General features: G+C 40.7%; 1 protein-coding gene across 8 annotated transcripts; it reads left to right on the plus strand.

Moving 5' to 3' along the window:
• The first annotated feature begins 25493 nt into the window (after nt 1-25493).
• ANO10 (anoctamin 10) lies at nt 25494-237269 on the plus strand. Of its 8 annotated transcripts, none has more exons than XM_070575697.1 (14): nt 25527-25891; nt 33540-33692; nt 39670-39867; nt 41039-41173; nt 53145-53264; nt 55424-55993; nt 57464-57519; nt 60064-60138; nt 61963-62145; nt 74172-74363; nt 81839-81967; nt 185053-185169; nt 188523-188599; nt 236625-237269. In XM_070575697.1, exons 2-14 carry the CDS (start codon nt 33554-33556, stop codon nt 236629-236631), a joined length of 1998 nt encoding a protein of 665 aa, XP_070431798.1. In that variant the 5' UTR covers nt 25527-25891; nt 33540-33553; the 3' UTR covers nt 236632-237269. The 8 variants fall into 8 exon arrangements, with proteins under 8 accessions (XP_070431800.1, XP_070431798.1, XP_070431804.1 ...); XM_070575695.1 differs by lacking the exon at nt 25527-25891 and adding an exon at nt 25921-26107; XM_070575699.1 differs by lacking the exon at nt 188523-188599 and having other exon boundaries at nt 25494-25891.
• Nucleotides 237270-239987: the final 2718 nt, after the last annotated feature.

Here is a 239987-nt window from a genome sequence, read left to right on the forward strand (position 1 = left end):
GGTAACTCTTCTCTTAACTTCTAACACCGTAGTTTGGTTTTGCCTGGTCTTGAACTTTACACAAACAGATTCATCAAGAATGTGAGCTTTGGGGGCTGGCCCCGTGGCCGAGTGGTTAAGTTCACGCACTCCGCTGCAGGCGGCCCAGTGTTTCGTTAGTTCGAATCCTGGGCGCGGACATGGCACTGCTCATCAGACCAAGCTGAGGCAGCGTCCCACATGCCACAACTAGAAGAACCCACAACGAAGAATACACAACTATGTACCGGGGGGCTTTGAGGAGAAAAAGGAAAAAATAAAATCTTTAAAAAAAAAAAAAAAAAGAATGTGAGCTTTGGTGCCTGGCTTCTTTTGCATAATATTCATCCATGTGATTTCAGTTCCCTGCGGATGTTCAGATCCATTGTCCAAAGACACCACAATGTATTGACCTATGCTACTGTTCTTTTTTCAATGACTTAGAGCTGTTCGAATAGTTTTTTACTTTCGCTTATGACCCTTCTTGTGCCTTGGTGACCTATCCATTCCCATGAACTTTAAAAAGACATCTTTATTTAAGATATATTAATCTTGATTGTTCAGTTTCTCTAAAGAAGCCATCTTTAAAGCTAATATTTTCACTATAACATGCTATTATAATTAGTTCCTATTATTTCCCAGGACTATTTAAATAGAAGCAATTGGGAGCTCTTATGGTCGGTTTTACCTGGATGGAAAGGGAACTAGCAGGTAAACGAGAAACAAAAAAACTCAAAAACAAGTACAAAATATTTATTTATAGCCCTAGGAAGAGACTTCAGACTGTCCAGATTGAATACACATCTTCTAGGAAAGAACTAAGTGCTCTGTAATTTGTTGAGATCTTTAAGTTTTCCCACACAATAACTGCTTTCAAAGATGGAGTTTGTGAGGCACTGACATGCTCTGTATCAGTTTGGTTCTTTGGCTTCTATCATAGAAACTCCCTTGGGCCATCTTAAGCAAGAGGGAAAGTACCTGAAGGATACCAGGGACAATAGAATGGATGGGAGGCTGGATAATGAGGTCAGGATTAAGGCCAGGGAACCTCCACTGCAACATTTCCTGATGTAGGTAATGTTAACTTTCAGTTAGGGATCAATGAAAATAAAAATGCAATTCTTTTTCCCATTCAAGCTCATATCCTCTGAATTTTATCCCCATCCAAAAAATTACTATGTCTGCCTGAGATGTTGTCCAAGGGTGGGGAGAGGAGACCGAACAGAATATTTTAAAGACAGAGGAAGAAAATTAAAGCCATTTCCTATTTGTACTCCTCCTTTTTTTGTGGGTATGGGAGAAGATAGAGTAAACCTATATGTGGGCTTTGCTGGCAAATTCCAGAAAACCCCTCTCAATCCAGCTCAAGTATAATGGAATGTATAGGTTCATAGCTTTAGGTCTAGAAGAGGAGGAGCTTCAGGGCTAAGTCCAGTGGCTCTGGCTCCATTTTCTTGTCTCTTCCCTGCCCTTGCCTGGTGTTGACTTCCTCTTCCAGCCTCATATCCAGGTGTGACAAAGGCCAGGGAAAGGAAGTGATGCTTCCAGAAGTTACACAAAAGCCCACAGCAAACTGTTGTTTGCATCTCATTGACCCATATTGTCCATGAACCACTTAGATGTTCAAGCAACTTCTAAGGGATGGGGGATCAGCTTGTCTTGGCATTCTTGTTGAAAATCAATTGGCTATAAATGTAATGGTTTATTTCTGGACTCTCAGTTCTACTCCATTGATTATATGTCTATCTCTATGTCAGTAGAACACTCTCTTAATTATTGTATGTTTGCAGGAAGTTTGGAAATCAGGAAGTGTGAGCCCTCTGACTTTGTTCTTCTTTTTCAGGATAGTTGGCTGTTTTGAATCCCTTGCATTTCCATGTGAATTTTAGGATCTGCTTATCAGTTTCTGCAAAAAAGGCAGCTGGCATTCTGACAGAGTTTACATTGAATCTATACATCAATTTGGGAATATTGCCATCTTACCAATATTAAATCTTCTGACCCAAGAACATAGGAAGTCTTTTCATTAATTTAGATCCTTTTTTTAAAAAAAAAAAGGAGCCTTGTTTTATGAGAAATGCCACCTTCCTTATCACTCCTGGCCCCTTTCCAAGGGTAAAACCACAAGAGAGATAGGAAGCAATCTTGCAGCAGCCAGCTCTAGGCTGTGCTGTGGTACAGGGAAGAAGTGATTTGAATCAGACATGACATTAAGTTTTGAGCTGGATTGGACCAAGTATTAATCACTAAAAGGGACTAGAACAAGATAGACTCTGCCCCTAATATTATTACGGGTCAGGCAAGGAAGATTCGACATAGACTGGTTGAAGCATGATTGGAAAGTCTGCGTTTTTCATGTTTATAATTCAATGGGTTAAGACTTCAATAAACCTGTTGGCACAGAGCTGAATAAGAGAAACGTTCTGCCCTCAAGGAATTCATCATCTTGCCTGCACCAAACAACTTTGCCAAGGCTGCCTTTAGACCCTGTGGCATCTCTGTGCTAGTCAGAAGAGATGCCTCTTCCTTTCTCAAGACACTTTACTTCCATCTTCCAAAAAAATGTTGTAATAAATTACAAATCTACAGTATCTACCACATGAATGGTGCCCCTTTCAGTGTGGTGGAGACATGCATTGCACAACTGAACACAGCAGCTGTTCTTAGAGGAAGGATCTTGTGAAGTTTTATGGGCTGTCTTTACGACATAAACTTATATATCCTTTCATCTTGTTCTTGTGGTCATATTGTGTAGGTTTTTCTTCTGTGCAAGATTATAAGATCTGTGAAAGTGAGGATAGTATAGAAGGCATAGTAGATATTTATTAATTACTTGTAAACTTGGATTGGATAGAACTGAATAAAATCTTTTTTTTTTTTTTTTTTGAGGACGATTAGCCCTGAGCTAACTACTGCCAATCCTCCTCTTTTTGCTGGGGAAGACTGACCCTGAGCTAACATCCATGCCCATCTTCCTCTGCTTTCTATGTGGGACGCCTACCACAGCATGGCTTTTGCCAAGTGGTGCCACGTCTGCACCCAGGATCCGAACCGGCAAACCCCGGGCCCCCAAGAAGCGGAACGCTCGATCTTAACTGCTGTGCCACCGGGCTGGCCCAGAATAAAATCTTTTAAAAGATGTTATAAGTAGTGTTTTTATCCTAAATTTCATCCAAATTTCACCTCCATTATTTCACCTAATTTTACTACCCTCTAAAAGTACAACATTTACTGGCAAACAGCTTTTGTACAAGTAACAGAATATTAATTGAGAGGAACACACTTGCTGGCACATCAGAGGGGTGAGAAATAAATGATGTGATGAGCACTTTATTATTCACTTTATCAAAAGGTGTTGCCTCAAGGAGGATACTCTTGTACTCCTTGTGAAAGGAAATTAACACAGGTGTTTGTTATTGTAAATCCAGCTTCCACCAGTGCATTTGACTTCTTTCAGAGATAGTAATTTACACATTTGTTACATTAATGTTAATATACACAACTTAATGCACACAATTTATCAGATAGGAAATAAAAGAAGCTGAATTAACACAAAGAGAACATAGCTGGCTTAAGAAAATTATGAGGGCTGAGGGGAAATTCTCAAAACAGCATAAAATCTAAAAAATGAGGATCTAGTACTTCAATTCTTGCATGCATAATTTTCCCTAAACCCTGCTCTAATCCCTACTGAGAAACCATTTGATGACAGTCTAGCTTTTTATTAAAGTTGTTTTTCTAACTTCTGCAAAATAATTTCTGATTGCATTTTTTTCTGTGATTATGATTTACAAAAAAAGTTTGTTACTGCATCTTGTTGTTGTTGTTTTTTTTTTTTGAGGAAGATTAGCCCTCAGCTAACATCTGCTGCCAATCCTCCTCTTTTTGCTGAGGAAGACTGGCCCTGAGCCAACATCCATGCCCATCTTCCTCTACTTTCTATGTGGGACACCTGCCACTGCATGGCTTGACAAGTGGTGTGTAGGTCTGCACCCGGGATCTGAACCGGCGAACTGGGGCCGCCGAAGTGGAGTGTGCAAACTTAACGCTGTGCCACCGGGCCGGCCCCCCTGCGTCTTGTTTTATTAAGTTTGGTATCCTGTTACTTCTTTTTCTAACCACCCAAAAAGGACATCAGATTTGATATCCTTGATGATTTTGCTCATGGTTTTTCTCAATTTTCAAAGCAGTTTCCTTTCAACTACCTGTTATTTTTCTTATCCTGCACCAATAAATGTCCTTTCACCTACCTGAGATATTCCTAACACCTCCCTGCCTCCTACCCGAGTTCTATTGTACTTGGCGAATTCTACATCCTCCCACCTCTCAGCTCCACTACTCTTGTGACGTTCTCTATCCTCATGTTGGTGTCTGTGTGTCAGTCACAGAATAGTATGTATCTGTATGGGCGAGAGGGACTGTGTCAGGATATGCGTGTGTACAATACATAACAGGGTTCACGAATAACTCAAAGTGAAGTGGACCAGGGACTAGTCTTATAGGATTACTCTCACAGGCAGACATCAGCATTCAATACTTTAATATAGAGTATTTAACAGATTATTGATATATAATCCACATGCCATAAAATTCACCCTTTAAAAGTGCCCAATGCAATGTGTTTAGTATATTCACAGTGTTGCGAGTTTATCATACTATCTAATTTCAAACATTTTCATTATCCCCAAAAGAAACTATTAGCATCTCTCCCTCCCACCAGCTTTAGGCAACCATTAATTTACTTTCTGTCTCTATACATGTGTCTATTCTGGATATTTCACATAAATGCAATCATACAGTATTTGGCCCTTTATATCTGGCTTCTTTAAGTTAGCATTTATTCATGTTGTATCATGTTTCAATACTTGATTCCTTTCTATGGTCAAATAATATTCTACTGTGTGGACATACATTTTATTTATCCATTTATCAGTTGATGGCCATTGGGTTGTTTCTATTTTTTGGCTATTATGAATAGTGCTGCTATGAACATTCATGTACATATTTTTGTGTGGACATATGCTTTCAATTCTTTTGGGTATATATCTAGGGATAGAATTTCTGGGTCATAGAGTAACTCTATGTTGAACATTTTGAAAAGTAGCAAAAAAATTTTCCTAAACAGGCATAGGATTTTACATTTCTACCAGTAATGTATGAGGGTTCCAGTTTTTCCACATCCTTATAAAGACTTGTTATTGTCCTTTTTGATTACAGTCACTTTTATCATTATGATAAAATTTATCATTATAAAATGTCCCTTGTTTTGCACTAGTAACAATTTTTGGCTTAAAATCTATTTTGTTTGATATTAATATAGCCACTTTAGCTCTCTTTTGGGCATTCTTGGCTTGGTACGTATTTTTTTATCCTTTTACTTTCCACCTATTTATGTCTTTCAATCTAGTTGAATCCTGTTTTTGTGTCCATTCTGCCAATTTGTGCCTTTTGAGTGGGATGTATACTCCACTTGCATTTAACACAACTCTTAATAAAGTAGGATTTGTGTCTGCCACTTTGTTTCTATTTTCTGCACTTCTGAGGTTTCTCTTGCTCCTCTATTACTCCCTTCTTTTGTGTTATAGACATTTTATGCTGTTATCATTTTAATTCCTTTGTTTCTTTTACTGTAATTTTGGCTATTTTTCTTAGCCATTGCCTGGGAACTACAATTACCGTCTTAATTTAAAACTATCTAGTTTGGATTAATACCAATTTGATTTCAATAGTATGCAAAACTGTGCTTCAACATAGCTCCATTCCCTCCTCCTTCCTTTGTACTAGTATTGTCAGACAAATTATATCTTTACGCATTACATGCCATCAAAACAGTTTTAGAGTTATTGCTTCAGCAGTTGTCTTTTAAATTAGATAGAATGAAGAGAGTTACAAATGGTTATACATTTACACTGTCTTTATGTTTACATATGTATTTACCTTTTCTGGTGCTCTTTATTTCTTCATGTGGATCCAAGTTCCAGTCTAGTATCCTTTCATTTCCTCCTGAGGACTCACTTTAGTATTCTTGTAAAGTAAGTCTGCTATGATTAATTCTCTCAATTTTTGCTTATCTAAGAATGTCTTAATTTCTCCTTCTTTATTAAAGGATAGTTTTGCTGGATATATAATTAGTTGACAGTCTTTCTTTCAGTACTTTGAATATACCATCACACTGCCTTTTGGCTTCCATGGTTTCCAATGAGAAGTCAACTGCTAATCTTATTGAGGATCTCTTGTACATGAATTTTTTCTCTCTTGCTGTTTTCAAGATTTTCTCTTTTGCTTTTGACACTTTGACTCTGATGTGTCTAGATGTAGAGCTCTTTGAACTGTTTTAGTTGGAGTTTGTTTAGTTGTTTTGATGTGCAGATTAATGTTTTCATAAAATTTGTGATGTTTTTGACCATATTTTTAAAAATATTCTTTCTGCCTCTTTTTCTCTATTCTTTCCTTCTTGGACTTTGATTATGTACATTTTGGTATGATTGATATTTTCCCACAGATCTCTGATTTGCTGTTCATTTTTACTAATTTTCTTCATTCTGGTCCTCAAACTGGATAACCTTGTTTGGCTAATTCTTCTTGTCCAGTTCAAATATTGTTGAGTCTATCTAGTGATTTTTTAATTTCAGTTATCGTACTTTTCAACTCCAGAAATTTCATTTGATTCTTTTTTATAATTTCTATTTCTTTATTCCTATATTGTATTTGGTGAAACATCTTTCTCATACTTTTAATTCTTTAGGCATAGTTTCCTTTGCTTCTTTGAATATCTTGATAATAGTTGGTTTGAAGTCTTTATCTAGTAAGTCCAACATCTGGGCTTCCTTGGGCACAGTTTCTATTGACTGTTTTCTTCCTTTCTTCTGTGTATGGATCATTCCTTCCTGTTTGTTTTTTTATGATGTAATTTTTTGTTGAAAACTGGACATTTTATGTAATATAACATGGCAACTCTGGAAATCAGATTCTTTCCTCCTTCCTCAGGGTTTGCTGTAGTTCTTGCTGTTCACTGTTGTTGCTGTTGCTGCTGCTGTTTGTTTGGTTTCATGACATTCCTGATGTAATTCAATATTGTCTGCATTGTTTCTTATTTATGGCCACCAAAGTACCTGCTTGGTTAGCTTAGTGGTAAGCTAATAATTGAACAGCGATTTCCTTATATTCCTGCATCCAATAATTCTCCCAGCCTTTCCTGAGGGGCTTTGTGTATGTGTTGGGGCAGGCAGTTTAGTTGTTGGTCTTTGTCTTCACTTCCTGCTTGCACAGAACCTCAAGCTCAGTCAGTGGTAAGAGATGCACACTGCCCTGTGGCATTTAGATTCCCAGGAATATGTCAGAGGTTTACAAAACCCGCGTGGGCATCTTGTTTCCCAGATTTTTGGTCAGCCTCTTGTTAGCTGTAAATGACCTCAGGCAGGTTTAATGTTAAATGGTTGCCACTGTTCATGTATTAAACTTGTTTAATTCCTATATAAACCTATGAGTTCTGAGCTATTATGATCCTCATCTACAAATGAAGAAACTGAGACCCAGAAAAGTTAAGTCTATGCATATGTCACATTGCTGCTCAGCAGTTGTGTTAGATCCAAATCTCTGTAGTCTCTTTCCTTCCAGAGCCCAATGGGATATGACCGAAAAGTAATTTGGAATTAGCAGAGGAATTTGAATACTTTGAATACTGAGTAGTCCAGCCTCCTGGACTGGACGCAATAGTTGAAGGAAGGATGCTCTAATGGCAGAATTCTAGACCTCAACAGTTGGAATGTGGAAGATAATTTTCTCCTTTGGGAAAGGAGAGTGCTTTCCCTCTTTCCCACCTTTCACAATAAGCTAATCTCTACCTTTCAGGCACTGTAGCCCCACGGATAACTCTGCAAAACTTGAAAGGAAAGTTTTGTGTGACCAGCACCAATTTCCCCTATCAGAGCTAAACCGGAAGTAAACACTCATACTGGTCCATGTAAATAAAGTGCAGACCTGTGACTCAGCACAACCGTGCCTCTCTGAACCACATTCTTTTAGGGCTGCAGTTTCCTTCCTATAACATATGGAGGCTGGATGAGATGATTTCTAAGGTCCTTCCCACCATAACATTGTTATGTTAATCCTTTAACTCAAAGACAAATTCAGAATCAGAATGACACCTGCTGAAAGATGAGGGTATAGGAGGAACAAGACAGGTACCAGCCAGGAGTGCCTTCTCTCTCTGCTCTCTCCCTGTCCCTGTCACCCCTGCTCGAAATAAGGGACTGGGAGTGCCCCTTGTACAAGCATGGGAAAGAGAACTTCTGGAACCTTTTGTTTTTACATTATGTCATAGTGAGAGAGTTAAAATTTATTCCCAAGGTAATATAAACAAATTTACGGACAAAGAGAACAATTTAGTGGTTACCAGGGAGAAGGGGGAGAGGGTGGGCACAAGGGGTGCAGGGGCACATTTGGATGGTGTTTGACAAATATTAACGTACAACTGAAATTTCACAATGTTATAAACTATTTAGAATACAATAAAAAAAAATTTTTTTTAATTTATTCCCAAGTCACAACTTTGAACATGACTTAGCAATGGGATAATAACCTTGGCATGGAAGTTTCCCACTGTGTGAGCAACTTATAACAGTTAGAGACATTTACAAAACTTTGCTAGAGCCTTTTAAAAGATAAGTACAGAAATATCAGAGTGAAGAAATGTACCCAGGGAGTAGCACTTGGGAGTTGGCTGTAAGGAAAGGGACTAGGGTTTTTGTTTTTTAAGCAAACATACCAGAGCTTGCACATGCTTGCATCTGACTTCAAAGCAATCACCCCAGAGGGAATACCAGCTCGAAACAGTTTAAGAATGCTTTTAGAGGAACTGTCTTCAGAGGCAGGGGACACTATCTTTAGTGTCCTAGGAGTTCAACCTTAAACTTTGGAGGATGGGCTTGATTCGTGAAACCAGTCATAAATTAGACCAGAGCCTTACAGAGTGAATAAGAAAGACAATCAAGATAAATAATATCACTCTGGGTTTCTAAATGAGGTGTGACTTCATTGACTGTTTTTTGGCTTTACTCTTTAAACTCTAATTTGAGGATGGTGAGTAGAGCCATACAGCCTACCTTTTTGCTGATAGATTAGTTTGTATTTGTGATGCTGTTAGTATCAGTGGGGCTCTGGCAGGACACACAGGGCACACTCAAAGGGTAAAAGGGCATAAGTGAAAAGTGTTTAGGAGGGCCTTTTCACAGGGGTGTGGGTGGGACTCTGAAAGCAACTGGACAGGACAAAGCATGAATCTGGAGAGGCCAGTAGAGGACAAAGCATATACACTATTGTGAGCTTGTTCTTTTCTATTCCAAATAGCGAGGGAGCCATTCTATTCCGCAGTAGAATAAAAGTATCTATTCACGGATCTCATTTCTCCCCCAGGTGTTTGTTCCTTAGTCTCTGTGTGTTGCATCATATCAAGTTAACGTCTGAAAATAGATCGAGTTATTCCTCTCTGAGGAAAAGATGGGCTTTCTAATAGATGGGGTTGGGACAAATGGAAACCCATTTGGAAAAGGATGAAAGTGAATCTAAATCTCACATTGAAATAAACTCCAAATGGATCAGAGATCCAAATGTAAAACATGAAACCAAAGAAATATTGCGTGGGTGAATTACTTGATAACCTGGATGTAAGGAAAGCCTTTCAAAATCCAGAAGTAAAATCGGGAAAAGACTGATAAATTCCACTACCTAAGAACAAACAAAATGAAACACCGAACGCAAAGGCAAAAGACAAATGACAAACTGGGAGAGAACATTTCAAAGTTATTTCACAGAGGATGGCAAGCATACAAAGAGCTCATAAAAATGGAGGAGCCCAAAAATTGGATAGAAATATGGACAAGACTCATGAACAAAGAGAAATGTGAGAACAGAGAGAAAAAGAAACATAAGTCGCCCCTTACACATATGAAATGATGCTTACTTTCCATTATAATAAGAGAAATGCAAATTAAATCTCTCCTGAATCTAAAAGTTTGTTAACATACTCTGTTGAAAGTGGAAATGCAAAATGAGACATACCCTATGGAAAGGGATTTGGCAAAATTTAGCAAAATTACATATGCATTAACCTTTGATCCAGCAATCTCACTTTTAGGAATCTACCCTTAGAGTACATCTCTATACATTTGCACACAGTTATGCAACACAACATTGTAGTAGCAAAAGATTAGAAACAACCTAATGTCCTCCAACAGGAGAGTGAGTAAATAAATAGCGGTACAGACATGAATGGGAGACCAAGCAATCATAATAAGACAAAGGAAAATATCTGTGAACTGAAACAATCTCCAGAATATAATTTTAGATTTTAAAAAAGCTAATATATAGAAATATATAAAATATGCTATATTTTGTGTTTAGGAAAAAAGTAGGAATAAGAATATATTTAGTTATTTGCTTATATTTTCAAAAATTAGCAGTAAAAATGGTTACCTGTAGGAGGTGTGGGAATGAAGTGAAAGGAAAGGGTTGGAAGTGAAACTTCTGTGAGTTTGGTTACCTTTTCATACAGTTTTTACTTTGGGATCATGTAAATGTTTTACATATTTAAAAAATTAAAATAAAGACAAAAGTGAATTCCTAAAATGGGAAACAAATTCTGTCAAATGAGCCTAACTTTATTTCAAATGTGGCAACATAGCTACACTGAGAACAGAATTATTTCAGTACTCTAATTATATACCCTTTGTGGGATATGATCTAAGGACAAATGAATAGAAGGAAATCTTAAATTCAGAAATATATTATTAATATAGTATTACAATTCTGAACTAAGAGAAAACAAATATATAATTCTGAATTAGGAGAAAACATATTATATTACTGCAAAAAATATTTTTCAATGTAAGAGATGCAAAAAAAACATTAAATCAAAGAAGTTAAAATAAAGCACAGTAAGATTAAGTTGGAATTGAGAATATCTACATGAACTCATCTTTTAACAGTATATATGTCTTTCCTAGATCTGTCCACTGAAAGGGCCTAGAAGCAATGATACCCTAGAGTCAGTGAGCACACTTTGCCCACAGATTTTGGTTTCTAAATATCATTCCTCACCAAGAAGGAGAATGTCCTTATTCTTGGGAGATGCATGTTGAAGTCTTTAGGAAATGACATGCCTCTACAATTTATTTTCAAATGCTTCAGCTGTCTGTGGGTATATGTGGTTGGGTGGGTGGTAAGGATCTAATTTTTGCACCAAGTAATTCCCCTTCCTTCACCTGGCATAACCTCTGAAGAATTAGGTCCAGCTGCTCACACTCTCTGGTGGACATGACCTCCATTCTGAAGATGAACCAAAGCCTGGAGGAACACTTATGAAAAGAGCTAAATTATGAAATGACATGTCCCTCATTCTCAGAGATTCTAAAGATAGACAATGCCCTATGTGCTCTAATTTTCTGCTTAAAGCTACCTAAATCCTTTCAATTCAGACAGTTAAAATAGAACACATGGTACTTCAACCTTACTCGTCAAATGCATTTATTGAAATACCATTTCTCAGTGCTTTTTTTGGCTTCTTTGGCTGTGTTAGATGAGAGTTTTCATTAGCAGTTACTAGCTTTCATGTGACTGGTCTTTTCTTGGGAATTGGGAAATGCAGATTCTCACTGGGGCTCTATAACTAACTTGCTGTGTAGCTTTGGGCAAGTCATACCACCTTCTGGGATTGTAGTTTTTCAGCTGCCAAATGTAGGGTTGGAACTGATTGTCTTCCACTGTAAATTTTTATGATTCTGAATTTTCTCCAAATAGGGCAATGTATCTGCAAATAGGAGCAGCAAGAGAGAGACAAGAAGAAGGCTTCATTGGAGTGTGAAGTGGCACCTGGAGTAGGAAAGGAACCCCTACCCCAATCCAGATGATTTTGACATTAATCCTATATCATGTTCTTTAAATATGTTAAGACAGATAAGGGCAACAAATCGTTCTTCAATTATAAGAACAATATTTTGGCATATGACTTTTTATAATTATCCTTAATCCAACAATTATTATTTTTTTAATCAAGAAGGAAAAAGATGCGTTCCAAGTGGTTCCAGCTATCCAACATCTTCCTATGGCTGTGATTCATGTGGTGACCTGCACAGCTATGCTAGAGTTGGCTGAGGATTTGTAATACACCTCAGATTTTGGTTTAATATGCTCCCAAATAACTTACTGTGGCAGTACCATTGAAACACAGTAAATCCCATCTACTCGCATGACTAGGGAATTAGACAATCAACCGTGAACATCTATCAAAAGTGTTAGAATACAAAAAGCACTAAGCATGAAATCCTATTGAAAACCATTTCATTCTCTTAACTATTCATTAGGTTCCTCAGAGTCTGACAGACCTTCAAGGTCATTATTATGAACATTAATTATCGCTGTAATATGGCAATGGAAAATTGTATTTTAAAAGAGTTCTGTTGAGTAGAATACTGTAAGTAAAAGAAGCCACCATTTTGGGAGTGGAGTGTGAATCCACTGTTCTGCTACATAGTGCGAAAATGGGAATATTGGAAGCAAAACTTTTAGAGTCTTTTTGGTGCCTGGGATAGATACCCACTCTGCATAAACTCTTGTGCAGAGGCCTGGAAGAAGAGGGAGCATGCTGATTGGGGTGGGAGGGGGGGAGGTGGAATGAGCTGGTGTCAGCAGAGATGGCAAGTTCTCCCCGGCCAGGGGTGATGCTTTGCCCCCTATCCAGTTGTTTTTTCAATTGGGCCAGCATTGATCAGATGCCTTCTCTTTACCATGCTTTGTGGTGGTTTGGAAATAAACTCTTCCCACAGCATAAGCTAGGGGTAGACGTTTCTTCCTCATCCCCTCAAAACACACGACCAGTGGTAAGAGGTACTATGAAATTTAAACTCAATCGTAAATGTGTCTAATGACTGGTTTGTTTAAATATCAGTTCTTCAAGCAAAGCATTGTAAAGTGGTTCATTTTGGAGTGACTATCCAGAAACACGGTTTTCAGGCCCCCTGAGTGTCCTTCTCTTCTGCCACCCCAACATACATTTATATAGCCCCAACCCTCAGAACTAGACATACTTAGGCTATGGACACTCCTATGAGTTCAACTGGTTGTGTTGATATGACAAAATAACACTGAAGAAGTTACCCGAATGAACTGTGTTGCCATCCAAACAGGATCATATTTGGCAATATACTGACATGTCAGATTCTACTTTCTGCAAAAGAAGTATTGTCTATATTTTCATCACAACCTCATTCCTTAAATTGCTTTACATGTGCAGCATTAGGATCTATGTCTTAAACATTAGCGCTAGGAATGTGCCGTAAACACCTGGAAAGTTGTGGATGTGAATGCTCTGGGATATGAAGGCAAACTGGCTGAGCTGCCTGATCCCTGGGCTTGCTGCAGTGCAGCAATTTTAAGTGTCAAGTTCTCTGGCCCTACCTTCACAAGATTGAGCCCAATTCCCCTCCCCTTGACTGGGGCTGCACTTAGTTACTGGCTTCTAACAATTAGAACAAAGCAGAAATGCTGGTGTATGGCTTTGGGAATTAGGTGATTATAAGGCATTATAGCTTCCTGCTTGCTCTCTCTCTGATCCCTCCCTTTGTGGGAAGCCAGCTGCCACGTCAGGAGGACACATAAGCCCTCCTATGAAGAGGTCTTCGTGTAAGAACTGAGGCCTCCTACCAACAGCGCTGTGAGCAAGCCACCTTGGAAGCAGATCCTGTAGCCTGAGTCAAGCCTTCAGATGGCTGCCATCTTGACTGCAATGTCAGGAGAGATCCTGAGCCAGGACCATCCAGAAACTGTGTGAGATAATAAAGATTTGTTGTTTTAAGTTGCCATGTCTGAGGGTAATTTGTTAAAGAGCAATAGGTACTATTTGCACCTACTGAAATAGTTGTAGAGATTCGCTTTTCTTTACCTGCCACTTGATGGTGTCAGTGTGCAGCCACACATGCCTGTGAAGAGGATTGTCTCACCCTGCACAGGCCATACGACTCCTGCCCAGTACACTCCGGGAATCAGGTCCTCGACCACTGTTTCACACTGTGTGCCAAGCGGCTGCTCCCTGGGTACTTGTGAGTTAAGTTATTTTTACCCTTTAAATACACAATTCAATTTTAATGAGCATTTCATTTTTTGGAAATACTAAGATAGGAAGAAAGATTTGTCACCACATCCCGTTGAGCATGAATATCCAATATTATATTCGTTTATGGCTTTGATGGTACAGTTAAAAATCCCATTAAAGTGACAAATGCTTTAATAGGAAATCCAAATTTTCCAATTTGTGTTATTTTTAACACCTGTAAAAATATCTTGGAAAAGCTTCTCTGACAAGGGATTTTCACATATTGAGGTATATGGGGTAGCTATTCAGGTTCAAAACTAGTTCGGCTTAAACTAAAGAAGGCTGACTTAAGGCCTGTCAAACATACGTTGTACATCTGTTTTAACTAGTAAAGGAAGGAATGCGCTCTCTTAAGATAAGAATGCACACTTCCCCTCTAACGCCTGCTGAGATTAGTCCCTTTCCCGGACCTGGACTGCAGGGTCATGTTGATCTACTAATTTGCAACTGAATACCTCTTTGAAACTTTGAAAATGTATCTTGGGTATGTTTAATGTATGTTCTTTGTTCTAAAAAGATAAGACTGTACTGAAAAAGATAAGACTGTAGCTTCAGTGGAATGCTTTCTAAGGCCTTCCCGGGTTATAATCCTCTGGCTCAAGTAAAACTTACCTTATTTCTCTTATCTATACAATGGTTACTGGTTATTTTGTGTCAGCAGCTTAATATTTTGTAAATTGTGATGAAGAAAGATTTATACAGATTGTGTAATTTAAAAAAATACTATCGGGGCTGGCCCCGTGGCCGAGTGGTTAAGTGTGCGCGCTCCGCTGCAGGCGGCCCAGTGTTTCGCTGGCTTGAATCCTGGGCGCGGACATGGCACTGCTCATCAAACCATGCTGAGGCAGCGTTCCACATTCCACAACTAGAAGGACCCACAATGAAGAATACACAACTATGTACCGGGGGGCTTTGGGGATAAAAAGGAAGAAAAAAAAAATTAAAAAAAAATACTATCTACTTCTTGCTTGCAAAATACGTTTCTCTCTCAATTATTCATCTCCTCAATTTTAGTGCAAGTTGGAAGGTTATCCTTATAAATGAGTAGTTTATAGTCTACTTAGTCAATGATTATTGAAACACTTCAGTTTAAGGAAGGCACATTTTTCACCAGAAGAATTTAGAGCTTGGGTTCACAAAAGAAGACCACGTTAATGATTTTTAACCTATAATTTAATTAGAAAAAGGCGATGTCTCATTTTAATCAGCTTGTTTTTGAAAAAAAATGAATATAAATATAGTATATGTTTCCTTTATCCTTCAGAAAAACCTGATTGAATTGTACTTTGGGGATTTCGTGATTATTCATTCATTGCTGCCCATGATATTCTTTTTTTTTTTTTTGAGGAAGATCAGCCCGGAGCTAACATCTGCTGCCAATCCTCTTCTTTTTGCTGAGGAAGACAGGCCCTGAGCTAACATCCATGCCCATTTTCCTCTACTGTATATGTGGGATGCCTGCCACAGCATGGCTTGACAAACACTGTGTAGGTCTGCACTCGGGATCCAAACTGGCAAACCCTGGGCCGCTGAAACAGAACGTGCAAACTTAACCGCTAGGCCACCAGGCAGGCCCCCGGCCCGTGATATTCTTGTACTGTGCTCAGAACATGTATTAAGTTCCACCGGTTCTAGCAGACAAATGGAAACTTTCTGATTTATCATACAACAATGGTTACCTCTTTTGCCTCTAATTTGTTTTCTTTAAAACAAGAGATAAAAAGCAAGATATGAGAGAGGTCCACAGATCAGTGGAAACCGTCAGTTTAGTTCTACAGAGTGGAGTTTCTGACCCACCAAGTGCCTGGAAGCCCAAGAAGAAATCACTGAGCACAGGAGCAGTGCTGACCACCCTGTCATTCCCCTGCTGATTAAGTGAGAGCAAAGGGCCCTGACACTTTATCTCTGGGCTCCTTCATTTTTCTTCTGAACTTTGCCCCTAATTTCTCCATGGTTCTATTGTTTTTACTTGGAGGCTTTCCAGTGGTGACAGGGGCCCAGGTCGTTTTCAGGTTTTGAGGCTCTCAATATATTAAAAAATAAAGAAATCTCAGAGCAGGGTTATAAAACCTTTTAATTGTTAAATAAATACTTTAAATATTCATTTTTTAAAAAGTATTTGTTAAACACAAAATCTTTTAACACAAAAATATAAGATGATATGACTATATTAATTATACAATAATGAAAGAATTTATGAAAAATATCAAATTCATTGTATATAACCTTTACTATTGTGGTCTGTTAATTGGATGCCAATTGAAAGTTACTTGATAGACATCTTTCAATCTTGTCTGTATATCTCTCAAACTACTTCCGCGCTCTCAGAGATGATGTTTTAACTTAAATTGGGGGGCATTTGTGAAGGTGGAATATGAGCCAAAGGACTCCCTTGGTCCTGTAATGACCCTTGTGGCAGATGCAGGCAGAGCCTTGCCTTATCCCTTCAGGACTCTCCACTTCTAATGGCCAGCAATTCATCTCATTGCCTGAGGGTGCCTCTAGTGGCAGGAGCCCTCCCTCCCTGCAGAAACGGGGCCCAGCAGTGCCAGAGAACTAACCTCCTCCAGCCAGTAGTCCTCAGCCAGCTCCCTTACCCATCAGGCAGGAAACTCTGGGGTGTCTTCTCCGCTGGCTCCCAGCATTGCTCAGTGTTTTTCAGTCCCTGCGACCCCCAGGACCTTCTTGATGACCCTCCCGTCATTGGCCGCCTTGCCTTCCCAGTCTCGCATCCTCACTCTCCTACCTGTGTTCCCTGCTCTCTTCCCAAGTAAACTGCTTGTCCTCAAATCCTTGTCTCAGATTCTGCTTCCGGGGAATTCACGCTAAGGCAGCCCTGTTTTTGGTTTCTGTTTTTCTGTTTGTTTGTTTGTTAGGGATTCACCCTATTAAAATATTTACCTCTCACACACTGGACTACTCAAAGAGAAAGTATCGGAGCTTACCAAATTATAGTAAACTAAATAAACCAAAACTATAACGTCAAATCAAGTCAAACACTTCTAAAACATTGCCATTTTCTATTTTGTCATGTAGATTAAAGGACTGTATTTCCTTTATAAGTCACAGTTCATTTTCATCTATGGATTTAGGTTTACTAGACAATACTCAAATAGCAGAATAGTATTGCTACCGAAACCAAAGTGGGTTCCCTCCTGGCGAGTTAAATCAGACTCTCCACCAGAAGCAGTTGCCTTACAAAGTAAAGTATATTTGCAGCAAACAGGAGACCATGAGGAACCATTTCCAGAGTCGAGATTTCGGGAACAAAGGGAAGCAGGGACCTTTTATTTCAGATGGGGAATGAATATTCAAAAAGGAGAGGTGGGTATTCACTTGTGCAGGTTCAGCTGGAAAACATGATTCCACATACGCTGCTCGTTACAGTAAGAGGCCTAATCTCCTCCTGGAGAGATTTTAGCGTTAAAAATGCAGCAAAGGTCATGGGTGTTGCTCTTGTGGTGAGGCTTGGTCTGGTTCCGGCTAGTTGGTGACTGCATCTCCATAACATAACAAAAGGAAAAAAACAATTTGGAAAAACAGTTAGCTTTTTCCAAAACTCCCCCTTCAGTTCCTCCGGGCAATTAGTCGGTGACAATACCTGTAGGGCATATTGAAAGAAGTCAGATGGTGGCATTACTATTTATATCCAGGATGCATGAAAGAGGACTTGAAGTGATGTTCAGGGCCTTCCTGGGTTCAGAGCACTAACATTTGACATGGGTGGTGAGCAACAATTAGACACCAGGGCTTGGGGACTCAAGTTACATTCAGAACGTTTTGCTTGCTGTGAAAGAAGAAAGTAGATGCCAGCAACAAACTGTCCTAAATGATGCATGAGTTGTTACACATGGATTCAGTACCCATGAAGTGAGTACCCAAGAAGATTGTGTTACCGCACTCATCCCCAGGAAAATGGTAATTGGCAGCAGCCTCACATTTGGGGCCATGAATGACTCCTCCTTCCTTCCCCTCCTTCCTCATGACCCTTCTGTCCCGGCTCCATGGGCTGCTCCCTAGTGCATGCTTTGCTTTCCTGTCTCTGTACATTTACTCGAGTCTTCCTTCTTCTTCAATGCCTGTCAAGTCCTCCAATCTCCTCTGCCACGCAGGACCACATCTTCTCCTTTCATCAGGACCGGCTCAGATGTCACATCTGCCATCAATCCTCCCAGGAATCCCTCTAGCTTCAGTAATCGATCCCTCCTCTGATCTCCTACAGCACATTTATTTTTCTTGCTCTAATTATTCTTTATCTTATAATTATATGTGCAAATGCCTTGCTCCTCTACACATGTGTGAGTGGTCACCCGTGGGGTGGGGAATGTATGAAGAAAGGAATGTAGGAATTTTGAAAGTCATTAGATGAAACTGAAGTGTTTTTGGTTTTAGATTTTTCATCTGTCTTAACTTGGATTGTTTCTGGTGGATGGGGATGTGTAGAGGAGTAGAAAAATTCCAAGTAGAGGAAAGACACACACACACACATTTGTGTGTGTCTGTGTGTGTAATCTCTAGGAAATTCAAAGTGAGCTAGTTCCTCTGGGGACAGAAACTGAGTGGTTGGGGGATATAGAGAGAGACAAACTTTTCACCGCCTGCTTTCTTAGAGTTTTCTACTTTTACACTAAGTGCCCGTGTTATCTATTCTAACATTTTTTTTTCTAAATTAAAAGACATGTAAAAAGGAATTCAGTAATCTTTTGTCCTCTTACAAAGTCTGTATAACTGTGAAGTTCTGCTTTCTGTGTAGGCTGTAGAATATGCTTGGAAATCTCAGGAATTGTGCTGGTAGCAAGGCTACTCCTAATTGTCGGGAGATAATTCTGCATGGATCTTTTGTGTGTCTGCACATCTTCTGAGTAAAAGCACTGACATCCTTTGTTCTAAACTATCTTTTGCAGGATGTTTGTATAGCAAACAGCCTTGAAGATAGAGCTGGTTTCTCCCAATGGAGCAGAGGGCAGATCTGTTTTCTGACCAGGATAATAAACATAATGTCTCCCTCAGGGATAAGCGTTGAGCAGGCTTGCTAACAACCACTTTAAAAGACCAGGGTTACCTAAACTCAGGGTTTCTTAGCTATGATGCAAACCCAGTGAGCGTGCAGAATCCACCTGGGCTGTTCTACATTGCCCCCATGAGATTTGGGGGGCAAGGAGAACTGACACCAACATGTGGCTCACATTGATTGCTGTGCAACGAGTAATGAAGTCCTCTGGCTCTGACCGAGAGTCTCTTGTCTTCTGCTGGCATCCATGAAACTGACAAGTTAACTTATTAGCTCACAGGTCTGGTAAAATGTCATACCCTTTGAGTTCTTGACACTAATAATACAGATTTTGATAGTTGAAGATACCTATCTTAATCAAAATCTAATATTTAGGATAAGCAATTCTCCTCAGGTGAGCAGTTTCATAGAGGAATTCCATTACTTCAATGGCTTTATTCCAGGAATATATTAGACACACGGAAGACATGGGAAAGACCTATTAGCCATTTGGTCTGTTCCTACTAAGACAGGAAATTGAAATAACACTGGGAGACAAATTGCGTCCTTGGTTATTTGGCAGATGTCAAATGGTCATTTACTCCATGTTATAGTTTTCTAGTGAAAACACAGTGGAAATAAAACAACACTTTCCCCAGGATATTCAAAATACATATATGATATTTCATCTACTCTAACAAGTAGGTATTTGTATTCAACACTTACAGGGAGGGTGGAAACAGTTTACATATTTCTTTCTAGGAGGATGTGATAGGTCTTTTAGTGTGTGAACATAAATTTCTGTTTTTCATTCCTAGATATCAAAATGGGAAACATCAGAAATTTTCGTTTAAGTCACCAGTCTGGGGTATTTTTGTTATAGCAGCCCAAACTGACTAAGACATCCATCTTTGACAAAAAAAGGGAGACACCTGAAACTCAAAATCACACAAAATAGATGGGGGTGGTACCCAGGGCAGTGAGGATAAGTAGAGATACTGGCAGGAGTGGAGAGGGCACACTCGTGGTTGCAGATCTCAGGGCCGGTGGATAGTCCAAGGTAAAGGGCCCGGGGGAGAGGATGCACAAAGCCAAATCCCAGCTAGAGGAGCAGCATGCAGAGGACGCAGGCAGAAGTGAAGTGGGCAGGGGTGAACGAGGACACACACAGACAAGCCATATATTTGCAGGAAGCAGTCTGCTCGAGAGCAGGGAGAGGAAAAGACCGCTCGCAGTGCTGTCCAGCTGCCTGTTTTTTGGCTAGGGAGAAGTAAAGGCTAAAACAATTCAGCCAGTCCATACTGAGCCATAAGACAAACTCCTTCCAGTCAGAAACCTGGACCCTGTCAACAGTTACTTCCTGCAAGCAGCTCATACGAGAGAGGGTGAGACAAAGAGATAAAACATGAGCTAGTCAGTGCTTTGAAAAGAAGTGAAAGGAAAAAAAAGGCATCAAAGATTGAAGGAAAAACTAGAAGCCATCCATGAAAGAATAGACACTAAAGAAAACTCAGTAAGGGCCTCAGAGAGCAACAAAATTGAGTTTAAAAGGAATAGAGAGAGTAGGTTACAATTTTAAATACGGAGATCACAGTAGGAGTCGTTGAGAAAATGACATTTTGAACAAAGTCTTAAAAGATGTGAAAGAGTTAGCCATGCTCTAGGGAAGAGTGTCCCAGGTAGAAGGAACAACAAATGCAAAGGGCCTGAGGCAGGAACAACAATTTTTTTTGGTGCATATATTGATAAGGGTGTTATCTCATTGTGAATTCTACATATATACATTCTAAACTCCTGTTTATCTTGTTTAATGCTTTTTGCTCTGAGTCTAGCCTTATTAAGATCATGATCTTGGCTTTATTTGAGTTTATATGTGCCTTTGCGTATCCTTTTATTTTAAAACTCTTGAATTAATTTGTTTTAGGTGTGTCTCTTACATAGAGTATAGAGCTGAGTTTTAATTTACCCAGTTTGAACATCTGTGTTTGTCCACAAATGATTTAGGCATGTTTACAATAGTTTATAGAACAAATATGTTTGTCTTGGTGCTGTCATATTATTTTATGTTCTCAGTTCTTATCGTTCCTGACCTGTCATCAACGTGTGGCACAGCTCCTCCTTGATTCATGCTCTTCACTTGTTTTGGAGACACCCCCTCTTCCTATTCTCTTGGTTTACCTCCCGTTTCGCTGGCCAGTCTTTCCCAAGCTCTTTTGCTGTTTTCTTCTCTTATCTCAACCTCTTACTTCCGGAGTTAAGGACCAGGGCTCAGTCCTTGGATCTCTTCTCTTCTCTAACTGCACCTGCTCCTCCGGTGAGCCTATCCAGTCTCGCAGCTTCAAATATCTTCTCTGTGCTGACAACTTGCAAGTTCGGTACTTTTAGCTGTGACCTTTCTCTTCAATGCCAGAGGCCGATATTCCAACTCAGATTTCCAAAAGGCATCTCAAACCCAATGTGTCCAAGATAAGATTCCTGACTCTCCTTCACACCTGCTCCTCCCGCAGTCTTCCCTGGGGAACTCACTCTCAGTTAGCGACAATGCTATCGCTTGACTCCTCCTTTTCTCATACTTTACATCAAATATATCATCAATTCCTGAGAACTCTACCTTCAAAATTTTTCTAGAATCCAATTCCACTTCACTGCTACTACCCTTGTACAATCCATCTCTTGCCTCAATTATTGCAATAGTTAACTTCCATCCTTGTCCCTCTGCTGTGTATTCTCAACACAGACGCCTGAGAGATCCTGTTAAGATAGGAGTCAGATAACATCACTCATCTCCTCAGAATTCCCCCATGGCTTCCCGTTTCTCTCAGAGTAAGAGCTAAATAAGGAAACCTATTAACAAAATTTACTATTGCGAAGAAAAAAATCACATGAATATCTCCATAGATGATGAAAAAGCATGCAAGAAGATTCAGCATTCATCTTTGGTAAGTAAAAAACCTTCAATAAAAAAGAATTAACGGATTCTTATTTAATGACGAAATATATTCATCTCAAACCCAAAGTCAAGCTCCTACTTGCTGAGTAAACACCAGAAGCATTTCTTTAATGTCAGAAACAAGGCAAGAAAGAGGGAAAATTACAATTATTTTCAGATTATGTGACTGTAAACTTGGAAATCTTAAGGGAATCAACTGATATGAACTGTAAGAGATTTTATTCTGGGTGTAAAATTAACATACAGAAATGAATGTTCATATAACAGGTAACAATGAAATAGAAGCTATAATGGAAGAAAAGTTCTCATTTACACTAGTGATGAGAAAGGTAAACTACTTAGGAATAAACCTCATAAGAAACGGGTGAGATTTATGTGAAGATCGCTGGGTATAGGGGTTGGAAGTCTAAAAATAACATCAGGCTCTCTAGTTAGATGCAATCACTTGAAATCGGGTAGGTGGAATTTAGGAAACCATCTTCCTGTGGCTTCTGGCCTTTCCACGGGAGAGGAAGGTTGTGGTTTCTTTGCAGCAAGTTCCAATATTTATTCTCAAGTTTTCTGGGTGTCAAGAAGCAGTAGTGGTTGTGGCAGCCTCTTGATCCTACTCTGAAATCCCTAGCTCACAGGTTTAGGTGTCCATTCCTTACATTCAGGCACTGACTATGGCTCCAGTCCTGGCATGCACATATTTGATATTGGAAGTGGTTGCAGGAACCAGGCCCTTAAGATGGGAATCTGGGATTGGATCTGACCTGGATAGGTTTGAAGACAATGGTGACCTTGCCATGAGTGGAAAATGGGATACTACGAATCCAGGGCATGCAGTGGAAAGAGTTACGTAAATGATCACCTATGGGCCCTGGAACGAACAGTTTACAGAAAGTGAGGCTTCTGTGGCTGCTACACTAGACAGTTATGATGGGAATAAGGGATTCAAGAACTGTCGGAGTGGGTTGGCCTTTTCTGACTATATTGGAGAGTTTAAAGAAAGAAAAGGATATATTGTAAAAGTCCAAAAATACAGAAGTTAATTTCATATATGTTAATGGCGGCATTTAAAATCAGTATCGGAAAGATGGATTATTAAGTAAATGAGATCGAGCAAATGTCTAACACCAAGATACAAAGTAAAGTTGGATCTATTCTACTTAACTCACATCAAAACAAACTTTGTAATGGTCAAATTTTAAAAGAAAAAAGTAAAAGCATGAAATGTTAAGAAGAAACCATGAAAGGATTTTCAAAGTAATCTAAGAGAGGTGAAAGCCTTTCTAAGTATTATGTAACCTAGAAGTAGTAAGGAGGAAAAGAAAAGTTTGTAAAATTGACTAGTCAGATACGAAAAACATCTGCAAGGCCAAAAACAAAATAAAGAAGCAAATAAACAAAACAGCATAAGAAAAGTCAAAAGACCTGACAAACCGAGAAAAAGTTTTGAGAAGAATATCTAAGAAAAGGACTATTTTTACTCTTGTATAAAGCATTTCTATATCCAGTAGAAACTTGGGCAAAATATGTAAATAGATAATTCAAGGAAAATAAAATACAAATGTCTCTTCATTGCTCATAATAGGAGAAATACAAATTAAAACACTTTTTCATCCATCAGATTGATAAATTCCAGTTCTAGCAAAATGGAGTAAGTCCACTACAGCCGATGCCCCCCACTAATTACTACTAAAACCACTGGATGAAATATGAAAAACAACTTCCCAAGGACTCTGAAAAGTAAATAATAGCAGGTGGATTGGGTATGGAACTCAAAACTTAAAGAAAGACCAGTATGGTGGTGGTGAGATTCCCTTTTGTTTTTGTTTTTTTTTCTGCTTTACCTTGGCTTTGACTGGAGGGCAGGCTGAATTGAAGCTGCCTACCAGGCACTACCAGCAAAAAGTCCAGAGAAGCCTGACCATAATAGCCCCAGAGCCAGGAAAAAAAGCTGCTACAAGCTGGAGAAAGTGATAAAAACTCCTGATTGTTTTTCCTTCTCTCTCCTCTGTCCTGAGGCCAGTCCCAGTTACAAAGCTGCACTGCTACAATACAGTGACATGGATGACTGAGGCCCCCAGAGAAAACTTGTCCCTCTGGACAGAGGAAATGGGAAGAGGGACCCTTGTGCAAAGAGTATGGGGAGAATCCCTATTACTTTTTTCTCTCTCTTTTCCCTCAACACTGCCCCGAGGGTAGCCCCAGTTGCACAGAACTACACAACAGATAGAAAGCATCAACAAATAAGAGGCATAAACTGCAAGTGAAGCAATAAGTTTATTTGGGGTCTCAAGAATTGCAATACGGGAGACACAGATTGGGGTAGAAGCTCAAATGTGCTCCTATTATAGGAGAGGACTCAGGGTTTTTATGAGACAAAGGGAGGCAGATGAGGTAAGTCGTATTACGGAAAAATTCATTAGATGCTAGATGTGGTAAGGCTAGGCTTTACTTCATTTATTGGTTAGCGATTTGGTCATCAGCAAAGTCCAGTTTTATCAGTCCTCACAAAAAGGATATCCTTGTCCTTGCTGACTTCTTGGAATGTTGATGGTTTGGTCCAGTTGGAAGATAAAGAACACAAGATGTGCAAGGCAATTCCTCTGAAATGACTTTTAATATGGCCCCACTCATGTCATCTTTCACAAAAGCACAGGAAACTCCAAGAGAACTCTATCTTTCTGGCCAAAAGAACTGGGAAAGGGGGGGTCCTGGGAGCCAGAGAATATGAAGGAAATCTGCCCTTGTGAAGTTTACATTCTAGGGAGAGACTGACAATAAACATAATAATATAAAACGTTAGGTGATGAGTGCTGTGGAAAAAAGAAACAGGAGAGCAGGTAAGAGAGATGGCGGGGTGGGGAGGAGAGCAGGTATTAAATAAGATAGTCAGAAAGGGCCTCATGTGAGAAGGTGGGATTCAATTTCCTTGAGGGAGACGAGGAAGTAAACCACCTCCACAATTAACAAAGAGCTTTCTAGGCAGAGGGAACAGCCAGGACAGCAATGACCCCAGGCGGGAAGTGAGAGGATGTCTGATGAGTTCCAGGAAAAGCAAGGAGATCAATGGGGCTGGTGCGCACGAAAGAGAAAAGTGAAAGAGGTTTTCAGACAGGTAAGCGGGGCGGGGCTGAGGACCCTAGAGACCTCGGTAAGGAATTCGGCTTTATTGGATGGGAGGTTTTAACAAGAAATAGGATTTGGGTTTTTCACTAGCTGAAAGTGAGTTACAACTAAAATGAGACTTGTTCTTATATGTGGAAGTGACAAGAAAATTGTATTCTGGACCTTAAGGGACGGAAAACGGAGAAACACGAAGATGCATATTGTTTTCCCAACCGCTCTTCTAGGCGCTACCCCCTCTCGGTGCGCCAGCCCAGCGAGGCCCCGCCTCCCCCACTTTGGCCCCGCCCACTCGGAGCGACAGTCCAGCGAGGCCCCGCCTCCCCAACCGTGGCCCCGCCCCCACTTGGAGTGACAGCCCATAAGGCACGCCTCTCCCTTCTCCGGCTCCGCTCCCACTCCAGGCGACAGCCCAGCTAGGTCCGTCTCTCGTTTCTCCGGAACCGTCCCTGTCGCATCCCGTGCCCGTTCCGCTAGGCCCCGCTCCCGCTCAGTGCGACACTGCGCTTGGGCCCCGCCTCCCCCGCCACGGTCCCGCCCCCGCCCGCGCGCTGTCACGTTATCGCGCCCCGCAGGCCCCGGCCCGCCCCCTGTCGAGCGTCCGCTGGCCCGGCCTCCAGGTCTCGCCGGCTCTCGGACCCGCCCCCGAAGACGTGGAGCGCCGCGGCGCCTGGTGAGTGGGCCCGGGAGACGCCCGACCCTTTCACTTTCCCCGGCCCAGAGCCTGGTTTCTTGCGGGTGCCTGAGCCCGGGCTAACTGCTGGGGGCGGGACGCCTCCTGGGACTCCTCCCGGCCGGCGCCCTTCCTTCCCAGGGTACCTCCCGGTGCTGGCAATCCCAGGAATGGGGAAGTGGGACCGGGATGGGCGCAGAGGTTCGGGCTGTTCAGGTGGGAGAGGGAGGAGTAAAGGTGATGGGGGGAATGCTAGTCGCGGGTGGGGTCTAGGGGGAGCCGAGGTTTGGGGAGGGTATGTGGTCTGGAGGTGGCGGGTTGAGTGATGGGAGAGATGTGGTAAGGCCGAAACCTGGGGCTGGTGGAGTCAGGATCGGGGGCGGGGGTGGTTTGGGGGAGCTTCGGAGCTATGGGGAGGGAGGTCGTGAGTGGGGGTGGAGGTGGCGGTGAAACACAGTGAAGGGCGTTTTTTGGAAGGACCAGCACAACAGAGGCCCATGATTCACGCTTCCCTTGACGCTCCGGGGAGCAGGGAAGGTTGGGGTGCCTCCGAACGGGTGTGGCCGGAGCGAGCTTGCGGGGTAACGCTCTATCTCACATCAGGGGGAATGGATTTCCAGTCTTTTGACTGGGACACATGTACAGTTTAAGTAATAGATGCAAGTCAGGGGCAGTGCCTGGGACACTGGAGAAATGTGGTTGGAATGGGGTTCGCCTCCTATAGGCTGCTTCTAATTTTCCTGGTGCCTTCACAGCACCAGCGTTAGTGTGCGCTGTCTTGTGTAAAGCCCTATTCCCGCAGCCGAGACAGGGTATGGAGGTCCCAGACTTAAAAAGTACAGTTGAGATTTATTCAGACTCAAAACACAGTTGTATCGCATTTGCTTAAATCCTGCAGAGTTTTAATTTTTAAAAATCTAATCCTGTGGGGTTTAAAAAAAATTAAGTATTATCTGATTACTTTCAATTTAGATTCACACTAACCTAGAGCACTAGACGTTTTCTAAGGGCCGTTCTGTGAGTATGATAAACACTTTTATATTAACTGTGGAAGGTAGATCATAGGTATTCTGACCAGCCATAGCTGAAAGTATCATAGAATTGCAGATGAAGAATGAAATTTCAAAGCTCTAAAATAATGGAAAGAGGTAGAAAAGGCCTGGTAAAATCCAGTGAAACTTTTTTTTCATTGTAGAAAACTTGAAAGATAGAAAAGTATAAGGATGAAAATTGAAACCCATGTAATTTCACCAATCATCCTCACAGTTTGATGCAGTTCTTTTAAATTCCCTTTGTAATTTTTGTGTATTGAAAGGTACATATTGCATAACTGGGGTCATATTGTTATATTACTTTGTATTTTGCTTTTTTCCCCCTGCTCAATATTTTCTTGCTTAGCATTTTCCTGGATCATTAAAAATTCTCCTTAAACATCGTTTTACAATAGTTCATTCTTTTATCCCATATTAGAGTTTCAGCTATGTGTCAAGTCCTGTGCTTGAGGTGAGATTCAGTTTTGCTCCAGGTACATACACTTCTCAAGTGCTTAAATGGCAGCTGGGGGAGACTTTATCAGCCTGTCCTCATCTGCTAGACATTTAAAATGTCTCTAGTTTTTTGCTTTTATAAACAATAAAATCTTTGTTTTTGAGGGTTATCAGTTCAGAATAAGTGTAGTGTCATGTGAGTCCAAAGCTATTATTTTTAATGTATATGGGTTTTTGTGTGTGTGTGTGTTAGAGAATAGGGAATCTTTTTGGATGGGAATCTTTTTGTGTGTGTGTATGGAAGATTAGCCCTGAGCTAACATCCGCCACCAATCCTCCTCTTTTTCCTGAGGAAGATTGACCCTGAGCTAACATCCACGCTCATCTTCCTCTAACTTATATGTGGGATGCCTGTCACAGGACGCCTTGATAAGTGGTGGTAGGTCCGTGCCGGAATCTGGACCAGTGAATGTGGGGCCACCAGAACCAGCGGGAGAACTTAACGCTCCTTCACCGGCCAGACTGGGGGAATCTTTTTTTTACCTTTTTATTTTGAAATAATTTTAGGTTTACAAAAAAGTTGCAAAAATAGTACAGAGTTCCCGTTTGCCCTTCACCTAGCTTCCCCAAAACTTAACATCTTAAGTAACCATGGTATAATTTCTGAAACCAGGAAATTTACATGGGTACAGTTCTATTAAGTTGCTTATTGACCATATTCAGATTTCACTAATTGTCCTGCTAATGTCCAAGTTCCAGTCCAGGATCCTACATTGCATTTAGTGTTAAATGACCTCCTTTAATCTGGGCGCCATCCTAAATAGGATGACCTGGTGCAGACTTGTGAAGTAGAGCAAGCCTGTTAGAAAGCATACATCTTCCCTAACTGCGTATCCAAAACCCTGCATCTTAGAAGAGCACATTTGTCTTCCTTTGCAGTATAAGTAGACTACTGTTGCGTTAAATTATGTCATCAATAAGGTGCCTTTTTAACCTGTTATACATCATTTCTAAATCATCGAGGAGTTACAGAATAGAAGGAGTGATCCAAGCAATCCATGCTCATTACTCCTTTTATTAGGCTATGAATTGGCAATGGGAATATCTCAAAAGCAGAAAGCCAAATGCTGATTCCTGTCTCTGCATATTTTGGAGGAAAGGGTAATGACTTGGTTTAGCGTGACCAGCTTGTCACACTTTTAAAACCCCTCGGTGCAGGGCAACCTTTCCTCCACCCCTCTAGCATTTGTTCTAAGAAATCACAGTACATTTCAGACATTATGCCAGCCAAAAGAAACAAAATCTTGGCAGTATCTGGGGGAACAAGAGTAGACAGAAAGCATGAGTGAGAGGAGGACATATTTTGGTTTCGCCTCACTGGGCAGTCCATGGCAAGACTCAGTTGGGTGATTCTGTGCAGAAGTGGCCTTCCGTCCATGCAGCATCTAGTCAGGCCTGTGCCTGGCTGCTGTGGCCAGGCTTCTTCAGTATGCCGTGTCTCATCTCTCCTCCATCTTTCTGTGGAGTCCTGAGGCCACGAGGTTCCCAGATAGATCCTCCGCGAATGGGCCTCACCAGCTTCCCTACGTGGTTAGTGTCACTGAGAACCTCTCTAGTGGGGTGGGTGCTATGTAAAAGCCGCGTGAATCTAATTTCTTTGTAGGTCTCTCTTTGGCCCTGTATGCAGTTCAACCCATGATAAAGAACAGAATTTGGGATGGCTGTCTACTGATCCTGTGCCCCAGGGCTTATGTAGAACCTGGCTACTCTGTGCCTTATAGTCATTCCTGGCTGCTGTCCTGGCTGACAGTCTGGATAAAAGAGGGAACTTGGCTGTGGTAGCAGAAATCATTCTACCTTGTAGTGTCCAATAAGTCTGTATGTGTTGAATCGTTGCATATTTTTAGATTGGCCCCAACTGGAACCATAAAGCCCTCTTCTGTACCTACACTTAAAGCCCTCATGTCCCCCCGTCTGGTATCTTGGTCTCACGTACTAGTATAAGTGTGCATGGTGATGGCAGAGCAAGCTCCTGTTAAGATCCTCTGGTAAAAGTAGATTGCAGAACTCAGCTGAAGCCAAGGCTGCCATGAGGCTTCTTAATTTCGCCACCTTACACTTGGTATTCATGCCATTGGGCCAGCCAAGGGGGAGAAGTGGGGTTAGAGGAGGCCTGGATTCCACTGACCAGTGAACTGCAACATTGAAAATCTGCCTTACCTGCACCCTCCTGCATGCGGAACACAGAGGGTGGGCAACCCCAAGGAGAGGGCAGCCCCAGAGGGGTGATTGTCCAGTGACAAGTTCCCTGAGCAGGGGAGTCACACTTTGCGTTTTTTACCTCACAATGTGTTATGAGATGTTCTCCCTGTTTGTATAGTTGGATCTGTATCTTAGTAGGAATGCTTCTATTATAAAGTTGTGTCTTACTTTATTTAGCCAATCTGTTGTTGGACTTTCAGGTTGTAAGTTGTTTCTTTCCTGTAAGTAAGCAGGTAAATAAGCAAATAAGTACAGCTATAATGAACTTCTGTATACAAATTTGGTTTAATTATCTTCTTGGGATAAATTCCAAAAATAAATAAGAAGGAAAGAAAGGAAAAAGGAAAACCATAATGAACTTCTTCTATATGCATATTTGATTTTATTATCTTCTTGGCATAAATTCCTAGAAATACCATTGTTATGTTGAATGGTATGAGTTTTTAATGTTACTTTTCATATTGCCACTCTGCTTTCTGGAAAGGTGGTATCAAAATGACAACATCTGTCAGCAGTGTGTGCAAATGCCTGATTTCCTACACCTATGCCAGAACGGGGTTTTGTCCATCTTTCAACTTTGGCAAATCTGCAAAGGGAAAAGTATCTCATTGTTACATTGCATTTCTTTTGTTAGTAACTTTGAACATCTTCTCAAATGTATCCTGGCCACTTGTATTTGTTCTTGTGTGACTTGTGATTTCAGTTTTTTGAAATTTTTTTTGGTGATTTGTAAGAACCTCTTGTATAGCAGAGATAGTGACCCCCCCTTTTTTTTTTGGTGAGGAAGATTGGCCCTAAGCAAACATCTGTGCCAGTCTTCCCCCATTTTGTATGTGGGATGTTGCCACATATGGCTTGATGAGCGGTGAGTAGGTTCCCGCCTGGGATCCAAACCTGAGAACCCAGGGCTGCTGAAGCAGAGCAAACGAACTTAACCACTATGCCACCAGGCTGACCCCAGGGATAGTGACACTTTCCTCTGCACTACATTGGAAATCTTGTTATGGGTGTACATTGAGTAATGAAAGGCATGTAGCATCTCAAATGAGAATAAATCAATGAGCAAATATTTATTGTGAATTTCTAGATAGTGCTCATATACATGTTTAGAACTGAAACCTGCTTGTAGTGTCTCAGAAAGATTGTTTTTTGGTCTGGAAATTGTGAATAAGATGGGCCTTTTATTGGTCACATCAGGCAATGCATAAATGCTAACAAACTGTGACCTTTGTTGCATGGCCACGCATGCTCTACTGAACGCTTTATTGTTCCCTTAACCTAACCATTCTTTCCTCCTTTGGTATTTCTTCACTCACAGTCCGTTCTTCCCATGTCTTAGGTTGGAAACCTTGGAGTCATCCATGTGTCTTTTCCAAGTTGAAGGCTGTCTGGTTCTCAGCCTCCCTTCCCAGAAAGTTAATTCCCCCTCTTCAGGCTGCCCCTCCCTCTTGGGTTATTGCTCTTGTACTTAGCCCGTGTGTTAGAATGATTTGATTAACACCTGCTTCTGCTCTTACACTCGACCTCAAAAGCAAGAGGTAGACCTTATTTACGTTTGTACTTTCAGATTCTCTGACGACTTGGCTCATAAATGATAAATGTTTGTTGTATTTGATATTTCCATCTGAAAAGTGATGATGCTAAGCCTCTATAGTCTACTGGTAGATTAACATTTTTTCCAAAATTTCTGTTATAAAAAATTTCAGAAGTTTTGGGGAGTTGCAGGAATACCGTGAAGAACATGCGTATTCTTGCCTCTTAGTTTTGCCTGTTGAGATTCATATCACTCTGACACACAACTAATACTCTGCTCAGAAACCCATAGTGACTTCTTACTGGCCAAAGGTTAGATGTAAAGTGTAGCCTTTGTTATCCTTACATGGTCACAGCTTGCACAGTTTTGCCCCTCTGCTCTGGTCAGGTCAGTCTCATTGTTCTTCTCTTATGCTGTCTTTACTCTTGCTTCACTGACTTTACATGTGTTATTTCCCAGTGTAGACCATGCTTCTCTCTTTGTTTGATCGAAATCTTTTACACATTAAGTGTTCTGAGTTCCCGTAGCTCTGATTGCTCTCTGTTATTCTTTCATTCTGTATAATTCCGGGCCACATTATTAGGTATTTGGAGGTGAGCTCCAGGTCCTACTTTGATCTGATTTCCTTCATAGAGCCTAGCATGCTGACACTTGATTTGGCTGGTATCTTTAAATAGCATTCCTGATGTATTTGTAGTATAATTTGAATCCAGCATTGATTTAGAATACCTATGTTGCCCCATACAAACCTTATACTCTGTTAGAGAAAAACAAAAACTGACCAGTCCCTCTGCTTCATCAGCTTGCTGCAAGATGGTGATTTCCCTAAAGGAAGGAAAGATGTTCTGTGGTGTTGGTTGCTCCTTTTGTGATTGTTCCCAAGAATTGATTTGCACTTGTGCTTTGGAGTCATTAAAACTTCCATCAAGTACTAAGTTAGAGTAAATAAGTCTAAAGTCTGAAAATTACCCCTGTTGAGAATCACTGTTAGAGTCACGTGAGAAATCTTTTAGAGAAAGGCCATAGGCCTTAGTAATGATGCCTTTTGTGGGTCTCCAACATTTTTCAAGCTTGTGTCTACGAAAATAATCCATAACCAATCTATAAATGAAAATTTGGGTGAGTTTATTCTCAGCTTAAGTCTGAGGATTATAACCTGGGGCCTTTCTTCCCAAAGGAAGAAAGGGCACCAAAGAAGTGGGGTGCACAGAGTGGTTATACACCCCCAGAGAGGATGTTTCACATAGGATTGAAATGTCCCTTTTACAGTAGTTGCCAGACTGCTCTGTCGGCACAGCGATTGATGGAAACAGCAGGTAGGTCTTCTGTCTCAGTGAACACAGCAGGGTGGCAGTCTGTTGTCTCCAGCTGAGTGGTCACAGGTGAGCTGGGTGGTCAAAGGTGATTGCAGCAATCAGTTCCTAGCCTAAGGAAAAATGCTTATCCCTAAGGAAATGCTAATGTCGGGGGAAGTTGCACCTTTATCTCAGGGGCCTTTGTTCTGGCCATAGGAAATGTCTAAGCAGATATGCAATACGTGCTCAATAGCCACAGTCAGGCCCTTTTGGAAAAAACAAAGTCAGGCCGAATTAGGTTTATACCAAATGGCTTCCTCATATACTCCAATATCCTATTGCTTGCCATTTTTATTTGTCACTTGGGAATGGAGATAAAGATGATATCCTTGAGAGAGAGAAACCAGGAAAGCAAGCTGGTGCTGGGAGATCAGCTCCATGCTGAAACATGCGATTGGCCTGTGCCGGTTGCCTGCTCATAATGAATTGGCAACTCCCATTGTTCACTGGACAAAGCCCAGTTCCCTTGCTCCCAGGGGCCCTGGTTAGATTCTAGCTCACTCCCATCCTCATTTCCTCCATGCATAGTTAATGCTTCAGCCATACCAAACTACTTGTATTGTTCTGAGCCTGTTGGCTATTTTCCATCATTATTTTGTAGGGGATACTATTTCCTCTATTTAGAATGCCATCGATTGTCTGTCTGGCAAACTAATTCATTTTCCTAAATCCTGTTCAGGTGTCACATCCTTTGTAAATACTCTTTTACTCCTCCTGTGTGAGAGCACATTTGACACTGCTGTCCTTCACTTACCTGGATGTCCCCCCTGCTGTATTCTGAGCTGGTTACGGAAAAGGATGATGTTCTGTTGGTCTTAATACAGGACCTAGCTAGCACAGGTGCTTTGAACCATTGGTTGAGCCTGCCATATAACCCATGTGGATCATGAGAAATTTTCTTTTATCTTGGAGCCAGAATTAGGTGTAATTAAGAGAGATGCAAATATAGTCCATATTTTTCTCTTTTCCATAATAACCTATGTTTGCTTTTTATTTTTTTAAATTTTCAGCAAGTTTGTCAAAGATGAAAGTGACCTTATCAGCTTTGGATACTTTCGAGAGTTCTTTCACACCTTTGGTAGTCATAGAGCTTGTGCAGGATGTCAAAGAAGAAACCAAAGAATGGCTGAAAAATAGAATTATCGCTAAAAAGAAAGATGGAGGTGAGTAAAATAAATAATACTCAGACTTAATCATGCTCAGTGACTACAAATGTATTTTCAAATGTGTTTTACAGTTTTTTTCACTGATATGTTTTTAAAATTAATGTCCATTTCTTGGCTCTTTGTAATTTATCTAGGACTTGAAAGGAGCTATTAAATCGGCATTAGACTGTAAGCAACATGAGTGATTTTGTTCACAGCTGTAAACTCTGCTGAGCACAGAGCCTGGTGCATAGTAGGTGTTTAATAAATATTTATCAAATGAATGAAGAAGTATCTATTGAGTGTTCTTTGTGTGTCAGTTATGGTGCTAAGGGAGAGGGAAAGCCAGTCTGCCCGCAAGGATGTTACCGTCAGGGTAAGGAGACTGAGTGTTAGTGGGTGGAAATTGAAGTGACAGAAAAAAAAAGTGAAAGAGCTGGCACAAAGCAGTGCATGATACTTGTAAGTGAATCGTATGCATATTTGCTATAAAAATAGAGAGAAGAAAGAGGTGACACTTTGGTGATGCTTTTTGGGCTGGCAAGGGATGACTTTAAAGAAGAAGCCAAAGTTTAACCTTCTCCTGAAGGGCGGGAAGGGGTCTAGATTTGGGTGAGAGGACGAACATTTTATATGAGCAGACACTTCATGAAAGTACGTAAAACAACATCTAAAACTTCAGTGTGTCTCCAAACACTGGACCAAACTTAGGTTCTTTTTAAAAAAGATTTTTGAGGGGCCAGCCTGGTGGTGTAGAGCACTCTGCTTCGGTGGCCTGGGGTTCACAGGTTGGATTCTGGGCACGGACCTGTGTACTCTTCATCAGGCCATGCTATGGTGGCATCCCGCATACAAAATAGAGGAAGCTTGGCGCAGAAATTAGCTCAGTGACAATCTTCCTCAAGCAAAAAGAACAAAAAAAAGGATTTTGGCTGTAAACTGAAATACTTTCCTAAAAATAGAACTTTGAATCAAAGTGGAATTTTTAATTTTTCTAAAAAGAATTGACCCAAAAGAAACTTAAAAACAAGTATACCTACTTGCTGAACTCTGAGATGTTTTGCTGGACCAGAGTTCCTTCTTTAAAATTCCTGTGGCGTAAGAACACTTTCAGTGTCTTAGACTGAGAGAGTCCAGTGTATCCTAGGCTGCTTCTCTGCTCATTCTGTGGCTTTAGCAGGACACACAAGGATGGGGAGGGCATCGACATCTCCCTACACTGCAGGACAGTCATAAAAGAACATTCCAAAAAAAGTCTTCTGCATCTTTCAGGCAAAGGTAGTAGTGGATTTAACGTGCGTGTTTATTTTTATTCTCTTCCAAATTCCTATTAAAGTGACAAAAGATTTTTTTTTAAAGATGTAAATCCACACTGACAAAGAAGAAAGGAGAAGATATAACAGCAGCACCAATTGAAAGCTAGAAAATAAGTGGATGAGTTGTAAAGAACTTCTCAGACTTGAGAAAGCCAAAGCTGCAGCTGGCAGGAACGAAAATTGAGATGCGCTTTAGTTTGCACTGCAACATACTCCTAAAGACTCGGGAATCAGTGACTCTTGGGGGAGGTGGAAATAAAAGTGGTACTAAGCAAAATAAAAGAATTTGCTGAAATCTATTTAAGAAATAGTTAGGGGCTGGCCTGGTGGCGCAGTGGTTAAGTGCGCATGTTCCGCTTCATCAGAGCGGGGTTCGCCGGTTTGGATCCTGGGTGCGGACATGGCACCACTTGTCAAGCCATGCTGTGGCAGGCGTCCCACATATAAAGCAGAGGAAGATGGGCACAGATGTTAGCTCAGGGCCAGTCTTCCTCAGTAAAAAGAGGAGGATTGGCAGCAGATGTTAGCTCAGGGCTAATCTTCCTCAAAAAAAAAGGAAAGAAATAGTTAGATCCTCAGATCCCTTCCAGGTTCTGCCACCCCAGCAGAAGGCTCTGCTTATTATTCTCTCAGAGGGTCAGATGCATGGATTTTGGTGTGGGGGTTCTGTGCACAGTTGAAAACAGAAAATAGGCTACTTAAAATAGGGTGATAACTGAATATTGTCACCCCTATCCTCCACCCCACCAGTCTCACATCTAATTTAGTTTCCAAAATGTTAGCAGCTAGATTCGAATCTAGGGAAGGAGGTTGGATAATCTTTCTTTAGGGAATCTGACCAACTCAAGACAAAATAACCAAAGGTGCAGAAATCAGAGAGTTGCCCATGGAAATGACCTGGCCAGACTACCTTGTGTTAAAGGCGTTCTTTGATGAGCGCCGTCTGAGCCTTCAGAACTTCTGTTTAGCTTCTTAGAAGCCCTTTGTTGAACAGGAGCCTACAACGAAAGATCACGAGGCATCTGAGGAGAGCCCCTACCATGAAAGAGAAAGCTAAAACCAAACAACAGACAAAAGAAGCAAACTACACAGGAGGGGAAAACCAAAAGAGAATAAAACTCACTTCTCAGAGTTATGAGAAGATAGAACATCTCTACATCAAGAGTCGGATATTATAAAATAATCATTTAGGAAAAAAAGCAGCTCTTATAAAATGAAAATATGAAAGCAACACTTAAACTCAGTAAAAGAATTAGAAGATAATTTTGGCAAAAACCTCCAAGAAAGTAGAGCAAAAACGTAAAGAATTGGAAAATATGAGAGAAAAAATAAGGAAAATAGAAAACTAGTCCAGAGGTTACACATCTGAATAAAAGGAGTTCTAGAAAGGGAACAGAGGAAAAGGAGAAGAAATCACCCAAGAAAATCTCCAGGCTGATGCCACCGTTTTTCAGATTGAAAGGGCCCACTCAGTGCCCAGCACTGTGGGTGAAAATCGCGCATCATTGGAAAGTTTCAGACCTCTGGGGACGGAGTTTCTTCCAGGAAAAAGACAATAGGTCAAATATAAAAGATCAGACTTCTTAACAGAAACCTTGGAAACGAGAAGTCAGTGGTGTAACATCTTCATTTCTGAAGGAAAATGGTTTCAATCTAGAATTTTGAACCCATCCAGCTGCCAACAAGGTGTGAGGGCAGAGCAAAGCGAGATTTCACTAAGATGCTGATGTTGATAGGATTTCTCTCGTGTCAGTGAGTTGAGAGAAGACTTAAACATTGGCAGAAAGCTTGGGGGATTGACTTACCAGTAAATACGTAACAAACTAAGCAAATGGTGGAATAAGACAGTTAACAGTTTAGAGGGAAAAGGAAAGTTGTAGGAAAGGAAAATCACAGCGTACCGTAAGGCTCAGTTATAAATAACATGTCATAATAATGAAAAGGATGATATAACTAGATTGTGAGATTGGGGCGATGGGAATGGTGGATGGAGATGCTGAAGGTGGGCAGAAAAGAGCTAAATCCTCATTTGCCAAGGCTTAAAACTGAAAAGTGAAGAAATAGCTCTATAGGCATGTTGTTTGGTGACATGACAACAAATAATGGGAAGTTGTTATTGCTGAACAATTTGAAAGTCGTTGCCTCTGGGAAGGTAAAGTGGCGGAAGGGAGATGGGGACTGCACCTTTTCAAAATGAGATATTGACAAATGGTTCTGTGTGAAGGTTACACCAATTTATACTCCCCTGGGAATGTCTGAGTACCTTTCCCCACACCCTCACTGTGTCAGTTTGGGTCTTCTCAGCAAGAGATGCCAAGATGGGATTTGATGCACAAGAGGTTTATTGAGGGAAACGTTTGTAGAAAGGTAAAGGGGGAGGAGGAGTAGACAGAGAGAGCCTTCAGACTGTGGTATAGGTCTGACACTTGTGAAAGGAGAGGAAAGGAAGGAGGCTTGAACAGGACAGTTCTGAGAAAGGATGAGCCAGGCCCAGCATTGCCCTTTAGAGGAAACCTGTGTTGAGCAGGAATGGCCTTATTCCAGTGTCCCCTGCATGCTCAGCCAATGAGCGGGAGCAGCTAGGGGAGTATGGTGTAAGTGTGAAGGTGCTGTATTCAAAGGAGGCAGGTGTCAGTCAGCTCTGCTCCTCGCATCAGATTCTGTTGAAGGGAGATCTGGATGGAGTGGGGCACTTCCATGGCTACTAAGCACACCAACCTATTGGTTATCAAACTTTTGATCTTTGCAGTGTGAGAAGTGAAAAATATCATATTAGTGTCGTTTTTGCACTTACCTTACTATGAATGAAGTTAAGGATTTTATATTTAAGAGCTGTTTGTATTTTCTGTACAATCATGCATCGCCTCCTGACGGGGATACGTTCTGAGAAACTCGTCATTAAATGATTTTGTCATTGTGTGAACATCAGAGTGTGCTTACACAAACCTGGGTGGTATAGCCTACTACACACCTAGACTATCTAGTACTAATTTTATGGAACCACTGTCGTGTGTGTGGTCTATTGTTAACCGAAATGTCATTATTGCAGCACCTGACTATAAACTGAATATATCTTTTATTTTTTATTAAAGACTTTAATACCTCTATTGTAAATTACCTAAATGGTAGTGCCATAAAACATTAATCTTAATATATTAATCCATTTGGCAAGTGAAATATAAATTCTGCTCGTTATCCTGTTACCATGAAATTAGTATTTTAATAATGCTTGTGAATGCTCTCTAGAAGGTAGATAGTAAAGAAATATTTGTACCTTAAAAAATTTGATCTAGGTAGAAATAAAAAACTAGAAAAATGCTTTTTCTCCATAGTCTTTTAAGTAATTATTACATATATAATAATATCAAATTACAACATCTACTCTTTTTTGTTGTTGCTGAGGAAGATTCGCCTTCAGCTAACATCTGTTGCCAATCTTCGTCTTGTTTTGCTTGAGGAAGATTAGCCCTGAGCAACATCTGTGCCAGTCTTCCTCTATCTTTTGTATGTGGGATGCCTCTACTGCATGGCTGATGAGTGGAGTAGGTCCGTGCCCGAGATCTGAACCCGTGAACCTGGGCCGCTGAAGCAGAGTGAGTGGAACCTTAACCACTCGGCCACGGGCTAGCCCAGCATCTACTCTTTTTTTAATTGAAGAATAATTAACATAAAATATCTGATTAGTTTCAGGTATATATCATAGTGATTTGGTTTTTGTATACATTATGAAACGATCACCATGATAAGCCTAGTTACCATCTGTCACCATACAAAGTTATTACAATATTATTGACTACATTCCCTCCACTTTATGTTACATCTCCATGACTTCCAGTTATTTATTTTCTAACTGGAAATTTGTACCCTTAATTTCCAACAACATCTACTCTTAACATTTTGGAAACCTATTTAAGAAAAATACCATTAAACCTGATTGAATGTAGAAATTTATGAGAAAAACCATATAGTTATAGTCCGATGTATTATGTTGCATTTGTGGCATTTTTACTGGGCTATTTCACTTAAAATTAATTTTCTTAAATGTTGGTCTGTTTTTTTTTAAAGATTGGCACCTGAGCTAACATCTGTTGCCAGTCTTCTTTTTTGTTTTTTCCTTCTCCTTCTTCTTTTTTCCCAAGTCTGCTGGTACATAGTTGTATGTTCTAGTTGTAAGTGCTTCTGGTTGTGCTGTATGGGATGCCACCTCAACGTGACATGATGAGTGGTGCCGTGTCCGTGCCCAGGATTCGAACGAGCGAAACCCTGGGCCGCCAAAGTGGAGTGCATGAACTTAACCACTCAGCCATGGGGCCCGCACCTGGTCTGTTATTTTTATATTAAGAAACTGTATCCTTTTGCTGCATATTTTAACTTGGTTCAATTTTATGCCTAAAGCTAGTAAATATTGCATTCTTGTCTCATATCTATTTCTAAATTGAGTAACTGGTAAGCCACTTATTGCATTTTTCAGTTTTGACGTTTATTTCAAAAAGCCATAAAGAACTGCCATCCCCAACTTACTTATATTTTTTATTTATTTGGAAGATGGATTTAAATTGTTACTATAATTCATTTTCCTTCTACCAAACTAGAAACTAATATTTATTTAGAAGGTTTTTATTTTTGAAACTTTTATGTGGGTCTTTGTCTGAGATTGTGCTTATCTTTTGTTTTTGAAGGCGCCCAGCTGTTGTTCAGACCACTGTTAAATAAATATGAGAAAGAAACACTAGAAAATCAGAACCTCTATCTCGTTGGTGCCTCCAGGCTTAGACTGTTACTGGGGGCAGAAGCAGTGGGGTTGGTGAAGGAGTGCAACGATAACACCATGAGAGCCTTCACCTACGGCACCCGGCACAACTTCAAAGGGTTTGATGGTGAGTCCCAGGATTGTTTCTCTCAGAGCAGTTTATCCCAAAGAAGTTTTTGATGCATAGATCAGGGGTCAGCGGACTTTTTCAGTAAAGAGCCAGATGGTAAATATTTTGGGCTGTGTGGGCCATACCCTCTCTCATAGTATTCAGCAGTGACATTGTACAGCAAAAACAGCCTTAGGCTGTAAGAAATGAACTGTGTAAGAAATGTGTTCCACTAAAATTTTCCTTAAAACACCAGGTGGTGGGCCAGATGTGGCCCCCGGGCCTCACTTTGCCACTCCTGGAATAGAGGAACGTAAATTAGGCTGACACGTGTAATTTATTATATTATTCTCTTCTCATTCTTAGAATGGTGAATGTTCACTAGCTTAATATAGAAATCTTATAATAAGAAATACAGTAGTAGTTCAGTATCGTAGAATCCCCATGTCCTGGTAGGGTAACTCGTTCTGCTCTGGCCCTGTAGTGGGTTCCAGAAGAGAACAGCTTCTGGAAGGAACTGAGGAAGCCAGGTGGCCGTGACAGCAGAGTGGGAGTTTGGCTTCAGGCTCAACCTGGTTCCTTGCTGGGCTGTCAGAGTTAGAAGATGTGGTTAGACTTCTTCAGATTCGCTGACTCTAGATTTTTATATCTTAGAGAATAAATGATCAAGGTGAAATTCATCTCATTAAAGAGGATTCACCTGTCAAAAAACAACACTATTTTCTTGTCAGTCTTTTTCCTCCCTCGTTTGTGAGAGGGATCTTCAAGTCCAGAAGGGAATGGCCTGGGCTTGAGAGTTTGAAGGAGGAGAATTTGCCACACAGGCAAACTTCAGTTCCATCCCTAGTTAAAAATATTGTTAGAATTAAAGAACATATTGCCTTCTGCTCATTGGCATTAAATGACATCAAACAAGTGTCTGCCATTTGGATGTTTGTACCATATTATACAATAACCAGTACCATGAAGAATTGTGTTATGTGAATGCATAATAGAATGTTTTTATTCTTATAAAACATCTAAGGAGCTTTATGTTCTGTTTAATTTACCAGTCTTATACTTTGCTTTCTCCTTATTTTAATTATTTATTGTTTAATCATTATTTTTATAATCCCAGGTTATTTGAATATTGATAATTTTATTTTAGCTATTACTGAGAAAATAACTGGAAATTTTTCTTTTGTTTTAGATGACAATGATGATTTCCTCACAATGGCAGAATGTCAATTCATTATCAAACATGAACTTGAAAATCTCAGAGCCAGAGATGAAAAAATGATCCCTGGTTACCCCCAGGCGAAGCTGTACCCAGGAAAATCATTATGTGAGTCAGTATGTCAGCCAGCTTCGTGAACACACATTCTAGTGCAATGACTTTGTCTTAGTAGACATAAATAACAAATTATAGAGGCTTTATTTTTTTTTTATTACTGAAGAACTTACACAACTTTATAATTTATTTTTTCAGGAATATATATTTTGCCTTTAGATCTATGTATTTGTCCTGTATGGTTCTCTACTTCTTATTTATCAAAGTCTCACAGCATTCAGTTAGCTTAAGATTTAGTGTGAACACGTATACATGTTACTCAGTTAAAACTAGCAAAGTTTACTTTGTGCCCAAACATTGTACCATGATGAAAACCTGTGGAGGAACAAACATGGGAGTCATGGTCTTTTTCTGGAGCATTCTTCCCATGTCCTCTCGTCTCACTGGGCATGAACACATGCCAACATAGAAAGGCTTAAGTAGATTTGCAAAGTGACATAATACCTGAATGCAAATTAGCACTTTGCAACTTTTCGATTTCGAGTAATTCCGTTTGAATGAGATTACTAGTTTGCAGAGTGAAAATGTTGACTCCAACGTGTAATTCAAACTTTGCCTCAGACCAGGTAGTGGCAAGGCCTCAGAGCAGTTTTGCTATCTCAGACACACTTAAAACATGCCAGCTTCTGTGTCTGCTAGTCTGGTTGCCTTTTAATAGTCAATATAATACTACCTTCCACTCTTCACTCAGGAGGACAGATGCCCAGGAACCAGTCCATATTCAAATCTTCCCAGTTGTCACCAAATATGTTTTAGAGCTGATTTGTTCCAACCAAGATCTAGTCAAAGATAGCCCTTTTTGTTTGGTTATTTTTATCTCTTAAGTTTCTCTCTCTCTCTCTTTTTATTGTGATAAAGTACACATAGCATAAAGTTTCCTATCTTAAAGATTTTTAAGTGTACAGTTCAGGGGTATTAAATACATTCGTATGTTGTACAACCATCACTGCCATCCGTCTCCATAGCTCCTTTCATTTTGTCAAACTGAAACTCTATACCCATTAGACAATAACTTCCCCTTCCCCCGGCCCCTGGCAACCACCATTCTACTTTCGATCTTTGTGATTTTGACTACTGTAAGTATGTCAAATAAGTGGAACCATGCAGTATTTCTGTCTTTGTGACTGGCTTATTTCCCTTAGCATAGCGTCCTCAAGGTTATTCTATGTTGTAGCATATGTGAGAATTTCCTTCCTTTTTAAGGCTGAATGATATTCTATTGTATGCATATACCACAGTTTGCTTATTCACTCATCAATCAATGGGCACTTTGGTTGCCTCAACCTTTTGGCTGTTGTGAATAATGCTCCTATGAACTTGAGTATACAAATATACCTATGAGCTTTGAGACTGAGATTTCAGTTTGTTTGGGTGTTTACTTAGAAGTGGAATTGCTGGGTGATATGGTAATTCTATTTTTAAGTTTTTGAGGACCCTCTGTACTGTCTTCCTCAGCGACTGTACCATTTTACATTCCCACCAACAGTGTGCAAGCATTCCAATTTCTCCACATCCTCGCCAGCACTTGTTATTTTCTGATTTCTTCATAGTAGCCCTCCTAATGATGTGAGGTGGTATCTCATTGTGGTTTTGATTTGCATTTCCCTAGTGATCAGTGATGCTGAGCATCTTTTCATAGATTTATTGGCCATTTGTGTATCTTCTTTGGAGGAGTGTTTATCTAAATTCTTTGCCCCTTTTGAATTGGGTGGTTTGTTTTTTGTTGTTGTTTTATTCTTTATGTATTCTGGATATTAATCCATCAAATATATGATTTGCAAATATTTTCTCTTATTCTGTGGGTTGCCTTTTTACTTTGTTGATACTGTCTTTCAATCAAAATTTTAAAATTTTCATGAAGTCCAACTTATCTATTTTTTCTTTTATTGCCTGTGCCTTTGGTGTCATATCCAAGAAATCATTGTCAAATCCAATGTCATGAAGCTTTTCCTCTATGTTTTCTTCTGGGAGTTTTATAGCTTCAGGTCTTCTAATTAGTTCTTCAATCCATTTTGAGTTAATTTTTGTATATGGTGTGAAGTAAGCATCCAACTTTATTCTTTTGCATGTGGATGTCCAGTTTTCCCAGCACCGTTTGTTGAAAAGACTGTTCTTTCCCCATTGAATAGCCTTGGTAGCCTCGTCAAAAATCATTTGACCGTGTATGCAAGGATTTGTTTCTGGGTTCTCTATTCTATTCCATTGGTCTGTATGTCTGCCTGTATGTCACTAGCACACTGTTTTGATTACTGTGCTTTGTGGTAAGTTTTGAAATCAGGAAGTTTTGTTCCTCTTTTTCAAGATTGTTTTGGCTATTTAAAGTTCCATGGAATTACATATGAATTTTAGGATTGGTTTTCTGTTTCTGCAAAAGACATTCTTGGGATTTTGATAGGGATCGCTTTGAATCTGTAGATCGCTTTGGGTAGTATTGACATCTTAATATTAAGTTCCATGAATTTAGGGTGTGTTTTCATTTATTTATATTCTCTTTAATTTCTTTTAGCAATGCTTTGTTGTTTTCATTATACAAGTCTTTTCTCCCTTAGTATTTTATTCTTTATGATGCTGTTGTAAATGGAATTGTTTTCATAATTACTTTTTCAGATAGTTTATTGTTAGTGTATAGAAATGCAACTGATTTTTGTATGTTGACTCTATATCCTGCTACTTTGCTGAATTCATTTATTATCTCTGACAGTTTTTTTGTATAAAATTAAGTTTTCTACGTATAACATAATGTCATCTATGAACAGAGATAATTTTACTTCTTCCTCTCCTATTTGGATGCCTTTTATTTCTTTTTCTTGCCTAATTGCTCAGGCTAGAACTTTCAGTACTATGTTGAATAGAAGTGGTGAAAGTGGGCATATTTGTCTTATTCCTGATAGTAGAGGAAAAGGTTTCATACTTTCACCATTCAATATGATGTTTGCTGTGGGCTTTTCATAGATGGATTTTATTATGTTGAGGTAGTTTCCTTTTATTCCTAGTTTGTTGGGTGTTTTTATTATGAAAGAGTGTTGAATTTTGTCAGATGCTTTTCCTATATCAGTTGAGATGGTCATGTGTTTTTTTCCCTTCATTCTGTTCATATGGTGCATTGCAGGCATACCTCAGAGATGTTGCAGTTTTGGTTCCAGACTACTGCAATAAAGCAAATATTGCAATAAAGCAAGTCACATGAATTTTTTGGTTTGCCACTGCGTATAAAAGTTATCTTTACACTATCCTATAGTCTGTTAAGTGTGCAGAGCATTATGACTAAAAAAAAGTACATACTTTAATTAAAAAAATACTTTATTGCTAAAAATTTATTGCTAAAAAATGCTAATCATTATCTGAGCCTTCAGTGAGTCAGTCTTTTCGCTGGTGGAAGGTCTTGTAAAAAAGCAATATCTGCAAAGCACATAAAGGGAAGCACAATAAAATGAGGTATGCTTGTTCATAGATGGATGTTCATATGCTGAACTATCCTTGCATTCTAGGAGTAAATCCCATTGTCATAGTGTGTGATTCTTTTAATATGTTGCTATATTCAATTTGCTACTGTTTTGTTGAGTATTTTTGCATTAATCTTCATAAGGGATGTTGGTCTGTACTTTTTTTGTAGTGTTTTTGTCTGACTTTGTATCAGAGTAATGTCATATCCAAGTAGAATGTCATATCCAAGTAGGAATGTCATATCCTTGTAGAATGAGTTAATAAGTGTTCCTTTCTCTTCAGTTAGGAAAAATTTGAGAAAGATTGGTATTAGTTCTTCTTTAAGTATTTGTTAAAATTCACCAGTGAAGGCATCAGGTTCAGGGTTTTTCTTTGTCAGGAGATTTTTGGTTGCTGTTTCAATCTCTTTACTAATTATGGGTCTATTCATATTTTCTATGTCTTCTTGATTTGTCTTGGTAGGTTTTGTGTTTTTATGAATTTGTCCATTTCATCTAGGTTATCCAATTTGTTGGTGTACAATTGTTTATGGTAATCTTTTATAACCATTTTATTTACGCAGAATTAGTAGTAATGTCCCTCTTTGCATTTCTGATCTTAATAATTTGTCTTCTCTCTTTTTTCTTAGTTCATCTATGTAAAGATTTGTCAATTTTGTTCATCTTTTGAAAGAACCAACTTTTGGTTTCTTTAATTTTCTCTATTGTCTTTCGGTTCTCTATTTTGTTTATCTCTTCTCTAATCTTTATTATTTCTTTCATTATGCTAGCTTTGGATTTAGTTTGTTCTTCTTTTTCTAGTTCCTTAATTGTAAAGTTAGGTTGTTCTTTTGAGGTCTTTTTTGTTTTTCAATATAAGCATTTATAGCTATGAATTTCCCTCTTAGCACTGCTTTCTCTGTGTCCCCTAAGTTTTGGTATGTTGTGTTTTTGTTTTCATTCATCTCTAAGTATTTTCTAATTTCCCCTGTGATTTCTTCTTTGATTCATTGTTTTTTAAAGATTGTATTGTTAATTTCCACACATTTATGAATTTTCCAGTTTTCCTTGTGTTATTGATGTTTAACTTCATCCTGTTGTGGTCAGAGGATACTTTTTATGATTCATATATTTTTAAATCTTTTGAGACTTGTGTCCTAACATATGATCTATCCTGGCAAATGTCCTATGTGCACCTGAGAAGAATGTGTTTTTGGTTCTCTATTGTCTAACTTAGATGTAAACTGGACTTTTAGTCTCCTCTGTCTGTGCATTATGCTGTAGACATATGGATGTTTTTACGTGCTCTACTTGTTGATCTGTATGGCTTTTAGGAGCTGTCAAGAAATTTGAATGTAGTATTCATTGTTCTTGTTTGTCAACATTTCCAGTTATCTGTTTATGTCTTTTTTTTTTTGAGGAAGATTAGCCCTGAGCTAACTACTGCCAATCCTCCTCCTTTTGCTGAGGAAGACTGGCCCTGAGCTAACATCGGTGCCCATCTTCCTCTACTTTCTATGTGGGACACCTACCACAGCATGGCTTGCCAAGCAGTGCCATGTCTGCACCCAGGATCCGAACTGGCGAACCCCGGGCCGCCGAGAAGCAGAATGTGCGAACTTAACTGCTGCGCCACCAGGCCAGCCCCTGTTTATGTCTTGATGTTGATTATTTTGTAGCAGTTTTTTTTGTTAGACATATGTTCTTTCAATATATAGATTAAAGATTACTATGAGCTCAGAAGAATTTTCTTCAGTTACCTGTTAAGAGTTATTTGATTATATTTGCCCTATTCTCGTCTTTAGGTATGCCAATTATTTATATGTGGCCTCTTACATATTCTCTGAAATGTTTTTAAGTTTCTATGTAATTTTCTTAGGCTTGCCTACCATTTTCCTGACTATGTTTTCAGTCTTTCCTTTTTGGGTAGCTTTTTTTTTTTTTCCGAGGAAGACTAGCCCTAAGCTAACATCTGCCAATCCTCCTCTTTTTGCTGAGGAAGACTGGCCCTGAGCTAACATCCGTGCCCATCTTCCTCTACTTTATACGTGGGACACCTACCACAGCGTGGCTTGCCACGTGGTGCCATGTCCGCACCCAGGATCCAAACCAGCGAACCCCATGCTGCCGAAGCGGAATGTGCAAACTTAACCACTGCACCACTGGGCCGGCCCCTTGGTAGCTTTTATTATGACTTTGTATCTATAATAGTTTTTTCTCTTATATTGCTTTTCCGAGCTCTCACCTTCACCTGTCATAGCTCTTCTTCAAGTTTTAATTTCAGAGATGTGGCTTGCTTTAATTTCTTTAACTTCATGAAGAATTCCAGTTTTTCATTGCTTGATGCCGTAATTTGCTGCTGTTTCTCTGCCTTTCGTTTATGGGCTTTTTCCTTTGTAGCATTTTGCATAATTTTATGCCAGTTTCTTTGTAGATATTACTTATTTTTTAATGAAGCCCTATTTTTTTCAGACTGGCTGTTTTTGGAAGGAAGTGTGTGTGTTGGAGAGAGGAGATGTTGGAGGCCTCTAGTAGACAATCGTGGTAGCCAGAAGCTTGGATTTTGCCTGGCAGTGAGCTCTCCTTGAGTCATCTTAGGTCCCGCAGAGAACCTGCTCGGAGCCCGGTTCTTGCAGTTTTTGCTGGGTTTGGCTTTTAGGTCTGTCTTTGGCCAAGGAAGACCCACAGCTCCACAACTACTTGCCCTCCATCCCTGGGTTCTAGCAGGCAGCTCTTTCTTCCAAGATGGTGGACTGCACTTCCCATCCCTTCAGCCTCCTCTCTCTTGTCTGGCTGTGGTGCCAGGCAGGGAGCAGACATGCTTCAGGGGTCTGCTGTGTATCCTCTTTTGCCTGAATTCTGGGCAAGGGGACAGTGGTTTCTCACCCCTCACTGTCCAGGGGAACCCTACCCCCTGCCTACTTGGCCCAGGATCGCAGAGGAATGAGTGCTTTTAGCTTAGCCTGGGCTGATTTTTAACACCTCTTTTCATAGTTTGTGATTTGGATTTATAGTTTGTTTTTCCTTACTTTCATCAAAGATAGGGGGTTCTTTTTATGTTTCTTGTTCCCTTTGTTGTTTTAGATTTGATGTCATGAACAAGAACGGGCAGAGGTGTCTTTCTGCCACTTTTTGTTACCAGGAGTTCCACATTCTGTATTTGAGCATATTGGAACCATTCCAAAGTTTTACATCTTTCTTAATCTCTTAGTGAGAAGGCTTGTTTTCAGACACAGCTGTATAACACATCAAATAAAATACAAAGCAGACTGAGGCACTGTCCCGGTTGTCAATATAAGCATCCTTTTCTTCCTGGTCATCCATGTTAATCAGAACATCATGTGGAAATCACTGCTTCCACCTATTAGTTTCTACACAGGTCCATCCTATGGTGTGGCCGGGACAAAGAGTGAGCGTGTGCTTTCACCATTGGAATTCTGGAGCAGCAGGGTTCCAAATGCTCCCAGTTGCTTCAAAGAGAGAAATTTTCAACTGAAGGAAAACCTTGAAGGAAATATGTAAATAGATTTCTCTTGGGTGTGTAGTAGCCAGGCTGGTGTCCTGAACCCATAATAGAAATAACTTTCCTGCTGGCAGGATGAGGCATTTGTAAACAAGGATCTTCGCTCCCTTCTGTCCCTCTCTCTTTCTTTCTTTTTTTGCAATAAATATGAGAACGATAAAATCATCTCAATCATGGTCAGTTGAAGTTTTTTTATACCTTCTGAGATTAGAATCATAGTTAAGTTGTCAAGGATGGATTTTAAAATTCTGCGTTATTCTCTTCCTTTATGTCTTTGAAGATGTGATCCCTAAAATGCTGTGTTTGTATTGTAGTATTTGGTTGAAGACCAAATAGTATATGCATAATTATAAACTGTGAACTATTTTCAGGGTGCAAATTTTGGAACTAATAAAACTTCGAGTAACTTAAAATCCTAGATTTTCGTGAAGTTAATCCATAGACGTAAGTAGAAAGGCCTTTAAGTTTCGCGGGAGCCGCTCCCTGGAGCAGCCTCTTCTCTGACGCTGGTTGGAGGAGAGAGCAATCTGCTGGTTGTGATCCCCGTCAGCGCTGGGGGAGCTGGCCAGGGCTTTCGTGAGAAACACTCTCCATTATCCTGGGTTTAGTTTTATTTTACATGCAATGATTATAATCTTGTTTGCTATCACGTGTTTTGATAGAAAGCTTTCATTAAGTAGATGGCAACTTGTGTCCTGTAAATGTCATCTGAGGCAGTTGGTGGTGCTGTGAGCCCTGCACTTTAGGGCTCTCTGTCATTCCATCAAACAGCAGACAAGGGGGAGAACTAGAAACTGGCTGTCTGTGTCTCAGCCGTCAGTGTGCATCTTGTTGGGCATCCCAGTTCTAGTTTTCTGTGTGAGCTAAGGTCTCTTCATGCTCTCAGCCTCTGCCTTCTCCTGTTGACTCCTGATAGTCAGGAGTCATGCAAATAACCTAATGCAAGATTTTCTTTAGAAAGAGGAGTTAAGGGAGCCAAGAATGTCTTATGTATTAACTGTATCCTAAGGAATGTTATTTAGTTTAAGTTAAAGCTCTGTCTCAAAATGCCTATCAGATGATTATCATGCTTTAGTTGACGGGATATGGCACATCTCATATTTTGTCTTTAATATATATTGTTATTCTTTTAGGACATTATGGTAACTATTTCAGAATATCTTCTATATACAAATGGACTTATTAGGGTGGTCAGATACAATCTGTCTTCTAAAATTATTAATCAACCTTATAAAAATAATAGAGTAGATTTCAAGTAAATATCATGTAGCAGGCATGTACATAACAAGATTAAGCTATTGATATATATATATATATATCTTTCTGGGTACAGCAGCATATTTATGTATATACATATACATCCTGTGTTTTGCCACATACATATTTGCAGGGTTTTTTTTTTTGAGGAAGATTATCCCTGAGCTAACATCTGCCTCCAATCCTCCTCTTTTTGCTGAGGAAGGCTGGCCCTGAGCTAACATCCGTGCCCATGTTCCTCCACTTTGTACATGGGATGCCTACCACAGCATGGCTTGCTGAGCGGTGCCATGTCCGCCCCCGGGATCCTAACCGGTGAACCCTGGGCCGCTGAAGCAGAACATGTGCACTTAACCGCTGCGCCACCAGGCCAGCCCCTGCAGTTTTTATATTAAGCAGGGATGAAAACAATACAGGAATATAAAAATGTATTTTGAAAACACGGGTATCCCTGAGAAGCAGTTTTTTTTCATTATTAAGACAGTGTTATGTTCACACCTGAGTGCCAGAGTCAGGTGGGGCCTGGGAGGGGCCACTGGATTTCAGCAGCAGCTGTGGCAGGATGGGGAGCCCTGTGTCTATTGTGCAAAGGCTGCACTGGCCTTTGCTCCCTGTTGGTGTTCTGTGTGCTCATCACCCCTTTGCTGCATTGGTGGCAGCATAACCTGCTCCTCTCTGTTGCACAGAGATACTGTAAGGAGTTATGAGAGAGATTTTTGTTTTTACCTTTAAAGTAAACACATCACGTTAACCAAAAACAGAGGCAGTACTATGTTGGTATTGTTATGCACTATTTAATTTAGAAGGTCCTACTATAAGCCAGGTTACTTATAGTCTCCCCTAGATTTTGGTTTGTTTAGCTAATTGTTAAGTGGCTGTAATAGTAATAACCCTAGTGCTTGACAACAGATCATTGAGCATTCTTGAAGGAAGGAATCTTGGTTTTGAAGTTCTTCCTTTCTTTAAATAGGCCTGCACAGCATCGTATTTTCCTTTGAAGGTAAGGCTCATGTTAATTACACTTTTAGCTGACATGAGAAAGTTGAAGGATTAAAAAAACCCCTCTATTTTTAGAAGCTGAAACCAGAACCATACTTTTGGCATTGATGGCGAAGTGAAGCCCAGTAATTTAGGACCTGCAGCTTTGCAGTCTCCGAGTCCCTCAGTTCACAGTCCTATATTTAGAAGTGTACAGGCTGGGTTTTATGCCTGCCTGGAAAGCCTCCTATAGTAGAATGAAGCCATTTTTTAAAAAAGAGCTTTAGAAATAGTAAAATAATAATTTAGATGCTGTAAGTCAGCTCAAAGTTAAAAAAACTTGATATAGTCATTGAAAAGGAGAGTAATGGAAGAAAGAATAAAGTGCAGTGTGCGTGCCCAAGTGCAAGATAAGAATCACAAGAGTTGTGGGTGATCGCCTTTCATGCATGTTAGCTGAAGAAGAATCCCCCGAAACGCTTTAGAGTAAAAATATTAAAAGATGGATTTGATAGCACCAGAGGCTGTTATAACTTAAGCCATCTACCTTTTTAGCCTAGTTACTGATATTTTGAGTGTATACGTTTTTCAATCATTAAGAAGGAGGATTTCATCACAACCCTAGCTTTTTAAGACTTTTTTCCTCTGTCTAACTTAGGTATGAGATATAATCATAAGAAGAACCATCTGTTAAGAATCTTTTTGGGCTGACCCTGGGGCTGAGTGGTTGTTAGTGTGCACCGCTTCAGTGGCCCAGGGTTTTACCAGTTTGGATCCTGGGCGCGGACATGATACTGCTCATCAGGCCATGCTGAGGCGGCATCCCACATGCCACAGCTGGAAGGACCTACAGCTAGAATTTACAACTATGTACTGGGGGGCTTTGGGGAGAAGAAATAAAACATAAAAAAGATTGGCAGCAGATGTTAGCTCAAGTGTCAATCTTTAAAAAAAAAATCTTTTTTCCAGACCTAGACTTTTTCCTATTGTTAGTATCAGTTATCTCCTCTTTATTATCCTTTTCTCATTTCTAAGAAGTTAGGTCTACTTTTAAATTACTCTGAAGATTTTGTAATAGGGCATTTGTTCTGAGAATACCATCTCTCTTTGTTATATGTAGTATTTCTACACTGAAAACGTCAATCATGCTTCTCTTCCACGCTGCAGACATTAGTTTGCCTTCCCCAGTGAAGGGCCTGTTGCCTGATAGGCTCATCATCTGTCTTTGGTGACAAGGTAGATGGGAGATAAGAGAGGCAACCCTTAGAAGAGATGAGCTGATAAACCTTAAAGTCTCGAAGCTTATCAGTGTATGAAAACAGCAAAGCATCCTTTCTTGATGCAAATTCAGTCTTATAAGCAGCCATATTCTTTAGTAAGAGACTATTCTAGGAACTCTTGTGGGAAGTACTCCTCTCTCCAAATAGGGCACAAGGCATTGCTTTTGGGTTCTCCATGTCTACTGAACACACTACGTCTTCAAGACCTGAAGATCCTCCCACCCCGTGAGTCACTCTAAGTAACTGTGGATGAGAGAATGCCCCGTTCTCGTTTATTATTACCAGAGGATATTGTCTGTGGTTAATTTCATTTCTCTCTTAGATACGTGCATGAATGTTAAAATCACGCTAGTCCAATGACTGCTGAAAGTACAAAGTCTTTATTTGATTTTGCTATTTGCTGTTTGTGAATGTAAGCCGTTGTTACCAAATTTGAGAAGACGAGAATGATTTTGAAAATATTCGGTGTCAACAAGAGTAAAAGGAACTAAATATTCTGTTGCATTCAATGTAGTGGGAGGACAGATTGGTAAGATTTTTCTAGGGGCAGGTTTGTAATATGTGTCCAGATTTAAAAGTACAGGCTCTTGGACCTCACAATTCTACTTCTAAGTGTATATAATGAGGAAATACTAGACAGGTAAGAAAAGGTATATGTGTAAGAATTTTAACATTATTTATAATAGCAAAAAAGGAAACAAGTATTTTTTAATAGGATTAAATTATAGCACTTTATACAAGGAAATATTATGATACTGGTAAAAAGGATGTTTCATGTTCTATTTATATTGGCATTGAAAAATACTCATTATATACAACCACATGAGAAAAGATTATAGAACAATGTTTATAGAATGATCCCATTTTTGTTTTTTGTTTTTTTTTTTTTTTAAATTTTCTGGGATTATAGGCTTTTTTTTTTTAAAGATTTTATTATTTCCTTTTTCTCCCCAAAGCCCCCCGGTACATAGTTGTATATTCTTCGTTGTGGGTTCCTCTAGTTGTGGCATGTGGGACGCTGCCTCAGCGTGGTCTGATGAGCAGTGCCATGTCCGCACCCAGGATTCGAACCAACGAAACACTGGGCTGCCTGCAGCGGAGTGCGCCAACTTAACCACTTGGCCACGGGGCCAGCCCCCCATTTTTGTTTTTAAAATATGTATTTATGGATGTATATTAAGAAGTCTGGTTTTACACTAAATTGCTATTTGCAGTGGTTATCTTTTGTGGGAGGGAGAGAATAACTGGGGCCTCTACAATTCTAACATGTACATTTCTGTATGGTTTAAAATTTTACGTCAACTTGTATTGCTTTCATAGTCAAAGAAAATAGTAAAGATACTTACATTCTGAAGAACAAAAGCATACCCCCCTTTGGAGTAGGCGGTCCAGCACTGGTCTTTGTGTAGCACTCCTCTCTTACTGGAGTGTCTTTATAGCAATGAAGCATGTCACGAGCAATCTGAAAGCCATTTTATGCAGTTTGGCACATTTTCCCTCTGCAGTGAGAAGATTGCTCACGTCTGGCATCATAATTCAGGTGTTCCCGCTGCATGATAATGAAGCCCTGAAGAAGCTTGAGGACAGCTGGTATACTCGGTTCACTCTGAAGTATCAGCCTGTAGGTATGTGTCGATACCTGTCCCCTTAGAGAGGAGGGAGACCCACTGATGAGCAGCCAGGGGTCAGCAGTGGCGTTAATCCCTCTTGGGTAGATACTTAACGCTCTGCTGGGAGGGCTCACCAGCTAGGTGTGGGGAAGAATTTGGGAGGGGGGTATGATGGGTTACCTGACCTGTTTGTTTATTTTATTTCTAATACCCTTTCAGCTGAACTCAATTATAGGCTTTCACTAAATTTCACCAACACAGGCAATTCAGAATGGCCTTCATGAGAGTGTATCAGAGTAGGAGTAGAATAAATTTTATAAGAATTTAGTTTGTGAATATTTTGTATTGAAAATTTCTGTTTCTTTAGTGCTAATGGTTTGGCGTGGGCCAATCTGTGCCCATTCTTAGGGGCAGACTAGCAGGCCTAAGCATCTTTTGAGGTAGTTTATAAGTATCTTGGTGTGTATTACTGGATCTATCCATTTTCTCTGAATACAGTTACAAGAATAACCGTTAATTTATTTGGTATGTGTTGAACATTATTTTGTGTAAACTTATGTCAATATGAATATTTAAATTTTTTGGTTTAGTTATGTTTTTTAAGCATAAGGATTATATTTAAGCTGGTAGATTTCACATAAGCATTACTATCAGTTTTTCTTTGAAGGACATTCCTCTTTTGACTTTGTTTAAAGGAATCCCTCTAAAATAATTTCTTTCTAATTTCCATTTCTGAAAACCACTGTTATAGTATTGTAACAATGAATAAAAATTGTTTTTAAGATCAAATTTTCAAATTTCATTTTGAATATTTTCTTATATTCTTTGAAAGGAAAAGTTTTGTTTTTGATAGTTCCAGGTGATACAATGGCCATTTTATGTTCCATTTATGACATTTTTTCACATTGTTTGGCCTTTAGGTGGCAGTAAATTTAAATATTGCCTCCACGACTTGTGACAATATCCAGTAGCTACTTCTTAGAAAGTGAGGGGGGCATGTGAGTTGATGGTGAGTGCTGAGCAGGGTTGTGGTAGTGGGTTTGAGGCCTCTGGGAATGCTGGGACCCGTGATGGTAGCTGGGGCACTGGCAAATTTTGAACTTCCCCTTGAGATCGAAAGAGGGAGGTGGTCTGACTTGGAGCCTGGAACCATGAGCACTCTTTTTTTTTTTTTCGCTTGGGTATCCTTTAACCTGATTCAGATTCAAGGTGACTTCATCATACCCACTGTTTTAATGTGCTACTGGGTTAGCTGGAAGAATTAAGGATAGGGAAAATAGCTTATTCCTGTTGACTAAGCCATCTGCATAGACCTATCTGACACGTTATTTTAAAGAAAAATGTTTAACTCCATGTAATTAACCAAGAAATAATAACTCTAACTACTGTACCTCCCCTACCCACTGCCTCACACCCTGGTCCCCGTGCAGGATGCTTTTACCACCCAGGTAGATGTGGCTGGTGAAGAATGCAGTGTTCATGACCTTTCTAGGGTTAGTTAGCTTGTGTCAAGTTCACAGACTATTTGCAGTGATGTTCTTTGGCCCTTCTTCTGCCAAGTCCTTATAGGAAGGTATAGATAAATGTGTTCCATGGCTGTTTTAGAAGTTAATGTGTAGAATATTGTTTTGTGCTTTTGAATAAATTTTCTTCAATGTATTGAAAAATTTGCCATGACACATTGATGAAAATTTATATCTTTGGGTAGGGGGAGCAGGATACTATGGATGGGGAGACTTCTTTGAAAAGAACAGTGGGAGAAAAGTGAGGAGCTTAAATTAAACCCCCAAATTAAAATGGTTCATTGGCCATGGCTGAATTTGAACTAAGACCTTGGAGACTTGGGACAAGCTCCAAGGTGAGTTTTCCTTTGGGAAGAAGGCATCCACCAGATGAGGAAGTAAAGAGGAAACAGACCTAGTGTGCCTGGCAGGGTAGCCCTAGCAGCTGTGGCCTGGTCCCTAAGCTAGGGAAAGTGTCAGGCTTGCTGTGCAGACGAGTGAGGTCTTTGTCCTGCATGGAGGATAGATTTACTGTCATACTCTGATTGGAACATGAGGGTCTTAATGATCTCCACTTAACTGAAAAAATGAATAAGCTGACTTGAAATGAGAAAAAAGAGGAAAGTCTTGGGTAGTCTGTACTCAAGGTCTTTTTTTTCCCTTTCATTGTAGACAGTATTCGTGGCTACTTTGGGGAAACAATCGCTCTTTACTTTGGATTTTTGGAATACTTCACTTTTGCCTTAATCCCCATGGCGGTCATTGGATTACCTTACTACATGTTTGTGTGGGAAGACTATGACAAGTACGTGATCTTCGCCTCCTTCAACCTGATCTGGTCCACAGTGATCCTGGAAGTGTGGAAGCGTGGCTGTGCCAATATGACCTACAGGTGGGGGACACTGGTCATGAAGAGACAGTTTGAGGAGCCCCGGCCAGGATTTCACGGGGTCCTGGGTATCAATTCCGTCACTGGCAGGGAGGAGCCTCTCTACCCCAGCTACAAGAGACAGCTGCGCATTTACCTGGTCTCTCTGCCGTTTGTGTGCCTCTGTCTCTATTTCTCTCTGTATGTCATGATGATCTACTTCGACATGGAGGCCTGGGCCTTGGAGCTACACGAGGATAGTGGGTCCGAGTGGACCAGTGTCTTGTTGTATGTGCCCAGCATCATCTATGCCATTGTGATTGAGATCATGAACCGTCTCTATCGATACGCTGCTGAGTTTTTAACTTCATGGGGTAAGACTTGATGCTTTGTATTTACGTCTTCTTTCCTATAAGAAATACTGCTTAGATCATAGGATTCCTATAACTGCTACCTTGCAAAGAAGCTAGATGTTGCTCTGGGCTCATTATAGAGACATAAGGAAAAGTTCATTGGCTTCGTGAGCTCTGATGATCTCTACATCGTGGTTATCACAGCTCTCGTTTATTGAGTGTTAGTTACTATGTTCTAGGTGCTCTGCTAAGCACTTTATCCATAGTATCTCATTTTCACCTCCTCAGGACACCATGAAATAGAAGTTATTTCACCATTTTATGGATGAAGATACTGAGAGTTAACAAGATTCAGACAGAAAATCATAGAGCCAAGCTAATCCAGACCTCTATTCAAAACCTGTGCTCCTAATACTATAATATAGTGTTTTATGCTGAGGGTAAAATAGATTGAAGTATCTTCATGATACTCTGACCGAATGAACTGTCTAGTATTTGAAAACCAATTGTCTAGTTGTGTGGGGCACTGAGGACTGTCAATGAACTCAGCGAAGGCAGGTGTTCTTGTATGTATCTGCGGTAAAAGAGGAAGTTGGTTACAGTTTAAAAAGGTCTTGGTAGGCCATTCACTCTTTGTGTATGTATTCAAACAAATAAATATGCTCTGTTATTCCCAAGGAAGAAGTCTGGGCCTTAACTTTTTGGACCATAAAGATATTTTAAGTTATTTTTGTTAGTCATATAACAACACAGCTCCTCTATTGAGTGCTTTCCTTGTGCTGACACTGGGCTGAGGTTTTGTACTATTTCTGATGCTGACAGTGACCCTGAGAGGAGGGTGGTGGCACCCCTGTTTTGTAGGGGAGGAGGCTGAGTGTCAGCAGGTTAAGTGACTTGCCCAAGGTCAGACGGCGGCTGAGTAGCTGAGCTGGGCTTCAAATCCGGGTCAGGCTAACACTGATTCCCTGTGCAAGATCCTACTGCTCTTCAGAATCTTCGTTTCTGTCCTTTTGCCCTGCTGTCTTGGGATGTACACGGTGCTTCCTTTCCTAACTGTGGATGGAAATTTGAGTTTCCTTTTAAGTTAATCCTTGTAAGCCACATCCCAGAAAACTTTATTTGCTGCCCTGTTCTTTAGAGGTTGCTATCGGTTCTACCGTCACCACTTATTCAGGGTCTTTTCCTGGGTGGCTGTCTCTGGGATCGTTTGCCATCCCTTGCTACATTTCGTTGTTGTAGTAATATTTGAAAAATAATTTCAGACCACAGTGCTATTGCACTGCCATGAAAAATGTGTCCTAAATTTAGTTTCTTCCTTGTTTGATGTTCTCGGTGGTAAGCAGTCGTGACTCACAGCCTGGCACGTTTGCTGACCGAGGCGCTGTTATTGGCCATCTCTGCCCTCAGCACAGGTCTCACTTTCCCTCATGACAGTGCTCCCATATTGCTGTCTTACCTGAGGGAAATCACCTCTCCTTTTTACTATTTTAGAGAATCACAGATTGGAATCTGCCTACCAGAATCACCTAGTCCTGAAAGTTTTAGTGGTAAGTAGAGTTTTTGTATACAAATCCATTTTAATAATGAAACTAATGCATACTGTGTAATATTTAGGAAGGTAAATAGGAAGACTTGCTTCTAATTTAAGATGTCAGATAGTTAATATACTTTGTACACGTAGGCAAGGATTGATTAATAAGTGTGTTTACATATACGTTCAATAGTCTTATTACAAATGTGCACATGGTGTAAGACTTCAAATATAGAATTTAGTATTATAGCCAATTTCCAGTTATTTAAAAACTAATTGACCACTTCACAGACATGTTCCTGTTATTTCCCTTTTGGTGACTTCTTTGAATGTTTCACTACTCAACAATCCTTCCCATTACCACAATCTATTTAGTGATGGAACATTCAATTATTATTTTTAAAAATTTTGTCAAAGAAATTCCCAAAGGCGAAGAGGTTCCCAGCATGTTTTGATGGGTGGGAAGAAAGAGGTGGAGAGAAGGCATTGTGTGACATGCTTGCTGTTCGTGTGAAAGCTCACACGTTATGCCTCTTCTCACCATTATTATAAATGACAGGTGTCAGCTTGAAAGTGCCTTGTTTATCAGGAGATTACCTCAGCCCTCTGTAATATAGCTGAGAATCAAGGAAGGGACCTAAGGAGTCCTCTGAACACCTGCAATCTATATAATGTTATAAATCAATCTTCCTCAATAAAAATAGATAAATAAATAAAAATTTTACAAAAAGAGTCCTCTGCACTAGCAATTGGAATTGAGTTAGCATAGTCCGTATACTTTACTCCCGAGAGAGGGATCTAGGCCCTCACTTGGAAAGGAGCCTTCGTTCTAGCTGTGGAAATCATTCAGAGAAGCTTATTTACTGGTTTTTCAGTCCTTAAATTATCAAAAACCACCACTAGGAAGTGATTAAGTTTCTGGAAGTAGGTAAATTTATAGAGGCAAGAGCAGAGAAGGAACTAGAATACCTGTTGTAAATAGATAACAAGAATTCAACACTTCCAGCAATTTGGACATTAGAAAAGGGGCAAGTGACCATTCATATTGGAAAAGGCTCTGAAGGCCTCATTCTAGCACCGGGAAATGTTTGCTATTCAAATACTGGTGCTGAATCAGCAAGGAAGTTACGTTCTGTGTTCTCTGTGTAAGAAAGCGGGAGTTCATGTAATGCATTAAAAAGTTCGTTCAAGATTATAATCTGGAGCTTTTGCCCATGAATTGGAACACTCCATTTGTCTGAAAGAATTCTGTTGTTTGTGAGTTGTTCTCTGATAGTACGAGGTGTGATGTAGGTGACGGCCTTGTGAAAAGACCCCTAGAGTAGACTCTGCCCGGCCTCCAGTTGTGCTTCCTAGGGCTCTCCCTCTCTTTTTAATGTTGTGGGGAGAGCCTTTCTCAGCCCTCCTGTGCTTTTGCTTTTCAGTTCTGCTCTAACTTGGCACCCCTCCCCTACGCTCTGGCTGTACTCATCTTACTGCACTGTCTCTCTAACACCTCCCCATTCCCTCACTCGTTCAGTGCTCACTCTGAACACAGAGCAGTCTTTCGTCTCAGAAGTGATGCTGCTGGGCAGGAAGTAGCCAGCATGGGGCTGGGAGGCAGAAAGGAAAGACATTAGTGCAGGGGGTAGCGGCAGGTTCCTGACCAGGGGAGCCACTTGAAGGAATGGCGCTTGTTGTGGTGGGATCCCCACCCCTGAACCGTGTGTCTAGGCAGGGCAGAGGAGTCTCAGGTCCCTGGTGACAAAGATGCTTCCCAGGCCTGGCTCGTTTTTCTGGCTGGTCTCTCTTGCTCATGCCACCCAGCTACCTAGGTATCTCTCTGTGAGGTGGTGGTCCCAGGTCGGTGGGTACAAACAGGTGTCCGGGGCTGGGCTGCTTGTTGTGGGGGGGGGGGGGTCCTAATTCTGGCACTGCCTGGCCATCCTGGTATCTCTCTGTGGGGTGTGGGAGTATCAGGCCCAGGGTGGCAGGAGGGAAGGAGAGCACTTCCCCTGGCAGTTTGTTGTTAGTGGGGCTCCTGATCCGTCTCCCTTGCTGGTTCTGCTGGGCTTGCCTCTTGTCAGGACTCCGGTCTAAGGGGGGTGAACAGGGAATGAGCCTACCTGGCCTTCCTGGGTTGCTAGGTTGGGGGTGGGAAATGCTGGGCTTTGGTCTCTCTCTTTTGGAAGAATGTAGTAGAAACGTAAGATGCTCTGGTGCTGTGTTGTTCCTTCTGTCCTGGGGTGGCAAACAAGTCTGTGTCATCTTATTTGACTGGAAGTCCCTCATTACGTTTTTTTTTTGCTCCCCAAAGCCCCCCAGTACATAGTTGTATATTTTAGTTGTGGGTCGTTCTAGTTGTAACATGTGGGACACCGCCTCAGCATGGCCTGATGAGTGGGGCTAGGTCTGTGCCCAGGATCCGAACTGGTGAACCTTGGGCCACCAAAGTGGAGGGCATGAACTTAACCACTCGGCCACGGGGCCGGCCCCCCTCATTACATTTTTAAATGCTCTATTTATAGTTGTAATAAAGTACTGTGAAGCAATGTTAAATATTGCTACCTTTTTTTGGCAGTTCAACTTTCTGAATTGCTTTGCCTCACTCTTCTACATTGCCTTTGTGCTGAGGGATATGAAGCTTTTGCGTCAGGTGAGTGTCAGCAACAGAAAGGTATTTTAGATATGGTTTCCTGTATTCGGGTAATGTAATTGTCTTCCCACTATTATTTTTACAAATGAAGTTATTAAATTTTGTATATTTCTAAGCCCAATTCTAAATAAAAAAACCATTAACAATTGCACTGTCTGTCTTACTCAACTGAAAAGGAAATAGTTGAAGTGAACCAACTTGCAGATTTAATCATATAGGGCAGTAAAATCAAATATATAGTTCATATCAAAGCTTGTAAAAACAATTCTGACAGCAAAAATGTATGTATTAATTGAACTTTTGTGTGTGTCTCAGGGTGGGGAGTAATTGGTTTAACTTTAAATGTCTTACACATTTCATTTTTAAATTAATAAGTTAAACTTTAGAGACCAGCAGATCCTATGCAGTTCTATATGTTTTCTGAAATGTTTAAGAAAGTCTGACGTATATTTTGTTCTGTTGCCATTTCTGGATCACGTAATAACAGTGAGTAATAAATATGTATAAATTATTGCTTTCTAAATTCTCTTTTTTATTCTTGAGGCAGCCAGCTATCAGTAAGGACCGTTTCTTCCTGGTTTTAATATACTGAGGTTGTTAGTGAGAAGAGTCTCAAAGCTTAGGCTTCTTTATAATTCTCTGAGAGTTTGGAATCATTTTTCAGGAAATTAAAAAGTTTGTATAACAGAGAAAGTTAAAAGATTTTGTAGTTATAGTTCCAACAGCTTGTATCAAAGTAAAATTAAATGCTGTACTCTTAACAGCTATACTATAGTTATACAAAATAGACTAGATATATTGCTATTTTTAAAAAATATCTTCAAAATTATATTTGAGAAAGTTCCAAATAATACTGTTGAAATTGGTAAGTTCATACTTTCTTCAGTGCCACCATTAGTGTATTAGTCGAGGATGATTTCTTATTTCCTGTACTTTAGAGAGTCTCCTTTATTTAACAGGGGACAGGGGAATTGGGGAGGACTGTTTAAAAACTAGAATTTTAAAACCAGCAAAGGCGGTGAGTGATGGGAGCACGGATATCCATCTGGGGAAAGTGGAAATTGACACCCACCTCTGGAAACCACTTGGGAAGCTTTGCCATCCCTAGTAAACCATCAGAGACGGGGCGAAGGTCCATGTACAGAGGCATCCAAGGAGCGGCACTGACGACAGTGCCGGTTGGAGATAATACTTAACGGTTGACAGCAGTGCACGGGCTAAGTAAAAAAAGAATTTTTAAGGACACGGAAAGGTGCTCACAGTATAAAGTGAGAAAAGAAATATACAAAGTTGTATACATATAGGATGATTCTAGTTTTATTTTTATGTATGATTAGAAATATTTAAGATGTTAGCAATGGTCTGTCATGGTTGTGGAGTTATGGGTGACTTTTTTTTTTTTCTATTTTCTAAGTTTTCTACAGAGAGAGAGGATGTATTAGTTTCGTAATATTTTTAAAGGTGTAACCAAAGTATTTTTTCTCAAAGTTGGCAACATCATTTAGATTCATATATTGTAGCCAGGATGAGATGACAAAAAACACAATTTCAAGTTAATTTATTCTCCCGCTGACTCATAGCTGGTTAATTTTTTGCTATAATCTTATTTGTATTATAATCTCTTTTGTATTTTAGTCTGTCTCTCCTGTGAAAAAACAGTAAATTGGAAACATCGTTGTAACACCTAGCTTTTCTGATACTAGTTTTTATAACATAATAGTATACTATTTGTTGAAGATTCCGTTTTCTTTGTTGCATAGTTGTACACATGTTATGGTTGTATTAAGTGACACTGCCAAATATCGTTTATGTGCTTCTCTTTAGAGCTTGGCCACTCTCCTGATTACCTCCCAGATCCTTAACCAGATTGTGGAATCTCTTCTTCCGTATTGGCTCCAAAGGAAGCACCACGTGCAGGTGAAGAGGAAGGTGCAGGCCTTAAAGGCAGACATTGATGCTACGTTATATGAACAAGTCGTCCTGGAAAAGGAAATGGGAACGTATTTGGTAAGTTTGAGTATCGCTGAATTAAACATTGACTCAGAGCGAGAACAGTCGTGTATGAGTTCAACAAATATGAGTGTATCCGCCCATTGTCTCAGATGTGACTGTTTTATAAGTGCTTTGCAGCCAATTTCCTCACGATGAACTACTTTAAAGTTAAAAAGGTGGAATTGTGCGTTGATGCTGTCTTGAAACTGAAGTTATGCCTAACACCAACAAAGGATGAGTTTGGCGAATTATGTGACTGCTCTGCCGAGGGTGGAATAGTTGCTCCAAAGATGACAGAGCCAGGGACAGATGAGATGGCTGTGGAGAGGCAGCAGCATCGCTTGCTCTTGATACCTGAAACTCTAAGAAAAGATTGAAGCCCGTAGGTAAAATTTGAATGCCAGTCTGAAGACTAATTTATAGTTTAAATTAGTTAGTGCTATTGTAAATATAAGATAGTTCCTTTAAGACAGATAATTTCTGAGTTATTTTTAGGAATTACAGGTAAATCATTGGAGATTCACAAAACCTAACCATATATCCAGCAAACTTTTATTGAGCTCTGACTACGTTCACTATTTCTGTGTGGGGAGTGCGGTGTTGGGGCCACATTGGCTGTGGGTCGTTGTGTCTTACATCCTGCACCTGCTGTCTTGGGATGGTATTCTTCCTGGTGAAACATACTGCAGTGGCTCGTTCAGTGAGGGTCCATTGTTGTTAAACTTTCATAGTCTCATTTTTCATCGGGAGTGAAATTAGTCTCCTGATTACTGAATTTCTTGGCTGACTTTCATAGTTTTCCTAATATACTAAAGAATTTCAGTTTGTATGTTTATGTTGAGTAGGAGTTTATTCTGTCTCTTGCTCTGCTCACTTCTCTCTGTTTTACGTTTGCAGTTGCCTCTCTGGGCCTCCAAGTCCAGTCCAGAACCATGTGTCTAGCCCAGAGCTCCCATCTTGTGGTGATGGTGATTTTGCAGAGCCAGTCGCATGCAGTAGGTAGCATGCTGTAGACGCAGGCTGTAGTTTCAGAGCAACAGTTGTGGCTTTTGTTCAGCGTCCTTTCAGGAGCAGGGGACCTCTGTCCGAGCTCCTGGTTTGCCCAAACGGCATGGTTCCAGTTACCCTGCAGAGGAATGAAGTGCCCCACAGGGTACAGATCCGGGGCCGCTCGCCGGCCTGTGGACTTGGAGCCTGGCCAGGCAACTGCTTACCATCTTGTCTTTTGTTGCATTTCTCTCTTGATTAAAATATATGTCTATGCACTAGCGTTTTCTAGCATTGCTGTGTTTGGGGGAGAAGGTGATTCAAAGTATAAACTTATGGCACATCTTTGATCAGCAGCACCATTTATATTTATACATGAAGTGTCACACACACACACACACACACACACACACACACACAAAGAGTTGAAGAAAGGAGCCCGTGGGCAGCCTGTGGAGCCGTCATGCCCGAATTCGTTGTAAGTATGGGTTACAAACTCAGTCGAATTCACGGTGTGTCAGAATCCCGTCCTTGCTTGTTCCAGGGAGCGGTATTTCTGGCCATGTTTATTTTACTTCCTTCATCCTCTGCGGTGTGCCCTGTCCCTGTCCTGCCCCTCACAGTTTTTTCAAATAGTTCTCCATACTGCTGTCTCTACTTCCCCACTTCTCTTCCTGTAATCAGTTAGAGTCTGCTTTCAGCTCTTCTTTTTCTTGAATTGTTTGTGTGAACAACATCATCTCCTTAAGTGACCAGAACCAAATTCACAGTCTTCTCCAGACCGGTTTCTCCTGCTTTTCCTCTGGCTCAGTGAATGGTACACAGTAATTCAAACAGCATGCCCTTTGCCCAAGCAATTTTACTCCGTCTAAGAACTGTATGCTAGTCCGGCTTCACTGCCAGCATCTCAGATCTTACCTTTTTGGCATTTCGTGACATCCGATAATACCTTTATGAAGGAAGATAAGGCAGACATTGCTTTTCTTATGTTAGTAATAGGCGACTGAGGCTCTATCTTGTTAGTCCTTTGGTGATGAAATCCGAACAAGGTTCAAGACTTTGCTTTTCTAATTCAGAGTCTTTCTGTTATTGAGCACATTCTCTCCGAGGTGAAGTGAAGGAGATGTATTCTCATTTCTCTCACAGGTGCGGGTCTGTGAGTGAACACTAGGGTTAACCAGGGTGCGGTGGGGAGGGGAGGTTAACGGGCTGATGCTTCCGTTGCTGTCAGGGCCCTGCATGATCTGACCCGTTTCCCCTCCTCGTCTCCCACAAGTTTCCCTTTCATTCTCTCCACTGGAGTGACATCCGATGTTTGCTCTTTCAACTCTCTTCATCTATTTGGAGAGGGAAATGCTTTTAGGTCACATTTGTTCTAGATCATTGTTTGCTGTATCCTGATCCTTCGTCCTGGGTGCATCTTTCTCCTCACTGAAGTCAGTGAACTTACAATTGTATTTTCTGTAATCTCATCCTGACTGCTATATATGAATCTAAAATGATGTTGTCAGGTTTGGGAAAAAGTAATTTGACTGAAACTTAAAAAACATTGTTATGAAAGTAGTACTTGCTGGGCTGGCCCAGTGGCATAGTCATTAAGTTTGCATGCTCTGCTTTGACAGCTTGGGGTTTACAGGTTCAGATCTTGGGCATGGACCTACACACCACTCATCAAGCCATGCTGTGGTGGCAGCCCATATATAAAATAGAGGAAGATTGGCACGGACCATGGATGTTAGCTCAGGGACCATCTTCCTCAAGCAAAAAGAGGAAAATTAGCAACAGATGTTAGCTCAGGGCCAATCTTCCTCACCAAAAAAAAAAAAAAAAAAAAGTAATACTTGCTCACTCACTGTAGAAAACTTGGAAAATGCTGGACAGAATAAATAAGGAAAAAGAAATCCTTCATAATGTCCCCACCAGGCATAATCCACTGGAGTCTCCTGATCCTGCTCCGCCAGCCACAGGGCCAAGGCTACGTAGTGCCTCCAACCTTCATGGTCCACTGCTGTCCCTCTCCTGTGAACTGCCAGTTCATGTCCCACTGCATAGTTGCCTGAGGCTGAATTTTCATGATGAAAACTCTAACTAGAACAGCACAGTAAATGAGCTGCCTTCTAGCAAGCTAGACATTGAAGAGATTTGCCAAACATGTGAATGTGTGCTACTCTCCACACTAAATATTTTGTGCATTGGGAAATGTAATTATTTTTCAAACAGTATTTTATTTATGTTAATATGTTTTTGTTATTTAAATGAATCAATGAGAAATACTTTTTAAAGTTCTGAGTTTTAATTTCTAATATGGTAAATATCACTATGTCTAAGTCCCATAAAGAAAAGGTCTTTGAAGCGTCCTCAGTAATTTATGAGAATTTAGGGCTTCAGAGACCAAAAAGTTTGAAAACTGCAGATCTAGAATAATTCCCCCCCTTTTTTTTTTTTCAAGACATGGCTTTTGTGAAGCCAGTTTGTCCCATTGTTTCCTCATAAGATTGAAGTTCAGGCATTTTGGAGGTGTCCCTCCACTGCACCCCATCGGGTGGCATTGATGTCACCCTGTCCCTTGGGTGGAGTTGTCTTGTTTGATCACTTAATTGACCTGGTGACAGGCAGATTGCAAAGGTTCTTGTTCACTTTGTAATGAATAAATTGCCTCTGGGTAGGCACTTTGAGGCTGTCCTGTTCCCTATAAATGGTAGCTCTTCAAAGATACGTTCTAATTGTTTGTTGCTGGTATGTGGGGATGCTGTTGATTTCTGTATCTTTTACTCAGCAACTTTGCTGAATTCTCAGATTATTTCCAGTAGTTTTTTAGATTTTCTATGTAGACAGTTTTTTCAGCTATAAAGAAATAATGGCCATTTTCTTTCTTCCTTCAGTCTTTATACTTTTTGTTCTCTATTGGGCTCGGTAGTATGTACAGTCCAATTTGGACAGAAGTAATTATAATAGGAATCTTTATCTTCTTCCTCATTTTTTTTGTCTTTTCATCATTGCGTGTTATGTTTGTTCCATGTTTTTGGCAGATAGATAACTTTTTATCAGTTTAAAAATGTTCTTTTCTTTTCCTTATTTGCTAAGTGTTTTTATTGTGAATGATGTTACATTTTATCAAATTTTTTTTGCTTCTATTGAGATTTCATGTTATCTCTTTTAGTTATTTAATATTTTCATTTATATTAATAGATTTCCTAATGGAACATCATGTTTGCATTTAAATGATTAACTCTACTTGTTCAATTTTTTTTATATACATTATTATGTTGAGTATGCTAATATTTTATTTAGGGTTTTTGTGCTGTTTGCTAATAATTTTCCTTTCTCAGTCACTGAGGGTAGGGTCCCCATGTTGTTTATCATGGAAACTTGTTCCTAACACAGAGCCTGGCAATTATCAGGCACTCAATATAACATTGAATAGAGAATAGTTTTAGGAAAAGAACAGCCCAGCCTGATGTATGCGTGCTGCTTGTTGCCTTCACTCCGTACTTCGTTTCCTTGTCATGCGCTCAATATAGGGCACTCTGAGACTTGATGTTCCCCAGGGCGGGTGTGAGGAGCAAGTGGGGTGGATCACCTGGAACCCAAAACTTTGTTTTCATACATTCAATAAATTGTATATGTAAAATTAATTATGATTTTCACAGAAATACCATAGTACTCTTAATAACTACGTTGTTCTTAAAGTTTGCCCACAGGTTCTCAGATTATCTTAGCTGGCCTTTGCTGACTTGCAGCTAAGAGGGTAGAGTGTGTCTTGGTTAACATATTTTTATTTTAGTATGTGATTGTTTACTTTGCTAAATTTGCAGTTTTTTCCTTCTTGCTGTTAGATTGTGTCCCTGGTTTGCTAAATTTACTGACTCAAAAGTGCTCAGAAGTGTAAAAGTCCTGATAAAAGTGTTAAGATGTAAATACCGCCGCTCAGAGTTGCCTCGTGAGATGGAAGCACTGAATGTGGAGCACGCTGCCGCGGGGGTGCTCCCTGGGCGCTGTGTGCCAAAAACGCCGGAAGACCATGCAGGGCTTCCTGAGGCTGCCCTTGCGCGGTGGAGAAAGATTGTCTACACACCTCTGCAGAGGCTCAGCCTCTTACTTTTGAGCCAAAACAGCACAATTTTGAAAGCTGAGCATAGGCTCTCAGGATTTCTTAGGACCGAATTGTGGTGAAAAAACAGCTTGGTTGTTAAGATGTTTACTCTTTCCCAACTCTTGAATCATTTCACTCTTCAGAGAAATAAATGGATGCTGTATCACTGGGCGTATTTTAAAACCACATCTGTGTGCTACACACAACATAAGGAAATGCTTCCTAGAGCCAAATGCAACCAAAGAGTGATTTTGAGACTGCTCACCCCTGAATCCCAGCTGAGCGGCAGCCTGCCGGTTCCTGGGGCACCTGTGTTTGGCGTGATTTTTTGGCCTTGAAAACAGCCAGTGAGACTCCCTTAAAATCCCTGGGCTCATGCTTCATCCAGATATCCAGAGGATCTGAAAGAAGCACTTCCTGCCATCCTTAATATTCTATAATTATGTTTGGGTATTTTCTATTTTAGTAAAATATAAAATAAAAGAAACTGACTGGAAATGGAATCTGACTTATACTAAAGCTCTCAGCTACTGAGCCTAATATGCATATCTTGGTGAAAGACTAACTCTGAGATGCAGTGATCATTATAACTATTCATTTTAAAGTATGAATGGTCGGGGCCAGCCCTGGTGGCCTAGCAGTTAAGTTTAGCATGCGCTGCTTCATGGCCCGGGTTCAGTTCCCGGGCATGGACCTAGACCACTTGTGGCCATGCTGTGGCAGTGACCCACATACGAAATAGAGGAAGATTGGCAATAGATGTTAACTTAGGGCAAATCTTCCTCAGCAAAGAAAAAGAAGGTTAATATTGCTTTAAAATATTTTGATGAACATTTTTTATTAAACGGAAATTGGTGTTGCCTATGCACTAGATGATCATGAGGAGGCTGAGGTGTGAGTGTGGCCTTAGGTGTCATGTGGGTTGGCTCCATCACTTAGTCACTACATGACTTAGAAGGTGGCTCAGCTTCTCTTGGTCAGAATAAATGCAGTATTGTGAACAACAGGCCTCTAGTGAGGTGTTTGAGTAGCATGTCACTGAGTCCTGTTGAGATGTGGTGATGTCACTCAGGTGACACATCAGAGTCACCAATCCCCAGGTGTCATACTTCAGTGACGGTTCCTTTGTCCAATTATTAAAGATCACTAAATAACTCACCTTATACTGTTTACATCTCTTCCTCTGCAAATTGAGAGTATACAATGACCATTGCCACTTTCTTCCTTTGGACTAAACCTTTTTAAACATATCAGAAAGGTTTTTAAACATAGTTTCAGAAGGATTTCTTCGTGTTTCCATGCTTTTCCCATTTTCTGCTGTGTTCTCCTTTCTTTGGCTTCTTTGATGTATCTGCTACTTCTGCTAGGGTGACTCTGGGGAAGTTCCTTGTTACTATCAGCTTTCGTTTTTCTTTACTTTTTTTAAAAAAATTGAGATATTCACATGCCATAAAATTCAGCATTTTAAAATATTCAGTTTAATGGTTTTTAGTAAATTCACAGAGTTGTACAACCATCACCACTGTCTAATTCCAGAACATTTTCATCATCCCCTCAAAAACCCCATACTCATTAGCAGTCACTGCCTCCCCCAGTCTCTGGCAGTCACTCTACATTCTGTCTCTCTAGATTTGCCTATTCTGTGCATTTCATATAAATGGAATCACACAATATGTAACCTTTTGTGTCCTACTTCTTTCACTGAGCATAATGTTTTCAGGGTCCATCCATGCTGTAGCATATATTAGTACTTCATTCCTTTTTATGGTTGAATAATATTCCACCGTATACATACACAGTACCTTATTTTGTTTATCCATCAGCTGATAGATGTTTGTGTTGTTTCCAGCTTTTGGCTGTTATGAATAATGCTGCTATGAGCATTTGTGTACAAGTTTTTGTATGAACATATGTTTTATGTGAACATACATGACCATATGCTGGGCCATATGTTAACTCTATGTTTAACTTTTTGAGGAACTGCCAGACTGTCTTCAAAAGCAGTGGTGTTATTTTCCATTCCTACCGGCCATGTATGATGGTCCCAGTTTTGCCACATCCTCACCAACACTTTTTATTTTCTGCTGTTTCCTTTTTTAATGATAGCCATCCTAGTGGGTGTGAAGTAGTATTTCATTGTGAGTTTAATTTGCATTTTCTTTTTTTTTTTTTGCTTGAGGAAGATTAGTCCTGAGCTAACATCTGTGCCAGTTTTCCTCCACTTTGTATGTGGGATGTCTCCACAGCATGGCTAATGAGTGGAGTAGGTCTGCACCCAGGATCTGAACCTGTGGACCTGGGCTGCCAAAGTGGAGCACGTGGAACCTTAACCACTTGGCCATGAAGCCAGCCCCCTGATTTGCATTTTCTTAATGCCTGAAGATATTGATGATCTTTTCATGTGTTTTCTGGCCATTTGTATATCTTCTTTGGAGAAATATATATTCACATTCTTTACACATTTTTAATTGGGTTATCTGCCTTTTTTTTTTCTTTTTTTGGTGAGGAAGATTGGCCCTGAGCTAACATCTGTTGCCAGTCATTCTCTTTTTGCTTGAGGAAGATTGTTGCTGAGCTAACGTCTGTGCCAACTTTCGTCTGTTTCATGTGGGATGCCACCACAGCCTGCCTTGACGAGTTGTGCTAGGTCTGCACCTGGGATCCGAACCTGCTAACCCTGGGCTGCTGAAGTGGAGTACAGACTTAACCACTGTGCCACCAGAACGGCCCCTATCTGTCTTTTGTTATTGAGTTGCAAGTGTTTTTCATATATTCTGAAAGTAAATTTCTTATCAGATATATGATTGGCAAATATTTCCTCCCATTCTGTGGGTTATCTTTTCACTTTCTTGGTAGTGTCCTCTGCTCAAAAGCTTTTAATTTTGATGAAATTCAGTTTCTGTCTTTGTTTTGTTGCTTGTGCTTTTGGTGTCATAGTTAAGAAACCATTGCCTAATCCAAGGTCAGGAAGATTTACTCCTATATTTTCTTCTAAGAGTTTTATAGCCTTAGCTCTTACATTTAGGTCTCTGATCCATTTTGAGTTAGTTTTTGTGGATAGTGGGTCTAAATTCATTCTTTTGCCTGCGGATATCCACTTGTCCCAGCACCATTGGTTGAAACGACCATTCTTTCTCTATTAAATGACCTGGGCACCCTTGATGAAAGTCATATGATCATAGATACATGGCTTGATTTCTGGGCTCTGAATGCTATTCCATTTTCCTGTGTCTGTCCTTACACCAGTACTACACTGTCTTGATTACTGTAGCTCTGTAGTAGGTTTTCAAATCAGGAAGTTTGATTTTTCCAACTTTGTTCTTCTTTTTCAAGATTGTTTTGGCTATTATGGGTCTCTTGCAATTCCATACAAATTTTAGGATCAGCTTCTCCATTTCTGTAAAATATGCAGTTGGAATTTTGGTCACGATTGCATTGAATCTGTTGATGAATTTGGGGAGTATTGCCATCTTCACAGTAGTCTTCTAATCCATTAACGTGGAATGTCTTTCCATTTATTTAGGTCATCTTTAATTTATTTCAGCAATGATTTGTAGTTGTCAGTGTACAGATCTTACACTCCATTAAATTTATTACTAAGTGTTTTATTTGTTTCAATGCTATTGTAAATGGAATTGTTTTCTTAATTTCATTTTCAGATTGTTTGTTGTTGGTGTATAGGAATACCATTGATTTTTGTATATTGATCTTGTATCCTACAACCTTACTGAAGTTGTTTATTAGCTATAATAATTTTTAGTGGGTTCTTCAGGTTTTTTTTGTATGTAAGATTATGTCTTCTGCATGTAAAAATAGTTTTACTTCCTTTTTTTTTTTAAAGATGTTATTTTTCCTTTTTCTCCCAAAGCCCCCCAGTACATAGTTGCGTATTTTTAGTTGTGGGTCCTTCTAGTTGTGGCACATGGGATGCCACCTCAGCATGGCTTAGATGAGCGGTGCCATGTCCACGCCCAGGATTCGAACTGGCGAAACCCTGGGCCACTGAAACAGAGCGCGTGAACTTAACCACTCGGCCGCAGGGCCAGCCCCCTACTTCTTCTATGCTCTGGATGCCTCTTATTTCTTTTTCTTGCCTAATTGTACTGGCTAGAACCTCCAGGACAATGTTAAATAGAAGAGTTGAGAGCGGTCATCCATATCCTGTTCCTGATCTTAGGGGAGAAGCTTTCAGTCTTTCAACATTATGTATGATATTAGCTGTGTTTTGTAAATGCCATTTATCAGGTTGAGGAAATTCCCCTCTATTACTCATTTGTTAAGTGTTTTTATCATGATAGGGTGTTGTATTTTGTTTTTTCTGGGTCTATTGAGATGATTTTATATATATGTATGTATATGTAGTTTTGTTCTATTAATGTGTTGTGTTACATTGATTGATGCTCACATGTTGAACCAACTTTGCAATCCTGGAGTAAATCCCACTTGATCATGGTGTATAATTCTCTTAATGCTGCTGGATCCAGCTTGCTAATGTTTTTTCAAGGATTTTTGCATCTTTATTCACAAGGAGAATCAGTCTGGAGTTTCCTTTTCTTGTGCTGTCTTTGTCTGGTTTTCATATTAGGGTAGTACTGGCCTCATGGAACGAGTTCTTCTCTTTGGAAGACTTTGTGACGGATTGGTATTCTTCTTTAACTGTTTGATAGAGTTCACCAGTGAAGCCATCTGGGCCTAGGTTTTGCTTTGTGGGAAGTTCTTGATTGCTAATTTAATCTCTTTGCTTGTTGGTCTGTTCAGATGTTCTATTTCTTTTTGAGTCACTTTTGATAGTTTGTGTCATTCTAAGAATTTATTTACCCATTTCATCTAGGTTATTTAATGTTAATTTTAGCATATGATTGTTAATAGTATTTCTTGTAATCCCCTACCCCCACCCCATAAGATCAGTAGTAATGTCTTCCCTTTCATTCCTGATTTTAGTAATTTGAGTCTTCATTTTTTTTTGTACAGTCTTAGATAATGGTTTGTCAATTTTGTTAATCTTTTCAAAGAACTAACATTTGGTTTCATTGATCCTCTCTGTTGTTTTTCTATTCTCTATTTTACTTATTCCACTCTAATTTTTATTATTTATTTCCTTCTGCTTGCTTTAGGTGTAGTTTACTCTTCTTTTTCTGGCTTCTTAAGGTGGAAGATTCAATTGTTTTCAGATCTTTCTTCTTTTTAACAAAGACTTTACAGCCATACATTTCCCTCTGAGCACAGTTTTCACAGCATCCCATAAGCTTTCGTATGTTGTGTCTTCATTTTCGTTCATCTCAAAGTATTTTCTAGCTTTTCTTGTGATTTCTTCTTTGACTTACTGGTTTTTTAGGAGTGTGTCGCTCAGTTTCCACGTATTTGTGAATTTCCCAAATTTTCTTTCTTACTGATTTCCAGTTTCATTCTACTGTAGTCAGAGAAAATACTGTGTATGCATTTTAAGCCTTTGAAATTTGTTGAGAATTGTTTTATTCCTAACATTTCGTCTATCCTGAAGAGTGTTCCGTGTGAACTTGAGAACTAGTGCTCTGCTGCTGTTGGGTTGAGTGTTCCACGGATGTCTGTTAGGTCTCTGTTAGGGCACACCTTCAACACTAAGTCAGGAAGTTTGAAATTCTGACTTAGCATTCACTTTCTGCTGGCACAGAGCCTCAAGTTCAGCCAGAGGTGAGATTAGAGCCTTCTCAGGTCTTTCCTGAGTTTATGCACGATCTTATGCATGCCCCCGATCTTCTAGATTCCTAGAAATTTTGGAGCTTTTCAAACCCCCTATGGATATCTCATTCCTCAGCTTTTCCTTTTGAGCTCCCTGGCTAGTCGATTGTCTGTTCCAGCTGCTACTGATCACCTCAGGCAAACTGATGTGAAAATATTTAACTAACATCCCTGGGGAGAAGCCTTTAGGACTGGAAGAGACTCAGTGAAGTTGAATAAAGACAAGCCTTTTGAGTGGGGTCCTCCAGGGTACCACTAGCTGGGTCAGATAATGACTTCCCTTTGAGAATGAGGCTTTCAAAGATCTCCAGCCCCACTCTGCTCCCTCTGGTACTGGGAATGCATGCTGTTATTTTTCAAGGCTGCTGCAGAGCTGGGGAGCAGGAGATGACACTAGAGTAAATTAAAATGCCACAAGATTGAGCTGATTTTCTTGACTAAATGCTGCCTGAATTACTGCAAGCCTTTGGTTAATTTCCAGAGTACTGAAAAAGTTGATTCTCACAAATTTTGCTATTTTTTAAATTGTTTCTATGGAGGGGTGAACTTTTGGAGGTCCTTACTCCACCATTTTTGCTGGTATCAACATGATCAATTTTTTAACGGAGGGTCAGGGACTGAGATTTTGGGGTGCCCACGATATGAGGATTTCCAACAGTGATGTTGGATTATTTCTTTTATTTTTGGTGAGGAAGATTGGCCCTGAGCTAACAACTGTTGCCAATCCTCTTTTTTTTCCTCCCCAAAGCCCCAGGACATAGTTGTATATCCTAGTTGAAAGTCCTTCTAGTTCTTCTATGTGGGATGCTGCCACAGCATGGCCTGGTGAGTGGTGTGCAGGTCCCTGCCTAGGATCCAAACTGGTGAACCCCAGGCCATTGAAGTGGAGTGTGCGAACTATACCATCGGGCTGGCCCCCTGGATCATTTCTTTTTACTTGGTCAAGAACAAACATCTTTAGCTTTGCTATTGATTATCTTAGAAAAAAAATGTAGTAATTCAGTGATTTGGCACCGTGAGATGAACAGCTAAATCATTTTTCGTCCTTTATTTTAGGGTCTTAAATATAAAATTGCCTTTGAATTTAAACGAATTCTGTTGTTGAGAAGAAAGAATTAGGAGAAACTCTTAGAAATTTTTTGAACAGTTAGAGACCAATGCCTTTGATAGTATTATAAAAAGTTATTCCTATTACATGATATTGAAACAATGCCTGTTTTCTTCTTGTGATTTACCCCTTCAGGGCACCTTTGATGATTACTTGGAGTTATTCCTGCAGTTTGGTTATGTGAGCCTTTTCTCCTGTGTTTACCCATTAGCAGCTGCCTTTGCTGTGTTAAATAACTTCACTGAAGTTAATTCAGATGCCTTAAAAATGTGCAGAGTCTTCAAACGTCCATTCTCGGAACCTTCAGCCAGTATTGGTGTATGGCAGGTAATTATTTGAGAAAAAATTATTCCTTTAAAAAAAAAATGACAAAATGAGGCATTGTGATTTTAAAATAAAAGCCCTAAAGAGAGATTTGGGAAAACTGGATTTTATCCTTGCTCTGCTGCAAACTAGCTCTGTGACCTCAAACAGTCATTAACTTTCTTTGGGCCTCATTTTTCTTGTGTTTAAAGTTGGGGAGTGGGGCAGGTGAAATGTAATCTCTAAGACCCCTTTCAGTTGTAAAATTCTGACGATTTTCTAGGGAAGTAACTGGAACATCACCCAATGGATGATCACGAGGCCCTCTCCACTGCAGTGTTAGTGGAGATCACGCAGGGAACCTGGACTTCTACTCCTACCAGACAGTAACGAGGCTTCTTTTCTAGTCCCTGCTGGGGTGATCTCAGAGAAAGCCCAGTGGAGAGTCGGGACTTTCACCACCACCCAGCACAGTGGAAGCCACATGAGAGCACAGATGTGGCACTTGTACCCCTCCCAGCAAAGGAAGTATCAGTGGTGGTCTAGTGGGAAGTCAGAACTCTGACCCCTGCACAGCAAGAATAAAGACCCCACCTCCTACACTGGGTGTCAGTCGTGTCCAAGCGGGGAACCTGGACTTCTGCCTCCACCTAGCAGTAACAAGATATTGTCTCTTCTTCCCCTGCTGAAGTGGCGTCAGAGGAACCAACTAACACATAAGCTTTAAATAAAGTCTAGAGTCTTATATCACCCAAAATGTCTAAATTTATGTCAAAAATAACTCATCCTACCAAGAACCAGGATGATATCAAACTGAATGAAAAAAGGCAATCAGTAAATGCCACCACCAAGATGCCACAGACATTAGAAATATCAGACAAAGATTTTAAAGCAGCCATGATAAGAATGCTTCAACAAGCAACTGTGAAGACACCTAAAACAAATAAAAAAATAGAAAGATTAGAATTTGAGCAAAGAAATAGAAGATATAAAGGAGAATCAAGTGGACATTTTAGAAGTGGAAAATACAGTAAGTGAAATAGAAAGCTCAGTGGATGGGTACAACAGTAGAATGGAAGGGATAGAGGAAAGAATCAGGAACTGGAAAATAGAACAATAGAAATTACCTGATCTAAACAACAGAGAGAAAATAGACTGAAAAAGTAAATATAGCCTCAGAAATCTGTGTGACTATAACAAAGATCTAACATTTCTGTCATTGGAGTCTCAGAAGGAGAGGAAAAAGAGGGAGAGATTGAAAAAGTACTTAAAGTGATAATGGCCAAAACTTTTCAGATTTGGCAAGAGATCTAAAACTACAGATTCCAGAAGTTGAGTGAACTGCAAACAGGATAAACCCAAAGAAATCCATGCTGAGACACATCATAATTAAACATCTGAAAGCTAAAGACAAAGAAAAAATCTTGAAAGCACTCATAGAGAAATGACATCTTGCATATAGGGGAAAAACAATTAGAATGACAGCCAGTTTCTCATGAGAAATCATGGAGGCCAGAAGAAAATGGCACAATATTTTTCGAATTCTTAAAGAAAAATCAATATAGATCCTATATTCAGAGAAAATATTCTTCAAGAATGAAGGGGAAATCAAGATATTATCAGATGAGGGAAAACTAAGAGAATTTATTTCCAGCACACCTATCCTAAAAGAATGGCTGAAGGAAGTTCTGTCAACTAAGGAAATGATAAAAGAAAGAATCTGGGAACATTAGAAGAAAAAACATGGTAAGCAAAAATATGAGTAAATACAATACCCTTTCCTTTTCCTCTTGAGTCTTTAAAGTTGTGTTTGATGGCTGAAACAAAAAAAAATAACACGAATGATTATAAATATATGTAGAGAAAATATTAAGACAATTGTTTTATAAACAGGCAATGGTAAAGGGAGGTAAGGGCCTATACTTCACTAGAACTGGTAAATAATGACACAAATAGACTGCAATTATATACGTATACACACACACACAGAGTCATGCGTTGCTTAATGATGAGGATATGTTCTGAGAAATGCATTGTTAGATGACTGTCATTGTGGGAACATCATAGCATGTACTTACACACACCTGGATGCTATAGGGTACTACACACTTACGCTATATGGTACTAATCTCATGTGACCACCATCATATATGTGGTCTGTCATTGACCAAAACATCATTATGTGGCACATGATTGTGTGTATATATACACACACACACACATACTATAATATATAAAGTATGAAAATGTGGTATATAATATATGTAATATATATTATGTATAATATATAAAAATGTAATACATAGAGCAACCACTAAAAGGCTATGTAAAAGATACACTCAAAAGCATAGATAAATCAAAATGGAATTCAAAAAAAATTCAAGTAACCCAAGGTATGGCAAAAAAAAGAAAATAGAAAGGGAAAACAGAGGGAACAAACAGGAAAAAAAGAAATGGCAGACTTATGTCCTAACATCAATAACTACATTAGCTGTAAATGGTCTAAAGACACCAATTAAAGACAGAGATTGGCAGAGTGAATTAAAACACATGACCCAACTAGAAGCTATCTACAGTAAACTCAATTCAAACATAAAGATATCAGCATGTTGAATGTAAAAGGATAGAAAAAGATATATATGGAAATATTAACCAGAAGAAAGCAGGAGTGGCTATATTAACATCAAACAAAGTAGACTTCTGAGCAAAGAAAATTACCAGAGCGGAACATTCTATGATGATAAAAGGGTCACATTACCAAGAAGACATAGTAATATTAATGTGTGTGCACCAAACAACAAAGTTTTGAAATATGTGAACCAAAAACTTAGAGAACTGCAAGGAGAAATAGATAAATCCACAGTTATGGTTAGAGGCTTTAACATCCCTTTCTCAAAAATTGACAGAATAACTAGATAGAAAATCAGCAAGGATATAGAAGAACTCAACATCATCAAATAACAGAATCAGATCCATGTTACAGAATGCTCTACTCAACAACAGTAGAACACACATTCTTCTTAAGTGCTTACAGAACATTCAACAAAATGGACCATCTCCTGGGACATAAACTTCAAAAATTTAAAAGAATTGAAATCATACATAGTATCTTCGGTGACCAGAATGGAATCAAACTAGAAGTCAATAACAGAGAGATAACAGGAAGATCTCCAAACACTTGAAAACTGCACAACACATTTCTAAATAATTATGGGTCAAAGAGAAAGTGTCAAGTGAAATCAAAAGGTACATTGAACTGAATGAAAATGAAAATACAGCATATCAAAATTTGTGGGGCACAGTTAAAACAGTGCTGACGGTAATTTGTAGCACTAAATGCATACCCTGGAAAAGAGGAATAATCTCAAATCAGTCTAAGTTTCTACTCAACAAGCTAGAAAAAGAACAAAGTAAACCGCAAAAAAGTAGAGAGAAGGAAATACTAAAGATAAGAGTACAAATCGATGAAATTTAAAACAGAAAAATAATAGAGAAGATCAATGAAACAAAGAGTTGGTGCTTTGAAAAGATCAGTATAATTAACAAACGTCTAGCAAGACTAAAATAGAAAGAAGAGACAAATAACCAATATAAAAATCAAACAGCAGATATCACTATAGGGCCTGCAGACGTCAAAAAGACAGTAAGGGAATATTAGGAATAATCTCACACATATAAACTTGGCAACTTGGATTAAACGGACCAGTTTCTCCCAAAACACAAACTACCACAACTCATCCAATTTGAAATAGATAATTTGAGTAGCCCCATAACTATACGCAAATTGAATCTGTAATTATAATTCCCCCCAAAAATGTCCTGGCTGAAATGGTTTCACTGGCAAATTCTATTTTAAAGAAGAATTAACACCAATTTTACATAATTTCTTTTAGCAAATAGAGGAGGAGGGACTATTTCCTAATTCATTTTCTGAAGCTAATATTAGCGTGATAGCAAAACCAAAGAGAGTACGAAAAAAGAAAACAGTAAACTAATATCCTTTGTAAATAAATACACAAGACACCTTAACAAAATATTAGCAGATAGAATTCAGCAATATATGAAAAGAATTATGCACTGTGATAAGTGGGATTTAGTCCAGGGATGCAAGACTGGCTAAATATTAGAAAGTTAATCAATGTAATCTATCTTAGTCTAAGGAGGAAAAATCAAATGATTATATCAATCAATACGGATAAAGCATTGGACAAAATCCAACACTTATTTATTTTCAGAACTCCCAGAAAAGTAGGAATAGAGGGGTATCACTTCAACTTGATAAGGAACATCTATAATAAAACTAACAACATACTTACTGATGAAAAATTGAATGCTTTCCTTCTAAGATTAGCAATGCAGGATGTCCACTCTCACTACTCTTACTGAATCTAGTACTAGAAGTTCAAACTAGCATAATAAGGCCAGGGACGTCTCCACTCTACTGACTAGATGACCGCAGGTGCATGAGCAAACCCAGTCAAGGTCAGCTGAGACTAGAAGAACTGCCTGGATGAGCACAGCCTAAATTGTCCACCTGCAGAATCCTGAGCTAAATGAATGGTTGTTGTTTTAAGCCACGGAGCTTGGGGTTTTGGTTATGCAGTAATAGCTACTTGATACAGGAAGACTCAATATTCTCAATATACTACTCTTCTTTTAATTTACAAATTTGAGAATTAATTAACCTACAAATTAATTTACAAATGTAGCACTATTCCAACTAAAGTTTTTCTTTTAATTAGATAAACGTATTGTCAAATTCACAGGGAAAAGTAAATGAAATAGAATAGCAGGAAAACTCTAAAGAAGAAGAGTAGAGACACTCCTTACCACATCTTGTCTTATAACTTCAGTTATTAGCATATTACTGGTACGTTAATAGACGATCAGACCCATGGGACGGAACAGCAAGTCCAGAAATTCAGTACATGATGTGGGTGAAATCTCAGTGCAGTGGGGGAAGTGATTGTCCACTAATAGTGTTGGGATAACTAGGTCTCCAAATGGGGGGAAAAGTTTACTCTTTGAAAGTTAAGAGAACAAAAGGCAAGAAACAGAATGGAAGAAAATATTCAGGATGCATATGTTTGCCAGAGGACTTGTATTCAAATTGTATGAAGAACTCCTACAACTCTATATTGAGACAATTAAACCAATAAAAACATGGACAAAAGATGTGAAGAAATACTTCACCAAAGAATACGTGCAAATGGCCAATGAGCTCATGAAAACATTTATAGTTAGTTACCAGGGAAATGCAAATGAAAAGCATGAGATAGACTATGTACCCAAATTAAGAAGATTGATGGTACCAAATGTTGGCATTGATGTGTAGTAATTGGAACTCTCATACATTGCTGGTGAGAATGTATAATGGTACAGGCACTTCGCAAAACTAGATCGCAGTTTGTTAAAAAGTTAAACATATATCTAGCATGCTACCCAGCACTTCACTACTAGATATCCAGGAGAAATGGAAGAATATGTCCATACAAAGAATGCACAGAAAATGTCCATAGTAACTTTATTCACAGTAGTCCAAAACCAGAAATAACTCAATTTGCCATCAATAGGTAAACAGATTTAAAAATTATGGTATATTCATAAAATGGATATATAAAAGGAATATATATCCATTAAAAAGGATATATATCCTTTTTAAGGATAAAAAGGAATAAAAAAGGGAATCAATTACTGATATATATGATATGGATCAATCTCAAAATCGTTATGCTGAGTGAAAGAAGGAGATGCAAAAGAGTTGTGTACTGTATGATTCCAATTATATAGTATTTTGGAAAATGCAAACTAATTTATGGTGACAAAAAAGCAGATCAGTGTTTTCTTGGGGCCAGGTGTAAAGAGAGGGGTGGATTGCAAGACGTCATGAGAAATCTTTTGGGGGAAATGGAGATATTCTGAGTCTTGTTTGTGGTGGTGGTTTCACAGGTGAATACATCTATCAAAAATTAATGAAGCATATACCTTAAATGAATGCAGTTTATTGTGCATAAATTATAACTCTTTATAAGTGATATTTAAAAATCCAAAAGTTTTAGTTACAAATGTATAGAAGTGCGGGAAGCCAGGCACTCTCATATGTTGCTGATCGGAGGGTGAACTCGTCGGCCTCATGGAGTGCAGCTTGGTAATATCTATCCAGATTACGAATGCATGGCACCTTTGACTCAGCTATTCCACTTTCAGGAATTTGTTCTACTTCCACACTTGTTAAATGATGTATTTACAAGGTTACTAGTTGTAGCAATGTTTGTTATAGCAATTAATGCCCACCAATAAGGAAATGGTTAAATAAATTCCGGTACATCCATGCAATGAAATACTTAAGCAGTTAGGATAAAGAATGAGGGAGTCTGACAATGTGTATTATGCTGAAAAGGGAGTAAGACAGGTGTATATATTTGAGTTTGCTTATATTTGCATACAAAATGTCTGGAAAGGTATATAAGAAATTAATAATAGTGATTATCTTGTAGCCAGAACAGGAGCTGGCAAAGAGGAGAAAGGAAGACAAGGAGACTCTTCCTTTATACTTAGAATGTTTGATTTTTGAACTATGTGAATATAATTGTAAAAGATCGATAAATAGAAATTTTAGCTATTTAAGGGAAGATGAACAAAGTCCTGAGTAGGTTTGTTGTAAAGAAAACTATGGAAAAATAATCAGATTACACAAAGGATTCCAAAAATATAAGATAGTAGAAATTCTTCATGGGACAAGATATTTATTAACTTTGGATCCAATCATGTTTTGTTTTGCTTCTTTTAAAATTTTTATTTCCAATAGTAATTTCTTAGAATTAATGGTTAAGTAGTGATCACCAAGTGCTGTACATTAAAAAAAAAAAAAAAAAAAAAGCAATGGTCACATTTCCGCAGTCCATACTCAGTAGACCCTGGATCAGAATCTATTTAGTCACTCTCTGCTCTCTGTGGGGTCTGGCATCTGTGTTTTTCTAAGGTTCTACAGGTGACTGGTAAATGCTGCTAGAAAGGGATCACTGTAACTGGTGCCTCAGGTGTAGCTGAACCAGATGTGGTGTGTCTTCTGTCAAAGTGGAAGGACGGTTTCACAAAATAAATTCTCTTTGAAACCATACCTGTTTTTGAATGCAAAACATTTTCTCTGGTGGCCCTACCTTAGCTTCCTTGTAGGTATAAGTAGAGTGGAGTACCTTGAACAGTGTATTCTGCTAGGATGTCTTCCAAATTCAGGTCCCTGGCTGCCTCCAGTTGGGAAGGTAGGACAATTGCTTTGGGATGTTTAAGCCAAAAGTATCTAAAAACCTTCTAACAGTATGGCTTTTTTAAGCTAAAGAAATCATAGTGTTATAGAGAAAAAGTTTCAAATGTACGTGGAGTATTTAGAAGTAGGGAAAGGGTTTTTCCTTGATTTTAGATAATGTGAAAAGGGATGAGGAAATGTGAGAGTGGTCCTTGCAGTTTTTAATTTCACATTCTTTTTTTTTTTTTCTCAGTTGGCTTTTGAAACAATGAGTGTTATATCTGTGGTCACTAACTGTGCTCTGATTGGAATGTCACCACAAGTGAATGCACTCTTTCCGGAGTCAAAAGTGGACCTCATTTTGATTGTAGTAGCAGCGGAGGTAAGTGAAAATTTAAACCTGTCTTAAGTAGTTTCTACGTCAGATGCTTCTGTTACTCTAAAGCAGTGAGGCCCTGGCTGTCAGTGACTGGCAGTTTAGCAACGTGAGTTTACTGGTAAGAAAGCAAAGCAGTTCAGGTCATGGGAAGACATGAGGATTGAGCCTCTGTGTTGCTGGTTATTGCCCAGGTATGAAAACAGTCATCATGGTGCAAACAGGAAAGTGACTTTTCCAGCCATTGTGCTGACCTGTCCAGTGCTGAGTAGATAAATCCTATTTGAAATAGAATTCTGTACATGTAATATATTTTTTTAGCTTATTCCAGGGATCTGTCATTTTTACTTTCTTAAGCAAGTAAATCCTAAGAAATGCTTTTTGATAATGATCTGTTTGTCTTATTCACAATGTGTGAAGTTCATTGTAAAACTCTAAAACTCCAAAATGTAATGTGTGAGAAGACTCAGAATTTCACATAAAAGTGCAAGTGGACTGTCGTTGTAGTTTGTAGGTTTTCTTTTTGTTTATCATGTTTCTGAATATGGATTACTGTAACATCTTGAAAATTAAGCACTAACCAATTGCAAGTGGAAGAATTTGCAGGAATTTTTTTGTTGCTAGTGATTAGAGTTCATTTTTAGATATTTTAAAAACAGAACAGTTGTGGAAATTTGTTAAAACAGAATTTAGCAGGATCGTAGAGCAGTGATTCACATACCTACGGCCTCAAGACTTAGGGCTGACCAGAGGAAATGAAATTGTCAACTTGTGCATTTCCGCTAGTGGCTAAAAAACATTCTGCTATGCTCTATTTGCTCTTTTAGCATATTTGATAGGAATCTGTGTTCAAAATAGATGCTATATGTAGAATATGCGTTTTGGGGAATGATTTTTAGACAGCAGTGAGTAGGAGGGGAAAGAGAGTGGCTCTGGCAGATAAAAGTAGGTCTGTTTTGAATTTTGTGAGTTGAATAGGATTCTGGAGAGCCATTTGCAAGGCTGATTTATTACCTGTGGAAGTGATAGACCAAAACAGAGGTACCTTAGACAAAGATGGCCAGCTGGCCACTCTCATAGTGCACCTTCTTGATTAGGATATGGCCCTTAACTTTGCAGATCTAGGAAGTTCTCTTTGCCAGTACCCCGAGAGGTAATTAGGCTTTTGGGACTGACTTACACTTAAAACTAATGAGACTCCCAAGGGACTGACCAGAATGCCAAGTAGTTAATTTACCATAAGAAGGTAACTTTTCCAATGACCATAACAGTTTGTGTTAAAGTAAAAGTGGACTTGGTTATTGGAAGATGTCTTGGTAAATTTAGAACCCGAGGAAGAGGAGTGTAATAGTCTTAAAAGACACAGAATACTTGAAAACCATCCCTACCTCCAAACCAAGCAGTGCTCTGTCATGAGCCACATCTTGGTGTCCATCACCAGCTTCTGAGCAATGCTGGATGAGTGCAGCGCTGCCCACTTCTTGATTTTGCCTTCACTTTCTCTAGATTTCTGACTGGCCTGATCTTCCTGTATATTCCCATTGATTAGGCTATTGCTTTCTTTTGTGTTTGGTGATGTCTTAATTAGACATCCACGGCGTGATTCTTCTCGTTTAATTTGGGAGATTTCCTGACCTACAGGACTAACCTGCAGGTGGCGAACCTCAAGGTTGCAGGGTGATTTTGATAGTCTAATACTCATGGATTCACTTAATCTGCAAGTTCTGGGGGTACTTTGTTGTTGCTTCTGAGTTCTGTCTATTATATTTCCTCTTAAGTTTTTTGTCTCTTCACATAGTATTAAAACAACTGTTTTACTGTCATTATCTAAACTGTTTCTGTAGAGCACAACAGAAGTGAGTTTCTATTAAAAATCTTTATGAGGAAAAACCTTGAGTTATCTACAGAAAATTTAAATTATAATTGTGACTTTAATTGTCACTTTCTTACTTGTTACGGCGTACTATACACCTAGGCTATACTGTACTAATCTTATGGGACCACTGTCGTATATGCAGTCTGTCGTCGACTGAAATGTCATCATGTGGCACATGACTATATAAGTCAAAGGAAGTTGGAAAGCTAGAACAGGTGTCTCATACACCCTTCATCCAATTTGCCCTGATGGTTGCATCTTACATAACTGTAGTACAATATAAAAGCCAAGAGGTGGACATTGATACAATATGTGTGTAGTTGTCATTGTATCATATCTATGGATTCATTTAACCACCACTACCATCAAGGTACATCTCCACCGCCACAAAGATCTTTCTCCTGCTACCCACTTAAAATCACATCCATCCCTTCCTCCATCATCCCCAACCACTGGCAACCATGAATCTGTTCTTCGTCTCTCCATCTCTATAATTTTGTCATTTCAAGAATATTATGTAAATGGAATCATATAGTATGAAGCATATTTTTTGTAATTTCTATTATGGATTGAATTGTGCCTCCTCAAAAGGCATGTTGAAGTCCTCGCCCCTAGTACTTCCTAATGTGAGCTTATTTGGAAATGGAATTGTTGCAGATGTAATTATTTAAAATGAGGTCGTACTGGAGTAGAGTAGACTCTTAACCCAGGATGACTGGTGTCCTTCTAAGAAGAGAAGAGACACAGAAACACACGGGAGCGCACCGTGTGATGAGGGAGGGTGGAAGTGAGGTGCTGCAGCTGCAAGCCCAGGAACGCAAGGATTGCCATCAACCGCCCAAACCTAGGAAGCACCAAGGAAGGATTCTTTCTTACAGGTTTCAGTGGGAGGATGGCCTGGCCAGCAACTTGATCTGAGACTTCTAGTCTCCAGACTATGAGACAATGAATTTCTGTTGTTTTAAGCCATCCTGTTCATGACACTTTTTTACGGCAGCCCTAGAAAACGACTGCAGTTTCTGTGTGAAGATATTCCCTTAGCCAATCTTTCAGGGTAGGTCTGCTAGTGACAAATTCTCTTAGCTTTTCTTTATCTGAGAACTTCGTTTTCCCTCTTTCGCTCTTGAAGGAGAGTTGCATTGGATATAGAATTCATAGATGGTTATTTTCTTTTGGTACTTCCTTCTGGTCTCCCTGGTTTTTGATGAGAAAGCTGCTGTCCTTGAAACTGGTGTTCTCCTAGAGGTAAGGTGTCCTTTTTCTCTGGCTGCTTTCAAGAATTTTTTCTTTATCTTTAGATTCCTAAAGTTTAATTATCATGGTCCTTGGTGTGGATTTATTTGGGTTTATTCTTTTCAGGGTGTGCTCAACTTCTTAGATGTGTAGGTTTGTTCTTTCACCAAATTTGGAAAATTTTCAGCTATTCTTTCTTCAAATATTCTCTTTCTTCTTTCTTTCTGTTTTTCTTCTCTCCATCTGGGATTCTGGTGATATGAATGTCAGATGTTTTGTATTTTTGCACAGGTCCCTAAGGCTCTGTTCAGGTTTTTTTCAGTATCTTTGCTCTCTGTTGTTCAGATTGGGTCAATTCTATTGATGTGTCCCCAAGATCATTAATTCTACCCTCTTTCATTTCCACTTTACCATTGAGCGCATCCACTGAGTTTTTAAAAATTTCTATTATTACATTTTCCAGTTCTATAATTTCCATTTGCTTCTTTTTATAACTTATGTTTCTTTGCTGAGATTTTCTGTTTTTCCATTTGTTTCCAGAGGATTTGTAATTGATTGTTGAAGCATTTTTATGATGACTTGTCTTAGTCAGCTCACGCTGCTACAACAAAATTCCATAGACTGGGTGACCTAAACAACACACATTTATCTTTTACAGTTCTAAATTCTGGGAAGTCCAAGATCAAAGTGCTGGTAGATTTGGTTCTTGGTGAGGGTTCCTTTCCTGGCTTGCAGACAGCTGCCTTCTTGCTGTGTGCTCACATGGCAGAGAGAGGAAGCTCTGTCGTCTCTTTTTATAAGGTCACTAATCTCATCATGGGGCTCCACCCTCAGAACCTCATCTAAACCTAATACCATCACAGTGGGGGTTGGGCTTCAACATATGAATTTTGGGGGGACACAGATATTCAGTACATAACATCATTGCTTTAAAATCCTTTTCAGATAATTCCAACATTTGACTTCTTTCAGTGCTGGTGTCTATTGATTATATCTTTTCAGTCAAGTTGAGATTTTCTGGTTCTTGTTATGATGAGCGATTTTTAATTGTAAGTTGGACATGTTGCATATTATGTTATGGGACTCTTGATCTTATCTAAATCTCGTGTTTTAGCAGGCCTCCTCTGACACTGCTCTGGTGTGAGGGTACGGGGTAGGGTGTGTCACCTTGTTAACCTAGTTGTTGGTAGAAGTCCAGGTTCCCAACTTGAATTCTATTGTCACCTGAGGGGGGTCGTAGTTACTGCTGGACAGGGATGAGAGTTCTGCCTCCCCACTAGGCCTCCACTCTTGCTGGGAGGGGTATACATACGTTATTACTGCTTCCCACATGGCCTCCACTGACACTACAGTGGAGGATGACCTCCTTACTGCTGGGTGATGGTGAAAGTCTTGACTCTCCAGTAGTGGAGAGTAGAAAGGGAACCTTGGTACTGCCTGGTAGGGGTGGGAGTCGAGGTTCTCCATGTTGTCTACACTGACATGGTACGGGGGTGCTTCTTACCCTTCAGTCGGAAAAGAAGATTGGGCTCTCTACTTGGCCTTCTTTGGTGGGGTCAGACCCGTTGTTATAGGCTGGCAAGGGTATAAGCCTAGGCTCTCTTCCAGGAATTTGCTGGCCTGGGTAGGGTGGGGCCCCAGTATTTCTGTCGTGTTTGGCTGGAGTAGAGTGGTTAGTGCCTAAAAGTTTTCTGTGTAGCTACACTGCCCCTTTGGCTTCTAGAGCAGGTTTTTCTTGGGGCTTTTTCTTTCGTCTGTGCCTATTGGCATTTCTGGGTTGCCAGCTTTCTCAGCACTTAGTCTGGGATATATGAGGTAAAGAGAAAACTCTGGGAACTCACTGCCATGTTATTCCATAGGTCCTAGGGGTCCCTTGTCAGTCTGCCTTCTTCTTTCTACGTTTCAGGGTCTCCTTATGTTTATTTTATATGTAATGCCCATGGTTTTAGTTGTACTCAGCAGGAGGAGTGGTAGAAAGTGCTTCTATTCCATCTCTCTGGAAGCAGAAGTCTTCACTTTCTCATTAATCTTTTTTTTTCCTTCAGCGTAGGACCTTTGCACATACAAAGTCCTCTCTTTGGGCCTGGCTAACAGATTTTTATTCCTTAAGGCTCAGATATCACTGAGGCTTTCTGATCCCTGCCTGTCAGCTAGATCTCTTCTGTTAATCTCATGAAGCCTAGTATTCTTCTCCTTCATAGCATTTATCCCACTTAGAAGCCTTGAACTTACTTGAGTTACTTGTAGGTTTGTTTATTTAATGTCTGTTTCTTCTCTGCGCTGTCAGCTTCATGCGAGCAGGACGATGTCTACGTTTCTCTCTCAATAAACAAGACTACTCCCTAGAATAGTGACTAAACATAGGAGGCATGCAGTTTAGGGTTTAGATGAGTGTTGAATTAAGAAATTAAGCTGTTAAAAAAGAAAATGGACTTTTCGCTTTTTCTTATTTAAAAAGGAAAAGTGGAAATTATTCCTTTTTGATAAATTCATATTCAGTATTAATTATATGACTGTATTTGTAAGTTTATAACATTTCTAAGTTCTGCTTATAGAACACACAGTGGCAATTGCTCATCCTTTTCATCCTTAATTAAATTACACTCAGTATTTAGAGCTGCTATGTATATGATACTGAATCTGGTGCTAAGGAAAGACAAAGCTGTCTTTTTATTTTTGTCCTCTAGAACTCTGCTTCTTAACGTAGTTCAGAAGATATGCATATTTAACGTGCACACACACACACACACATACACAGAGTTAAATACATCTACTAGAGATGCAACTACACAGTATGAGTGATATGCCAAGTGAACGGTCTCTGGTACTGTTGGAGGAGGAGTTGTCCATGAGTTTCATCCAAAGACAGCAGACCCTTTGCTGTCTTTATCTTCTTCCTTTGGTGAGGTCTGGGGCCTCTGTAGCATATTTTGGGAAGGTCTGGATGTGACTTAATCTCGATTTCCCACGGTAGTTTAAAAGGCAGTTTTTTCCATGCTGGTGGGGACCTCTCACTCTGAATTCTGACTCCATCGTAATCTACTTGTAGGATCTAAGTTAGGAGTACCTGGTAACCTCAAGGGTGGGAGACAGAAGTGCAGCCATGAGCTGATTTAGAGTCAGTCATGACATAGAAGAAAGGTATTTTTCAGCTTAAAATTAATCCACGTAGGCCAAAATGCCAGCAATGTTTTAGGCTGTTTCATTACTTCCTAGACTTATACCTTTAAACAAGAAGCATTTCCTTTGGTTACCAAGGCTAGATCCTTATAAGAGAAGAGTGATTGTTTTGGTGTGTACTTTTATCTTTCATTAGGAGATAACTTTGATGTTATCAATATTTATTAATATGGAGATCATTACAAATATGGAGATCACCCAGAGTAAGTCAAAGGGTGAGGGGATGTGAGGAGATTATAACTAAAAGTGTACTGCTCTTCCAATTGCTTTTTTTTTTTTATTGTGGTAAGGTACCATTTTAACCTCTTTTAAAATTTTTTTAAATGACAGTTTCACTTCTTCTTTTCCAATGTGGATCCCTTTTATTTCTTTTTCTTGCCTGATTGCTCTGGCTAGGACTTCCAATACTATGTTAAATAAGAGTGGTGACAGTGGGCATCCTTGTCTGGTTCCTGTTCTTAGAGGGATAGCTTTCAGTTTTTCTCCATTGAGAATGATGTTAGCTGTGAGTTTGTCATATATGGCCTTTATTATGTTGAGGTACTTTCCTTCTATACTCATTTTATTGAGAATTTTTATCATAAATGGATGTTGAATCTTTTCAGATGCTTTCTCTGCATCTATTGAGATGATCATGTGATTTTTATTCTTTATCTTGTTAATGTGGTGTATTACACTGATTACATTGTGGATGTTGAACCATCCTTGCAGCTTTGGAATAAATCCCACTTCACCAGGGTATGTGATCCTTTTAATGTATTTTGTGTTTGATTTGCTAATATTTTTTTTTGAGGATTTTTGCATCTATGTTCGTCAGTGATGTTTGCCTGTAATTTTCCTTTTTTGTGTTGTTCTTGTCTGTTTTGGTTTCAGGGTAATGTTGGCCTTGTAAAATGAGTTAGAAAGCATCCCATCCTTTTCAATTTTTTGGAAGAGTTTCAGAAGGGTAGGTATTAAATCGTCCTTGAATGTTTGGTAGAATTCATCAGAGAGGCCATCTTGTCCTGGACTTTTGTTTTTGGGGAAGTTTTTGATTACTATTTCAATCTCTTTACTGGTGATTGGTCTATTCAGATTCTCTATTTCTTCTTGATTAAGTCTTGGGAGGTTGTATGATTCTAAGAATTTATTAATTTCTTCTGGGTTATCCAGTTTGTTGGCATATAGCTTTTCATAGTATTCTCTTATAATCCTTTGTATTTCTGTGGTATCCATTGTAACTTCTCTTTCATTTCTGATTTTATTTGCTTGAGCCTTCTCTGTTTTTTTCTTTGTAAGTCTAGCTACAGGTTTATCTATCAGTTTTGTGTATCTTTTCAGAGAGCTAGCTCTTAGTTTCATTGATTTTTTTCTATTGACATTTTAGTCTCTAATTTTTTATTTCCACTCTGATTGATATTATTTCCTTCCTTCTACTGATTAAATTTTTAATTGTAGTAAAAACATACATAATATGAAATTTACCCTCTTAACCATTTTTAAGTGTACAGTTCAGTGGCATTAAGTACATTCACATTGTTGTGCAATTGTCACCACCATCCATCTCTAGAACTTTTTCACCTTTCCCAACTGAAACTCTGTGGTCATTAAACACTAACTTCCCATTTCTCTCTTCCTCCAGCCCCTACTAACCACCGTTCTACTCAATCTATTATCCGTGTCTATGAATTTGATTACTCTGGGAACCTCATCTAAGTGGAATCATACAATATATGTCCTTTTGTGTCTGGCTTATTTCACTTAGCATAATGTCTTCAAGGTTCATTCATGTTGTAGCATGTGTCAAAATCTCCTTACTTTTTAAGACTGAATGACATCCCACTGTGTGTGTATATATATATATATATATGTAGTCATGCGCCGCTTGATGACAGGAATACATCCTAAGAAATGTGTTGTTAGGTGGTTTTATCATTGTGTGAACACCATAGAGTGTACTTACACAAACCTTGATGGGATAGCCTACTACACACCTAGGCTATGAGGTATAACCTCTTGCTCCTAGGCTACAATCCTGTATAGCATGTTACTGTACTGAATACTGTCAGCTATTGTAACACAATGGTATTTGTGTATCTAAACATAGAAAAGGTATAGTATAAATATGGTATGAAAGACGAAAAATCTTACACCTTTATAGGGTACTCACCATGAATGGAGCTTGCAAGACTGGAAGTTGCTCTGGGTCAGTCGGTGAGTGAATGGTGAGTGAACGTGAAGGCTTAGGACATTATTGTACGCTACTGTAGACTTATAAATGCTGTTACTTAGGCTACACTAACTTTATAAAAAATATTTTTCTTTCTTCAGTAATAAATTAACCTTAGCTTACTGTAATGTGTTTACTTTATAGACTTTAACATTTTTTAACCTTTTGACCCATTTTAATAACACTTAGCTTAAAATACAACCACATTGTACAGCTGTACAAAAATATTTTCTTTCTTTATATCCTTATTCTAGAAGCTTTTTTCTTTTTTAAATGTTATTTTACTTTTAAAACTGTGTTGTTAAAAACTAAGACACAAACACACGTTAGCCTGGGCCTACACAGGGTCAGGATCATCCACATCACTGACTTCCATCTCCACATCTTCTGTTCCACTGGAAAGTCTTCAGGGTCAATGGATGCATGGAGCTGTCAACTCCTATGATGACAGTGCCTTCTTCTGGAATACCTTCTGAAGGACCTGCCTTTTTTTGAGGCTATTGTTGAGGTGTCACTCTTTTCAGAAATACATCCATGGTGGTTTGCTTAGTTTCTTTTTTTCATCATAGATTTGCTTGTAAGCAGATAATGCTCCAGGAATATTCCTCTCTATTAATGAAAACCTTTTGGTGTTGTACATGTTTTCAAACTTTTTAAGGAACTTGTTGAGTTCTGTAAATACTTCTGCTAAACCCTTCACTGTGAATTTTATTGGGGATTCTTCTTTTTCTTCTCCTGCAGTTTCCTTTTGTCTTGCCTTTTCTTCAGCTATACAACGTTACAAGAGCTATGATGTCACTAGGTGATAGGAATTTTTCAGCTTCATGATAATCTTATGGAACCACTGTCGTATATGTGGTCCATCGTTTACCGAAAAATCGTTGGTGCGTGACTGTACCACATTTTATGTATCTGTTCATCTGTTGATGGACACATGGGTTACTTCCACCTTTAGGCTATTGTGAATACTGCTATGAGCATGGGTGTACAAATATCTGTTTGTGTCCCTGTTTTTGCTTCTTTTGAGTATATAGCCAGAAACATAGTTGGATTACATGATAATTCTGTGTTTAATTTTTTGAGGAACCTTCATACCATTTTCCATAGTGGCTGTACCATTTTACATTCCCATCAGCAGTGCACAAGGGTGCCAATTTCTCCACACCCTTGTCAATGCTTGTTGTTTTCTGTTTTTTTGAAAATAGTCATCCTAATGGATGTGAGGTGGTATTTCATTGTAGTTTTGATTTGCATTTCCTTAATGATCAGTGATGTTGAGTGTCTTTTTATGCGCTTATTGGCCATGTGTATATCTTTGGAGAGATGTCTATTCAAGTTCTTTGCCCATTTTTTAAATTGTATTGTTTATTTTTTAGTCGTTGAGTTATAGGAGTTCTTTAAACATTCTGGATATTAATCCCTTATTAGATATATGTTTTATAAATATTTTCTCCCTTTTTGTGGGTTGCTTTTTCACTCTATTGATACATCCTTTGATGCACAGAAGTCCAACTTATCTGTTTTTTCTTTTTTTGCCTGTGCTTTTGGTGTCATATCCAAGAAATCATTGCCAAATCTGATGCCATGAAGCTTTTGCCCTATGTTTTCTCCTAGGAGTTTTATAGTTTTAGGTCTTAAGTTTAGGTCTTTGATCCATTTTGAGTTAATTTTTATATATGATGTAAGGAAAGCATCCAAATTCATTCTTTTGCATGTAGATTTCCAGTTTTCCCAAGATTGTTGAAAAGACTGTCCTTTCCCCAGTGAATTGTCTTAGCATCTTGTCAAAAATCATTTCCTTATATATGTAAGGGTCTATTTCTGGGCACTTTATTCCATTGTGCTGTATGTCTGCCGTTTCTTAAAAACCACTTTATTGAGGTATGATTGACATAGAAAAGCATACATATTTAATGCACATAACTTGCTGAGTTTGGGGATAAGTATATGTCTACTTTTATGCTGTACCACTCTGCTTTGATTACCATAGCCTTGTGGTAAGTTTTGAAATCAGGAAGTGTGGACACCCAACTTTGTTCTTATTTTTCAAGATCATTTTGTCTATTTGGATGTGTGTTTGTTTTAACGTGCTTGAGGTAATTATAGCTATCTCTTTTCTAATTTTTTTATACTGTTGATCAAAAATTGGGTTATTTTGGCACTGATTGGTATCAAAATAAGTTCTCTCTTTCTATCACAGTAGTATATTTGAAGATTTATTTGTTTTATTTTATCAACTTTCCTACTTTTGAGAGGACCCTAGCTTTGGTTTCTAAATTGAGAATTTTGTGTGTCAGAACAAATTAAGCTCAGAGAAAGTGTTAGAACTAACCAAAAAATTACTAAGTTAGCTAATTTTATTCTAGTGTTGCTGAGACCTGAGCTGAATGCCATCTGGTCTTGTAATGAATCCAAAAAGTGAAAAGTTTGCAAATAAATTAGAAAGTATAAGTTTTTGGTTTATTATCATATAAGTTTGTAAAGTCATACTGGAATTCTAGTTCAGAATGTTACAAAAGTTAATCAAAACCATCAATGGATGAAATTATCATGTTTCTAAGATTTTTCTTTCTGGTCTGCAGATGTATTTTCAAATAAGAAAGTAAAATCTTAAAGTTATATTTTATTTTCTATTTTTTCCTGGAATCTAAATACAGTGTTAGTATTAATTATTGAGTTTTAAAAAATGTTTTGCTAGTAGCATATTATACTAACAATATGCCGTACTTTCATATATTCATTCATGGCACCTAAAAGAGTAGAAATTTCACTAATTCAAAAAAGCGATAATAAATAAGCCATAAATATATGTAAAGTAAATTCTTGTATAAATTAACATCTTGATGCAAAAAGCAATTTTAGATATCTTAAAGTATTTTTCTCCAAAGTAATGTCTAAAATATATTGTGTGATTATAATTTAACAAAACAAAGAAGACTTAGAAAATGTAACAATTTTATAAAATTGATGTTGATAGTATTCTCATAATTTAAACTGTGGATGAATTGATCATTTCAGTAGCTTTTCTGGTTCACATTTTCGAAGCCGGGAAACTTGAATTTTATTTAGGTTTTTGGTTCCTCAGGATTTTTTTTAAAGCTTGATTTAGAGCAGCATAAAATTGAATAAAAGGCAAAAATGATACTTATTGTATATTGGTAACTCAGTGTCATGTTACAACGTTTGTGTATTTACTGCCATCTAGTGTCGTCTTTGGAAACTAGGAACATGTGAACACTATGCTTTTGTATGTAAAATAGTTACGGAAATTTATCATAGACTGATCAAGAGACTAGCCTACCAATGTCTAAAACCGTATGATGAAACCATATGAAACTATCATTTTCTAGGTTAAAAAGAGTCAAATATTGGCAGTGTCATAAAGTTCAGCCCACAGTATGAAATCGATATCCAAATAATCATCATCATCCTCACTTTTGAGACGAATTTAGTTCACTTCTTTGATACAATTTCAAACAAAAGATCACTACTTTAAATGCAGAATTACAAAGAGATCTCCAATTCCTAAAAAAGTAGAAGTCGCCTAAAATCCTCTAAATATCAAATGTTTGATAATCTTTCATATTAGTGTCAAACACATTCACAGTTTTCTTTTAATTCTAAACTTGGCAAGATGCACCAAACATTTTGAATGTTAACAATTCACCTACTAAAAGCTGTTCTTCTTCTGAGGTGAAAATGAATTAGTTGCTCACCCCAGAAGTTACACTGCATTTATAATGTTTGGGTCCTGGTGCCCACCAAGCCAGTCTGCACCATGCATGTTTAATTGGTAGTTTTAAAAATATCGCTTAATTGCAGTTTCTTTTTTTAAAAAAAAAGGTAAGTTATGTGATTTTTTTTTTTTACCAGAGCTGCTTAGAAACAGAATTGATTCTCATCTGTTTGTACTAACTAAAACGTCTTCTGAGAAGGGACTCAGTCCTAACGTTTCTTTTATGCCCTGACTCACAGGGTTTATTTTCCTATTTTTAGAAAATAGTTTCAGACTTAAAAGTTGCAAGCACAATACAGATAATTCTTATACATCGTTTAGTAGGATTCAGTAATTTTGAACATCTTGTCACATATGTGCTTGTTCTTGTGCTCTCACACCCGCTGTCTCTCTGGATTTATATTTCTATCTATATTTCTCTCTGCATATGGATATTTCAGACTATGGAGATTCTATCCCTGTACCGCCCTCTGCGTGCTTGTGGCCCTGGGCCAGTCACTTGTCTTGTAAGCCTATTTCCTTGACTGCAGATTGAGGCCAGGGCAGCTTCCCTTGTAGGGGGGCTCTGAGGAGTAGAAATACACGTCTGACTCTAATCACAGTGTCCGGCATTGAGCAGGTGCTTAATAAATTGCGGGTCTTATTACCAGTCTTACAAGGTGCGATAGTGACAAGATGTACAGTGTGAAATGCCAAACACAGAGCTGGGCACTTGGTTGAGGCACAGCAGATGCAAGCTGTAATTCTAACCGGCTCAGCAATGGCGGAATGAAGCTTTCACTGTCTTTATTGTCATTATCATCAGTGCTTGTTAAGCAGGCAGTATCGCCACATGGAAACCATCTTGGGGTGTCAGAGTCAGGAGGTAGCTAAATTAGAATATTGACTCTTCCTCTTAATCTCTGCGAACCTCAGTTTCCTCAGATGTAAAATGAAGACCTTGGTAATGTACACAAGAAGAGATGGGCACCGTGTCTGACCCAGAGGAGGAAGTGAACAAGTGATTAACAGTTAACAGTACCACCACTGTTAATGAGTCAGTCCTTTAGCAGTTAGCTTGTATGTCTCCGTCTGCCCATTGATATATACAAGCTTGGTTCTCCATCATAACATGGAATTGGTTTTGTTTGTGTTACAGTTTCTTGTTTATGTGTTAATCGCCCTCTTTTATGTGCCTATTTCCATCCTCTGACATGACTCCGTTTATCTTCTGTCTTCCTGATCTTGTTCCCACACCTCAGTCCAGCCCTCCCTCCCACCCATCCATCACTCATCAAGTCTTACTGATTCTGACTTGTGAATAATCTGTTTAGTCTCTCTTCCCTGTTACCATTGGCATGCTTTGAGTTTAGCATCTTACCATTTCTCGTCTAGAAGTATTTTTTAAATCAGCTTTGTTGAGATATATTTCACATACCATACAATTCACTCATTTAAACTCAACAGTTCTTAGCTAGATTTTTACAGCAGGTCCTCACTAGCCTCTGGTTTTTGTGCTTTCTCTCCTCTGCCCCATGCTCTTCACTTCTAGAGTGGTTATTCCAAAATGAAATTCTGATCATGTTTCTCCTCTGCTACCTTCCTTATATAAAACTCCATGGCTCACGGAAGAAATGCCTCAATCAAATGCCAGATTCTTTGGAGTCTCCTTTTCCCCTTCACTCCCCTGGTGTCCCATTCCGGAAACCCTTGGACATGCCAGAGCCCTTCGTGAAAATTTCTACTTAGCATTTGCTAAAATTGTGCGATAATCATGTGTCTCTTCCGCCAGACTCTGAACTTCCTGAGAGCATGAGCATGGTTTGGCACGCAGTAAACATTCAATAACTGCGAAGTGTCCAGTGAGTTATTTTAACTCTTTGTCTTTAAGTGATTGAACAGTTGCTTGTTAAATGTTTGTTAATGAGTGAATGTCATATATATATTTTTTCAGTGAACGTATAGTTAATAGCAGTTATTTAAGAATTAATTTCACTTTATAAATTGAAGACTTTGATACTGTACCTTTGGGAAGTATACTAACAAAATCCTTAGGCAAAATATTAAAATTATATTATTTATAAGAAAAAGTGAGCCAGATTAGTCAGTGTAGTACAGTGGTTAAGAACATGGGCTCTGGATTCGAATCCTGGCTCCACCGTTGACAAGCTATGTGTCTTTGAGTGACTTCAGTACCTACAGCTGTTATGAGACTTAATGAATAAATGCATGCAATATGCTTGCCTGGCAGTGCCTGCAAGATTAAATATTCAGTATTCATTAGTTAATATTGTTGTTTTGGAAAAAAAATCTGTTCTCGTAGAAGTCTCTTTACGTAATTGAAAGATCTGATTAAACTCTGAGAATTCATTTTAAAAACTTGCCTAGGAGGGAACCCACAACCAGCTCTTCATCTGGTCACCACTTCCCAGTGTCAGAGTGTGTTTTGGGTTCCTGAGGGTAAATAAGGTTTTGGATTTTCAGATTAGGGTACTTTTCATTGGAACTGTTGAACTGGGTTTTTTTCCTTCTTCCTTTTGTTTCCTCTATTCCTGTGATAATCTTGGTAATTGTCTGATCTTTTTATGGCCTGTCCCCTCTTCAGTTATCCAAATGAAACACTGTGTTCTCTTAATGGTGTGGGAATAATTAAAGACAGTCTAGGCAGATTCTTTCAATGAATTCATACTTATTGTGTGCTTAAAATAAGCCAGGCCTCACTGAGATACAGCCCTGGCTTTAGAAATGCTTGCAGACGGAATCCTCAAAGACAAATGTGTACAGTAGAAGGCTTCCTTTCTAACCTTCCCCAGGTGACTCAGCTCTCTCCATCCTCTCCTGACAGTGCCCATCCTGGTGCCGGCTCTCCCAGCCTGTTGGGTGGGGACCATGGGGAAGATGTCCACTCTCTGAGTTAAGTGCTCACCAGGAGGCATTTTGTTCCTAAATCTGTTTATGTGTGGTATTTTTGTTACTGTAATTGGCATAATTTAATTAAATGGAATGAAAACTGATGAAATGTGTGTGTTAAAACAGGGAGAGCTGTCGTTTCTCTGAAAACCTTTGGAAAGACTCCATAAAGACAAATTACTATCAGATTGGATAAAGATGAGGCAATTATAAAAGATTAGGGAAAAATCATAAAAATATGGACAGCTTCCAGATTCTGTTTTCACATTGCTTTGTGAGTGTCTTTTAAGTTTTCACTCTTCTTTAAAGAAAACAATCCTGGGGATCTTCAACATTGTCCTACGGGTGTTACTTATGCATGGAAAACAGTGAGAAACTCCATCACTGGACCTTCTCAAAGGAAAGGCCTTGGCCCGACATTAAAAGATTTGCAAAAAAATTAAAACATTAAATAAAATTATTTTAAAATAATTATTTAAAATTATTTATAAGAAATATTTAAATTATTTTAAATAAAATAAAAAACATTTAAATGTTTGCTAAAATAAAACGTTAAACTTATGCATTTTTTATGATTCCTCATTTTAGCTAACTTTTTTGATTAACTGGGGAATTACTGGTGCCAGATATGCCACCTAAATGAATTTCTTCTTTCCTTGGGGAGTATGGAACTTTGTCAGTTAATGGACGATATTTGTTTTCTTGAAGAACCCAGTGCCCTCCAAACTGATGGATAGTACGTAATCTGTATAATATGATTTTATTGACATCTGATTTTTGCAAATTACTTCACATTCTTTTAAGGTGTTAACAGTGGTTAACCTAACCTGTTTCTTGTCCTAGAAAGTTTAGGCTCTGCGTCTGGAGCTGCCCTAACCTCCCACTCTTCCTTCACAGGGGCCCCCTGCCGTACCAGATCGGGACATTGGGGTAGCTCCAGGGGCGGGGGCGAGCATGGGAATGGTGGAATCAGAGACCGTATGGGTTTTCTCAGGGAGAGTGAAGCGCATGAACTGGGGGTGAGGGGCCACAGGTCGGGCACCTAAGGGAGGGCTCTCGGCTCATGATGAAATTTACATCCGTTTACACATCTTTCCAGAATGGTCTCCTTTAAGATACCCAGAGGCGTGGCTGCAGTGTTCACTTCCCTTCACTGTGTAAACGCTAAATCCCCATTCATCCACGTCTATACCCTGCTTAATAAGCAATTTCCTTTAGGAAAGTTGCCAATTTCAATACCCCAAACCAAAAATGTTGTGTTAGTACTCTCGGTCAGATCTCCCTTCAAGAAATACTTAACTGCTTTCTGCACTGGAATTTTGTATCAAAAATTGGTCCAGGCTTGAGTTTCATTTTTTAGCATCATAGACATTGATATATTAGTTGGATTTGGTGAAATGGTATCAATTTGACCAGTTACTAATTTTTCTAATTATTTTGGTATGTTGTAATTGTTCTTTTGTTTTGTTGTTACTTCTGTTTTCCTTCTCCCTTCCCCTCGCTTTAGTCTGTGGCTTAAAAACTGCACAGGGGCTTTAGTTTCTTTAGTAGTCCCCCAAGGTGCCATGTTGCAAAGACTGGATTAAATTAAAACCTGTGTGAGAGTGTCTTGTAGACTTTCAAGGTGCTTATAAATGTGAGGTGTTAATATCACCACTATAGTTTCTTCCTAATTAATAAAATGTGTTCCCAATTCCATTATGTTATAAATGTTACTAAAAATGGACTATTTCCAAAGATATTTAGAACTATGAAAGGAAGGGAAAGAAAGATTTTGAATGTTGATTACTTTCTAAGAAATTTCTTATTTACATATTTTTAAAACTCTTATCTTCCAACTGAAGGAATATAAATGCCATGTTTTAAACACACACACATATGGATGTGTGTGTATATACATGAGTGTGTGAATGTGTTTATGTGTGTCTATTTTTTTATAAGATATGCCTATTCTGAGCCTGAAGATCAAGTTTCTCCTTGGCAGCTTGAGCACAAGGTGGAAGATGAGCTGCAGAATGTAAAGATATGATTATCCCCAAGCTGCTGTCAGTGGGCCCCAGCTGTGACCATTTCTACATGTACAAGCAAGGTCATAGTGCTTCCATTATCCTTTCCATTTCAGCACTTCACATCGAAACTAATTGGCACCATCTGTGCTAATAATTAAGTCTGTGATGTGGTCATTGGTGCACAAGGAACTCAGGAGGGAGTATTTCACAGCAAAAAGGTGGTGAGATTGGAGCAGAAAGAATACAGTTTATTAATAATCTCTTATGGTAATCAGCTCTAGAAAGGAAACCACAAGGAAACAGAGGAGCTCTCTGATAGGTCAGCGATACTCTTCTACAGCCTGTAAGCCCCTTACTCACTGAGAGTTTAGGAAGGACAGAAGAGCAAGGCTGTGGGGGAGCTCACTGCCTTGTCTTCTCTATGCTGTTAGATTTGTCCTGCAGATTGTTGTAATAGGCATCCAGTCTAAATGTGGACACAGAAATTCACTGAAGGTGGTTGCCAGAGTTAGGAGTAAGGTGAACGTTTGACAACAAAGGTCCAGCCCAAGGGCATGTTTTGGAGTGATGGAATAGTCCATCTTGATTATGGCGATGGTTTCATAGCTCAGTGCATATGTTAAAACTCAAAGAGCTCTACACCAAGATTAGTGGTTTTTATTGTGTAATTTAAAAAATAAATTAAAAAATCTGTGAAAACTTTTTGAAAAACCTGTTTTGGAAAATCTTTGGTCTGTGGCTCAGGACATGTTTACAAGATGAAAGAAGTATTTTTTTTCAAAACTAATTAAGAATGAAACAACCTAAAACCAATTAATCTAAAATTTGATTTTATATAGCAAGTGGCTCTTTTAAAACTCCAAATAAGATTTTATAATTGAATAATTTTTAGAGATGTTGCTAAAAGGAACATGTTAAGAGAAGTGGACCTCTTTGGCTTTTCTTTCTTTGAGTCCTCATACCTCCTTTTCAACATAAAGGGAGCTGCTCATCCTTAGAATTGTTTTGCTGATGAGAGGCAAGTAACTGCGTGAGCCATAGTTCTCAGACGTTTCAAACTTCCCTGATCAAGCTGAAGAACAAAAATCATCAGCTGTTTTATGTTTCGTTGTTTTCAGAATGTGGGTCATGCAATAAATGCAGACAAATGTGTGGAAAGTAATATGCCGCTGCTGTTTAAGCCTTTTAAAGGCACAAGGTATTCTTCATGTGCTTCTGGAATCAGCAGGACTTGTAGAAGGGCCATAGTAGCAGCACGGGGGCAGCAATTGAGAATTCCAGTGTTCTAATGAGGGTGGGGTCAAGGTCCATGTCAGTTAGTGGAGTCATTAAAAACCATAAAGTTTGTATTTGGTGATTTTTAAATAAATAATTTCAAACTAAAAGAAACATTTAAAAAAACTTGGAAGGTTAAATTTACTCATGAGTCTGACTTTTATGAGTGTTTAAATAGTCTATAAAATATCCTAAGCCAAGAAGCTATTTAAGGGTTTAACCTGAGGAATGTTTTTTAAAATAGAAGAGATGTGTGTGACTGTGATCGAATTCAAAGTCGATTCATCACTTGGGTAACAGATACTTGTTGAGTACTTACCGTGTAGTTTTTATGCTTTAAAATAAGAGTCAGCAACCTTTCAAAACTAGGGTGCAAAGTCCTGCTTCTTCATTCCTTTGGGAGAAAGAAGTGGTTTAAAATCTAGTGTTTGGGAATGGTCCTATCTCAAGCCCTTATCAACTGATATCATAGTTATTGGTTCACACATAGTTGAGATTAATGGAATTTGGATTTCCAGGATTTTTCTCCTGTTGTCTTGGTCAATGTGTCACTAAAGCTCGCTGTCATTTGCACTCATCGTAGTTTATATTACTCGTCTAAGTGTGATCCGCACACTGTGCTGGTCTGAGAACTGTTTATTAGTAGTTCACAGAAAGATAAGGAGCTCATGCTAAAATGTAAATCAGTAGTCTGCTTCCTTCATTGAAAATGTCTAGGTATGGAAAAAAGTGTCAGCTGAGCTATACGTGTGCTTAGTGATAGTTGGTTTGCGTTCTGGCTCTAGTCCTTCTCTCCTCGTGGACTCGTAGACGGTGCTCTGACCTCCAGTTGAATACTTTATCCTCTCCTTTCCAGGGAAGTCGTTGGATGTCAATAACATTCATGCTCCTGAGCAGGAACAGTGCCTGTTGTGTTGTTCCCAAACCTGACTTGGAAGCTATCTGTGCCACAGTCCTCCTCTGTGGCTGTTCATTTCCAAGTGGACACAGGGCTCAGGGACCGTTCTGCAGAGACACAGCCTCCGCCCTTTGGCTCTGCACCTTGGTGTTGTCAAGAGTGTTGTGTGGGTCAACGAAATGCACCCTATAGAGGCTGTGCTGCTCATGACCTTGGCTGGTACCTCAGCTGCAGTGTTTTCCTGCACGCACAGGTGTGCACACACATGTGCATGTGGATGAACAGAGTTCTGAAAACAGGTGAAGGTATTCAGTTGGCTATTTTTTTTTAAAGCAGCCTTTTTTCTTTTTAAAATATTGGCCCTGAGCTAACATCTGTTGCCAGTCTTGCTTTTTTTCTTCTTCTTCTCCCCAAAGCCCCCCAGTACATAGTTGTATATTCTAGTTGTAGGTTCTTCTAGTTCTGCTATGTGGGATGCTGCCTCAGCATGGCTTGATGAGTGTTGCTAGGTCTGTGCCCAGGATCTGAACTGGCGAAACCCTGGGCTGCTGAAGCAGAGCACACAAAGGTAACCGCTTGGCCACAGGGCTGGCCCCCAGTTGGCCATTTTAACCTCTGGGAGAAAGAACTGGCCCCAAGCATTCCTTCTTGGCTCCTCCTTTTGGTTTATACGTATAATTTTCTTTTCTTTTTGTTGAGGAAGATTCACCCTGAGCTAACAACTGTGCCAGTCTTCCTCTATTTTTTAGTATGTGGGCCACCAGCACAGTATGGCTGCTAACGGAGTGGTGTAGGTCTGCACCCAGGAACTGAACCCGGGCTGCCGAAGCAACATGCACTGAACTTAACCACTAGGCCACTGGAGCTGGCCCCTCTACATATAATTTTTAATCAAGTTTTCGGAGAAGCTGTTCTCTCCCGTATATACCTTTTGTATGGACAGTGGTAGTCTGCCTCATGCTCCCTGTGGCTTGATATCTGATAGTATCTTTTGATATGGTTTCATTTTTGTTGTTCACTGACAGCATGGAAACTAGAAAGGAATTTCCTTACAGAAATAATTGTCTTCTTTATTTAAATTTTTTGTGTTTATTCTTTGCATAGTGATGCATTTACATGATTCAAAACTTGAAAGGTTCAAAAACACAGTGATAAAATTCCTCTATCTCTATCTGCCAGTTAATAAATTCCCTTCCATGGAGGCAGCCAATGTGATAGGTTTCTTGTACATGCTTCCAGGGATATTTAATGTGCAAATAAACAAATATATTTAAGAATAATGATTCATGAGCAGAATTTAGTGATTTTGTTTAGCATCTAGTTGTTTAGTACAAATAAGGATGCTATTGGTAATTGAAGAAACTTTTTAATGTAAAGGAATGCATATGTAAGACGACCTTCGATGCCATTGAAATTTAGAATTTATGACTTGAATGGTATTTTACAAAGCAGTTTTGACCTTTTCAGGATAATAGAAGTTCTTGTATCAGGAGTAAATGACAGGTTGAAGGAGGATGACTGGCACGCTTGTTATTTCAGGTTTGGATCAGTTTTACCTACAGGTTAGGAAAAGCAAAAGCTGCTTATTAATAACAAATATTTTGTCCTGCTTTTTGCCAAGGATGGTACCAGGGTTGGATTGGAGCCAAAGCAAAGGAGCAGTCTTCTTGTGCATTTATTATAATTTTTTAATAAGAATGAATTTCTGTGGAACTGCTCCTAAGGTCAAAGCATATTTACACAGTTCATTGTGTAACTCTGGGAGAAGAATAGTTTTAGCAGCATAATTCAACAAAAATGCATTGGATTAGGGAGTATTTGAGGTTGCTTTTCTTTTAAATTTTAAATAAGCTTCATAAAATTTAAACACATATTTAAACTCTTCGACCTGGAAGTTTTGCTTGAAATAATTTATCCTGAGGAGAGAGAATTTGGGGATGGGGGTGGCTTCGCCTCAGTGATACGGTGCTTTGGGTCAGCTTGCCTTGACCTTCCAGTTTTCAGCCCCTTTCTCGCTCTCATTTTCTCCTACGTCTCTCTTTCTCCCTCACCCCTACGTATCTCTCAGCTTTCTTCTACATTTCCCTTCTCATTTCTGTCCTCTGAAATGTATTGCTGCCTCTTTTCTGCTGGCAACCCCTTTTTTAGGCTTCTTTCTTATTCGTTCTTCTGTGACCGTTTTGCTCTTGTCTTGGGCTGTGCTTGGGGCCTGGGGCTAGGCAGAGAGGCCACAAAGACAGAGAGAACAGAGAATGTCTGGCTGGTGTGGAACAGGAACAACCATCAGAGATCCCTAAAGAGAGAAATATAGCTTTGGAGCAGGGCACGTCTGTTATGTGAATTCTCGTCTTCACGAGGACTGAAAAAGGAACTGAGCACACGGAGACCTTACCATATTGCTTTGGTTTTTGAGTCGCTGGGTCAGTGACTCCTGGATGTTTTGGAGGGACTGCTTTTGTTATTTTATTTTGTTTTACTCTTTTGTGGGAAAAAGCACTAAAATAATGTGAATGAAAATTAATTTTGTTATGTATGACTATAAAGATAGAGCATGAGAGATTCTGGGGAGTGATGGAACTGTTCTGTACCCTGATTATGGTGGTGGTTACACAAATCTATGCATGTGTTAAAATTCATGAAACTACACCTAAAAAGTCTATTTCATTGTAACTTACAAATCTAAGATTAAAATGAAGTAGATCTTCATGAATTCTTTGGGTAAGGAGTAAGCCAGGATTTGTAATTTTAAAGAATGTTAAAAATATTTCTCCAAAGTAAAATAGAGTTTGCTTTAATCTAATCCTTTTGTTTTGTCTTCAAAATAGTTGTATATTAGTTAAACAGTATGTGGATGTGGTCAAAAGTTAGAATACCTGTACTCATGACCGTAGACTTATGTTTTGTCTTTTTTCCTAGAGTTTATTAATTTTATTGCACATTTAGGTTTTAGTTGAAAGAATATTCAGATTTTGCCTTTTAGATACATACATGCCACTTGAGTTTGAGACTTTTTCTATGACCTAACATAGGATCAGGTTTTTCAGCGTTCCAATGTGTGCTTGAGAAGAAGCTATAATCCTGTATTATAAGCATGTAATGTTATCAGTATCTATGTCTGTTTCTCTATAAGTTCCACCCTGTTAAACATATTGTTTAGGTCTCCTAAATTACATTACTTTTTGTCCACTTGTCTTGTTTTAAGAGTGATGTTAAAGTCTCCTAATAAATAGTGTTTTGCTGTTACAAAACATCTACTGTAGTTTCTGGTTTATGAATGTAGTTGCTATGTTATTTGGTGCATAGAGATTTATAGCTGCTATATTTTCATTTTGAATTGCAATCTTTAACATTATAAAAATACTTCCTTGTCATTTTTTATGCTTTTTGACCTAAATTCTACTTTGTCTGATATTAGAATTGTATCCCCTGCTTTCTTAATACTTCTACTTTTTTCCGGTAGACCTTTATTTTCGGCCTTCCTGAATCACTTTGATTGATGTGTGTCTCTTCATTTGCATAGAATTGGGTTTTCTTTTGCAAGACAGTTTGAAATATTTTACTTTTAATTCATGTGTTATGCCCATTTTTATTAATTGAGATGGCTGATGTGTTTGGTCTCAACTTTGTCATGTTATTTTATGTTATATATACTATGGTATTATGTTATATTTACTGTATTTCTTTCTCTGTGTGGTCTCTTTACTCTGTTTTTGTGGGGAAGTATTTAAGGTTTGTTTTGTACTTTTATAGTTTTACCTTCTGTAATGTCCTTAATTCCCTTTGCCTTTACTTATATTTCTACTATTTGGTTTGTCAATTTTAAATAACATCCTTTGATTATGTATTATATGTTTGATAATTAATGTATTTTGCTTTTTCCTTTTCCTCTCATTATTTCAGTTGAATTATGTATACTTTGTCAGAATATTTAGCATTTACATATATCTTTTTTCAGTCCTAGATAAGCAGTTAAATCTCTTTGGTGCTTTCCATCAGTCATCTCGCCAAAGTTTCCCTAGTCATCTCTTTTCTGTGAAACTTCTTCTTTAGTGCAGTGCTTCTCAAACAGTAATGGGCATACTAACCATTTGGACCTCTTGAGTGGGGTCTAGATTTTTATTCCTTACAGACTCCCAGATGATGCCAATGCTGTGGGCCATGAACCCTACTTTGAGTAGCAAAAGATTCCTCAAGAAGAGTTCCTAAGTTTTTTTTTTTAATTGAAGTATAGTTGGCATACAATATTATGTTAGTTTCAGGTGTGCAACTTAGTGATTGGACGTTTAGATACATTATGAAATAATCACCAAGACAAGTCTAGTAACCATCTGTCACCATACAGATGTTATTACATCTATTATTACAGTTATTACAGTATTACAGTATTATTAACTATGTTTCTTATTCTGTACATTACATCCCCATGACTTATTTATTTTATAACTGGAAGTTTGTACCTCTTAATCGCCTTCACCTGTTTTACCCATCCACCTACTCCCCTCCCCTCTGGTGAGCACCAGTTTGTTCTTCGTTTCTATGCATTTGTTTCTATTTTATTTTGTTTGTTTATTTGTTTTGTTTTTTAGATTCTATATATAAGTGAAATCGTATGGTATTTGTCTTTCTCTGTCTAACTGACTTCTCTTAGCATAATACCCTCTAGGTCTATCCATGTTGTCACAAATGGCAGGATTTTATCCTTTTTTATGGCTGAGTGATATTCTGTTTGTGTGTGTGTGTGTGTGTATACCACATCTTCTTTATCCATTCATCTATTGAGGGACACTTAGGTTGCTTCCATATCTTGGCTATCGTGTATAATGCTGCAGTGAGCATGTGGAGTTATTAAGTTCTTAAATGTCTAAGACTGTTCTTTTCTAACATTTATACTTGAAGGACAACTTGGCTGGATTAAAAAAAATTGGTTCAATTTTCTTAAAGTTTCTTAAAAATGCTACTGCAATATTGTCTTGCTTTATGCTGTCAAACTGATGCCAGTCTGTTTTTTCTCCTTTTTTGAATCTCTTGGTCATTTTCTTTTGAGACCTGGGGGTTTAGTATTACTTTTTTAAATTTATCTTTAAAATCTAATAGTTTTATAGATATATGTCTCAGAGTTGACTGGTACAGGTCATGGATACACGGTGGGCCTTTTCAGATGTAATTTCAGGTCTTCATTTATTTCTGGAACATTTTCCTGAATTAAAGTTTTTAGTATTAATGATGTTCTATTTTGTTTTTCTTCGGGGTCGTTAGTTATATATATGTTGGATCTTCTTTGCCCACCTTCCATATGAATCATTTTCTTTTATTTTGACATATCCATTTATTTTATTTTTGTCTTCTTGGCTTTTTAAGCCTTTCTTCGTTGTCCCTCGTTATATTTTCATTTCCATTCTCCCTTGGCCACTTTGTAATTTAATCTTCAATTCTAAGATAATTTTGTTTTTTTCTTCAATTCTTTACTACATTGTTACTCTCATTTCATCTCCTCCTGTTTGTTCTTTTGTTTGATATTTCTATTTTGAGTTTTAAAATTTCTTATTTTGAGTTTTTTTTCACATTTGTAAATGCTTATTTAAGATTATTTAATTCAGGTTTGAATATTGAATCATAATTTTCATCTGGTTCATGTTTTGCTTTTTGGTTTTTTAAATATTTTATTTTTTTTAATTGCAGTAACATTCAGTTATAACAATATATAGCTTTCAGATGTACATCGTAATATATTTCGAATTCTGTGTAGATTACATCATGTTCACCACCCAAAAACTAATTATAGTCCATCCCCTCCCAGGTGAGCCTAATCACCCCTTTTGCCCACGCCACTTCGCCTATGGTAACCACCAAATGAATCTCCATTGCTGTGTGTTTGTTTGTTGTTGTTTTTATCTTCTACTTATGAGTGAGATCATATGGTATTTGACTTTCTCCCTCTATTTCACTCAGCGTAATACCTTCAAGGACCATCCGTGTTGTCACAAATGGCTGGATTTCATCATTTCTTATGGCTGAGTAGTATTCCATTGTGTATATATACCACATCTTCTTTATCCATTTGTCCCTTGATGGGCACCTAGGTTGCTTCCAAGTCTTGGCTATTGTGTATAATGCTGCAGTGAACATAGGGGTGCATGAATCTTTATGCCTTTGCATTTTCAAGTTCTTTGGGATAAATACCCAGCAGTGAGATAGCTGGATCATATGGTAGATCTATTCTTAATTTTCTGAGGATACTCCATACTGCTTTCCATAGTGGCTGCACCAGTTTTCCCTCCCACCAGCAGTGTACAAGGGTTCCCTTCTCTCCACATCCTCTCTAACACTTGTTGTTTCCTGTCTTGTTAATTATAACCATTCTGACTGGAGTGAGGTGATACCTCATTGTAGTTTTGATTTGTATTTCCCTGATAGGTAATGATGTTGAGCATCTTTTCATATGCCTGTTGGCCATCTGTATATCTTCTTTGGAGAAATCTCTGTTCAGATCTTTTGCCCATTTTTTAATTGGGTTGTTGGTTTTTTGTTGTTGAGATGTGTGAGTTCTTTGTATATTTTGGATATTAACCCCTTATCTGATATGTGGTTTGCAAATATTTTCTCCCAGTTGTTAGGTTGTCTTTTCGTTTTGTTGATGGTTTCCTTTGCTGTGCAAAGCTTTTTAGTTTGATATAGTCCCATTTGTTCATTTTTTCTTTTGTTTCCTTTGCCTGTTCAGACATGGTGCTTGAAAATATGCTGCTAAGACCAATGTCAAAGAGCATACTGCCTGTGTTTTCTTCTAGAAGTTTCATGGTTTCGGGTCTTACGTTCAAGTGTTTAATCCATTTTAAGTTGATTTTTGTGCATGATGTAAGGGAATGGTCTACTTTCATTCTTTTGCATGTGGCTGTCCAGTTTTCCCAACACCACTTATTGAAGAGACTCTCCTTTCTCCAGTGTAAGCTTTCTCCATTGTATTTGATTGGTTTTTGTTTGTTTGATTTTTTTTTATTCTAGGAAACAAAGCGAAAAACTGAAATACCTTGATTCTCAGTCTGTTTTATTCTCATAGTAACTTTGTACAGATGTTATCTGCTGTTTTGTTGTTGTTGTTCATTTTGGAAGGAATAATTTTCCTGAACTGGCAATAGCAGTTACAGTTAGCAGATATAAGAAGCTTGAGTGGTTTACTCGGTTCCTTAGTTCAAGAGTGCTCCCTTCTCCTACTATGGTAAAATACTGTTTCATTAATGGGTACCTTCTTTGTGGTGAGAAGTGTGAGTATTGCTCTTGTTTCTATGGGGCTACAGTTTCTACCTTATCCTTACTTCTTTCCCATAGTTAATCATCAGCCTCCAAGAGATACCTGAGCCTCCATGTATTCCTTCCCCCAGAAATGGTACCTTCCTAAGACTACAGTCTCTGGTTCTGTCCCTTTTCAAGTCCTGTCCTTTTGATTCTGCAGGAAACTTCTGATGCACTGGGTCTCAGATCTGTTCTCAGTGTTTCCTCATTCACAGTGGAAATTTCTCTTTATGGGGGTGATTTTATTTGTATTCCAACACCCCAGAACTGTATTTTTCTCTCTACGTTTCTTCAAAGTCTCTGACCTGCCTTCAAACATAGATGTGGGCTCTGCAGCTGCTCTTACTGGATTTGGGTGTTTATTTCCCTATTTTCATACAACATGAAGTTCACAGCATTCCCTGTTTCCCAGTTATGTTGTCAGCATGAGTAATGGACAGCTTCATTTGTTTTCTCCTTAATGATCTGCTTTGTTTTGTTTTGTTTTATTGAGGATGTATGGAGAGATTTGGATTTAGGTGGCTCCATTATCCTACAAGAACCCAGAATTCTGTAATAATATTTTTATATCTTGAAAAAATTGAGTTTATTTTGGTATTTTCAGACAATTTTAGTATACAGTATTCATTTATGAACTGAAGAGTACTTCATCTTCTGTTTAGTTTACAGCATATTTTATTTTATATTACTTGAATTATCATTATGTTGATTCTAATTTATACCTTGTTCACTGCAAAATTTATTCCTGGAAACAAGATAGTAAACCTCTAATACATCATCTTTAAGGAGCATGCTGGGCATGTTGTAATAGTTTAATTGGATAATGGGCATTTTGAAATTGAATTTTTATAAATATGTAGCCATGGAACAAAATGTGAATACTTTCCCCAGAAATTCATTACACAGATGATTCCATAAATCTGTGATTTAAATCCTTTGTAACTTTGCCCCAAGCCACTGAAGAGTAGCATGGGGTGTGTATGTGTGTGTATTATAGCCATTGTATGTGCCATATATATGCATATATGTGTGTATGTATTTTATAAACATTCTGTTTCCCACTGTTGTTGAACTCAAACAATGTTAGAAATTATTTTAGACCCTAAGAAAGTTTAAAGGATCTCTACTATTACTTACTGCTTAAAGTACGGCTGAAATAAGAGTATAGATGCTATATTCTGTGTTTATAGGATGTTTTAAGTAAATATTAAAAATATTTTAGGGAATTTTTATTAAAATGTAACATTCATATAGATTCTGGTGATGAGTGTCAAGTTTGATAAGGTCTCAAGAAGTGCACATATTCGTAAGACATAGAACATTTTATCAGAAGGCCCTTCTTGCCCTTCCCAGTCACTGCCAACCAAAATTAACCACTCCTTACTTCCGTTGCCATGTAGCTTTGCCTCTTTCTATATTTTGTATAAATTGTTGTATACACTATGTTCTCAATATACTTTTTCAGTTATCTCAGTCTGTTGAAATTGTTTCCCGACTATGGTGCTTTTGAACAGTTTTTTCCTCTGACTTGTTAATTAATCATTTAGTATCACCGTGTTGATGTGCACGCTGATGCTCTGCGTGGCTGGCAGTGAGCTGCAATACTCCACAGATGCACTGTTTCTAGCACTATAAAAATAATCACAAATATTACATCTCTGAATCCAGTGAACAAGTTGTCAAAATGATGGCTAATTAGAGAGCTTAATAAAATATGAAGATATTTAAAGATTTGGTGACTGAACAGGACAATTAGTATGTTGCTAATTCTGAAAGTGAATCTAAAATGGGAAAGATAATTTTACAGTCCATATGTTAGTCATATCCCCAACTAAAGAGATAAGTTGGCACTCTTTTTAAAGCATCATCATTTTCATCGTTCGATTGGTTTTATTTCCTTAAGTGTGCTGATTTCAATGACTTTTTTACTTAATACTTTCTAAGCACATTATGTGAATATGCTGGAGTATGTTGACTGTTGTCATTTGAAAATAGAAGTGATACCTCTGTTTCAAAACCAGCAGAATAAATAAATCCAAAGCAGAGAGATGACGTTGGCACATTATAGTGGCAGCACATCCTTGGGTTTGGAAGGAATGATTTCCAGAAACCCCGAGGTTTGAAGTGACCCATCTCCATTACATTCCTCATAATTTGCTGGCATTTTGATATTGAAAACAGAAGAATAAAAGTTTGCAGTGGAGAGGAGCAAGTTTGAAAACTGGGCCTCTCCTCTTCCCAGATGCCTCGGCTCCTCTTTGCTGCCACTACCATTCACAGGTTTATTTTAGGAACTTGGAAAGAGGAGAGAAGAGGGACAAAACTTCTTTCCCTACTTAATAGTTCTGTTCTCTTTCCATTGCTTCCTCCTCACCAAATGTGGTTAAAGTGCTTTGTGGTGATGGAGGAGGGAAGTTCGTTGGCCTCTGACCATGAGGTTGACTGTGCCCCCTGGGGGACATTCATGTAGCAGATATTTGGGGGTTTACCATTCCTTGTTCTGGGCCCTGAGCAGAAGCAGGCTTCGTCCCTGGCCTCTTGGAGCTTCATCGAGTGTGGACACAAAGCACCGAATAGTCAAATGGAGGGATATAAAATGACTGAGGTGCAGAGTAGAGGAACTTGACCTCCTCAGGAGTCAGAGAAAAACTGTTTTTGAGGAGGAATAACCACTGACACGAAGCCAGAATTGAGAGATGGGGATGAGGAACTGTGGAGAGTGTGCTTCGGGCAGAGAGGGAGAGGCTCCTGCTGAGGGAGTGCGGAGTCTCCAGGGTGATGAGAGGCCAGGGGGAGGATGGTGTGAGGCTGGAGAGGACACAGAAACCAGATGACCTGGCTGTTCGGGCTGTATTGAGGATACTTTCTCTTTACGTAAGAGCCTTGGGCAGTCATTGGTCAGGGCGGAGCAAGGGGTGGGAGCTTGGCTAGGATGGTGACCTGATCACATTTGCAGTTTGAAAAACCAAAACAACCCCGGTCATGCTGAGTGTAGAGAACGAGTCTCACTCATGCTCAGCATGGAGGATGTTTCAGGTGGGTCAGGAGTGAGAATGAGTTAGGCAGTAACTGCAGGGGTTCAAGGGAGGGATCCTGGTAGCTTGGACCAGGGCAGGCAGTGGCTCTTCTGGAGAAGCATGTGTGGGAAGCAGTATTCAGAGGTCTCAGTGATGCATTGGGTGTGGAGTGTGTTAGGGGAGAGGGGGTGTCATGAGTGACCATAGGTTTCCAGCTTGGGTATTGGATGGAGGGCCAGTCGCTGAGATAGGGGACACTGGAAGAGGACTATGTTTGGCAGAATATCCTGAATTTGCTTCTGGTCTGGCTGAGTCTCAGGTACCTGTGAAGACAGGTGGGAGGAGCCCAATGGGCAGGTGGATGAGCTTGAAACCCATGTCTGTGAATCACCTGCATGGGAAATCCATGTTCCCTTTTCGCTGTCCACCCGGCCCAGTGGTGCTGCTCATCATCGCTGCACAGGGCACTTGGAGCAGGAAGGACGTATCTTGGGGAAACCTTCCTGGTCTCCAGAAAACTGCAGCCGGGCCAGATAAGTGTAGTGGGGTGGACTATAAATGCGGGAACTATTGCAGCCATGCTAGAATTACCACGTACAGTCATCTCTCAGAATCCGCATGGAAAAGGATGGGTTTCAGGAGTTAGAGTACTGACTTAGAAACTTGACAAAACTGCTTCCTAAAATTTTCTTTGGATTTTTTTACCCCCAAGAGCCCAGGTCTTCAAAACTGGGTAGAAAATGTACTTGTAGTTAGAAACATGCTCACACAACCATTACAGAACTTGAGATTTTATCATTATCTTTGAGGAGAACTGCTTGAACGAAAGCCTGGGAGGATCCACACTCAGTGCTTGTTTGAGGTGAATGACAATTCATTCTTTGGCTGTTGTAAGAGATTTGTCCCTGGTTTCCTTCCTAACCCCTTGGCTGTTCCTTCTTGACCTTCTTCCTGGGCTTCTCCTTCTTGGGATTCGTCCCCTTCCTCCTTGTCTCTCGTTCACTCCCTGGGTGACTTGTCTACTCCTTGGCTTCCACTGTAGCCCCTGGTGAGCTGTCTACTCCATGGCTTCTGCTTTGTGTCTGCGGCTCCTCCAAAGGACTCAGCTCTTGCTTGCTTGGTATTTTAGGTGGTGCTGCTTCTTCCTCTGCTGAGGACCCTTTTCAGGCATATTTATCTTAAATTGCTAATTCTTCAAATTGGTTTATCTAAAGACATGGTGCATTGAACATGAGTCATTCTCTTTGATCACTACGCATCTAAACTCCCTTCTTGTGCCCAGAGAATCTCTGACATTATGAGATAGAGACCCCACCCTAGAAGCAGGCAATGCCAGATGCTCCCTTCCTAGCCTCCCTTGCTTCCGGGACATGGACATGGGCACATGATCTATATTTAGCCAGTTATAACCTTGCCACTCCAAACTTTCAATTGGAAGCTCGAAGGAAGATGGAAGGAGGTACGGTGCAGAATCCACTCCAGTGAGGGACACTGTAGCAGTGGTGGTTTCAGGAGTGTTACATCTGTCTCCTGTAGCTCTGGCCCTGGCATCCTTACTAGATAAGCTCTATGCGTGATTTTGGACTTGCTCCTAGCTGTGTGACTGCTGAGCCTCGTTCTTTAGACCTTTTAGAGAGTCTGTGAGCTGCCTGATATCCTTTTAACAAACCCCTTCTTTGCCCAAGTAAAAAAGAATTGATGTTTGTGGCTTGCAAATAAAAACCCCGCTTGACTCAGGTAGATTTCCAGCATCAATACCTTCAAGGCCAGAGGGCAGAATGTAATTATCTGTATAACTGCAGTGACATACTCCTAATGCATAACAATTGTGTAATGCTCTTAGCTTGCACTCAAGTGAATAGTCACAGTACTTAACAAGAGGAGCTTGTGCTGTATATCAGTGACACGATTAAAGTCACAAGGCTTTCCCTAGAAAAGAACACCAAAACATTGCTATGATAGTAAAGATGGTCAAAATTTGAGTATAGTAATATCTATGGATCTTTTTTAAAAATATTTTTTTATTGGGATGAAATATAAATAAGAATCTTGCCATTTTAACCATTTTAAGTGTACAATGTAGTGACATTAATTACATTCACGATGTTGTGCAACCATCACCATTAAGAAATAACTTCCCAGTCCCCTCTCACCCCTCCCCTCCAAACCTCTACTTTCTGTCTTTGTGAAGTTGCCTATTGTAGCTGTTTCATATAAGGGCAATTATTTGTCCTTTTGTGTCTCGCTTATTTTACTTAGCATAATGTTTTCAAGGTTCATCCATGTTGTAGCATGTATCAGTACTTCATTCCTTTTTAGGGCTGAATAATGTTCCATTATATGGCTAGACCACATTTTGTTTATCTGTTTGTGTGTTGATGGACATTTGGGTGGTTTCCACTTTTTGGCTATTTTAATATAATTTTAAATAATGCTGCAATGAACATTCACGTACAAATATCTGTTTAAGTCCCTGCTTTCAGTTTTGAGTATATAACTAGGAGTGGAATTGCTGAAACATACAGTAATTCTGTGTTTAGTTTTTTTTTGAGGAACTGCCAAACTGTTGTCCACAGCAGCTCCACGATTTTACATACCCACCAACGATGCACAAGTGTTCCAATTTCTCCATATCCTTGCCAAAACTTATTATTTTTTTTTTCAAATTATAGCTATCCTAGTGGGTGTGAAGTGGTATCTCATTGTAGTTTTGATTTTCATTTCCCTGATGACTAATGATGTTGAGCATCTTTTCAAATGTGTGGAGCTTCTTGACTATCTCATTTGTGTCAAGAACATCTTGATCAGTTAAGTGAATTTCCATTTTGTAACTGGCATTTTTCCTACAAGGAAGCAAATAGATATTCTTTACCACATATCGTTTTATCACCAGGCCCAGCTCTCAGACATAAGGCTTCCCTGTAAATACTAGTAAAGGCTTGACAGTTAGCAGCATTTTAAATATCATCTCTCTTCCTCAACCTGATAAAGGGCATCTATGCAGAACCTCCAGCTGACATCATGCTTAGTGGTGAAAGACATAATGCTTTCCCACTAAGATCAAGGCAAGGATGCCCACTCTTGATACTTGCCATTTTTGGTCATCATTTTCCTGGAGAGTCTAGCCAAGGCAGTTAGGCAAGAAAATGAAATAAAAGGCATCTAGATTGGAAAGAAGAAGTAAAACACACTATCTCTGTTTGCAGCTGACACAATCTAGTATGTAGAAAATCCTAAGGAATCCACTAAAAAGCTCTTAGAACTAATGAAGGAGTTCAGCAAGGTTTCAGGAGACAAAGACAGGATGCAAAAATGAACCGTATTTCCATGAGTAGTAACGAGCAAACCAACAGTGGAATGAAGAATACAGCTTCATTTACAATAGTATCAAAAAGAGTAAAATGGAAGGCTTAGTACTGTTAAGATGGCAACATTCCCCAAATTGAGTCACAGACCCAACACAACGCCTATTAAAGTCCTGGCTACTTTATTTGCAGAAGTTGATGCTAAAGTTCATATGGAAATGCAAGGGACTCAGAATAGCCAAAACAATCTTGAAAAAGAGGAACAATATATGAGGGCTCATACTTTCCAATTTCAGAACTTTCTACAAAGCTGCAGTAATCAAGACTGTGTGATACTGTCATAAGAATGGATATATAGATCAATGGAGTAGAATTGAGAGTCCAGAAGTAAACCCTCACATTTAAGATCAATTGATTTTTGACAAGAGTGCCAAGACAATTCAATGGGGGAAAAATAGCCTTTTCAACAAATAGTACTGGGATAACTGGACATCCAAATGCAAAAGAATGAAGTTCGACTCCTACCATGTTGATACAAAAATCAACTCAAAATGGATGAATGACCTAAATGTAAGAGCTGGGGAGAGGGGAACATGCAGGATGGCAAGAGGGAGGATTTTGTGGACCAGGCCTGGAAGGAGCACGTGTCACTTCTACTCACATTGTACTGGCTGTGGAAATCAGCCACGGTGATTAGGAAACCATCTGGCCACTGCGAGGCTGGGAAATATGGTCCAGCTGTGTGTCCGAAAGGAAGAGGAAATGCTTTAGGTGAACAGCTAGCCCTCTCTGTTACAAGGAGGTGGCCATTGGTTGTTCTTTTGGACCTTTATGGTTCTGAAATTCTGTTCTCTATTAGCTGAGTCCTACAGTTAAAAGAACTACAAAGAAGTGAGAACAATAACACTCAATTACCTTTTCCTTGGACATAAAAAAAGAGTAAAGTTCAACCAGCAAAGTTTTTAACAGCAATCTTGTTTGCAAAAATGTGTTCTGTGATCTTGTTAACCTACCTGTTTGCCAAGGGAGGATGCGGGCTTGAGACCATGATGATCTCTACTGATCTCTGGCCTGTTTCCATGTGAGCTGAAAGGATAAGTGTGGTGTAGAAGCTACACGAAGCTTTTGAAGATAAATGAACACTACCTTATAGGAAAAAACAAACAGACAAACCAGTAATGGCTCAGAATGAAAACCAGTATATGAATTAGATTCCATCGAAGATTCTCTGGAATGGCCATCAGAGAGTTGTGCCTCTTTGCTTTGGGAGCAGAAGGTCCTCACCTCAGGGTCAGGATCATGGGAGTTAATTTACTCATCTGTCTAAGTCAGAGGTTCTTGAGGGCATCTGTTTCGTGAGTTTGGTATATATATTGTTAATTGAAGAAGAAGTAATACTCCAGCTGTGATTTTGTAATCTAATTGTAACATGCTCTGTGGTTGAGATTACAGAGACTGATGGAAGAGCTAAAAAGAAACAGAATACAAGGGGCGTTATGAACAAGGCACGGCACTGTTCATTTTTAAGAACTTACATTCTGCAGTGTCTTGAGGGATCTTGCCTATGTGATATGATAGAATCCTGAGCTTCTGTCTTACTCCCCTAACCGCACAGCATACATCTGATTTCTAATATGTTTAAAATTCATGCTTTTATTTCAGATTCTATATTTAAGCTAAATGTTGCACTTTTAATAAAACAATCGTAGAAAGACAATAAACCTGTGCTGGTTGAAGTGTGATCTGCAGACTGGAGTTAGTCCACAAAATGTTTGTTACTGGTCCACAGTGAGATAAGCACAGAAATGGAGGGTAAGCATTTAGAAACTTCTAAGGCAGTTTGACACTGCTGCAACATTTAAGCATACGATCAGTGGGCCCATCTTGTTGACTAAGACCAATTAGAGTAGTATTCAACGTGCATGGTGAGCTGTGTGTCATGCAAGCTCATTTTGGTCACATGCAGTATGTATTAGTCTGCTCTTACTGCATAACAAAATACCACGGACCAGATGGCTGAAACAATAGAAATTTGTATCTCACAGTTCTGGAGACTGGGAAGTCTAAGATCAAGGTGTCAGCAAGGTAAATTTCATTCTGAGGCCTCTTCCCTTGACTTGCAGGTGACTGCCATCTTGCTCTGTGCCCACATGACCTCTTCTTTATGTGCATGCAGAGGAAGAAAGAGAGGGCGAGAGAGCTCTTTGGTGTCTCTTATAAGGGCACCAGTCCTTTCTTTTCAGGGCCCCACCCTTATGACCTCATTTAACCCTCAATACCTCCTTGTAAGCCCTGTCTCCAAATATAGTCACACTGGGGGTAGGGCTTCAACATATGAATTTAAGGGGGACAGAATTCAGTCCAAGCACTGTAGGACCATAGAGAGGTCCATGATGAACTGGGAATTTTAAAAATTGGTCCTTTACCACATCTAGTTTGAGAAGCTCTGCTGGAGATGTAATTGGGGCTAATTAACCTACGCACAAGTAAATATTACTAATGTAGGAGCAGGAAACAATTTGCTTTAGGTAAAAGATGTTTGAATATTTATGAAATTTATGTATCTTAACATTCAATAAAATTGTTTTGTGTGAAATGTTGAATCTTTAGAAAAGATTAGATTAAAAACTGGAAAAGATATATTGGGTTGTTAATTCCTACAGAGGCCTGGGCTTAAGCTTGATGTAATTACAGCGTGTTAGCTGCTCTTGTAGCGTAGCTGTCCTGTCTGTGCAGCTGACTCATAAATCTGTGCGTCCATCTGCTGTCTCTGGCTTTCTGGCTGCCTGAGGACGTCTCCCCGTGGCCATTTTATATGCACCACCATCTCAGCAGTTCAGAAGGGAGCACAGCATCCTCCCTGGGCCCCCGCTCTTGTTCTTCCTTATTTCTCTATATTTTATGTCTCAACAAATAGGATCATTATCTTCACAGTGACTCACTTTGAAACCATGGAAGACTTTTTAGTGTTCCTCTTTTCCTCTGGAAATTTCTTTTGTCCCCCACCTGCTGACTCTGCCTTCAGAATGCCTTCTCCATTAATCCCCTCCTTCTAAAGTGCTCTCCACCTTGCACCAGGCCACTGTTCTCATGCCTTGTTGGGATGTTTCAGTGAGCACCAGCCACTCTCCTTGACTTCAGTTTCTCCCTCTGCAGTCCAATATTTGTAAAGCACAGTTCTGACTATATCATTTGCAAGCTGAAAAGGTTTTGGTTGTTTCCCTTTCTTATGAAATAAAGTCTAGCCTCCTTAGCAAGGGATTTAAGTCCTCTGTCATCTGCCTCTTATCTATCTCTTTGCTCCCTGCTCTCCCATCACCCCAGCCTTTCAGCATGCACACTATGCCACAGGCATGGCTATGTTTTGTATTTTCCTGTTTCTGTTTCTTTGCCTGGAGTTTCCTTTGTCCTGGAATTTTCTCCCATCCAATTTCTGCTTGTCAGAGGACCCCTTATCTTTCAAGGACCAGTTTAGACATCACCTTCCACACAGTTTTCCCTGGTCTCCCCATTTAGGGTTAATGATTAACTCATGCTCCCGTAGCATGTTGTGGTGTCATACAGTGTTTCCACGTATTCTCTCTCTCTCCAGCTCATGAATTCTTTGAGAGCAGGAGCCATGCTATATTCATGTTCACATTACCCCCAGTCGAGTCACAGCACTGAGCACATGGTTGGTGTTCAGTTGGGTCATTGCTAAGGTAGAAGCTGCTCTTTGTATGTGGAAGAAGAGCATGGGAGAATGAGATCAGAAAGATAAGGATAATGCCTCTGAACATTTCGTTTGAGGAACCAAGAGAGCAGAAGAGGCAGCTCTGCTTGTGCCCTTGATTCTGCTCAGAAGGCAGGATTAGATCCCTTAGATAATTCTTCATTTCGCTTCCTGAGGGAAGACAGTCAGGGGATAGCCAGTAATCAAAAGGAAACCCTGTTCCTGGCTGGGGTACTTACAGCTATGGGTTTAGAAAAGCGGCAAATTCTTCATTAGCAACTGAAACAAAGATCTCATGATTGTGTCCACTGATTCCAGGGTGAGAGGACCCTTCAGCTACGTGCTTTCACTTTTCCCCATCACCAGGAGTCACTTCTCTTATTCTGATATTGGTAACTTGTATCTTCTCTTTTTTCTCATCAGTCTGGCTAAAAATTTATCAATTTATTGATCTTCTAAAAGGTTAATAAAACTTTAGGTTTTATTGATTTTCTGTTTGTTTGACTGTTTTCTATTTCTTTGATTTCTGCTCTATTCTTTACTGTTTCCTTTCTTCTGTTTCCTTTGGGTCTAATTTGTTCTTGTTGACTGGTTTCTTAAGATGGAAGCTGAGATAAATACGTATCTTCCTAAGTAGTACTTTATTTAGTGGCATCCCACAAATTCTGGCAAGTGTTGTTTTCATTTTTCCTCAGTTCAAAATATTTTCTGATTTTCCTTTTGATTTCTTCTTTGACCCATGGGTTATTTAGAAGTGTGTTAGTTTCCAGATATTTGGGGATTTTACAGAGATCTTTTCCTACTGATGTCTAAAGAAAACACTTTTGTCTGACTTGAATCTTTTTAAATGTATTGAGACTTACTTAATATCCCAGAATATGGTCTATCTTGGTAAATATTCCGTGTGCACCTGAAAAGAGTGTATTCTGCTGTTGTTGGGTAGAATGTTCCGTTAGTGTTACGTGGGTCAAGTTGGCTGATAGTGTTGTTCAAGTCTATATCCTTGCTGATTTTCTGTCAAGGTATTCTATCAGTTGTTGAGAACAGTATTGAAATTTCCTATTATGATTGTGGGTTTGTCTATTTCTCTCTTTAGTTCTATCACTTTTGCTTTTTTTTGATTTGAAGTTCTTTTAGGTACATAATTATGTCCTCTTCATGAATTGACCCCTTTATTTTTATGATAGAACCTCTTTATTCCTGCTGTAGTATTCTTTGCTTTGAAATCTCCTTTGCCTGGTGTTAATATAGTAACTGCAGTTTTCTTTTGACTGGTGTTAGCATGGCATCCTTTTTTTAAAACATCATTTTACTTTTAACCTGTTTGTGTCTATATATTTCAAGTGTGATTCTTCTAGGTAGCATATGATTAGATTTTTTTATGAAGTCTGATGATCTCTGCCTTTTAACTGGAGTGTTATAGTATTTAAATTTAATCTGGTTGTTGATATGGTTACCTTTCAGCATATCATCTTGCTATTTATTTACTGTCTGCCACATCTGCTACTTGTTCCCTTCTCTAGAGGAATTCACAGAGGTTTGTGTGTATGTGTAGGATTCTCTGTTTTTTCTCCTTTGTTGGAATCATGAACTGTAACTCTTTGTCTTGTTATTTCGGTGGTTACTTTAGGGTTTATAGAATGCGTCTTTATATTATCACAGTCTGCCCTCAAGAGATGTTATACTACTTCATGTACAGTATAAGAACCATACCATGGTATTCTTCTGTTTCTCTCCTCGTTCCTGATTATTTCCCAGAACTGAGTCGAAACCCCCTGAGTACCCTTTCTGATGACCTGTGAGTTAGGTTTTCTAATCTGGCTGGTGGGAACAGATGCTGTTCGCAGTCCTGTGAGAACACCAAGCCCTGCTCCCTCCAGCCCACTCAGCCTGCTTTCCGGACCTCAGGCCGCTCCTCACACGTGTGTGCTGGTCAGTGCTCTGCTGAGTACTTGAGGGACGCTGTCTGCAGACCTCTCGAGTTGTGTGTTTCTGTGCCACACTCTGTCCTGCAAACAGTGCCTTGTTCTCTCTCGACTCACTGCAACTCAGGGAGTCTGCTGGGCTCGACCTGGCCTTCTGTCCCTGCGCTGCAGCCTGGCAACTTTCTCCAGGCAGTAAGCTGGAACGACCATATGCTCACCTTGTTTCCTGTCTCTCAGGGATCCTGGTCCTTCATTGCCTGGTGTCCACTGTCTTGAAAGCTGTTCTTTTATAAAATTTTGGTGTTTGTTTCAGGTAGAACGGTTATTCCATCTTGGTGGAAGTGGAAGTTGCCCATCAGGGTATTTTTAATAAGTAAGAATGTAATATTTTTAATAAAGTTAAGTGTGTAAGAAGAATGAAAATAAAATCTTTCCCATTTCCATTAATGGCAGCTCCATCTTTCTAGTTGCAAAGGCCAAAAACTTGAGAGTCATCATTGACTCATCTCCGTCCAGCCCAAATCTAAATATCTTATTTACTTCAAAGTGTATCCAGAATCTGACTCCTCCTCACCACTTCTACTGCGAGCATTGTGGTCCAGTCACACTTTGTGACTTTGGGAAATTACTGAACTTCCATTCCTGATCTATAAAATAATGCATGATGCTAGTACCCCACCTTCCTAACATTGTTATGAAGAGAAAATAAGTCAATATTTTTAGAGTGCTTAGAATAGTGTCTGGTATATATTAAGCATTATATGGGTGTTTATTAAATGAAAAAGGGCAGATCTGGAATTCTCTCTTGTGTCTGGCTGCTCCTGAGATATTGATCTTACTTACCTCTGCTTTTCCCATGTATCTAGTGCTGTGGTCAGTTCTGGAAAATACAAAGCAGTGAGAAGGTGAAGCCCTTTCCAGAAGACATTTGAAATTAGTTGAGTGACAGAGCAAAGTAAATCTGGTAGAATCATGCACTGACGTAAGTGAGAGATCATGGGCTGCAGCCTGCCCCTTCTGTGACCTGTCCTGGTAAATGTGTCTGGGGGGCAGGGGACCTGTGTCCTTCCCTCAGGGGCTCTGAGCCTTCTCTACACTCCCACCCCAGCTTACAGCCAGGGCCGTCCTTCAAGGAAAGCACAGTCAGAGCTTGTGATCCCCCGAGTTTATGTGTCAAGACTGTGCTTCTTTACAATCTAGCCCTTGTACCACGGACCTCATTGTTGCGTGCTTGTGGTGCCCAGGGAAACACCTTAGAGGGTGGCGGTGCCCTGACGCCCACTGACTCGGATTTAACCTCACTGTGAAGAGCCGCCCACACTTCGTGAGTGGTTTCTGAGTTTAAGAACACACTTTCTCCCTCCAGAGAAGTGTACAGGTGACATTCTTGTCAGACTGCAGACGTGAGCATCGCTGGTCCTCTCAGGTATCAGGGCCAGTTCAGGCTGCAAATCCTAAAACTGGAAGTGGGGTACTAACGTGGCAGCCCAGAAATGAAGGGCGATGATATTAACAGACATAAGCAAAAGCCAAGTGAATGTCCTCTGCCTGACTCTCTGTATCCATAATCATGATTTACATGTGAAGAAAGATGCTTACGTTTATTTTATAAACGATTATTTTCAGGCAGAGGTAGGGATTGGATGTTAGACAGACAGTAATTTAATATGGAAGAGTTTATGCAGACTCCACTCTCAGGCTAAATAGGATTGGAAATGTCAGTCTAGATCTAGGACCTTGTTAAAACATTTTCTGAGATTTTGCAGATACTGTCAAATCAATAAATAAATTGATATATGGACTGTATTTTTTGAATTTTTAAAAAATCTAATTTATGTTACTAGAGCAGCAGTAACAAACAGCCATAATGTATAAATAAATTATGTTGGAAATATAATAGTACTTTTTATTTTATGCATATTACACTTATTATTTTATTGTCATTAACCCTTGTTGCATTAATTGTCTTTGTATCACTTAAAACTATAGTCTTTAAAAAGGAAATCGTTAAAGTGATCATGAAATTTTGAATGTTGCTTATAGAAATTCATTAATTGGTCACAGTAATCAAACTATACTATTCTTGCTTATTAACAATTTTAATTAAAACCATGAAATGGGATAAGCATCAGGTAGTTAATTTTTGTCACCTTGAGAACAGTATGATTATACTAAAACTAAATACGATTGTGTCCTACTATTTGAAAAGATAATCTTTTTTCCAATCTGGCTGGAAATATGCATAGCATGCAGAATGTAAACTCTGGCTGACGTAATAGGACTATTGGGGAGTTTTTCTGTAAATCTGGTGGGTTTAATTAACCGTCAATTGAATCAAATACATTTTCCAACCCTACAAGCTACTCCCTTGCACACAGTGACATTTTAGTTAGGTCCCAGAGACTTGGGAGAAATTGCCTAATCAGACCACTGAAAGGTCATGACTTCATGATTTTTTTCACTGAAGTTTTTAATTGAGATAATTGTAGATTTACATGCAGTTGTAAGAAATAATACATAGAGACCCCGTGTACCCTTTGCCCAGTTTCCTCCATTGGTCACGTTTTGCAGAACTATAGAGGCATGTCACAAATTGGGATATGGCCTTTGATACATCCACTCATCTCGTCAGATTACCCATTTTACTTGTACTCATTTGTGTGTTTGTGTTTTTGGTTCTATACAATTTTATCCCGTGTGTAGGTTTGTGTATTCACCATTACAGTCAAATACAGAACAGTTCTGTTACCACGAGGGTCTCTCTTGTCCTTTTATAACCACACCCACTTCTCTGTCCTCCACTCCTACCTTCTCCATCTCTTACCCCTTGCAACCACCAACCTGTTCTCCAATTACAAAATTTTGTCTTTTGTAAAAAATGTTACATAAATTAAATCATACAGTATATATCCTTTTGGGTTTGGCTTTGTTTCACTCAGCATAGTTCCCTGGAGATTCATCCAAGTTATTGTGTGTATCAATAGCTTGCTCCTTTTTCTTGGTGAGCATTATTTCATGGTATATATGTACCATAGTTTGTTTAATTCTTCAGCCGTTGAAGGACATCTGGGCTGGTTCCAGTTTTGGGCTACTGCAAATAAAGCTGCTGTGAACATTTTTGTGCAGGTTTTGTGTGAACGTAAGTTTTCATTTCTCTGAATAAATGTCCAGGGGTGACATTGCCGGACTGTATGGTAATTGCATGTTTAGTTTTGTAAGAAACTGACACACTTTTCCAGAGTGCCTGTATCATTTTACATTCCCACCAGCACTGTATGAGTGATCCAGTCTCTCCTCATCCTTGCCAAAATGATGTTGTCACTAATTTTTATTTTTTGCCATTCTAATGGCTACGTGTTGGTATCTCACTGTGGTTTTAATTTGCATTTTTCTGGTGGCTAGTGGTGTTGGACATCTTTTCAAGTGCTTATTTGCCATCTGTATAATCTCTTCTCTGTAATGTCTGTTCATGTCTTTTTCCCATTTCTAACTGGGTTTCTTTTTTAAACAGTTGAGTGTTTGGAGTTCTTTGTGTAATCTAGATAGTAGGCCTTTTTTGGCTGTGTGGTTTGTAAATATTTTCTCCTAGTTGGTAGCTTCACATAGGCTTTCACAGAACAAAAGTTTCTAATTTTGGTGAGGTCCTGTTCATGACTTTTTATTGGTCTTTTTTGAAAAATAGGGAGAAGTTCCTTCAGTAGAATTAGAGCATTTTTCTCTTTTAATTATTTTAATCCCTTTTGTATTCTTTCCCCCAACTTTTGCTCTCTCATTAGCATCATAAACTTTTTCTTGGTTGTCAAAAATATTATAAAGTATTCAAACCGTAATTTATTTCCAATGTCTGTGTTTTTTTGAGGTAACATTGGTTTATAACATTATATAAAGTTCAGGTGTACATCATTATATTTCACCTGCTATATAGACCACGTCATGTTCACCACCAAAAGTCAAGTTTCCATTGTCACCATATCCATGTGCCCCTTTACCCCTTTCACCCTCCCCCCACTCCTCTTCCCCTCTGGTAACCACAAGTCTGTTCTCCAAATCTATGTGTGTGTTTGTTATTGTTTTTTTTCATCTTCCACATATGAGTGAAATCATACAGTATTTGTCCAATGTTCTTAAATAAGAACTTCTATGTTTTTCTCCTACCCTTTGCAGACATCTAGAACATTTCCTCTTCGTTTGACATGTTACTTGTAAGCATTTGTTGGTGATTATTTATTCTCTTTAACATTCACATGCTAACTGTAGAATCGTCCCTTTCTTTTCAAAACCAGATCCATGTGCTAGTGGCATTTCATTTTTATCACAGTTAACAGCAATAGAGTGGATCCCTAGAGCCCATAGAGGAGATCCCTAAGTTTGTGTCTTCATTTTCTCCACTTACAAAAAGACCGTCCCCATCCTTTGGGATCTAGAGACACGCCTTTCCTGAGTGTCATGGGTCACCAGGCCAGCAGTGACTCCTCTGCAGTCTCGCAGCCGTCAGAGGTTTTCGATGTGTCCTTTTCTGAGGCCCTCATGAAGGGCTCAGCCTTAGCTGTGAGGACATCCGGGCAGTGCTGGCTGGTCGAGTGCCAGCCTTCCAGCGGCTCGTGGTGGAAGCCGTGCCTCAACGCTCGACCTGTCTGCATGCAGTGCCGGTTGAGGAAGCAGCCCTGGGTGAGGAGCGTGCCCCATCCCCTGTGAGCCCTGGGCCTCCGTGGATCCCGAGCCTCGCTGAACACCTCTTCCTCCCTCCTGTAGAACAGGCCTGGGGAAGTACAGTGCCCTCCTGCCTCCTTCAAAGGACGTACCAGAAAAATTCTCCGTCTGTCTTCCTACCTTCTCTGGACTCTGGTGAGAGAAGAAGGTACTTAGTGACTTTCCCTGCTGCTAAGGATGCAGAGAGAAATGTGTTTATCAACTCCTGGGTAAAAAGGTAACAATATCAAGTCTATTAGCAAAAAAAATCACGGAAGCACTTTTTTTCTTATGAAACTGAGGTGACCTCTAGAATATTCCAATAAATGGGAATTATAACTCATTCAGGTAATTCAATAAGGATTTATTAGCATCTCCTCAGTGCTGGACACTTTTCTTGACAGTAATGATACAGCAGGGAACAAAAAAAAGAAGCAAAACCTCTGCCCTCATGGAGTGTGTATTTTAGGGGGAAGATAGATAGTAAATGAGATATGTAAATATGCAGTATGTATAAGTGGTAAGTGCTAGGGGGAAAATAAAGTGAGGAAGGGAGATGGGAAGTGTCGTGATAGGGTGGTGGTACAGCTTTAGGGAGGTTGGTCTGAGAAGGCTTCCCAGAGAGCAACACTGAGTCAAGACTTAGAGTAAGACCCTGAGGTGGGCCTGGACCTGGTGTGTTCAAGAAGAGCAGAGAGGGGCTGGCCCAGTGGTGCAGTGATCAAGTGCTCATGTTCCACTTTGGCGGTCCAGGGTTCGCCCGTTTGGATCCCAGGTGTGGACATGGCACCACCTGGCAAAAGCCATAATGTGGTAGGCGTCCCATATATAAAGTAGAGGAAGATGGGCACGGATGTTAGCTCAGGGCCAGTCTTCCTCAGCAAAAAGAGGAGGATTGGCACCAGTTAGCTCAGGGCTAATCTTCCTCAAAAAAAAAAAAAAAGAAGAGCAAAAAGGCACGTGTGGCTGCATTGGAGTGAGCGAGGACAAGAGTAGAAGGAGAGGAGTCCAGCAGTGTGACAGAGGGACTGGGAGGGCAGATCATGTAGGACTTTTCAGGTCATGGGCAAAAGTGGCTCAACTCTAGGTGACATGGGAGCCGCCGGAGGTTCTGAGCAGAGGGTGGATGGTCGGACTTACGTGTTACTGGGTTACTCTGGCTGCTGTGGTGACAACAGACAATAGGCAGAAGGGTAAAAGCAGAGAGACTAGTTAGGAGGCTGTGGCAATGATCTCCAACAGAGATGATGGTTTCCTCGGCCAGGGTAGTAAATGTGGAGGTGGCTGAAGTGGTTGGGTTCTGGATATATTTTGAAGGCAAAAGTCTGAAGGATTTGATAATAGGTTGAAGGTAGGATTTAACAAAAGTGAGGCATCAAGGGTGACCCCCAAGTCTGGCCTGAGGAACTCAGAGAATGGAATTGTCATTTCTGAGATGAGAACAGCATTAGAAATGAATTGTGGCAAATAAGATCTAAATAATAGTCTGAGTGCTGTATCTTTTTTAAAAGTTGAGAATTAACAAGCACAGTAACGTGTATTAAAGTGTGTTCATTTTAAATTGTCATTTTGCAGGAACACTGTATCTTAAATATGTTTTATTCATCATAAAAATTTTTAGAGGGAATGTTTTTCTTTTTGATTATGTACAGCTTAAATTCTTTACCTTTTTTAGCTCTTTTGAGAAGCAAGGTACATCTGTCTCTGCTACAAATTGAAACATAAAGTTCCGTTGGTCTGCAGGAGTCTCTTATCCCTCTTCTGCATCCTCATAATATCCTGTCCCTGTGGGGGAATAAGAAGGATAGAACCACTGCCTTGAGGGACCACATTATTTTGTTGAATGTGAATAAAAGGTGTGAAAACTACAGAATGATGACCAGACTGAAAGAAACCCCACTGGCTGACGGTTTTGATTTCCTGACTGTGTGTGTCTATGTCACCTACTCCTCTGGAATATCTGTCATAAAATGACAGTGTTTTGGTTCTGAAAGATGACTAACTGAAAAGAGCGTGTGAAGAAACTGTGGTACCTCGTTCTTGATGAGGAGGAAAGCCAGTGAGGTTTTGAAGCCTGCCTCTGGTAAAGGGCTTTGATGAGATATCATTTGGGGTTTCACTGGTACCCAAGTAAAGCCCTGGAGGTGCTGACATCTTGTGAAAAATATACACTTTTCAGTCAGTTCACTAGTGTAATAATGTCGAGGGAATCCAGCCCATAGGCAGTCCTTGTGCTAAGCGGGGAAAAAGTACTATTGATAATTAAAGCAATTTGAATCTGATTTTCCCATAGGAGAAGTAATGTGAGAGAGAATTTTATTCTGACCAGGGATCCAATGTTCAACATTTTATAGAAATTACCAGACACATTGGATTTAACTGTATTTATTTTCAACCATAAATCACATGCTATTCAGTATGAAACTTATCCAGTATTAAGAAACCCAACCAATCACGGAATTTTATTTATGCTGACACTGTTTCATACTGTGCCAGAAAGCTGCTTTTGTTTTCATGTATTCTACCTTAGTTTTACTGAAGCAATCAGGCAGACTGTCATTGTACTTGGGGAATTCAGAAGAACTTCATATTTTTACCATCATCTTTGAAAGAGACTTTGGACTAGTTGGTCATTTTTTGAGAAACTGAATCAGGAATAATTTTCTGGGGCTGGCTTCATGGCTGAGTGGTTAAGTTGGCACGCCCCGCTTCGGTGGCCCAGGGTTTCACCAGTTTGGATCCTGGGTGCAGACATGGCACCACTCATCAAGCCATGCTGAGGCGGCATCCCACATGCCACAACTATAAGGACAACTAAATATACACAACTATGTACCAGGGGGCTTTGGGGAGAAAAAGGAAAAATTTAAAAATCTAAGAATAAAATAAAATAATTTTCTGAAAAAGCCTTTTTCCTCTAAACCAGGTGAACCAGCCTGATTTTTTAAACACAATACCTTCCTTAGCAATGGCCACAGCTGTTATCAGTTAAGAACCAATCACATTGCTCATCTGTTTCATAATTGTTATTTACATTTCTCAGTGGAGATATTTCATGCTTTTTTTTTGGTTCCTCTGCCTTTGGCTTTTTTGTTTGTATTGATTTTTCCACTTGTAGATCTCCAACACTTTATTGCATCATTATTTAACAAGACTCAAAGCTTCAGTGCAAATGGCAGCCATACTCAAGTTTGCTATACCGTAAAAAATCCCTTCTCAGCCATGATATTGCCTCCGTAGAGTGCAGTTTTTAGTAGGATGCATGACTGTGTAGTGCTGAGGCCTTTCTTTACATGACAGCATTGGAAAATTCAAACAGACCTTAACCATCAGAGCAGCCATAGCAGCCTGCAAACTTAGGCCAGGATTGGCCTAAAGTCTGTTAGAAACTAATCTCAGAGATGATTTTGTAGCCACAAGAGAAAATTAATTTCTTCTTAATGTTATGGCTACAGCTCACTTCCCTTTGCCTAATACCGTTTCTTTTTTTTCCCAGTCTTCCGGCACCCCATGGCTTAGCTCTGTTTGTCTCCATCTCTTCATTCATCGCTGCTTAAGCTTCTGATTATCTTGAAGGGAGCGGATAAATTTGCTGTGTGTCCTGGGAGCTCTTCTCACATTTGATCTCTGGGTCTACTCCACTCTTCTCATCTATTGGGATGAATATTTTTAGGGAACTATTTGTAAGATTTGGATTTCCCAGGAGAAAAATGACTCAATGATACAAAAAATAAACATCAAAATATGTGATCAAAACAAAGTAAACATATTTAAAGGTGTTTTAAACCGCTAGAGGGAGCCCATATTGTTCTGATTTGTGAATCCTGTAATGTTTAACAGCTTGATTTTATTGGCTATGGAAAAGGATACCTTCAACCAGTGATTTACACGTGCGTAATTTTAGTGATCTTCAGTTTACTTTTAAGGTGAAAATGGGAGATCACCAGATCCAGACCATTGTCTGCACTGGTGATCTTGTACTCCATGTCACCAAACATGATGCAGGTGAAGTAATTTGAGTGAAAACCTTTTGGTGGCTCCCTGGCTGAGGTCCCTGGCTCTTCTGCTCCCCTTCTCCATAACATGCACTGTCATCTTCAACCCCTTTCCTTCCACCAACCCCTGGAAGATTTAGTTCCCTCCTGCAGAATATCAGCCATGTGTAGACATTATGCTGCCCTCTTGGCAAATTGGAAGATGAGTAATACAACTGTCTTTCTCATCGGGATAGTAATCTTAGTCTTGGGTTTGCCCAAGTGGCATGTTGTGGCCTCTTGAAACCTTTGCTTTACTTTGCCTCTCCCCTGAGGAGCTCTGTCCTCATGGTTTCTCCGGTCACCTTCACCTCTTCAAATTATCTAGGTTTTCTTTCTTTCCATCAGTGGAGTTGTGTTAGTGTTTTATTGTCTGAGGATGGCTTTGTGCGTAGAAAGGATTACTCAGAATTGCTTACATTTTAATATTCAAGTTACTAAAACTGTGAATGTAAAAAACAGAATGTTTCTCATGCTAAATTTATAAAGCTTATTGTTTTATTTGTAAATCTAGTAAATTTTACATGAAAATCACACTTTTCAAATATTTTGATTAATATTCAATAAACTTATAAATGAAAACATTAGGATTCCCTACACTATTAACTTCACCACAAAATTAGTCAATTAAGTTGACATTTAAACTTTATTTGCAGACTTCGTTTATCTGACTCAGACATGTCAAAAGCTTGACAAAAGCATTCTTGCCAATCTGACAATTAAAAGCTTCTGAGCATTAAGCAAGTCAAATCAAATACAGGTAAGTCATAAGAGTAGTAGATTAGATTTTGATAATGATTTCAAACATGATAAAAGAAGAAAGCACAAAATAGCCTAATGATTTTAAAAAATTTTGTTGTACCCTTATGATAGAATTTATCCACAGTTGTTCATATTGGCTTCTTCATCAGGGTTCCTCACCCACCCAAAGGGAACAGAATTCCTGTTTCAGACCCTGTACAGCAGCTGAGGTTACAGACTTGGTGAGGCTGGACGAGAGCACAGGACTGGGGATGGTTCCAGTCTTTCTACCGAAGCCGCTGTTCATTGAACCCATTTTATAGGAATGGCTTTATAGTAGTAAGAGTTTGTTCATCCCTTCTAAAAAATGTTTGGAATTTATAAAAGTTTACACCTCCTACCCCAGAGTATGACTAATTTCTTTACTGAAAAATTTGAGTTGATCCAATTCTTCACACGCCACCTTCCCCAACTCTCCTACAAACCTTTTACAGGATGCTTCCTCTTTTATTTGTTTCTTTGGCCACTGTTCTAGATTGACCTATAGGAAGTCATATAGATCTGACAACTAATCCAGCCTTTCTAAACTTTCAAAGATTATGCCAACTGAATTCAGAATGCATATACTGATAAAGCTAAGCTATTTATTGAGATAATTTATTGGGCTAACTTCTGTAATTAATGCATTTTAACTAATACAGCTATTTAGACTTTAAAAGACAAATCCTGTCTTTAGGTTAATTACAGTCAAGGGTGGTTTTAGTACCAATATCTGTAGAATTATAGTTTAGGATAAAACTTTAGTAGATTATACTGCTGCATTTCATTGATACTAAGGACATAGTTTTTTCACACTTTAACACCTCTGAAACTGGCTGCATTTTACCATCACTGTCATCAGTGGCTACCATGACATAGTTGCCATTGTCAATATATGGGCAAATTGAATGTTATTCCTGGTAGCGTGATTTGGCAACTGCAGCTCCTCATGGTTTCAGCCAACAAACTGTTAAGGACGCTCTGAAGAAAGAAAAATGAGTCCTGGGTGGTGCTGGAAACCTCTCATTGACCCCTTCTGATAAGATCAGGAAAGCGCTAGCGTTGAAACTTGCAAGCGGGTGTCCGCTGCTTGGAAGGATATCCTGGATACAGTGGGAAGCACTCTGTTAAGGACTGCTGCATCGCTTACGCTGCTGAGGCCACATGAGATGATTTTGTATCGAAAAACTTGAGCATGGTCGACTCTGAAACAAAACTCGATTCAGAAATGTTGGACTCTAAATGTGAAAAAATGTGAAAATATGAGGAGTACGTTAACTGGTGTAGCATTATGCTTACATTTTCTTTTGTATGTACCATAAGAATGACCATTAAAAAAAAATCTGTCTAAAGGAGTTTTAAAAAGCCCCTTCAGTTTGAAATTCTAGGTGATAAAAACACATTGTGTAAGAGTTTAATTGGCAGTACTTTTTCTTTCTTGGTGATCAGTGAAAGAATGGTGTGTCTTACAGTTTCTGGCATCTTAGGTTGGATGAAATAAGGTACGGTGGGAAGGGTAGTTCTGCTTCCCATTTCTCACCCTTTTTCCTCTCCAACACCCAGTTGTTTGCACCACTGCTGATTCCAGCTTCTGTGCCTTGCAAACACCTTCCTCTGTTCAGCCCTCCTGTCTGCTTACTGAAGTCATATGCTTCCTTTGAGGCCCCCTAAGAAAGACTTCCTCTGCCAAGCCTTCCTTGGTAAACGCCTCCCCATCTACAGCATTTCTTTATATTCAAGGTCTTTGCATGGAGGTGTATAATTTGAACCACACTTGAATATGTGTTGCTGTGGAAACGTTTTGTATTTGCTTCGTGCCTGGATTCCTCACCTGTAATAAATTGTAAGCTTTTTGTGGTAGTGTCTCTGTCTTCTGCATTCCTGTTATTTTACCATAATGCCTATCATTGCTTTCTACTCACTTGATAAATACTTGTTGATTTTAGCTGTGCTCTAAATTTTACTAGAAGTTGCCTGCACCATTGCAGAATTATGAAGACATCTTATGAGAAAAACAAGGGCAAGCCCTTCAGCTGCCCCCCCTCCAGTGTTTTCTCTGTGTGAGCTCTGGAACCCTGGTAGAGAAGGCTGCAGGTGATCCCCTGATTGCGCTTCTTCCTCAGTATTCACCACCTTAAGTCATTGAGGTCTGGTAACTGGTAACTCCAGTGCCCCGAGCACCACAACCTCAAGGCTGCTTGTTGCCTTGCAGAACTATTGATGATGAAGGAACACATATGCCCAATAGTTTCCCAAGAAGTGGGAAGGAAAACGACTCCCGCTGTCTCCCTTGCTCTGCCTGCCCACAGCCAGACATCAGCTGGGTCAGTCCCCAGTGCCTTCACAGTGCAGAGCCAGGATAGCACTTCTTGCTTCTAAAAAAAATGTGAGCAGAGAATTGTATGCTTAAGTCCTTTTAAAGTAATTATTACATTGTTAATGACTTGATTCACAACTGAGAATGTATCCTTATAGGCACAAAATGAATGAGTCAATCCATGTAAGAGATACAGAGATTATGCAACAACATTAGAAATTAAATGTCAACATTGAGATCGGTACCATGAATTTCCCTTTAGGGTTCTTTAATTTCATGTTTAGGTTAGTTCAATTTGTACTGTTTTTTTCTTCTTTCTTTGACTATATCACAACAAAAGCAATATCAAAAATATGTTTGGGGTGAATTCTACAGTTCTGTCAATGCACTTGCTGCAAGGAGCAGACTTCCCCTCCGCCCCCGCAACGACGACAGGCACATGAAGGGTCTGCAGAGGGCGGAGGGCTTCTGGGAGGCGGTGGGGATGGCTTCACAAGGAGCCAGAGAGGTGGAATCTCTCCTAACGGTAGGCGCCAGCCTGCTGAGGGAACTCCAGCCTGCAAGAGAGGCCCTTCCTCTCCTTTTCTTAGACTGGGCTTTTCTGTGACCAGGAAAAACAGCAACAGGAGTGAATTTTGTTTTGTTTGCTTGCTATCTTATTTACGTTTAGATGTTTGATTCACTTGGCAATTATTTTTGTTTTTGATGTAGAAATCCCACTTTGTCTTTTCCAAAGGAATAGTCATCTCTATTCATATAATTTATTAAATAAACCATCTTTTCCAATGTCGTAAAGTACCGCGTTTATCACTTGTGTTTTGAGGTTCTCTATTCTATTTCACTGATCTTTTTGTCTCTTTTTGAGCCAATCCATGTTGTTTTGATTATAGTTGTTATAGTAAGTTTTAGTGTTTGGTAAGGCAAATTTTTCCCTAAAAACTTATAGGTAATTTTTATACATTTATTTTTCCATTTGAACTTTAAAATTATTTAGTTCAGTTTCAACAAAATCCATTGGGTTCTGATTGAAACTGTGTTAAGTTTGTCTATGAACTTTGGAAAGATTAACACTTTGTAGCAAGTTTGCTCATCTAAGAAAACTGTATTCGGAGTCTCCATTTATCAGTGTCTTGTTATATATCCTGCAATAAAATTTTATAGTTTTCTTCATATAAGCTCTGTACCTTTCTATTTTTTTCCTTTGGTAATGTATGGTTTTTATTGCTCTCATGAATAATATTTTTCTAATCAATTTCTATTTCTAACTAGTTATTACTAATATAAAGAAAAGCTTTTTTTCAAAAAATTTATATCTAGCAACTACTAAGCTCTCTTATTATAATTGGTTGTTAGTTGTTTCATGAGTTTGTACTCATAGCTGCAAATACAGATAATGTTTTCTCTTCTCTGCTAATACTTATATCATTATTTTCTATCTTCTCTCTCTTTTTTTTTTGAGGAAGATTAGCCCTGAGCTATCTACTGCCAGTCCTCCTCTTTTTGCTGAGGAAGACTGGTCCTGAGCTAACATCCATGCCTATCTTCCTCTGCTTTATACATGGGACGCCTACCACAGCTTGGCTTTTGCCAAGCCATGCCATGTCCCCACCAGGGATCCAAACCAGCGAACCCCGGGCCACCGAGAAGCGGAACGTATGAACTTAACCGCTGTGCCACTGGCCCAGCCCCCTATATCTTCTCTTATTGCATTAGCTAGGGCCTCCGAAACAATGTTGAGTAGTAAACATCCCTGTTTGAATGGTTATGGCCTTGATATTTCACCATTTAGTCAGTTGTTTGCCGTAGATTTGTAGTAAATGGCCTTGATCTTGTTTAAGTATCTTTTTCTACTTCTATTTTAGTACTTGTTTGTTTATTACTTCCTTGTTTTAATTGGGAATGACTATCAAATTCTACCAAATTTTTTTAGCCTCTATATTTTATTGGTATGGTTTTTATCTTTTCACTTTGTAAATATAATAAATTACATTGATGGCTTTCCTAATGGGAGCCATCTCTGCATTCCTGAAGTAAACCATGACCAACGCTTGGTCATGTTATAGTATTCTGTTAATTCACTGCTAGGTTCTGTTTGCCAGTACTATATTTAGAATTTTTGCATCTAGATTTATAAGTGAAATCAGTCTCTATTTTCTTTATCAGGTTTTGGTGTTAAGTATATTCCAGCTTCTTAAAATGAATTGGGGAAGCCGTCCATCCTTTTCCACGGTCTAGACCAATTTAAGAACATAGCAAGTATCTGTTTTCTGATGATGTCTACTGCCCAATGTTAATAAGAGTGTGAAGTAATTCCAAGCTTTTTTTTTTTTTTTTAAAGATTTTATTTTTTTTCCTTTTTCTCCCCAAAGCCCCCCGGTACATAGTTGTATATTCTTCGCTGTGGGTCCTTCCAGTTGTGGCATGTGGGACGCTGCCTCAGCGTGGCTTGATGAGCAGTGCCATGTCCGCGCCCAGGATCCGAACCAACGAAACACTGGGCCGCCTGCAGCAGAGCACGCGAACCCAACCACTCGGCCACGGGGCCAGCCCCTCCAAGCTTTTAAACCTTACCATTATGATTTAAAAATATGATCCTACTGCTTTAAAGGGAGATCTCTAAAATGCTTTTTGTTCCCCTCTCTTCCAAACTGCCAGGATTTGGGTTATTTTATTACTTTCCTTTTTATTTTGCTAGTGTTTACATGAAAAGTTTTAGAGTTTCAATAGTTTTTGGGCTGAAAGCTTATTGCAACAGGAAGGAACAAATGGAGGGGAGAGCTATATCCACACCATCAAGGCTTTGTTGTTTCCTAGTTGGAGATGCAAGAAGGGGAAGTAACCTAGATTTAACAAGAAAAGGAGGACAGGGCTGGTTGTTGGAAGCCTGGCTCCAGTCCCAGCTCTGCAAACTGGGCGACTTTAAGCAAGCCTTCTCTGAGCTTCAAGTTGTTTTTCCCTAATCCGTGTGTCGTGTTGATAATTCCCTAATACGATGCTCTGAGCGTCAGAAGAAATAATATTCACAGACGTCTAAATCCTTAAAGCACCATATTGGTACAAAGTGTATTTTTATGGGATTATTCTTCTCAGATGATTAAGTTATAATAGAAGACCTCTTCAATGAGAGAAGATTTTTATTTGTAAATGTTTAGCCAGTTGTTGATTTATTCATTTTTTGATCAAGACCACTAATGACTATGGAGATAATAAAACCAGATTTTAAATTTTATTAAGTAATCTCAATTTTAAATATGTTACACTATACCCCAGTGAGCCAGGCTAGGTAACACTTTAACTTCCTGGTGCCATTAACAATATTAAGAACATGAATAAAACACTAGCTCATTTATTTAGTGGACATTACTACACCTTCTGTCTTTTTTCTTGTTCTCACAGAGCGAGAAAGACTTTTTCTATGCCCTTTATTTAGTCACCTGGTAATAGAGACCTTTTTTGTAGCAAAATGCTCCTCTAGCACAAAAATGAAAAGAAAAAGAATTTTCTCCAGCATGAACTTAGAATACCAGCTAATTGAATCACAGCATGTTTTGAGCACCTGAAATGAAAATTATTGAGGAGTTCATTCTGTCAGACTGTGTAATCTTCATAGTATTATTGTGAAAAGTTGCTGCATCCTTTTTTGCCTCTTGTGTCTTTGTGGTTACCCTGAAGACTGTATAGTCAGTTCCTTTAGCTCGCACCAGGCCCCTACTCAGCAGTGCAATAAGCTGCAAGCGTAGAAAGTCCAAATACTTAATTGATTGGTCATGCCCATTAGGGGAGAGTACCGCTCCCACGTCCATAATCAATTATGGATCATACTGACTTATGAATCTGTTGTGCAATGTAAGGCGCTGGGGCAGTTGATTTTAGTCATTCGTGTCTCTTGCATGGTTAGGAACCAGGTCATGTTGAGTGTTGCCCCAGGGTGCATCAGCTTGAACTGTTACGTGGGAATCCAGTTGGAGAGGTGAGGCTCCTATGATGAAATACCATTTTACAATGCAAGTGAAAAGAACAAAACATGCCACCTGAAGAAGAATGCCAGGATCCCCCAAACACTAAAAAATCCCTGATTACTAAACTCATTGAGAAGAAGGCCCAGGGCCTGGAAGCACAGCTTTTTCACTCTGGGTAGAGCCGCTTAGGAGATCGTTCTTTCCACAACAAATGAACCAAACAAAAACAAAGAAGACAATAGGGTTTTTTTTAAAGGAGCCATTATCTCATTGGATTTCTGCTTTGTGGCATTTGGTGCTGATCACTCCTCAGTGCCCAGAGCACAGGAAGCTAACAGCATAAAATCATTTGTTCCTAAAGGAACATGTAATTAAGTAATTCTTAAACATGACCAAAAATTGAATCTCTTAAGAGACAAATTCAATAAGCGGTCTCTTTCTCTAACATTGATGTCCTAGTTATTGGATTGCCTGCCCATTACCCACTTCTTCTGGAAACTGGCCTCCCGCTCCCTGACTGCAGAGGGTGCAGCCATGGCTCCTAGTTGGAGCTGTGCCCCACCCCCACCCTGTTCTCTGCCCAGGGGCTAGCTTGTGAGCCCCCAGCCTATACCTAGGCTCCACCCTGTGACCCTGCCTCAGAGGGTTGGGAATTGCCACTGAGGGGAGTTCTTCTTGGTCTGTCTGCTCTCCTGGACAGGAGAGTTGTGAACTCAGGAACTGTTGTCTGTGGCCATTTTGGTGACACAATTTGGGAAGCACAGAGAGCCCCTCACGGCCAGAAGTAGGAACTCAAGAGAAGAGGCTTTGGGAGGGTTAGCATGTTGATCTGAGCGTGTCATCCTGCATTGTTCCACAGGCCATGGCCGTAGGGGGAGCAGTTCCTGGGGCAGAGTTGTTCATGAAGGAGCTGATTTCACATTGGGGAGCAGGTGGCATAGATTAGGTGATTATTCAGGTGCTTCCAACCCTGAGATCCCTAGGTTCTCTAATGCCGCAAATTATGTCTTAGTACTTGTCATAATTGAAAAACTAGATCTTACAAATTTTTCTGCTTATAGTTGACCAAGCATATTCAGTTTCCCTTTCTAATTGTATTTTATTTTTTAAAAGTAATACGTATTCAAATTTTAAAGGTCAAATATTCCTTTAAGAGTAGTAACAAAATAACAGGTCACTGCCCTTTTCTAATTTCCTAGAGTCAGTGACTCAGTACTTTAGCCCTTTCTTCTGCTAGTTGCCTCTGCATTTCTAAATAAAACGTTTTGCAGTTCTCTTGACACCCTACTATGTAATATAAATGTTTTTACACCCGCCATACACTTCTGTTCCTCCATCCTCCCAATGTAGTTTTACATCACAACTTTTGGTTAAGTAATCTTTAATGATTATATTATTATGCAAATATTATTCACAGATAACCATGTAGTGCACCATGATTATGTTTCTTTAAAGGTAATCCAGTTGATAATTGCCCTACTTTTTATTTGCTTGGTTTTCTATGTTCCTATTATTGATTTCCCCCTAAATGTAGTGTACTTAAACACATCATACAACCTGGTAGAGGTTTGTTCTGTTGTTTTCCTTGGAGCGGTTATTCCTGGAGTCTGTGTTGTCCTGTTGCGGTCTGGGCAGGTTGCTCCTAATATGCTGCACGGGCATCCTCACTTCCAACTTCTTGAGAGTTTACTTTGCTTCGCTCCCCCATACCCTTTCTTAATCCCCTTCCTTGTTTTGGGAGGTGCATGAGAGAAATTTTGGAATCTTATGTGTCTGAAAACACCTTCACGCCCATTTTCCCTCCACGTTTGGAAGGCATTGCTCAGTTGCCTCCGATGCTGCTGTGGAGAGGCTGGTGCCGGCCTGATCCCTGGTCTTTCCCATGTGACCTCTTCATTCTCTCTAGAAGCTTTCACAGTCTTCTCTTTATCTGTGGTGTTTTGAAATTTCGTAGTAATATGCCTTTGTGGGTTGGTTTTTTTTTTCCTTCCTATCAATTGAGGAAACTCCCATTTTTCAGTTCTTTGAAATGTCTTCAATTACTTCTTTGAAAATTATCTTTTCCCCATCTTCTATCTTCTCTGTGTCTGGACTTCTATTGCATTATCTGAACTTACCATTTGTTGGGTATACCCCCTCCTATTTTCTGTCTCCTTTTTTTTGCTTTGTTTTGCTTTCTTTTTGGTTTTGTGTATTTTGAGAAGATTTCCTCAACTATATTTTCTAATTCTTCTAGTGAATTTATTTCTGTTATCATATGTTTAGTATCCAAGAGCTCTTCTTTGTTCTCTGAATGTTCCCACCCCCTTTAAAAATAGTCTTCTGTATTTTGTTTCGTGAATGCACTGTCATCTCTCTGAAGTTTTCTTCTGTTCCCTGCCTTGTCTCTGTCCCCTCCTAATTCCCCTTTTCAGTGTGATGGCATTTTTGTTGCTGTGTTCATTGGAGAGGAAGTCTTCTGTTTTTCACTGGGCTGGGGGAGGCTGGAAAGAGGGGCCAAGGAGCCTGTCAGAGGTCTCGGAGTCCTGTCTCCTGAGCTTTCTTGGGTCTGGGCAGTGCAGGCTGTCATTTCAGTGAGGCTTGGGAGGAGAAGAGAGCAGAAGTAAGTTCATCTGTTTGTTCCAGAAGTTTCACACGTCTCAGCAGTGCATTTGCACTTTAACCATTTGGTAATTAACTTTTCTCCCACTTAGTCTATCCAATACTTATTACTTAGAAATGCCTGCAGGCGTAAACTTTCTTTTTTCTTTTTCTTTCTCTCTGTTTTTTTAAAGCTCTCTTTAGGGCAAACATAGCCATCACATTTCACTAAAGGTCATTATTTCTCTGGTTCTTTTTCATCCTTGAGTCTTGTGAATTTGATAATTTTTCTACATTATTGAAGTTTAGATTGACTCACTTCTGAATTATTATATCAAAGTTTAATATTTATTTTTTATTTCTACCTCCACCTACTTGAAGAAGAAAGTAACAACAAAATTAGAAATGTGAGTAGGATAATTAGGATAAGAAACTTTCAGAGAATCTCTGGAATAACAGGGCCAGTATGTTCTTATCCACCCCCACAAGATGAGATATTTAATACAATTAGGCCTGAAATCTTGCCCTTAAGTTCTCTTGTCAGCTGAAGTAAAAAAAAGGAAAAGTAGTACATCTTTTTTGTTTTTTAAACAAAAACAAGCATAAAAATTCTTCTTTGGAGACAGATTTTTTGAATTAAAGTCAAAGATGACTTTATCATATAATTCGTTGAATAGGGAACCTTGATTTACATAGTGATCAATGTCCTCAAGGATAGTTTTAGGAAATGTGCATACTGTGCCATTCGGATGGTTCAATATAGTTTCTAAAGTGCCTTAACTTCTAGAGGCATTTCTGCAGGGTGCTGTGGAATTGTACTCAGACACTTGGCTTTGCTTTCAGATGCTCTAACCTTAAAATAGAGAATTTGGAAGTGTAATAGCCAGTAGACTTTTTCAACTATTTGATTTCTCAAGCTTTGTGAAATGTTAAATCACAGTCAGTTTATTTTATATTTATCTACTACATATGCATGGTACAAGTATTCCGTATTGTTTAAAATTAGAAAAATTATATCAGGTATGAACACGACATAGGGGTGAAAGTTAAGCATTTATTAAATTAATTACTTGTACCTGAAAACTCCTCCCCAACGAGAAGGCTAACCTACGTTATCATAGACATAAGCCATCTGAGTAGATAGAGCCACTAGGAGATAGGAAGTGATCCTCAGTTTCCTCATCTGTCAAATGGGGATATAGTTCCTACCTTTTAGGGTTGTGAGCATTAAACGAGCGAATATCTGGAAGCACTTAGAGGAGGGCCTGGCACGTGGTAAGCCATGTATTAAAGCTTTAACTTAAAAAGCAGGAACTGCTTCCCTGGAGGCTGCATTTTACTACAGCGAGTAGTGAAATAGCTTCAAGACATTCCACCCTCACCCACCGTGTGTGCCTTGGTGTACAGGTGGGCTGTCACCTGCCGAAGTCAAAGGTTCTGTCCTAGTGTCAGTGATACTTCTTTTTCTGCTCATAACCAGCAACAGGCACCTTCCGTGTTAAGATTATACTTTGTCCAAACAGGGAGACCACGTCAACCCATGTTCCTTTGTGCCGTTGCACGTGATCATACCCTAGGTTCATCTGACAGTAAAGGGAGGTGTAGGACATTTAAGAAGAGGGGTGATTTGTCATCAGGCCATTCCTTCCCGCTCTGAGCTTACCACAAGAACAGTATTATGGTCCAGGATCTGAGGAGCATTTGAGCCTTGGATCTATGTTGTGACTGTTCCATTTGATTCACAAGTGAATTTTATGTGATACTATATTGACTTAACACTTTAAAAAAAATAACCATTAGCTGTTCTTAACTATTTTCTTAGTAAGATGAACTGGAGGATAATAGTGGGTGAATTGTGACGTTTCATTTTTTTAAATTTAAAAAAAATTTTTTTTTTTCTGCTTTATCTCCCCAAACCGCCCCTGTACACAGTTGTATATCCTAGTTGCAGGTCCTTCTAGTTGTGGGATGTGGGACACCGCCTCAACGCGGCCTGACGAGCAGTGCCATGTCTGCGCCCAGGATCCGAACCCTGGGCTGCCGCAGTGGAGTGCGCGAACTTAACCACTCGGCCACGGTGCTGGCCCCTTGTTTCATTTTGGATTCCTACCTCCTGGGACAGTGCCAGCATGTGGTAGATGCTTAATAAATATTTGTTGAATAGATAACTCATAAATTATTTCCATATTTATAAATAGAAAGGAAAACGTACTACGTCTTTTTTGGACATCTGGGTAAATCGTATCCAGTGCAACACTTTTGATATGCTAACTTTCGTAACAGTTTGTGATACTGGATCTTCCCAGTGTCCTGTAGATGTTGAGCAATTTTAATTTGAGGGATAACGAGGGATTTCTCTGTTTGTAGACCGGCAGCTAAATAGCAGGGCTTTTCTCGGGAGAGCTTTGTCAGAAGGACCAGGGAGCGGGTCAGGAGCGGATGGGAGGTCTACTTTTCACTGTACCTTTTGCCTTCTTAGCCATGTGTACACATTACTTTCTCAAATGAAAAAACCTGACCCATGCTGAAAGAAAAAAAGTACTATTTGTGTCCACCCTGAGGAGAATATACTTATCCTGCTAACTGGGTAAATAGTTGGGCAATAATTGTGGCTCACCTTCCAGGGCATACCTGGTAGTTCTGGGGGCTGGAAATCTTCTCAAGGAGACTTTTTATAGATTGTTCAGTCAATCAGATATTATAACATAGTGGAGCCCTTGGCTTTTCTCTGGGAAAGATCCAAAAATCCGCCCACCCTGGAGATCTGCCTCTGTTGAGTAGACAGGGAGTTACCTATGGATCAGCAAACAGGTGGCATGTTTTATTTCTTCTTCCAAAATCTATACTGTGGTCCTCTATGAATTCAGAGCTAGGTTTGTTTTTTTAAGTTAATCTTAGATTATCACATTATTTGAATGTTTATTAGTACTGCTTTCTTTTGTTTCCTTTTGGTTTTTAATCAGACATGATTGAGTACATGATAATTGTAGGAAGAAAATTAGATAAGCTAAAAAAACCACACAAATATAAAACCAGAGAAAACCAGTTAACGTTATAAAATAACAATGAGTAAACAGTATATCAAAACTTATGATTCTGAGGTAAATCAAGTAGAATAAATGTGAGATAATGGCCATTATTTTTGAAGAAAATAATGTGGTGGTAGGAGTTTGTCCTATCATATGTCATAAAGCTACAGTGACTAAAAAAAGTATGGTACTGGCACCAGAATAAATAGATAAATAGAACAGAATCAAAAGGCCAGGAACTGTCAAAAGTATAGATATACACAGATTTGGTGTATATTATGGTAGGTATTTCCTGTCAATAGAAAAAGATGAACTGATTATCGAATGGTGTGACAACTGGCTAGCTATTTAGAGGGAATGGGTAAAGTTAAATCCTCTCTTTATCTGAATTTAAATTCAGTAAAATTAAGGATATAAATGTAAAATCAAAAACCATAAAAGTGCTAGAAAGAATTATAGGTGAATATTTAGCTAATCTTTAGATGGAGAGACCTTTATTATAAGAATGACACCAAAAGAGGATACCATAAAAGAAAAGACTCACAAATTCTTCATACTAGTGTTGAATGTAAGGGTCGAGACTGAAGAGGAGCTATGTGTCCAACATTAGATACTTGATTAAATGTTGACCTATCCTTATAATGGTATACCTTGCCACTATAAAAATAAAGCTGTATATAGATCTTTATTATTGGACAAATGGCCGTGATATGCTAAGTGAAAAACTTGTAAATGTGTGTATTTATATGTAGGCATTTCTAGGAAAAGGCCTGGATGGATATAATCCAAGTGTTAACAGCAGTAGTTTTCTCTAGCTATTAAGATTTGGATAATTTCTTTCCTTTTGATTTTTCTGTTCTCCTTTGTTTTTATTATGATTATGTATTCAATCAAGGCTAGTTAAAAACCAAAGGACAAAAAAGTTCTACAAAATAATTGATGGTAATCGAATTGGAGAGAAAACTGAGATTTAAACTTCCCTCTTGGCTAGATTAGATAGATTTCTTAGAAGGATTTTTGGGATCATCTGTTTCATTGCATCACAACAGCATTTCATGAATCTGTCATGACCGTGAATGCAAATTTCTTTAAACGTAAAAGCCAAATGTATGTATTCCTTCTAAAATAACTCTAAAAGATTGCATTTTTAAATGGTTATTTTTTTATTATAGTTGATATTTGATTTGTGTATACATTCATTCTTTTTAACCAGCCTTTGTTGTCTAGTTTTTCTGAATTAAGCAGCAAAGAGCTGTTTTAACATACAGGTTCATTTGGAGAACTAAAGTCAGTGAATATGACTGTTAATGAAAGCTTTGGTTTAGCCAATTTAAAATGTTTGTAAGTCAAAAATGTAATCAAGGAGAGATTGTTTTAGCTCATTGTCCAACAGGAAGCTTTCAGCTGCCGGCAAGAAAAACCCTCATTTCTGGATAAATGTTGCCTCTCCTACTTTGAGTTCTCCAATAGTTTATTGACTTAGAGAAATAACATATTGGTTTTGGATAATCAAGTCTGATGGATTCCTCTCAGCCCATCAGCCTTCTCTCATGAGCCATTGTATTCACAAACTTCCATTATGAAAAAGGAAAAGATTAGAAAAAAGAGAGCTCAAATTTCCCTGTAGCCAAACCTCCCCTTATCCTTAACCCCTCACAACCACTGGTCTGTTCTTCTTCCCTATGGTTTTGCCTTTTCCAGAATATCATATAGATGGAATCGTATACTATATAGCCTTTTGAGTCTGTTTTCTTTCACTTAGCATAATGCATTTGAGTATATTAATATACTCATATATCATATATACTCATGTGTGTATATGTATAATATATATGATATTTATATAATATATATGTATATATTATATATACGATATATGAGTATATTAATATTTACTTGTCTATTAATGTACTCATATTACTGAGTATATTAATAGTTCCTCTGTGTTGCTGAGTGGTACACCATCGTGTGGTTGTACCATAGTTTGTTTATCCATTCTTTAGAAGAGGATTTTTTAAATTGTTTCCAGTCTTGGTGATTTTGAGTAGAGCTGCTATAAACATTTGCTCACAGGGTTTTGTGTGAATATAGGTTTTCATTTCATTTGGCTAAATAGCTAGGAGTGAGATTGTTGAGTAATATGTTATGAGAATATTTGACATTGTAAGAAACTGCCACTTGTTTTCTATAATGGCCTTTTGCATTCCCACCAGCAATGTATGAGAGTTCCACTTGTTCTGCATCCTTGTCAGCGCTTGGTATTGTCAGTTTTTGGTTTCAGACATTCTGTTAGGTATGTTATAGTGCCTATGCTTGCATTTCTGTAATGACTAATGATGTTGAGCATCTTTTCATGTATTTATTTGTGATCACATTTTTTCTTTGATGAAGTAACCATGATATTGACTTTTGAGGTGTCTAGGTCAGTTTTCCTGTAGAGTGTTCCACAGTGTGCATCTGTCTGATTGTTTCCTTAGGGTGTGTTTTGTTCTTTTCTCTCCCTCCCTCTCTGTCTTCCTCTCTCCCCTCTTTTTCTTCCTTCCTTCCTTTCTTTTTTTTTAAGAAAAAGCTTGTTTCTCTGTCCTTGTGTTGGAAATTATGTCTAGAGGATTGATTAGATTCAGTTTAAACAGTTTTGGTAAGAACATTTCATGAGTGATGTGTATGTGTGGGATTTTAGAAAGTGAAATGTAGCAGATTCAAAGCCACATCTTGATGATGCCACTCACTGCATTGCGGCAGCTTCCCCAAGTTGTGAGAACAGAATGATGTCCTTGACTATGCGAGAGGGATGAATGGGATCAAACATGAGTGGATGGTCTCAATACAGAGGGAAAGGTGGAGGGTAGGGGTCCAGGCAGGTAGTGGGTATAAATAGAGTTGGGAGCTTATAGATGTTCTCATCTGAAAACTTGTGTTCTCTCCATGAAATAGCAAGGAAGGTCAGGGCTGAAAGAGAGGAAGTAGAGAGAAGTGTTGGATGTTTGAAGAGAGAGGAGAAAGTGTAGAATCGAATAGGAGAGTGGGAGACTGAATGGACCCGGGAAAAATAGCAGATGCCAGACCTTCAGAGCCTTCTTGAGGGTATGAGTTTAAAGTGGGATCAGCTGGGGTCGTGTTTTGTGCTCTAATCATTGTTGTGAGTGTGTTGTTAATAATTAGAGCAATTTTAATGAATTGTGGGCCTTCATATTTTAGGATTTTATCAGAATGTGGGAGTACTCAAGGGAGTGTATCATATACAGAACTGTCATCAGTAAAACATTACAATGTAGAATTTTAACACCCGTCATGTACACCTGGAGGCCCTGAACACCACCCTCTGCAGGCAAGAGACACACTGAGCTTTCAGATCAAGAGTAGAAAATCCAGACTTGCAAAGAATATTCTGTTTCCTAAGCATAGAATTTTAAACTTTGTACCCCCTAAATATGAGACACTTTATGGTAAGTAATGAAAAAAATGTGTTTTGTTTCTACTTGATTTCTTATTTCCTTTTTAATTGGATACACTTTCACTGGTAGTTAAACCTGAGATTGAATGTTTGATGTTAACTTTAAATAGGTTTCCAACTGGCGAAAATGTTTTCTGAATATTTTCTGGGCCATGACAGCAGTGTTATGTAAGAGAGGAAATCATTTTAGCATCCTTCTAAAAATACTTTAATGGAAGATTATTTTGCAATCAGAATATGCCTGTTTAAAGATGTAATATTAAAAACTCTCCAATCTTGATTTACAATGTAAATTTTTAAATTAATAGACCTTATTTTTTTAGAGCAGGTTTAGTTTTACAAAAAAATTATCTAGAAAGTGCAGAGTTACCATGTACCCCCAATTTCTCCTATTACTAACATCTTTCATTAGTGTGGTACAATTGATGAACCAATAGATACATTATTACATTGTTATTAACTAAAGTCCACAGTTTATGTTAGAGTTCACTCTGTGTTGTACATTCTCTGGGTTTTGACAAATTTATAATGCCACATATCCATCATTGCAGTATCATAGGAAATCGTTTTACCATCCTCAGAAATTTCTTGTGCTTCACATATTGATCCCACCTTTCTTCTTTCCCCACAAATGTCTGGCCACCACTGATCGTTTTACAGTCTCTACAGTTTTGCCTTTTCCAGAGTGTCATATAGCTGGAATCATATAGTATGTAGTCTTTTTAGACTAGTTCCTTTCATTTAGTTATATGCATTTAAGGTCCCTCTATGTCTTTTCATGACTAGATAGCTCATTTCTTCTCATCACTGAATGATATTCTTTTTATAGATATACCGTGGTTTGTTTATCCATTCATCTGCTGAAGGACATCTTAGTTGCTTCCACTTTGGGGCAATTATGAATAAAGTTGCCATAAACAACAGTGTAATTTTAAAATATAATCGTTGATACTTCTCTTAAGTTAAGCGGTACCTACATTTGATAGACCTTACGTTGACTGATTACCCACAGTGGTTCCAAGAATGTTTCCAGACGGCACTAGCCATCACAAAAGCAGACATTCAAGCTCCTTGCCTTCTGGAGCTCGCAGTCTATCTAGGAAAGAGCTGGATTATGTAAAAAATATATCTGAGGACTAAGATACATAAACAGACATATGTGAACCCCTGGGAGAACTTTTAAGTACTTTAGTCATTTGAAGAGTAAACACTGAGCACAAAAGTGTGTTTAAGGACTAATCAGAGACCCAAGGCAACGGGCTTCCATGGAGGGAGAAGAAGCCTTTGACTGTGACATCTGCTTGTGACATCATACATCTCTTATTTAGAGTAGTTTCATTTCTAAAGATAAAAATTATGGTTCTTGGCACTTCCAGAAGCCTTCACAGTTTTCTCTCCTGACAGTATGAGTAATGGAACAATGATCTTAACAGGACCTAGAATGTTAGAAAAGAGAGTAGTAAAAGGTTCCTCTCTGGTCATGTGCCGTCAAGTCCTATTGATGGGATGAATCAGTAGGAGATGAAATCAATATAAATCTGGAAGAATTGTCAGGAGGGCAGATCGTGAAAAGAAGCTGTTTGATATAGGATTGAAAACCCACCGAGACATCTAGGGAAGAGATTTCATGCTACCACCACACTCTGACCTACTGAGATTGCTTGGCTTGAAGCCTGGGTGCATTCATTACAAGAGTTGGCACCTCGTTGCTTTGTGAACTTTGTAAAGCTTGATTTACATTCAAAGTTTGTGTGAGGGCTGGAAAGCCTGAAAGATTCTCCTTGTTTCTGCAGTCCTAGATCTATGTTGAACCACATGCAGACGGGCCAGGTGCTCTGTGGCACTTCTTTCACTGGAGCAGTCTTTGCCACCTCCTGTGTTCTGTCACTCTGTTTGACTCCTGCCCATTCTTCTAGGGTGTTTCCTGTTACAGAGAAGTCTTGTGGGTTAGAGACGATTCCTTTATCCATCCTTTCCGCATTATCTGAGGACCTGCGTGCCCACACAGTGCTGCATAGTGGTGTATGATGGTGACTGAAACGATCATGGGAATTATGAAACTTGCAGAATAGACCAATGTGTGAAATCCGTTAGGGTTACCTGCCCTTCCAGCAGACTGTCCACAGCTGTTTTTTAAACAGTGATATTACATAATGCATATGAGAAGGCACTGCTAAAAGTTATAAGACATCACAGCCAAAGCAGGAAAGTAATTTTTGCATGAAGTAAACAGCTTGTGGATTGAAAGGATTCATAATTAAAACTTAAAATATGACCCAAAATACTTGCATTATACTTCCTCAGGCAACTCATGAAAGCTAAATAAAGTGTCAGTGTTTTCTCATGTAGTTTTGGAGCTGTACATGGATGGGAAAACTCTAAATTCCTCTGTGTCTTATTTTATTTTATTTTATTTCTTTCTTTCTTTTTTGAGGAAGACTAGCCTTGAGCTAACTACTGCCAATCCTCCTCTTTTTGCTGAGGAAGACTGGCCCTGAGCTAACATCCATGCCCATCTTCCTCTACTTTATATGTGGGACGCCTGCCACAGCATGGCTTTTGCCAAGTGGTGCCATGTCCGCACCCAGGATCCGAACCAGTGAACCCTGGGCCGCCAAGAAGAGGAACGTGCGAACTTAACCCCTGTGCCACCAGGCTGGCCCCGTCTCTGTGTCTTATTTTAATTATCTTTATAGTTTGGTTTGTGCATCTCTCAATCTGACACAATTATTACCGTTACAGACAGAACCAGAAGAGCTAAGGATTCACTGCATCGTTTTGTTGTGCAGTATTTTTAATCAGTTTTATTGAGGTATAATTTGCATACAATAAAATGCACCCATTTAAATTGTTTAGTTTGATTGGGTCTTGATGACTGTATACACCTATATATCACCATGGAAAGATCTAGAATATTTCCATCGCTCCAGAAAGTTCCCCTCTTCCCCGCTGCAATTAGTCCCTCCTACTCCACATCCAAGACCATCACTGAAGTGCTGTCTATCACCATGAAGTACAATTGCCTGTTCTAGAAATTTGTGTAAATGGAATAATACAGTAAGTACTATTTGTATCTGGCTTTTTTATTCAGCATAATGCTTTTGAGATTATCTGTGTCATTGCATATAGTGTCATGATAATGCTGAGTAGTATTCTATTGTGGGTAGACCACATATTTTCTTATCCATTCACCTGTTGATGAACATTTTGGTCATTTCTGTGTTTTTCCTATTATGAGTGAAGCTGCAATGAACATTTTTATTTGTTTATTTTTTTGAGGAAGATTAGCCCTGAGTTAACATCTGCCACCAATCCTCCTCTTTCTGCTGAGGAAGACTGGCCCTGAGCTAACATCCGTACCCATCTTCCTCTACTTTATATGTGGGACGCCTGTCACAGCATGGCTTGGTAAGCGGTGCCATGTCCACACCCGGGATCTGAACTGGCAGACCCTGGGCTGCCAAAGCGGAACATGTAAACTTAACCGCTGCACCACCAGGCTGGCCCTGAACATTCTTATACATACTTTTTCATGTACATATGTTCTCATTTTTCTTGGGTAAATACCTCAGAATGAAATTGCTGAGTCTTATGGTAAGCATATGTTTAACTGCATAAGAAATTGTCAAACTATTTTCCAAAGTGGTTTTGACATTTTTCACTTCCACCAGCAATAGTTGAGAATTCCAGATGCTCCAAATCCTTGCCAGTATTTGCTATCATCAGTTTTGGGGGTTATTTTTCTTTGTTTTAGCCATTCTAGTAGATGTGTAATGATAGCACATTGTGGTTTTAACTTGCACTTCCCTGGTGACTAGTGATGTTGAGTATCTTTTCATGTGCTTGTTAGCTTTTTTACCTATCATCTTTTGTGAATGTGCTGTTCAGTTTCTGTGCTCATTTTTTATTGCACTGTCTTTTTGTTATTGAGTTGTAAGTATTCTTTATGTGTTCTGTACACAAGTCTATTGTCAAGTATATGTGTTGCAGATATTTTCTCCCATCCATTCACTTACTTAATGGTGTTTTTAAGAGAAGTTTTAAATTTATGGTAAAATATAATTTCTCACTTTTGTGGGTGTGTGATTAGTGCTTTTTTTGTTTTGTCTGAAAAATCTTTCATTACCCCATGGTCCTAAATATTTACCTCTATGAATTTTATGCTTTTAGCTTTTGTGTTTTGATTTATGATCCATTTCAAATTAATTTTTGTCTATAGTATGAGATAGATATTGAGGTTCTTTTTTTTTTTTTTTTTTGCATATAGATGGCCAGTTGTTACTCTAACCATTTGTCAAAGAGATTCTTTTCTATCTATTAATTATTTTAGCATCATTGTCTAAATTCAACTAACCATGTGTGTATGGTGCAATTTCAGGAGTCTATTCTATTCCATTTACGTATATACCCTTATGTTTTGATTACTGTGGTTAAGTCTTCATATCAGATATTATTAGCCCCAACTTTATTGTTCTTTTTCAAATTGCTTTTCTGGGCTGGCCTCTTGGTATAGTAGTTAAGTTCGTGTGCTTTGTTTCGGTGGCCTGGGGTTCACAGGTTTGGATCCCAGGTGCAGATCTACACAGCACTTGTCAAGCCATGCTGTGGTGGCATCCCACTTACAGAACAGAGGAAGTTTGGTACAGAGGTTAGCTCAGCGACAATCTTCTTCAAACAAAAGGTGGAAGATTGGCAACAGATGTTAGCTCAGGGCCAATCTTCCTCACCACACTCCCCACTGCAAAAAAAATTGTTTTGCTATTCCAGGTTGTCTGCATTTCCATGTAAATTTTAGAATCAAGTTGCTGATTTCTACAAAAAAGCTTTTTGGGATTGCACTGATTCAATAGATCAATTTGGAGATGATTGATATTTTAAGAATATTGAGTCTCCTAGTCCATGAACATTGTGCATCTCTCCGTTTAGGTCCTCTTTAAATTCTCACAGCCATATTTTATAGATTTAATTGTACAGAATTTGCACATATTTTGTTAAATTCCTCCATAAGTATTTTATGTTTCTAGATTCTGTTGTACATTGTATAGATTTTTATATCAATTTCCAATTTTAATTATGAAATGTATAGAAGGAAAACATTTTTATGTTGATATTATATCCTGGAACTTTTCTAAATTTGCGTATTAGTGATAGTAGTTTTTTAAATAGATTCCTTAAGATTTACTGTGTATACATCCATATCATCTGCAAATAAAGCATATTTTTCCCCCTTACAGTCTGTAGACCTTTTATTTACTTTTCTTGCCTGATTGCTCTGGCTAGAACCTCCAGTAGAGTGTTGAATAGAAATAGTAAAAACTGACATCCTTGCTTTTTTCCTGGTTTTAAGGAAAAGCAGTTAGGTGTCTACAATTTAGTATGATGTTAGCTGTAGTTTTTTCTAGATGTCCTTTTTAAGGTTGTGGAAATTTCCCTCTATTTCTATCTTACTGAGAGTTTTTATGATGTATGAGTATTGAATTTTGTCAGTAATTTCCTGTATATATTGATATGATAGGTCATTTTTCTCCTTTATTCTGTTAATGTGTTGAATTACATGAATTAACTTTCTAATGTAAAACCAACCTTGCATTACTGAAATATATCCCACTTGGTCATATTTTATTATAGATTGCTAGATTCAGCTTCCTAATATTGTGCCAAGGTTTTTTATATTTATGCTAATGAGTGATATTTGTCTTTAATTTTCTTTTCTTGTAATGTCTTTTTCAAGTTTTGGTATCAGAGTAATACTGTCCTTGTAAGTGTACCTTCCTGCTCTTTTTTTCTAAAGGAGATTGTGTGGGATTGGTCTCATTTATTCCTTAAATGTTTCATATAATTTCCCGGTAAAACCATCTTGGCCTGAGAAGTTCTTAAATTATAAATTCAGTATCTTTAATAGATACAGAACTATTCAGATTTTCATTGTCTTCCTGTGTCAATTTTGGTAATTTGGTTCTTTTAAATAATTTGTCTATTTTGCTTAAGTTGTTAAATTTACTGGCATAAAGTTGTTCATATTGCTTTCTGAGTATTGTCTAGACTCTTTAGTGATTTCCCCTTTCTCATTCCCGATATTGTAATTTGTGTCTTTTTTTATTCTTAATCTTTTTAGCTAAAGGTTTATCAATTTTATTGATTCTTTCAAAGAATCAGCTTTTGGTTTTGTTAATTTTCTCAATTGTTTCTATTTTACTGATTTCTGCATTTTCTGTTAATATTTTCTTCATTCTGCTTAATTTGGTTTAGTTTGGTCTTTTTCTAGCCCCTCTTAATTCTATTTTATGAAGTTCTTGGACTAAATTTCCTAGCTCTTCTATTGACGTTTTTGTTTTGACAATCATTTGGTAATTACCAAAAACTCCTTCTGGTTGTTCCTTTTTCATGAGTGTCTGTTCTTGCTGTATGAATGCAAGATTTTCTTAGTTCTCCCTGAGGCTCTCATCCTCTTTTTTTTTTAAAAACCATTTCTTCTGTTCCCTGAATTATCTGTTCCCTCGGGTTCATTTTCTATTTTTCACCCTGGGGTATGTGTGCATAGCTGTGTGTCTGTTTCCCTATTTGTATGAAGGCTTTCCTCAAGTCTCTTTCCTCAAGTCACCAGACTCTTTAGTCTGGTGATTCTTGGCTATCCTTGTATATGTGAGAATTAGCCAACAGCGTGGTTGGCTCAGGACATCATAATACAAGTGAGGTTTTCCTGGAGGCAGAGGCTTTGCTTAATGATGGATGACGGAGCTGGGGTGGGGGGACACAGAATATGCTGCCCATCCACCAGTACCAAAATAGGGAATGTGTTGCTGAGCTCTCTTAGCCCTTCCCCCAGAAAGTCCTCTTAATTTCTGTAGTGAAGTCCTCTTGTGTGTGCACTTGGCCTGTGTGTGGCACATGTGTGTGTGCATCTAAGGGTTACTCAACTGCAAGCCGTTTGCACACAGGCCTATAGGAAGAGAATGAGCCCCCATGTCACTATTCCCACCAGCGTGAGGGTGTGTGCAGGTTTGGAGGCTTTCTCCAAGCTTCTGTTGAACTGGTCAGCTTCTTCCATAGGTGAACCTACCTCCATCTGGGTTCTAGGCTCAATTTCCTACACTTAGTTTCCTTATCCTATACTCTTTCATTTATTTTCAGATTTATAGAAATTTGTGGAAATTTCTTATGTGCTCATGGTCTCCTTCCCATTTCCTTCATTATTATGAAATAATATTTTTTAAAATATTTTTTAAAATTTTGCAATAATTCTTTTATTGTGGTCATAATAGCTTATAACATTGTGAATAGCTTATAACATTATAACAACTTTCAGTTGTGTATTATTATTTGTCATGCACCATATAAGTGTGCTCCTTTACCCCTTGTGCCCACCCTCCACCCGCCTTCCCCCAGTAACCACTAATTTGTTCTCTTTGTCTATAAGTTTGTTTATGTTGCACATATGAGTGAAATCATACGGTGTTTGTCTTTCTCTGTCTGGCTTATTTCACTTAACATAATGCCCTCAAGGTCTATCCATGTGGTTGTGAATGGGATGATTTCATCTTTTTATGGCTGAGTAGTATTCCATTGTATATATATTGTGCATATACATATATATATATACACCACATCTTCTTTATCCAATCATCAGTCAGTGGGCACTTGGGTTGCTTCTATGTCTTGGTGTTTGTGAATAATGCTTCAATGAACTTAGCAGTGCATAATTTTCTTTGTGTTGTTGATTTCAAGTTCTTTGGATAAATACCCAGTAGTGGGATAGCTGGGTCATATGGTATTTCTATTTTTAGTTTTTTGAGGAATTTCCATACTGTTTTTCCATAGTGGCTGCACCAGTTTGCATTGCCACCAGCAGTGAATGAGGGTTCCCTTTTCTCCACATCCTCTCCAACATTTGTTATTTTTTGTCTTGGTGATTATAGCCATTCTAACGGGCATAAGGTGATATCTAAGTGTAGTTTTGATTTGCATGTCCATGATGATTAGTGATGCTGAGCATCTTTTCATGTGTCTATCGGTCATCTGTATGTCTTCTTTGGAAAAATGTCTATTGATATCCTCTGCCCACTTTTTGATTGGGTTGTTTGTTTTTTTGTAGTTCATTTGTGTGAGTTCTTTATATATTATGGAGATTAGCCCCTTATCAGATATATGATTTGCAAATATTTTCTCCCAGTGGTGGGTTGTTTTTTCATTTTGATTTTGGTTTCCCTTGCCTTCCAGAGGCTCTTTAGTCTGGTGAAGTCCCACTTGTTTATTTTTCCTTTTGTTTCACTTGTCTGAGTAGACATGGTATTTGAAAAGATCCTTTTGAAATTGTGCCTTTTTAATTTCTTTGCTGTTCTTTTGACAGTCTGTCCAATTGGATATGAGAGATAAATGGGAATCTTCAACCTCTCGTCTTAAACCAATGTACTTCATACTTTTTTTTAACTACTTTACAAGGTAGTCTATAATGGCCTGATTTCTAATCACTTGCTGCCATTTACTGGCTGTGTGATCCTGGGCAATTGTTTAATTTCTCTGTGCCTCAGTTTTTAAAGATAGAGATAATAGGAATACCTACTTCATAGATTGTTGTGAGGACTAAATGAATTACTATATATAAAGCCCTTAGAATAACTTATAGCAAAAGTAAGCCCTATATAAATGTTTTCTGTATTATTTTTATGTTGTAGCCTAGTTGTTGTATACAGCCCTACTGGTTGGTTCTGACTTCTCCAGGCGTGTGTTACAATTGTGCTGTGGTGGGTGTCCCAGCCTAGTGCTCATGCTCTGGGCGTGTTGTGAGAGTCTCTCCACAAAAGGTGGACATTGCTGGGGGAAGCACATATGTTCTAAATTTTCAGAGACACCAAATAACTTTCTTCCTATTGTACCCTCCCGCCAACTGTGGATGTGAGAATTCTCAATTGTTTTCCTCTTTTTTTCCAAGATGAATGGACAAGTGGGGATGGAGAATACACTTTCATCCCTCAGTAATAATAAAATAAATTAAACAAATTAAGTTAAATTAAATTTGTATTTAGAATTCCTGGTTATCTTGAGATGGTTCTCCCCTCACTCACAAGCAGTGTGCTCCTGAAGCAGGGCAGGTGGTGGCTTGGATGGGCCAGTCTTGGTGGTGGAAGAGTTAGGGTTAACCCACTGGCCTGGAGCTCAGTCCTTTCTGTCATGCCTGAGCCCTCATCAACCTTACCAGCTTCTGTTGCCAGCTCAGAAGCACCTTCATCAGAAGGGTCCCACTCAGAACCTGGCAGTTCTGACACACCTCTCAGAGATGTCACCTCTTTGCCCACATTCACCACTTCCTGCTCCGAGCTTCCTCCCCAGAAATCGTTCTTCCATGGTGGCCCACGGGCAGATATTTCCATGGGCCCTCTAGAACCATGTTCCATCACCAGCAAGCCTTCCCTAACCCTCAGCCTCTTCACAGACAACTCTACCAATGGAAACCTTGCCCCTCCTGATAATACCACCTTGTCTGTTACCCACTGAACCAGATGTTGCTCGGGTTTGATACCCTCCCTTTACTGGGGACATGTGTGGGGTGGAACTGGAATGTGAGTGCAGGCCCAGTCCTTTTCACTCAACAACACTGCCTCCTGAACGGGTGGTAGTTGTGGCTACCAACAGAACAGGAGAAAAGATGAAATGACATGGCAGCAGGAGGTGGGGAGATGGACATAAAGTGGATCAGGAAAGAAAAAGAGAAGTGCCACGCCAGGTGGAGAGTGACATGGTCAGCCACCTGTTGCTCTTGGAGGCGTGTAATGGCCTTTGGGCTAGAGTTTGCCCACCGTGTGCTAAGTGGTGCTGCCTCTCTACTCACATGTTTGTGTTCTCCTAATTCCGTGCAACTCAAGGAGCTCAGACTGTGTCTCACCCTTGTAGAAACATGGGTTCAGAAGCTCATAGCATGTAAAAGATCCGTGTAAGTCTAATGGGAGACTTAATATTCTGCATTTCCTGTCTGCTGCTTCTTCATTTTGTGTTAATGGGAATTCGTAATTCATAAGAATTCATGTAGAAATCTTTTCTATGTAGAAATATTTTCAGAATATTTTATTGTTTTGGTGAGTAAAAGGAGGAGGTGGAGGAATTTTGTGGAGCAAAACAAAATATTTCAGCTTAAATTCGAAAGCTTTTTCAGGGCTACGTTGTCTTGTGCTAAGAACATCCTTCCAAGAATGGTAAAACAAGTAGTGGAATCTTTGTTAAACTTCTCCTTAGAACAGATTTTTCTAAAGTATGTTTGTCTCCGACCTTTAAGGAGATTTGCCTGCTGAGTGCTCTATGGATTTTGTTGAACAAGAGTCTCCGTTGTAAGGGGTCTCTTGACAAGGACTCAAGGATCAGCATTTACAGCAGGTCTCCAGGGCTTTCTTATTTCTGTTTTACAGTTAGCAAAGGTCAAATGTGGCATGGTGGGGACATGTTGTTATCTCCCCTTCTATAGGTAATAAGCTAGGAGCACAATGAGGGTGCCTGACCCTTCTTCCAACATTTGTTCATCTGCTGTCTTTATTGCCCAGGAACTCAGTGTCACTCAATGAAAGAGAGGTAACGAAATTTGAGTGATTATTCCACTATCACACAAAAGCTCCCATAGGTGTAGGAATAGGGGTCCTTGAGTCCTGGTTGAGCAGCTCTAAGCTGCAGATGTCCCATTGTATGGCTCTCCCTGTAGCACTGAGCATGGCAAGTTTCAGCTTCTCAGAACACATTGGTTAATTTGATTTCCACCTGGTGCAGATCTCCTCTTGCAGTTGATTTATTTTAGATGTAATTTGTAGTTTAGAGATGGAAAACAAAAAGCCTATTATGAACTAGGAGCCTGTAGGAAACATATATTTATTCTAAAGTGAAACATGAGCACATTTTTGCAATAGGCTATACCTGTCAGGGTAAACTCTGATATGTGTGGTTAGCAGTGTCTGCTAAGAGGTATTTCATGTGCTAGGTTATTAATGAAAGTGTCAAGTTCAATTCTATAGGAGTCTTTTTATCTACTTTTATCTGAGTTTATTTCAAAGCATGATCAAAGCTTTACTCTTCATTAGATTCAGCATTAGCTAATTTAGCTTTTGGCAACTGTTATTCTAGTTCTTATTAAATACCTTCCATAAATTGAGATAATGATTGTACCAAAACATGTCAAGTTTATAGAATGGTGATATACTGTCAGGTGCATTGTCATAGGACGTTATAGGTGACTCTGGAGCAAGATTTACAAGTAAAAAATACTGGAAACCTTCAAGTATGAAAAATACATACTTATATTCATGAGAACACTGCTGTTCCCTTCCCCCTATGACCACCACCACCTCAGAAACACAAAATCAAGTTGATCTTATTCCTTGACTCATGGAACAGGCATCTTGGCTTGTATTTTTATTTGTTCTCACTTCCATAGCCCTTACCCTGCATAGGCACCCACTGCTGGTATAGTGTATGTCCTTCCCTTTGCTATTTAAATTATGTTATTTTGTGTGTGTTTTTAAATTTATATGCAAGGATTTGGGCTCTGAATCTCTATCTAATTGTTTTCACTCACTATTATGTTTATGATATCTATGTTGCTATATATAAATCTGGTTCATTGCATCATACAGGTGCATAAATTTCCATCTTCTGAATGTACCAAAATTTACTTATCCATTCTCCTAGTAATGAACACCTATTCTGCTTCCACTTCTTTGCTTCTAAAGCTATTGCTGCATAAGAATGCACAGCCTGATATTTGCTCCCTTTGGATGTGGGATGTGTACAATAGCTTACATTGAAGCAAGTGGAGAGGATGCCCAGGTTTAGCAGATGTTTAGCATTTCAAAGGTAAAATTTAGTGCCGCCAGTGTAATATAGAATTTTTGGAGCTTTAAAAATGCATATTTTGTATAAAAGATGACATTCAAAAGTGCGGTTAATTATAAACTCACTGTCTGAAGATTCTATTTTTGTAGTGGCCTTTTCCTTTTCTCCTAATGACTCTGCAGGTGTTGGTGACTGTCATTCCTTGCTGAGCGCCAGGTCCCAGGGAGGGAGCCAGCCCGAGTTATCTGAGGAGTGGGCAAAAGTAGCACAGCGATTTCTATTTAAAGAAATTAATTATTTCATCATATAACAGATATTTAGATGTTTTTGCAAAAATGTTAAATGTTCTCTTTGCTTTTCTTCATCTCCATGCATCAGAAATTAGAATTAACTCTTTGTTCCTGTTGCACTTTGACCTTGCTCTAGAATAGCCGTGCCTGGAGTACATCACTCTGCAGACTAAATACTGCCTCATGTACCATAAGATATTATAATTTGTCTTTTATATGCCTTTTTCATCTTTGTGCCCTAAGACCTAGAGTCGGAATTTAGTGCCAAGAAAGAAAAAAAAGGTTTGGAACCGGTGTTTGATTGATTACGTTATCATGTTTAGAAATTTTGCACACATGGCTTGCTCAGAGACTCTGAGGAACTCAAACAGGCAGCACCCATGCAGTTCTGGGAGGGGCCCTCAGCTGGGAAAAGAGGAAAAGAGTAGTAGCCAGCCAGTCAGATCACTCACAGTCAGCTGTCCGAAGAGGGATCAGTGGGATGAAAATGCCCAGGGAGATGGCCCTCTTACCCTGTTGCCAGCCAATTTCCAGTATGTAGCCTGTCTCGTCCCCAGTTCACTTGCCCCCATTCTGAGGACTCAAGGGCCTGGTGACCATCACTCTCTGCAGACCCTCTCTCTAAGAAATATCTTATGCATCCCTCCACTGCTGTAGCAGCTGACTTCCTTGACATCGCTCCTCCACCGACCTGTCTGCCCCCCCACCTCAGCCCCTTACCCCCTGCAGTCACACCCTTGACCTTGTCACTGCCGTATAGCCATGTATCTGGCCTCAGTTCAAATTCCTAATCACTGACTTCAAATGGCCCTCCATGCTGCCTGGCAATCATGCATATTTTCTTGGCCCATTCTCTTTCCTGCTCTCCTAAATGACAATTTCTTGCCTTTTCCTCTCTCAACCCTCCAGTACCTCCTCCCCCTCCCTCACTCTTAGCTCATGGCCTTGCTTCCCATATCACTGAGAGAATAGAGGCATCAGACGAAAACTCCCATCAGTACCATTTGCATCTGTGCCCATGTATTTGACCTTCTGTCCTGTTACTGCAGGGGAACCATGTCTGTGCCCCACTAAGGACACCTCCACATTCATGAACTGGATACTGTTCTCTCATCTCTCACTCACGTGCTCCAGCAGTCCTCCCCGCTAACCTGCATCATCATTTTTCCTCGGTGCACAAACATGCTGTTATTTCTCCCATCTTGGCCTCACATCTCCCTCCAACTACTGACCCATTTTTCTTTAAACACAACTCCTTTAGAAAAGTTGTCCATGCTCACTGTCTGCAACTCCTCTTCTTCCATTTTCTCTTGAACCATCACTCCACCGAAGGCCACTGCTCAAGGTCACTGGTGACCAACAGTGCTAACACCATGGTCATTTCTCAGGCCTCATCTTACTTGACTCTCTTCTGTTGGACACACCTTTTTCATTTAACTTCCAGGACCGTATATCACCTGCTTTCCTCCTGCCTTTCTGGCCACTCTTCTTTACTGTTTCTTCCTCCCTCCCTCCTTCCTGCCATCTCTCCTTCTCCTCCACTTTCTCTCTTCTTCTCTCCCTGTGTGTGTGTGTGTGTGTGTGTGTGTGTGGTATGTTGTGTTTCTGATCCACTCTCCCCCTCTGATGGTCAGACTGTCTCAGGCTCCGTCTTTGGACCCTTCTCCTTTTCATCTTCCTTCATTCCTCAAGCCATCTCATCTCATCTCAGTTATAAGTACCATTTCGATGCTTTTGAATCTCAAATTTTTATTCATAGTTCTGTAAATACAACTTCCAGTTTGACTTCTCCACTGGAGCTAGCTGTCTCAAAATTCATATTTCTAAAGATAACCTCTTGAAGTCCCCAAACCTGCTCTTTCTGCAGACTTTTCCATTTCAGTTAGTGGCAACTTCATCCTTCCAATGGCTTGGGCCTAAAACCTCAAGTTCCCCAGCTCCTCACTTTCTCATGCCCTGCGTCTGTCTGCTAGCATATCCCTTTGGCTCTCCCTTCAGAACCAGAGCACTTCTCACCACCCCCACTGCCATCTGCTTGGTAAGGCCAGCATCATGTCTTGTCTCAGTTATTAAATAGTCTCCTAACTGGCCCCCCTGCTTCTACCCCTCCCTCTTTGTCTAGTCTCAATATAGCAGCCATAGTAATTCTGTTAATAACCTTAACCAGATCGTGTTAGTCCTTCAACCAGAAACCTCCCAACAGGTTTCCATTTCATTCAGAGTAAAAGCCGGTGTCCTCACAATGACTTATGAGACCCTATAAAATATGTCCGTGTGTTTATCTCTCTGCCTTTATCTTTAGTTCCGCTCTTCGTTCATTCCACTCTAGACACACTGGCCTTCCTCCATGTTCCTTGAATAGCCAGTCAGGCTACTGCTGAAGGGCTTCTTCGTTTCTTTTTCCCTCTACCTAAAGTGCTTTCCCTGCAGAGGTCATATCCAGCTTCTTTACTTCCTTTAGGTCTTTACTCGAGACTTACCTTCCTGGTGAGGCCTCTCTTGTCTAAATGTTAGCCCTCCCCTCAACACTTCATATCCCTTTCTTTGCTTTATAAGTGATACTTATCATTCTCTGATATATATATATATATATATATATATATATATATATATATAACTATATATATATAGTTACTTATATATAAATAAGTTACTATAAGTTATATATAAATAAGTAACTATATGTGTTACTTGTTTATGGTTTAATTATTTGTCTCCTCCATAAAGGTAAGCTCCAACTGAATTTTAGTTCAGTTCTGATTCTACAGCACGTAGAACAGTGCCTAGTAGATAGTGGGTGCCCAGTGAGAATTCATGATGAATGAATGCATATAAGCAGTCACCTTAAGAAGGATGCACTGTCTGACACTAGCATAACGATAGACTTAAAGACCAATAGAACAGAATTGAGAGTCCAGAAATAAACCTTCACATGTTGTTTCCAAGGCATATGGTGCCAAGACAATTCAATGAGGAATAATTGTCTTTTCAACAAATAGTTCTGGGACAACTGGATAGCCACATGGGAAAGAATGAAGTTGGACCCCTACCTAACACTATACAAAAAAAAGTTAAGCCAAAATGGGTCAGAGATGGAAAGATATTCCACTCTCATGGATTGGAAGAAGGAATGTAGTTAAAATGTCCATATTATCTAAAGCAATCTATAGATTCAGTGCAATCCCAATCAGAATCCCAATGACATCCTTCATGGAAAGAGAACAAAGAATCCTAAAGTTTATGTGGAACAACAAAAGACCCCCAAAAGCCAAAGCAATCCTGAGAAAAAAGAATAAAGCTGGAGGTATCACAATCCCTGACTTCGGAATATACTACAAAGCTATAGTAATCAAAACAGCATGGTACTGGCAGAAAAACAGACACACGGATCAATGGAACAGAATTGAAAACCCAAAAATAAAACCACACATCTGTGGGCATCTAATCTTCAATGAAAGAGCCAAGAACATACAATGGAGAAAGGAAAGTCTCTTCAATAAATGGTGTTGGGAAAACTGGACAGCCAGTGCAAAAGAATGAAAGTAGACCATTATCTTATACACAAACATTAACTCAAAATGGATTAAAGACTTGAATGTAAGACCTGAAACCATAAAACTGCTAGAAGAAAATGTAGGCAGTACAGTCTTTGGCATTGGTCTTAGCAGTATCTTTTTGAATACCATGTCTACTCAGGCAAGAGAAACAAAAAGTAAATAAATGGGACTACATCAGACTAAAAAGCTTCTGCAAGGCAAAGGAAACCATCAAAAAAACTAAAAGACAACCCACCAACTGGGAGAAGATATTCACAAATCATATATCTGACAAGGGATTAATTTCCAAAATATATAAAGAACTCATACAATGCAACAAAAATGAACAACCCAATCAAAAATAGGCAGAGGATATGAACAGACATTTTACCAAAGAAGATATACAGATGGCCAACAGGGATATGAAAAGATGTTCAACATCACTAATTATTAGGGAAATGCAAATCAAAACCCCAATGAGATATTACTTCACACCCATCAGAATGGCTAAAATTAATAAGACAAGAAATAGCAAGTATTGGAGAGTATGTGGAGAAAAGGGGACCCTCATACAATACTGGTGGGACTGCAAACTGGTGCAGTCACTATGGAAAACAGTATGGAGATTTCTCAGAAAATTAAAAATAGAAATACCATATGATCCAGCTATCCCACTACTGGGTATTTATCCAAAGAACTTGAAATCAAAGATCCAGAGAGATTTGTACACCCCTATGTTCATCACAGCATTATTTGCAATAGCCAAGATGTGGAAGCAACCCAAGCACCCATCAACGGATGAATGGATAAAGAAGATATGGTATGCATATACAATGGTATACTACTCAGCCATAAAAAAGGACAAAATTATGCCATTTGCAACAACATGGATGGACTTTGAGGTGTTATGCTAAGCGACATAAGCCAGACAGAGAAAGACAAGCACTGTATGATTTCACTCGTATGTGGAAGATAAACGAACACATGGATAAGAAGAACAGATTAGTGGTTACCAGAGGGGAAAGGGGTGGGGAGAGGACGGAAGGGGTAAAGGGCCACATATGTATGGTGACAGATTAAAACAAGACTATTGGTAGTAAACATGATGCAGTCTATACAGAAACTGAAATATAATAATGTACACCGGAAACTCACACAATGTTATAAGCCAATATGACCTCAATAAAATAATTTTTAAAAAATGGATCAGACACCTAAATATAAGAGCTAAAACTATAAAACTCTTAGAAGAAACGTGGGTGTAAATCTTCATGACCTTGAATTAGGCAATGGTTTCTTAAATATGATGTCAAAAGTAAAAACAACAAAAGAAAAAAATAGATAATCTGGACATCATAAAAATTTTATATGTTTGTACTTCAGAGGATACCATCAAGAAAGTAAAAAGACACCTATAGAAAGGGAGAAAGTTTTTGCAAATCATCTATCTGATAATGGACTTATTATATATATAATACATATAAAGAACTCAAAAATAAAAAACCAGATAACACAATTAAAAATTGGTAAAGGATCTGAATAGACATTTTTCCAAAGAAGATGCAAAATGGCCAATAAGCACATGGAAAGATGTTCACATCATTAACCATCAGGGAAATACAGACCAAAACCAGGAGATACCGCTTCACACTCACTATAATGGTTATAATCACAAAGGCAGATAATAAAATTGTTGGCAAGGATGTGGAAAAATTGAAACTCTGATATACTGCAACTGGGAATGTGAAATGGTGCAGCCACTGTGGAAAACACTCTAACAGTTACTCAAAGTATTAAACATAGAATTACCCTTTGACCCAGCAATTTCTCTCCAATGTGTATACCCAAGAGAAATGAAAATATATGTCCACACTAAAATTTGTACATAGATGTTCATAGCAGCGTTATTCATAATAGCTCCAAAATGGAAACAACCCAAATGCCCATCAGCTGATAAATGGATAAGTAAAATGTGGTTTATCCATACAATTGGATACTATTAGACAGTAAAAAGAAATGAATTACTAATACATGCTACAACATGGATGAAACTTGAAAGCATCATGCTAAGTGAAGAGCCAGTCACAAAGGACCATATATTGTATGATTCCATTTATATGAAATGTCTAGAATAGGCAAATCTATAGGTACAGAAAGTAAATTGACTAGGGCTAGAGGAAATGGGGGATTGCTAGGTGATGGCTAAGGGGGATGGGTTTTGGGGGGATATAAGGAAAATGTTCTAAAATTGATTGTGGAGATGGTTGCACAATGCTATGAATATACTAAAAGCCATTAATTATGCACTTTAAATGGGAGAATTGTATATCAGTAAAGCTTTTTTAAAAAAGAACTCATTTACAAGCCTAGAGTGTTGGGGAGCCTCTTTTAGAATTACTCTGCAGCCTATTTTATTAGTAATGAATCTTTAGCCCTTGAGGGTGGATTTGGCTTTTGGAATAGAAAGTATAATTTAATGCCACATCTTAGGAGTTTACTGGGTGGCCGTGTTGCCTTATATAGTTGGGAATAGAAAACCACCAACAACAGAAAGACATTTTCGTTTACTTGCTCTGACTGTACATTTGAGAGTTCCAAATGCTTTTTGTGGTTTTGCAATTCCGGTTCCCCAGAGTAGGCATGGAGCCTTGTAGACTCATTGCTTATGCAACTAACAGTTATTTGAATGTATAAGTTCTAGTGTATTTGTTTAAAATTCGTCCACTTTGCTTTATAGTTTCATCTAAGCGTATTTGGACTCCTCAGCTACATTGTAGGGCCCTTGCATACAAGAGTTTGTTTTGTATTTCTTTTGCAACCTCTCCCACCCCTTTGCCTCCCCATCTTCCATCTCTAACTGCCATCCCAGACGAAGCCATAAGAAAGGTGCTTTAAAATCGCCATTCTTTAGCTGATTGCTGTCACTGATCAGTTTCCTCAGGAAGCAAACTCTTAGATGGAGACTAATATGCAGACATTTATTAGGGAAGTCTCCTGAGAATCAACACCTGAAAAGGGAGGGGAAAGAAGCAGAATTGAGCAGAGGGACAAGTTGAGCAGCAGTGCAGTCTCAGCAAAGGCATCAGCTGATTCCACAGGGAGCTCTGAAGCTGGGGTGGTCCTGCAGAGTTGTCCCAAGTTGGGAAAAGGTGGCCAGGCTTTTGTTCTCCACCCCTCATAAACTAGCCATTGGATATAGGCTGCCTCAGAGGAAGGGAGTGACCATTGGCAAGGTGGCTCTCTTCAGCTGAGGCGTGTCTTCCAGCAGCACTCTCAGCAGGTGGGGAAAGAAGTCCTTCAGTCCTGATGGGGCGTGTGGGTGACGTTTCAGCATTCTCCACCATTCCCGTACTCTCTGAGTGTTGCTTCTCTCAAGGTTGAACGCCTTACTCAACTATTTCTATGAGAATGGACTTAGAGGCCATAATTCAGTAATCTTGACATATTATAAACTTCAAATTTGTGCTGTGATATACTTTGAAAATAAAGAAAGTTTCTTCTTACGATATCAGTAGTAAGTTTAAGACTGTGTGGGAGATGTACTATCAATACTATGTTAAAAGCCTGAGCAATAGAAAAGCATGCCTGGACTGGTCAGACATCTAATCCATTCATAGTTCATCTTCACAGAAGATCAGCTTCATGGAAGCTTAAGGAATTTATGACTAAAATGTAGTCTTTCAGAACTCTGCCGTGGTTTGGTAGAAGTACTTTTTAACCTGCTGCTCTGTTGCATCACAAAAGATGACATAAGTGTTCTCATCAGTAATTTCTAAAGCACAGGATGCCCTTATTATGGCTTAAGTTTATGTGGGCTTGAATATTATGTTCCAGTATCTTATTTCAAGTTTATCACTTGATTTTTAAAATATATCACAAATGACTAAGTTATTAATATAAGATTTCTTTACCATAACCAGGGAACTCTCTAAGATGTCTGATTCTGGCATAACAGAAAAGCCAGCTATGTAATTTTTCATGGCTTCAGGGATCAGATTTTCTATGCTTTAAATTGCCTTCACAGACATATAGACAACTGTTTTTCTGCTTCACTCTAAAAACAATGGTAAAAACTAGTAGAACAAAAGTCAATTGCTTTCCTGTATACCAGCAATGAAAATTAGAATTTGAAATTTAAAACACAAGATCATTTGCATTAACCATCCCCTCCCCACAAAGTTGAACTGCTTAGGTATACATCTAAAAAAATATGTATAAGATTTTAATAAGGAAAACAACAAAACTCTGATGAAAGAAATCAAAGAAAATCTAAGTAAATACAGAGATAGTCCATGTTCATGGATGAGAAGGCTCAGTGTTGTTAAGATGTCATTTCTTCCCAACTTGATCTATAGATTCAATGCAATTCCAATCAAAATTCCAGCAAGTTATTTTGTGGATACCAACAAACTGGTTTTAAAGTTTATATGGAATAGCAAAAGACCCAGAATAGCCAACACTCTCCTGAAGAAGAAGAATAAGGTCAGAGGACTGACACTACCTGACTTCAAGACTTACAATAAAGCTACAGGAATCAAGACAGTGTGGTATTTGTGAAAGAATAGACAGATCAACGAAGCAGAATAGAAAGACGAGAAATATACATGCATGAATACAGTCATGTGCTGCATGACATCATTTCAGTCAACAGACCACATATATGACAGTGGTCCCATAAGATTAGTACTATATAGCCTCGGTGTTTAGTAGGCTGTATCATCTATGTTTGTGTAAGTATACTCTGTGATATTTGCACAGTGATGAAATTGCCTTACAACACATTTGTCAAAACGTATCCCCATCGTTAAGTGATGCATGGCTTTATAGTCACCTGATATTTGATAAAAGAGCAAAGGCAATTCGATGGAGAAAGGATAGTCGTTTCAACAAAAGGTGCTGAAACAACTGGATATCCACATGCAAAAAAATATACACTCAGATCTTACAGCTTACACAAAAATTAACCCCAAATAGATCAGAGGCCTACATGTAAACCACATAAAACTTCTAGAAGATAACATAGAAAATCTAAGTGACCTAGTGTTTGGCAGTGACTTTTTAGAAACAGTTCCAAAAGCGTGAGAGAAATAACTGGTGAGTTGGACTTTTTTAACATTAAAAACTTCTGCTGTGCAAAAGATAAGCCACAGACTGGAAGAAAATATTTGCAAAAGACCTATCACTTAAAAGATTTGTGTCCAAATATACAAAGAATTCTTAAAACCCAACATACTGTAACAAACAACCCATAAATAAACAATCCAACAGCTCATTCATTGCTGGTGGGAATGCAAAATGGTACAGCCACTTGGAAGACAGTTTGGTGCTTTCTTACAAAACTAAACATAGGTCTGCCATACATTCCAGCGGTTGGCCACCTAGATACTTACCCAACTAAGTTGAAAACTCATGTTCACATAAAAACCTGCGCATGAATGTTTATAGCAGTTTTATTCATAATTGCCAAAAATTGGAAACAACCAAGACATCCTTCAGTAAATCACTGGGTAAACAAACTATGGTACATCCATACAATGGAATGTTTTTCATTGTTAAGAAGAAATGAGCTATCAAGCCATGAATAGGCATAAAGGGACCTAAAATGTCTGTTACTAGGTCGAAGAATCCAATCTGAAAAGGCTACATAGTCTGTGAGTCCAACTGTATGACATCCTAGAAAAGGCCAAACTGTAGAGACAGTAAAAAGATCAGCGGGGGCCAGAGGTTTGGAGAGGAGGGAGGAAGGTGGGATGAATAGGTGACCCACAGATATGTAAGGTGGTAAAACTATTCTGTGTGATATTGTCATGGTGGATACATGACATTATGCATTTGTAAAAACCCATAGAATGAACCCTAATATGAACTGTGGACCTTAGTTTATGATGTATCAATATTGGTTCTTCACTTGTAACAAATGCACCACACTAATACAAGATTTTAATTATAGGGGAAACTGTTTCTGGGAGTGAAGGGTGCACAAGAACTGTGTACTTTCTGTACAGTTTTTTTCAAAACTAAAGCTGCTCTAAAAATAAAATCTCAATAAACAATAACAGTAAAACATCATTAGAGTTTTACATATTCTAACATAAATTACACTAAATTTAAACCCCAAACCATGTTCTTCGTACTTGTATGGAATTCAATGTAATTTCTTCTTCCTCTCCTTCCTTTTTTTCCTGTCTCCAGTCCCTCAACCTTCCCAGATGCTTTTCATTATGAACAGAAAGTTCACAAATAAATAAAATGCAGATGGCTGTTAAACATATGAATAGATGCTCAACAGCGCTCAGTAAGAACTGCAGACTGAAACAAAATTGAAACACCAGTTGTCATCTATCTTCAGACTAGCAGCAACCCACAGGGGGGGATATTACCCTGGGTCAACAGGAGGAGCAGGCACCCTCATACTCCGCTGCTGGGAGTGCACATGGCTCAATACCATAAATGGAACAATTTGGCAAAATCTACTTAAGTTACAACTACATGTATCCTTTGACCCAGCAATTCTAAATTTGGGAATTTATCCCAGAAGTATACTTGCGTATGTGCAAAATGATGAACATACAGGGATATTCATTGCAGCATCCTCAATAATAACAAAGTATTGGAAGTAACAAATGTCCATCACTGATTAATTAAAGTATGGATGCTTTCTATGTTCCAATAAGGAAAAACTCTGATATTTTACGTGCAGAAGTCAAAGCATAGAACAATATTGCTAGATGCTCCTTCTACGTAAAAATGGAGAAAACAGTAGTGTATTCCTATTTATCTGTGTGTGAGCACAGGGCACAGCAGTGCACTGGGTGGGCAGGGGCAGGAGAGAGATTTTTCACTATATACTTTTTTTACCCTAACTGTGTGACTATTTTACCTTCAAACATGTATTTCAAAACCTAAGATATTAATGTGTACATCTTCAAATAATAAACTCAGAAGAACTAGGAAAAATTGTTTTTTGGCTATTGTCAAACCATACCAGTTATTTTTATCTGCCTTGAAAATCCCTGGCTTGGATGTTTCCAGTATGGTGAGTTGTTAAAATTGTTACTGTTATTTTTTAACTGTGAGGGTCCTTTAATGTCTGCAGTGAAAACCTGACTTGGCCAAAGAAGTGGTTCAGATTTTCTTTGCATTTCTAACAATAATGTTCATTAAGCATATCTAGTTGATTTAAGAAGAGGAAAAGTAACAAATCAGTATTTTCTTTAAGAAAATATGCTAGTGGGAAATATAAAATTTCATCTTTGATCTTTAAAAAAAATGTGCAGCTATAAAAAGTTCTAGCTCTTTTCTTCTTTAACACCAACTCCCTATTCAGCTGTATGAAGTTACTCTCTTTTAGAGTAGACTTTTCAGTTGGCTTTATTTTTCACCTCCTCTTTCTTCTATATCCACTGCCTCTGTGCAGCTGTTTTTCCCACTTCCTGTGCTCTGGCAAAGATGTAAAATGTTACATTAAGGCAAAACCTGACAAATGCAGGGTATTGCTGATAAGTTCTACAAGAAGTAGACATGAATGCTCTGTCTTAATGAGCCCTGGGAAATGGAAGGTAGGAAGCATTCCTTGCTGAAGCCACGTGTGTGCTTGAGCCCTAATGTGTAATGAAATGCAGGGCATAAACCCTGGGCCCCAGAAGCAGATGGCAGTGGAGGTTGTGGCCTTGCTGATCACTTGCTCTTTCTACAAACTCTGCGCGCCAGTGTTCCTTACACGCTGCGCCCTCTACCAGACCTCTTGTCTTTACTCTCAACAGTGTTTGGACAGCTCCTGAAAAACTGACAGAACCCAGAAATGATGCATTGCTTCTGTCATAGGCAATTTTATTTCTGATTTAAAGAACGTGGTCATAGGTTTGGAAAATGTAGGTCATTTTTCTTGTTAGCTGAGAACTGGTTTAGAAGTATCTAGCTGAGTTTTTTTAGATGGTTTCTTTCAAACCCTAGTTTAATTCTTCATTGTTTTACCTGAAGTTTTCAGGTATGTATATATATATATATATATAATAAAGTAAAAATTTTTTTAAAAATAACTTTGTGGAATAGTTTTAGGTTTATGGGAAGGTTTGCGAGGTCATACAGATGGTTCCCATATTTTCCCTGTTTTCGACGTCTAACGTTAGTATAGTATATTTGTTATAATTAGTGAACCACCATTAATAGGTTCTTGTTAACCAAAGCTCGTACTTTATTCATATTTCCTTACTTTTTACCTAACGTCCTTTTTCTGTTCCAGGATCCCAGTTAGAGCTGGTCATCATGTCTCCTTAGGCTTCTCTTGGCTGTGACAGTTTCTCAGACTTTGCTTGAATGTGTTGACCTTGACAGTTTTGAGGAACACTAGTCAGATATTTTGTAGAATACTCCTCAGCTGGGATTTGTCTGATGTTTTTCTCATGATTACACTGCGATTGTGGGTTTGGCGGAGGAAGACACAGAGGTAAAGTGCTGTTCTCATCACTTCGTATCAAAAAGTCCACGCTGTCAGCGTGACTTCTCACTGTCCCCCTGGCGGAGGTCGTGGTTGTCAGGTTTCTCCGTGGTAAAGCCACTCCTTTTCCTCCTTCCCATGTTATACTCTTTGGAAGGAAGTCCCTACGAGCAGCACACACTTAGGGGATAGGGGATTCTGCTCCACCTCCTTGAGGGCTGAATATCTATGTAAATTACTTGGAATTCTTCCACAAGGGAGATTTCTCTCTTTTGCCCCGTTTATGTATTTATTTGATCATTTGTTTGTGTCAGTATAGACTCATAGATATTTATTTTATGTTTTGGGTTGTCATGCAGTACAACTTTATTTTCATGCTCAAGTTGTTCCAGCTTTGGCCACTGGGGGCTTTTTTAGTTGGTTCCTGTGTCCCTTTGTTTGACATACCCCCGTTATTGTGTGTGTGTTTTCTTTTTGAGCACTCCCTTACTTTCTGGCAGTCTAATACGTTCCACGCTCCTCTTATGTGTTTCCTGCCCCAGTCCTAGAATCAGCCTAGAATCAGTTTCTCCAAAGGAGCTCTGGTTTCTTTTGTTGGAGAATGGTATTAGAAACCAAGATCTGTGTGCATTCCTTTACTTTTAGCTTACCTGAGTCCTTTTATTTAAGATGAGTTTCTTGCAGATAACTTGAGATAGTTGAGACTTGCTTTTATCCACTTTGATATTCTCTCTCTCTTTTTTTTTTTTTGTGAGAAAGTTTAGCCCTGAGCTAACATCCACTGCCAGTCCTCCTCTTTTTCCTGAGGAAGATTGGCCCTGAGCTAACATCTGTGCCCATCTTCCTCCGCTTTCTATGTGGGACACCTGCCACAGCATGGCTTGATAAGTGGTGCTTAGGTCCGTGCCCAGGATCTGAACTGATGAACCCTGGGCTGCCAAAGCAGAGCAGATGAACTTAACTGCTGTACAACCAGGCCGGCCCCTTCTCTGTCTTTTAGTTAGTATATTTAGACCATTCACATTTAAAATGGTTATTGCTATAGTTGAATTAAAATCTACCATGTATTTAACTGTTTTCTATTTGTTACATCTGTTATTCATTTCTTTTTTCCTTTTTTCTGCTTTCTCTGGTTTCACTTAAACATTTTATGATTCCATTTTATCTCCTCCCTTAGCCTATCAGTTATGCTCTTTAAAAAAAAATTTAGTGATTTTAAGCCATTGAGTTTAAAATAAACGTTTTAAACTAAATCCACCTTCAAATAATACTATGCCACTTCACATGTAGTACAGGTCCCTTATAACAAAGTATTCTCAATTCCTCTCTCTTGTCCCTGATGATATAGCTATCATTCATTTCACTCATCTGTATGCTATAATCACCCAACACATTGATACTCTTATTGCTTTAAACAAGCAGTTATCTTTTAGATCAATTAAGAATAAGAAAAACAAAATGTTTTATTTTACCTCCATTTATTCCTTCTCTGACACTCTTTCTTTCTGTAGATCCAAGTTTCTGATCTACATAATTTTCCTTCTGCCTGAAGAATTTCTTTTAACATTTCTTGCAAGGCAGGTCTGGTGGCAATGTATTATCATTCATATTCTCACTCTCTCTCAGAGACTTCTGGAATAACAATTTCTAGAAATAAAGACTTTCTCATTTTTGAAGATAATTTCACTGGATATAAATTTCTTGTTTGGTGGGGATTTCTTGCCACTCTTTAAATATTTCGCCTCATTCTCTTCTTGCTTGTGTGGTTTCTGATAAGAAGTCTGCTCTGCCTTATTCTTGTTCCTCTGTAGGCATGGTGTTTTTCTCCCCTCTGACTTCTGTCAAGATTTTCTCTTTGTCTTTGGTTTTCTACAGTTTGACTATGATCTGCCCACGTGTAAATTTCTTGGTATTTATCCAGCTTGGTGTTTTATGAGCTTCCTGGATGTTTGATTTGGTGTCTGTTATTATCTTTGGAAAGTTCTCAGCCATTATGTCTTCACATATTTCTTCTGCTTTGGTCTCTCTTTATTCTCCTTCTGGTATTACAGTTATGCGTGTGTAACACCTTTTAATATTGTCCCACAGTTGTTGGATGTTTTCCTCTTCTTTTTTCATTCTTTTTCTCTTTGCATTTCAGTTTGGGAAGTTTCTTTTGATCTGCCTTCAAGATTGGCGATTTTCCTCAGCTGTGTCCAGTCTACTGATGAGGCAGTCTTCATTTCTTAGTGTTTTTGATTTCTAGCATTTTATCTTGATTGCTTCTAGATTTTTCATCTCTCTGCTTACATTATCCATCTATTCTTGCATTTTGTCCACTTTTACCATTAGAGCCCTTAACATATTAATCATGGTTAAGTTACCTGTCTGATAATTCCAAAACCTGTTATGTCTGCGTCTGGTTCTTATGATTTCTTCAGCTCTTCAGAGTGTGTTGTTCTTGCCTTTTGGCATGTCTTGTAATTCGTTGTTGAAAGCTAGACATGTTGTATCAGGCAACAGCGCGGAGGTAAACAGGCCTGTAGTGTGAGGCTTTATGTGAATCTGGCTAGGATTTGGGCTGTGTTTAATGTTTATTTTGGCTACAGATACCACAGGCGTTCAGTTCCTCTAGTGTCCTTGTTTTTGTCTCCTCTCTTTACTTGAGGCTTCCCTATGTTCTCCTCCTCACAGGGAGTCTGTGTCTTGCAGCTGTTGTAACTCCAGTCCACTGTTGTTATACTGAAGCCCTGTTGGTGTGTGATAAGGTGTTGGGGAGGGGATGTCTTCTGTAATCTCTGATTAAATCTCAGTCATTTAGTGGGCTGTCTTAGGACTGTGACCTCCACAGGTGTTCCTCCAGTGGTACAGCTTTTTCTCCCTTCCCTTCCCCAGCTGCAGTGTTCCCGGCCTACTTTGTTGAAATCCTGACCCCTACTGACTATGTTTTGTTTCGTTTTTTAAATTTTATTTTATCAAGGTCATATTGGCTTATAATGTTATGTTTTGGTTTTGGTTTTCCATAGGTGAGACAGGAAGGTTGGAGGGGCCGGAGCAGGGAGGAATTACTTTTTTGAAGAAGAAGAAGATTAGCTCTAAGCTAACATTTGCCACCAATCCTCCTCTTTTTGCTGAGGAAAACTAGCCCTGAGCTAATATCAATGCCCATCTTCCTCTACTTTGTATATGGGATGCCTGCCACAGTGCAGCTTGACAAGCAGTGTGTAGGTCCTCACCCGGGATCCAAACCGGCGAACCCCAGGCCGCCAAAGCAGAACGTGCAAACTTAACTGCTGCACCACCAGGCTGGCCCCGGGAGGAATTTCTTTACTCCAGCTGGAATCAAGTTTCAGAATTTTCCCTGGCAAAATCCTTCCTCCTGGAGAGTAAGCCTTTGTTGTGGAGAAGCCTCTGAACAGTATTTCATAATGCCTGCTCTTCCCCTGCCCCTGCAAGACCCATGAGGGGATCCTTCTTGTGTCCTCACCATGAGAACCCAGTGGGTTCCTGGAGGGAGAGCCTACGAAAGCGTGGGGGACCCCATAAGACTGTAGCCTTTGGTGGTTTCTCACCTCCCTTGGTCACACTCAGCCACCAGCAGTTCATCAAAATAACCATTTAAATGTTCCTACCAGCTTATAGCTCTAGCAGCTTCTATTCCAGCTGAGTAGATCTTGGTTGCTATATCTCTGTGGATACACCTATTTCTCTAGACTTTAGGGTGGCAGTTTTCCCTCAGTTCTCAGACAGGTCCAAGAAACATACTTGATTTTCAATTTGTGCAGCTTTTTCTTGTGGTATTGACAGGAGTGACAACTTCCAATCTCTTTACTTGTTGGAGCTGAAACTGGAAGTACTCATAAGTCTTTTTTGAGGAGATTTTATTTGGTTTTGTATAAATTTGTCAGTTACAGAAATAGTAAATTGAAGCATATGTTCAGTAGTAAATATCCTAAATCTTGCTTCAGGGAAACATATGAAGCAGAACTTTTCACTAACTAAGCAAACCAGTTATTTGCTCAATGACAGCAGCAGTGCAAGGTCCACAGTGAAGCAGGCAGAAATCTAGCACCTCCACTGCCTCCCCCGTCTTCCAGGCTTTTCTTCTCTGCAGATTGGATTTTCCTATGGGAATGAATCTGAGCTTCAGTTTAGGACCCTTCTGTCATCCATCACCAGTTAATCAGCTGATGCCACTGGTGCAGTTTGGTGCCTGAGCTGTAAAGCCCATTATTCCTGGCACAAGTTCTCAATTTAGAGATATATTTTGGTTAGAAACGTTTGTTTAGAAGCATGTCTCCTGAAACAGCAGACGAGGACATTGTGGCGGAACATTTGTATATGCAGATGACCAGTATTAATTGGGTTAGAATGAAGACTTACAAAGAGGAAAAGTAAGAGGAGGTGCTTTCTCTTTTCATTTATAAACAGATGCCGTCTGATTTTTAGGAGGCTCCATTGAAGGATGTTAACATTCTTTGCAGTAATTTCTGTCTTCAAAAGAATACCCGATCAGTTAAATTGCTGCTGCTAAGGTTTAGAGGCTCAAACTGAGTTGAATTGGTCAGAGAGACCAATGTGACAAAATAGTAACGTAGTAACTTTAGAGATTAGCGTTTCTATATTTTCACTGCCTACCATGTATCAGGTGTGACAGTGGGGATGTCACACAAGGAAGGCCAGGCTTGGGCGACTCACTGACTTGCTCAGTGTCCTGCAGGAGGGGTCTGCACCTGGTTCCCCAGCTTGTGCTCTGCCCCTACCACCGTTCGTTCACAGAGCGCCACTGGCAGGGTAGCGCAGGTAGAAACAGCAGCGTGTGCAATGAAGAACCTAGAACTTCACTCTCAGCCCTGACACATAGCTCCTGAAGGTCAGTTTCTTGCCCTTGAAGTGATTAACTTTATTTTAAAGGCTCTCTCAGATTCCTTCCGCTCTAAAGTCTCTGCATTCCTGCCATGGCCGCAGGCATCACTATCCACTGTGTGGCCCTTACGTGAAAGCTGTCTCTATTTCCTTCTCTATGTACTCAGTTGACCTTTGTAATGACTGGGCTGTGTAGTTAAGAGTGAAACAAGGTGATGTCTGGGAGGAGACGGAAGAAGCGAATCTGGCGGAGATGGGATAGGAGCAGCAGCCCCTGGAGGGGGCATGTTTCAGAGGCCAAGTCCAGTGAGGCCTTGGCACATTGAAGCTGGTTCAAAGCAGGCAGGTAGAACCAGGGAGGCCAGATAGAGCTTTTGCCCGATAGTGTCAAAGGAGGGTCAGGTCCCTCTCCTTCATGGCTGAGACTCAGGGAGGTGTCATTAAATACGACTAGTTATCCACTCACTGAGTTCTCTACTGAGCAAATTGTTCCCATGGCCGTAGCATCTAAATTAGAATGAAGGCTAGAAGGTAAAAAAAACTAGAAAGAAAACAAAAGACTTAGTGGGAAGGAGACAAAGTTCGTGAACAAAGAACCGTCCTGGGGTCACAGCCTCATGTTACTTCTGTGCCATAAGCCATGACCACATCCTGCCGTCACCACAGAGAAGGGGGAAGAACTCTCCTCCCTCCTGTTCCTGTGGCTTGGGATCCCCCACTGTCATCAGGCCTTTGAGACTTTTTCTTCCCAACTTCACAGATTCTTCCAGTTTCCATTATGCTCATTTATCTCTGAATATAAATAATGTTTTGGGAGGCCAGGAGGTAAGGGACAATTCAGTTTACCCTGGACCATACCTCAGAAGGAACAGCGACTCTGTTTCTATAAGACTTCACTACCTGGAGTCTCCTGAACCCTGCTCTCCTCACCCTCTGTCACTGACCAGGCAGACATTAAGCAGGTGACTTCAGGAGGCCGATTGTATATCCTTTGTGCACTGTGGGAGAGCCACCACTCTCATGTGGCCTCTAGAGTGCACCATGGCTGGCCTTTGTGGCTCAAGATTTAGAGGTTACAAATGTGTGTTTCTCCAATGTGATTTAAATTCTCCCTTGATGGTCCAGTTGATGTAAGTGTGTAGTAAATTGAAACCGCAGTCTTAGGGTATCACTTTGCTTGTAGGCCTTAGAGAACATTTCCGGGCACACAGTTACTAAGTGTTGCTTGGGTTTTTTCCTTGTCAAGTGATCAAAATAATTGTTGAAAAAATGAAACAAACTCCAAATAAAACGTAACCCTCCTACAGATTGAACTTCTTTTCACAATCATCAAATTTGGCCTAGAAACTGCTTTGTTGCATGAAATGTGGCTCTGAATGGGAGGAGAACAAGCTTTACACATGTAAATCGCTTTAACTCTGGATAAGATGTGTTCAGTGACACAGAGATTGCCAAAGCCTTGAAAGTCAGCTTTTTCACCCCAGTAACAAATGACAACCCCATCACTCAGTGTCCTTCACCTATGAGGAGCCTCTTCGGATAGCAAGTCCTTACAATAGAGATTATATTTTAAAAGGGAAGAGCTGATGAGGCATTCAATTTAATTCATTGGTAACCCTTTAAATTATTTCCTTCTATTCATTTGGTCTAATTGGCGTTTTTTTTCCCAAACCACTGTTCTATTAAGTGGTGAGATAGAGGAAGAGGAGGTAAAAAAAATTTTGTGTTTTTATAGTAAACAATTACTCTTATCTCTCACTGTTTTAATCGACTCTTCTAACGTTTTCCCATTGCCTTTTCCCCACCATGCGTGTCTTTTAGATTTCAACTTTCCATTAAGCTTTTAAGCCCAACTCTTCATTCACTGGAGTAATCTTAGGAAATAGCTCGTGTGGATGGACCAGAGGCCCAGGCTCTTTGTGACAATGGTGGCTCCCTGTCATGCCCTAGGTGCATCCTCAGTGCACCAGGCACAGACCTTGATCAGGAGCACAATGTGCTAGTATCACAGGTGCTGCCCTGGCCCAGCTGCATCTCTCAGGGTCCATCAGTGACCCACCAGGTGTCGGGACCTGAAGGCACTGTGTGAGAAGCCTCCTTTGAAACTCCAGAGAAGATTCCTATTCATTGTGTTATTGAGACAAAGACTAATTTTGTGATGCTTTCTCATCTATTTGCATAGAACATTTTTTCCATCCTCTCACTTTTATCCTGAGTATGTCCTTACTACTAAAGTGAGTCTCTTGTGTATAGCATATAGTTGGATCTTGTTTTTAATCCATCCAGCTACTGTCTTTTGATTGGGGAGTTTAATCTATTTACATTTAAAGTAATTACTGATAGTAATAAAATTACTATTACCATTTTATTGTTTTCTGTATGTCTTATAGTTATTGTCCCTCTTTTCCTCTCTTGATGCCTTCCTTTGTGTTTCATTGATTCTTTTGTAGCGACTTGCTTTGATTCCTTTCTCATTTTTCTTTTGCGTATCTTCTATAGATATTTCTTTGTGGTTACCATGGGGAGTACATAAAGCATGTTATAGTTATAACGCTCTATTTTAAACATATAAAAACTTCAGTCACATACAAAATCTCTACTCTTTCTCGTCTTCCCCCCAATTTATGTTGTTGATGTCACAAATTACATCTTTTTATATTTTTTATTCATTCACATAGTTTTTATAGTTATTTTTTATGCTTTTATCCTTTAAATTCTACACCAGAATTAAAAGTGATGAACATACCACCATTACAGTATTACAGGATTCTGTATTTGTCTGTATATTTACCTTCACCAGAGAGCTTGATATTTCCATATGCTTTTGTGTTGCTGTCTAGCATCCTTTCATTTCAACCTGATAGACTCCCTTTAGCATTTCATATAAGGTAGGTCTGTCTACTGGTGATGAATTCCCTTGGCTTTTGTTTGTCTGGAAAGGTCTTTATTTTTCTTTCATTTTTGAAGAACAATTTTGCCACATATAGTATTCTTGGTTGGCAGGTTTATTCTTTCAGACCGTTGAATATATGATCTCACTCCCTTCCGGCCTATATTATTTCTGCTAAGAAATCCTCTGATAATCTTACGGGAGCTCCCTTGTACATGATGCAACATTCATGTCTTGCTGCTTTGAAGATTCTCTTTGTCTTTTGACAGTTTGATTAGAATGTGTCTTGCTGTGGGCCTCTTTGGGTTCATCCTAGTTGGAATCTTTTAAGTTTCTTGAATTTGGATGTCCATTTCCTTCCTCAGATTTGGGAAGTTTTTGACCATTATTTCTTCAAATAAGCGCTCTGCCTCTTTCTTTCTTCTCTTTCTGAGACTCCCATAATGCGTGTATTAGTCTGCTTGTTGGTGTTCTTTAAGTCCCTTAGGCTTTCTTCATCTTTCTTCCTCTTTTCTTTTTGCTCCTCTGACTTGATAATTTCAAATGACCTGTCTTCAAATTCACTGATTCTTTCTTCTGCTTAATCATGTCTACTGTTGAGCCCATCTATTGAATTTTTCAATTCACTAATTGCATTGTTCAGCTCAGAATTTCTATTTGGTTCTTTTTTTATAGTTTGTATCTTTTTATTGATATTCTCATTTGGTTCCTGCATCATTTTCCTGATTTTAGTTAGTTGTCTGTGTTCTCTTGTAGCTTGTTAAGCTTCTTTAAGCATATTATTTTGAATTCTTTGTCAGGTAATTCATAGATCTTTGTTTCCTTGGCCTGGTCTTTTGAGATTTATTATTTTCCTTTGTTTGTGCTATGTTTCCCTTTTTTTAAAAATGTGCTTTCTTATTTTTTGCTGAGATTTGAAAAAATAGCCATCTCTCCTAGTCTTTGTGGACTGGCTATGTATGAGGAAAGACCTCCATCAGTCAGCCCAGCTGGAGATCTGGGGATATGTCACACCTTTCCTAGGGATGTAGCTTCTCTGGGCTCGTGCATGTAATTTCTCAATTAGGGAGCTTTTCTGTCTTATGAGTTTGTAATCTCTTGCTTTCTCCAGTGTCTGTCTGCAGTACTGCAGATTCTCTGGTACATCAACAAGGCTCCAAGATCTCCTTTGTTCTTAGTGGCCCCCAGGCATCCAAGGTATGCCAGATCCTCTCCAGCACTCCCGATCTAATAAGATAGAAACCAGTCCCTAGGGAAGTCCCGCCAAAAGCTGGAACACTAACTGTATGTTCTACTCTTCTCTTTCCCTCCAGAGTGAGCCACGAGTTACATGTTTTCTCCCAATTGTGTTGAGCTGTGCCAGCTTGAAGCAGGGCTATCATAGATGAAATCCAGTGGCTTTTCTTCCTCCTTTCAATGTAGCTGTTCTTGGTTTTGTGCTTGCCTGGAGTACTACGACTTCTTAACTGGTTTCTGGAGTTCTCATAAAGGCTTTTTGGACTGTGTATTGTTGTTAAGTCTCTGTCTCTGTTGGGGAACAAGATTTGGGGCTTCCTATTCCTCTATTCCTGCTGACATCACTCTGGCCTCCAAAGCTTTAATAGGAGACTGGCATGACCTTGGGCTTGGCTTCTCTCTTGGGTTTGGCAACCCCACACAAGGAGCTCTTCCAGAAGATCACATGCTTTCTTTAGAGGGCATGTCTCTGGCTTTAGTGCAAGAGTAGAACCTGCAGTTACTGTGTTACACGGTGGCATGAGAAAGGGCTCCCTAAGGCCCTGGCTTTTCTGAAGCCAGCTCTTTAATGCATTCACTTTGGTGCCTGACTCCCTGGCCCTATCCTTTCCTTTTGTGGGGTTGAATCTGACGTTGGCCTCTCTCTGATGCTCCTTTGGAAGGAACTGTCTTTGTCTCAGGAGACTTGAGCTGCACTTTCCACTCCATGAGTCTTATACTCAGAAGTTCTGGCAAATTCTCTTGTTTTCCAGTCTCATTCTTTTTAGAATATACGTTTCTGTCATTTCAGGGGACTCTGGGGAGGTAGAAGAAGTGGATGTGCGTGCTTGGTCTACCATCTTAAAATCAAAATCCCTGAGGTTTTTTTCTTAAGAGCCTAATTCTGTAATTTTTTCTTTCAATCTTGGCTCCATTAATCATTTCTTATTAATTGGCATTTGACACATAATTTGTCTGGTAATCAGCAGAGGATGCTTTTTTGAAGGAGTTTCTTTTATTCAGTGGTGGCTGGGTTCTGAATGGGAAGAGGTAACGTGGCAGACATACCACTGTAGAAATCAAATTAGCTTTTCAGGATTCCAAGAATTCAGCTCTAATTTGCATTTTCTATTTCAGAAGAGACAGGGTTGGGACACACTGCTACAAACACAGCTGCTACTGTCGATCATATTGTGAGTTTTCTAGTTTCTGTAAAATAAAATGGTTTTGCTTACTCTCTGTGCACCTGGCACGAGACTCCTAAAAGTTTGACAGCCCTGCAGTGACCAAAGGTGAGCGACACACTGATGGCAGTGTAGGCAGTGCTTTACTGCTGGCACCAGAAAACATTTAGCTTCCAAGTGCTAATTTTCTCTGGTCCTATTCTTTTTTCCTTTCCTAACTAAGACACCCTATAATCATTATTTGAAGCATATTGTTATGGGGAGCCAACTTCTTTGTACTTATTAGTTTTAAAATTCTGCCCAGTTCCCCACCCGACCCCCACTGTTACTTTTCTCCTTTACTTTGTTTAGGATATAATTTTGTGAGTTTTACTTTGAAAGAAGATTGTTGGTGAAGAATCACAATCACGGCCCATAAATTGTCTGCTCTTTTCATAGACAGGCTATGAAAAGCCAACCCAACTATTCATTTTGAGTATGTTTTTCTTCAAATCTGTGCAGATTCATATTTCATCTTTTCTTTTATTTACAAAAACAAGTAAAAATAGCTAAAATGCTTTTTTTGTCATTTTTTTCTCAGTTCAGTTAGCATAAAGCAGTTTCTAGCCTTGAAACAGATTTGCTGTATGGAAAATATAAACAAGGTTTTAAAAATTGATCTTTTGAAACATTGCTGTAAATGTTATTTAGGTTTCCAGGCTAGACCACAAAAGCTTACCTAATTCCACATGATACTCAACTTGAATTCTGGATCTTAGGTAAAAGAAACCAGGAGGAAAGGGGTGTGTGCATGTGGGGGTGGGATGTCTAAATGAACTTTTCCTGACCGTTGAGACAATGTTGGTTCTTTTTTTGCTTCTCTTTACTCCTCTTCCTTGAAACCAGTACCCTACCGCTGAAGCTGCTGTGGTGTCTTCCCCACCCCACTCCCAAGTGCTCAAGATTGCTGGGGTGAGGGGAAGACAGAGAGAAAGACTTTGCTAGCACCAGCTAATTAAATTAATTAACACGTGTCTGGGAATGATGATGCTCCTTAACCCTCCAGGAGTGTTTTTACTTTTTAAAGATGATGTGTGTTACACCAGATAAACCTGTAATTGGTGGAACTTCTGGGCGTGTAGCAAAGTGGGGGGAAAAAATCAGTGTGATGGAAGATTTGGGTAGGTAAGGAAGTGGTGGGGGAAGCCCACCATCTAAGCAGTCTGGGCCTGCATAAGTGCTCTCTATGTATTTGCAGAATTAATGGATACAAAGTGATTGTTTCCCCCAGTTTCTTTTATTCCTGGACTCCAGATGAAAAGCTAGACTCTCTGAGCTGCGGGTTGTCTGGTTTTGGTCTGTTTACTGGGCATATGGGCAGTCATGACTAGGCGGGGTTAGGAGCCTGGCAGAGCATGTGCAATTTATTTGTTAAGTGAGGAATCCCTGTGTTCTTTTTCACGTGAGTGTTCTTTTCCCCATATAAAAGTAATGCCTGTCCCTTAAAGACTGAAGATAAAGAGATCACCCATAGTGCCACCAGCCAAAGAAAACCATTGTGAAGATTTATATTTTCTTCCAATCTAGTTAGTGAACCTCGCATTTTGTTTTGTTTTGTTCTTTAAGACACTTTTCTGCTGAGGATTATGATTATCTGTTTTGAGGAAAGGATACTTGATGGTTTCAGATTAAGTCTGTAAAAGAAAAGTGAGAATACTGTGTAATTCTCACCTGTCCTTCCTCATTTTAGGTATTGAATTGCAAATTCTGAGCACAAAATTTATTTTAAAACTCTTCTCTTCACTCTCAAATTAATGTCCCCAAATGCTTTTGTTTCCTGTGGTCACTTCTCCCTCCTGGACAGTGACAGTGTCAGACCCCTGGTTTTGGCTAAGCCCCTGCCTTGCATGGCAACCTGGCTCTGTGCCTTAGACCTTCTCCTTCCAGGATCTTCACCGTTTACCGTTCTCTTGGTTCCTTCCCCAAAGCATTTCAATATATCCAAGGCTTACATCTTTAAAAACCAAACAGGTGGCTAGCCCAGTTCTCCCTCCAGCCACCATCTTGTTTCTTACCCCTCCTTCCCAGCCAGACTTTCTGAACCCTCTTGTCTGCCCCTCCTTTGCTTGCTTTCCTGTCCCTTCCCTGCCCACCATGGTCTTGCATCTGTGACCACCACTCAGCTGAAACCACTCCCACCAGGGTCACCAAAGGCCTCCTGCTGGTTAAACCCGAATGTTTCTCTTCAGGCTTCATGTACTTGACCTTCCACCACCCACCTTGACTGGCTTTTTTCTCTCCCCTTTGCTTCTGTAACTCCAGAGCCTCCTAGATTTCTGCCAATCCACACCTCCTCCTCTGGTTTCTTTTTGAGCTCCTCTCCCTCTTCTCAGTGTGTTTCTGTTCCTCCAGTTCCATCCTGTACCCTCTTCTTGCCTCATCTCATCTTTTCTCTCACTGCACATGCTTCTGAATCTCGTCCATTCCCATGGCTTTATTTTCCACTTATACCCATGCCAGTGACTCCCAGGTCTCTGTATCCAGCCCTCATCCCTCTCATGAACCTGAAACCCCTCTGTCCCGCTGCACGCTGAAGATCTTCACTCAGGTATGCCATAGACGTCTGAAAGTCTACAGCCCACACGACCCCTTCTCCCCCTAGCCTGCTCCTCATTCTGTGCTTATTTCAGTGGATGAGCCATGGAGGCCTATTAAGTCTTCTCCTAATGAGCCCTCTAGTCAGTCCTGGAAGCTGCATCCCCATTGCTCTTCCACACACTTCAGGTCACCCTGCTGACTTGCCTGTACTTTCACAGCCTCTTAACTTGTCCATTCTCCATGCCACAAGTGGAGAAATCTGATTGTGTCACTGCTGTCTTAATGCCTTCAGTGCCTCCTTACTCCTCAACCTGGTTTCACAGCTCGTTTGTCATCTGGCTCCTGGTTGCCTCTCTGGCCCCTCTCTCTTCAACCCCACCATCCCTTTGTTTGCTCTGGAAACATTCCTCCTTTCCTTGCCTAGCTAGTTCCTTCTCATCCTTCGTGTCTCTGTTCAAACTTCCTTCCTTCAGGAAGCCCCTTGGACCTGCTAAAAACTGGGATAACTGCTGGTCTGTATGTTCCTGGCCCCTTGTGTATACCCTGGGAGTAACGTACACGTGGCATTATGATGGCCTGTGAGTACCCATCTCCCCATCTAGATTGTGAGCTGGCACATGATCTCTTTCACTGTAGTATCCTTCAACATTTAGCCCATGTCCAGTACACTAGTCACTGATAGAGTGGATGGACACAATGCCCCTCTCCTCTGGCTTTTGGTGGTGCTGGTAGCCAGCAAAAGAGTACTCAGTTGTGGGTTTGTAGGGGCTCTTCGAGGAGTTTAACTAAGTTGTTAAGTGGGAAGTTAAAAGCTTGAAATAAGTAGGACTACTAGGAACCTGTTTTGCAGAAATAGTTCAAAAGGAACTGATTTTTCTACATAGGGGCTTTTAAAAACATTTTTTATAAAATATTTTTAGAAAAATAAAGAGAATTACTCATAAAAGCTTATTGCCATATAAGTGTTTTAACCAGTTAAAATGACCTCCTTTTCATACTAATATTGTCTAATAAATACTCAACTTTTTCCCTTCATGGGAGTTTTATGAATACTTCATCTGGAAGCCATGAGCGCCAAGGTCTGCAGCAGCCTTGCTCAGTCATCCACTAGCCAGTCCTGGTTCCCAGAGAAGAGCTGACACATCTTACAGGCACCTTACATCCAAGGGAAGACCTTAGCAGGGTCTTTTCTTCTCCCTAATTCCCACCAAGACTCCAAGGAAGAGAAAATGGGTAAAGATGAGATGGGAAGGGGTGAGTGACGGGTCATGGTGGGGCTCTGGCAACTTGAGGGGACACAGTTTCTGAAAATATGGAAGATTTCTTTTCGTATGTCAATTTGATTATTTCTTGTTTAATATTTCTCCTGATGAGGTTAAGTCATATGAAATTATATCTCACTACTCTATTGGAATGAAATAATGGCATAGTATAGCTTTTCTGAATTACTCATTTATTCTTGGTAGATTACATCCAAGTTCCTGTTAATTCACTTCAGTTAGTTCAGAATTGCAACATATGATGTCATCTGATCCACACTGTATTACCTACTTGTTTTCCCACTATAGGTACCTAATCAGTATCTTCCAGTGTCATCTTTAGTCGTGGCGGTCACGTTTCAGTGAAGGCTGCCTGTCCTGGTCTACCCTAGAGCTCTTGTTAATACCAGGCAGTGCTTGGCCTGCCCCGGAGTTCTGCTGATTTTCAAGTCTTTGGATTGAATTATTGCTTGTTCTGTTATGATGTTGACTTCCTTCATTATTTCATGCTTCTCCCAAGAGATATCCACATGTTATTTATCCTTCATCCTCCTTTTGAAAATATCACAGTAAAGAATTCATTTAATTTTTTTCAGCTGTCTTCTTTTTCTGTCAATAATTCAATGCAACGTTTCTTAAAGGCTGTTCTGTTTCCTTCACTGATTTTCTTAATGCCTTTTAATTATTTCTTACCTTTAAAAATTATTTCACAGATTGTAATATTTAGTAAGTCATACTATCATCAAAGAGGCAACTTTATTCTTCTTTTGATCGTGCACATTTCTGTGGATGTTGATTCTGGATCACAAAATGATGCTAGAACTGGAGAAGCATCAGTAGATTGAGGCTGCGCATCTAAAGAGCAGGCTTATCTTTAGAAGAATCCTCTTGGCTTATTTCTATTCTGCAGAGAAAGAAGCATAGTTATAAACCTCATATTATCATGTTATAGAGAACCTCTTTATGATGTCGATGTAGAAGGGAAATAAAATAGCCAAGTTCTAAGTTTCCCATGTTATAATGGGTACACTTTACGTATTATAAAGGATGCACTCTCCCTTTCTGCATACCTGCCCTACAGTATATGGAGTCAGCAGCATGAGGTAGTACATCACAATCAATTAATGCATCAGTATTTATTGATTATCATTTCATGAAAGAAACTACACCAGACACTATTGAGGTTGCAGGGGATTCAAGGGACCTGATGTTTAAGACACATGTCCACTTCATCTAACTCAGCCTGAAGCATAGCACAAGGGAGGGTGTTGTAGGGCAAAGAATGGAGTGACCCTGCAAAAGTTGCATGCTAGGGTAGATTGGGAATTTAGACGCAGGTAGGAAAAAACATTTTGTGAAAGACTTTTCAGAATAAATTTCTTTTGTAAAACATTGAGAGTAGCATATGGTATCAATTTAAGGTAATAACTGATTTTAAAAGACTAAGGCAAAGTACATTGGTAATTATTGAATGGACCACCGTGGGAGGGGTTAAATGTAACTCATGGGCCTGGTTGATCTTTGATACCTAACGGGCCAGTAATTAGAAATTACCCAGGAGTAATGAGAAGGACTGCAGATTGCTGAGGTCCTAATTTGTTGTCTTGCACATATGGTCTAATGTGTCACGTCAACATGTACTCTCTCTCGTTTTCAGCATGCACTCCTGGCTTTAAAGTTTATACTTGCATTTGCCATAGCTGATAAACCTCGGCATATCCAGATAAAACTGGCCAGATTGGAATTTGAGTCTTTGGAGGCACTCAAGCAGCAGGTAAGAGCAACTCTTCTAAAAACAAAGGTATTTTTTTTTTAGCAAACGCCAGGAGACATAATTCAGAGGACTTACCCTCAGCATTTCCTTCAACCCTGAAGTTACCAGTTTAAATAAATACAGAAGACTCCGGTTTAGGATGGCATAACAAAACCAAAATCCTAATAATGTAAATAAGAGAAGAATTAAACTAAGCAAAACGAAAATATTCAAGCTATGTTAAATAAAGAATAGAGCTGGCATTCAGCAAAAGAACAAGACAGAAATTTCCAAGAAGTACCCTGGGGCAGCTCCCACAGTTTCTAAGTCTGCCTCCTACAGAAACATTAACAGAGGAGAAGTGAGTAAATAGCATCCTGATTAGTATCTTCAAAGAGTGAGAGACCAAGGAAGTGTGGGCAGAAGCAGCAAAAACTGCCACGAAAGTAGAAACCACTTCCCAATGACTTCCACATTCTACCAGAGACCAAAAAAAAAAAAAAGAGAGAAAGAAAATACAAACAGCCATGCTGGAGTTCGTCATTTTGGTGATTTTCTACTTGTAGGAGAGTGAGAGTAGGGAGGCGGAAGATTCCTAGAAGCCCAGAGCTAGTTTTCTCTAGTGATACATAGGAACTTGACCAAGAAAATCAATAAGGCAATATTGTCTAGGAGACCAGCTCTGGGTCCAGCACCTCTCTGACCCACGCAGTCCTTTAGGCTTCCAAACCAAGTTTACAGGAACATTTCCTCTTATGTTTGGAGTGTTAGGAGAAAAACATTTCAAGGAGGACTCACTCAAGCTGACTGACTGATAGAAGCAAGAGCTCAAAGAGTAGTGCTGCAGATAGGGGAACCCCATGCTGGAGCAGAGCGTGCCCCTGATTAGTTGGAGTGACCCTAGAATAAGAACTGTGGATAAGAGTACAAAGAGGGGGAAGCCTGGGTCCACCACACCATTGCTGTGCTCGTGTTTGTCACTTAGGTGACAGGAGGTGAGAAGACTAAATTACCTGTGTTTCCCAGGCATCGGGCAAGTTCACCTCTGGCATGTGGGCTAGCCAGTGTGTTTGTATCTTAAATCAAAACCGAGCATCATGCTCAGTAGTGAAATAACAGAAGCATTGATGGCGATGTCAGGAAACCCAGTATCACCACAGATATTCAGCATTGTTCTGGAGGTGCAAACCAACAGTTACATCAGAGGGTGAAGTAAAAAGTTGAGGTAACCTGGAAGAGGCACATTTACCGTTACTCGAAGATTATAAGATTATATATCTAAAAAATCACAAGATAAATTATTAGAAACAATAGGAAAATTTGGAAAGGAGGCAGGTTACAAAGTTTATCTAAAATCACTTGTTTCCTTTCACAAGAAATGATAACCAATTTGAAAATATTATTGAAGAAAAACTCCCATTTACAAAAGAAACCAAAATATAAAACCTTTAGGTAGTAACTTATGAAAACAATAGGGATAACCTATATGAAGAATATTTTTAAAATTCTGGTGGGACCAAAAGATTGTCTTGTGAAAATGTAATACCAATTCAAATACATAGGAAAAAAAATTTAGAAAAAGCAAGGAAACTTCTGGAAATGAAGAAAAATGAAGCCTCTAGCTCTGTCAGACATTAAAATGTATTCTGAATAATGCAATAGTTACAGTAATTAAATCCATTTTGAATTAGGAAAGAAATGGACACACAGATCAGTGGAATAGAGCACAGAGCCATAAATGGACCCAAATAAAACTAGGACTTTAGGAGCTGGCCCTATGACTGAGTGGTTAAGTTCGCGCATTCTACTTTGGCAGCCCAGGGATTTGCCGGTTGGAATCCTGGGTTGGAATCCTGGACGCAGACGTGGCACCGCTCATCAAGCCATGCTGAGGTGGCATCCCACATGCCACAACAGGAAGGACCCACAACTATGTCCCGGGGGGCTTTGGAGAGAAAAAGGAAAAATAAAATCTTTTTTAAAAAAACCCCAAACTAGGGCTTTAGTTTAGGGTAAAAGTGAGACTTTATGTCAGTGGAAAAAAAGGAAAGATTGTTTGTTACACAGTTTGATGACAAAAAGTCATTTGGGAAAGTTATTACACGTCATTCTACCTCATTCCTTATGCACAACTCCCCCAACAAAATTCAAATTTTTGAGAGATTTAAATGTAAAAAATTTAAAACATAAAAGGTCTATAAAAAAGTCCAGGTACATCTCACAATGGGAAATGCTTTCCTAATTAGGACATAAAATTCAAAAATTGTGAAGAAAAATACTGATAAAGAAAAATGTATGAAAATTTAAAACTTCTATGTGACCAAAAAAATTAGAAAACTCAAAAGATAAATTGAACTGGAGATATATTTGTAATGTATGAAAAATTATTAATATCTTTAATTCAAAAGAATTTTTCTACAAACCCATTAAAAAAAGACAGTCCAATAATCAAAGGATAACATATGAAGAGATGCCCAACCTCACTCAAACTTCAAGAAATGTAAATTCAAACAACAATGAAATACCACATTTCACCTGTTTCATTGGCAAATATTAGTTGATGACCTGTCCTCATTGGGTTGGGGAAGTGGATGCTCTTTTTATTTATTTATTTATTTTTTTTGAGGAAGATTAACCCTGAGCTAACATCTGCTCCCCATCTTCCTCTTTTTGCTGAGGAAGACTGGCCCTGAGCTAACATCCATATCCATCTTCCTCTAATTTATGTGTGGGATGCTTGCCACAGCATGGCTTGTCAAACAGTGCCATGTCTACACCTGGGATCGGAACTGGCGAACCCCAGGCTGCTGATGTGGAACATGCGAATTTAACTGCTGCGCCACCAGGCCGGCCGACATTCTTTTATATACTCTTGGCTGAAGTGTAAATTGATTCAAGCCTCTCTAGAATGCAAATGAATCCAAATTTAAATTACTCTCCAAAGCAAAATAAGTCTTGCTGGGGTAATGGATATATCTGCAAAGTGTAGCAAAATATAGTCAGTGAAACATTTTTATTAGCAAAAACCTAGAGACAGCTGAATTCCTCGGTAGGAGACTGGTTAAATAAATTGGGTTTGATATGGTTCCATGTGATAAATGAACCCACTTTTTAAAAAAAGGTCTGTGGTGGTGTGTGTTGGCTGTTAAGTGGAAAAAGTAAGATACGGAACAATATGATGCCTTTTGAGTCAGATTTTAAAGAAAAGGAGGGAAGGAAGAGAAGTAGATGAATGCTGATATGTGTATTTGTTTTTCTGGGAGGGGCTCCCGGGAAACCATGAACAGTAGTTAGCTTTGAAGAGAGAAATTAAGATTTCTCTTTCACTGTACAGTTTGAATTTTCTGACCATGCGTGTTTATTACTTTTTTAAGGTCAACAGGAATTCTTTGGAAGGGGGATTTTTTTGCCGTTTCTTATCTGTATACTTTTCTGCAATTAAAACATTAATGTAAGTAAATAAGGAATAAAGCCCTCCCTCGTGTTATTGATTTGAATAATTCCTTAAATTCCCTAATGCTGTTTTCAGACACACCTGGTGAGCACATTCTTCACACACCCTGCTTTCTCCTTCTTTTTATAAGCATTTATATGCTTTTTTTTTTTTGTAAAAATTGTAAACGTCATGTGAAATTTTTAGAGTAAAATTTATTTTCACATGATAGGTATTTTGCAAATAAAGTTTGAGACCTTAAATCAAAAGTGGAAACCACGATGCAAAACGAGGCAAAGTGAGAATTGTTTGTAAATCTCTCAGTCAACCTCCGGTAAGGTTGGAGTGAGACCGAGTCTAGAGGACAGGCCTACAGGCTGTCAGTGTGGCCCCCCGTTCCGTTTTTTAAGCTATCTGCTCAGCTCTCCTTTAGAGGAGAGGCTGAGACCACGCGGGTGAGGGGCAGAGAAGTCAGATGGACGGGGAGGGGTGGGCGGAGCAACTCCCGGGTGACAGAGAACCTTTCAACACCAAGGTTCAGGGGCTAAGCTGCGGTTCAGTACAGGCGCCCTAATCTCCCTCCCGCCAAAACTGAATCCATCTTCTTCAGGCTGCGCTTGCAAAGTGTATCCAGAAACTTGTGTTCAATAATTATCTATCAAAATGCATATTAATTTAGATAATTTTTATCATTTATGCACCAATTCTAGTTGTAATGACTGATCAGTCCAGAAGACAATTTTAAACACTTATAGTGAGACTTTGAGTCACAGGAAATTTTTTAAACGTTTAAATTTCCACTTATGAGCATATTGTTATTGAAGTAAAGTATAAGAGAGTAATTGATACTTTCAAGCAAAAAAATATATTTTATTAGGATAAAATTCTTTGGAAGAAGTGGAAAGAAAATGTGATTTCAAAGAGGGAAATAAGGAAACACTTAAAATTGTCACTATTAATTAAGAGCATATTTGTGTATTTCTTAAACGAGTGATGGTGAATATCATATCGCCTTGGTATTTATTAGAATATCTTGGGTATCTTTAAAAGAGTGACCTAATAGTTTATTTTTAAGTGTCAGTATTTACAGTATGCTAGAAAATTTTTGCAACTATTTAATTTATGATGAAAATTTTAGATGTCCACTTAAAATTGTGTGAGATGGAACATAGCATCGAAAAATTTTAGGGGGCATATAAGCAAAAAGATTTTTAATTGTACAGCATTGCCTCTGGAAGAGTTTCAGTAAATAGGATTCTCCATTGATCGCATTTCTAGTGAGATTTTCTGGATTGAGGCAGGCAGCTCCTTGGCTGCAGTATACATACCTTAACTCCAGGTCAACGCAATATCTTGCTTCATGTTAGTAACACTTTCCTCTCAGGATGGCATGTTGCCATGTATTTGTCTGAAGAGCAAAGGGTCTTTATTGATGTTGAATACTATTAACGTGTGTCATGTTACTACATACATTTACCTGAAGTCCTACTGCAGAGCTGTCATACTTGCTTTTGGGGGACTCAGGGGTGTTGGTGTTTACTGTGGATGTGGCTAAGTGACCTCTCAAGTCGTCTCAGCTCCTGGACTCCCATATCTTCAGATACACCCTACCTGACAGTGAAGCAAAGCCCTAAGTCAAAGGCAAAATTTATTTACGCTCGTCTTTTTGAGAAATAAAACACTAACCAAAATTCTCTCTCATATTATTTAAAAAGAAGGAAAAATGTAAGTGGGCGGGAGGCAATGATGGATGCTTGCAGTTTCTTAGGGCCTTGAGTGCAAACCCAGGAGAAGCATTCCTCCCTCCAGCTGTCACCACGACTTGTTTGTTAAAATTACAATCTGAGAATAAAAGGTCAGGGTTAAAGCTGGGCAGGTCTTCCCCTGCTTTCTCTCTCTTGCTGGCCCAAGCCTTGCTGCGTGGTTGACACTGCTGCATGGGCCACCCAAGTTTATGCTGTCGCCAGTCAGAGACACAGATTTTCATCACATTTCCTGTCTAGTCTCACTGTCCAGAGGTCCTGAAAAGTCCTGAAGGTCCTGGGTGTGAAAAGTCACCCACTCTTTGTGCTTTTCAGAAACTCAAATTAACTGGTGTATCTTCAGTTTACTTGCTGAACTAGTGCCATTTCTAGAGTGTATAATGTTTTCTGATTCTGTTTTTTTGCTCTAACATTTAACTGTCTGCCTTGTAAATAAGCGGAGCCTCAATTCTCTTGGCTGTGCCCATGTACCAAAAGCAGAGAGAGCTTCTGCCATGTTCTCTGGTCAGTTGGTGGGCCCTGGTCAAAAATGGAGTTATTGAATACATGTTTAACAATAAGTCTCATTAATGCCTAGCTTAGTCCCAGATTCTTTCATTGTTAAGTGACCAGAAATTGACAGTAAGCTCGTTAAGAAAAGTTACTACTTAGGAATAATTATTATGTTATGTTTAATTTATATTTGAATTGCTACTTTTCACCTCAGTTCCCATTTTATGGACAAAAACATGATCGAGAAATTTAAGTCACTGGACAGTTCTTAAATTGGGCTGTGCATCTTGAAAGTAGAACTTTTGAAAAATACGTGTGCCTAGGCCCCATACCCTGAAGATTCTGATTCCCTAAATCCAAGGTGGGGCCCAGACGCTGACCTTGAAAACCTGCCCTATTGCTCCACGCCATCCTGCTTCCTCCTGTGCAGGGCATGAATCATCCCTTTGTTCAGGGCATCCACACTGTATACGCTACCTGCCCCTTAGTCACTTAGGAGCAATGTCGGTTATCAGATCAACTGTCGTGATATCGGAGTGCTTGAGTTCATGTAACCCTTATTTTACTTAATAATGGCCCCAAAGCACCATTAATCTCTTACTGTGCCTAATTTATAAATGAAACTTTACCATAGGTATGTACGTATAGGACAAAAAGTAGTATGTATAGGGTTTGGTACTATCCACGGTTTCAGGCATCCCCTGGGGCCTTGGAGTGTATCTCCGTGGATAAGGGGGACTAGTGTACTGAAAGCAGTTCTTTTTTTGGTGTCAAATAGGAAACTATGTGGCATTTCTAAATATAAAGGCAAATTAGATATACTTGAAGGTGAGAGGCAAACTCGGGAAAATAAAATGGTTTGCTTTGCAAAGGGCATTTTCAAATGGTTAGGCTTGGGTTGGTGAGACCTTTACAAAGAATTCTAGACAGTAAATATCATCCTAGTGATGCCCTTTTATTTCTTTTCAAATTGATTTATTCAACTCTCAGTAATTTTAAGATCCAATTAAAAATAGAAGGGAGTCTAATCCAGGTACCATTTGCTCACTCAAAGGCCTGCAGCACAAGGACACAACATCCTCAGCACAGTGACCGCTTTATCTGGCCTCTGGGCAGCCAGCCCTCCCAGAGCTGAGCACTCAGAGAAGCCAGGTAACGGGTCCAAATGGAGTCTTTGAGAAAGATAACAGCCTCAGAATTCAGTTGAAAGAGCAAGATAAGGAATTTGAGAAGACACCACAATGCTAATTATAGCCCTCAGGGACGTCAAATCAGGTCTCGGACCCTTGACAGCATAGGCCAGTTGGGCCAGCCTACATTAAGTAATGTCTTTTTTTTCTAGGGTTAAGTATGTTTAAAGCATTTCCAACATTTCCCAAAGCTTCTGAACTTTTCTTTCCCTTCATTTGTACTCTCAAGTTATGTTATATATAAGCTGCTGCTTCTTTGCTTTTTTTTTTTTGGTTAGGAAGACTAACCCTGAGCTAACGTCTGTTGCCAATCTTCCTCTTTTTGCTTGAGGAAGATCGTCACGGAGCTAATATCTGTGCCACTCTTCCTCTATTTTGTATGTGGGACACCAGCTCAGCATGGCTTGATGGGCAGTACGTAGGTCTCCACCCAGGAACCGAATCCTTGAACTGCAGGCCACCAAAGCAGAGCACGTGAACTTAACCACTACACCACCAGGCTAGCCCCCATATATAAGCATTTGTGATGGAAAGTTAAAAATTTCACAACACAGAATAAGGAGGCTGAAGTATTTGATTATTGAATATGTAACCACATGTTGATCTGCCAACACGTAGTTCAGAGTGAAATGTTGAATCCACATTACAAAACTTGCTTCTCAGAAAGCCAGTGTCAGGCAGTGCTGGAACCTCAGTCCTTGGGGAGGGGCTGGTCCATCTCCCAGGGCCCCAGGGCCTGACTTGGTAAGTTCAAGGTCATTGTAAACTGAAGTTTACAGTGTTTCGAGAGTTCAGGTAGCCCCGGAGCCAGCTTCTCCCTTTCTTGCAGTGTCAGGCAGTTTGTCTCACGGCCCTGTGCAGCTTCAGGGCAAATGAGTTGACCTTCCTCTTGTCATAATCTCCCTGACATTCAAATGAGGTTGACAAAATTGTGCCTCCCATATATGGTCGGAGTGAGGCTGGAGCGAGACAGCGTGAACAAGACACAGTGTGAAGCAGGGCGGTGGGGGTGGATGAGGACGGTGATGGAAGGGGAGGACCACCTCATGCTTGGGTGCCCTGCATCACTGGGCAAACCCAGGAGGAATTCTGTGATAAAATACCAGATTAGATGATGAATCAGAATTCCATCTTTGCAGCAGCCATGCCTGTTTTCATGACCCCAACACAGCTGGGCGGTAATAACAGGGCAGTAACAGCTGGCTGGCATCAGGGGGTGGGTATGTGAGCCAGGCACTGTTCTAAGCCTTCTGTGAGTGTGCCATGCCTCCTCAGAAGAGTTCTCTGGATAGGGTCTGTTAGCCATTTCTGTGTGGTTTTTCACAGTAGATTTCTTTTCAATTCATAAATGATAGTTTTCTTCAAAGGTGTTAATGCTCTAACAGGTAGTGACCCCTGTGCACCTCTTTAACCCCCTCTCCTGTCACTTCTTCCTCTTCCTTTTGGGTCTAGCAGGATCACACTAGTCGTGGATTCCCAAGCACCCCTGCTGCATTATAATCTGACCACCCAGACACCTTGTTCCCCCATCCCCTACACAGACTCTGCCTCCTAGGGGCCCTCCGTTGTGTGACATAGAGGCCTGGTACCCATTTCTGTGCCTTTGTCCTGCTGCTTTTGACCAGGTGATGCCTTACTCATCCTTGAATCCCCTCACTCAGCACAGGGCCTGGTGCCCAGTAGACTGAATAAATCTTTGCTTAATAAAACTCAGTTTGTTGACTCATACATAGGTCAGAAGCTAATATATTAAGTAAAGGACAAATGATGTCCTTGGACAAAAAAAGAGGCGTCTTAAAATAGGTACTCTGGCAAAAATGGAGAGAGTTAGATCATATGCCTTTCTGGGATCCTGAGGAATTACATGTGAGCACTTTATGAGGATTCCTTACCTAGCTTGATAAAGTGCAAATCCTATTTCAAAAGGACTGACTGTGGTTGCCATCAGAAACAAGGGTAGCTCCCAAAAGACCATAAAATAACCCTAAATCAAGCCAGATAGAATTCTAAAGTAGTTTTTACTCTGTACAAATTTAGACTCTGTAACAGTCTTTTCCTTATCACTGATGTATAGCCTTCCCCGCCCCCTGTATTTTCTGTTCTCACTTGAGAAAAAAATGCTTTAAAGTGCCAGAGACATCCAGACATTAAAATAAGATGCTTCGCTAAAGCTCTAGAAAGCCTCTGGTGATTTTTGTCTTCCCTAGTAAGCAGTCTGTGTAAATTGCTACTTATCTCATTCCCCCGGTTTTCTAAGCAAAATTTAAAATTTGTATATCTTAATTTTCCCCCCAGATGTAAGGAACAAGGCCAAATCAGAACCAGATTTATTTTTACTTGTGGAAATTACTGAATAGGGCATGAAACAGAATAAAGTTTAGCATCTTCCTAGTCGCCATTTGAGTAGATCAGAAACGGTGTGGGCAGAAGGGGCCTGGAAGCACAGATTCATTCCTTAGAGAAGGGCCTCAGGTTCACTGTGCTGTGGAAGTGATGCTTTGGATGTGTTCACATATGCCATTAAAATGTGTTTATAAAGAAAAAAATTCACCCCATAATAAATTATTCTAGAGATGTCAGAATGCTTAAAACTGTATATTTAAAAAGAAAAAAAGAGATATGTTCTGGTAAGATATTAAAATGTCTAAAATTGCCAATCTCCGATTCTGTGCTAGATTGATAGTTACCTTGCCTTGAGGTCCAATATGTGTGAGAGTCGGTCTTCCTTTTCCAGGCACATGCCTGCACTGTTATGTATGCATCTATTTACTTTTTTACCAAATGTTCTAGGATATAAAAAGACTATTCTGTTGGCTTCATCAAGGTCAAAGATATTTGTGTGTCACCACCAGACTAGAAGCTTCTTAGGGACAGGATTACTCCAGGCACAGAATTTATATTTGTTGAATGAATGAGTCAGGAATTAAATGAACAACATTAGAGTCGAAGCCCCATCCCTATGTGCCTTTTTCTGTTACCAAATTCTAGTCATTTGACTTTGAAATTATCCTCTGAGTGTTGTATATGGGATTTGGGAAAGCATAATTGAGTACTTAACCATGTCAGGAAACCACAGATTTGTTTTTATTTTTAATTACTAGTAAATTTCTAAAATAGATAATCTCTTATTTAACATAGTAAACAGCATTATTTTCCATTGATTACCAATGCTACAGAACCTCAGGGAAATAATTGAATATTATATCATGCAATAAATGCAAACCTAAGAGATTGGTCTGAAAATATAGTAATTGATAGACTAGGAAATTTAGACTTTAAAGTAAATCCCTAAGAACAGCACATTTGGTTATTCACCTTTTTCTCCTAAGAATAGAATGCAGAAAACAGGAAGTGTTTGGATTTAAGACCTTTATGAAATACTACCTAGTTAAAGGAAAACAATCACTTCACATTGATAGTGGGTCTAAGAACATAAATGGTAAATTATACTGAATTCATACTTAAGTCAAAATTAAAATACAGATATTAAAATTCAGCAACAAATATTAATCGAATGCATTCTATGATAAAGCACAAAAATATAAAGTGTCAGAAATTCTCTGCATCATATAATTCTCAAAGTTGAAAAATTCTATAGAAATGACCCTGTCCAAAACCTTGATTTTATAGATTAAGGAAAGGATCACTAACTGTGATTGTCAGCTTCCAAGGTGGTCCCCAATGATCCCTGCCTCCTAGTATTTACACTCCTGTGAAGTCCATTCCACCTTGTAGCTTGGTTGGTTGTGATTAATAGAATACTGCAGAAATGTTGATATGTTTCTTCTGAGACTAGGTCATAAAAACACATTATGGCTTCTGCCTTCTGCTCCCTCCTGGATCTCTCGTTCTTGGGAACCTAGCTGCCATGTTGTGAGGACATTCAAGGCTCCAATGGAGAGGCCCGTATGACTAGGAACATGACCTACACCAACAGCCACATGAGTAAACCATCCTGGAAGCAGATTCTCTAGGCCAGGGGTTGGCTAACATTTTCTCTAAAGGAGTCAGATAGTAGATAATCTAGAAGAAATGGATAAATTCTTAGAAACATACAACCTTCCAAAACTGAACCAAGAAGAAGTAGAGAATTTGAATAGACCAATCACCAGTAAGGAGATTGAAACAACAATCAAAAACCTCTCAAAATATAAAAGTCCAGGACCAGATGGCTTCCCTGGTGAATTCTACCAAACATTCAAAGAAGACTTAATACCTATCCTTCTCAAACTCTTCCAAAAAATTGAAGAGGAGGGGAGGCTTCCTAACGCCTTCTACAAAGCCAACATTATCCTGAGACCAAAACCAGACAAGGACAACACAAAAAAAGAAAATTACAGGCCAATATCACTGATGAACATCGATGCAAAAATCCTCAACAAAATACTAGCAAATCAAATACAACAATACGTTAAAAAGATCGTACATCATGATCAAGTGGCTTTCATTCCAGGGATGCAGGGGTGGTTCAACATCCACAAATCTATCAACGTGATACACCACATTAACAAAATAAAGAATAAAAATCACATGACCATCTCAATAGATGCAGAGAAAGCATCTGAAAAGATACGGCATCCATTTATGATAAAAACTCTAAATAAAATGGGTATAGAAGGAAAATACCTCAACATAATAAAGGCCGTATATGACAAACCCACAGTAAATATCATTCTCAATGGAGAAAAACTGAAAGCTATTCCTCTAAGAACAGGAACCAGACAAGGATGCCCACTGTCACCACTCTTATTTAACATAGTATTGGAAGTCCTAGCCAGAGCACTCGGGCAAGAAAAAGAAATAAAAGGGATCCATATGGGAAAAGAAGAAGTGAAACTGTCACTTTTTGCAGATGACATGATTTTATATATAGAAAACCCTAAAGAATCCACTAAAAAACTTTTAGAAACAATAAATGAATACAGTCAAGTCGTGGGATACAAAATCAACATACAAAAATTGGTTGTGTTTCTATACACTAACAACAAAGTAGCAGAAAGAGAAATTAAAAATACAATCCCATTTACAATTGCAACAAAAAGAATAAAATACCTAGGAATAAACTTAACCAAAGAGGTGAAAGATCTGTACACCTAAAACTATAAAACATTGTTGAAAGAAATCGAAGAGGACGCAAAGAAATGGAAAGATATTCCGTGCTCTTGGATTGGAAGAATTAACATTGTTAAAATGTCCATACTTCCTAAAGCTATCTATAGATTCAATGCAATCCCTATCAAAGTTCCAACAACATTTTTCACAGAAATAGAACAAAGAATCCTAAAATTTATATGGAACAACAAAAGACCCCATATAGCCAAAGGATTCCTGAGAAAAAAGAACAAAGCTGGAGGTATCACACTCCCTGATTTCAAAATATACTACAAAGCCATAGTAACCAAAACAGCATGGTACTGGCACAAAAACAGACACACAGATCAATGGAACAGAATCGAGAGCCCAGAAATAAACCCACACATTTATGGACAGCTGATATTTGACAAGGGAGCCAAGAGCATCCAATGGAGAAAGGAGAGTTTCTTCAATAAACGGTGTTGGGAAAACTGGACAGCCACATGCAAAAGAATGAAAGTAGACCATTCCCTTACACCATGCACAAAAATCAACACAAAATGGATTAAAGACTTGAATGTAAGAGCCAAAACCATGAAACTTCTAGAAGAAAACATGGGCAGTATGCTCTTTGACATTGGTCTTAGCAGCATATTTTCAAGTCCCATGTCTGACTGGGCAAGGGAAACAAAAGAAAAAATGAACAAATGGGACTACATCAAACTTAAAAGCTTCTGCACAGCAAAGGGAACCATCAATAAAACGAAAAGACAACCTAACAATTGGGGGAGAAGATATTTGTAGACCATGTATCAGATAAGGGGTTAATATCCAAAATATACAAAGAATTCATACATCTCAACAACAAGAAAATCAACAACCTAGTTAAAAAATAGGCAAAAGATCTGAACAGAGATTTCTCCAAAGAAGATATATGGATGGCCAACAGGCATATGAAAAGATGCTCAACATCATTAGCTATCAGGGAAATGCAAATCAAAACTACAATGAGGTATCACCTCACTCTGGTCAGAATGGCTATAATTAACAAGACAGGAAACAACAAATGTTGGAGAGGATGTTGAGAGAAGGGAACCCTCGTACACTGCTGATGGGAGTGCAAACTGGTGCAGCCACTATGGAAAGCAGTATGGAGTATCCTCAGAAAATTAAGAATAGATCTACCATATGATCCAGCTATCCCACTGCTGGGTATTTATCCAAAGAACTTGAAAACACAAAGGCATAAAGATTCATGCACCCCTATGTTCACTGCAGCATTATACACAATAGCCAAGACTTGGAGGCAACCTAGGTGCCCATCAAAGGACGAATGGATAAAGAAGATGTGGTTTATATACACAACAGAATACTACTCAGCCATAAGAAATGATGAAATCCGGCCTTTTGTGACAACATGGATGGTCCTTGAGGGTAGTATGCTGAGTGAAGTAAGTCAGAGGGAGAAAGTCAAATACCGTATGATCTCATAAGTAGAAGATAATAACAACGACAAACAAACAAATAGCAACAGAGAATGGATTGGTGGTTACCTTGGGGGGAGGGGGGAGGGCAAAGGGGTGATTAGGCTCACATGTGAGGGGATGGACTATAATTAATTTTTGGGTGGTGAACATGATGTAATCTACACAGAATTCAAAATATATTACGATGTACATCTGAAAGCTATATATTGTTATATATATGTTATATATATATAGTTACTGCAATTAAGCAAAAAAGAGTCAGTAAATATTTTTGGCTTGTGGGCCATTTGGTCTCTATCACGACTACTCGGTTCTGCTGCTGCAGCACAGAAGCAGCCACAGACAGTATGTAAGTGAAAGGGAGAGGCTGTGTTCCAATAAGACTTTATTGACAAAGCTAGGCAGTGGGCCAGATTCAGCCTGTGGACCGTAGTTTGTCACCCCCTCCTCTAGCATGAGGAGAGCCTTCAGATGACTGCATCCCTGCCTCCAGCCCGACTGCGGCTTCGCGAGTAGCCCTGAGCCGGAGCCATCCAGCCGCTTCCTAATTCATGATCCACAGAAAGGATGAGATAATAAATACTTGTTGTTTTAAGCCACTAAATTTGGGGGTAATTTATTACACAGTGATAGATAACTAATGCACCTATAATCCAGGAAAGGAGGCTGGTTGACAGATGAATCAAGTTTGACTATGAGTTGATAATTGTTGAAACTAGGTGATAGGAAGATACACAGGGATTCATATATTATTCTCTCTGGTTTTGTGAAAGAAAAAAAGGAAAAAGAAAAACTAAGTGATTTATCTAAAATCAGACCATCAAAAATTCCTGAAGCCCGTGTTGCACACCCAGGGCTCTGGCTCTGAGGTCCTGTGTTCTCTTGGCTGCCTCTTCTGCATCAACGGCTACAGTAAAGATTGAGCTATTTGCCTAAGTTTCTCCCTCAGTTCTTTACCACCTTCAGCATCTCCAGCTTAACATCCAAGACAGTTCTTCAGACTTTGATACCCTTGCTGTTGTTGAGCCATCCTGGAGCCCTTTATACTTCTGTCTGCCTCTTGTGCTGTAGACGGTAAAATTAGTCACTGCTGAGAGATGGAGCCTTGGTCAGAGATCCACAAAGTCCTACCTCAGTGTGGCCTGGAATATAATAATACTTACAGCATACATTCTTACTGAACACCACTGTCAGCAGAGCACTAGCAAATCTATTATCTTAATTAACCCTCACACAGCCCACCAGGATAGGCCTCGCAGGTTTCACTCCTGCATTTTACAGATGAGGCAGCAGACACTCAGAAAGTTTAAATGGCCAGACAGATAAAATGCAGCTGGGTCCAGAATCTGGCTCCTGGTCCAGTTCTTTCTTCCTTCCTGTATGTGCTACCTCTCTTGTGCTTAAGGAGAAACAGGTAGGATTTGACATTAAATAAAATAAAATCACTGTGCGAAAGTACCTAGCACAGAGCTTGGCACATAGTAGATTCTAAACCCTTTAAAATCCCTTTGAAGTTGGAAATCACCCCAAAAGGGTTTTAACTGGTAATATAAATAACTTCATATGTTGATTGTTAGGTACACGAAATAGATATTTGAAATAACTTGTCTTTTGATCCATTGCATTGGCTACATGTACTCACGTCCCCAGAGTGGTTGCTGAGTTGGATTCAGAGAATGGGCCTGGATTTTTCCACTCCTGTATTTAGCCAGGATAACCGGGAGAGAAGATTTAGTGTCGGATTTCTGAACATCTCATGCTTTCTATGCATTTTACCAGATGGCCTTGATGATGCCATTTACACATGAGATAGAATGATGTGAACAGCTGAAGAAAGTGTGGGAGAGCAAAGAGCAGAGTACCAGACCGGTAAATACCATTGGGTTATGAAATTCAGTTCAAAAGTACATCATCTTCCCTTCCCTTTTTCCTTCCAAAAATCTGTTTAATGTTGTATTTTCCTATCCTGAGCATGTGGTTGGGAGGAAATTAATTTTTCCCTCATAAATTTTTGAGTTTTTATCTTCTTTCTTTCTTTCATTGGTGGCTCTCCTTTCAGATTAGAGTCTACGAGGCAGTTATTATCTGCCAGGGAACTATGTTATCAGGGCTATAACTGGAAATTCTCCATCTCCCCCCCCCCCCACTAAGCCAGTTTGGAAAAAAATCTCTTGTTTGTTATTTGGAAAATAAGTGGATCTCAAGATTCTTTCCAGCTTCTCATTCAAGTTAAAGCAGTGTTGGCGTGGGTAGATTGCAGGCTCTTTTGTTTGAATAGTCTTGGAAAAAAATGATAGGCGTATTTTTAATTTGCAAATCTGGTTTTAGTCACAGGTATGAGAGAAAATGAGCTGCCAAATGTCTGGGAAACCCAGTTCCAACCCCCTCTCCTCTCACCTGTGATAAATGCTGTTTTGATTAGAGACAGAATAAATCCAGGTTGCTCTTCTTGACTTCTTGGACTAATGGGTTCACTTTTTTTTAATGTGTGTTGTAGAAAACCATTTCCAAAAACATCAATCTGGGTTATTTAAGCTTTATTCAGGATAGCTGTGCACAAATCATTTCTGTGAAAAGGATGTGTGATTAAACAATTATAATTGGAGAAACTCACTAAGGAATTGTCATATTTATTCACAGTCTGTATCAAAACACTGGCCTTAAATGAAGCATTTTGGCTCTGTGAGGATATAAAATGTGCCAGGAGCAGGATGGGTGGTTTGCATGCCTTGAGTGTTAAGAGAATGGGTTTTGGAGTCAGGTATACATGTCTCGGGAATCCTAGCTTCACCATTACTAAGTAACCCTGGGCAAGTTACCAAACCTCGCTGGACCTCAGTTTCTTCCTCTGGAAAAGGAGCATAATGACAGGAACAACCACATAGGGTGAACAAGCAGAGTTAGGCCCCAGCCAGCAACTCTAAGTCTGTGGCTTTTCCACCGTAGAGCAAATGGGTATAAATAACAGAGTTCTCAGGTGAGTGCAGTGAAGAACTTGTTGACCATTAGTAGATAAAATATTCCTTTTTAGTATTCCATTCTTGGAAACAGATGGTTTTAAAACTCCATCCATAGAGATCTTGTAGAGGAGAAGCAACTCCCTTCTTTGGAGATTTGCCTGCTTTCTGGCACTGAGTAGTCTCAGATCCCTCCCAGCTCTGTGAGCCTTAAAAATAGTTGCTATCCAGCTATATTTTAACCCAAAACAGGTCATCTTGGAATGCTAATCAAACAAAACTAATTTGGATTTTAAATGAATTTTTGGAAATGAAGAGTGATGTTAGGTCACTGGGCAGTGGCCTCCCTTGAAAATTACAATGGGGCTCTTGTTGGATCGTTCTTCTTGGGCTCACGCTTGAAAGGATAAGTCTTTGCTCTTTTGGTGGTGGAATTCACTGAGTAGTAGATTTGAAATAAATTTGAGCATGGAGTTCCCAATAAGAATAATGATATTAGTTCAACATGATGGAACTGAGCTCCGAGTATCTTTATGTCTATGTCAATTGCTATTTTCCTTTCTTTTGCCCCTCTCCTGTCCACTCCCCATCTTCATCTTTTACTTATTTTTTTCTGTTTTTCTAGAATGGGAAAGGACTAAGTGCAGAGTGGCCATCCCTTGAGTTCGATGTTATCTGAACGCCCTCCTTTTAAGCTGTGTTCTTTGTGCTTGCGTTGCTATTTGCATCCTCACTTTTTGCTTCATTTTCTTTCAGCAGATTCTCCTGCTTTTTCTTCTCTTTATCTTTGCAGATGCTCCTGCATCCCTGTTTTTGTTCTTCTGGTTTTGTCTTCCAGGCTTCAGAGCACTTGGTCTCAAACCCTTCCCTAGGATGGCTGCAGGCCTTGTGGTCTGTGCTTTCAGCCAGCATTCCTGCTTGGGAAGCTCTGTGTTGAGGATGACTTCCCTCACAAAGCCTGCCCTCTCTTGATGACGGGGGCATGGGGTTGGGAGGCTTCAGAGCCCTCCCCTCTCAGCCTCAAGTGGCCCACACTGGCCAAGCGTGCTTGGTGAAACCCTCCCAGTGCAGCTGATCCCTCTGGGGGCCTGGGAGACATGCAGGCTACTTTCCCGGTAACAGCACGTTTGAGGAACATAGGTGTAGTTCAGAGCCTCCTGTCAGGGCTGCAGCCCCGCAGCCAGTTTAATTCACTGTTCTCTGAAGAAGGTGGTCAGCCTCTGTTGATGATCGTAAACTAACTCACGTTTAAATGATGCCATACTAATTAGCAAACAAGGGGCCTCTCTCAAGTTGAACTGGAACCAAAGAGTACCTGCGTTCTGGGGGAGAGAAAACTTTCTGTCCATCCTCTTCTGTGGCCTCTTCTGTGGACAGAGGCGGAGAAGAGTAGAGTCGGGTGAGAAGCAGCAGGAAACAAAAAGTGGAGCATGTGAGAGCTCCCGCAGAGGAGCTCCTGCCACATCTGGATTGTTTTATTCCCGAGGACAGGCTTTTTTTTATGGCCCTACCATAGTGAAGATTTTGTTCGAGATCATAGTGCACATAATTTTCATTGTTCAAACAAGGCAGGGAATAACGGCAATTGTTTGCCGTTTGTATGGTTTCTTTCATTTGATCAAAAAAAGAATGCTCTGACTATGACTGAGAGGGCATAAGGTTTAGACAGCCCTGGCTGTGGAGATGAGCATCTGCTCAGAAGTGCTGGAGTGCGCTCCAGAGCGGGAACAATGCAGCTCTGTGGGGGGGGCCAGGAAGTGGGGTAATGCTCAAAGCAGCTAGCCTGGCATTTGCCTCTTCCCAGCCATTAGGAGCAGTCGTGCCTGGGAAGTGGAAAGCCATCAGGAGTCTGGGCACTTATCTCTAGTTGCCTCGTTTTCCACACTCTTAAAACCAACTGCATCAACATTTCTCGTCTGCCAGCGGTTTGAAAGCTTCATGTTACCCACCATCCCTTCAGCTCCCTCAGATTCCCTTTCAAACCATGTGTACTTGGTTAAAAGGTGGTTAAGTGGTAACAAGTTAGTATCGTTGTGGGAGGGCAGAGTGGGTTTGATTTCCATTCATGTTTGGTTGTATGGCCTGGTGGTTTTTCCATCCCTAGCTTCAGGAATCTTCTTTAAGCCATTAAATCTCAGTTTGTAAAAGTCCAGATACCCCTGTTATTTGGACTTGTTAGATAAAAATGCATGCATACATACTTACATCTTCCCTTTCTAATACTTGGGCTTATCCTGGTGACAGACACATGGTGCTCAAATAAAACAGCTGAGTTGTAGAGAGAAAAAAACTAAGTTCTTTTGAGTTAATTACATCTTAACACCGTGGCAATCTCAGGAAGACGTGGTTGGTTAGCACATGGCTAATCCCCTAGAAACTAATTTTTCTGAGAAACAATAACCCCAAGATGCAGTTGTTCTGAGCCCTAAATACAGAAGCATTTTTAAATGGTCCTCCATCGGACGTGAAACCGTCCGCTTGTTTGCAGCCAAAGTATGAATTTTCCACTGTTCTGAGCACCGTGACGATGGCATCACTCCAGAGGGAGAAGGCGCATGAACGGGAGCTCTGCGGAAGGCTCCTGCCAGCCTGCTCTGCGAGGCGCTTCACGTTCATTTCCACTGATTTGATTAGGGAACAAAGAACCAAAGAAAAATATGGCTTTTCAGAATTGAGCTCCACTCCTCTAATACCCTCCTGGGCTTCCACAGGATTAGATCTCAGTTAATCTGCCGCCGTCGAGCACCCATTTGCGTTTGGACACTCAAAGGAGTTAGTGCTCAGCTGTAAGACGGTTGTCCAGTCAGTACGATCTGCTTTTGAAGGGATATACATAAGGCGGGAGGAAAATCACTGGACAAAAAGGTGGTATTAAGTATGACACCCAAGTGGGCTGTGTCTCCCTTTGATTCTTGATGTAGCGTCAGTGAATTCTGGGTTAACGTCCTAGTCGTACTGTATTTTTGCCTGTCCGATTTTCCAGAACTGACCCCCTACAGCATCACTACACTTAGGTGCAACAGCGAATTAGGACACTTACTGCCTCGGGCTGTAGACATAATGGCTGGGATAATAATTGGTTTCAATGCACACACAAAATAGTATACACATACCGGCAATTTGCTAAGCCCCTCGTCATGCTGGTGTTGTGGAACTTTTCTGCTCGGTAAACCAGTGAGGAAGGTATTAGCTTCTGTTTGTCATGTTGCTAGAACTGTAGACGTTTATTCAAGAGTTATCAGAGAAAAGTTATTCTTCAGACCACTGAGAAGGATATTCTCTGCCTGGAAACATTCACAAAAAACATCTTTTTTTTTTCACAGACATAGCACTGTTGTACTCAAAGTGTGTTTTCTCATGCGACTGAATGCAGTGGGCTAGCGTGGATTTTCTGAGTGTTCAGTTAGAGGAGGCTGAGTAGGTGGAGTGGGCCTGTCACGTTATCGTCTTGCTGGTTATATATATGGCACCCTGATTGCAAAGACACATTGTGTTTTCTCATGGGTTTCAAGAGCACATCAAAATAGCTTACTATGCTGCAGGCTTGGAATGTCCTTTTTTTTTTTAAAAAACAAAATATAAATACAGAAGGACTCACAATATTGCAGTCATAAAAGATTCCATTGCAGTCTAGGTAATGGAATTCAAATAGTATTGCCCTGCAGAATCAGATATGGGGCCAGCAAGAAGATTTTAATATTTTAAAATAAATTTTTTAAATGACAGTAATAGGACATGTTTAAAATTACTTAGAGGGGGGCCGGCTCCGTGGCCAAGTGGTTAAGTTCACGAGCTCTGCTGCGGCGGCCCAGGGTTTGGATCCTGGGCGCGGACATGGCACCGCTCGTCAGGCCACGTTGAGGTGGTGCCCCACATGCCACAACTAGAAGGACCTGCAACTAGAATATACAACTATGTACGGGGGGTTTTGGGAGATAAAGCAGAAAAAAAAAAAAAGAAAGAAGATTGGAAGATTGGCAACAGTTGTTAGGTGCCAATCTTTAAAAAAATAAATAAATAAATAAAATAAAATTACTTAGAGGAAAAACCTTTTCTACAACAACTTCTTAGGAAAATACGGTTGAAAAACAATCCTTGTGCAACATTCTTATTTCCTTTGTTTTACCCTCTCTCAGCTTATGTTAAATGTGGTAGATTTTGTGAGGCAGGAAAAAGTTAGATAATCTCACAAAATGTAATACATTTTATTGTTCCCTTTCCAAAGCAATTAACATAGTTGAAATATCCCAACTTTTCGTTTAACACAAATGAAGGACTCAAATCACTGTCATCCCCCTTCCAGTTTTCTTCTTAAAGGATGAGTCTTCAGGCATAATAATGCTGAAAAAGGAGTAATATTCAAATGTAATGTAAAAAGTTATAAAATATCAACTTCCCTTAAAACACTTGACACTTCAAGTGCTTGCTTTTGTTTTTTTTTCAAGATTGGCACCCGAGCTAACAACTGTTGCCAAGCTTCCTTTTTTTTTCTGCTTTTCTCCTCAAATCCCCCTGGTACATAGATGCATATTTTAGTATTAGGTCCTTCTAGTTGTGGCATGTGGGACGCTGCCTCAGCATGGCCTGATGAGCAGTGCCATGTCCGCACCCAGGATCCAAACCGGCAAAACCTTGGGCCACTGAAGCAGAGCGTGTGAACTTACCCACTTGGCCACAGGCCTGGCCCCTCAAGTGCTTTTTTTAATCCAGTATTTTGTTGACGCAACATTAACCCCAAGTGTGAAATATAAATTAGATGGGTTGGTTGGTTTTTATCTTACTTACAATTTAGGATTGTAGTATGCACGTGCTTTTGAATGTTTTTTTTCTGTTGTAATCGTGCTTTTATTGTGTATTAAAATTAACTGGTAAAATCCATTCCAGTTCCCTGCAGTAATTAATTCTAACTAACGTGAACTACCATTTTTTCTGTTGGTGAGGAAGACTGGCCCTGAGCATACATCCATTGCCAGTCTTCCTCTTTTTGCTTGAGGAAGATTGTCCCTGAGCTAACATCTATGCCAGTCTTGCTCTATTTTGTATATGGGACACCGCCACAGCATGGTTTGATGAGTGGTGTGTAGGTCTACACCCAGGATCCGAACCCACAAACCACAGGCCATTGAAGTGGAGTGCTTAAACTTAACCACTGTGCCACCCTGCCAGCCCCTAAACTACATTTTTTATCTGGACAAACAGAGTTCTAAGAGATAGAGATGCTCAGCTACCGAGGAAGTGAGAATAGGGCCTCCTTTCTTTCCCACTGGCCGTGGCTCCACACACTCCTCCATTTCCACTCCCATTCCCTGGATGCTGGGTGTTTCACTGCATGGTGGTGGTGGTGATGTGTGGGTTGAATCAACTTCCCCAGGTGCTGTTGAATAGCTCATAGTTAAGGTAACTTGAAAGCAAGAAAAGATTGGTGTTGGACAGATGTTGTAACTAGTCAGAAAATGCCTAGAGCTACAGAACCTTTCCACTGTGATCTTGTAGCTAGAATCCTCAGCCAGAAGGTCAAAGTAGAAAGCTGGCAGGAGAGTGATCCAGTCCTGACCTCAGGTGGGTGCCCACTGCAGGCTCTGCAGTGAAGTCAGAGGGCACTGAACGTGGAGGTTTCAGGGCGCAGGTTGGAGTCATGCAGCGGCCATGTGATGTACCTTCTGTGCATCTTAAACAGGGCAATAAGTAAAAGGTGGGGCAGCATGGAAGGAGCAGATGTGGAAGTGATGGGTATTGGTGAAACTGTAAGTGCTGATTATAATTCTTCAGCTGCCAGACTCTTAAATTACACCTTTGAATTCCTCAAAGGAGCAAGCACTACAGTGAAAACCAGACCCATTTTCAAAATCACACCAAGTGCTGCTCGTTTTCTTTATGTCTCTATTTTTATTTGGAACTTTAGAAAGTACAGAAATTATCATTCTAGGGACTGTAATAATATAACTTAAACCTCTAAGATATAATTAATTAATTATGTTAATAAATCAGTGTTTAGAAAAACCAAGATTCTTCTTTTACATTATTTGAGAACTCTCTATCACCGAGGACTGCTCATTATGGTAACAAGGTGGGTTTTTGGGTTTCCTTTGCTAGGGTTAGGAATTCAAGTCCCTAATTTATGATTTTTAAATGCTATCTGGACTTTGCGAGTATTTTTCTAGTGAAACGTTCTTTTTAGTCAGGACTGTGTCGAGAGGCCTGTTACCGGGCTCTCTCCCTCTCACCCCGGATCGTTGCCGCGGCCCCCTGACCGGGCTCCCCACCTCCTCTCTCTCCTCTCCCCAATCCTGCTTCACTTTGGCTGCCGCAGCTTCTCCTCTCAAATAGAGATGTAACTCCACATTACGCTCCTGCTCAGAATCCTGCGGCATCTCCACGTTCTTTGAGAAACGCCGGCCCCTCAGCATGACTGTGTTTCCAGTCTGATCTGCGCCAGCCCCTCTCCGCCATGTGGAATGGCACCCTGTTCCTAAACCACCCCCATCCTTTGGCCTTTGCATGTTGTCTTCACGCTGGCTCCCTCGTCCACTTGTCTCTCTGGAAACTTTCTCCTCCTCTTTTATGGCACATCTTATGGGTCCCCCCACACTGATGCCATCTTTCGTGGGCACGTGTCATGCTGCAGTGTGGTCATGGTTTACATATCTGTGTCCTGGAATAGGCCATAACCAGAGTGTGGCTCATCTGTGTTTTCTTAGTACCAAGTTTGTGGTGGTGCATTAAAAAGTCACGTTATACCCCTCGACCTGGTGATGCCATATTTGCATACATAGTCCCAAAGAAGGTGTTGTGTGCACTGCTGCTCAAGGCAGTACCATTATCCTAGTGAAAGGTCACTAGGAACAGCCCTGTCCCTGGGACTCACAGAAGCCTGGGGCAGGGAGAGAAACATTTTATTTGGGGTTAGAACACCTGCAGTTATTTTGGTAATCTCTTTGGGTCGAGGGACCTTAACTAGGCTTCTGGGAATTTATGAGTCTGAGGCGTGGATTCCAGTCTGAACTCTGGCACGGAGAAGCTATGCAAGCTTGGCAAGTCTCGTAACCTTTGCTTCCGTATCCTCATTGCTAAACTGAGGACTGGGACCAGGCGCTCCCTGAGGAACCTCCATTGCTATAGGGCGGCTCTTCCCACAGAGACTCAGCGTGTACACTGTGGGATGGGGTCACACCTAGGTGTTCAAATGACCGTCATATGATCAAATGTCACCATTGTTTAAAATGCCTGTGTTCCGGAAGATGGGGAGAGAATTTGGGATATTATGAATAGAATTTAGAGTTCACATCATCTTTTTGGCTGTAGAGTTGTGTAGTCTGTGGTAACCAGAGATACAAAGAAGCAGTTCGCTTTGCGGGGAGACTTCCAGCACACCTGTCGGCAGAGTGCGTTCTGTGTCTTTTGACTGTCGTGAATTGGGTGGCACGTGATTCATCGCGTGAGCCCCTCAGTGTCTTAATAACTGCATTCCTGTCAGCCACGTTGTGTGTGCAGAGACAGTTCTTCATGTGCCAACAACTTTTCAGCGTAACAATGTGACACTTGTTTCAAAATTAGCAACAAACAGGTGATGATGGCTCCTTTTTCCCCTCTTAGATATTGGTATTGGCTCAGAACATTTAAAAATTTGCATCTAAAAATGTGGTCATGATCAGTTTTAACTCAGCATCCTGATGTTTTGTAAAGGAGTTGGAGTTGGTGAGTGAAAGCATTCGCACACCAGGTGCTTTTGGCCTTTCCATCCTGTTTCTGGGCAGCAAGGGCTGTCACTCAGCATGGACCAACTGCAGCCTGCTCAAGACACTGCAGGGAGGCCGGCCCACAGGAGCAGGAGCCCTGCGTCAGCCTGCACTCGGCCCAGTCTTTCGCTGACGGCCCATTCAGGAGGAGCTGGAAGATGGCACTGAGTGGTTGCCATGGCAGATGGAATTCTTCCTGCTCCCCTGAGAGCCGTGTTTCTATAACTGAATGCTGATCACGGTGACGGTCTGTGGTTAGCCTCCTTTTATGCTCACAGGGCCCTGCGCTAGCATGATGATTGCTTGGCTTTTTCTCCTCCTTTTCCAAAATATACTTTCAAGAATGGCTAAAATAACAATATCACCTTAACTACTGTGCCACTTGAAATAAATTAGAGGAAAATTGTTTTTCAGGTTTTTTTTCAGGCCCAAAGAAGTAGGTAATTACTTTTGACAAAGTAATTGATGAAAAATCTACAAATATTAGACAAATTTATCGATAATTAGACAGTGGTAAGTATACATTTTAGGTTGAATTCTAGTTCTTTGAAAAAGTCCTACAGATTAAAAAGTGTTAAGGAGTAGTTTGCCAGTTTCTCATAAATTAAGAGAAATCTTTGCATCTTCTTGAAGTCAACACAGTGGGCTCATGAAGGTCAGTGGGACTTCCTGGGCTGAGGTGGCCATTCTCCTGTCATGTCTGCCCCTCTGCGTCAGGAGTTCACAGGTCCTTCCTCTAATGAAGATCAAGCCCCTCTTTACCCCAAGTTTCCTCTAGGGCCCATTGCTGGGAACTCTAGTGTTTAGAGTTCACCAAAGGGTAGAGTTTCTTAAAAGTTAGAGCGACCAAAATCTTGGAAAACCAGCAGCAGTTTTCCAAAAGAGCCAAGCAACATACAGGAATTTGGATTTGCTTAAGATTGAAAGGATGTGTTAATTTGCAGATAAAAATTGTGACACAAATTTAAAACATCTTCTAAGTCTTCACTTTTTTACAGCCATAAAAAGTTTGTAGATAATTTCTGCTTGACTATTTCATGTACTCAGTGCATCAAGAATGTAGCATAAACAGTTTCTACCTTGGGTGCTATATTAGTTTTCTATTGCTCTGTAACAAATGATGACAAGATTAGTGGTTTAAAACAGCATAGATTTATTTTCTATTTATTTATTTACTTTTTTGAGGAAGATTAGCCCTGAGCTAACTGCTGCCAACCCTCCTCTTTTTGCTGAGGAAGACTGGCCCTGAGCTAACATCTGTGCCCATCTTCCTCTACTTTATATGTGGGACGCCTACCACAGCATGGCTTGCCAAGCAGTGCCGTGTCGGCACCCGGGATCCAAACCGGAGAACCCTGGGCTGCTGAAGCAGAACGTGCGAACTTAACTGCTGCACCACCGGGCTGGCCCCACAACACACATTTATCATCTCACAGTTTCTGTGGGTCAGGCGTTTGGACACGGCTTAACTGGGTCCTCTGCTCAGGGTCTTCTCTGCAATCAAGATGTCGGCTGGGGCTTTGACCTCCTTAGAGGCTCAGCTGCAGGCAGATCTACTTCACGTTCTCTGTGGTTGTTAGGAGAAGCCATCTCTTGTGGCAGTAAGACTGTGAGGTCCCCACTTTCTTGGTGTCTGTCTGCTAGGGACCACCCTTAGCTCCTGGAGGCCACCCACAGTTCCTTCCCATATAGCGCTCTCCATAGGCCTCTCACAACATGGCAACTCACTTCTTCAAAGTCAGTGATGAAGAGTCTCTCTGGTTGGAGTCTCTGACCTCAGGGATGACCTACGCCCTCTTTTAAAGGGCTCTGACTTACTAAGTCCAGCCCACTCACAATAATCTCCCTTTTGGTTAACTTCAAGTCAGCTGATTAGGAACATTAATTATATCTGCAGAATCCCTTCACCTTTGTAATATAATGTAACTAGCATGGGAGTGACATCACATCACTTTTGCCATAATCTATTGATTAGAAGCAAGTCCCAGCTTCCAGTCACACTCAAGGGGAGGGGATTGTCCAAGGTGTGGATCCCAGGAGATGAGAATCATCGTGGGGGAAGTGGGCCCTAGAGTATAGCCTAGGTGTGCCCACACAGGCACTCAGTGAGTGTTTATTAAATTGAAAGATTGTTTGGAATGCAGATGACCTTTCTTCTGCTCCCCTGGTCAAAACCACTCCCCTCAGTAAGGCTCACGTCCCTGGGGATTAGACTGAAAGCACCAGGCATGAAGGAAGACTAACCTTCGTGGGCTCTTGTGTGACATCTGCTGAGTGTTGCTGTGTTTCTCTTAAAAACTCAAACTATCTTGGGGCACCCCCGTGGGTTCTCTGTAGTGCTCTGGGGTGCCTCTACACAGTTTGAGAACTGTGGCTCCACCCTGTGCAGGATTCCACCTGCATTGAGCACCCACTGTTTGCAAGGGCCAGGTTCAGGGCTGGGGCCAGCGAGGAGAGGAAGAAATATGCCAACAGCTGGCTTGAACACTGAGCAGGATGCTCAGGGGAGCATCTGGACTTGCTCAGGGAGGCGGGAGGAGGCATATCCTGGGTTGGTGAGGAAGCTTGCAGTTTGCCTGAAGACAAAATGAATATCAGCCATGGCATGATGCTTACTGATAACATGTCCTTCTAATTTGCCTGGAGCAGAGCTGAAATCCTCAGTAGACTGCAGATGAGGTCTTAGTAATATGCTGATTTGTTATAGAGCATTTTTGTCCCACTTGGGATGTCACTTGACTAATTATTTTCAATGAGGACACCAAGGTGTGTGTTTTCAAATTAGCTTGAAGAGAAGACATGTAACTGTAGCCACTTGTTCCATCTCAGCGCGCACCTTTGGGCTGGCTAATAATCCCCAGTGGTGCTGGTGGGGCCTGGTGCCGTGCTGACAGGGCCGGGCTGTGGGGCAGCTGTAGGATTGAGGGCACAAGTAGAGAAGATGGCCTTGGAAAGGACCAGGACTCCTTTGGCCTCTAGCAAAGTGATGATGTTTCTGCAGCACACTGGGCGAGCGCTGCTGGGGCAGGTGACCACCTCGATGTGGAGGAATCAGTACCCCAGCACATCGCTAACGAGTTCACTCAGGAGCCCCCTGTGGGCAACTCGACCACTGACATAAAGTTTTAAAACACGCAGAGTAGTACCGTGCATCACTTAGGTATGATACATCTGGGGGAAAAGCACCACATCAGAATGATAAATACCAAGCCCAGGGGAGTGGTCCCCTCTGGGGGTGGAGGGTGGAAGATGAGTTCCAGAGGGGCTGCCAAGGCAGAATCCATTGTATTAGCAATGTTCATTTCTTAAAGAGGCTGGGGGGTGCTAATATATCATTCTCTCCAACTCCATGTCTTTGTGAAATATTTTGTAATTTTCAATGGGAAGAGTAATACTTCATAGATTTATGCGAATTAAACTTTCTTGTTAGTGTTCATTTACTTTAAGGAAAACCAGCAAGTGAGTGGGTATACCAGGGAGCCATCTCTTGTTACCAAGTTTTGCAGCCGTTAGGCTGAGGGGAAAGCCTACTGGGTGGTGTTTGAGACTCTGCCACAGCACCTGCTTTCACCCTGGGCACAGTGCCCTCCCCTCAGAGGCATACTTCCTCCCCAGTAAAACAGGGGTGCTGGTGCCAACTTCTCGGAGCGACTGCATAGGTTAAGGAGGAGAGCAAGCCTGGCACTCAGTGACACAGAGTAAACGTCAGTTAAACCTGCATCTAAAAATGTCATGGTTTTTGGACACTTTAAAGAATGCAAGGGGATGGTTAGGAAATGTAGGAAGATATTTGCATTTATCTGACTTATTATATCTATTCTGTTAGTACCAAATATTTTTATATTTATGGAAAGGACTCTGTTCTGTAATTAAAACAAAAAAAGCTATCATGCAGAATTGTCCCAATTTCAATTCATTAATTTTTCCAACCTGAAAAGAGTCTGGCATATTTTCTAACAGTCCATTTTGCCTGAAACAAATTGAACCCTGAAACTACTGGTCTGTGAAATGATGGAGCAAATTAAAAATGTGTGTAAACAGCCAGATCAAAATTAACAGGAGAATCTAACAGTATAAGCAGAAGCCCATTAACAAAAGAAGTGACTCTTTAAGTGTATTTGTGGCATATTTTTGTGTTTGCTGTCTTTTCCTTTTTTAAAATTTAATGTGTCTTTACACAAAGTGGTTTAATAATAGAACTTCAGCCTGGTAGGGAACCTGAAGTTTCGGAGTTTTTATTTTATTTTTAAAATGAAACTTTGATCCCCTTCGGATCGTGAATGATTGCATGATGGAAGGTGTGTGTGTTTGATGACGCTGGTTCCTGGTAGTTCCTCCGTAAGTGCTGTGGCCAACCTGTCTTACTCAGGGAAAAATACTATGGAAAGTGAAAAAACTGTGAACCAAGATTATTGATGCTTTTGAGGGCAAAACAAAATCTATCAGTATAGTTTTAAAAAACCTAGTACTGCTAAGTACTGACTAGATATTAGAAGCACATGCACATGTGTACTTTTCTTCCAGAAAACAGAGGCAGACTCAAGTCCATTTAGAAACATAATTAGGGAAAAGAAAAAAAGATTCTTAGCATGACGGGCTGTGGCCTTGGTTCTTGACAAAGTTTGTCATACTTGACTTGTGGTTCACAGCATCCCTGCTCCTCGTCTAGCCGTGCTGTGTTCCGGTTGTCTCCCTTACACGGAGCCATGGTATCTCACTGTCAGAAGAGCTCTTTTAGAGATGTGGTGTTTTACAGATGGGGAACGAGACCATAGAGGCTCAGGATTTTCCCAAGCTTCCCAGCCAGCCAGCTTTCTATATGTAGCATCACTGCTTGGCCTGGCGAACTCCCCAGTTCTGCTTTCTGTCTCTAGGGATGACCTAGTGGACGTGCTGTGGGAAAGTGAGTCCACATGTCCCTGACACTTACTACCATCTAATAGGACTTCCTCGCTTGAACATATCCCTTTTACTTCTGCCTCCTCCAAAAACCTTGTTTAAACAAAAGGAAAATATAAGAAAAGCATAAATCCATTAAAAATGTTGGAAAACAAGAAAGAGTACCATCAGCTAACCAAAAAATGTTGAGAAATTTCTGTAAAATAGAAAGTAGAATAGGAAGGTTGGCAGAGAACTACAGCAGGGAGGCTGCACCCCTGCAGACAGCTCACTGCTGGGATGGGAGCGGCTCCAAGCTGAGGGCATTCCGGAGGGAAGGGAACCAGGAGCAGGCCCTCATCGGGGGCTCATCGAAGGAGCTCTGCTTCCCCAAAGGGAGAAAATTGGGATGGGGGTCCTATGGGAGATACTTGGGAACTATGAAGAATCTCCAGCTTACTCTGGACTTCCACAACCCATGGGGAAGGGACACAAGAAAGGCCATGGTACCCAGAGATGGAAGATGCTGAATCTGTGCACCTGGGACTTTTGCAATGTGGCTCTTCACATGGCCTGCAGATCACCTGCCTGCTGCCTGCAGACACACCATAAACAGAAACAGGCTCGTTGGCATGTGCAATCTGCTACACAGAACCCCCTCCCCCCAATTCAGAGGGAGGACAAGGAGAGAGGAGACCCCTGGAAGCTACCCATTCTTGTCACCTGGTCTTTCTTTCCCAAATGTGAGTAGACCACCAAGAATCACCTAGTCCTGCTTTCAAAAATGTGAAGAAACCACCAAGGAGCATCAGATATTAGAAGAAAAGCCAATAGTATGAGAGAGAAACAGACACCAGAATGTACTACTGGTTTTTGACAAAGGCTCACAGACAGTGGAATAGAGAAAGGATGGTCTTTTCAACAAATGGTGCTGGAACAATTGGACATCCATGTGCAGAAAAATGAACATGGACCCACATTTCACACCAAAATGGCTCAGAGACTAAATGTAACACCTAAACTGAATTTTCTAGGGGAAAAAAAACGTAGTATAAAATCTTCGTGAACTTGCATTAGGCAAAGATTTCTTGGATGCAACTCTTAAAGCACAATCCATAAAAGAACAAATCAATAAATGGTGCTTCATCTAAATTAAAAACATGCTTTTCAAAATCTGTCATCTATATAATGAGAAAGCTAAGAGAAAAGCAGGAGAATCTGCTGAAACACTGTCCTGGGGGCCTGAAACGCAGATGGTTCCTCTCCGTGCATCAGAGAGCCGAGCTGCCCACCCGCTCCCCGGCTTGTGCCTTTTCTCCACCGGGCGGGAGCAAGAGCAGAGCACACGAGGCTGGCAAAATCATAGTTTCCTGAAATCAAAACAACTGTTTTTAGGAAAGCCACAGAGGAGTATACTTTCCTTGAATGCCAGAAAATATGGAAATTGAGAGATTTGGGAAGAACAGTGGTTTGGAGCCCAGCAGCTTTTTAGCTGTAGGCGAGTGAGCTAACCTTTGTGAGCTCAGTTTCTGCAAGATAAGGGGGACGCACTGCAAGAATTAGAAATAAGGGAGGCCAAATGCCCCACAGGCGCCACGCGGGCGGCCCTCAGGTGGCCCTTGCTGCGTTATGCAAGTGTGCCTCTTGGTCTTCTTGGCCAGCGCGGGGAAACGATCCTATTGAATGTGAAAACTACATGCAAGTGTAAGGTGTTTTTAAAATTGTTTTCTATAAATTACTAGCTGATCTTCTTGCTAGAAGGAAAGGTCTGGGCTCTGACATTTTAGAGGGGATTAAACATTCCTGTGCAGGATGGAAAAAATTCAAGAAGGAGCCAGGAAAACAAATATCCTGAAGAGACTTAGAGTCAAAAGGTGAGGGTAGAAGAATTTGACACAAGGGAAAAAGAAAAATGCAGAGCTACTGGTGGTGTGTTTATGACAGGAAGGTTTTCCCATAGAGGGTAAATCTGGACTCTTCAAGGGGAAGCTGCATGAAATGCCTTAGGACAAGAAGGGAAAAATCCTAGGCAGATCGGAGGAAGCCTGCTACTGACCACAAGGGGCCACAGTGCCTAGGGGTGGGACCAGAGGATGCAAATATAAGGCCAGCATTGCCAAGCAGAAAGGATGTTGTCTCTTTGGCACATATTGCCAAGATGTGAAAGCAAATCTGCCAACACTTATCAGCCCTACCAGTCACCCTAAACTTCCCGTGATTTTCGTGAAAATGAAGTGTGATAGAAAAAAACAGTTATAATACCCTGTGAGTCTTCACACCTTTCCCCTCCTCCCAGGGTGTTCTTTCTCTACTAGCTCAGTCCCTAGGCTTGTGTATAGAGCAGAATAATTAGGGGTTGGCGTGGGGTGGGGAGGGGACTGAGACGACAGGCTTGACTGCCTTACACTGGAAAGGGCAGATAAGAAAGGAAGAGATCTGAGAATGGAGGAGGGGTGGCAGACACCAGAACCTGTGAGGGCTTGACTGAGGGCTGCTTAGGGAGGGAGGTGGATGCCTGAGGTCACCGCCTCATGGGGCCGAGTGATACCGGCCACAGGGAGCTTAGCTCCTGGGGGGTCACTCAGGCTGCTTCGCTGTTGCTGTGGGAGCACTGTGCAGGAGAGGGGGACCTGGTGCTGTTTCGTGTTGGTGGTCAAAACTTTTTAACCAAAAAGAAAGGGAAAAACATAGCTGCATGGAATGTCAAAAAACATGATTTGGGTTTCTAAATGAAGCCTAAAATATCAGAGTATAACAGCCAACCGAAAGTAGTCCCTCAAAATACGTGAGAAGGGGACTGGCCCCATGGCATGGTGGTTAAGTTAACATGCTCTGCTTCCACGGCCCCGGGTTCATGGGTTCAAATCCTGGGCATGGACCTATACCACTCATCAGCCATGCTGAGGCGGCATCCCACATGCAAAATAAAGAAAGATTGGCACAGATGTTAGCTCAGGGCTAATGTTCCTCACCCCGCCCCCCAAAAAAATACACGAGAAGAACGAACTTGTCAGAAACTTGGCCAGTGTAATCAAAAGACCTTTAAACTATACCGTAAGGGAGAAAAACATGTCCAGACAAAGCCTTCAGACTAGGTAGAGTTATAAACAGCAGACATGACATATTTAGTTGAGAAGGTGCCCGGTAATTTACAGGAGAACATAAGAGCAATGAGATTTAGGAATTTTCATAGCCTAGGATATCTCTGGGTTCCCACATACAGAATAAAAGTTGTTAAATGGACATGCAGTATAACAATAAATCCATGAGTGAGCCTGTCCCAGGGTTGAAGAACAGCCTGGTGATGTCATTAGGAACTAGATAGCCCTTTTGTTTTTTCCCATCCAGCCATCCTCAGAATGTTGGCTTTCATCATGGCCACAAGATGGATGCCACAGCTCCAGGCATCATATCTTCACACACATGTCCAAAGGCAAGGGAGAAGAAAGGTGGCTTCCCTTCAGAGTCTCCGTACGTTAGAGAAGGAAATCTTGCCCAGAAGTCCCCCAGCAGACTTACTTTCAAGCCCCACTGGCCACGATTTGATTACTAGTGCATGCCCTAACTGCTGGGGAGACTTAGAAAGCATCTGGCATTTTCAACTTCTAGAGTGAAAGATGAGCTCTTCTAGTAGGAGGAGGGGACTGGTGGGGTGGGAAGGCACTGAGTAGCAGTAGAAGGGAAAGTACCTTGTTCTGGTAGATTAAAGTTTGTAAGAAGCTCTGAGTGTCAGGAAAATGCACACCCACTGGGAGATCCATAAAATGAAGATGGCAAGAAAAGGTGGTGAAATGCTCCAGATGAAGGAATTAAAAAAAGATTATTACAGGACTTCGATGATGAAGGCCAAGATGGCCAAGTTAAAATTTAATCAGAATAAACTGAAGATCTTGCCATTTATTTTTTTAAAAAATCAATCACAAAAGTACAGGCATAAAAATTTGACTAAACCCAGTACATGTGAAAAAATCAGGCCTGTCTCCTTGGCTGCAAGTTCAAATGAACTAGAAGCGAGGCTGCCAAAGAAGCTTATGTAACCAGAGGCTGCAGGAATAGAGTAATGTCCAGAACAAAGGGGCGCGACCCGAGGCCTCCTGGGCCCAGCACTGGCCACCTCTCCTGCCCAGTGTCTTTCTCTGGATTTCTCTGCCACCTTCATTCTTTGGCATTACGATCTCACTGCTCAGAGAGCCTGTCTCAGTGACAGCTCAGCAGACACCTTCCCTTGATTCATACTTGGTCAAATGCTAGTTTTTCCAGCCTTTCCTGACCCCTGGCTCCCTGGCCCCAAGTAGAATCGGCCGCTGCCCTTCCTATTCTGCGTTTGTGTGGGAAGACGTGGGTTTATAGAGACGTATAAGGGAGGAAGCAATAAGCAGGGCTCTGCTTCCTTGGCATCCATCACTCAGTAACCAGCTCTTTGGGAATCTTCATAGTGTGGCTAAAAGGAGGGTTTTTGTTTGCTTGCTTCCCAGAGTTACAGAGGTGGAGTTGAAAACTAGGAAAAGAGTCAAAAAGAAATGGTAAAATTCCTCTGTGATAACTGCGGGAGACAGAAAGAAAACCAGTGTGGCTGGAAGGAAAGAGAGAAGGGCTGTGGAAAGTTGGCCAGGAGTTGGCAAGATTGGATCTTGCACGTGCCTTATCCAGAAGCACAGGAAGCCACTAAAGGGGCTTAAGCATGGGGTGGAACATCTTTAGATTTACATTTAAGTTACATCAGAGTGGACAGATTGGGGAGGTGTAGCCAGAGAGGATATAAGTAGACCAGTAAGGAGGTTGCTTCACCAGTTTCCGTGATGGACTCATGTGAAGGTAGTCATGATGTAGAGAAGTAGGCAAAGTTGAGAAATGGTTAGGAGATGAAGTCACCCAAACTTGGTTTTCCGAGTCTCTTGTACTGTGCCCTTCACTAAGTGGGAAGATAGCCTGGCTCTAGAAGATGGTCTTGAGTTTAGTTTAGTCAATTTAGTAATATCCAAGGGAAAATGTAAGTAGGCATTGGTTAGGTGAGTCTTATGTGAGTTCAGAGGAAAATCTGGGCTGGAAATAAAGAAGCACGTGTGCTCTGCATGTAGACGGTTGCTGAGACCAGGGGTGTGTATGAGCTCTCTACGCTGTCCATGGTAGCCTCTATCCACCTGTGGCTACTTAAATTTAAATTAGTTCAAATTAAATCAAATTAAAAATTCAGTTCCTCAGTTACACTAACCACATTTTAAGTGCTTAATCAAACATTCCCATGATCACAGAGTTCTGTTGGACAGTGCTGTTGTAAAGGGAAAGGAAGAGGGGGCCTGGAATTGATCCTTGAGGAATGCCAACCGTTGAGGGCCAGCCCAGAGAGGATGGGCCTGCAGAGCAGATGTAGAGGAAGGAGGCAGGAAGGCCAGGTAAGTTGTCATGTCGCACTGTCAGGGGCAGAAGTGTCAGGAAGGAGGCAGTGGCAAAATGTCAGATGCGGCTGTGAAAGCGTCAGATGAGGACCAGCACGTGCCCTTGGATTTAACAGTATGGCCCTGAGGGGTGACCTTAGAGGGAGCTATTTCAGCGGGATAATAGGGCCGGGAGCCAGTTTGGAGTGGTTGGGGAGCAAGAGGTGAGAAAACAACCAGGAGAGAGGGACTCTACAACAAGTTTGGCTGGAAAGGGAAGAGAAGACTAGAATGTCAGCTGGAGGAGAGAGTGAGGGTAAGGGGTAGAGGGGAGAGTTTTATTTGTTTAATGAGAGAAACTAGGATGTTTAATAGCCTATGGAGAATTCTAGGCATTTATCCCCCAGAGGTACTCACATCTTCATAAGGATGCACACGTACGCACCCCTAACCTAAATATCCTGGTTTAGGGGGACTGGTTAAATGAATTATTCTGGCCATACAATAGAATTCTTGCAGCCATTCAATTGAGAAAGAACTTTCTACAATTCCTGATATGGGGCCATCTCCAAGATTTATTAAATTATTTTGCAAGATGCAGAACAGGGTATATTATACTACGCTTTATATTAAAAACAAGAAGGTAGAGGGGCCAGCCCCATGGCGTAGTGGTTAAGTTCAGTGTGCTCCGCTTTGGCAGCCTGAGTTCATGGGTTTGGATGCTGGGCATGGACCTATAGCACTCATCAGCTGTGCTGCGGTGGCATCCCACATATAAAGTGGAGGGAGATTGGCAACAGATGTTAGCTCAAGGCTAATCTTCCTCAGCAAAAAAAGAAAAAGAGAAAGAAAAAGAAAACAAGACAGTATATATTCCATAGATATTTTATACCAATATTCAAAAAAAAGAACTTCTGAAAGAATGATCATGAAATTGGTAATGTAACAAGAGATTACCTCCAAGATGAGGGACTAGGGGACACAAGTGGGAGCAAATCTTTTTTTCACAATTGTTGTTATAGTGCTTGATTGTTTTAAACTATGCACATGTGTTGTAAAAATAAAAGATATTTTTTAAGGTCATTAGGAAACATTTAGTTGAGAGAGAGAGGTGACCCCCCTCCTGCATCTCTGGCCAGGACCCTGTGGCCCTTTATTACTCCACTGAGCAAAAGTCCCTGAAATCAGGTTTATTTTAACATAATGAGTTTTTGTGATGTTCCATCTTAATCATCCCATATTATCTGTTGCTGGATAACAAATCACCCCAAAACGAACGTTTGCTGTGTCATCTGCAGTGAACTTAGCGGACTGCCCCTGGAGGCTGTAATCAAGCCGTCAGCCGAGGCTGCAGGCATCACCCCTCCCGGGCTCCCGCATGTGCTGCCGCCGGCCTTGTCCTTGTGGGCTGCCGGCCGGAGACATCTGTTCCCACCACGAAGTCCTCTGCACAGGGCGGCTCATGAGGGGCAGCTGCTCCCATCAGAGCCAGCGAGTGAGAGGCAGAAGCCGCAGCCTCTTCATAACCCTATCTCAGAAGCGACAGCCCATCGCTCTTGCTCCCTTCCAGAAGTGAGTCACCGGGTCCAGCCCTCCTCTAGGAAAGGGTTCCACAAAGGGGTGGATTCGAGGGCAGGGACCCTTGGGGCCATGTAGAGGCTGCCTGCCGCAATCCCCAACGCAGCTCAGGCGAATACTTCTCTCTATGGTGATGTTGATTCGCAATTCATCAAAATAATTTTTGTATCATGAACAGAAGGGAATTCATGCTTTCATCACTATATGTTTTTCCTCAGAATAACCAGTTGCTGTTTTCATCATTCTGCAGTAATACTTTAGGGACTCCCACCTGTTTTTGATACTTTCTGAATTCTATCAATTTGATAAAATTTGGAAAGTTCAATAAAATAGGAAACTGATCATCACTTCACCCTTCAGAATCGCTTAGGGAACGTTCTCTTATGTAAGAGAAAGTCCTTGTTTATTTATTTATTTATTTATTTATTTTTTTAAAGATTTTTATTTCTTCCTTTTTCTCCCCAAAGCCCCCCAGTACATAGTTGTATATTCTTCGTTGTGGGTCCTTCTAGTTGTGGCATGCAGGATGCTGCCTCAGCGTGGTCTGATGAGCAGTGCCATGTCCGCGCCCAGGATTCGAACCAACGAAACACTGGGCCGCCTGCAGCGGAGTGCGCGAACTTAACCACTCGGCCACGGGGCCAGCCCCCGAAAGTCCTTGTTTTTAGGAAGCACACACTGTTGTGTTTAGGAGCGAGGGGCGTGTTGTCTGCAACTTACTCTCAATTGTTTCAGAAAAAATAATACAAAGAGAATGATAAAGCAAATAGGGCAAAAGTGAAGCAGTTGGTAAATCTGAATGAGGGTATTTGAGACTCCCTTACACTATGCTTGCAGCTTTTCTGTAAGTTTGGAATAACGTCAGAATTAAAACTTTGAGCAAAAAAAAAAAAAATACCCAGACCCTTCCCCAAACCTGCTAAATGAGAATTGCAAATGGGACCTGGGGAACATTTTATGAAAGATCCTCAGACGTTCTGATTACTGATCAGCCAGGTGTGGGGCTCCCTGCGTGAGAGGCCACCTCATTTCACTGAAAACTGTCTGCACAGAGCATCTGAAATTGCCCGTTGGGCTTTTGGCTTCTTTGGGAAAAGGTGGCCGTCCCATGAGGTAGTGTTTGTCCCTTAACCACCACCCTTGGCTCTCCTCCAGCTGGAGAATTGGCTTCTCAGAGGGAACAGGATTTTGATGGCGGGGGGGAGTCTAATTTTGAAGCCCGGGGAGAAAAGACCCCCCAAGGGTGTCTTTGTGGTCACTGTAAAGGGCAGAAGCAATTGGTCTCAGCACAGAACTGAGCATAAACCCTCCCCACCATTCCTCTTTTGGCTCACCCACAGTGCTGTGCTACATCTCAGGGCTCTTGATCACTCCCAGTGTAAGAGGCCCTGGCTGAGCTTACCCTAGTGACCGACCCCTGCCCCACCACCATCTGGTGGGGACACTAACAGGCAGACAGCATAGTGCCAGCTCCCACACCAGGGTCCTTTGTGCACAAGGCACAGCCCAGCAGGATCACATGGTACAGCTTGCCAGTTGGCCTGTGGCGGGCTGAGGGGGTTTCATGGAAGATGTGACATGTGCATCTGTGTTTTTAATGAGCAGTAGTAATTCACAGGTTTATGTAAAGGCTGAAACAGGCTGAGCCTGACACCAGAGACCTGCTGCTAGTTGTGTGTGCTGTCACGGAGGTGAGGATGAGAGCCACAAGTGGCCTGCCGCAGTTCGCTCAGAGCTTCCTGCACAGCAGCCCTGCCCCGAGGGACCGGGCAAAAGGGCAGTGGGAAAGGGGTCAGGGAGTGGGCCGGAGAGGACTGGGAAAGGAGACCTGAGAGGTGGGTTCAAGGTCCAGCACAGGTGTATCAGCCTGGTGGCCAGAAGCCCAGGTGTCTCCTGTCCTCTCCCAGAGGCTCCCAGTTCTTCACAGCACTTAGCATGGTTAGCCTGTTATTGAATCCCAGAGGCGGGGCCCAGGGGACTCTGCTTCCCTGAGGATGGAGAACATCCCCTGGAGGGCAGGAACTCGAGAACTGTGGGCAGAGTTCCTGTCTCCCGTCTATCGTTGTTCGTGGTGAGCACTTGCACCTGATGGGGCTTTGTTTGGAGATAGTTGTCCTGTCATTGTGTTGAGGCCTTTCAGCTCTGACTCATCCCACTGTTTTGTTTTGTTCCATTTCCCTCTAGTACATGTTTTCCTCTTGTGGTCAGCCATCACTTCCTCCCAGCCCAGGACATTTGGCTGCTGCACTGTACATGCCTGGGGAGGGACTGGCTTTTCTAGCACATGAGGAAGTCTTGATACTGTTGCCAGTTCCTTTTTGAAAATAAGAATAGTGGGCTTTGTCCCTAAGCTTATTTCATTAATCATTGTGGGTGTTTTCCTCTTCCCTTCCAATGGTTTTCAAGCCCTTTTAATTAAACCTAAATAAGTAAGAGCATTTGTCCATGTGCTTTGCCACGTACTTCTCTGGAATGACTGGTTCAAAGGGCAGAAAATTTATATACCCCCAACCTGGTACAACCTCATGACTGCTTATTTGGCGCAAGCTTGTTTGCTCGACTTGTCCACAAAACTTAGGGAAACCTTGGTTTGCTTGTCAGTTAACTGTGAATTAGCTATGGGCTTTGCTAGGTGACAGAATCACTTCACCAAAACCTGGCCATGTGCTTCTGAAACGTTTATTTCATCTCCTCTTAACAAAATGACTTGTGGGTTGTTCAGGGTAATAGGCCAAAATCATCTATATTTTATGACTTTTACCAGGGGACTCCCTCTTAGCAAACAGCTTGTTTCTTTTGCTCTCTGCTATTCTTGGCTTCACCCAAGAAAACAGCAGTAATGGTAGAGGAAGAACTAAATATTTGAAGGCATGTTTAATTCAGCACCTATTAGTTGGATCAGCTTGTGTTTCTAAATAGCAAAGCAAGGAGGTAGAGTGCTCTCATACTCAAGATATCGTGACTTTGGTTAGAAACCTTTGTCTGCAGTGTGCTGGCTGACAGCTTAACCTAAACTGTGACTGTGATCTCTTTCCCAAGGGTTGGACTAAAGAGAGCACTGATCCCATGGGCTAGACACCATCTTTCTAGAACTTTCCAGTTTCTGAAAAGTGTGTTGGGAACAGAGAAGAAAGCCATTGCTGCTCTCAAAGCGTAAAATACAGCCGCATTTTGAGACTTAGTGCATAGAACCAGGTGGAGTTGGAATGGAGAGGGTACTGGGTACAGCTGCTTTTCTGCAGTGGTTTCAGGAGTCTCGCAAAGTGTGTTTGAGTGCCGCTTCTGCTATTTTGCACACTCTTCTGAATGTGCTAGGTAGATAGAACGACCACATTTTAGTCCTAGCTTTTGTTCTCTTTCTGAATTCACAATTCTTTTTCAATAACACACCTGACTTAAGTGGTACTGGCCTTACCTAAAGAACCAAGAACATTTCTAAGTTCACCTGTGCATTTAGGGCTTAAGAAAAATCAGAACTTTTTTTTTTTTTAAAGGTATGCTTTTTTTTTGGTGAGGAAGATTGGCCCTGAGCTAACATCTGTTGCCAATGTTCCTCTTATTTTATTTTATTATTTTTCTCCCCAAAGCCCCAGTACATAGTTGTATAGCCTAGTTGTAAGTCCTTGTAGTTCTTCTATGTGGGGTGCTGCCACAACATGGCTTCATGAGCAGTGTGTTGGTCTGTGACCAGAATCTGAACCCGTGAACCCCGGGCCGCTGAAGTGGAGTGTGTGAACTTAACCATTATGCCCCTGGGCTGGCCCCAGAATGTCTCTATTTCCATTAGGTGACCAGAGGGTGAACCTGTGATATTACAAATAGAATAATAAATTAGCTGTTATTATATTTCCATTATTTTAGGAAAAAACCAAAAGAGCCTCTGGAATATGGTCGGAGACAGGGATCAGCCCATGCATTTGCAGATGCCACCCCTAGAGCCTCACCTGACACTGCCTGCTCTGCTTTTGGTGTCCTGGGAGCACTGCTCTTCAAGGCTGAGAGGGACACGTGTGTCATGCACTAGGCAGTTAACCGCTGATTGACTCCATAATGAATATCAGTGAAACTCTGTAATCATTGCAGTTCTGAAAACCCTGTCTCAGCCCATCCAACAGTGACACATACACCACAGACCAAGTCTACCTAAGCACACACACACTCAGGAGAAACCCAATGGGGTTTGATTAGGCTGTACGTGGGGAGTCAGCCGTGAATGCTCCAATTTCTTCATCCAGGCTCTGTGTTCTGATCTCTCTAGGGTCATGGATTTCTTTGTTCTCAAAGACTTAGAGTACATGTTTGCAAAAATGTCATTTCTTCCTCATGGACGAAGCTGTGCTCTGCCCTCATGCAGGCGTTTGTGTGTGTGTGTGTGTGTGTGCGTGCGCACATGCATCATTATGCCCTGTTCCTTTAAGAAAGGTTAACATCCAATTTTGGATTGTAAGTGAAAAAGGGGAAGTTGGGAAGCCACAGATGTTCCCCTGAGTGTGGGTAAACCACATTCTCAGATCTCCGCAGGGAGCCTTTTTTGGGGGATGCAAACCCAGCCCTGGGCTGAGCTTGGCCCTCGGGGGACTCCTTCTGGGGCAGGCTGCGCTCGGGAGAGCTCTGGTGCCTGCCACCAAACCAGGGGAGGAAGGAGTTGTCCTGCTGTCTGTGGACTGCCCTGGCAGAGCAGCTGTTCCTCGGGGAACTGGCAGCACCATCCACTTAGAAGGTGAACTGTTCCCCATCTCCGTTGAACAACCCCGGGCTGGCAGCCCCTGGCAGCCATGTGTTCACAGTGTTCCGTGATGTCTTATGTAGCCACAGAAGCTGGCCTCCCCCCTCGCAGTTCTTTTTTTAGAATATTTGGGGAAAGATGGAGCTGGGATCTCATGCCCTCTTCCTACCGAGCCCAAGCCACAGGCCATGCCCGGCTCCTTGTTGGACCTCTGCTGTTAGGCCATCTAGAAACTCAGCCTCCACCTTTGCCTGACAGTGCTGCTCCCTCCTTCTCTCCTCACACTCTCCTTCCTGCCTCGGCCCCCTCATTCTCCACAGCACCCCCAGGACGAGGCTGCAGGTGTGGGAATAACGAGAGGCAGTTAGAGCTGAAGACAGACCTTAAAGCCTAATGCCAGATATGGCTGTTCCCAGAGTCCAGTGAAGAAGACAATGTCAGAGCACTCCAAGTTCTAGTCTGCTTTCCCATCTCAAGATCGTTCCTGTCTCCTCCCCATGGAGACCCCTGTCTTCAGCCCTGCCGCTAGGAAAGCCCCTTGCCTGTAGGGTCCAAGGGTACGCGGGTGTTGCTAGACTGAGAAGCTAGTCAGGGCAGGTGGAGGACAGCTGGGGCTGCCTGTCATGGTCCCCTGCCTGTTCTCGCCTCCTCATACCACAGTCAGCTGAGCTGGACACACATGTGCATACATATACACACATGCACACATGTGCACATATGCATGTGACTTTCAGATAGCACAGATCTCAGAGACCATGCAGCAGCCTGAATCCCTACCGAGGAAAAGACACCTTTCCATGAGGACAAGCCACCTGCAGAGACCCAGCCCACAGCGGGGTCCTTTTCCCACTGTCGTGAGGAACAGTTCTGGGTTCTCAGACCAGGTCTCAGGGCTCCCTGCACAGAGCTCAGAAGACTCTCCAGGATGTCAACATGTCTTTCCTTTTTTTTCTTTTTTCATTCCTTTCTTTCTTCTTTTTTTTTTTTTCTTTTAAGTAATTTATCTCACATTGCCTGCAGGAAGGAGGCTGACCATCAGCCAGAAACAGAGGAACTCCAAGATATAGTTTCTAGACCAGGTCTCCTACTCTCAGTGGCTCAAAGAAGCAGGCAGATTCTTGAAATCACAACTTTCCTGGAGGGGATCAGATCTTCAGGCAGGGTCCTTGGGCTCCAAAGGCAGAGGGAGCACCGAGACAGTTTACTCGCCCTTGTCCACAGCAAGGGGGAGGGAGACGATGCCTTCCTAGAAGAGTTAGAAACTCCTTGAGGGATGAATTTCATGCCAGTGTAATATTTTTAATCAATTAAAAAAATAGGCATGAGCTTTAAAAATCATCCAACCAGTTACTAACTGCACCTGTGACAGTGTCTAACCTCGACCCGTCCACCTGGAGGGAAGGTAGTGGGAAGATAGCCTGTTGGGCAGAGGTGGTCGGTGCTGTGGGTTCCCTGGATGGACTTCAGTGGCCTGTTGTCACCAACTGGGACAGCGTTGTGTCACGTCAGTTCTAGATTTCAAAAAACATTAACTGGCTGCCTAAGTGTGCTCAAGACCCTGCGACATAGCAGTGAGGAGTGTTCCGTGACGTTTCCGTCAGCCTGTAGTTAGCTGTCAGTGTTGGTTATCGGGCTGCCGCTCAGCCAGGAGGGGATGTAGGTGACGGAAAGTTAAGGTGAAATGAAAGCTGGAGGGAGAAGCAATAACTGATTCTACTCAACGAGGCTTATAGATGGAAGAGTGGGAATTAGCTGTTCTGAGGGAAAGGGATGTCAAGTGAATGAAGGCTAGAGTCCCCGCCTAGCCCTGACGGTGCTTTTCTTGGAGAAAAAGATCAAGCACAATCAAGTCAGCCATTCCTGGCTCCAGCTTTACCCAGGCCCTTCACAAGTGGTGCGATGCCGGCAAGTCCACTCGCAGCTGTGGGCGCCCAGCGGAGTAGTTCTTTTCAGCCAGGGGACGGGACCGCCCCAGGGGGGCAAGGGTGCATGTTAATATCTTGGGCAATGGAGGCAATATAGAGTATTGGTTTGGTTTTAGTCATAATATTGCTTTTGAAATACTAAATGGCATTAATGGAGGATATAGCTATTTGTGTTTATCAGAGGGCCATACACTATTTAGACAGGGAAAAAACCAATACTACCCTGGGAAGATCCTAAAGATGGCGGGAAACACTTGTGCTTTCTCTGCGAGCTGGAACTGTGCCTACGTTTTGCAAGGATCTTTTTCCTCTTTGGTGATGGGTGAGATGTTTCTGAAGGCTGGAACCCCTGCAGCAAACGGGGGCCCTCCTCGCGCCGCACAGCTCCGCACCTCCATGGGCAGGCCCACAGAAAGGGTGTGGGCAGAGGTGCAGCTTGCCCTGTGGCGGCCATTCCTACTCATCCTGCTGTCTCTTTCCTGGTGGTGACCATCAGTGTTTTCTTAGCTTAGAGGTTATTCCCCCTTGATGTTTAAGGAAAATGTTTATTTTAAATTTTAAAAGAATCTTTGCTTGAAACCCTGGTGTGGGCCATGGACGGTCTCCTCCATTTCATTTAGTAGACTGTTTACCTCAGCCTTTTATTTGCTAAACTCGCTGGCTTTCCCTTTCATACCACCGTGAAATTGTGTCCCCCCTACTCCGATCAATGGGAAGCTCACTGAAGGAGACTGTGGGGGTTTCCTTTGGAGCAGCTATTTGCCTTTGGTGTCTGTTGTCCCTCTGTGTCCACTGGCCTGTCCACACCCACCCCCCAAGCTGAACCCCAAGCCCTAAGATGTCCCTAAGTATCAACTCTGGACTCACAGATGGAAGATGAGGGTTGACCAGATCATCGTCTTGGCCTCTGCTGGGCACAGACCTCTCTGGGTCTCATCTCCCAAGGGACCCATGTGCTACACATGGGGCTCCCTGACTTTGGCAAACTGGTGCCATGAGAGAAGAATGCTGCCTCCCTCCCTGGCTCCCCAGGCTTCTGGACAGGAAGGGAGTGACATCCTGCAGCCCCTGGCACACCCTTCCTCCCAGACTACTGCCTACATTCAGATCAGATGAGTAAGTGATGCGGGGAAGGTCTTGTCCAGGAAATGCCTCCTGCAGACTAGATGCTGCTGATCATCTGGATGATCTGAGCAACTGAGTTAATGTCCTGGTAGCATCACTGGATCTGTCAATATCATGGGCTGATGATAACTGATGAGATTGGCGACCTTTCTCTCTTCTGATAAACAGCCCAGTGCCGTATTGTCGCAGAACCTGATGGAGGATGTCCTCCTGCATTTCACTCTGCAAAATAACATCACACCTAGAGATCCAGTTACTTCAGTGAAAGATGCTACTAAGAAAGTAACTCAGGGGGTGACTCCATGGTGTAGTGGTTAAGTCTGGTGCACTCCGCCTCAGTGGCTCAAGTTCACAGTTCAGATCTTGGGCGTGGACCTACACTACTTCTCAAGCCATGCTGTGGAGGCAGCCCACATACAAAATAGACGATGATTGGCACAGATGTTAGCTCAGGGCTGATCTTCCTCAAAGGGGAAGAAAAAGAGGAAGATTGGCAATGGATGTTAGCTCAGAGCGAATCTTCCTCGCCAAAAAAAAAGTAACGCAGTTTTTAAAAAGAAACTTAGTCGTTTGTCCTCTGATTTAGGGGCAAACTGATCACCATTCTGTTTTTACATAATTACTTGCCAAAATACAAAATGCTTTTTTTTTCTTTCTCATACAGAATTGGTGTAACCTTTGTCTGTCTTTCCTGTCCCCCATCTGGGGACATGCCTTCCACGTCTTCCTCACCCTTGCCCTTGACACATATTTTCTTACTTATGTGGTCATGATGCACATAGCTGATGGTCATTCCAGAAGTATCGATTATAGTTTTTTATATATATTTGTATTATTTTATTTCCTTATGTTTAGTCATAGCTTGCTTTTGCTCTTAGGGACACTGATTCTTTTTATTTCCAATTACACTTCTATTTTATAGATTCCGTCTGCATTCTGACCCAGTACTACTTGGTGGGGCCATACCGTTCAAGCCCCTGAGTGACAGGGTTAAGGCACCTTCCACCCAGGCCTGGCCTCAGGCCACTGCTCTGCTCTCCCCCTTTGTGGATGTCCCCAAGGCACTCCAGACCCCACTGTTCTTATTCTCCACACTCGTATCTGGATATTTCCAAAATACATCCATTCACTTCAGCTGCCTTTTAAGCAACATCTGTTACCAGTTCTCTCTCCTCGTCTAATAAAGGAGACCGCGTATCTTAGCCTTTCTTGTTCCTGAATAATTTATGACTATTTCTCTTCCCCCTTATGTGTTTAGTAAATTGCACTCGGTGCCAGATTTGGACTCGCTGGTCTTCACACCTTCCTTCGCTGGATAGGCTCCTTAGCGGTTTACCATCCCCAGCCTCCTTTCCCCTGGGTTAGCTGTGCAAGCGCTTGTGCTGTTGCCAACTGACTTTCCCACTGCATTTTCCACATTTTATTGTTCTTGTGCCCTTTAGAAGCCTTTCTTAAGACACGCACACACAGATTTCTGTTGTTTTCTTTTTTAAAATTAACTCTTAAACTTCCTGTTTGGAGTTTTAAGCAACTTTTAAAATCTTGCTTAAATTTGTGCTTACAGGTCAGGATAGGGGTTAACATAGTATGCTCTAGAGCCAGAGCCCGTTGGTTTAGAGATTTAGCAGAAGCAGAAAATCTGAGCTGTGTGGGACAGGACAAAATTTAAGCCTCACCAGGAATCCAAAAACTACCAGCAGACCAGTCACGGGATGGAAACGTAATCCACCCAAATCGGAATGTCACAGCACAGGTGGATCCAGTGGGTAGCTGGGTGACGGTATAATAGTCTGAAAACAGAACAGAGTCGGGAAGCACCATCAGGCAGGGGCCGGGCAGCCTGCAGGTTAGCGGCCCAGGCTCTGGAGTTAGACTTCCTGTGAGCTGTGTGCCCTTGGGCAGGTTTCTCAACCTCCCTGTGCCTTATTTCCCTCTTTAAAATGATGACAATGGTATGTCTCTCAGAGGGTGGTTATGAGGAGCAAATGAGTTAATAATATATGTATAGTTTAGAGCAGTGCCTGGTATGTAATATAAGTGGTGGTCACTGTTAATTTAAGTTATACACAAGTAGTAGAATATAACAGACATTGGAAGTTATGTCACCACAGCAGGAGGAAAAGAGGTTTTGATGTATAAGCATAATTAGAAACGCGGGAATGGGGAGGTGGGGAGGTACGGAGCGAAGATTCACGTGAAGCTGGTGCCGAGGAACATGTATGAAGCATGCGGCTGGTGCCCCAGACACACCTGCCTGAGTCCCACAGCCTGTGGGAAAATCTAGATGGAGTGCTGACGCCCAGGGTGCCAGAGAAGAGTCTGTTACACTGACCATTAGTGATTTCGTGTGGATTTGGGATAAGTAGAAAGGATCACATTTAGGGTGCCCATGGCTTGGAGAAAATATCAGCACCCACTGATGGAGTGTAAAAGGACAGAGGCAATGAGCAGCTCTGATGGGGGCTTTTTGCTCCTATTAATGTTTCCCAAACCTGGGGAGGTGGGTCACTCTCATCAGTTTGCTTTGTCGTTTTTTGTTAGCATTCAGTGCCTTTCAGCCCCCTGCGGGACTTTGTGGCCTGTGGCATTGGCAGATGCGTAATGACTGTAACAGCCCAGATCTGAGAGACGCAGAAGCGAATCAGGCGCACTCGGCCCACTGTCCGGAAGCCTCAGCATACGTGCACACCTGAGGATGGATGGAGAGCGAGCCTCTGCCTCCGCAGGCCCCCCACTCTTTATTGGAAGTAATTTCTATTCTCAAAATATCTGTGAAGTTTTCTTTTTAAGTCCCTTAAACTTCTGCTTTTGGAAATTTTGCTCTGAAACCCAAATATGCAGAGAACGCAGGGTTCAAAAGATTATTTAAGAAGTAGAAATTTTAAAAATTGTTTTCTTTTTTAAGTTGAACTGACGTTTATCCTCTCCAGGCTCAGCCCACGCAGTTAGTGAACTTGTGGACACCAGCATTGGGTGAGCCGGGCCTGGCTAGACTCTTGCTTAATTTTGCCCTGACTCTAACGACATGGCCTCTCCAGAGGGAGAGGTGATGGATGTGACTGCCCCCAGGACAGCCCGAGGGACCGCTGTCCCTACCCCTTCCTGCCCTGCCCTGCTGCTGTGGGGCCACGAGAGCCTGACGGCGTCACCAGGCACTGGGCAGATCCGGAGTTTTTAATTGTTATATTAAAATATGTTCAGAAGACTGCTTGTTTGAGGTAGACTTTTCTCTAGACCTAACAAAAAAATATAGTCTTTGTGAAAATGTGATACTTCAAAAGGCCCAGTCTTTACTTTCTTTGTTCACTTGAATGGCCAGACTCTTGCTTAATTTTGCCCTCACTCTAATGACCTGACCTCAAACAGGTTGCTTAGGCTTCTCTCTAGAGAGAAGGATAGAGGAGACCTGGCTCGTGGTCGCCAGGGCAGGTGCAGAGTGTGGGCCCGGCTGTGCACGGGGGAGGCTCCCAGCCCTGCTCCCTTCCTGAGGGCTGGCAGGATTTGGGGGAGCCAGGTGCCCCAGGTGCTGTCGCTGAACTGCACTGGCCTGCGAACCCAGTTCCTGTATGAGCTGCTGCCCCAGGACAGCCTTGCCGTGAGGCCAGCATCCCGGCCACTGAGCTCTGCTCTTGGAGAGCCAGCACGGGGCCAGTGAGGCCTCCACTAAACAGGAGGAGATGAGTGCACAGGCTCTTTCTGTGCTTCGGCCAAGAGCTGCCCAGATATTGTCCTTCTGTAGGTGGTTGTTGCTTTTGGGGGAAAGAGATAATGGAGTAGTTGCTAACAGATTGCAAATCGGGCAATAATGTAATCAATTGGTTGTGATTTTCTGAGTGCTGAATAGAAGGATCCTGAAGCTGATTGTGAGCTCAGGCAGGGAGAGTCTCTGCTACGAGCCTGGGAGGGCAGGGGCCGTCCCAGGTCTGTGGGAAGCATTTGCTGGTCTCAGAAAACATTTCTGAACTTCCCCACAGGGAAATGGGGATCCGGTTATGCATCCTTTCTCAGGTTAGCTGCGTGTTTGGCTAACACACTTACTGATTAGGTTCCTATTGTAATCATTACTAATAATGATGCAAAAAATTAGTCTGTGCTTTTTAAAGAGTGATTTGGAGCATGAGTGTTTTGATGAGTCATGAGTTGGATTCCATTTCTCTTCATTCTGATGCTTTTTGTAGGAAACAAGTCAGTACTATTATCCTGCTTATATTTTTAATAAGGTTTTGACTTAAGAATCCCCAAAGAAGCCAGATTTATTTTAAAGGGGATAATGTTGCTCCCTCCCACCCCACCCCCAGGCAGGGTAGCTAAAGCAAAGAAACCAAAGAGCTGAGCCACAAGAGGCGGCCTGGTAGGGGAAGCAGGGCCTGTGCCATCATCCCCTACAACTCCAGCTTGCTTATTTGTGAAAGGTGGCAGACAACAGATCAGAGACTCCCAAGCTTGGGGTGGTCCATGGAGAAACTTCCAGGGTTTGCTGAAACTTCAAGGTCCTGGGATCTGCTACAGACCAGCGAGTTAGCATCTCGGGGAGGGGCCCACGAGTCTGCGCTTGACAAGGCCTCCGGACTCTCATGTGGCCCCTGGACCGAATGATCGCCAGAGTTCCTTCTGATCAGAAATTCTGTGCTCCTGGAGTTAATTCTACCAATGCTCACCATTTCCCCTGGGCGGGGGCTCAGCCCCCACCCTGCCTTGCTCCTCTTCACCAGGAGGCGAGTGGCAGTGGGGAGGCAGCTCTGTTATGAGCTGCATGACCGCAAACTGACAGGATTCAGACCCACGCGCAGTAGGCAGCACTTGGTTTAGCACAGAGAAGCCATGTCAAGGCCAGATGGCTTCTGACTCTTTCAGGGGGACGATGGAGGCCTGCCCGTCTGTACAGGAAGGTGTGGCTGTCGCTCACTGAGCTCCAGGCCAGTTTCCCTCTTCACCTTGGACAAGCGGGCTGTTGCAGCTCGTGTCCCCTACGCTGCTTAGCTTGTTCTTTGGGCTTTAGCTCCAGGTTTTTAGTTCTGGTCCTGCCATCTGCTCAGCGTGTCCAGCTGGGGAGTGCAGGAGACTCAGGGTGTCAGGCCGAGCCCCAGCTCCCCGCACAGCCCACCGAGGCTCATCACTGTCCTGGTGACGGCCACAGGGAGCACAAGCCTTCCCGCCGCATTTCCTTTGGGCATCACAAAGCTCCTCGAATCTGATCAAGCCCTGAGGGACCTGGCCACGGACGGAGGGGCTGGGGCTGGGTGTGTCCCCACCCACCAGACTGTGGGGCCTGATCTCTCCTCGGCTTGGAAAAAAATAGTACTCGAGGATAGGAGAAGGAAAGGGCCGAAGTGGAGACAGGTGCTCCTGTGCAAACTGCTCCCGCCGCTGGCCTGAGGCACAAGAGGATGGTGGGGTCCCTAGCCATGGTCCCTACCTTAGCTACCAGCAGTGCAGTTCAGTGCAGATGACCTGTGACCTCCCGGACATGCCCAGGCTCTTAAGAGCTGCCCTGAACCTGGCAGGCACTGCAGGTGGGGAGGAGCCCAGTCGGGTGGGTTCTGAGTGCCTTCCCCAGTCTGCGTGAAGCCCCCCAACTTTGGGCCTGAGAGAAGGGGCATCTCCAAAAAGTTAGAAAAAGTCACTTAGTGCTGGGTCATCCGGGGGAGAGGGGCCATCAGACAGCAGCTGGCTGCTGGCTGCCGAGGAGCAGGAGGCCCCTCCTGGAGATCTGCAGACACCTCCACAGGCCTCGCCCGGTGCCTAGGGGCTCCAGCCTCGGCTGCACACATAAGTGGGGGAGCAATTTGCACCTCGCAGGGAGCCTGAAAGTCTCCTTTGGATCAAAACCCATTTGATCAAACCCCATTCTGATTTTCCTTCCCCGGCGGAATGCTGGGGAAGTGTGGCTGGAAGATCTGTGACCAGCTAGGGAATGCTTTATCCTCATTATGCTTCTCGTTTAAATTTATTTAGCCTTTAACTTCTTATGGTTACTTGTCAAATCAGAAAATAGATTCATATTCTCTCTCTCTCTCATACAAAGACATTTCAAAAGGTCTCATAAGTATTAAGTGACACCAACTAGAAGAGCCTGCAATGAATCTGGGCTGAAATATCACAGTTTTCCTGAATGGGGATATTTTACATCAGTAGTCCACAGGCTAAGTGGGCTCATGAGAGGACGGGAGCATTAGTATTGGAAAAGGTGGCAGATGCCAAAACTAACTTTCCAGGGGATGCTCACCTGGCCTGGCAGTTCTGCTTCTCTGGCTTGTGAAATAAATCAAACCGCCTTCACCGCCCTGGCAGGCTGAAGGCCACAGGGACACTGCGGCTGGGGCTCATTTGGACAGGCGTAGCCTTCGGCCAGCGCCAACTCCTGTGCCCACCCCCTGCTCAGGGCCTGCAGAAATACTGCGTCCCCTGCAGGAAGAGCCCCTCCCCCGCAAACTGGTCACCGTGAGTCCGCCCAGCACCCTCCCCCATCAAAAGCCATCCCCTAAACCTGCTTCCATGTGGAGAGCAAGGGCCAGGCAGTCCTGTCCCCAGCCCAGATGGAGAGGGGTCAGCCTCCAGGAGCCCATCTGTGTGCTGCCCCAAGGGAGACAGACCAGGCTCAAAAGATGAGCACTGTCCCGAGTGCAGTGGGGACTCCCGAGATGCACAGATCTGAAGGATCCTTGAGAGGAGAAAGCGGGGTGAAACAGGAGGCAGAGCTTCCGGTTTATAGTCTGGGAAAGGGACCCCTCTCCCTGAAAGCCAGGGGGAGCGTGCGTGGCATCCAGCCCCAGGTGGCGCTTGGGGCTCCCAAGAGGGGCAGCCAGGTACCCAGGCACAGTGTTTGTGCTCAGTTTTGTTTTTCCCATAAGTAAATAGCTATTATCAAAATCTTCGTGTGTTTGAAGCCAAATTCCGAAGTGGTTAGTCATTTATTCAGCAAATAGGGCAGAGCTGTAGCCACGTGTTTCAGCACCCACAGGGTGGAGGAGGCTGGGACCTCCAGCGGCTGGGGGAGGTGGGAGGCCGAGGCCCCAGAACAGCAGGACTTCCTCCACCACGGTGCCCTGATCCTAGAGTGCATGCTCCTTCCCTCTGAACCCGGCAGACTGCAACTCTCTCCTGGCCTTGCCCTCAGGGGGACTTCATAGGATGCCCCCAGTGGCACTGGATGGGCGTGGGGGATGCCATGGCTGTAGGGACAGAGGGCTGGTAAAAATGTCTGCTGTTTTGGAGCATCTGCTCTGAGCCAAGGACTTCACTTACAGTAATCCCCACAGCAACCCTGCCAAACGTGCATCATTGCTTCCACTGTGCTGATGTGGAAACTGAGGCGTAGAGAAGTCAAATTGCCAAGTTTGCTCAGTTTGCAGGGGCAGAGCAAGGACTTGGCCCCAAGTCAGTGCTCCAGACCCCCTGCTCTGTCTTTCCCCCATCCCCCTTATCCTGGAGGTCCAGGGAGGAGGAGATGCCAGCTGCTGCTCATTTCAGTATCTTTAAAATCCCTGCTGAGCTGGGCTCACACAAAACAATGTTGCATTTCCACCCACATCTGCTGTTTCCCATCTGTCAGGGTCAGAAACAGGGGCTCTGGGCTTCCAGGAAGTCTCGGGCAGCGCTGCCAGAGGGTCCGGCTTCTCCGGATTCAAAGTGTGCTTTGATGGAGCTGAAGGAACACACTGCATGCCCGGGCCCTCCCGCTGAGGTGCCACTGCTGGGGCTTGGGTGGCTCACAGAGTATCCTGTGTTCTCTCAACAGCAAATGAAGCTCGTGGCCGAGAACCTGAAGGAGGAACTGAGGGAAGGAGAGAAGGAGAAGGCAGCCTGAGCCTGCAGGCTGCCCTGAGCACAGGCAGGGGTGCCCGGAGCAGCGTCAACACAAAGCTTCGCAAATGAAGCGACTCCCGCGGGACAGGCGCCCTCCTCCCTCTGCAGTGTCCTGGCTCAGGGCTGGTGAAGAGGCCACCAGGACCCAGCTCATGGCAGTCGCCCACTCCCGCCCTGCTCCTTCCAGGCCTCTGCCCAAGCCCCACACATCCCTCCAGCTGCCCGACCTCGCTGCAGAGCCACTGCTGCCCCGTGAGCTTCATGCGTGGGTGAACTGCCAACTCTCCATGCCGCCCCTCACAGTGAGGGCCGTCCCCGCCCCCACCACAGCCCAGGCACCTGTCGGGTAGGTTGACTGGTCAGGAGTGTGCCCACCGTCCCATCACAGGAGCCACTCTGAAGGGGTCTTCCTGCTGAACCTGAAGTAAGAGTGAGGAGTGTACAGTGAGGCAGCGTTTCCAACACCCAGACAACTCTAAGTACCTCTCTCCTAGTTCTGTTTTGCAATATGTTAAGAGACCCTTTATCAACAGAACAACAGTAACTGAGCTATTAAAGGCAGCACGCACCTCTCTGACTCCTGCTTCCCCTCCGTGGACTGAGATGGCCACTCTGTTCTGAGCCCTGGGTCAGCTCATTAAAGGTGGAGCGGTGGGAGGGGAGCTGCGGGTGGGGCTTGGCTTGAGGCTGGGCACCTGTGTGCCACGTCCAAAGCTTGCAGCCAAAGCCCAGGCGGTTCTTGGGAGGTTCTGCTGCCGCTGGAGCCTGCCCCAAGGGTACCCAGCAAGGGCCACTGGGGCTGCTTTCATGCACACAGCACAGGCCGAGGGCCAGTGGCCACCCCTGGCACCCTGGTGTGGGCTCACACCTGCAGAGGAGGGGCCTCTCACTGCCCAGGGATGCTGTCCACCTCTCTAGCTGTGCCCTTGGGGCTGCACCTCTTTCACAGGCACAATAGCCCATGTGGACCAGTAGCCTGGCCCACTGGGGTCCAGCCCTCCAGGCACAAAGGCAGTGAGTCTGGAGCCTGGGCTGCTCCCCTGACTATGGTCTAGCCGTGAGGACCACCCTGCGAGAGCAGAGCCTGGCTTCCTTCTCCTGCCAGCTGTTCAAACTCTGCCTCATGCAATGGCCTGCCCCTCCCCATTAGGGCCCATGTCCCTCACAGCCCGGGCGCCACAGACCCTTGCATGGGCCCTTCCACTCGAAAGCTGCAGGTACCTCAGCCCATCTGGGAAAGATGGGGAAGGGCAGGGAGAGGCCGAGGTCCTGTGGATTCTAGACCTGTCTCCCTCACTCGGGCCCGGCACCTCGATTCCCTCCTTCACATCAAAATGGTCGTGGCCTCAGCGGCCCATTCAAGCGTCGCGTGTCTTTGGAAGCCCCGAGTCTCCTGTCTGCCACTCTTGCTTGTTCTCTTGGTCCTACGAGACCACTGTACTTGCGAGCGTGGACATCTTTGAGTCGGCTTTGCCCTGCCCCTGCTTGGTCTAAGGTACTGCATGGCACAGTTGTTCAGTGGTTGGTTGATGCTTGACGAATACTTTCTAGAACATGCTCATGTTTTAAAACACCAGTGAATGGTAGCCACCACTACGGTCCTGAGCCTTGAGCCTCCAAGAGCTTCCTCGCAATCCCAGCTTGGGCACCTGTGATTGCTGGGAGAGGAGAAGTTCAGATGGGACCTTGAACTCAGCTCTTCGTCTCTCCCAGAGTCCAGCTCTCGGGGGTGTGAGGTGTTGGGTCCCAGGTGTGGACCCCATCAGCTCATCCCCCCGCCTGGGGGCTCACAGCTGCCTCTGAGCTGGCACCTCTCTCCAGGTGGCCCTCACCTGTGAGGAGCCAGCGCAGACCCGGGATTTCCTGCACTCGTGACTGTCTTTCCCAGAAGCATCTCTCTGTCCTTCCTCAGTCTGACTGGGCAGAACCACGGCGCTTACCCGGGACTAAGCCAGTCATGTCGGGAAAATGGGACCTGTGGGGTCTGCCTGGGCACACAGGATCACCTCCACTAGGGCCAGCCCCGAGGCCGAGGCTGCTGTGCAGGGCCGGGCACGTCCCTGCTCTTTGGCCCATCGTGTAGGCGGTCTCAGGACTGGTCTGTCCCCTGACTGTCACACTCACCCCTAACTCACCTCCCTCAAGCCACGAGATACAAACTGTCACCAAGTCCACAGATTGTCAGCAGGCCTTGGCCCCAGTGTGGTTTGGCCCCAGGCCTGACTCACTTCTCAGCCTGACTCTCTCCTCTCACACACAACCAGCGTGACATTCAGTTCTGTGCTGCTGATGTTTATCGGGCACCCCCTTGGGCCAGTGCTTTGGCTGTCACGTCCCACACAGGTGTCCCTTCTTGAGTACAGAAGTCCCCATGCCAGAGGCCCACAGAGACCCCAGAGCATCCCTGTGGTCAGGCCTGAGCCTGTGCTGGCAGAGCCCAGCCACTGGGGCTGCAGCCACGGGTGGGGGCGGGGGAGGCAGGCAGCGGAGCCATCCCTCCCTCCTGGTGGTCACACTCCTGCCAGCAGCTCAGAAGCTCAGACTTGAGAACAAATCTTTATCTTAGTGGCTTTGGGAAGGAAACAAGAAGCAAATGGTTAGGGATATTCAGCCCTACAGTGAAGCTGGAGGCCAGGAGCCCACTGCCCTCCTTGATAGACCCTCTGGGCCTCACTGTCCTCATATCGTCCCTATTTTAGAGATGAGGAAACAGAGTTCAAGGGACTTGCCCAAGTTCTCACAGCAGAGTGGCCCACTCTCTACAGCCCACATACGCGCACGGCTGCCGCGATGGGGCTTGCAGCCGGCACCAGGCCTCCTGCCCCACGCTCTCTCCTCAGCCCTAACTCCTGCAGCTCCTGCCCGTCTTCCAGCAGGAAACTAGCAACTGGAGGCAAAAGGCCAAAGGCCGTAGGATGAGAGCCCTGGGCTCCAGACTCTTCTTTACAGAGCTGTTTTAAGAACCCCATGGCCCTGAGAGGGCAGCACCTGGCGCCAGGCCTCGGCAAACAGCAGATAATGGGCCCTGGGGAACCTGTCACTGACCAGCCAAGTCTGAAGAGGCTGGCAGGCTCCAGGCTTCCTTCCATGCCCCCCACGCCCCACCCAGGGTGGCTGGAAGAGAAGGGGACCTGACAGAAGCGGGAGCCGCCGGAGCCTGGAGGAAAGATGCCCGTTTGCCAGAGCAGCTGTGTCCTCAGGACTCTGCCTTCAGCTTGGGAGACCCTTTCATCCCAACCACAGGAGGGGCTGCAGCCTCTTCAGAGGAGGGAAAGCGCTTTTCCTGGTCCTATCA

This window comes from Equus przewalskii, chromosome 15 (genome assembly GCF_037783145.1).
Source record: "Equus przewalskii isolate Varuska chromosome 15, EquPr2, whole genome shotgun sequence".
NCBI classification, from domain to species: domain Eukaryota; kingdom Metazoa; phylum Chordata; class Mammalia; order Perissodactyla; family Equidae; genus Equus; species Equus przewalskii.

Coding starts and splice junctions, on each gene's coding strand:
- ANO10 (XM_070575695.1), top strand. CDS start 26,062: ATGGGGAAGTGGGACCGGGATGGGCGCAGAGGTTCGGGCTGTTCAG. Junction 26,108..33,539: donor CAGAGGTTCGGGCTGTTCAG/GTGGGAGAGGGA, acceptor TTAAATTTTCAG/CAAGTTTGTCAAAGATGAAA. Junction 74,364..81,838: donor CCAGTATTGGTGTATGGCAG/GTAATTATTTGA, acceptor TTTTTTTCTCAG/TTGGCTTTTGAAACAATGAG.